At 34.6% G+C, this 252411-nt stretch overlaps 12 protein-coding genes and 2 long non-coding RNA genes across 14 annotated transcripts; 9 read left to right on the forward strand and 5 right to left on the reverse strand.

Moving 5' to 3' along the window:
• The first annotated feature begins 6140 nt into the window (after positions 1 to 6140).
• Positions 6141 to 13582, forward strand: LOC123656376. Its single transcript, XM_045592065.1, has 6 exons — positions 6141 to 6299; positions 6564 to 6615; positions 10735 to 10863; positions 12286 to 12434; positions 12715 to 12893; positions 13518 to 13582. The coding sequence occupies exons 1-5, from the start codon at positions 6219 to 6221 to the stop codon at positions 12883 to 12885; spliced, it is 582 nt and encodes a 193-aa protein (XP_045448021.1). The 5' UTR covers positions 6141 to 6218; the 3' UTR covers positions 12886 to 12893; positions 13518 to 13582.
• A 4891-nt stretch (positions 13583 to 18473) lies between these two features.
• Positions 18474 to 42549, forward strand: LOC123656335. The gene is made up of 4 exons (XR_006743522.1): positions 18474 to 18844; positions 30945 to 30947; positions 42024 to 42029; positions 42539 to 42549. It is a non-coding gene; the product is annotated as an uncharacterized LOC123656335 (long non-coding RNA).
• A 7809-nt stretch (positions 42550 to 50358) lies between these two features.
• Positions 50359 to 51141, forward strand: LOC123656127. Its single transcript, XM_045591837.1, has one exon. It carries the CDS (start codon positions 50359 to 50361, stop codon positions 51139 to 51141), a length of 783 nt encoding a protein of 260 aa, XP_045447793.1.
• Positions 51142 to 70512: 19371 nt separating this feature from the next.
• Positions 70513 to 73119, reverse strand: LOC123656248 (aryl hydrocarbon receptor nuclear translocator-like protein 1). The gene has a single exon (XM_045591954.1). It carries the CDS (start codon positions 72987 to 72989, stop codon positions 71430 to 71432), a length of 1560 nt encoding a protein of 519 aa, XP_045447910.1. The 5' UTR covers positions 72990 to 73119; the 3' UTR covers positions 70513 to 71429.
• A 6481-nt stretch (positions 73120 to 79600) lies between these two features.
• Positions 79601 to 99504, forward strand: LOC123656464 (serine protease persephone). Its single transcript, XM_045592143.1, has 10 exons — positions 79601 to 79730; positions 79806 to 79884; positions 80215 to 80357; positions 80602 to 80631; positions 83496 to 83587; positions 86930 to 87039; positions 88366 to 88509; positions 95630 to 95745; positions 96841 to 96998; positions 97989 to 99504. Exons 1-10 carry the CDS (start codon positions 79667 to 79669, stop codon positions 98148 to 98150), a joined length of 1098 nt encoding a protein of 365 aa, XP_045448099.1. The 5' UTR covers positions 79601 to 79666; the 3' UTR covers positions 98151 to 99504.
• A 2946-nt stretch (positions 99505 to 102450) lies between these two features.
• Positions 102451 to 147567, forward strand: LOC123656129 (NFX1-type zinc finger-containing protein 1-like). The gene is made up of 28 exons (XM_045591838.1): positions 102451 to 102589; positions 102732 to 102811; positions 113713 to 113768; positions 119400 to 119558; positions 121084 to 121739; positions 124118 to 124337; positions 124469 to 124514; positions 124796 to 125021; positions 125528 to 125698; positions 125906 to 126844; positions 127410 to 127565; positions 127696 to 127843; positions 128499 to 128582; positions 130084 to 130352; positions 131955 to 132101; positions 132348 to 132522; positions 132931 to 133073; positions 134906 to 135057; positions 135687 to 135876; positions 136440 to 136568; positions 137713 to 137835; positions 139081 to 139239; positions 140306 to 140543; positions 141164 to 141326; positions 143504 to 143615; positions 144236 to 144453; positions 145583 to 145866; positions 146387 to 147567. The coding sequence occupies exons 3-28, from the start codon at positions 113732 to 113734 to the stop codon at positions 147127 to 147129; spliced, it is 6087 nt and encodes a 2028-aa protein (XP_045447794.1). The 5' UTR covers positions 102451 to 102589; positions 102732 to 102811; positions 113713 to 113731; the 3' UTR covers positions 147130 to 147567.
• A 4643-nt stretch (positions 147568 to 152210) lies between these two features.
• Positions 152211 to 153365, forward strand: LOC123656130 (KRR1 small subunit processome component homolog). Its single transcript, XM_045591839.1, has one exon. The coding sequence runs from the start codon at positions 152331 to 152333 to the stop codon at positions 153363 to 153365; it is 1035 nt and encodes a 344-aa protein (XP_045447795.1). The 5' UTR covers positions 152211 to 152330.
• A 73-nt stretch (positions 153366 to 153438) lies between these two features.
• LOC123656262 (serine--tRNA ligase, mitochondrial) lies at positions 153439 to 155618 on the reverse strand. The gene is made up of 5 exons (XM_045591968.1): positions 155574 to 155618; positions 154930 to 155540; positions 154535 to 154722; positions 153929 to 154096; positions 153439 to 153760 (listed from the first exon to the last, which is right to left on the reverse strand). Exons 2-5 carry the CDS (start codon positions 155527 to 155529, stop codon positions 153445 to 153447), a joined length of 1272 nt encoding a protein of 423 aa, XP_045447924.1. The 5' UTR covers positions 155530 to 155540; positions 155574 to 155618; the 3' UTR covers positions 153439 to 153444.
• An 8805-nt stretch (positions 155619 to 164423) lies between these two features.
• Positions 164424 to 177429, forward strand: LOC123656131 (DNA (cytosine-5)-methyltransferase PliMCI-like). Its single transcript, XM_045591840.1, has 8 exons — positions 164424 to 164735; positions 164861 to 164966; positions 165465 to 165888; positions 167447 to 167660; positions 167731 to 170740; positions 173942 to 174122; positions 175387 to 175568; positions 177270 to 177429. Exons 1-8 carry the CDS (start codon positions 164656 to 164658, stop codon positions 177348 to 177350), a joined length of 4278 nt encoding a protein of 1425 aa, XP_045447796.1. The 5' UTR covers positions 164424 to 164655; the 3' UTR covers positions 177351 to 177429.
• Positions 177430 to 177582: 153 nt separating this feature from the next.
• LOC123656386 (ESF1 homolog) lies at positions 177583 to 185670 on the reverse strand. The gene is made up of 8 exons (XM_045592075.1): positions 184968 to 185670; positions 184022 to 184145; positions 182983 to 183085; positions 182536 to 182653; positions 181330 to 181520; positions 180543 to 180744; positions 180133 to 180327; positions 177583 to 178269 (listed from the first exon to the last, which is right to left on the reverse strand). The coding sequence occupies exons 1-8, from the start codon at positions 185452 to 185454 to the stop codon at positions 177602 to 177604; spliced, it is 2088 nt and encodes a 695-aa protein (XP_045448031.1). The 5' UTR covers positions 185455 to 185670; the 3' UTR covers positions 177583 to 177601.
• A 2308-nt stretch (positions 185671 to 187978) lies between these two features.
• Positions 187979 to 188975, forward strand: LOC123656300 (TP53-regulated inhibitor of apoptosis 1-like). The gene is made up of 2 exons (XM_045592005.1): positions 187979 to 188221; positions 188305 to 188975. Exons 1-2 carry the CDS (start codon positions 188075 to 188077, stop codon positions 188404 to 188406), a joined length of 249 nt encoding a protein of 82 aa, XP_045447961.1. The 5' UTR covers positions 187979 to 188074; the 3' UTR covers positions 188407 to 188975.
• A 707-nt stretch (positions 188976 to 189682) lies between these two features.
• Positions 189683 to 192823, reverse strand: LOC123656296 (transcription elongation factor SPT4). Its single transcript, XM_045592002.1, has 4 exons — positions 192424 to 192823; positions 192176 to 192282; positions 191651 to 191706; positions 189683 to 191283 (listed from the first exon to the last, which is right to left on the reverse strand). The coding sequence occupies exons 1-4, from the start codon at positions 192490 to 192492 to the stop codon at positions 191165 to 191167; spliced, it is 351 nt and encodes a 116-aa protein (XP_045447958.1). The 5' UTR covers positions 192493 to 192823; the 3' UTR covers positions 189683 to 191164.
• Positions 192824 to 205084: 12261 nt separating this feature from the next.
• Positions 205085 to 212552, forward strand: LOC123656288. The gene is made up of 3 exons (XR_006743512.1): positions 205085 to 205186; positions 209422 to 209426; positions 212541 to 212552. It is a non-coding gene; the product is annotated as an uncharacterized LOC123656288 (long non-coding RNA).
• A 579-nt stretch (positions 212553 to 213131) lies between these two features.
• On the reverse strand, positions 213132 to 231621 carry LOC123656287. Its single transcript, XM_045591995.1, has 3 exons — positions 231427 to 231621; positions 215156 to 215286; positions 213132 to 213961 (listed from the first exon to the last, which is right to left on the reverse strand). Exons 1-3 carry the CDS (start codon positions 231493 to 231495, stop codon positions 213868 to 213870), a joined length of 294 nt encoding a protein of 97 aa, XP_045447951.1. The 5' UTR covers positions 231496 to 231621; the 3' UTR covers positions 213132 to 213867.
• Between the last annotated feature and the right edge of the window lie 20790 nt (positions 231622 to 252411).

Here is a 252411-nt window from a genome sequence, read left to right on the forward strand (position 1 = left end):
TCGGTGCGGTCGATGCCAGCCTTAGTTTAAAAGAAATATTTACATGCGTTAAGTGTTTTTTTGCTTAGATAGCAAATAGTACTAAAACAGTACTGAGTAAGTAGCAATATTTCAAATCAAATATTTCACGATACACGACACGACATGGGTCTTAGAAAAAAAGCTTTTATGAGAGTGGGGGTTAGAGATGATATTGATGCTGCCAGATGATTTTGAGAATGAGAAAGAAAATCGTAATTTCGCTCTTAACCTTAGATAAAAAAAAAATTAACAAATATATTTTTTTAATTGGTAATTGTATATTATTAAAATTATCGACGCCTTTCAAAATGCGACGATGTTCTAAGGTATCGCTCGTCTTGCACTTCACTAGTTTTCTCGCTATTCGCTTATGACGTCATCAGCGTGTCGTCTATACTTGACAACGGCGTGTAGAGAACGGATTAATGACTACGCGCTAGAGATGCGCCAGATTTGAGATATCAGATTTATTATGGCGATTTGATTGATTTTAGTTGATTTGATTTTTTATTCATTTGCTATTTTTGTGTTAGCTGATGATAGTTTTATGTTTTTTACCTTTTGTTTTATTCAAATATCAAATTATTTATAGAAAATATAACACGTTTGTGTTGAATTTTGAAGAGCTAATTGAAAAAATGACTTGTAATTATGATTTTTTTAAAGTGCAATAAAGAATATATAAATCATCTATACCATTTTGACTAGCCCGTTGGCGCAGTTTGTAGTGACTACAGGTCAGCAGGTGCTTTCTGCTCCAGAGGTTATGGGTTTGATTCCCACCCCGAGTCTGGGTATAATATATATTTATTTATATGTGTATTATATGTATGCTTATCAAAAAAAAATATATAGCTATACCAGTCAGCTGTTACCTATAACACAAGCATTAAGTTGCTTACTTTAGGAACAGATGACCGTGTGTGTATGTTGTAAATATTTATTTATTTATTATTTATTTATACCTCTTGCGTCACATCCCTAGCGGTCAACTATAGACGACTTCGGCGTTCTGGACATATCATTTACGTGGAATAAGAATGCATGTTTTTATTTCAATGTTTCTCAGTACGTGTAGCTCTAAAAGACTTGTTTTTTATACTCAAATGTTGCGGGGATATTCTATTTTCATAAATGTTGAATTAAAATACTAGAAATATTTTTTTAATAATTTTATTTAATATTTTTGTGGTCCGGGTTTTTTGTCACCTATAGACGTCGCTGGCGCACAGGACTCGCGAGCCCTTGTCAAGTATAGGTGACTACGGCGGTCAAAAGGTTAAAAAGAAGTTTTAGTTGAACTTTAAAAATATTTTGTGCGCCTAACCTGCTGTTTCGTGTCGTCGTTATAAAACAGTTTACTTTTTAATGTTTTTCTAAGTTTCGTTTCATAGCTACAAATTTCTGTCGTCCATCATATAAATAGATAATAATTATGTGTGTTTGCGCGTGTACGTATGCTACCGTGATATTTAGAAATATATTTCTCTTTTTCTTACAAGAGACGTTACGCGCTAAAACGTCACTCAGGACATGTCGCGCCACTGCTAAGCGTTACTGTTTCACTCGATTTCAAATTATATATTATTACACACATTTTTCTTAAGGAGAAATTCAAAAATATTATGAAGATTGAAATAAATATTCGTGTTGGCCTGGTTCAAAAATAGGTAGAAATTAACCTTTAGGTAGAAATAAATGAAATATATTATTTCATAATTGGAATAATTTTACAAGATTTTTTTTGAACGTATTGTATTTTCCAGATATTGAATATTTCTTGGACTTATTGGCCTGCCCCCTATTGAGTTTTTTGTTATAAATTATGCCCTGTAGTGTCCAGTGTCAAGAGCCCTATAGCTTAGAGTTTTGGAACTGGAGTTGCGCATCTAAAGGAGAGAAGTATGGCAGTAGGAGACTGATCAGTGTTTATGCAGTAAACGAACAAGAAAGCAGGTAGTCCGGTATGGACAATTCTAATGCCTTCAACATCTATCCACAAACTTCAGTCGCGTGAATAAGACATTCGTAGATAATATTGAAATATCGAGCTCCGCAAAAATGAAATAAAAATAAAAAACGTGGTAAATATCCCGTTTATAATAATTTTAGTAATGAAAATACCCATTCAAGGTTCAGATAAGAATTTCATGGTAAGATTTTACGAAATTGATTACTTGCCACTATCTCGTAGGTAATAACGGAATCCTAAGTAATTTTAGGACTTCTTATTAAAAAACCTATGATGTTAACTTCACAATACGTAAAGAATTCTGCGGGGACCGAAACAGATGTATATATATGTATATATACATACATATATATATATATACTAATATTATAAAGCTAAAGTGTTTGTTTGTTTGTTCGTTTGTTTGTTTGAACGCACTAATCTCAGGAACTACTGGTTTGAATTGAAAAATTATTTTTGTTTTGGATAGTCTATTTATCGAAGAAGGCTAAAGCCGCACGGCTAAAGGCTAATAACATCACGGCTAAAGGCTATATAAGATTACGCTAAGAATCAGTGGAAAATGTTGCAAAAACGGGGAAAATTATTCATATTTGAAGGCTTCCGTTGCGTGCGCTGCGTGAACGATTCAAGTTACCCAAAAAATGTGTATGATGAATAATTGTGTTTGCTCGCAAACGAAAAAAAAAACCGACTTCAATTACATCGACGAGTAATACAACGTAGATCGACGAAAAAATAGTCAAGTAACTGCGCGTTATCAAAGATTACTCAAAAAGTAGTTATCAGATCTCAATATAATTTATATGACACATGACAAACATCAGCTTTCGATTAAATTAAAAATTATTAAAATCGGTACACCCAGTAAAAAGTTATTGCGGATTTTCAAGAGTTTCCCTCGATTTCTCTAGGATCCCATCATCAGATCCTGGTTTCCTTATCATGATACTAAACTAGGGATATCTCCTTTCCAACAAAAAAAGAATTATCAAAATCGGTACATCCAGTAGAAAGTTATGCGGTATAATACAACGTAGGTCGACGAAAAAAGCGTCAAGTAAAAACGCATTATTAGATATAACTCGAAAAGTAGTTGTTAGATCTCAAATAAATTTAAATGGGAACAATTGGCACACACCACCTTTCGATTAAAAAAAAATTGTCGAAATCGGTCCACACGGTCAAAAGTTCTGATGTAACATACATAAAAAAAAAATACAGTCGAATTGAGAACCTTCTCCTTTTTTGGAAGTCGGTTAATTATTCCTCTTTAAATGATCTAAAAAATGTCCGCGACAGTATCTTTTAAGATTGACTCACTATAACATTTTTATGGTTATCAAATTTGGTCGAAATTAATGCATTAATGCCAATTATTTGCCATCCTTATTCAAATAAATGTATTATTGATTAAGAGTATTTAATTTTAAACCAAATTGTTCTTGACATCACTTAATTTCAATTAACATCTTAGAAGATAATACAATTTTTAAATCTCTTCGCAACAAAATTAACAGGCGCGCATTATGCGCAAGACAAAGCGCTGCGCTGGCCGACCGGATTCCGATCACCCGATTTCCGAAGCTCTTGGTAGATTCTTAATTTTACGACAAAATGATGAGAGAAATGGTTAGGTCAAGAGCTTGTGCGAATAAAAAACATTTGAACTGAGTAGAATGGGTTAGCAAAAATCGGGTTACTTGATGTTTTTATTTTTTTACTCGTTTTCTTTTAGTATGAAACTAACAAGTATTGTACCATTTTACAATTCTGATTAAATGCACAAACTTTTAATGGCACTTGCCAAGGCACTTTAGTACATTTTTTTTAAAGGAGGGCCTTTCAGAGTCGACAAATTTTGAAAATTTTAAATTCATAGTTTAACAAATAGTCTTAATTCTAGAAAACATGGGGCAATTGTGTCATTATTTTTGACTGTGGTTCTAGAAATGTTATTTAAGGTTACGGTTCCAAAGTTTAAATGAACAAAAATAATAAAAATTAACCACAATAACCGAAAAATGGTTACAGTGTGACTAAATTTCTAAGTTTTTCTTAAAGGCCCATAATTTTCAAACTACATGGGATAGATTTTTTTTCTGATTTTTCTCATGATGGTTACAAGCAATCCTGTCACCCCGTTTTGGCTTGACGTTGAGTTCTGGGACATCCTGTATATACGGTCGAATTGAGTAACCTCCTCCTTTTTGAATTTAGTTAAAAAATACGAAATAGACTTTTTCACCGACCTATTTTACTACATACGTATACAATTTGATATATGCAGTGTAAATTAATAAACAAAAGCAACCGCTCTGGTGTAGCTGTCGGTCCTAGTTGTTATCATAAATACCTGATAGCGATGGTTACGCATATAAGGAAACATATACACAGACACACACCATATTTTCAGTGAAGCCGCATGGTGGATTAAGCAATCCTTCTCCTACATGTAAATGAGGCCTATCCCCAGCAGCGGGATGTTACAGACTGAATGAAATCATGATCTTGTGTAATTTTTTTGTAATATAAGATCCGTAAAATATGTAAATACTTTTAATAATTGTGTTTGCTCGCAAACGAAAAAAAAAACCGACTTCAATTACATCGACGAGTAATACAACGTAGGTCGACGAAAAAATAGTCAAGTAACTACGCGTTATCAAAGATTACTCAAAAAGTAGTTATCAGATCTCGATAAAATTTATATGTGACCACATGATTAACATCAGCTTTCGATTAAATCAAAAATTATTAAAATCGGTACACCCAGTAAAAAGTTATTGCGGATTTTCGAGAGTTTCCCTCGATTTCTCTGGGATCCTATCATCAGAACCTGGTTTTCTTATCATGGTACCAAACTAGGGATATCCTCTTTCCAACAAAAAAAAATTATCAAAATCGGTACATCTAGTAGAAAGTTATGCGGTATAATACAACGTAGGTCGACGAAAAAAGCGTCAAGTAAAAACGCATTATTAGATATAACTCGAAAAGTAGTTGTTAGATCTCAAATAAATTTAAATGGGACCAATTGGCACACACCACCTTTCGATTAAAACAAAATTTGTCGAAATCGGTCCACCCGGTCAAAAGTTCTGATGTAACATACATAAAAAAAAAAAAAAAATACAGTCGAATTGAGAACCTCCTCCTTTTTTGGAAGTCGGTTAAAAAATGAGTAAATTTAAATCCTTACACACCTGGAAATATCCTGCTCAAAATCAAGCATCCTAACTAGGGAAGAAATTCAATCTTACAGAACATCACAGCTAAATAATACTGCTCTCAAGCAGTGTTGTGTTCCTGTGATAAATAAATAAGGTGATCAGAGACAGTCGGGGCTAAGGTCGCCAACGCGCTTACGATCCTTCTGGTGTTGGAGATGTCTATAAGCAACGGTAATCGCTTACTATCAGGTGAGCTATACGCGTGTGACCTAGTTGTATATAATAAAAAAGTAGACTTTCACTATTAATTTTTACTCGTCTCAAATGATATGAGAAAATTTATTTATTCAAAACTAGCTGACCCGGCGAACTTCGTATCGCCTAACACAAACTTTATCGTATGGTATTAAAGTTCAAATTGACTTTTAAGTATTATCACAAATCTTTTGTATGGGAGTATAGAAAAGTGTTGTTTTTAGACTTTTTCAGGAAATTTAATTTTTTTTTTAGAATGTTTCTCTCCGTAAGAACTATCCTCGTACTTCAAGGAATATTTTAAAAAAAGAATTAGCGAAATCGGTCCAACCGTTCTCGAGTTTTGCGCTTAGCAACACATTCAGCGACTCATTTTTATATTATAGATGCGTAATATGTAGCCAGCGCTACCTATTAGCATTTATAAGAACTATTTAGTGAAGAATACACTATATAAATTGTTTAGTTTATAAAATCTAGATGGCGGTGAAAACAAAAATGGTTTTCTAAGATTACTTGCTTTTAAATACAAATCTACCTAGATAGTCATAAATAATATGTGTAAGTAGGTTATACACAATTTATTATAGTCATGTTTATAACTTTTATAAACTATAATGAAAAATTGACTTTTATATTAACTAAACCTTTAAGAACTAAAACTAAAGAAGGTAGGTAGATACAAAACTATTATTAATCATATGAAATCTTTATTCACTAAAACACAACTGATTAGTTTCGTTTAATAACCCTTTCAGTAGAATTTCGTTGAAAGTCATTCGTGTTTTATGTAAATCATGAATATTACACCAGCCCTCATCGATTCTACAAATGAAAAATATTCATTTCGAGAAATATTGCCAAAACTATCCTGTGCGGTAAGCCTCGTAAATTTTTAAATACTTTTTTAGTAAATCGTATCCGATTTCTCAATGTTTAAATCAATTTAATAATGTTGTGTAACTACTTCTTATATTAATATATCATTTTGGAATAGTTTTTTTTAACTTATCAACAGATTAATATAACTAACTACAACCACACATGTCAAAATATTTCAAATTATGTTGATATATTAAACTAGTTTATATAAATAATATATATGTATTAACACTATTTAGTTGATAATTTTATTGTTTCAGAGTTCAGTGTCTAAATTAGCTTTGGTTCGAGAGAAATATAAAATTGAATCGGGTAAGGAGAATTTTTACTTTTACCTAATGTGTCCCAAAGTTGATCTTGATTTTAAATGAATTATAGCAAATATTATACACAGACAAAAAGTATAACAACGACTATACTATTAAATTCTTAAAAACTGTATGTTGTAAGGAACTAAACATTAGATAATTTTATGTTAAGCATAGATATTGTAAGTATATTGATCATGCGTATATTTACATATTTTCATATAATTAATTAGAGTCTAAAAATATTTAAAATGAATAGTCACGTAATTTATTCATTTAATTCTAAAATATTTTTCATGTTATTGAAACGTTATTTTCTTAATGAAATAAAAAATAAAAATGGAACAAGTTAAAGATGTGTGTAAATAAATATATCAACTCGTCTAACTTCAGATAAATTTGAAATAACTTATATGACAGAGTTGATCACGTTGCATCCAGTGAAAAAAAGCCACTTAGCCAATGATTTGAAAGAAATATTTAAAGATCAAGGTCTCATATAATTCCATGTTATTGATGATAGTTGTATCGGCGTCTTTGGTGCGACAAAGCCAGCCCTGCGGTCACCAACCCGCCTGCCCAGCGTGGTGACTATGGGCAAAACACATGAGTTCACGCTATTTTTGGCGCGAGCTTGAGGAGGCCTATGTCCAGCAGTGAACTGCGATAGACTGAATTGATATTTGTGCCAGAAGTTGAGAAAAACAAAATAAAATGATAAAATAGTATCCATAATATAACAAATATAGTTAAAGGACAGCCAAAAAAAAAAAATTCAGATGCCTTATACATTATTAAATTTTTTACGAAAAAAATCATCGTTCCTGATGCCATTTTGAGATTAACTTTTGACGTTTCAGTAGTCGTAGTTCGTACTTTTCCATTCGTATAGTAACAGATACTCCCTGCATCATTTTCATGGGGCTTCAGAGTGTGCACTTTATATTTTTTCAACACTTTCGACAATTTATTTCAAACTTAGTTTACATACGTATTTAACACTTAGTTTCTAACTTAGTTTACATACGTATATTATATATAAACATACGATATTGATAGGGAAAAATTGCGTTGATTGTTTTTAAGGGTGCTTGTCTCATTAGATACTTTGATTGTTTAATTATTTATGATATTAACTATGAAGTTTACTATGCCAGTTTTCTTGAACGTGAGACTTAAAACTAAAAATTTCAACTAAAATCATGAATGCTAGTTACATTGGCAATAATGAATAGAAAATATGACAAAATTAGACAAATAACGAAACGTGTATCTAACCTATTCCATTGTATGGAGGTTTTATGCACAAAACAAGCTATGCCTGTGACTGTGCGTGTTAAAATTTTGCTTGTCTCTTTGTAAATATATTAAAGCCGTCAAACGCACTGAAACTTGATTTCACAAACTTGAATAAAACTCTTTTAAAATACACGGTTTCTGTGATATAAATTGTTATGCTATTCCTTAGGAACCACGTTTTTTTTTTTTCGGTATCAAAGTATCATATTCCGGTATCAAAATCGTGTCGATTCGTTGTTCTTCGAAAATTTATCTATCGTACGGGAACCGTACTTCTGTGGCAAATTCAATCAGATCCGTTCACCCGTTCTGGCATGCTAAAAGTGAAAACAAACATTTATCCAAACTTCCAAATTTATGGTAGTCATAAAATGGTTTAATTTGATAAATTGAACTTACGTTACTACAAAGTATCGCTATATTTTACCTGTGTAGTTTGAACTATCTATTAACAAGATGAAAATAAATAAAGACAAATTAGGTAGGTACATCATGTAATTTAAAATTAATATATTTTCCTTTGAAAGAAAACAAATTACGTCCACGTTCTATTGAAAACTAGGTCAAGGTTTTCAATTCCCGACGTAATCCTGCTCTCCTAGTAATAATGTTTTTTCATTTCATTTTACGTAACTCAAATATTATTTGTATTGATTGATCCAGCCTGTAACATACCAATGCTGGGCATAGGACTCTTTTTCCACGTAGGGTTGGAGCGTAATCCACCACACTTGTCCACTGTGGGTTGGCGGACATATTCCCCACTACAAGTAACGATCGCTATCACGTGTCTTTAATAACAATCGAGACCGACATCATTACGTGCTCTTCGAGACACGGTGGCGAGACTCACAAGGACAGACACCCAGATCTGAAACAGTAGGTATTTGTAGAAATACTTATATCCATCCCGCATGGGAATTGGGAATCGAATCCGGCGGTGTTTAATAGCCTACAAGGCTCACGCACCACTACACCAGAGCTGTGGATGTCAATTATGGATATTCAAGGACGTATTTATATTTACATCGGTAAGATCTGATTTGATATGTAATTTTATTAACATTTAGACTCATCTATGAGACCACACGATTTGCACTTGCTACAAACACCAAACGTTTGCTCAAATTAAGATAACAAAAATCAACATTTGCTTGTTATTTTTATCGTATTTTATAAACTGTATAAATGTGTTTGCTCGCAAATGAAAAAAAAAACTGACTTCAATTACATAGACAAGTAATACAACGTAGGTAGACGAAAAAATACATGATTTTTTTAATATCGATATCAAAGATTACTTAAAAATTACTTATTAAACCTCGATCAGATTGAAATTGGTGCCCCTATTTCAATTTGATCGAGGTTCATGACTAGCATCAGCTCTCGATTAAAAAAGAATCATCAAAATCGGTACATCCAATAAAAAATTACGAGGTAAGTATAATACAACGTAGATGGACGAAAATAATAGTCAAGTAAATACGTATTATTAGATATAACTCGAAAGTAACTTAATTTAAATAGATTAAATTTAAATAGGATCACATGGCAGGCACCACTTTTTAATTATAACAAAGAATCATTGAAATCGGTCCGCCAAGTAAAAAGTTCTGCAGTAACACACGTAAAAAATACAATTGAATTGAGAACCTCCTCCTTTTATTGAAGTCAGTTAAAAAGCAAGCTTGATAGTTATAATTCATACTTATATTTTTGTTACTAATTATCAATAAATATCGAGTTGTACTTATGTTAAATATGTACTTACTTTTCTGCTACACATCACAACAGGAGCATTCATCATGCTGCCCACCCCTACTTCACAAACACCATTAACTGAACACATATTCAACTATATTCTACCTACTTAATAGACCTACGTGTATTTGACTGCGTTTATATTTCCTACCCTACTTTCACAAGTCATAGCATGAAAAAGAGGCAAAAAAAATTGTGAGTGTGACAGATAGAACACGAAATCAACACATTCAACATATTATAAACCTAAATATGCATATTTTTAAAAGTGCAATTTATTTTATGCTTTTTGATTCTAGCGTAACTGTTTCCTGAAAAGTAAAAACCTATAAAATCCGTTACAAGGACCAACAAAAGAGTAGCAAAATTCTATCATATCTTATTGATAAAATATTTAAATCAGCAGGGCAGCTAGTATGCGTTTTGAAGGGAAACCAGTAGATAGTAAAATTGTCATTTTGTTAATTATCTTAGAATCTGACACATTTACATTTGTTTGATATGAGTGTATGAATATTCATACACTCATAGTTTTCTGCTTAAAAATAATTTTCCGCCATGTTTGTAATTATGTAGTTGCTTTTATTGCGACATTTTTCATATAATATTTTGCAATTGTAATTACAATACAATACAATAATACTCTTTATTGTACACAACAACAATTAACACAATAACATATTACAAATAAAAAACAGTGTACAAAGGCGGTCTTATCGCTAGAGTAGCGATCTCTTCTAGACAACCAACAATTAGCAATGTGTGATTGGAAATTTTTCTTGAGTAGTAATTATTTATTGTTAACTACTTCATTACAAATCCCAATAAACTGTAAAAAATATAATTATAGAAAGAACTGTCTATTGTTGTCAATAACAAATGAAAATAATTGATTCTACCAATTTAAAAATAGATGTAGTCTATCTAGCACATACGCTGATGACAATTTTTAACTTGATAAATCATTACAAAGCATAAAATGTATACTAACTAAACTCCTTTATGAACGCTCTTTTTTTATTAGAAATGTAACTTAATCATACATATTGTACAACTTTTACAGATGTTTTGCTAGCAGTCAAATTGGATCCCGCTGTACTGGAAGCTCAAGTGACCATCGACAATGGCAAAAAAACTGTTAGTAATGAACAAAATCAGATTCATAAGATGAAGACCCAGAATAAAAAAGACAGTAGGAAATGATTTTTGTCTAAAATATTTTTATTGTATTTTGTGTTTTCATACATAATCTAATATTATTACGTGAAGCAAAAACTTGGTAGGTACCCCGTTTACAGAAATTGCTTGGACGGAGGGGTATGAAATTTCGCACACTTATCTATGCTAATATTATAAAGCTGAAGAGTTTTTTGTTTGTTTATGTGTTTGTTTGTTTGATGGAACGCGTTAATTTCAGTCACTTTTGGTCCAATTTGAAAAAATCTGTCAGTGCTAGATAGCCTATTTATCGAGGAAGGCTATAGGCTATTTTTTTTTAAATTAACGCGTGTATAACCGTGGGTCACAGCTAGTACTTTATATAGAGAAGACGTGCAGAAAACTTTTTATTTTTTAAATTATGCGTAAAAATACATTAAATAAATAAGTAAATAAAAAAACATTACACACACTACTATGTATTTGATACACACACGCATATATACTATTTTGTTTGTTATTATAGAAGTATAGTCTGACAACAAAACCTCAATAATGTTCAAACATATAATTTAAATTAATTATGGTCGAATTTCGACCACTGGGCGACCACTTACTAGTGGTAATACTTTATTAAACTCAAATCCGAGCTAGCGTCAAAGAATGGTCAAGTGCTTCTATAGTTTAAAAATTCAATGTACGTCAGGAAAATATTGTGGGAATGCTCTATGCCTCCAAAAATTTTGAGACTTATAAAATTATCTTACATACATATGAAACATACTATCTATTGACTAAACTGCAGTGAAAGAGCGTCGTAAATGAAGTTCCGCTACTTTTATTTTAAAACAAAACAATTAACGATCTTTATAATTGAATGCTACGGTACAAATTTTGTTTGTATCGAGCAACAGTACAAAACCTTAGTCCTTTAAACGCTAAACTGCGGATGGTAAATTTCAGATTCCTCTATGAATGAAAATATGATACGTAAAACTGAATACTTATAAGTAATTCTGAGAAGTTATTGTGATTACAATCTATTACACCATATACAACTTCTTGTCTCAGTACTGCCATCTTTAACTTTATTAACCTAAATGCTACATAAGAAACTGTTCGACAATTTAAAACATAGAATATCATTACACCTTTCGTTTTGTCATCACCATCTTCATATTTCTCACTTATCACTTTCAACCAGATTTTAACTGATCACATAATATTACGGCCCCAAGCCTTTTCTTGCTACTGGTATACAATGGTGCCTATTAAATAATTAGATAAAATAGCCTCAGTATACTGATATTATACCGTCTTTATGACATCATTTAATTAGTAAAAATATTGGAGCCCAGGTATTCGAATTGACATCTGGTAGCATGAGCATATACGATTCGTAATTTTTTTTTTGATCAATGGCTATTATTAACCGGCAGTTATGTTGCGTTTTCAGAGTCTACCAAATTGTATAATTCGGAATTTGAAAAGGCTATGTATTTGCAACGAGCTGCACTATTTTCTTTATCATCACAACAATTCAGTCTCTTGATGAAATATGCTGACACACTCCGCCAGCAACGGTTATCTCAACAAAAACTCTTAGTAAGGATTATAACTTTATTACAAATTTTAAATAATTTACACTTTTATATTGTCTTTGTTTCTGATTGTATACATACGGTATTTATGACTTTGAACTCTTACCGATCTATTTCGGTGAAGTTTTCATCTTCAACTAACTATATTGCATACTGCATTTGATAAGTTTTAAGATATAAGTTATATAAAACTTATTTTCAGTATCGGCGAAGGCAATTATTAACATCTTTGAAGGCATTAATATTGCCAAACAATTTCTTATTTAATATAAATTCTATGACAGGAGTGTGGGTTCTGCAAGAACAATGGTCAATCAGAAGTCTGGTACACAACCCACGCACTGAGAGACGGTAGAGGTCGGGTACGTTGTCCCATTTTGCGCGCCTTGTCCTGTCGTCGCTGTGGCGCCACAGGTGACAATGCTCACACCATCAAATATTGCCCTCAGCGATAAAAATAAAGGTATTTAATTATTATTGATCACTTTTAGATATGTCTGCTTAAACATTATTCCTACATTATAATTATAAAATAATCCCCATAGTGGAATTCAGAAACTGCTCCATGACCGTCTTTTTAATATTAAACTGACGCTATTGAATTTTTTTTCACAATCGTATCGTATAATTACGTTCAATTTTAATTAGGAAAGGCATAGAATACTAGAGTGCTGTCGTTAAGACTTTCTACTAAATAATTTTTATTCAATATTATATTAATTATTTGCAAAATAATGAAATTAAAAGTGTTTCTTTTTTTAAAAGTCTGTAGTATTTTAAGCTATAGGTATTTATATATTTTATATAATAACGTCTCTACTTTTATTATAAAATATAGATATAATAATAATCACATTTCGTAACTCGTATTGTTCTTAAAAAACCCATTTATAATTACACTTATTAAAAGTTAATATATTATAGTCTACTAATAATACGTATACTAACTGTATAATTTTTATTGTAAAGTGTAAAAGGTATAAAGTATATTTATGGATTTTCTTAGAAACGCAAATACTAAGTATAGATTAATTATGATGTCTTTCTCATTATAGATAGTTTATTTTTTGCCGGTTTCTCATTTCAGATCAGGCAACCATGACAGCTGAGCTGCTCATTCTTATACAGTTTTTAATTAAAAAAAATTACGATGTAATTAACTTTCGTTTTATTTCTCTTTAAATGTCCAAAGCTAAATTACATGTCATATGAAGCAGTATTTAACGGTGACAACTACGTACGCAATTTCACCTAAATATACCGATCATTTCATTAATTCATGTAAGGAACTAGAGTTTATTTGGTTCTTCATTTCTTTGAATTGGGGAGACTTCAGAAGTACTGGACTGGCTTAAATAATAGCCTTTTGCAGAAAGTTTGTTGAAACAGGATAGTGACCATAAACGACAACACATAAATCCTGTGTGCGCTTTCATTACTATCACAAAAATATTGTATAGTAAATAGCGTAAGCTTCACACAAAATCTTTTATGTTATAAACTAGAATTAAAAACCCTATTTTAACAACGGAAGAATATACATCGTACGGTAAAAGCGAAAAATGAGAAAAGTCTCGTAGTTTATCTGAATTCTTATATTTCGCTTATAATTATTCGAAGATGTAGCCTTTGAATAGTGGAAGAAACATTAGTTAACATTGGTTTTAAAGTTTCAGAAGTCATCGATTACTGACAAACAAATGTAAACTCTTTTTTGTATGAACGTATACAAATGTAGAGAATGTATTCTTTCCAACATTTAAAAAGTTTGTCTTATTTAGAGCAAAAATGCGTTATAATGGCGAATAGATTTTACATGTATAACTGTACAAAATAAATCAAGATTGAAAAAAAAACTCCAGGATATACCTACCCATTATCCTATCTTATTTATAATAAATTTCTTTACTCTCTGAACTTTTTAAAAGGTAAGTAATGAATCTATCGTATTAATATTAGACATAATTTGAACGTTGCTCAAAATACACAATACTGAGTAAATTGGACCAATTTCATGGTAATAAAAACATACAGAAATACGTTCTCTCGAATCAAGTCTGCGGCATGCGTAAGACGAATCAATGTAGTACACAATTAGTGTGTTATTGATATTTTTGCGAGATTGCTTTTTGACACGTGCATTTGAAGGATGGTGGTGAACACGGAAGTTGTTTATTTATACTTTACTTACAGTAGGAGATCCAAACTAGAAACGACCTTCAGCTATATCTTATATATAAAATCTTATATATAAAATTCTCGTGTCATAATGCTAGTGATAATACTCCTCCGAAACGGCTGGATCGATTTTTATGAAATTTTGTGTTCATATCGGATAGGTCTAAGAATTGGCCAACATCTATTTTTCATACCCCTAAGTTATAAGGAGGGGGGGGGGATTAATGACATATTTGGCAAAACAACTATTGCGGGGTTAGCTAATGAAATGAATTTTAAGTCTATCCAGGGATTTTTCAGCCAACCCGTTTACCATGTATTTCCTAATATACTAAAGTAGATATAACATAAATTTTATCCATTAAGCAGATGGGTGAAGGTCATTACTAGTTCATATTTTAGATCACAATTGATTTATATATACATATACTTGCTTTATAGAACTACCCTCCGTTACCTTGACCAAATTATTTTTCCATAGCTACAAGTGGTCTGTGTCAATCAATGGACGAGGATTCTTAACAAATCATTGTAGATTAGATTAGTTATTTAAGATGACATAATATCTGCTGACTTTTATTAAAATAGAAAAAAAAGATGATATAAAATCCGATTATATAAGATCCGATTTAATAATGGATAAGATTATCATACTATTATATATTTCATAAGATAGTGCGCCACACGTCTAAAAGTCAAGTCTTCAAAATACACCACAAACAAGAATTAACCATCAATGACTAGGCGACAACAAATACACAACTTCGTTTACTGTATTATAAAATATCTTCAAATAACGATAAGAGCTATTAATGCTTGTGTCCACAGTCAGTAATAATACAAAACCCAATTATCCACTGCCATGGCCGTGGCAAGGAAACCAAGCAAGTTTGCTTTCATTACATTACGAACCACGTTAGGTAAGGTCAGTAGATTTATTTATGTGTTTCGATGTGTTTGCTTAAGCACCGGCTATTTTCAGTTAACAAATACGATTTTAAAAATACACTCTATCTTCATTTTAGTCATTATTTTACTTGTTAATGTTAATTAAATAGTCTTAGTATTGAAACTTATTATCAGATATAATTGTCATTTATAATGTTAATAATTAAATTAAATTCTAATAGTTCATATTTTTGTTTGTTTGATAAAATAAGTATTTCCAATTATTAAATATAGCTTTTATATATTATTACCATCCTTACTTTCGTTACTTAGCAGGCTAATTGAAGGTATGGTTTTAATCAATAACAAGCAAGGCAAGCCTCTACAAAAAAAAAAAAAACGAGTGAGCTTTAGACCACACGACTGAAGTACAACTTTTTTAGCTCCCACACTTCACTACACTTTCTACCTTCACTAACTTATATCTCCCTCTCAACTTCCATTCGCCTCGACCGATCACACTTTTGCAACGCACTCGTCACGCATTCACCAGCTTACTCCCTAATTGCCAATTTCAATACTCTATCTATCTCTGAATTTGCTTACTTTAGATAGAATTTTGACGTAAGCTTCATACAAATAGTGTCAAAAACCTATCGTTAGTAGGCAAAAGAAAAGATAGATTATTGAAAACGGCCGTAAGTCAAGCGTGCGTAAAGAAGTTTTACTTCAAAAATAAATCCAATATTATGTAAATATATTTTTATGGAAGTTTTTTCTAATGCCTTATAGAACATAGGATAATTAATACAATCATATGAAGACAAGCAAATTTAAATTATTCATAAAATATAATAAGAAAATTACTCACACTGAACAATTACGTCTATGACAACAATGCCGATTATGCTGCGGAAATACTATGCAAAACATTTACAGGTATATAAAAATTATTATATAATGATTATTTGGAGGAAGCCGGTATTAAAAATCTACATCTTATAATAGATTTAGTCACATTAGCTACGGTATTGGCTGGGTTTTTAAGCATTATTTATTTGACGCCAGTTATTTGTGTGACAATAGATTAAAGTCTTGACGTTCAAAGTTTCAAACATCATGAACGAGATGATAAAAATTGATGACTACCTACATCAATAAAAAAAATATTGGAGCTTTCAATCTAACAATATCACCTTGGAGAAGGTTTTTTTTTTGGTTATGATTCAGTTACGATGAAAACTATGTGTGATGAGTCAAACGTAAAAATCATATTTAATTATTCTATAATATTAATAAGTAATAAAGTATTCAATTACGGTCTGTAATGAATTAACGCCTCTTTTATACTGAGGGTCTTACGAGAAAGTGAAATCGATCTAACTAACTAGGTTCCATGCCAGGGAAAATTCGCTTTTCTATTTTCATCCGAGCAGAGCTCGATCGCCCGGGTCCTAAAGTAATTATCTATTCACTTATTCGTATATCAAACGAAATAATAACGTATTGATACATTTCTCTGAATCTAGGTAAATGAGGATTTATTTAAATATACAGATGTACATTCTTTGTTCACATGTTGTCTTAAATTATTTTCTTTTTATTAATATAAATAAAACGTCGAAATGAGACAGATGACATTAACTTCAAATCAACATAGGACTTTCTATGTTCTAAAACTAGGTAGAGTGATATGTAAAATATAATTAGCATGTAACCTTACCGCAAATAGCATACTTGTTGTAGAGCCAAATAATTAATGAGTACATTTGTATTTGAGATATCATTTCGATGCGATAATTTAGTTGTATAAACTAAGTATATTTATACAGAACATATTCTTGAGAATTCCTTGTACTCGTATATAGGGTAACATGAACTTTTTGACTAACTATAAACGTCACCTTAGTTCGTTTAATCAACATAGTTGCATCTGATAAGAACAGATGTATTTGAATACACGTGTGACCCTCTCAGACGTCAATATAATGTACATATATACTGGCGCTACAAGGATTACATAATCATTTCGATAATAACATTTTAAAATAATGGTTTTAGGTACATTAGATCCGTGTTATTGGGTATTACTCAAATAAGCCCCAGTGTTAAGTACGAACTCAAAACGACAACAACACAGGGTACAATAATTTGCGGCGACCGGAATCAGCTAGAGTCTTGTGTTCATACTCGAGTGAGATACTCGTACATTCATCGCGGTGCTCACAGTAATAATTGAAAACTCACCGAATAACGTTATAAGTATTCGTTCAAATACTGCAACGTTTAACAAAATAATTATTAATCTATTCAGTTGTATGAATAAGCAAACAGACGGACGGACGGACGGACGGACGGAGTGACGGACAGACAGACAGATAGATAGATACTCTTTATTGTACACAACAACAATCAACACAATAACATATTACAAATAAAAAAAAAACAGTGTACAAAGGCGGTCTTATCGCTAGAGTAGCGATCTCTTCCAGACAACCTTTGGGCATATAGGACACAGCGTAGTGAAAAGCGGTAGGGAACTGTACACAGAGACGTGACAATTAGTGTCACCTAGAACAATATCAACTATCGAGTACAAATACACATACATATACAGCACAATACATACATACATAGATACATACATACAAAAATATATATACACATAATTATATATATACACATACCCCACACGCCCCATCTCTTCCCGTAGGTGTCGTAAGAGGCGACTAAGGGATAACACCGTTCCGCTACCACCTTGGAACTTAAAAAGCCGACCGAGTGGCGGGATAACCATCCAACTGCTGGCTTTAAAATACACAGTCCGAAGACGGGCAGCAGCGTCTTCGGTGCGACAAAGCCAGCCCTGCGGTCACCAACCCGCCTGCCCAGCGTGGTGACTATGGGCAAAACACATGAGTTCACGTTATTTTTGGCGTGGACTTGTGGAGGCCTATGTCCAGCAGTGGACTGTATAGGCTGTAATGATGATGTTCCCATTAATCTGTTGAGAGGAGCATATTTTCCAACGTTAGTTCTGGTAAAGGAGGGAAAGAAAATTTTATTATTGGGATGTCTAGGAATAGATCTAGGGCCGTTGATGTTGATTCGCTGGATCACATTTGAACAACTCACTTGCCCATGTAGAATCTTGTGAAGCGTTTTCAAGTCATAAATTTTTCGTCGCATCTTGAGAGCGCTTAACCCTTTAACCGCTATGTCATAATTCGCGTGAAGTGCCTGTAGCGTCCAGCAACCTTTAGGTACAACTTTGCATAGTGTTGTAAAGTATAGTTATCGATGAACAAAGTAATGAAATAAATAAAAATTACCAAATTTTAATCAAAGGTTTATTTTCTTTATTAAGTATAGTACCGCACATAAATTAATTTTTAAACATAATTATGTTAATCAGTCTTTAAACACACCTAATCAGTCTTGATTGTTATTTCTTCATAAAAAAATTATACTCTGGAGATGGACACGGACTGAAAGTCTCTTGATTTTGTGTTAATTTGTGTTAAGTCTTGCACGAGCATTACGTATTAAAATGATGTTCGTTTCTCATTGCACAATAAATTTAAATAAAACAATTTAATAAAAGATATAATTACCTCTTCATCAATATTAAATTCTTCGTCTGACACAAATTCGTTATCGTCATCACCTTCTAGAATTCGTATTAATTATTCAGCAGTCGTCATGGTAAATTTCAATTTTAAAAAGACGAACGTATAACTTACTAACTCACTACTATATCACAAAAACACGCGCAACACTAATGGAAAATTCCATACGGTTGTGACGTCATGAACGGTCGTGTTTATCCGACGCAGACGCTGGCTACGTACTGGCTATACTGGCGAAAAGGACTCAGTCTAGGGATGGGAATTAGCATCTATCGTCTAGTTGTCCGTACAAAAATAACTAAATCACGAATTTCTTACAAAATATAGATTTACACAGAGCAAAAACAACACGTTATTAAATAACAATTACATACTTAATGTACCTTTTTTCTTCAATAACTTGGTATTTAATATAATATTTTTGTTTATGAATATTCCATATCTTATAAATTTTAACAAACATTATGTCACATCACTAGCTACTGTCGAATAAATACGACATAGGCGTTGGAAGTCAATACACTTTCTCCGGGATAATATTAGTAAATTTACCTTAATTGAAATAGTATTTTATTTTATTTCTTGATATAGTAAATCTGAATTGTAACACTAATTAAAAGGTTGAATAGATAAACTTTCGAAAAAAAAATGTATTTTAGGCTAAAACATCATAATACCTTTAGAAATTGAATATATAGTACACAGGGTTTTGTATCGGATAAATCCGACTCAGGCGGAATAAGCCCGAAATTTTTTGTCGGATAAATTCGACTCAGGCGGTAAAAGGGTTAAATTGAAGTGTGATAATCTAAAGTGATAGGCCGCGCGATAGGAACAACTAGGATACTTGTATGTGAAACTGCGTTGCACGCGTTCAATTCTGTGAATATGTATATTATAGTTAGGGTTCCAGATAGGGGACGCATAATCAAGGACACTACGTATTAAAGCTTTATACAGAAGGCTTTATTATGATTTTATGATATGTTACATCAAAACTTTTGCCTCAGTCGACGGATTTTGATGAATTTTGTTTTAATTGAAACGTGTTACGTGTCATTTGGTCCCATTTAAATTTAATTAAGATATGACACGTACTTTTAGATTTACGTATATATCTAATAATGCGTATTTATTAGGTGTACAAATAAGTTTTAGAACAGTTTTCAAAAAATTCAAGATTTATTAAAAATGAAGTAAAACACAGTTATTTATCGAAGTAATCTCCATCGCACTGAATGACCTTCAGCCATCTCTCAGGTAACTCGCGGATGCCTTTCGCAAAGAAACTTTCGTCTTGCGAGATGAGAAATTTAGCGACCCATTTTTCTACTTCTTCAAATGTTTTGAATCGCACGTCAGACAAATCGTTCTGCATTTTCCGGAATAAATGATAATCGGATGGGGCTAAGTCTGGTGAATACGCCGGGTGTGGTACAGCTTCCCATCCAAGCGCTAGTAACGTATCCTTGACCGGTTTACCCACATGAGGCCGCGCGTTGTCATGGAGCAGTTTTACTGGACGTTTTCCTTTACCAGAAAATGGACGTTTTTTCTCAATTTCTTGATTCACTTGCATCAACTGATGACAATAGCGATCGGCAGTAACTGTTTGACCAGGTTTGAGAAGTTCATAATACAGTACGCCTTTCATATCCCACCATATGCACAGCATGACTTTGTTACAATAAACATTGCGCTTTGGCGTGGATGTTGTCGGCTCGCCGGGGTCAACCCAATGATATTTACGTTTTGGATTTTCAAAATAAATCCACTTTTCATCGCCGGTCACAATTTTCCACAAGAAAGACTTTCTATGTTGCTTGTTGTAAAGACTCACACAAATGTTAAGACGGCTGTTTTTATTTTCTTGAGTCAGAAAGTGTGGTACCCACATTGTTCCTTTTCGAATCTTACCCATTGCTTTTAAACGATAAGAAACAGTTTGTTGAGTTACTCCAAGCTGTTCCGAAAGTTGTTTCTCCGTCTGACATGAGTTTTCATCCAGCAACGCTTGCAGTTCCTGATCGTCCACCTTTACAGGAGGCCCGGTGCGTTCACGGTCACTAACGTCGAAATCACCTTCTTTGAATCGCTTATACCAATACTCACATGTACTTTTAGATATAATGTTGTCTCCAAGAACAGAACATATCGATTCACACGCTTTCCTAACACTTTTTCCTTGGTGGAATTCATAGCGAATGCAGTGTCTAATAAATAGCTTATCGGTCTGCATGTTTAATTTACAGAATTTATAGGTTATGTTTATGACTCCTTTACGTTTCGATACTACATATCAAGCGCCATCTATGATAAGTGAGCGGGACCTTTGAATTAATTTAGAATAGATGTTATGATACAAAATCGAAGTGTCCTAAAACTTATTTGTACACCTAATACTTGACTTTTTTTCTCACCCCACCAGGGTGTGGAAAGGAAACGTATTTATGAGAGGTGCTTTTGGGACATGAATATATATATTTTTTTTATTTACTTCTGTTATATTGGCAGAACTCAAATAGTATTAAGAAAAAAATCATAACAAATGATACATATATACAAGAATCCAACAACAACCTTAGGTACAGTAGCCCACCAGACACAACACCCGTCTGGTCGGAGGATCCTCCGTTTTCAATGGGGGATGAGGGACTTCACACCCTGTTCCTCCCACCCCTAAATGATCATTGCTAAATGTGTATGGAGGGCTTCCAAGACAACATAGAAGTGAAGGAAGGGGAGGCTAAGGAGAGGTCTATAGCAGATTTGGGGTTCTGGTTAGAATATACTCTACGATTTTGTAAACTATCATTAAAAATGCGGAGATTGAATTCGTGGAAGAGCTCTAACAACAAGCAAGCAAATCCATCAGTAAGATGAGATCCCAGGAAGTGAGATGGAAGTTAAAATCTCCCATAATTAGGATGGGACTAGGAAGACAAGAAAAGATAGAGTGGAGCCTGGGAATAATAATAATAATTGCTTCACTGTAGGATTTTATCCTGTGTCGGGGCCCTGTAAAACACACAATACAAAAGTATAAACGCCCAGACCACGTCAAACATCTATATAGATCGGGGATCGAAAGCTCGACCGCCAGCATAACTATCTAACTAAACGTTAAATTTTTGGACACCGCACGTCAGATAGCTTTGTTAGCAATTGGTCTAAGGGCCATTTGATATGATCATGGTTGTTGTTCAAATTAAGATTAAACGTAATCTGTAAATATTTAAAATGTTAAAATAAAAACCAATTTTACTATATATTAATAAGAAATTAAATATATTTTTATGCGATACCTTTTGTAGAAAAAAATTATCGTCATTCTAAAAATTAAAAGAACAAAGTAATTAAATGTTATTGCTCTTGGTATGTTTCCATTTGTAGTTTATTATAAGTTATAGTTATAGTAGCTAGGGCGAGCTGTGTTATGATCAATATATTGTGGAAACATTGCCAACAATAGCAAACTTTGCAACGATTTCTGGAATATTTCCAACTTTAAAATACTATATTATTAGTTTTACTATACATGTACGTTTATATTGTAAAGTTTCACAAATAAAATAAACAATAATTCCAGTAGATGTTACAATGTAATGTACATAACAAAATGATTTATTTACTGCGTTTGTATATTGTATTTATACCAGTGCGTTCTTCTTGGCTTCGGTCATGGCTACATATATAGGATAACTTTTAGCGTTGTAGGTTCGATCCCCGCACATGACAAACATTTGTTTTGGCCATACAGATATTTGCCGTGATCTGGATGTTGGTGTAATCCTTATCCCTCCCAGCCGTGCATCGGAGGGCACGTTAAGCCGTCGGTCCCGGTTGTTATAATGTACATCTGATAGCGATCTTTAAGCTCTGATCCTTCTCCTACATCATACATGGGGAAAGAGGCCTATGCCCAACAGTGGTATATTACAGGCTGAAACGTAGCGCGTAGCGTTTAAGTAATTATTAAAATCGACTTCGTTGGATTCGACGAAAGTTTGTCGTTTACAACCAAACAAGTTTATCGTTTTTACACTACTTATCACTACTAAGTAAAGACAAGGTGCGCTTAGCATTTTCATGAGTGAAGCTTAAAAATGCTAGCGCAACAGGCAAAACTGTAATCACTACGCCAATCCGTTGTAGTTCTGACCAAGTTTAAGCTTCGGTACTTTGCAACATTACTTGACAATATTTTTACTATTCTTCTAATCCCACTAATATTAGATAATCTTTAACAAAACTTCTTTAAAAGTCAAGACTATTCAAATAGAATTAGAGAAATTGCGTTTAGCTTCTTAAAACTCAAATGCATTTATTTATAAACTAAAATTCATGTTAAATTTTTTCACAAAGTAACAAAACAAATAACAAATGTGTGTTTCACACTATATATTTCAAAACACGGTCAGGAGCTTTTAAAAATAAAATCAAAACAACATTTTTCGTGTTTCAAACAAAGTAAATACCTTAACATAATAGTGGTTCCACGTGCGACAGCTTAATAAGCTGGTCGATATAAAATATATAACATATTCGAATTTGGTTTCCCTTGAAATAACACACAAATAACATTATACTCGATTAACCTCCGGTATACAAATACTTGCATCGTTTAACGTGATGTGAATTTTCAATACCCATTATCTGCTCGATAAACATAATTTGTGGTTGTTTAATTTATAATTAGGTTTATAAAGCGTATGTTGAAAACCCTTTTTCGGATTTTTTTATTTCTTTATACAGCATGTTCATTTATTTAAATAATGCACATTTCACATACGATAAAAACAAAGTTGCAGTTTCGAATTTCATAAATTAAAAATTTTAATGGGATGTTAAAAACGCATTGCATTTAATCAATCGAAGTTTTATCTTTCAGAAACGAAACGCTGCCTTTTATACTTATATCAAGCTAATCCTAAATGTTGTTGTTGCTAAGTATATTTTCACTTTAAAACTTTTATAAAATTAGCTGAAGTGAAAAGTGAAGTGATGTACGCACAGTACTTCCGAACACTACAGTAAGAAATTAGGTAATTCTTGTTTTGTTGAGTTTATTATTGTCAAGAGAAAATATATAAAAGATAATACTGAAAAATCGATTATATTAAATATATATTCATAAAAAATTTTGGGGCTACGAAGTTCGCCAGGTAAGGTCATCAGCTCATTTATCTCAGTCCACTGCTGGACATAAGCCTCCCGAAGTTCGCGCCAGACATCCCGGTTTTCAGCAATCCTCGTCCAGTCTCCATCGGTAATCTTACGTAGATCTTATCTGGGCAAGGTCAAATAGTCAGGTAGTTCTTATGTTAAATGAATGGAGTGACAATAAGAATAATAAAAACCCCTCACATACTCAATCGAAACAAATAGTTACAAAAACATTAAAAAAAAATCAAATAGATCTGATAAACCCTGAAATTATATAGTAGGAGATACTACATAATAAGTAGGTACATATTATATTTAATTCACACGATAAAGTTTTAAATAATTACAATTCTTACATCATTCTTATTCAATTTATTCAAATGAACAAGGTTAAAAAACACACATTTAAATTATTTTTACATACATTAAGGGGAGTTGTTTCAGGTATTCCTGAAAAACACGTTTCTAGTTATTCATTTTTGAAATAGTAAACAGTGAAATTGTAATCTAATAAATTTAATTAATATTGTTTAGGGTATACTTTAGGGAATATATCCATTGTAGAGCATATTTTTTGTATTCGTTTCATTAGAATGGTACTTAATAGACCAATGGCGGGATAACCATCCAACAACTGGCTTTGAAATACACAAAATCTAAAACTACCATATTTATAATGGATATAATATGTAGTGATAAACTTTTTCAATTTTTTATTGTTATTTACAGAATCAGTGATGCACGTAGAATCACTGATATATAAATGCAATTGTATAGGTACATATCAGAGCGACAATTGTAAACATGTATTTTTTTAATATATCAGATTTGCTAGGTCTTAAAAAATTTTAAAAACATAAGAACCGTCGACCACAGCTAGGTCTATGGTTCTGCTATCACTATCTATCACTCGAAATTAAAAGCGAAAGCAAAATGAACAATAATGATTTAATTATAGCACAATTTTAATTATAATTTACTACAAAAATAGATTTCAATAGTAGATTTATAAATTTATTTTTAAACTACCGTCACTTAAGAAGAAGTAACTAAATTAGAATGAAAATTAAACGTAATTCCTTAAATTTTAATTTGTAACAAGAATTTCACAAATTATTTCAAAATTTCAAGATATAAGGCAGAAAATGGAGAGTTTCCACTATTAAACAAAGGCTATCTTTCGCTAGCTAATCCCAAAAGGAATTTGCCCCCTTTTCCGATCCAAACACGCTTACATCAACTCTATTTCCCGCCAGTAAACATTACACGAAGACATTGTTATACTGCGTTCCTATTGGTCGAGGCAGTACACGCATTAGGATCGTTACAATATTAAATTAAATTATTAGACGAATAAATCAAAGTACAAGTACATAAAATTGACTTCTAAAATTACAAAAATATCATTTTGTTTCCTCGCAAACGAAAAAAACCGACTTCAATTACATCGACAAGTATTACAACGTGAGTAAATGAAAAAATTTACAAACGCACTAGTCGTCACTACGATTTTTGAAGGTTTCCCTCGATATCTCTGAGATTCCATCATCAGATCCTGGTTTCTTTATCATGGTATCACACCTGGGATATCTCCTTATATATATACTCACTTGATCACGAATTCTCCGAAACTATAACAGCTACAAACTTGAAATTTGGCAGGTAGGTTCCTTATAGGGCGTAAACATCCGTTAGGAACGGATTTTACGAAACTCGACCCCTAAGAGGATAAAACGGGGGTCAGAAGTTTGTATGAAAGTCCTATGTTTTTGAAGTAAGAGACTTTAAATTTAAAATCTATGCTCTATAGATGGTGAGGAGGTGTCCAAATAATGCATCGTAATCTATATATATAAAAGAAAGGTCACTGACTCACTCGTCACGAAAACTCAAAAACCGCCGGATGGTCCATCCAGGATGGACAAAGATGAAATTTGGCAAGACATGACATGAATGTAACTGGCGTTCCCGTAGTAATAACTTGCTCGTGGTACCTCTTTGTCGCTCTAATGCGTATGGTAATTCCTTCACTACTAAAGTGATCAAACTTTGGAATATCCTGCCCAATAACATCCGTCAAGCAGAGTATAAATATTTTTTAGAATCGTTTGCACAAATACTACTTAACTCTTACATAGTTTTAAATATATGTATTCTATTGTATTATATTGTTGTATTATTGTAATATTTTGTATGTCTTTACATATGTGTGTATATGTTTATGTAGGTATATACCATTTAAATGTATGAATATTGTATTATATAACTGCGTTTAGTATTATAAATTGATTTAATTATGTGTAATAATTAACTTGCGTTGTTGATTGCGCACTATTACCGACATATTTTTTATATAGTACTTTTATTAAAGGTTGCCTGGAAGAGATCGCTATAAGAGATAAGGCCGCCTTTGCATACATTATTTGTTTTTGTATCTAATCGTTCTAAAATTTATCTTCTTTTTTGTGTGTGCAATAAAGTTTAATAAATAAATAAAAAATAAAATAAAGATGTATGACCCACTACTAAGGACAGACAGATAAAGTCCTATTTATTACTTATTGTCATTATTACATTAATATTATTATTAATTATTTCTGGATAACAAATAAGATAAGCCCTTTTTAACCGACTTCCAAAAAAGGAGGAGGTTCTCAATTCGACTGTATTTTTTTTATGTATGTTACATCAGAACTTTTGACCGGGTGGACCGATTTCGACAATTTTTTTTAATCGAAAGGTGGTGTGTGTCAATTGGTCCCATTTAAATTTATTTGAGATCTAACAATAACTTTTCGAGTTATATCTAATAATGCGTTTTTACTTGACGCTTTTTTCGTCGACCTACGTTGTATTATACCGCATAACTATCTACTGGATGTACCGATTTTAATAATTCTTTTTTTGTTGGAAAGGGGATATCCCTAGTTTGGTACCATGATAAGGAAACCAGGATCTGATGATGGGATCCTAGAGAAATCGAGGGAAACTCTCGAAAATCCGTAATAACTTTTTACTAGGTGTACCGATTTTGATAATTTTTAATTAAATCGAAAACTGATGTTTATCATGTGGTTACATATAAATTTTATCGAGATCTGATAACTACTTTGTGAGTAATCTTTGATAACGCGTAGTTACTTGACTATTTTTTGTCGATCTACGTTGTACTCGTCGATGTAATTGAAGCCGGTTTTTTTTTTCGTTTGCAAGCAAACACAATTATTCGGATCTACAATTGTTTCAAAAAAAGTATTCATAACTATACTTGGCTCTGGCTTGGCACGGTAAACTTGTTGTATCGTGCTAGTAACTTAACCTAACCTCTTTCAATAATAAATTTGTGCAAACGAGTACTCTTAGACGATAAGCGAGAGAGATCTACCGTCATTTCGACACATAGGTATATATAATTACTAGCTGTGCCCGCGGCTTCGCCCGCGTTGAAATCAGTGTGTTACAAAGTTTTCCCGGCAAACTTCCAGTGAAACTCTCATCAAAATCGGCTTAGCCGTTCCGTAAACCTTCCTCTTGAAGCCCTCTCTCCATTGGTGAAACCGCATGAAAATCCGTCTAGTAGATTTTGAGGGAATCGATCACATACACTTTTGGGGACTTTGTTTTATAACTAACTGACTGTTGCCCGCGACTACGTCCGCGTGGTTATGAAGATATGTATTGCTATTAAGATGCTTAATGCAATTTTTTTTATTTCAGTCACTTGAAATGCTTATATCACACTGAGTAACTTTTTAAAAGGCACAATTTAGTATAATTAAATAGTTATTTTTATAAAACCTCTCTATATACCACATTTTTAGATTTATTTTCAGGATGCAGTATAAATGGACCCCTCCTCACCATCTATAGAGCATACATTTTAAATTTCAAGTCTCTTATTTCAAAACATAGGACTTTCATACAAACTTCCAGCCCCCGTTTTATCCCTTTAAGGGTCGAGTTTCGTAAAATCAGTTCTTAGCGGATGTTTACGCCCTATAAAGAACCTACCTGCCAAAGTTTAATTTTGTAGCTGTTATAGTTTCGGGAATTTCGTGATGAGTGAGTCAACCCACCATACCCCGTTTTAACCCCAAAAGGGAGTTGATTTCTAAAGATACATTATTTGAACGCCTTCTCACCATCTATAGAGCATACTTTTTTAATTTCAAGTCTCTTACTTCAAAAACATAGGACTTTCATACAAACTTCCAACCCCCGTTTTATCCCTTTAAGGGTCAAGTTTCATAAAATCAGTTCTTAGCGGATGTCTACGCCTTATAAGGAACCGACTTGCCAAATTTAAAGTTTATAGGTGTTATAGTTTCGGAGATTTCGTGATGAGTGAGCCAACCTACCATCCCCCGTTTTAACCCCAAAAGGGAGTTGATTTCTAAAGATACATTATTTGGACGTCTTCTTACCATCTATAGAGCATATATTTTTAATTTCAAGTCTCTTACTTCAAAAACATAGGACTTTCATACAAACTAACAACCCCCGTTTTATCCCTTTAACGGTCAAGTTTCGTAAAATTCGTTCTTAGCGGATGCCTACGTCTTATAAGGAGCCTACCTGCCAAATTTCAAGTTTGTAGGTGTTATAGTTTCGGAGATTTCGTGATGAGTGAGTCAACCCACCATTCCCCGTTTCAACCCCAAAAGGGAGGTGATTTCTAATGATTCATTATTTGGACACCTTTTCACCATCTATAGAGCATACATTAAAATTTCAACTCTTTTCAAAAACATAGAACTTTCATGCAAACTTCCAACCCCCGTTTTCCCCCTTAGCGTCGAGTTTCGTAAAATCCGTTCTTAGCGGATGTCTACGTCCTTATAAGTCTATAACTGTCAAATTTCAACTTTTTAGGCGTTTTAGTTAAGGAGATTTCGTGATGAGTGACTTTTCGCTTTTATATATTTATATAATTAAGTATAAAGAATTTAGAAATGAGAAATTAAGTACTTGTTACATACATCTATTAAAATAAATAGGGACCATATACGAATTTTTAATTTTATTTACATTTAAAAACAATTCTATCAATTTTAAGTCTTTTCGTGTAAAATATAACTAAAATGTAAAAAAAATGCACTAAATGCAATTGGCATTTTCAATAACTGCTTCAATTTTATTTTAATTGCACTTGACTACAGCGGAATTTACGACTGCAATTAATCGTTTCCTCGATGTTTTGAAAACTTTATATTAGTAGGTATTTCAAATGTTACTAAATATTACCCCAAACTGCATTGAAACAATGATTAGGCTGCAAATATTTACCTACATAGACCAGAGCAGTTGCTTCCTAATGGGACTCTTACCGACTTTCGAAAAGCCAAGAAGTCTACACAAAATTAATTAAATGAAAAGTCGTTTTATTTAAGAAAAACCAAAATTTCAGGAAATAATAAAAAACACAAAGACGATTTTATGAGTTGTTTTCAGCAATACGAGTGCATTATTTACGATCGTAGATAACGTAAGTAAGACGTAACCAGTAAAAAGCAAACAAAAAAAACTTAGGTCTTTATATTACTCAAGAAAATATCGAGATCATATTTTGTGTTACACACTTTTGACAAAAAAATATGACGCTATAATAATAATATTTTAGAATACTCTTTGGTCCAATGGTAAAAGGTAATGGTCAAATTTAGTTTGCGCAAAGAAGTAGAAAAAAGTAATCTAAAAAAATATCAAGCACCAAAAATGTATTTTGTAACACGCGTATTTATTTGTCAATAAATTGCACGTCAATGTTGATCAAAATATAGTGTTTAAAATTTTAATATGATAAAGAGGTCACTGCACTTTGAATTCATTTAAATCATACAATGATAGCCACGATTGATAAAATTTAACACTCAACTATCTCTTAGGTCACTTGACGTTACTTGATATTGTAGCTTGCATTGCAAAAAAATATTTTTGTAACACACAACCAAACAACGGATACACGCACACACATTGATGAATTGTCAAGTTCATACGTTATCGCAACCAAGGCGTAGCGTCACCGTCATCAGCGATAAGGCGCGAGACATGACCAACATTGATTATTACTTACTATACAAAAGGACGTTGGTGTCAAATCGTAGCTAACCGGTATTGAGTCGATATTATGTAAAGATTTAAATTCTTATACTACGCAATAATTAAGTTAACATGTATGTAAGTAACCTGGTAAGTTTATCAGGTCAAATTATATTATATATTAATAGAACTATTGTGACTTTATAAAATAAAAAATAAAATACAACCGTAGGTAGTTTAAACTAATAATTTAAGTATACAATGTGTGTATACAAGGAAGATGCAAAATTATCAAAACGCACCAAAAGTGACCTTAACGTCCATTGAGTGGCACGATGCAACCTCGCTAACCGTCTACCTCACAGTAGTGTTTAGGGTCAATACATGGATGATGAAAAAGAATGCGTTTGGCTTATCTTAACGCGTTATACTTAATTAAAAATGAGGAAATCCGTAATAAGCTTGGAGTGACGCTAATGCGTCGCAAACCTGAAAAGAATTGGCTCAAATAACTGTTGTCGTTAGGTTTCCAAAGGATATATCCAAAACAGTAAGATATTAAGCCTACGATAGACAATCGTGGCTTGACGGTTACAACAAAGACGATAAGTCAGATCGTATGAAACCTGTTTACTTGTATAAAGTCAACTTCCTTTTTTTATATCGCTTGTTGCTTAGTGCTCTAACCTTGACATTAGCGTAATTGCTTAAGTCTCAGTTCTTACTATCATAAAACTAATTTATTTCGACATTGTATGCATATACATATTATATGCCATCCTTGAATATATTTTGGGGTTTTAGAATTACTTATCTTTTTGTATAGCATTCATAGATTTTCATAGAAAAACTTCATGTTAAAAAAAAAAAAACAAAAAAAGTAAGTAAAAATAGTATAATATTTTTAATGTTATGTTTATGTTTATGTACGTTTATAAGTCTGGCATGGAGACATATTTGAAAAAGTAATTAATAACGCTATTTCGCTTTTCCTTTTTAACCGCCTTCAAAAAAGGAGGAAGTTACTCAATTCGATTGTATATATATATATATATTTTATGTATGTTCGGGGATAGCTTCGTCGTTTCTAAACCGATTTTGATAATTCTTTTTTGTTAGAAAGGAGATATCCCAGGTGTGGTATCATGATAAGGAAAACAGAATCTGATGATGCGATCCCAGAGTAATCGAGGGAAACCCTTGAAAATCCGCATGACTTTTTACTGTGTGTACCGATTTTGATGATTTTTAATTTCATCGAGATCTGATTACAACTTTTGGAATAATCTTTGATAATGCGTATTTACTTGATTATTTTTTCGTCTACCTACGTTTTATTACTTGTCGATGTAATTGAAGTCGGTTTTTTTTTTCGTTTGCCAGCAAACACAATTATTTCGTAATTTTTATGTTGGAATATTATTATATTTTATTATAGTTTGGACAGAAATATCTTGCTCAATATTTACAGAGGATTACAACTAAATCATACTGCTCTCAAGAAGTCAAGAAGTGTTTGTTGTGTTCCTGTACTAAGTAAGGAAGCTAGAGCTCCAAGGTTAGGGTCAATGATAGGTTCGGAAATGCGCCCCCATGCTCTTGGTGTTGCAAGCCTCTATAATAGTCCAGTCATTACGTCGGAAAAATCGGGTTAGAAATGCAAATGAACCGAGAAAGCCAAATTTTGGATATTACGTGGGGGATGGCTAGAAAAGCTTAAGTTCAAATTGTCGACCAAAATAACCTTGTGGGTTTTCCGCCATCTTGAAAAAAGGGTTAAACTCAGTTTTTTTTTTATCATAACTCGGTTCCCCGTTGAGATACGAAAATTTTTATAGAATACTTTTTTGTTGCTCTTTTTACGATCTACAATTAAGGTCCTATACATTTTTCACGTATCGATCATCGTTATCGAGATATCGTTAAAAAAAGCCACAAATTTTGGGAGAAAAAATTGTTTTTCGCTATTTCCTTTTTTCTCGTGAAAAATATCGAAAAATGTTTGAGATAAAACTTGTAGAGCCTGTTCAGACCTACAAATTCCTTTTTTAATTTTTCGTTTTCGAGAAAAAATACGACCTCTAGCGCACCGCAAAGTGAGTAAGACTGTGTCCGGTGTCGATTTAGCCGCTCGCACGGTTGTATCCACAACGTAAAAATGAATGAATTATTTGCTTAAGGGAATTATTTTTAAGGTAATTATTGGTTAAGGGAATTATTGCTATACGAAATAAATGAATAAACCAGCCAAATTATAAATCAAAAACATGAAATTTATTAATCAAAAAATTTGTATGCAGCAAAAATAATAATTACACGTAGTCATTATTGTCACACGTTTTTCTCCGTTTTGATGGTCCTGGCTGGTGTTGAAGTTCCTCCTCGGTACACTCTTCGAGTCGTGTAAATTCTTCAATCGCAGGAAATGATGCTGTCACGGTAGAAAATTCGTAATCTTCATCTTCGTACCTAATCGTCGTTGAATAATATCTCGACTTTGGCGACATTGTCGCATGTAAATCAAAAACATGAAATTTTTAAAGATCCTCAGGAATGGGGTTGGCGACAGACGAATTACGGGCTTGAGCCAATTTGCACCACAGCCGCACCCGCTCCACCTGAAGTTTTAAAACTAATTTCGTGCAAATGTAAAGGAAAGTGTGGGGCTGCTTGTGGGTGCAGGAAAGCAGGAATTAGTTGCTCGGTTATTTGCCTGCACTGCAGTGGACAGACATGCGACAATGTCGCCAAAGTCGAGATATTATTCAACGACGATTAGGTACGAAGATGAAGAATTGTCATTTAGTGACCTCTTAGTAATTCTTTTTCAAAATAACAGAAAATAAAGTGAGAAATTATTAAAAGCAATGGCACTATAATCATTTAAATTCTAAAACACCAAAAAGAAAAGTGAAATGTGATAATTGTTTTTAAGATAGATGAAATAAAATTAATTGACACAATGTTTTAAATAATAAACATACTCAGAATCTCTCGACCCTCTTCAGGAGCTCCACCTCACTCAGCACAGGAAAACAACACTTCTTGAGCGCAGTATTATTTTAGCTGTGATCTTCTGTAAGGTTGAGATAGTTCCCTATACGGACTTTCTTTTAACGTGGGTAAAATCCTCATGGATACCCTCCAGCGCGGGGGCACTGGGAGCCAGACTCTTATTGAATAAAAACCATCCACGTGTGAGCAGACTTCCAACTGAGTGGCGCAAGATGAGCTCGCGCTAGCATGCACCACCTCAGTTCCCCATACGGACTGCCCCAGATTTTTAGCAGAATATATCTTTCTGTACTCTATCTTAATAATTTAATCTCACTGAGTAGGTAATTATTTCTGGTCTAATGACGACCGCTTTGGTGTGTGCCGTGTCGCCGGCGCCTAAACACCGACCGTCGCGTATTCGATTCCCGCTCGGAGTGGATATTTGTGTTTATATCCACTCCGAGCTATATGTTATTTGTCCTTGTGGGTCTCCCCACCGTGCCTCGGAGAGCATGTTAAGCTGTCGGTCCAAGTTGTTATCATATACACCTGATAGCCATCGTTAGTCATAGTATAAATATTCGCCAACCCGCAGTTCAGCACCGTAGTTGATTAAGCTCCAATCCTTCTCCTAAACGGAGAAAGAGGCCTATGCCCAGCAGCGGTATACTACAGACCACAGCGAGCAATTATTTCTAATCATTACCATAGGTATTACTATTCACGACAATTTTCCGGAATATGTAATCTTTAACTATATGCATACACTTTAAACACATCTAGACCCCTGTCGTTTAATTACAGATATCATTTTTCCAGTTAAACATACAAACCGGTATGTTTAGGAGCTATTCTATAGTTTAAGGTATTGACCGTCATAGGAATCAAAGCTTCGTAAAGTTAAACCGTAAAGTTCAATTTCCAGACTTACAATTACGAATAAATAAACAAGAATTCCAACGTTTTTTCGTAATCTCGAATTTTTGCACCAATTAAATCAAAAAATAAAACTTCACTCAAATCCTAAATTTGTTATACTCGTGTTATTATATGTAAAGAAACAACTGGATGACAGTGCCCCTAGACACCCTAGACTATTATTCAGTAATGATCGTAAAAAGTCAAATTTTGGGAGTACATTCTCAAAATTTCAATTTTTACCAAAAAAAAATACTGTATGTTTAAGACCGTACTGCATACATTGCAACGTATTATTGCGTACCAATAATACGTGTTAAATTAATAAGGACAAAATATTACGTATTAATTGATTATATTTAACACAGCGACACAACAGCGAAGAGCAGCTGACTGTATCTTTCTCGCTCGGGTACACTCGGCGGTCCCGAGTTCACCCGATCGAACCTTTCACCTCAGAGCGTGACGTATCAGCCTAACTTACTACCTACGAAAAAATGTGTATGCGGTACACCAAAAGAAGTTTTCACTTCAAAAATAAATTATTTTGGCTGTTTCAAAAGCTAAGTATAAGATTTAAATATTAAATTTTTATAGTGCTTAAGCAAGCCAAATAGTTTACATTTACTAAAAAAGTGTGTAAGATGTTAGTTGAAAATGTTTTACATTATATGAAACAGTCTCTTAAAAATATCTTAGTAAATTTCATTATAACTCGCAATCACGTAATCTTGTTTCAAATTTAACGGATCGAGATTTACATTAGAGGCCAACGAGAGGTGATATCAATTTTAAAAAGAGATCACTGTAAACGTTGTAGACTATATCGATGTTCTATTTCCAATATTCCACTTTATTTCTGCAAGTTAATGCGACCCGTCGCCAAGCAAGCGTTTGCGCCGGCCACCGTCATTATGCATGCATTTATTCACTCTGTTGCAATCCCCTCGAGCACAATCTCTGCATATAAAATAAAATACGCTAAATTTTGTTTATTTTGGTTATCTTTTTCTATAAAAAATCTAACTCTAAGTTCCATTGCTTCGGCCGCAGCTGCTTAAATTAGTCACGTAATTTTAATAATAATTATAACCACTGTACGTACACCGTTTACGGAGGGTATTAATTGTAAAAAATTTCGTTTCGTAAGTTAGTAGGTACCTGCGCGATTCAGCACCTCCAACCCTTGGATTGGATATTTGATTTGAAACCTATTTGATTTCCAGTGCAAGTCAATAGTCAAATAGATTCCAGTCAGAGTCCTTGGTTTCTAATACTAACATGCTTGCAGCAAAATAACAGTATTGTTGGAGAATTATTTTTATATAGAAAGCTCAGTTGAGGAGTAACTTCCTTAACTTCAAAATTATTAGACTTTACTAACAATGACGTCTTTTGATGTATTACACACACAGAAATATCACATTAAGTACATTTTTTTTAAATATTCAATTACGATAACCTTAAGTGACTGAGTGTGTGTACGTGTGTGTGAGTGTGAAGGCACATCGAGGTCAGTTAAATAAAGTTTAAATGTATAAAATATTGATTAAAAAATATTTATTAGTCTATAAACAGGAAATTAAAAGAATCATAACAAATTATCGTCGATCATAATACTATTAAGCTTTCAATGTATATATTTACGAACCCATGTAACACATTTATATATTATGCGTATCTTTATGTATCTATTTTGTAGCTGTGGTGTATAAATAATTATTTTTAAATTATAATTTTAAATTATAGATATATGGTTACTTGTAGTTGTTAATATTACAGAAATATGTTTTATCACTTCCATAAGTAATTTGCACACTTTCAAAAAGTACGCAGTAGCGCACTAAGCGGCTAAAGAAAATATCGTTTGCTTGGCCATTGACACCGCGTTGGCGCAACGGTCACAGTACTCACAGCAATGGTTTGTGGCTGTTGCGCTGGCGGTTTCGGGTTCGATCCTCGACCATGCAGATGTTTGCCGTGGTCTGGGTGTTTGTCTTGTCCTTGTGGGTCTTCCCACCGAGCCTCAGAGACCACGTTAAGCCGTCAGTGTTGGTTGTTATCATGTATACCTGCTAGCGATCGTTACTCATACTAGGGAATATATCAGCCAACCTGCATTGGAGCAGCGTGGTGGATTAAGCTCTGATCCTTTTCCTTTATGGGGAGGAGACCTATGCCCAGCATTGGGATATTACAGGCTAAAGCGAGCTTAGTCATTAGGTCGTTTTTTTTACAGCTTATGTAACTTCCACCATTTTGATATTATTTTGTTTGTCTCTATCTTGATGTGTTATAAATTATATAAACGTATTTTTTTTAATTAATCACAAAAAGTCTAGTTTGCCGCGTCCCGTGACTTCTCCCAACCCCCAACATTTATTAACGAAGAGTGTGGTAATTAATCGCATTGGTATACAAATAATTATAGAAAATTGTCCTCGCTCTTTTCTATTTTATACGAAATCGATATAGGTGATATAGCCTACGTCACTGAACACCACAACTTTCAAGGCTGTGAGAATAATAAAAATCGTTATACTTGTGTCAAAATCTGTCGATTATAATAAATCCAACAAAAGAATAATCTTTACAAAATTTGCATAAAAAAGGTATGTTCTTAGATTCTGTGTTGCACGTTGTTTTAATTACTCGCAGAGATTTAGAGTTCACACAATAAGAAAAATCCAATTCATATATAATTATAATTAATCGATCAATTTCTTTTTTCGGTCTTATACCTATTTAAGATAAAAAAACCATTTGCCCAGTAAAGCTGTGACCCCTCAGGCTCATTGACTACCTATGCAATTTATTACACCAAGAGCACCATTTTACTTGCGACTGTATTTATTTTAATATTTTATAGGTAGCTTACGGTCTAATAATTTTTTTGTAACTTCTCGAACGTTATGAAGAACATTTTTAAATAGAAACAGTAGATTCTTAGGTATTAACTTTTAAACAAACAAACAATCTCTTACGCTTTATAATATTTATATAAATACACGAAGATAATTATACCTGCATTAATAATATAGTAGTGTCGATTGTCGAGTCAATAGTGCATGCATTGCAACGTGACCGTAATCATGTTGATAAAACATTTCTGCAATAAGACATTGTGTAGCGAGTATAGGATACGGGTAATATTACTCGATAAAAGTGTCGCATTCAATGAACAAGTACTGTGTTAAAAATAAAAATTACCACTAGAATTTCTATTTAACTCGATCTTTTTGTTTGTTGATGTAATATCTAACTATTAATAGATACTAGACGGCGCTTGCGGTTTTACTCGTCTATGTTTACTTCTCCGCACTTTAATTTGTACCGAGGCGATCGAAATCATGAGATTGGCCCAATTAAAGAAACAAAGTCTTTAATTCAATAAATTTTATGATATTTGTTTAGAATTTATGTATGTTAGATACCTACATAAGTTTTCAGTAGCGTTTGGTTCTAACACAGTTAATTGCTATAGAAATACAATATCAATAAATTAAAAACAATGTATAAAATGTACACTAATATAACTACAGCATATTAAACCTTTCAAGGCTAGCAATACTATAAACGACTTATAATAACAGGTATATCATCTTGTTGTTAGTCGAGCCTGTTCTGTAAATTGTAATTTTTTTTTTAATATATTAGTTCAAAGATCAATCTTTCATTCATCGTTATAAAATGTAAATAAATTATTAATGTAATCAGCTAAAGATACTGCATAAGTTATTTTAATTTAGTTATTTTAATTAAGGTATTTAACGTCAATATTGAGAACTATTTTTTTCCTTCAATAAAAATACCAGCTTTTTATTATATGTATGGGGTAAGGGACAGCAGGAAATATTTTGCTCCAAAAAATGCCAAATCTTGACTGGACAAGTGTCTCAACCTTACAGAATAACACAGTTAAATAATACTGATATAAAAAAGTGTGTTTAATTCACACACGGCAGATGTGAAACTTCTGAAAAGTCGTCGGAGGGTAGGGTGTTGCAATTGTTTCTATCGACGATGATCACGCAATCGTGAAAAAAATCGTAAACGCCATTCAAAATGCGTCGCTTACGCGTTATGAGTAGTAATGTATTCTGTCTAATTCTCTCCCATTTATGAGTTTGTTTCTTTTCGTGACGCATTTTAGTTTCATCATTACATCATCATTTTTCATTTTCGCTTCAAAAACCTTTTTTTAGGTTCAATTACAATTAAAAAACTATGTATAATTTTAAAATTTAAAAAACTCTTGAAAGTTTCACGTCTCTTCTATACCAGTTCTAACTATCAAACGGATGTAAATAAAGGATACTACTAGCTATGAACATCTTAAGCTGTTTATTTTACACGTTACTTTGCTAGTATAACTCACAACTATCTTTTATATTATAGGTAATATACGGGTATATACAGAAAAAGTCGAGTTAGTAAGCCTTATTATTTTTAAGTCTTTCCAAACTTACATATTTTTGGTACATTTTGCACTAAATCGTATATGATTCTAGCATTAACTCGACCAAATGAGTATAAAACATCTTTAAATTTCATTTAAAAAATAATAGGGGTCAAAAAATACAAAAGCTAAAATACAATGCCTGTCTTTATGTTGTGCGCTAAACTAGTTGTCTAAAGTCAATTCGATTTAGGTACAACACGTGTCAGACCATCAAGATATAGAGTAATAATATATATAACTAGATAAAACTAGTTTCGCCAAGGACGTTCCTATTTAGTCTAATTATTTATACTACAAAAATTTAATCTAGAGCCTGAATGGATTTTATTTTATATTTATTATATTTTATTTTTATTATTTTACTACCAACAATATCTGCCAATATTTTATTTACATGTATATTACAATATTTTATTATGACAGTAAATTCTAATACGCGTATTATGACAAGCAGAGACCTAACATAGACTAATTTAGCCTGAAGTAGACCACCCCGCTGGAGCGGTCAATTTTTGATATGATATTCAAAAATGTTTAGAATTCCTAATGTGTGGATAACACAAAAATAAAATTATATTTAGTAGTATCTCTCACTTCCATGCTCAGATCAAATGGCTCCCTATTCGCCTTCACTGTGATATGCACATCCTATCTACTCTCTTTAGCATCCTATGTGATCCAAACTCTCATCTTATCTACGATCCTGTTTTCACTTCCTACCCTCTCATAATCATTCCAGGTGCCCTGGCATTACAACAAAGCTGGCAAGCTGCAACAAAGTGCAATACCAAATTCAAACTTAATTCATTTGTGGTACGCGCCTCTTTACTGTGGAACAAACTGCCAGAAAGCGTCCAAAAAAGTACTTTCCTTGTTTCCTTTAAACGTAAATTAAAAAGCACTTTAATTCTAAAGTTAATTTACATTCATGTACTTAGTTTATATATAAGTATATAATTACCTATATTATGTTATGTATTTGTATTTATGTATATATAATTATATATATGTGTACGTATTGTATGCATGTATGTATGTATATGTGTCTATGTAAGTTTATGTAATATACAACAATACAATACAATACAGATATTTAGCTATTTTCATTGCGTTTTTATTTCTTGCACTGTGTACCCCGCTATATGACACTCTCTTATGACCATGGTTGTCTGGAAGAGACCTCTTCGAAGGGATAAGTCCACCTTTGCCATCAACTATACATGTAATTTTTCTGTATATTCTTTTTTTAAGTGCAATAAAGTATATAATATAATATAATATATATCCGATAGATGGCACCGTATTTCTATTTCTCTATAAGATGGCGGTTTGGCATCAAGTTGCACAGATATCCGATAGATGGCGCCGTATTTCTATTTCTAGATTATAGATGGAACGTTTGAACATAGAATTTACATGTATTTTAATAAATTATAATTACTGAGCCACAGCAACGCATGGATGGGTCAGATATATATCATTACATAAAACAAAGTCGCTTCCCGCTATCTGTATACTTAGACCTTTAAAACTACGCAACGGATTTTGATGCGTTTTTCTTTAGTAAATAGAGTGATTCCAGAAGAAGGTTTATATGTACAATACATACATAACATAGTAGAGGAACAGTTTTAGAGGTTTCTAATGTGATGTCGTAAATAAACACACTTTTTTCGCATATTGTATATTATATTTATTTAATTTTATATTTATTTTATTTTTTATATTTAGTAGGTATCAGCATTGCACCCGTACGAAGAGTGGGTCGCTAGTATCTATATAATATAATACTTTAAAAGCTATTTATAGATACGATTCAGCCTGTAACATCCCACTGCTGGGTACAGGCCTCTTTCTCAATGTAGCAATCCTTCTGATTACAAATATAAATTATTACAATTACGCGCTTCAGCCTGTAGGCTGTAATATTCCACTACTGGGCATAGGCCTCTTTCCCCATGTAGGAGAAGGATCAAAGCTTAATCCACCACGCTGCTCCAATGCGTGTTGGCGGATATATTCCCTACACTGAGTAACGATCGCTATAAGGTGTACATGATAACAACCGGGACCGACGCCTTAACGTGCTCTCTGAGGCACGGTGGGAAGACCCACAAGGACTGCACAAACACCCAGACAACGGCAAACCCTGTATGGCCAATACAAATGTTTGTCACGTGCGAGGATCGAACCCGCAGCCGCCAGCGCAACAGGTACAATCCATGGCTGTGATCGTTGCGTCAACGCGGCGTCACACATTACAATTACAAATACAAATATCCATCCCGAGCGAGAATTGAAACCGTAAACCGTCGGTGTTTTAGGCGACTACACGCGTCACTACCTACACCAAAGAGTTAGCATATAGTATAATTTTATTTTTAAGGTAATTCGTAACAATATTACTATTGTAGTTAAAGCTATCTATTTATTTTTTAATAAATAAATACATTAATATTAAGAATGTAATTATGGTCAATAAACTGTATCTACAAGTATTTGTAATTTTTTATTATTTCTTTAATTAAAACGGCACAAAATCATTTGAATCTGGCGTCATCATTGTCCAAAATCATTGGCGAATTTCTGAGAAACAATGTTTAATAATTTTTTAATGTCGTATTGAAAAAGATAATATATATTTTTTAAATATCCATTTAAAGAAATAAAATAAAATTATTAAATACTACGTGGTAAGGAATCACTGGGTGGCGGACTCTCCCTACGTTACCTGGCAACGGTCCGGAGCGGAAGGCCACCCCCGGGTAGATTAAGTAATGCCCTTACTGCATTTTCACCCTTCTCCACTACCCCACCTCTTGCATTCGTCGCCGTGCACTGTATTCTTATCATTATCGGAAGTACATACTTTCGAAGTAAATATATAAATTACACAATGTTTTTTTTTTCAATAAGGTTTTACTATCTACAGCCTAAGCTAGTTTAATTACAAAAAAATCAAAAAAGTACAAATAGATTTTTGTAAAATATGAAACAGCAAAGGCTGTAATTACTGGAATACTTCTTAAATAATGAACTGTATTTTATGTGAATTTAAAAATTTACTAAAAGATAAAATTAAAAAAAAACTAATCATTTATGTAATCAGTGATTATTTGTGTAAAATAGTGGTTATTTATGTAATATTTTACTTCTTGTATTTGATTTGTAACATTAGCTTTCGCAAGAAATTAAATCTATTGTTATAAGCTACTTTTTAAGGTTACGCTCCCATAGGGTTCCGAAGAAACAAAAGGTGCAACCGAAACAAATACTCCGTCTCGTCTCAGTCTGCTTGGATCATGAACGCTACTAGGGAAGAGTGGAGCTTTGCACATCGTGCAGGAGTCTCAAACATTTTAGTTTGCGATTCATGTACGATGCATACCGATTATATATATATATATATATATATATATATATATATATATATATATATATATATATATATATGTACGCATGAGAGGAAAACGATATTGATGAAACTAATCACAAAAGGTATGTACTGAAGCCAAAATGTATTTTTTTTCTCTCGGTCTTAGGGGCTTGATTTATTACTTACTATTACTTCGATTTCATGCAAAAAATAAGAAATCTGATAAATAATACTCGTAATAATAATCTGAATAATAATATTCATTACTTACTGTACAAGCTCTAGCTTTTTATGTAGCAACCGTATGTGAAAACGTTTAAGCGGTGTATTTTATTTTTCTTTTTTGGAACGAAGTTCCTTACGGCAGGCTTGACATTTGGCTGGGCGACCGAGCTGAAAAAAATGTGATACTAAAACCGTAAGAAAAATATATAACGGAAGTGACGTAATATCAGGCACACGACTGTATAATATGACGTTTGTAAAACTAAAATATTACTAGTAAACTTTTTTAAATTATTTATGTAATTTTATACTGTCGACAAAAATAAATAAAGACGTTTTTTATTTCACTTAATAGTTTGAATTATTATTATTAGTATTATTTTCTTTGATTTATTTTATTTTACGGTATTTGTTATTTTCTAAAATACTAAATTTCCTAAATACTTTTATGTACTTAATTAAAAACCAATCAACAAAATTAAAAAAATCAAGAACTAGAAAATATATATAAAATTTAACATTTTTTTTTCAAATTCTGTTGCTTCTATACTATCCAAAGGAACTTCGTTCCTACCTGGTGTCCCATGACACCACATATTTTTTATGTAATTAGCTTTAAAGTTTAAACTAAGTCTCTGTACACTGTCTGTTTTCCAAATAAATCAAAATAAAAGTAAATAAATAAAGTAACTATCGAATTATAGAAAGTGAGTTTTTGCCTTATACTTATTGTAGTAGTAATTATTGTAGGGTAGCCAAAGTTCGAGTGACCTTCGCGCAACTGCGGGCCACGTGGTGGTCTAGGAAAATGAATCGAAGATTTATATTAAAAATATATCGCTCTAACTTGAAGACTTCTTCTGTACAAGATGTGGAGGGTCCCTAAAAACACGCTACGAATTCAACTCTTCTCTTTCGGCCGATGCCTTAAGCATATCCTTGGTATCTACTGATCCGATGAGATCTCCAATGTAGAACTGTGGGATCTTTGCTCCAAAACGCCAATCCAAGAAGACGACGCCGATCTCCAAATAAGACGCCGCAAGTGGGCTTGTATTGACCACACCTTAAGAAGAGGCTCCAACAACATTCCAAGGCAAGCCCTGGAATGGACACCACAAGGAAAGGAAAAAGGAAACGTAAGCATACTGACCACACTTGAAGACATTCAGTGGCAGCAGAACTGAAAAAGATCGGGCTGACGTTGTTCGAGGCGAAGCAAATTGCCCTAAACAGAACGCGATGGCAGAGCACTTTGGAAGCCCTCTGCCCCACCTAGGTGACATTAAGTGCCACATAGGACACTCTCGAATACACTTATTCCACTTGTTAGTATTAATCATCAAAAGACAGAAAGAAGGTAAGGTTCTTTTAGAAAGAAAATTGAAACAATCGTACCAAAAATTATGAGAGGCTATGAGATCTATGAGTAATTGGTCTGCATTTGTTCATGTTTTTATGAGGTTTGTGAGATCTTCTTAATAGAAAAGCATTTGATGTAATTTGCTATTATTCAAGTACAACAATTAGTATACTTTGCTAATAAAAATAATAATAAATATTACTATTTTACTACCATTTGTCTTTTAATTAAAATCATGTAAGCTAATAATACCTATACATATGTATACACAAACAACAACAACCTAGGCTTGACGACGCGTTGGCGCAACGGTCACAGTACTGGCTTCTAGCTGTTGCGCTGGCGGTTACGGGTTCGATCCCGGCACATGATAAACATTTGTATTGGCCATGCAGATGTTTGCCGTGGTCTTTTTTTTCTTACAACATACACACACGGTCATCTGTTCCTAAAGTAAGCAACTTAATTCTTGTGTTATCGGTAACAGCCGACTGGTATAGCTACATTTTTTTTTGATAAACATACATACAAATAATACATATATAAATATATATATTCGCCCAGACTGGGGGTGGGAATCGAACCCACAAATCCCAGATCAGAAAGCAGGTTCACTACAAACTGCGCCAACGGGCTAGTCAGTGGTCTGGATGTTTGTACAGTCCTTGTGGGTTTCCTCACCGTGCCTCGGAGAGCACATTAAGCCGTCAGTCCCAGTTGTTATCATGTACACCTTATAGCGATCGCTACTCATAATAGGGGATCAGTGACGTAACGAGCGTAACTCGGAACAAGGAACGGAGCAAGAGAGAGAACTACGAGCACACATTTTCTTTCTCTTTCTCTTATAGCAAGGTACACTCCGTATAGCTAAGACTTAGTGACATGTTAATTTATGCTCGCATAACAAAACGTTCGGTTTTGTAAGATTTATTCCTCATATTTTCGATAAACATATTAAACTCATACTCGGAACTCATAGTTCTCTGATGAATTTAACAGAACCTAGTTGTGCATAGCATAAGTCACATTGAAAGCAACTAACATATTTCTGTTTCGTGAAATTGATGTGCTTAAATTTGTTTATACTGAGTTCTAGTTTATTTTTAATACAATGAGTAAATTTATTAAGATCTGCTTAAAAGGAGAGAGGGACTAGTGAGCCAAATGTAATCAATAGAGATATGGTTTGACAAATTGGTCAATTTTTTTAATTTAAACTATAAAAAATCAGCTCAATTCTGAGTCTGGTAGCGGAGAAAAATGAGAAAAATAGTTTTTGTCCAATTAATTGTGTATCGATTCAACTATATTCGATTGTAGAATTCAAAAAGAAAAGGTTTACACTAGTTAATTATGTAACAAAGTATTTAGATGCACAATTGAAGTTGTAATTGCATTTAAATTAAGTTACTTACATTAAAAGCGAGAATATCAATTAATATCTGATAAACCCAAATCATTATCCATTTCGTATTGATTTAAAATAAATCATAATTTTAATGATGGCTTAGACAGCTGACTGACATTGATACTAGCCGTTTATTTACTGCACCGACCACCGTGCCATCTCCTCCATGACATTTCCTAGATGACATTTTAATACTCGTAATAATAGAAGAAGAATAAAGTATGAAATACATTCAAAGGCTTATTTTTTCCTGGACATCTTTTCGATAAATCCATTTCTGATATTTATGGTTTCAAGTTATTGATATTTGCAATGAGTTTTCAAACATTCTTCACTAAGTGATACTAGTGATTTAAGAACTTAGTGATCGGGTTTTTTATAGATTTTGTAACATAGCCTCACTTTTCAATACGTCTAATAACTCGCTCTCAGACAGCCAAAATATAAAGAATTTTCAGCAAGGGATCAAAAAGCCTAAATGCATTCATAGATACCGTTTTCATTTAATTACATTTTGGTTCAAGAATGTATGGAATCGTTTCCATCGCCTTTCAAGAAATCATTAAAACTGTCTATAGTATGGTAAATCTTGTAGTCATCTGTATATATTATAGTACTCAAAACGCATAGCATATTGTTAAAAAAAATAGGAACAGTACGGGGTCCATTTTAGAGCCCTGGGGAACACCGGATGTTATAGAAATAAACTCTGACTCACAAACCTTGTTGAGAACTACCTTTTGAGTCCTTTTGGTTATGTAAGACTTAAAATAACGCCATAAATTACCACGAAAACCATTGAATGCCAGTTTTTTTAAAGTTTTTTATGAACAAATCTGTCAAAGGCTTTCCGAAAATCTGAAAAAATATTTTCATCAATGCTTTTAACAACTTTTGCAACGTGGGCATTATCCGGCTTCAATGATGGTTTGGTGGGGTGTGTGGGTGAATGAATGACTGAGACATATTTTTATGAAGGTATCAAAACATCGGCACAAGTGTATCATCACGATACCATTCTTCGAAGATAGTTAAGCCCCTTAATAACACCATGTTCAATAACCAAGAATGGTCTTTTCAGCAAGACTCGGCGCCGGGTCATAAAACTTGATCCACCCAATCTTAGTTAGAAACCAATGTTCCGAACTTCATCTCACTGAATATGGCTAGCTCTGAATGCCATGATAATTCGGAGTCCCTAAAACAATCCATACAATTGGCAGTGAAGAATTTTCCCATGGAAAGAGTGTGTGCTTCTATTGATAACTGATCTCAACGTTTAAAGGACTGTATTGCAGCCAATGGAGGTCTCCATCAGGTTTATATATTTTTAATGGTTTTATATTAATGTATTAAACTATGTAACACACTGTAATAGTAATAAATGCTACGTGCAATAGAAAATATGCTTTCATTTTTTTTTAACAATATTTAGGGCAAGACTATGTACATTTGCTACCACTTCAGCCTATCGCAGTCCACTGCTGGACATAGGCCTCCCCAAGTTCGCGCCACACAACCCGGTCTTCCGCAATCCTCATCCAGCCTACACCGGCAATCTTACGTAGATCGTCGGTCCAACGGGCCGGAGGACGTCCCACACTGCGTTTGCCAAGACGCGGTCTCCACTCTAGGACCCGTCTACTCCAACGGCCATCGGTCCTGCGACACAGATGACCAGCCCACTGCCACTTCAACTTGCTAATTCTGTGGGCTATGTCGGTTACTTTCGTTCTCCCGCGGATAGTCTCATTTCTAATCCTGTCTTTGAGAGAGACCCCAAGCATAGCCCGTTCCATTGCACGTTGAGCGACTTTAAACTTGTGGACCAGTCCTTTGGTCAGTGTCCACGTCTCGGCTCCGTATGTTAACACAGGCAGAACGCATTGCTCGAAAACTTTTGTCTTTAAGCATTGCGGAATCTTCGAAGTGAAGACTCGACGGAGTCTGCCAAACGCCGCCCAGCCCAACCGAATCCTCCTATCGGCCTCCTTCTCGAAGTTGTTGCGGCCTAGTTGGATAGTATGGCCTAGGTAAATATAATCCTGAACAACTTCGAGAAGGGTACCATCGACCGATACCGGTATCGGTATGACTTGGTTGTTAAACATAACTTTCGTCTTATCCAAGTTCATACAGAGACCGACACGTCGGGAGGACTCGTTTAGGCCGGCCAGCATTTGGCCTAACTCATCCAGCGTCTCCGCAAAGATGACAATATCGTCGGCGAATATTTTGTGTAATGTTTATCTTTTTTGTTTATGTTGGCATAATTAAAAATATGATAAACTGTATAAGCAGTATAAATTAACTAACTGTGCCCGCGACTTTGTCCACGTGAAATTTAACAAAAAAGTTATTGTTCTGTTCGCAGAGTTATAACATAAATAAAATTTCTAAAATAAAAGTAGCCCAAGTTACTCCTTATTACATCAGCTATCGGCCAGTGAAAGTCCCTTCAAAATCGGTCCAGCCGTTTCAGAGATTAGCCGGAACAGACAGACAGACAAAAATTGTAAAAGAAATATTTTGATATATGTACTGTGTATACATCTATATCCATTTAGTAAAAAGCGGTTATTTTAATACTACAAACAGATACTCCAATTTTATTTATTTGTATAGATAATATAAATCGGTATATACACCTTTATTCCGTGTGCGGAAATTTAAAAAATCGCAGATTTCTATTTATGTGGGATGAGTGGATGACGATGTCGATAGTATGAACCATTTTAATTGCTTACAAATTAAAAGAAACACGCGTCAACCCTAAAAGTCGTGTCCCGAGCTACTAATTCGGGATTTTGGGCGGCAGCGGCGTATGCAGGTTGGGCTCGCCTACCTACGTCTCTCCCTTCCATACCCCGCACGATTGCCCTGTCTAGACGGTTTCGTTAGACTAAGACGACTGTGTGGACTGTGGAACGTAGTACTAGTGTCATAAGTGTGTACAGCAATAACGATCAAAACTAAGTAGATAGGAAACGTATGTGTGATATTATTACGTAATAAACATGTACGAAGTAGTTTTGTGTAAAAGTACCTTTAATGTTAGCACCCGATAATACAAGAGTCAAAATGTCCTAAATGTTATAGCATCAACTTATCAAATAGAACAGAAAAAAAAATACAATCGAAAATTGATAATCCGACAAGTTACTCGACATTCGTTCATACATCTGTTGAATGCACAAGAAGCATTTACAGGCGGCCATTACAACGCACTAGAGCTAAGGCCGGCGAGTTCGATGACCGCGCAATGTCACCTCTAGCATGCAATGACAGGCCCCTTCCGCCGCGGACCGCTGCCCTCCGTCGCCCACCCGCTTATCTGTTTAAGCTGTGTATCGGCTGCAACTTGTTTATCTCAAATGCACTGCGTTATAAAATTAAACAACATTAGTATTTTGGCTCATAACTGTGTTTATTATCATTAAAAAGTTTCTCTACTGTACAGAACAACAATTTTAATTAAGAATGTTTAAAGCTCTGTAATACAAATAATAAATTAAGTGGCCACATAGGTATTGACATTTCGAAATTATAACATTTTTATTTCATACGTAAATAAACTTACTAAAAAATAAAACATACAAAAATCTAGTCGATTAATTTTTACCATTTTTAGCTATTATAATAGCTAAAAATGGTAAAAATTAATCGACTAGATTTTTGTATGTTTTATTTTTAATAGCTAAAAATGGTAAAAATTAATCGACTAGATTTTTGTATGTTTTATTTTTTAGTAAGTTTAAAATAATCCGCAATTTAAAAATGTCACGAATATCTTTAGTAATCCTTATTAGTTTGTGTTAGTAATAATAATCTATACAAATAAATACAACTGGAGTGTCTGTTAGTAATATTAAAATAACCGCTTTTTACTAAATGCATATGGATGTATACACGATACATATACCAAAATAACAAATATTAAAAATTTTGTCTGTCTGTCTGTTTGTTCCGGCTAGTCTCTGAAACGGCTGGTCCAATTTTGACGGGACTTTCACTAGTAGATAGCTGATATCGTAAGAAGTAACTTAGGCTACTTTTAATTTAGAAATTTATTTATTTTATAACTCTGTGAACAGAACACTAACTTTTTTGTTCAATTCTACCCGGACGAAGTCGCGGGCACGGCTAGTTATTTACTAAACTTTGTAAGCGTATTTTAAGCTTTAGAAGCAGTTTCGGTAACAATTGTTATGTATTGTATGAAATCTTCTCTACAGCCTCTACATGTACTGTTTATTTACACGAAAATGAAAGAAAAGTATTGAGAAAAAAAAGTTATAATTGAGTAGTTCTTACATGCTTATAGACCAACCCCGAATCATTTTAAAAATCTATAGGTATTTCATGATATATTACTCATGTAGCTATTTTGTAACTGCAGATGAATTACAAAATCACGGTCGCATTTTAACATTTTTAATAATCAATCAAACAGGATATTATGCAACAGAACTCCTATTCATTACTTACATTATTGAATTGTGCAGAAAAAGTACACATAATTTAATTTACTAAATCCGTCTATTTTGCTTATGATAAGGAAAAGAATACACTTACTAGAAAGTTAATTTTAGCTTTAATACTTAGAGATATTATAAAAATGGTTTTGAAGAGATCGAATCAAGTTTATAGAAGAAATGCGATATATAGGATCTAAATAGTAGGTCATTAGACGACATGGGCGTACCCACGCCACGGTGGGGCATATGCTCCATTCTGACTCGAAGCTAATAATATTTATTATTTATTATATATTATTTATTTATCTATATAAATAAAAATGAATGTTGCCAAACGCATAACTCGAGATAAGCTCGACCAATTCGGATATATTGTTTTGTATGTTCCTTAAGGCCCACGGAAGGTTATTACACAAAGAAAAAAAAATACTATTAAGTTTTGAAAGAACGAAGTCTATTTGGGCAGCTAGTATTTAAATAAAAACAATTTAATTTTCTACTACCTGCTTATCGAGTTTTACATCTATTTCTTTTCCCCACCTTCACAAAATTCAAGGAACACCCATGTTAGACGACATAATTATTCTAATACCAGTCTTAAAACAACTTTCACATAGACTGGGCTATAATATCAAAGATCCCTTTGTCTATTTAACATTTGCAACGAAATATATTTATTATAAAGGTGTTAATTTTTTTATTATTATTGAAACATATGCACAAAAAGAAAAAAATGTACATGATAATACACCTGTCCGCTCAAATCATCGTGACCCAAAGGGAGTTGTAACCGAAGATATGTTAACCTTGCACCCCAATTCAAATCAGGATGTGGTCGATCAATCTCTGCCTGTAAATTTCCAGGATTTCATAAAATCTGAGTTCCATGATATGAAACAGGATCTCACCAGTATCTCGAAAGATATCACATCATTAAGGCAAGAACTACAGGACATAAGAATTGCTATGGGTTTTATTAACGATGAACACAATAAGATTAATGAAAAAATTGCGAAAATGGAATCAAAGTTTAAAGCTTTTGATGCCTTGGTGACAACTGTGGAGCACTTGAGGACGGTTAATGAGAAACTGGAGGCAGACTGTAACGCTAAAGACCAATGGGCAAGGCGGTCCAACATCGAAATCTGCGGAATTCCTGAAAAGAAAGGCGAGAACCTTCTCCGCATTACTGAGGAAATTGCAAAAAAAGCTGGATTTGATCTGAAAATGACAGAAATTGATTTTGTTACGCGAGTTTCCTCCACTAATAAAGTCAATAAACCTAAGCCTATAGTTGTCCGTTTGCAGTCTCGCTATAGAAAAGATGACTTTTTAGCCTGTCTGAGAAAATTAAAAGTTATTTGCCAGGACCTCGGCTTTGCTAAAAATGAGTCTCGGATTTATTTTAATGATCATTTGACAAAATTTAATAAAATGCTTTTACAACGTGCTAAAGTTTTGGCTAAGGAGCGCACTTATAAATATGTTTGGGTTAGAAACTGTACAATTATGGTCAGACAGAACGACACCAGTCCTGTTATTCACATTGCGAATGTTGATGATTTAAAAAAGATCAAATAGGCATCATTTACTCTCTATTTATAATTTTGTATTGTATGATTTATGTAAATTGTTGTATCTCATTTATGTATTTAATATGCTGTTATGTGTTTAGGGTTCGGCTATTTTTTCGGAGTGCTCATGTATTCAGGCTCTACTTGACATTCATAATTAGGATTTTATCTTTTACCGGGTTTGGGTGTGATAACGCTTCGGTTCTGGGTGTAACGATTATAAAAAAAAAATGTATATTTAATTTTTATATTGTATGCAATTACTATGTTTGATCACAATAGTTTAAGTATTTACTACCAGAATGTTCGTGGTTTACGTACCAAAACTAACTTATTTTACAACAGTCTACTTCTCAATGACTTTGATATAATCTGTTTAAGCGAGACATGGTTGTTGGACTCCGTTTCTAGCTCTGAACTTTTTGATTATCGTTATACTGTATATTGGTGTGATCGTAGTTATGAGTCTCGTGGTGATAAGCTTGGTGGTGGTGTACTTATTGCTTTGCGTCGCGAGTTTCAGGTTGTTTCTTCGGAGAATATTGCCTTCCATAAATTTTCAGCTGAAACTGTCACTGTTACTATTCACCTTAAACACTCTCGCCTTTTGAAGATTTACTGTTGCTATTTCCCACATTGCCCAGAACAAGAAGAATCTGAGGCTTATTTTTTTGACACAGTTTCTAATATGATTGTCGATAGACCTAATGATGTTTATTTGATTGTGGGTGATTTTAACATAAGTAATGGAATTTGGCTTCAAGTGCATAATTATTCAGAACTATGTGACTCTTTTCGGGGTTCTCTGGTAGGCACCCTGCACCACTTTCTTTGTTTTTCTGATTTGAAGCAGTATAATACTATAAAAAACTGTAATGAGCGTTTATTAGACCTGGTTCTATGTAGTACTGATTGTGTCGTTTCTAGGAGCTCTTATCCTTTACTCGACGAAGACAAGTATCATCCTGCTTTAGAAATTAGCCCACTACTGGTTAGACCTAATATTTTGCATTTACCTTCCCGTATTATTCGCCTTTATCACAGGGCTGACTCTAGGGCAATAATTAAGTCTCTTGGTGAAATCGATTGGATTAATCGCTTCCTTAACCTCGATATTGAAGCCGCCACTACTTCTTTTTATGATACTATCTTTAATATTATTGATAAACACATACCATCAAAGGTTGTGCATCAGTCACGTAAGTATCCTGTTTGGTATAATGGGCCTTTGATAAAGATAATTAAGGAAAAATTAAAATTTCACAGGAAATGGAAGACATATTGTAGGATTTCAGACTATGATACATTTGTGCTTTTACGGGAAAGGCAGAGAAAGGTTGAGGTCGACTGTTATAATGCTTACATTGATAATGCTGAGAGAGAAATTAATCGAAATAGTAAATATTTTTGGTCATTTATAAAATCTAAGAGGGAGGGGTCTAATGATCTACCTAATCGTATGTTTTTTGGTGAGACTTCATCATCTGATGGCGAAGAGATTTGTGGCTTGTTTAATTCGTACTTTCAGTCTGCTTTTGAACCGGAGATGCGTGAGAATGGAGTCTTACCCGACAGTCAACCCTGTGTGGACTTATGTACAATCGAACTTACTACTTCTATAGTTGAGAAATATCTTAAAAATCTTAATGTTGACAAGGGAGTTGGACCGGATGCTTTACCCCCCCGGTTTCTTAAGCAATTTTGTGATGTGCTGGCATTACCTATATTTTTGTTGTTTCGCTTATCTCTGAACACCGGATGCTTACCAACTTTATGGAAAAAATCCTTTATAGCCCCTATATTGAAATCCGGTAATAAACATGATATACAGAATTATAGGCCTATTTCAAAACTTTGTTCCATTGCAAAGTTGTTTGAGAAAATCATTTACGATACTATGTTTCCAACTATACGTTCTTATCTGCTAAATCAACAGCATGGATTCATCAATAAACGTTCAACGGAAACCAATCTTTGTGAATTTATACATCGGGTTTCTAGTTCTATGGATCAGGGACATCAGGTTGACGTCGTATACACGGATTACTCTAAAGCCTTCGATAAGGTTTCACACAGTCTTCTTCTCCTTAAGCTAAAGCGTTTTGGAATACACGGTGATCTTCTTCGTTGGTTGGATTCATATCTTCGCAACCGAAGTCAGGCTGTATCTATTAAGGGTTACTTATCATCGTTTATACCTATTACATCGGGTGTGCCCCAGGGCTCTCACCTCGGTCCTCTACTTTTTAATATATTTATAAATGATATAAGCAATGTGTTTGTGTCCTCTGAATTCCTTTTGTACGCTGATGACACTAAAATATTTAAAACTATCAAATCATCAGCTGATTGTTATGATCTTCAAACCGATTTAAATAGTCTCAAAATATATTGTAATTCTAATTTGCTTCATCTGAATATTATGAAATGTAGTATAGTTTCTTTTTCACGTAAACTCAAACCTTTAATTTATAAATATACTCTTAACAATACTTTATTAACCCGGAAATCTGAGGTGAGAGACTTGGGCGTTACACTAGACTGTAAACTTACTTTTGGGAGCCATGTTAACAACATTTCAACAAAGGCCTATAGTTTGCTTGGATTCATTATGAGGGTTGGATCTGAGTTTAGGAGACCTTCCACGCTTATTCTTCTTTACAACTCCTACGTTCGCTCTGTACTTGAGTATGCCTCTACGGTCTGGAATCCACAGTATGACGTTTATAGGAATCGGATTGAGAATATTCAGAATAAGTTTCTGAAGTATTTGTCGTATAAATTTACTGACTTACCAAACAAGCCATTGAGTCTGTCTAGTCGCCGTTCTGTTCGAGACCAAATATTTTTATTTAAAATTGTTAATAGTCACATGGATTCTTCATTTTTACTCAGCAATCTACTTCTGAACTGTCCACGGTCTGGTTCACGTCATCCGAGGTGTTTTCATACTCCAACCTGTCGTACATCCTATAACGCTAATTCTTTTTTGATCAGAGCTTGTCGTGAATACAATGAGCATTTTGAGAATTTTGATTTATTTCATTTATCTTTGCCTGAATATAGAAAGCAGTTGTCGAATTTCATTGAAACAATTTAATGTAGAATGAATTTTATATCGTTTATTTGAGCTTTTTTTTTTGAGTTTTTGATGTTGATTAATTTATTAAAGCTTATCATTACTTTGGAGTGCTTTTATGAAATAACAATTGGTGGAAACTTTGCTGGATTTTGTAAAATTAATTTGTGTTAATATTTTTTTATTATGTATATCTGTTTGTTTCCCAAATATTAAATAAATAAATAAATAAATAAATAAATGAAACGAATGTTTTCGGGTACAAAAGTTATTACTTTACTTTTGATGTAATAACTAGCTTCTTTTATAGTGTAATATCAAAACAGTAATTGAACCCTTCGTTGCAACACAGGGGAATAGGGAGGCAACACCCACTTATCCATATACTTCACCACCAAGCTAAAATGCACTGCTGCAAAATTATATGTATGTTTTCGTCGTTCGTATCGGTCGGTTTAAAGAGTGAGCGAGATAGAGAGGGCTAATACAATTATAGGTACGAGTATATACTGTGGCACGTGGAAACGATACCAGTCTGTTACAACAAGCTTACAAGTTGGATCTAAATGTTTATTTATTTAATCTTTCTATTTGTCATTATCTTCAAGACATACTTATTAGGTACGAACAAGAAAGCGATGTTATAAATTAAAAAAAAAGTAGTTTACGAAATTTTAAAAATGAATGGACATAGTGCTTACAAACTTTTTCTACCCTAGTATATTATTTGTGGCTTTTAACATTTATTGTAACTAATATAAAACAAAATACACATCGTTTTATAAAACTTTCATGTTAGACTACTACCTACCTATTGCGCATGTTTGCGCAAATTTAATATTAAAAAAAAAAACGTATTTTTAATGTTAAAATTAATATAAGTATTAACTAAATAAAGTTAAATTGAACTATCAAGGTTAATGAAAAAGTTAATGTCTGTTTGTTTACAACACAATGAACCTTTAAAAATATTGTATTAAAATACTGTTACTTAAATCTCTAAATAAATAGACATCGATAAATCTCTTTATAGTCAATTTTAATAGGAAACTGTCACCAACACCTCAACACTTAAAAGTAATTTTGCTAGTACTATAACATTCAAGCGATAGCTAATAATTTAATATCGCAAAGCAATAAAATCTTGGCGCTGATCACAATCACAAAGACTTATTTAGAGATAAATGAGAGAAAGTAAATTCAGTTAACTCCTATAGTATGATTTCGTTTAAATACATAAATAGTAACATTATATTATACCAGCTAGATAGGTACCCGCTACACTATAAAAACATAGGTAACTTACTGATTTGTTTAATCAAATATATACCTATATAATCAAGAAACTGTTAAAAATTAAGTATTAAAAATTCTTATACTTTATAAATATTCGCAGTTTAATTTATCGATAAAATACTACAATGTGTACTGGATGAATTAGTTTATGTATTTGTTTGTTTGTCGTTAACAGCAGGTAACATTATTTCATTCATTCATTCATTATAGCCTATACAGTCCACTGCTGGACATAGGCCTCCACAAGTTTACGCCAAAAGTAACGTGAACTCATGTGTTTTGCCCATAGTCACCAGTCTGGGCAGGCGGGTTGGTGACCGCAGGGCTGGCTTTGTCGCACCGAAGACGCTGCTGCCCGTCTTCGGCCTGTGTATTTTAAAGCCAGCAGTTGGATGGTTATCTCGCCACCCGGTCGGCTTTTTAAGTTCCAAGGTGGTAACGGAACTGTTTTTTTTTTTTTTTTTTGAATAGATTATTATGATACAACATAACTAAGTGAAATCCTCAATGATTTTTTTTAGAGTACAAAAAAACAAAGTGACTATGTTAATAGTAAAAAATTTAAATCGATCCAGAGACTAATGCGCTTTATTAGTATGCCTAGGTATATATAGATAGGTCGCCGTCGCGATCGTTTTCTACACGGAGCGTTAGGTATTCATTGTTTGGTATTATTCATTTATTATATTATGCTTATGCTACTATAGATATTTAGTTATAAACAACGAATTTTCAGTCCGAAAAAATGAAGTACCTACACGTTACTAACTAATGATGTTTGTGCAACAATGCCATGAAACCCTCCTTAACAAAACAGTCCGACGAGGTCACCGTGTTTTGATCAAGACGACATATTAAAAAAATAACTACAAAAGTACTTTATAATCACAAATCTTAATATATAAAGTAGTAAAGTAAATTGTACTAATCTTTAAGTCTAAATTTCTGTGTATTTAATGTCTACTTATTAACCAAGACCACTACAAATTTTAATCTGTTCTAGATATGTTAATATCTACATAATATGGTTCCACGGTCATCGGTTGAATTCTATACAGCTAATATAGCAAATTTTTCGAAGGTGACCTAATCTTTTACCTGCACGAACTTACGAGCGATAGAATGATTAAAAATGAGCATGCTTTTAAACTGCACGGTCATTTACACAATACAAAAATATCTTCGGACATACTCTGTCGAAACAAAAGAATCAGAGTAATTAATGTAAATTATAATCAAAATACATGATTATAGTTTAAAGACTTCTTATTGTTAGAACAAAACTTCTATACACAAAAAGAAACATAAATATGTATAAATATAAATCTAAACTCTAGTCTACACCGTGTCTACACTGCCAGATGATAGGAATGCGGTAATCGTTAGCGCGCTTTTTTGGAGGGCACCTTCAAACGCTGCCATTGACCGTGGTCAGGGACGCCGAGACCCTGAGTCAGCGTCACTATCCGTCGTGATGTAACACTCTCCACAATAGCGGTAGTCTATTCAGCCAATTGAGGTAGGTGCGTTCATTTGTACAATTGTTTAAGTTGAAGACACGTTATTAGCAATCCATAACATTAGAAGAATTTTCGTAACATTTAAATGTTTACCAATAATTTAAAAAAAAAAATGTTATACATAAATTCTATTTTGGAATCATGTCATTTCAATGACATTATACGAAATAAAATTCTATATTGAATAGAACTGATTTTTATAACAAAAAATACCTCTTATGTTTACAAGGTTAAAGCATTAAATGAGTAATAGGAAAAAACAAGTAATACGTATAATTATGTAGATGCGATTCCAATGCCATATGTAAAACTTATTAATACGATTAACCAGATGTTACCTATATAGTATAATCCGTATAATATGCCATTACAAAAATATTTATTTTATTTTATATATGTACCTACAATACATGCACAATACGAATATTCTGTATTGTACCACAAAAGAAATATAAATACAAGGAAAGGGAAAAAAAGACAAAAAATGTACAAAATGGTCTTATCGTTAAAAGAGCGACCTCATCCAGACAATCATTAGTTTAGGCACAGAACATAAAATGACTAAAGCGGAAACGTGTAGATACCAATGAAACCAACCTAACCTAACGTACACACAACGGTAATTTTATTAATGATAATGATTTAATAATAAATTTTATTATTTTTCTTAAAGCGTTAGGGCAAGTAATTAAGTTGCATATTTTGGTTCAAATATAGATTCTGGTATCGCAGTTAAATGGAAGGACACCAGTTTAATAATAACTGAAATATATACGTTGTATATATTTTATATAATAAATACGACATACATAGATTCGTTTATATAGGTATATAAACTTAAATACATTTAAGAGCAAAACAACAATCTATATAAATATAATAAAATGGTAGGAAAGTTATCTATATATATAATCTATACATATAATAAAATGGTAGGAAAGTCAAAACTGTACATTGAATATTTTTTTAAAAGAATACTTGATGTGTGATCTACAATCGATACCGAAGCCAAAAATATGGTTTTTAGAATTTTTGTCTGTTTGTCTGTATGTATGTCCGGGATAAACTCTAAAAGTACTGCATGGATTTACTTCAAATTTGGCACGAATATTATTAAGAAGTCGGGTCAACATATAGGCTACATATTATCACGCTATCACCTACGGGGAACGAGCAGTGAACCTTTATTTCTTCAACGCATTCTGTAACAACGCGTAATCTAACGACGCATATTTGAATGTTGTTGTTATTATGTTAATGCTATAATATAACCATGCTATAAGTTAGCTTCAGAATATAAATAAAGACATTCTATAGTATATTTAGTAGCAGCATTGCACCCGTGCGAAGCCGGGGCGGGTCGCTAGTATAGAATAAGCATATTATTACAACAATACAAGTAACAAAACAAAAATAATGATAATGACTTAATGAGATCATTAATGTGCTTTTCCACAACTTTGAAAAGTCGCAATTACCCGAACATGATTTTATTTTATTGGAAGGGAAATATGTTAAAATTATTAGTAAGAAAAAAAAACATATCTAAGAATATACTCCCTACAGACCGTAAAAAGCAATCGTATGAGTTACTTAGAAATCATGTGAAACACTGAAAATTAAACCGTTCTTTCAGACATCAATCCATACAGGTTCAATAGTACCTGACTAGTAGAGACAATAAATAAGTAACGTATATTTGCAAACGCAAAACTACTAAACTAACTACCAAACATTTTAAAATTTAAAATAAACCTACTGCACAACTAAATACATAGATACATATTTGTAGCAGCATTTCAGTAATTAAAGTAATTAGGTATCTCATCGCTTAAATTTTTTTATATAAATTTATACTTTAGTAAGTTTACTTTATTATTATTATTATTTTTGTTTTTAATGTTTACATAACATAATTTATTACGCTATAATATTTAAAAAAAAACTACTTTTTCTCATACATTATATTATCAGAATGCCCAAAGATGACATTTTTATTGTCTGGTTGATCAAATCTCTACTGTAAATATATATTTAATTAGCTCTTGATTGTTTATTTTATATTGATCTTTCCTATGATCAAGATTAATGGTATCAATTTGGTCTAGCATCAGAAAAAAGATCATCGTCAGTAGAAAGATTATTTACGACAGCCTTGGCGTATAATACAAACCAACAACATTGATTTTGAGTTACTCTTGTTAGTTTATTTTATTTATCTATTCTAAGATGGAAATAACTTAGGGGAGGGTGGGGGAATTGCGAACACCTAAGGAAAAAATAAAATAAAACGAAACCAAATTAAGTTATCAAAGTTATTTATTAATCAGTCTTTAGTTATACTAATCAACCTTACGTTTTTATAATCAACAGTTATAAATTTTTGAATTTAAACAAGTTATAATAAAAAAACTAAACATCTGGTGTTCGGGATTACCCCACATGATGTGGGGTAATTACGGATACTGAGCGGGGTAATCCCGGACACAATCTAACTAGCGCAAAAATCACATAAAAAGCCCTTCGAAGTGCTTTCCCCATTTGTGCACTTCTCATGGGCCCATAATCTACATTTACAACACATTATCCAGTCTTCGGTGATTGGTTGTACATATTTTTCGTTACAGATCAGACAAAAATACTCTTCTTCATTCTTCGATTTGACTTTTTTATTATAAATTTTTTTTCATGCATCATTTTCAAATGCTTTCAGATTCTTCACGCATTTATTACTTCTATTTTTACTGTTAATCTTTTCATTGACTTTAATATGCTGTTTTTTCTTTCTTTTTTGTTCTTTTTCTTCTAAACCATCTTTCATGGGGGTGCTGGTTATTATAATTGAATGCCTCTTTCTAGAAGTATGTCTTGTTTTGAGTTGCGATATTTGGGGAACAGTTACAATTTCCTGAAGTGGAATTGATTCGTCCAACTGAGATACTTGGCTGAATGGCTTTATCAACTGAGCTTCAGGTGTTATAGGTCTTTTCTCTTTTGATAATTGTGTTTCCTCATCCTATGGTGGTTGAACATTTGACGAGGGTATTGAATGAGTCTCAGGCAATGTCGCTTCTATGAATTCTTCATCAAATTTTGTTGTATCTAATGGCCAAATACCAGCTGCCCGGAACCCACTTGCTGCTTTCTCAATATTGCTGATCCGATTTAAGACTTTAGTGAAAAGTTCAACGACTTCGTACTGAGTAATCCTTTGGCCTACGTTGGATGCCATGTATAAATCACATTCGCGGTTATATGCAGTCTTGAGGGGTCCAAAGTATGTTAAATCCAGAGGTTGCATTCGATGTGACGTATGCGGTGGAAGAGATAACAGTATTATTCCATTCTTGCGACAAAGCAGATAGCAAGCAGGGCTAACGTGACTTTCGTGGTTATCTAAAACAAGTAGAATTGGTTTTTCAACAGATGGCTTTGCATTTGAGATAAAATGATGTAACCAATCAACAAAGAGGTTTTCATTTATCCAACCCGAATCGCTAACTGCTGCTATCATATCAGAATTGCCTTCACGAAACAATTGAGCATTCATTCTTTTCCTCTTAAAAATGAAAAACGGAGGAATTTGAGGCACTGAATGCGCAAACAACTGTTATTGTAGTTCCTTTTTCACCACTAGATATCATACCGACTTGCTTTTGGCCTTTTGGAGCTAGTATCCTGGAATTTCTCTGCACGTTAGAAATGCCGGTTTCATCAACATTATATAAGCGATTGGCATCAAATTGATATTTTGTTTGCAGTGATTCCAAGTTATTGAAAAACATTTTCACTTCTGTTTCGTTAAAGGCAGTGATTCTATTAATGGAAGTAGACTCAGGTCTACGAAGTGAAATATTAGGATTCCTTTTCTTGAACGCGTAGAACCAGTCCTTACCTGCCATTTGGTTTTTTTTGTCAAAATTGTGCTTTAAATTATTTACTTCGGCAAATTTGAAGGCTATTTTGCGGACCATCTCAATAGTTAAACCATAAAATTGTTTACTGCATTTCAAAATATGATCCACTAGTTCAACTTCTTGTTCTTGAGAAAATATAGCCTTTCTTCCACTTTTTGGAGTCTTCATACTTTCTTGCTTAAGATAGTCATGTAAAGTGCTTTTTGGTACAGAATAAGTAGTAGCTGCCTTTCCTATTGAAAGTCTTTTATTTCTCACAGCTTCAATGGCTTTCTCTAAGTCCACTAATTTATATTTAGTCTCTGTCTTTCTTTGGTAATTTCTTGGCATCTGAAATATTAATTTATATTTAATAACAATATCAGAAATAACGTAGTAATTGGAATAAAAAATAATTATTAGGTTTATCAACTATCTCTATACCAAAATACACTTATTTACATATCAGTGAAATATTATATATATATATAATATGTATACACACAATATGTATTTACAATATTTAATAAAAGTTCAGCACTCAATACCGTTTAGGGGTAACTGCGGACGTTCGTATTTACCCCACCTCAATCGTCCGCCATTAACCGACTCGCCCAGAAACGCAATATAAATATTTTATTTGAGGTTAGAACCATGCGGTGCATGATATGAGTGCTTTAAAACGTTGTTCAGTTAGGTGTTATTTCACAAAAAAATCATCATTATTCTATATTTTTTGTACAGTAAAAAGCATGTATCCAATTTTACACAAAAATAAGATGTAATTATTGGAAATTAATCAAGTTAACTTACCTTGAAGCGCGAGAGCCTCCTCACTTTAAGACTTATTGTTTGGCACTGGCCGCAAGATCGACTTACGATTGCGTCATTCAAAATATCTACTGTCCTGTTCTAACACACTTAGACCTGCGCGTCCGCCATTACCCGCCGTCCGTGATTCCCCCACCCTCCCCTATCTATACATATAATCTATAGATATAATAAAATGATAGGAAAGTCAAAACTGCACATTGAATATTTTTTTTAAACAATATTTGGGGTGTGATCTACAATCGATACCGAAGGCAAAAATATAGTTTTTAGAATTTCTGTCTGTTTGTCTGTATGTATGTCGGGGTTAAACTCAAAAAGTACTGCATGGATTTACTTCAAATTTGGCACGAACATTATTAAGAAGTCGGGTCAACATATAGGCTACATATTATCACGCTATCACCTACGGGGAACGAGCAGTGAACCTTTATTTCTTCAACGCATTCTGTAACAACCTGTAACCATGTCATGAGCTAGCTTTACACTATAAATAAAGACATTCAGTAGTATATTTAGTATCAGCATTGCACCCGTGCGAAGCCGGGGCGGGTCGCTAGTATCAACATATAAATCTAGCGTCAGTAAAAGTATTGTTTATGACAACATAACCTTGGTAAAGGTTTTCTGAAATCTACGTAACCTGCAAATAGAACTAATTGCCAAAACCATGTTACGACTCACTTCATTTACTTGTAAACTCCAAAATAAATGTTAATAATCAATAGTATGCATACATTTCTTTACTACGAACGGAATATAAAATCTTAATTTAATTTTTAACCGACCTTAAGAAGTAGGCGGTTCTGAATCGGTTGGTGTTTTTATAATACCGGTTCTAAATCGGTTGGTACCAGTACATAAGTAGGATTATACATATTTAAATTTTTAATTTGTTCCTATGCCTACCACGCTCCGTGCTACCACGTTTATTGTTACTTGCCGTGATGTTGGCGATTGAAACATTGCCGAAATATAGGGACCTCAACAAAACAATAAACGTGGTAAGCACCCGAACAAATATAATCCCGTCTCCTTTTGATATTTCCTGACGGTTTTCCAAACCCTGCTTTCGAGCCTCACGTGATTAATAGACGACCCTAAACACGGCTACAATTTACTTTGAAAGGAGGGTTCATGCAGAACTACCTGGCCATACCATGACACTAACTTCCTCTTCTTGCCTAGACGTCAAACCTAATGTGCACGCTCTATAACTAATTAAAATTATTTAATATAAAAAAAAGTGTTTTTTATGGTTTTATATACCAGCAACTCCATACGATTAAATCTATATACCTATCTATATATTATTATTATTATTATTGAATAAATAAAATTGGAGTGTCTGTTTGTAATATTAAAATAACTACTTTTTACTAAATGCATATGGATGTAAACACTGTACTTACATATACCAAAGAAACATTTTTTACAATTTTTGTCTGTCTGTCTGTTTGTTCCGACTATTCTCTGAAATGGCTGGAGCGATTTTGACGAGACTTTCACTGGCAGTTAGCTGATTTAGTAAGAAGTAACTTGTGCTACTTTTATTTTAGAAATGTATTTATTTTATAACTCTGCAAACTGAACAATAACTTTTTTTTTAAATTCTACGCGAACGGAGTCGCGGGCACAGCTAGTTGAAAATAAAATATGCTTTCATTTCAGATAAAGGTATATTAACTACGTTAACGTACCTGTTTGTACCGGACAACCTCATAGTTGTGCAGGGAAAAATAGACAACCCTTATTTTTTCACTTCATTTCACTTAATTCCTTCGGCTAATGCTATATTTTTAACCGACTTCCGAAAAAGGAGGAGGTTCTCAATTCGACTGTATTTTTTTTTTGTATGTTACATCAGAACTTTTGACCGTGTGGATCGATTTCGACAATTTTTTTTAATCGAAAGGTGGTTTGTGTCAATTGGTCCCATTTAAATTTATTTGATATCTAACAACTACTTTTCGAGCGATATCTAATAATGCGTTTTTACTTGACGCTTTTTTCGTCGACCTACGTTGTATTATACCGCATAACTTTCTACTGGATGTACCGATTTTGATAATTCTTTTTTTGTTGGAAAGAAGATATCCCTAATTTAGTACCATGATAAGAAAACCAGGATCTGATGATGAAATCCCAGAGAAATCGAGGGAAACTCTTGAAAATTCGTAATAACTTTTTACCGGGTGTACCGATTTTGATCATTCTTTTTTTGTTGGAAAGAAGATATCCCTAGTTTAGTACCATAATAAGGAAACCAGGATCTGATGATGGGATCCCAGATAAATCGAGGGAACTTCTTGAAAATCCGCAATAACTTTTTACTGGGTGTACCGATTTTAATAATTTTTAATTTAATCGAAAGCTGATGTTTGTCATGTGGTCACATATACATTTTATTGAGATCTGATAACTACTTTTTGAGTAATCTTTGATAACGCGTAGTTACTTGACTATTTTTTCGTCGATCTACGTTGTATTACTCGTCGATGTAATTGAAGTTGGTTTTTTTTTTCGTTTGCGAGCAAACACAATTATTGTATTAAACAAACGGTGGAATTAGACTGAAAATATTCCAATAATCATTTTATCAATTAACGTTGTCTCGGTGCGATTTTATACATATACTAGCCGACTCGGCAAACGTTGTCTTGCCACTAAACGCTATTTAAAAATAGGGGTTGGTGGTAGAAGGGTGAAAATTTAGGGTTGTATGTATTTTTAAACGCCAAATCATAATAAAATAAAAAATAAATAATTTATCTAAAAATTTAAAAAAAAATAGGTGTGGACTACCCTTAACATTTAGGGGGATAAAAATAGATGTTGTTCGATTCTTAGACCTACCCAATATGCACACAAAATTTCATGAGAATCGGTCAAGCCGTTTCGGAGGAGTTTAACTACAAACACCGCGACAAGAGAATTTTATATATTAGATTATTTTGCTATATGTACTGGATCATTATCATTAAACACATGAGGGTATATATTCTAAAGCCGGACCTCGTACTATAAATGATTTCGACTAAATAAAATCGTTTTTTTCCGATTTTAATGAATTAAACATATCGGAATATGTGTGGAGATGGTAGTAACGTGAATTTTATAAGACTGTGATAGGCTGAAATGATGAATACAGTCACAGACCGACGATCTATGTAAAATTGCCATGGAGGCTGGATGAGGACTGCGAAGAACCGGAATGTCTGCCACGAATTTGGGGAGGCCTATGTCCAACAGTGGCCTACGGTAGGCTGAACGATTTTTTTATTAATGATAATGAATATTGTTTTAATTTATATTTTATATTTAGTTTTAAAATTTCATTATTTAGTTTCATTTTTAGTAAGGAAGATCGTTTATTTATTTAGGTATTTGACTTTGTAGTAATTGTGCCTGTGCGCCATTGAGATTATTGTAGCTCGATCATTGATTTATAAAAAACCCTAAATACTCTTAATTCAACGCGAGACACGCTATGTTTGCTAGGTACGCCTGATGGCATGTTGGTGATCGTACATTCGATATACAATCATATTATGATTGTCCTATTCATGTGACGCGGTGTGTATGCGTCAAAGAATTAAATGTTTTAATAATGAAGCCAACAATTACAAGCAAATGAATACTTAAACATATGAAAAATCATTCAGTGGGTGAATTTTATTAAGGGTTCAATTTCTTTTTTTATTGGGTTTTATATTCCCGACTGGTTAAGTCCCTCGACCTCACCGAAAACAGCTAAATAACACTGCTTTCAAAGCGTTGTGTTCCTGTGGTAATTAAGGTGACCAGAGCTCCTTTCGGGGTTAAGGGGTAGGGTCGGCAAGACGTTTGCGATGCTTCTGAAGTTCTGATGTTGCAGGCGTCTATATAACCTACGGTAATAGTTTACCGTAGGTGATCCGTATTTTTATTTACTGACCAAGTTGTATAAAAAATACATTATTAAGTTAACACACAGCTTTGAATATATGACATTTTAATAGATTTGATAAGATCAAACTTTTAGCATGTACCTATTGTGAGCTATGATAATAATATTTTGTTAGGTTAGAATAGGACCCCATCTCGCCCCACCCAGACGAATGACTGCTAACACGTGGTGGTTTTTAGTCAGTAGGAGTCTGACATAACCCTCTGGCGCCCCCGCGCTGGAGGGTATCCATGATGGATTTTCCCCACGTAAATAAAAAAGGATAGTATTTTGTATAAATGGAAGTATTCGAGCAAAAAAAGAAACATTTTAGTTTCGTCTATTTTATTACATACATAAAGTAATATCATTGTAAAGTATCGTTTTTGGTCAAAAACAAGTTATACTTAACATCACAACTTATTAAGCTAGGTAAAAAATCGTAAGAGTACCCACTAAAACACGCTATTGACAATCTCAGCGAAGCATCAAAATTGAAATAGAATTGCCACGCAATTGTAACACAGCTTTATTTAATATATATATACCGATATAATTATAGTATATTCATTCAGTTCTTTATCTGCGCGACATTTAATTGGGAAAAACTAGGTATGCGTTGTACCGACATCTCATAAAAAATTTCACAACCATTATTTTACACTCATACAACATTATAAACAGTGGCGTAGCTACAAAGAGGCAAGGCGGGACCCCTAAGCTCAGGGGGCCCCTCGGACTCTGACTTACAAACTATAAATTGAACTAATGAAAATATCTCCCACATTCGGAATATAAATAAACCAGATTCCATGAACACAAATTTAATAATGGTAACTTATCTGAAATATTACAGAAGATATCGCAACAAGTCTCGATCATGCCAATTCCATGTCATTCCCAACAAGTCAACTTTGTTTGAAACTTGGAGGTAACTCCCCTGTCCCCAGCGTGTTTCAACAGCACGCGCTTGATGCAAGGCGGAAAATAAAAATAAAAATTTGAAGAATTATCTTAAGTTTATCGATTTCAAAACAGGAAAGATATGTATTTCAGAACTCAGTTAAATGCACGTTTTGCAGTCAGTTAAATATTCAATTTTCAACTCAAACTTAACCGACTTCAAAAAAGGAGGAGGTTCTCAATTCGATTTCGATGATATTTGTTTTAATCAAAAGGTGGGGCGTGTCATGTAGCCCCATTTAAATTTAATGGAGGATGTCTTTAAGACCTTCGATTGAGGGGAACGAGGCTTCAACGTCAACGGCGCATGCATTTCTCACCTTCGTTTCGCCGACGATATCGTCATCTTCGCGGAGACGTTGGATGAGCTAGGCCAAATGCTGGCCGACCTGAACGAGTCCTTTCGACGAGTCGGTCTCTATATGAACTTGGACAAAACCAAGTCATACCGAGACTGATATGGGTCGATGGTACCCTTCTCGAAGTTGTTCAGGATTATGTTTACCTAGGCCATACCATCCAAATAGGCCACAACAACTACGAGAGGGAGGCCGATAGGAATGGTTATATATGGTTGGGCTGGACGGCGTTTAGCAGGCTTCGTTGAGTCTCCACTTTGAAGATGCCGCAATGCTTGAAGACAAGTCTTCGAGCAATGCAACCTGCCTGTGTTAACACACGGAGCTGAGACGTGGACGCTGACGAAGAGACGGGTCCACAAGTTTAAAGTCGCTCAACGTGCAATGGAACGGGCTAATGCTTGGAGTTTCTCTCAAAGATACGATAAATTAGACTGTCTGCAAGAGAATGAAATTGACCGACATAGCCCACGGAATTAGCAAGTTGAAGTGGCAGTGAGCTGATCACCTGTGTCACACTAAAGTAAGTTACAATTTGTATTTGGTTTTACAGTTTATTATGGAGTCGACTCTATTACGACAATTCTGGAGTATTTTTTTTTAATATATAGACTAGCGCTTGACTGCGATCTCACCTGATGGTAAGTGAAGATGCAGCCTAAGATGGTGCGCGCTTACCTAGAAGATGCCTATTCACTCTTGACTTAAAGATACCCAAGTTATAGTTAGTTGGAAAAACGGAAGCCGTAAGAAACGGAACGAGGAAGCAAACCGCTTAGCGCGAGATCGTGGGATTTCAACCACGTAGCGGTGCAGGTTTATGAGGAGGTTATTAATGTGAATCAAGAAGAGGGTTGCAGAGAGAACTGATCCCTGAGGGACACCGGCATTAATCGCCATCAAGTCAGACGAAGAGCCATCTAAGACCACCCGAAATGATCGCCCACTCAGGAAATATGATATCCAGTCACACAGGCTAGGGGGTGTTCCGTAAGCTGAAAGCTTGCCCAATAGGCTCTCATGCCAGACCCGGTCAAATGCCTTCGATACATCAAGTGAGACAGCTAGCGCCTCTCCGTGCTTATCCAAGGCTTCGCCCCAGATATGTGAGGCGTACACTAAAAGATCCCCCGTGAACCTGTTACGGCGGAAACCGTATTGCTGGTCCGACAGGAGGTCATTCAACGTGAGGTATGCCAGGAGCTTATCATTCAGTACACGCTCCAAACTTTTACACAGTATGGAGGTGATCGCGATAGGTCTATAGTTAGTCGGGTCGGCACGACTACCTTTTTTAGGTACAGGTTGAACGTTGGCAATCTTCCATGCTTTAGGAACTTGAGCTGATTTTACGAGTGTGGCGGTACAAGCGTGTCAAAATAGGAGACAACTTAGGAGCATGTCGAATTCGGACTACGACTAATACGGAACAAACTAATATAAATAGTTTAGTTGGGGCTCTCGTTTATATTTTGCCCCCAGGGCCTTCGGTTACCTGGCTACGCCACTGATTATATGTAACCCATTAGTTTTTCTCCGCCAAAAATTTACAAAAATCAGTTACATAAAAACGCATGCAGACATCTATAACACCTATGTGTAATTCATACAACATTTAATTAACTTTCACTCATCACTTAGGCACAATAAATTTATGGTCGGCATTTACATTTAAAATTTTTAGGTAATTAATTTGCACATAATTAAAGTATAGAGAAATGTAGGATTTATCGTGTATGTGCGTATAGGTTAGACATATATAAGACACCAATATAAATATAGACGTAATATTGAAAACATGTAAGTTACTCTTTAGGTACTTTGCATAAAGCAACATTGTAAAACTAATGCAGTACAAATATACATTATTGTTGGTAAACAAGTTGTTTATACTTATGTTATTAGATCATACAAAGTGCGCAAATGCAAAACCTATCAACTTTTAAAACACATTTATTTAGAGTAATAATTATTAACGCCCATTACAACATGTACAAAATAAACCCCCCACATAGGCTCGATAAAAAATTAAATATCTGCTCTTGCAGAAGTTTTGCTATAATACAGTCATGATATAGCGTTATACGTAGGTACTTATTTTAAGACATTAACGCGGAAACGATTCTTCGTAAGTATTTTCGTAAAATAAAGTTGTAAATCCACATATTAATTCAAATCGACAGATAAGAACAACAAATCTCATAATCAAACACTATTTACATAAGTCAGATCATAGAAAAAAAAATCCTAGGTCAGTTGCCTTGAAATTGTAACTCCACCCAAATTTAAAAATCTTCGCAAACATAAAAGGTCTAGTTGAGTCTATTTGATGCATTTGTCGGAGCTGCGTTATGTAGCTCTACCTCCGTTTATATTATTAGTTTGAACACGAATATAATAAATATCAATAAATTTTCGACGGAATTTTTTTCCAAGACTGTTAGAAAAGTTTTAAAAGAATCAAAATAAAATAATAGAATGTAAACAATAAATTTCATAATAGTAAACAAAACTGAATAATAAAGTATAATAATAATAACATATTATATTTCATTGCCTTATTAATAATTGTACTTAAATTTTTTTTTTTTTTTTTTTTTTTTAAGGAAATGATGAACTATCTTGTAAATTCAACTTAAAAAACGAGTGACTTAGGTAGATTTTTTTTCAATTAAGTTGATTCTTGTATCAAAGTTTTGTTGTATGTACATTTGTTCGAAAATCTAAATTAATCTTGCCTTATAATTTTTATGGTCGAAACTGTAAATTAATATAATTATTGGTGTATACTAGTTAGTATAATTTCCAACAAATAGATGTCAAAAATACTAATTTGAAATATTAAAATGTATTGTATTTATATTTGTCAAAAGTCCACAACATTATTTTGTAATTTGTGTCCAAGCATTTTGATAATTTGTATGAAGCTCTTTTCTTTAAACTATGGGAATGTCAGTTCAAATAAAAAAAAGATTAAGCACAACAAATTCAGATTGTTATTGAATTTCTAGTTAATGACAATAACTGAAATAATATTTACATTATCCATGTGTATACTTAACCTTAATTTTTTACCCTGCTCACAACACAACTTGCTTCATATTGAAACAAGTATTGTCAATTGAATTGGCCTGTATCCCTACACTTTCTACAAAACCCTGCCATTTTAAATTCGCCAATTTATTCTTTTAATTCTTCTAGCAACCCAATGCCACCTACAATACTTTTATAATACTATACTTTTTTAAGTAGGTAATGTCATTTTTTTTATTATTATATCATTAAACTAAAAGATTTTTAAGAAACAAAAATTTTGCATATTTACATAATTATTTTACATTCAAATTATCAACATGTTGAATGTAAGATAACTAGATGTAATAATACAATTTGTTTTTTTTTTCAACATCCATAAAAAATACAAAACATGCTGAGAATTGTATTTTCTATTCAAATGTATTTGTTCAATTGTAAAGTAATGTAGTAAGTCGAAATAAAACATTTAATTTCATTTCTTTAAAAGATAATTATTATACAATTTCAATAAAATGGCACACACAATCAGTGCTCTCTAAATTCCTTTTTATTTATATTATGTAGAGTTGACAATACAAATAATTTACACTTTATAAAAATAGAAAAGGTATCAGTCAATGTACTGTCTTATACATTTTTATACTACAGCACAATATTACAACGGAGATGTCAAATAAAACTAATTAAAATGCATCAAAGACTTCCACTATGACTAGTGAATTAGGCACACAAAATATAAATACATACATTGTAACTGAAAAGCTGCACAAATAATTATAATTCACAATGACCATACTAATATGTTGCACACTTATTTATTGTTATTATTTTAAATGAAATAATAAAGTTTCAAAATGTATTTTAGAATTTTTAAATATGATCGGCTTCAAAATATGATTATAGATTTCAAATTTCAAATCTTTAACGGTTATTTAGAGTGAGGAAATGTGATATGTGTATATTTCATATAATATTATAATATTGTAATCATGAATAGATCTCTTGATAATTTAGACAACTTTTTACTTTGGACACCTAAGTTCATCAAATTACTTATGCAGATATTGAAATTTTGGCACATCAAGTATAATTGAAAAAAAAAATGACTATAATAAAAATATTAAATTCTAGTGGTAATATCACTATCAATTATCTGCAAAAAATAGTTACTTAACAACTCCTTAAAGTAACTTAAAACCATAGAAATTGTTGTTTAGTAATATAAACATATTCCAATTGACTCGAAGTTTACCACCCTAAAAAGTTTATCAATTACTTCAACTTTTTCATTGAAATAACAAAAAAATTTTTTTTTTGATAAAACAATATGAACATATTTTATTCAAAATATTGAGTCCAATTATAAAAATGTTTATAAGACGCATATTTAAGTATCAGAAACTGCACTATGTCTTTTCAAATGTTCACTGTTATCATCACTGTCTGAATTTTTTCTTTTGCGAGTATCAAATCTTACACCAGTTTCCTGTACAACTCGCTCACTGTTTTTAATTGCAGAAATTATATGTTCTTTTGATGGTGCAACAAATTTTAGCTCATCGACACTTTCACTGGTTGCTGGCTCTACTAAATGCATAACAATGCGCTCTAAACTTTTGGGATGCTCTACAGGAGCCTCGTCAATAGCCAGTGTTTTTTCATTTTCTAACCTATCTGAGTCTACCATCACAGAATACCTTCTTTTCATGTCTTCCATCATCTTTTTACCGTATTTCTCTCCTATAACACTGTTAACACACACAAAGCTTTGTACTTTCTTAGTATCTTTGTCAATTTCAAGATAACCTCTCGTTCTCATATAAATAAAATGGCCTGAACGTGACATAAGTCTATAATAAGATTCACCAAACTCTCTGCTTTGATCATACATTTGTCGCAAAACACAAATGACCCAACGAACATCTTCTTTGTGCATAAATACAAAGGCAGAAGTTCCTGTCACTTCTTCTGTCATATATCCTGCAGCCAGAGAAATACTTTGGTCACATTGGACTATACGACCATCAATCAAATGCCTTGTCCAGTATTCAGAATATGCCGTTGGTGGCAGCATTCTAGCAGGTAAACTATTTGATAAAACGTGAACCATTCCTATAAAGACATAGTCATTTCCACTTGAAGAAAATGTACGATGATGTCTTACTCTCTGCCTTCTAATGGTCTGCTCATCTTGGACAGAGTTGGCAGTGGCTCGATCTGAGCGGCGAAGCATGCCATCTATCCTGCAACGTTCATACCTGGGTGGGTCTAATCTAGCACCTGATCTCATTATTCGGATATGAAAATTATGATGCTGTTCAAATAATTTTACATTGCAACCAGTCTGTAGTTCTGCAGGGTAAATGTGTTGCCTAAGTATTTCCTTATCTTCATTGTGTACATAGTTATAAATGTCCTGACCGAGTAGATCAATGTGACAATATCCTAATTTCTCTTGAACATTGGGCGAGACGATAAAAATACGGCCTTTACATGTGACAGCAAACATAAATCCTCCGATAAGGTCAAATATTTTTAACACGGCTGGAGACCAAGTTTCTACATGACGACATTTAATTGTGTCACCAAATACATGTTCATTTCGCAGTTTATTAGCAGCAAGTCGCAAAACGCTCGTTTTGTCAACTTTTCGTTGCGAATGGACAACATCCGAAAGTAAAGACATCATTTGAGCAATTTGAGAATTAAACTGACTTCTCCGATGTTTTTCAGCATTAATACGCGATTGTCTGTCGCTTGCTTTAGCAACTGGCAAATCAGGCGAGTGTGCATCAGATGAAGAGTCACCACAACACACGTTTTGTAAATCGAAGGTCTGAGGAACAGAAGCTGCCATTCCAAAATCTGGACTCGCAAGTCCAACTTGACTAGCCACTCCAGCGTGGACTCCAAGATGAGTACTTGCAGGCCCAGGAGATTCCATCATTATCAATTGTTCACAAGTGCCCTTGTTTATAAGTCACTGATCAACACTCAGAATATATTACCAACAACGAATAACTTCGCTACATCGTTAATGACAAAAAATCCATCGAACACACAAACGTATTTGCACTTATTTTATAGTTTTTAAACATCTGAAATAGATATTATTTTTTATATAAACTGGATGTGATATTCACAGTAAAACTGGCACTCGTCTTAAGAGACACTCTTCCAACGCGGTGCAAAATAGTACAATTACAATAGCTCATGGTACAACCATTGCCAGTTACCGGAATGCAAGTCAGGGCTGCCAGTACTTACACTATTTTACCCCTAAATATTAAACACATTTTTTTTCATTTGACACAAAACACAACTATTATACAATAAAGACAAAAAATATTACAGAATAAAAAAAATGTTAAATTGACACTTTTTTATCGAATAAATAATCAGCATATATACAAAAGTGTATCTTTTAACAGATGCGAAAAATATAGTATTGTTTACTGTTGAGCAAAAAATTGTGACTCCCCAGTCTTTGCTTAGCGTGACGGAATATGACAAAAGGAAGATTTTTTGAAATGAAAACTTCTTTTGGAGCACCGCACACACATTTTTTCGTAAGTAGTAAGTTAGTCTGATCCGTCACGCTCTGAGGCGAAAATCTAGATAGGGTGAGCTCAGGACCACCGAGTGTCCCCGAGCGAGAAAGATAGAAACAGCTCCTATATTACATTACTTGGTCTATGAGACAGCTGCTCTTCGCTGCTGATCGGTGAAAGGCTTGATCGGTGAACTTGGGACTTGTTGCGTTATTGGTTTATTGCAATTGCAAATTAAGTTTTCACTTCTCCCATGCGGCTTTTCACATTTTCAAAATAAATCTAATTATTAATTAGTACGCTGTTTTTAATCACAACTTTTTTATGTATTTCATGGACGGACCCTGTAAATATTATTGGGTAGTATATCTTTTATTTTGAGTGTAATCATTGATTATATATATATATATATATATATATATATATATATATATATATATATATATATATAAAAGAAGAACGGATTTTACAAAACTCGACCCTAAGGGGGTAAAACGGTGGTTGGAAGTTTGTATGAAAGTCCTATGTTTTTGAAGTAGAGAAAGGTCACTGACTCACTCATCATGAAATCTCCGAAACTATAACACCTACAAACTTGTAATTTAGCAGGTAGGCTCCTTATAGGGCGTAAACTACCGCTAAGAATTGATTTTACGAAACTCGACCCCTAAAGTTTTTGAGTTCTCTTTCAGATCACTGACTCACTCGTCACGAGAACTCAAAAACTGCTGGATGGTCCATCCATGCAGGATGGAAAAAGATGAAATTTGGCAGGGAGGTAGATTATAGTTAGTAGACGTCCGCTAAGAACGCATTGGGTTGATAGTTTGTATGAAAGATAAACAGCAGGGTCGGTTTAAAGGAAAATAACCGCGTTTGCAACCCTATGTGTTCAAGAAACATTTATATTGATCGCTTATAAGTAGTACAAAAAAAAATTTTTATACAATATCTAACCTAACCTAACCTTTACGTTACTAGAATACTTTTTTATTTACCCCTGTCGTCACGGAATCAAGGAGGAGCGTGCGTTACGCTATTCCGTGGCATATATTTATATAGAACTATATTAAAAACTAAATTTCATGCAGTTTATTTGAAACATATTTACACTACAATATTATATTATTACTAAATTATTTCATTCCACAATTATGACGAATTCAACGAATCATTTTGTTCGACGCAACGCGCGCTTCACGCGGACGTAGTCGCAGGCAACAGTTAGTGTATTATAAAACAAAGTCCCCAAAAGTGTATGTGATCGATTCCCTCAAAATCTATATTTTCATGCGGTTTCACCAATGGACGCGCGGTTCACGCGGACGTAGTCGCGGGCAACAGTTAGTGTATTATAAAACAAAGTCCCCAATAGTGTATGTGGTCGTTTCCCTCAAAATCTACTGCACGGATTTTTCGGACTGAAGGTTTACGGAACGGCTAAGACGATTTCGATGAGAGTTTTACTGGAAGTTTCCCGGGAAAACTATGTGACATACTGATTTCAACGCACGCGAAGCCGCGGGCACCGCTAATCTAAATATATACTTAGGTAATCAATAATTTTGAATTGACGACCCGTTGGCGCAACGGTTAACGCACTGGCTGTTGCGCCAGCGGTCGATTCCGTTTGCGACAGACATTTATATCGACCATATAGATGTTAGTCGTGGTCTGGGCGTTGTGTTTGTGTATTGTATGTGTTTCCAGACCCCCAGTACAGGAGAAAATCCTACTGGGGGATCCATTGAATGTGAAGCGATTATTAATTATAATATTAATAATTTAAAAAAGCAGTCCTAAGTGAAAAAGTGTCATTGTGATGTCATTGTCGATAACATTCATAGTTGGAGTAAATCGTACGGCCTAAACGTCAATTCTTTTAAGTGTCAAGTTATTATCGACGGTAGTTCAAAACTAGTATCTCGAATTGACTGGTCACTTACACCACCCATCTTTTTTAATAACACCGTGATTAATAACAGCGATGAAGTAAAAAAACTTGGTATAATTTTTGACAGACACCTTTCGTGGACACATCAACTGAGTGAGTTAAGTCGCAAATTATTCGCAGCTATCGGATCTCTCCGCCGGCTTCAATATTTCCTTCCTATGCCTACCAAAATTGCGTTAGCACAGTCACTCCTACTGATTACGGAATACGTACTTACAGCTGTGGTTGTAGCAACTGTCGATACGCATTATTGATAAATTCAAGTACTCGGTTAGGAAAATTGGATTTTTAAAGTGATACAAAGATAAGGTGTTATTATAAAAATGGACTCTATTTATTATCTACTACAATAATTATCATGTCAAAAATAAACTAAATGCTTATATCATTTTAAAAACAAGTGACAGTTGTATCTATTACTGGTTTTTAAAATGGATTAGACTTTTATAAATATGACGAATACGTTTTGGTGGGTTTTCTTTTTTAATTAAGAAAGAAATGCTTATGCCGGTATATTTTTCATTATTAATCTTGCGAGTTCCACACTCCAAAGTCATCAAATAAAAAACATCGATGTATAGTCGATGTAGAAATGTTAACAATACATCGGTTTGTTTCGATGCATCGTTACTATACATCGATTGTTTTTAATATATCGATGTATATCGTCCAGTCCTGCCATAGATGACAAATGAGAAGTGAAAAGTATCGTAAAATTTTTAACCTATACATTAGGGTTCGGTAACGATACCGATTACCTCTAGAGACTCTAGACTTCAGCGTATCGCAGTCAACTGCTGTCTGTAGCATTGCCAACTCCCAAAAATGTATCCCCCTAAAACCCCAATCAAAAACCCCTAAAATTCCCACAATTACTAAGGAATCCCCCTAATTTTTTTTTGTTACTTATAAAATAAATAATTAAAATTTTTTAAATTAAATAATGCATTAAAAATAATTAATAAATAGTATAATACCATCAAACAAATAATAGTATATTTTTGACAACACTCTTTTTTTTCTAACATAAGATATTTTAACGAATGACTTGCTGATAAACGTACGAATTGAACAAGCAAATAACAAATAATAATAAACGTATTTGTAGTAAACATAAACGCAGTTTTAGCTGGCGTTTTATTTAACGCTGTTTTCTTAGTAACAAGCAATCGCGTTAGATGTCGCTAAGGCGGTATGTATAAAAAGAAATGTGATTCGCTACTCACTAGATTGGATTATCCCAGGACCTATTCTATTGGGCTCTCGGTGAGAACCCCACGTTGGACGGGATCCTACGGGTGCGCCGGATTGGGTAAGAAGAATTAATGCGGAGGTGGGGGACGACCTGGCAGACCAGCTGTGTGGCACACGCGTAACGGCTGCCTTGTTACTTAATACGCCTCCAGTAACGTCCCTGTGCTCGTGTCGGGCCGGGATGGGAACTCGGTCCTGCTAGACGTGGCGTCATCGGGATTGCTCGGAGGTGAGCCGGACAGTCCCCATGGAGGAAAAGTCTGGCCTTTTCACCGAGGCCAGCCTGTCGCTAGAGGGATCCTGTTGCCTGCAGATCCGGGACCCTCCAATTAAAGCGGCTGAAGGCTCTCGCAGGGGTTTTGGTCGGTATTGCACCCACAAGTGCTAAAGCCGACATACGGTCTAGGAATGTCTACCCGGGCATCCTGGATATCACCCGTAAACAGGTTCCCCTGCGATACCAAAAAAGGGCTTATTCTATTACACCATTATTTTACTTATTTTGAAAAAAAAAATCAAGTTATAAAAATCCCAAAAATACCCCTACAAATATGACACCCCTAAAAAAACCCATCTCACTTTTCTCCCTAAATTTGGGGGGAAAATCCCTAAAGTTGACATCACTGGCTGTCTGCTGGACATCTTTGAGGTGAGAAATATAAATAATAGACATAAACAACGTTACCTTTGATGTCACTAAGGGCGCGTTCCATCTAAGGCCCACAACGCCATTTATCATGACTGCTTAAATTGCCGTTCCACTAAGGTAAAAAGGCCACGGGCGTTGTATTTGCAGGCAAATTTTATAAGTGGAATGCATATTTGGGCGTTGTCAGGTGTCAGCTATGTGCTCGCAATATGGCGGCATGGTGAAAACATGCAGCTGTGGGGTTTTTGAGTGAATATTTTGCATGGGTTGGAGTAAAACACACAAAATCGCCTACAAGTCAACACCCGTGGCGTTTTTTACCTTGTCTTCTTTTTCTTCTTTAGGGCTAATAAACTTATTTACGTTTTTTACGTTGGTCTTAGTGGAACGGCATTTTCAGCGGTCGTGATCAATGGCGTTGTGGGCCTTAGGTGGAACGCACCCTCTAGACATCACAAAATAATAGGCCCGTTATATTATTATTTTGACAAATACCCTAGAACGTAACTTGGTACGAAACTCACTCTACTGAAAATAATTGTGTTTGCTCGCAAACGAAAAAAAAGGACTTAAATTACACCGACAAGTAACACAACGTAGGTAGACGAAAAATTATTCAACTAAATACGTTTTATAAAAGATTATTTAAAAAGTAGTTTTTGCGATTGAGTGGTTATTGTAACTAAAAAAATAATAATAATAACTTCGGATTTGTTCGTGGTTTATTAGGTTTTTTACATGTACGGCGTTTCAGATACACAGCAACCATGGTCACGGGAGGACTATGTCCTCATGTCCAGAACGTAATAAACTTCGATAAAATCTAAAAAAGTGTTTTCATTATAATGATAGAAATTTGCGTAAACATTAGAAAACAATATAAAAAAATTAGATTAAAGACAAATTTATATTTTGTACCATTGTATCATTTCAATTTACCTACAATATTAAAGCTTAAGGTAAATGTTCTAATCGGTATCTAATCCAATGCACTATACATTACATAATCAAATCGATCAAATACTTATACAAACTTGAATCGATTGATCGTGAGTATCGAAAACCGAGTTGTATGGTTACTTCACTATTTATGTCCCGATGCCAAATGTCAAAACGTGCCTATTATTTTGTGATGACTATTTTTTTTCTTTTTCAATTGGCTGTTCTCGTACATAGTACATTTGCCACTATCAAACGGGAGAAATTTTTACATGTATTTAAAGGAACGGGACATGAACGGAAGGAGCTAAATTTAGGAATCATTCAGGGCAGGAATAGTTAAAGGATATTTATGACATATAGATAATAAAAATATAAAATAATAAAATATACATTCAAATATATTACCTATATTATGTATGTATAACATACATAATATAAAAACTAAACCAGATATTGCCAGAGACATATTTAATGTGATAAATATTTAAATTGTGATGACTATAAAAGCCCATTGAGGTGAGAAATATATTATTATATCATTGATAGAAGCCATACGGCTAACGGCTAGAGACACGATACCAAATACAAAGTATCGATACTATACTCAGGAGTAGTATCTAAAAAAAGTATCGTACTCATAATCAAGTATCGTATAAATACTGAAGAACTGTTTTCATATTTCAGTCGACGACCAAAAAAAGGTCGTCACTCCAATTATCATACAACGTAGTACTGATTTTATAAACTTTCGATACGATACCTGCCAAACTCAAATCAAATATCTATGCAAAGTATCGAGTACGAAAGTATCGGTATCGAATGGTAATGTTGACATGTTGTCGATACCACAAAGTATCGATACTTTTTTTCGTATTTTACAACTGATCCAACTGACACACACAACACAACGAAGAATTTAATTTGGCATTTGGCAGTTGGGCTATACTTATATAGTACTCTTTGTCTCTTTGGTTGGTAATTTGGTATTTGAATATTACAGAGTACCTACTTTGTTTTTGAATGTAAACTCGTAGTTTTGAGTGACCTCTTTGAATTTTTTTAAATTAGAACAAAAAAAATTAATAACAATAATGTTTATTTTTCAATAATATATATTTATAAATACTTTGGAAAGTCTTTTCAAATTGATTTTATTTTGATATTTATGCAGTGTTTAACTTAAAGTAAACCGGTTTCGCTCTAGTGTCTTCTAACAAAATTTCGTGTTAAATCTAATTGAGGAAAAACTGCTCACGTTACTATACAGTGTAAAAATGTGGCTCAAAAAACTTATTCTGTACACCTTGTTAATATTTGAAATTATTTTGGCTGGGGAAGGTAATAATAGATTTAAATTTTTTTGATATTCGCTATTGTTGAATTTTTATTTAACTGGTAAAATATTTTGTGCAGTTGGAGATAGATGTAAACCAAATGCAGATGTTACTGAAGGAACTTGCAAATCTGTTATGGATTGTGAAATAGCTATAAGGTTAGTAAATGAGTGATATCTTAATGATTATTATATAAATAACATAGTATTTTTCTTGAATGGTTATAAATCTCAACAACACAAATAAGACAGTTGTATAAAATATTTGTTACTTTTATTACTGTAAGCATGTACCACTATCGCTGTTTATTTTATTTTGATAATTGATTTTTTTTTTTTTTGTAGAATATCATATGTTTACTAGTGTAACTTTTTCTTGTTTTCTTTTCCTTTTCACGAAATTTACTTAAAAGAAAAATGAATTCAAAGAATAAACCTAACAAATATTAAAAAATAAGAGAAATTTTTCATGGAAGAATATGTTTTCAGTTCAATCATGAAACATGGTCATCATCCCTTTAGCAGATGTGGTTTTTCTCAAACTGTAGAGATTGTTTGCTGCCCTAAAAGGAGGTTTGTCACACCAAAACCAACTGTAAAACCCAACCCTACCCCAACGAGTGCTAAATTTGGTATGGAAACTATATTAATGTCCACTTCTTGTCACGGCTTGCTTCGTATTACTAAATTGCTTAACATATTAATGCTGGTGTAATGTTATATAGTTAGCTTGTACTCTGGACTGACTTTTCAACTAAATTGTCTATCTTGTGGTCACGCAATCACTAAACTATTATTGCTGACAAATTTATATTAGTATAATATAATCAAAGCTATAGTAATAAATTGATAATTAACCTAAAATATTTTTTTTAGGAGAGAGGTCTTCTAGAATTGCAGATAAAGGTTAGTTTTAATGTAATTTCTTACTAGAACTCATTACAGAAAAGTTATTTAAATAAACAATACTATTCACGGTTTCATTCTACATTTGTCAATACTATAACTTCTTAGCATGTCAATATCTTGCTACAAGGCAAAGGAGGACAGATGACTTGATCTGCTGCTCCTATCTGGGGTTTATCAAAATTCCTCTAGATATGTCAAATTTACAGTATTTAACCTCCACTTCTGATTACAAAAGAAATTTTGAAAATAAATTTGTTTGTGAAGAGTTTATGTTAAAATGGTGCTAGTCCAGTACTGTTTAATTTTTAAGTAGTTATGATTAGTTCAGATTTAGTAATTTTAAGCATGTTATGGAATAAATCTTCTTCTCACGGCGCCTCTTCTCAATGAAGGCCGGCGACCATCATGGCTATCTTAATCTTCGAAGCTGCAGCACAGAAGAGCGAGCAAGTACTTAGCCCAAACCATTCACAGAGGTTCTTTAGCCAGGATGTTTTCCTTCTGCCAGGTCGGCGTTCACCCTCGATTTTTCCTTGAAGCACAAGCTGAAGAATCCGATATCTGTGTCCTCTCATTATGTGACCAAAATACTGCAGCTTCCTCTCCTTCACAGTCCTCATTATTTCCATCTTTTTATTTATTCGACACAGAACCTCAACATTTGTTATTTTCATAGTCCATATTCGGAGCATACGTCTGTATATCCACATTTCAAAGCTCCAGCTTCCAGTTTTGAACACAATGTCAAGGTTAAGGTCCAACTTTTAACCGCATAAAGTAGGACACTGAATACATAACAGCGCACGAGTCTCATGCGGAGTTTTAGATTAAAGAGTTTATAGCACACAATCTTTTTCAACTTCTTAAAGGCACTACGGGCTTGTTCTATGTATGGACTCGAATTTCCTGTTCGCTACTCCATTGTTCATTTATGTAGCTACCTAGGTATTTAAATTTGTCTACGCATTCAATTAGGTTATCTTCCAAGTGTAGATGTTCATTAATCACTGGGGTCTTGGATACTATTATAAAAATGGTTTTTTCGTGTTTGTTTCTAGTCCGTATTTGTTGCTAGCCACATTTACACGATCCAGCAACTTTTGTAGACCTACAATATCCTCCGCAATAAGAATCGTATCATTAGCATATCGAATATTGTTCACGACTTCTCTGTTTATGACTATACCTTCATCGGTTTCATAGAGGAACTCGGCCATGATTCTTTCGGCATATAGATTAAATAATACGGGCGATAAAATACACCCTTGTCGCACGCCACGCTTAATTTCAATTTCAGTGGATAGTTGGTCTTCCACCTTAACCATTGCTTTTTGAGCCCAGTACAGATTAGCAATCACTCTAAGGTCATGCTGTCGATACCAGTATGTTCGAGAATCTCAATTAGCTGTTCATGACGTACTCTATCAAACGTCTTTTCGTAATCAATAAAGCATAAGTACACCTTTTTATTCATGTCAAGACATCTCTGAACTAGAACGTTTAGACAGTACTGTGCATCTCTGGTACCTAAGCCATTTCTAAAACCAAATCGTGTGTCTGATATATATTCTTCGCACTTCCAGTAAATGCGAGCGTGTATAACCTTTAAAAAAATCTTGAGAACATGGCTCATTCAACTAATTGTTCTGTGGTCTTCACATCGTCACAGTTTTGTAGACCATGTTGAATAGATTTTTAAGGACTAGAGACGATTTGTTGGACATAATCTTTATAACTTCTGTGTAGACAGCATCAGGACCTGCAGCTTTATTTATTTTTGATGATTTTATTGCATTTCTTACTTCTGACTCCAATATCTCTAAGTATTCCTCCGGCACCTCTATTTCAAAAATATCACTTCTGTTATCCGCAAAAAGTCTCTCTATATGTAATTCGCATTGATAAATTTTGTCTTGAATTTGTGGATTAGGTCCCCTATCATTAACCAGTGCTACAGCGTGCCGTGTTGTTAAAGGTTGTATAATTTCGTTGATTTTCTTAAACATATTAAAGCTGTTGTGCTTTTCTGCCAAAGATTCAATTTCTTCGCATTTCACATGTAACCAACTTTCTTTTGCCTTTTGTATCTTTGTATTTATTTCCTTATTTAACTCTATATATCTTTTTTCGTCCAACTATTTCATCACCCGTCGTTCCTCATATAAGTCTAGTAGTGTATGAAATAAATAGTTTATTTAAATAATTAATTTTAAAAAAATTAACATGTTATGTAGTATTAAAAGCCTAAGTGGTTTTACTATCCTAATTTTAAGCAGATATTTAATTTTTATTCTTAAAGAAACTTATAGTTCATTTATGTTATGAAAGGAGTGTTTTGTCACCTTAATAGCTTTTACGCGCGGCTTCCCTCGCATTTTTGTTTTTTTAATAAGAGTATCTTATGTTACTTCTAATACCTCCGAGAATATGTGTACAAAGTTTCTTGATGATCAGTTAAGTAGTTTTCGCGTGAACATTTTTCACATTGCATAAAACACTAATGATTATTACATTATGCAATAATTAAATCAAAATAATACAATAAACATACTTGACTAGCCCGTTGGCGCAGTTTGTAGTGGCCCTACTTCCTGTTCCGCGGGTTGCGGGTTCGATTCCCGTCTGAGTCTGGGTTTGTCATATTTGTATTTATATTTTTATAAATGTATTATTTCTATGTAAATTTATCAAAAAAATTGTTATAACAGTCGGCTGTTACCTATAACACAAGCATTAAGTTGCTTACCATAGGAACAGACGACTGTCTGTGTACGTTATAAAATAAAATATTTGAGATGTATATTTAATATTCTTTTTAAAACATTATCAATATAAATAACTTTAATTTTGTACTCTTCCAGAATGCGAAAACATTATTAAAGCAAGCTTGCCTCCACTAAATTTACATATAATAGGTGGTGAGAATGCATCAATTGGGGAGTTCCCACACATGGTAATATTTTTTTACGTATTATTTAAATACCTTAACCTTACATGTATAACCAGTACAATTATTAAGTGACCTAGAACTTAATTTTGACTTACTATAAAGTACTAATGACGTAAATATAAAAAATCATGTATAAAACATTACACATAGTTAGTCTTTTTTTTTCAATTAAGCTTGTAGTTTATTATTGTATTTCTTAAAGAGTGAGGAAGTTAATGGTATTAAACAAATTTCAATATTATTCATTATAATTTGTATGAATTTAGTTGCTTTAAGTTTTAAATGGCGTCAATATTATTTTGTTAATAATTTTTGTTTTGTCATAATTTATATTATACAACATTGAAAAATGGCAACAGCGTTATATATATTTCTTAAGTTAAAATTAAGGGGCTACCCTACCTCAGCTCGAATTCAGATTTCACCCATACTAAAAACACATGAGAATTGAGAGCGCTTGGTTGTTCATCGCGCGAATTACATGTATTTTCTCCCCACAAACATTATCAATAGTTATTTTTTAAAAATCGCAACATATAAAATGTTTGTCATACTTATTTCAATTACCATGCTTAATCTCAAGTCCATAACTTCTATATTTACTGAGATATTAAGGTTTTAATACAAAAATAGAGGTAACTTTGCGATTTTTTTCTATCGAGAAAATTTTCTGGAATCGTGTTTTCGAAACATATGAAAGATAGTTTATGTCCTGAACTTTACCATACATAAATTTCAAACTTAAATATTCAGTAGTTTGGAAGATATGGACATCCTGCCGAGTGGAAAATAAGCAATTTGAGGTAGCATACACTCTTAATGAGATAATCAGTTTAAAAACGACGTGGGTTTTTCTGTATGCTGGTTTGTTCATTATGAAGAAGTTTTCCTGTTTTTAATAATAATTTATTTACCTCAATATGTCAATACTAACGATTTTATCTTGCATACAAGAATAAATATAAATTATTGTTTCTATACATTATTTTATAGTGCTACAAATATAAAAAGTGATTTTTTTATATATACTTATTTATGCGTGTCGTTGACTTTAGGTCGGTAGGATAAGAATCTTGTGACAGGGGTAAGGAAACGCTCACAACACAACGGTCTAGCTAGAGTCTAGACGCTAGATCAGGGATGAGCAACCATTTTAATCAATGGGCCAATTGAAATTTAATTTTTTTGGCGGGCCGCACATAGATTAACTAACTCTTATTAATAATTTACGTAACTTTGTTTATAATAAATATTAGAATAAAAAATATACAATTAAAAAAAAAGTAAAGATTTTATATACAAATTTTAATGCAACATAAAAACAAACAAGAAAAGTAGAAAACAGTAAAACGAATTTACTTGAAATTTTTAATGAGAAATTTGGCAGTTTAAACATGTTTAACGGGCCGCGTGTTGCTCATACTTGCTCTAGACTATGACAAATATTTGTATTTTTTATACAAATATTTGCCAACTGCGGGTACCCATCACCAATCGCGCATCACGTGTTATTAAAAATGGCGTCCTTCAGGTTAAGAGCATATAATTACGAGTACATCTACATGTAGGCATACCATAGTCAAAACTATAAGTGAAAAAATGGAACCGTAGTAAGTTACGGCTCATTACTAAGGAACTTTAAAATCGACACATTCGAAAAAAAATGTAAAGACATGAGCGATTTAATGTAATTTTAAACTTGAGGTAGGGCACAGTAGGAAATTCCCTATCAAAATATGGATCAGCCCGACTGGGGTAGTACCTCGACCTTACAGAAGAACACAGCTAAATAATACTGTTTTCAAGCAGTGTTGTGTCCCTGTTGGTGAGTAAGGTGACCAGAGCTCCTGGGGGGAATTGGAGATGGGGTCGGCAACGCGCTTGCGATGCTTCTGGTGTTGCAGGCGTCAGGTAATTGCTTACCATCAGGTGAACCGTAGGCTTGTTTACCGACCTAGTTACATTAACAGATATTTGGAGTGGGAGTGCACTGCACCCGCGCTCTTTAGGACGAGCCGCTTCTGCAGATTAGTATAATAAGTCAAGCAGTATTTTGATACTAGTCGGTTTGTCTTTTTGACTGATTATTTTATTATAGCTTATAAATAGTAATATGCAGTTTAATTTAACGCCTCTCGCTTTGTAACCTTAGTCATTAATCTATAGTTCTATATATATATATTATTGTTATAAAAAGGAAAAATTTGCGAGTTTGTAGGGGTTCTCTGAATCTCTGAAACGTCTAAATCGATATTGATAATTCTTAATCCACCAATACAAAGCTGTAGCTTAGTAATGTATTACTTATTATTCCTGATTGTCATAGACTATATCTGAATGTCGCAATAATATGTTTTATTCGGAAAAATATCATATTTGTAAAAACAGTCAGATGGAAAAAAGTACTGCGCCGCTTATTCCACTTACGTTGACGTCATAGTCAATGATATCTTATTAACTGTAGTAATGTGAAATGTTGGTTTTAGTTTGGTCTTAAGTAGATCTAAAATGTATATTATTTTTAGAAAAATGTTTATTCATCTACAATTACACACAAGTTCAGACAAAAACAAGAATCATGAAAATCGTTACAACCATTAAAAAGTCACGAGTTATTATACAATGTAGACCGACGAAAAAATAGTCAAGTAAATACAATAAATTTAAGCACAACCCACGCACCACCTTTCTATTAAAAAAAAAAAAAACATCGAAATCGGTTCGCCTACTTAAAAGTTCTGAGGTAGCGTACCTACATAAAAATGCAGTCGAATTGAGAACCTTCTTCTTTTTTGGAAGACGTTAAAAATAATCCAATTCAACGAAACAACCTGTATAAGATTCTTATATTATTAAGTTATTATCCCAAAAGCTAACTGAAATATATATGGTTTGAACCATTAAAATTGTAAATAGGTTTCCTATTTATTTATCCAATTTAATTTTTTTTTTTATTAAATTCAAACATTGCACAAACAGCGATTGAATTGAAGTAAAATATTTATAATTTTTTTATCAATCAATCTACTATAATTGTCTTTAGCGTCACCCACAGTGACCTTTGAATGATTGCTTTCCGCGAATGTGAGGATAAGGAGAGATAAAGAAAACTACGTCTGTGTTTCTATTAAAATAATAATATTACACAAATATTATTTAAAAAATGTGTATAATATTCATACTACGATCTTTTCTTTGTTTCATATGTTTACGTTGACAAGTTTAAAGCGGCTAAATATTCCTTGTGTTCAATCTATACATTTATACAAATAAATAAAATTGAAGTGCCTGTTTGTGAAGAAATATTAGAAATATTACTAAAATCTTATGCTGTATTTATTGCAGGTGGCGCTTGGCTATGAACGTACAGATGGATACGATTTTCTGTGTGGAGGAACACTGATATCGCAGACTTACGTTATAACAGCTGCCCACTGCATCGACACATTAGACCAGTAATTTATTTTATTTTATTCTAAATTGATAGTAAAAAACTTTTTAAAAACTAACTTTTTTTACTTTAAAACTTTTACTATCTACTTATAAAGTCATTACGTAATTTATATGATAAAAAAAAAATTGTCGCGAGAATTGAGTACTCGTATTTCCTTAGTTTGGAAAATTTTATAAGTTAAAATCAATCACATCAAGTTATTTAATTTACTTGTTTATCTGGACACGTAAATCACGCCATCTCTACTGCTGCTGTCTGGTTACGGCAGTAAAGAATACAGCTAACCCCCTCTCTTCTCGTGGGTGTCATAAGAGTCGACTAAGGGATAACATAGTTCCACTACCACCTTGGAACTTAAAAAGCCGACCTCGTTTTTGTTCCTATTTGTCATATAAGTTGGCGGGTGAAGGAAGGCGAGAAGAAGGCAGTGAAACAAGGCTCCACGCTATCAACCCCTGGACTCTCACCGACTTGCCGCGCTGGAGATGGGATTGATCATCAGACCGGTCAATTCGCGTGGAGCATCTTTTTTTTAGGAGCAACTCACTATAGACGGCGCCACAATATAAAATCATCATATCAAAAATTTCGATCTAGCGAGCACATAGTTCCATAGCTTAATTAGCTGGAGCACCGACACGGTCAGTCGGAGATGCAGGTTCGATCCCCGCTGGAACGGTCGATTTTTGATATGATATTAAAAAATGTTTAGAATTTCCTAATGTGTGGGTAATACAAAAATAAAATCGAACAAATCATTGTTTAAGTTAGACTAACTTAATGTCTCCAACAGAGATGTGAGTCCACCGACCGGTTCTTATTCTAACATACGATACAATTTTTTTTTCTATTATATGTTATATTTATGCCTATAACCAACTGCTTAAATTTTTTACATAAAACTATTATACAAAAGTGTTATTTTGCCATTCTTTTTGGTTTTGATAAACCACATCTGTGCTGTGTGGCTACGGCACTAAAGAATTTAGCCACCCCCTCTCTTCCCGTGGGTGTCGTAAGAGGCGACTAAGGGATAACAAGGTTCCACAACCATCTTGGAACTTAAGAAGCCGACCGATGGCGGGATAACCATCCAACTGCTGGCTTTGAAATACACAGGCCGAAAAAGGGCAGCAGCGTCTTTGGTGCGACAAAGCCAGTACTGCGGTCACCAACCCGCCTGCCCAGCGTGGTGACTATGGGCAAAACACATGAGTTCACGTTATTTTTGACGTAAACTTGTGGAGGCCTATGTCCAGCAGTGGACTGTATAAGCTGTAATGATGAAACCACATCTACATATAAATAATTTACATATGTGTTGCAGAGTGAAGCCAAGTATCGCCCGTATGGGAACGATAGAGATTGGCGACAGGCAGTGGAACAAAGATACGGATAAAAGGATAGTCGACATTCAAACACATCCAGACTACAAAAGGCGTACTAAGTACCACGACTTGGCACTTTTGAGGTAAAACTGTAAAAATATTTCATAATAACACTGACTTTACTGTACATTAACAAGTAATACAATTTAGGCAGTCGAAAAAATAATCTACTAAATACGCATTGTTATAAATAACTAAAAATTAGTCATCAGATCTCAATCAAATTTAAAAGGGACCATGTGACAAGCTAGCCAGCATTCGATTAAAAAAAGAATCCTTAAAATCAGTAAACTCAGTAAAAAGTAATGAGGTAACAAAAAAAAAAAAAAAGAAATACAGTTCAATTGAGAATCTCATAAACAGACATATTTTTCCAGGAATTTGTGTGATATTGAGAATTACGAAGGTCAAATAGTTAACTTGATGATATGGAAATTATGCGGTTCTGATAGCCAAATAATATTATTAATTATTATTATTGTTTCATCCGCGTTGAAATTTATGGCTACTCAGTTTACTTGTGAGTAGGAATTAAGAGCCATTTCACAAAAATCGGTAACAATCCGCGAAATTGTAATATTTTGACGTCGTTAATCTCAGTGTTGGATGCAATAATGTAATTTATATTCTTGGAATATAATCGAGCAACCTTTGTTGTAGTCGATAGTCAGATCAGAATTTTGATTTATATTATGTGTATAAAATTATTAACCTTTTCATCAGCCTCCTCCCTGGCCGTCCTAAACGGTCGCAATGTATACTTTGAAGTCCTACTTTTCAATAACCTCTACGTTGAAACCATTTTAAAAAAAACATCGTAATATGTGGAATATAATTTTGTTGAGGACTCTCACAGATTTTTATTTCATTTGTATCTCTATTAAACGATAAAAAAAAATTTAAGTTACGAATATTTTCCAAATAAGTACAATTTTAAAAGCGATACTTTTCTTAGAAAACTAAGAAATTTTAACGAATTATCTTCATCAAAGTAAACTTACATCATTAAGGAATACAAAAAAAAATTATTAAAAGATGTCATCATTTTTAATCCATTTTATATTAAATAATAAAAAGATAGGATATATTACCACGCATCAAGCCCAGTAAATCAGTCGAGCGCTAGCGCTCTTAAAGGTAATGTCCACGCCAAATTCTGCGCAGCCGTCTCTTTCGCTCACAGGTGCCAAGCGCCTGTTGTTATAGCGGATAAACCGCATTTGATACTTTCATAATAAAATATAAATAAAATTATTACTAAAATGACTGTAAAATAATATAATGATAATTTCTGTAAACAAATGTATAATTTAATTTTCTTTTCTCACATTATCAATACAAATAAGCATTTCAATCTGTTTGTCTTGTTATTTGTTAATTAATATGTTTGTCGGTGTCGATGTCATAAAATGCTATTTTATTCATATCGTAAATATTAGATTCATTCGTAAACTGAAAAAACTAAATCAATTTAAAAAAAAATTGTTTCATAAAATTAATTTTTTATTTTTATTTTAAATTTATTGACTGTTGTTATATAACATACTTGAAATTTTTAACAAATTAATTGTGTAAAAAACATTTTATACCATAGTTATTAATTTTTATCATACATTAGAAAATGATCAAGATGTTCTTTTGGTTGTCTCACTATACTTACTAGCACAAAGATCGCGGGGCTCGTACGACTCGCGCGATGCGACCAAATTTACCTAAACTTGCAGAGCGTAAAATTGTGAAATGGCTCTTAAAGAATCTTATGAAGCTCCATAACGACAACTATCAGATATCTGAAATAAAAATTATAACCCAATTAGATAGATATAGATGTTTCGAATATGAGTTAAGAAGTTTTTTAATAGAATATGAAGAACTTATTTAAAAAATACAATAAGTTCCTTTTTCTGTTTTCATTTAAAGTACGACTAGCTCGTTAGTGCAGTTAGTAGTGGCCCTGCTTTCTGAAGTTTGTGGGTTGCGGGCTTGATTCCCACCCGAGTCTTGGGTGTATATTTATATTTATACTAGCGGACCCGGCAGTTGTCCTGCCCGGAAAATAGCTACCAAATTTCATAGCTTATATACCGATAGCAGCGCCACCTAACGGTCCATTTGAGATAAAAACTAACATATCTTTCAATTTAGGCAAAATTATAGATGCTCCCAAAATTTGATAAAAATGATTCAGTAGTTTCAGAGCTAAATACAGATAGCAGCGCCACCTACCGAGTCCAATTGAGATAAAACTACCATATCTTCCAAGTCTGACAAAATTACAGATGCTTACAAAATTTGATAAAAATTGGTTCAGTAGTTTCGGAGTTACATACTGATAGCAGCGCCACCTACCAGGTCCGATTGAGATAAAAACTACCCTATCTCCCAAGTTGGACAAAATAATAGATGCGTACAAAATTTGATAAAAATTGGTTCAATAGTTTCGGAGTTACATACCAATAGCAGCGCCACCTATCGGGTCCAATTGAGATAAAAACTACCCTATCTCCCAAGTTGGACAAAATAATAGAGGCGTACAAAATTAGTTGGACCAAATTACAAATGCTTAAGTAATTTGATAAAAATTGTTTCAGTAGTTTCGGAGTTAAATACATTTAAAATTTTCATTGTTAAGAGCCATTTCACAATTTTACGCTCTGCAAGTTTAGGTAAATTTGGTCGCATCGCGCGAGTCGTACGAGCCGCGCGATCTTTGTGCTAGTACGTATAGTGTGACAACCAAAAGAACATCTTGATCATTTTCTAATGTATGATAAAAATTAATAACTATGGTATAAAATGTTTTTTACACAATTAATTTGTTAAAAATTTCAAGTATGTTATATAACAACAGTCAATAAATTTAAAATAAAAATAAAAAATTAATTTTATGAAACAATTTTTTTTTAAATTGATTTAGTTTTTTCAGTTTACGAATGAATCTAATATTTACGATATGAATAAAATAGCATTTTATGACATCGACACCGACAAACATATTAATTAACAAATAACAAGACAAACAGATTGAAATGCCTATTTGTACTGATAGTGTGAGAAAAGAAAATTAAATTATACATTTGTTTACAGAAATTATAATATATATTTAATATATTATTTTACAGTCATTTTCGTAATATGTTTATTTTATTTATATTTTATTATGAAAGTATCAAATGCGTTTTATCCGCTATAACAACAGGCGCTTGGCGCGTGTGAGCGAAAGAGACGGCTGCGCAGAATTTGGCGTGGACCTTACCTCTAAGAGCGCTAGCGCTCGACTGATTTACTGGGCTTGATGCGTGGTAATATATACTATCTTTTTATTATTTAATATAAAATGTATTAAAAATAATTACATCTTTTAATTTTTTTTTTTTTTGTATTCCTTAATGATGTAAGTTTACTTTGATGAAGATAGTTCGTTAAAATTTCTTAGTTTTCTAAGAGAAATATCGCTTTTAAAATTGTACTTATTTGGAAAATATTCGTAAATTTAATTTTTTTTTATCGTTTAATAGAGATACAAATGGAATAAAAATCTATGATAGTGGACAACAAAATTATATTCCACATATTATGATATTTTTTTAAAATGGTTTCAACGTAGAGGTTATTGAAAAGTAGGACTTCAAAGTATACATTGCGACCGTTTACCCAGGGAGGAGGCTGATGAAAAGGTTAAAAATTTTATACACATAATATAAATCAAAATTCTGATCTGACTATGGACTACAACAAAGGTTGCTCTATTATATTTCAAGAATATAAATTACATTATTGCATCCAACACTGAGAGTAACGACGTCAAAATATTACAATTTCGCGGATTGTTACCGATTTTTGTGAAATGGCTCTTAACGCCCACCCCCCGTAATCCTTATTGTGCATGAGTTATCCTAAAATCCGCTAATCGATAATTTCTACATCACATAGATACAGGAGATTCGTACCAAAGGAGTCGATAGTTTAAAAACGGGAATTTTCCATTTTAAACACCCCCCCCCCCCCGCAACAATATATAATGTGAAATGTATATGTAATGTGAAATAACTAGTTAATACCATTTTTACTGTATGTAAATTAAATTAAAATGCGAACTACGAATAAGATCAATTAAATCATTAGTAACTTATGTAAAATGTTCCCTAATATATTATTTAACACTAGCTACTGCCTGCGACATCGTCTGCGTGAACGATATACAGCACCAAAAATACCTAAGATTATACCTTTTAAAATAACATTCATTTACCCGTTTCTTCTTTATATTTCATATCTACAGAAAAATCTCATAGATGACGCTGCTTTAAAATTGTCTTGTCTACTTATATTCATTTAATTATGTTTATCGGCTTAGTTACTTATATTGCGTGATTTTTATAGTGTGAAGGTAGCTTATATAGCATGTTTATTAACATAATAACAACAACATTCAAATATGCTTCGTTAGATTACACGTTGTTACAGAATGCGTTGAAGAAATAAAGGTTCACTGCTCGTTCCCCGTAGGTGATAGCGTGATAATATGTAGCCTATATGTTGACCCGACTTCTTAATAATATTCGTGCCAAATTTGAAGTAAATTCAAAACGCTACTTTTTGAGTTTATCCCGGACATACATACATACAAACAGAAAAAAATTCTAAAAACTATATTTTTGGCTTCGGTATCGATTGTAGATCACACCCCAAGTATTCTTTTAAAAAAATATTCAATGTACATTTTTGACTTTCCTACCATTTTATTATATTAAAATAATATAAGCGTAGACAAACGTTTAAATTCTTTAGAAATCCTTAGCACAAACAATGTGATAATCAAAAGCAGCTTAGAATCGACGTAGACACCAAGATCCTTGACAATGCTAACTCTCGAAATGACCCCTCCCCCCACAATTCATACGCAAAATCAATAACTAATCTTTTCCTAGTAAACGTTATTACGTCACATTTTTTCAAATTTAGAAATAAGGAATTATTTAAACAATAGGAGCTGAAAGAGTCAAGATCTTCCTGGAAACACAAGCAGTCCTCAGGGTTTTTGATTTTTTTCCTAATTTATTTCAATTTCATTGGGAATAGAAGCTTTTAGATAATTTCAAGAACGGGCAAGTAAATTATTGGACACGTAAAGTGCATTTATACTAATAATGCAGGCATACACATACAGCAGTACATAACTACATAAAATTATATAAATTTAATTATAGATACCACGCTTATTGATTTGTCCAGCTTTTCTTGGCATGTGATACAAGTCGAGCCAACACTTATTAATATACAGCAACCAACTGACTGATACTTATGAGCTTATCAATTTTTTTAACCGACTTCCAAAAAAGGAGGAGGTTCTCAATTCGACTGTATTATTATTATTTTTTTTTATGTATGTTACATCAGAACTTTTGACCGGGCAGACCGATTTCGACAAATTTTGTTTTATTCGAAAGGTGGTGTGTGCCAATTGGTCCCATTTAAATTTATTTGAGATCTAACAACAACTTTTCGAGTTATATCCAATAATGCGTTTTTACTTGACGCTTTTTTCGTCGACCTACGTTGTATTATACCGCATAACTTTCTACTGGATCTTCCGATTTTGATAATTTGATAATAATAATAATGATAATTGATAATTTTTTTTTTTTGGAAAGGGGATATCTCTAGTTTGGTACCGTGATAAGGAAACCAAAATCTGATGATGGGATCCCAGAGAAATCGAGGGAAACTCTCGAAAATCCGCAATAACTTTTTACTGGGTTTACCGATTTTGATAATTTTTAATTTAATCGAAAGCTGATGTTTATAATGTGGTCACATATAAATTTTATCGAGATCTGATTACTACTTTTTGAGTAATCTTTGATAACGCGTAGTTGCTTGACTATTTTTTCGTCGATCTGCGTTGTGTTACTTGTCGATGTAATTGAAGTCGGTTTTTTTTTCGTTTGCGAGCAAACACAATTATTTTATATCTAAGTTGAGTATAGGCATACAATGAACAATTTTTAATTCATCTGTAAAATCGTACGTGTTGACTTTGGATGCACTATTTACTTTCATCAAACACACATCTCTTTTACATATTTCACAAATAAACTCATCTATCACTAATAAATTAATAATTTCACTAATAACAAGAACTCACAAACAAAAAATTAAAAGCGAATTGTCATTAATATTACTCTGTGGAATTTTGCGATTATGCGACCGTGCCGTGTCAAAAATAATAATTATTGGTAAAAACGGTATCGAATTCAAGACAATTTGATTTGACAGGTTATTCTGAGGCTGTGCCTACTGTCATTGTTAAACCGACCAATTTTAAAAACACAATACTTTGTTGGTATTCCATATAGGTATGACGCGCGACATTATAAAATTGTAGGATTATATTTACGTCCCACTGTCATTGCTAATATTTGTTAGCGATTGTAGGCAGAAGTTTCATAAAAGACCCGTCGTCGATTGCGCGAAGCGCTGATATCGCGCATATATGACGGCGCGTTTTTCAAATTGAAGCGGATTTAAATTGAATTATTGTTTATGTCTTTTATAAAAATATATAATAATCATGTTTTATATATCATTATTAGTAACATGCCAAGGTAGGCAGTGCCTTTCTGCCTATATGAAATGCACGCTACGGGTTATATCAGCCGGCTGTTACCTATAACATAAGCATTAAGTTGCTTATCATAGGAATAGACGATTGTGTGTATGTTATAGAGTTATATATTTATACTAGCTGACCCAGGAAACGTTGTTTTGCCACATATATTATGAAAATTTAGGGTTGTATGTATTTTTTTAAGGCTAAATCATAATAAAATAAAAATAAAATAAATTATCAAAATTAAAAAAAAAAATTGGGGGTGGAACTACCCTTAACGTTTAGGGGGATGAAAAATAGATTTTGTTCGATTCTCAGACCTACCCAATATGCACACAAGATTTCATGAGAATCGGTCAAGCCGTTTGGGAGGAGTTTATAAACACTGCCACACGAGAATTTTATATATTAGATTTATAAAATTATTTTTTATGCATACTTAAGGGTTTTTATTATTAAAATTTATGAATTACTTGTTTTAAACTGTTTCTTTGATCTATTTTCAAAAATAAAATCTAATAAATAAACATTTTTTTGTACTTTTATCCAAACCTGTAATAGTTATTATTTTTTTTTTTTTATTGTTTTAGATTAGAGAGCCCTATTGAGCTGTCAATGGCATTAGGCCCCTTGTGCCTTTATACCAAAACTGATGATCCTAAAATACCACTTACTGTAACTGGTTGGGGTAAAACGAGTACAACAAGTAAGTTATTTGTTTCTGACTCCATTCATTGTGTTGCTTTTACTTATGCATTATTATATTTTATTTATAAATACTATAATTCTTCGCAATTTCTGTAATTGAACGCACTAATCACAAAAACTTCTGGTCTCAATAGAAAAATCATATTATAAATTTCGAACATGACAGATTTTAATTAAATGTTTAATTAAAACCTGTCATGTGTGTCATAGGCAAATGTTTTTTGAATACAGGAAATGGCTTTTATATAGTGTTTTATGTGTCAGTGATATAATACGACCATTAGCGATCGCGGGCTACCGCGATACAAATTTTGTATAAGCCATACAGATGTTTGTTGTTGTCCGGGCGTTTGTAGTTTTATTATTGTGTTTGTAGTTTTCGGTACCTGTCGACACAGGACTCCATTATACTGGGGACAGTTGAGTGTGTGATCATAAAAAAGGAAAAAAAATGATTAGTTGATTACATGTAACGTGTATAAGCGTACCCACAGTGGGGCAAATGCCTCATTTTCATCTTGAATCGAATCGAATAAATATTTTAGATTTAAATACTGAAATTTTAGGAAGATTTAGCCAAAACCTCCACACGCTAATATTTAAGTAGTGTAGATACTAGATAGTGAAGGTAAATGAAAAGTTGCAGTAAAAAAAGCATTTTTAATTTCTACTACTTGTTGAGTTTTAATATTGTTTTTGCTCCACCCTTAAAATATTCTGGGTATGTCCATGGTAACATGCGTAGATAAAAAAGTAGTTAAGTGAAAACTAATTGTTACTACACCAAACCACCAAATGTCGTTTATTTTATTTACATTTTATATAGCTTTCACTTTATATATAAATAAGTAAATAAAATATGTCTAACATACACACGTGTCTGTTCCTAAGGTAAACTGAATGCTTGTGTTATAGTTAACAGCCGTCTGTTATAACTGCATTTTTTTTTTGATAAATACGTGCAAATAATTACGTATGTTACGACCAGACTTGGGGCGGGAATCGAACTCACAATCCCCAGAAAAAAAGAGGATCACTACACTACACGAACAGGGTAGTCATAGCCACTTTAAAGTACTTATTTTCGTTGCAGGGGATATAAAGAGCTCGGTTCTACTAAAGGCGAACGTGACTGTAGTGACGCGGGATAAGTGTGACGAATCGTATACAAACTGGCGCAAGTTGCCGGAGGGTATATCAGAGAGACAAATTTGTGCCGGAGATCCTGAGGGTCTGCGAGACACTTGCCAGGTTACCCTTTTTTTATTAGTCCACAAAACTGACCACAATCGCGTAATGTAGACATATAAAGTATAAAATGTAAAAAGTATGTATGCAATTGAATGTTAAACCTACTTGATGTGAAACGGGTAACTTAACTATAGTGCCAAGTAAAGAATATAAAAATACTAAAACACATTTAACTATTGCTTTGATTGATTCAGCCAGTAACATCCCACTGCTGGGTACAGGAATATTTCTATATGTAGGAAGGAGAAGGTTTGCGGCTTAATTCATTATGCTGCTCCACTACGGGTTGGCGGATATATTCTCTACTATTGATAATAACGAGGAGTAGCGATGGCAATAAGTTATCTATGATAACAACCGGGAGCTGACAGCTTATCGTGCTATTCGAGGAATGATGATGAGATCACAAGGACGGACACCCAGACCGGAAACAAATATTTGTAGAAAGGAAGAACTTAGCTAAATCCTTAATTTTATCATTTTTGGAATTGAAAATAATTGTGTTAGCTCACAAACAAAAAACGTATCAAAATCAAAAAACTTATTCCAAAAGAATTTATTCCAAAGACCCCAAAAGCACTTTCGAATCGTCATTTTACAAATTAAAATTTTAAGGTATTTATTATTTTTGTAAAAGTAAAGCTACCACCGATTCCGAATGTAGATTCTGCAGAGAAGAATCGGCAAGAAACTCCGCAGTTGTAGGATATTAGTTACATCATACAGGTAGAAGAAAAAATAGTTAAGGAAATACACATTATTAGAGATAACTCAAAAGGGACTTGTTCGAACTCAATCAAATTTAAATTGGACTACTTGAAAAGTACCAGCTTTCGATTAATAAAAGAAGCATCAAAATCGGCACACTACTGGATGTCAGTCAAACGGGCTGCTCCAGATTTTGTGCTGGATAAATCCTGCCGTGCCCATCTCAATGAGTTATTAATATTTTTTTATAGGAAAAAAATAAAATTGTAAATCTTCCGGCAGGGCGACTCGGGTGGACCGCTGCAAGGGCTGACGGAACGCGACGGCTTCTACCGGCTCGTGGGCATCACTTCGTTCGGGCGCGGCTGCGGCTCGCCCGTGCCCGGCGTCTACACGCGCGTCGCGCACTACCTCGACTGGGTCGAGAGCGTCGTGTGGCCGTGACCGCGGCGCTCCGAGTTACTTGCCGAGACGATGTGACACTGTGACGCCGTGATAGCGTGATCCTGTGACGACGTGACGCCGTGACACTGACGAATTCTACAATATTGATAATAATAAATAATGGTCTCGAATAAACTTAAATCATTTTTAAATATACTTAAAAGTACAATTATGTAAATAAACTAAAAAATTGTCGTCTAATACGTTCACTTTGTTAAGGATCTGTTTCACCAGTTGACCTTAAAGCTAACCGATGTATGACGGTATCCAACTTATAAAAGTTTATATTATTCTTTTTCACTATCAAACTCCACTTTATTTATGAGATGTTTCTCTTTGCTACATATGAATCTAAAAATTGTAGTGTAATAATTGAGGTGAAGCAGTCCCTAATGGCCTTTTGTTGTCTACTGTTGTTTATTTTCAACTGGTGAAACAGACCCTCAGTGTCGTTTATCATTAAAAGTACAGCAAAACTACTCATTAAAATATCAGTGCCATAAATTAATATTATTTAAGTCTGCATTTGCCAATAATTTGAGACATGATTTTCGCATAATATAAAATATTGTTGCATTTATTTAATAACATGTGTTATAGCATATTTTTGTTGTTATTCCAAAGTTACTACTCACTGTCAACGAAATTGAAATAGTTAAATAAATGCCAGTAATTTATAAGTGTGTGGTTTTATGTTTAAAGCTAATGAAGAAAATATTTATAAAGTTTTTTTTTTTAATTTCTGTCAATTACTAAGCGAAATTAGATTTAGATTAGAGAATTAATTACTCAATAAAAATATTAATAAAGTTAAGAAAGTTTATAGGTTGTAGATAAAGAATATGTTAAGGTAAACTTAATTTTTACCAAAAAAAGGTACCCTCAATTTCATTTCACTGTTTTTTTTTTATAGCATTTTTGAGTTTTTCGATAAGAATCAATTGATATATCAACTAAAGTTCACAAAAATGAAGCCATAAAAATTTATAGACATGGTAAAGTAAGAGCAAAAAAACGTACTTATATAAATATGAAATGAAAAAAAGAAAACGATTTGTGTGTTGTGTGCGTATAAATATGTGCAATAAAATCTGACATTTAAAGTTTATTTAATTATATAGTATTTATTAGACTATTAGAAAATTGTTTGAATTATTAGCAACTAGTTGAAATCGCCTTAATATTGTATATTGTATAGCATTAGTCAGTGTGCTAAAATATAAGAGCTCTCTACTTTTAATAAAACTGTGATTTAAATAATTATACTACCATATTTTTTGTATCAGAATGTTTTTGTACAAACACCGAAACCTTAGGTAATGTTGTCAAATAGAAAATAAATATTATTATAATGGGTTCTGTTTTATTTCATTGACTAATTTAACATAACATTATATTAATACTAGCTGTGCCCGCGGCTTCGCCCGCGTTGAAATCAGTTTGTCACAAAGTTTTCCCGGCAAACTTCCAGTGAAACTCTCATCAAAATCAGCTTAGCCGTTCCGTAAACCTTCCTCTTGAAGCCCTCTCTCCATTGGTTGGAAACCGCATGAAAATCCGTTCAGTAGATTTTAAAGGGAATCGATCACATACGCTTTTGGGAATTTTGTTGTATAATACACTAAAACTGTTGCCCGTGACTACGTCCACGTGGTTATGAAGATATTACTATTAGGATGTTTAACGCAAATTATTTTCTTATTTCAGTCACTTGAAATGCTTATCACTCTGAGTAACTTTTTCAAAGGCACAATTTAGTATTATTTAATAGTTATTTTTATAAAACCTCTATACACCACATTTTTAGTTTTATTTTCAGGCTGCAGTATAAATAACCTATCAGGCGAACTTATAGCTTCTGTATATGTTTCATACAAATTATCAACCCCAATTAAACCCGCTTAGTTGTGGAATATCGCAAAATCCGTTCTTAGCGGACGTCTACTAACTATAATCTACCTCTCTGCCAAATTTTATCTTTGTCCATCTTGGATGTATGGAGCATCCAGTTGTTTTTGAGTTCTCGTGATGAGTGAGTCAGTGACCTTTCTCTTTTATATATATATATATATGTCTCTTACCTTAATAACATAGGACTTTCATACAAACTTCCAACCCCCGTTTTATCCCCTTAGGGGTAGAATTTCGTAAAATTCGTTCTCAGCGGATGTTTACGCCCTATAAGGAACTTACTTGCCAAATTTCAAGTTTGTAGCTGTTATAGTTTCGGAGATTTCATGATGAGTGAGTCAACCTACCATCCCCCGTTTTAATCCCAAAAGGGAGTTGATATCTAAAGATACATTATTTCACCATCTATAGAGCATACATTTTAAATTTCAAGTAAGTATCTTACTTCTAAAACATAGGACTTTCATACAAACTTCCCACCCCCGTTTTACCCCCTTAGGGGTCGATTTTCGTAAAACCCGGCGGATGTCTACGTCCTATAAACCTACCTGCCAAATTTCAAGTATGTAGGTGTTATAGTTTCGGAGATTTCGTGATGAGTGAGTGACATCTTCAACCTTAACACTCAAAACTCCTTCCCATACTACTTCCTTTTATTCAAACTCCTTTTCTGTTAGAGCTGTACAACTTTGGAACTCTCTTCCTCTCTCTATAAGAAAAGCTCAATCTCTTGCTTGTTTTAAAAAATATCTAAAGGCGCATTTTTTTTTTCACTAAATACCTACCTCATAAATATCATTATTAGCTCCATAAATATATATATTATGTAGTATTTTGTTTATATAGTATATATGTATATATTTATTTGTATATATGTATGTGTATGTATATTGTGTGTATATGTATGTGTATATGTATATTTACTTCTGTTAATATCATACTGCTTGTTAACTATATGCCAATTCTTTATCAACTGTTTGTATACTTCCCTACCGCTTCTCTTTTTCTTCGCTATGTCCTATGCCCAAAGGTTGTCTGGAAGAAATCGCTCTTAGCTATACATGAAAAGAAAGATGTACAAAGGTGGTCTACCTTTGTACATCTTTCTTTTCATGTATCACTTTTGTTGTAATGTTTCTTTGTGGTGTACAATAAAGAGTATTTATTATAATTATTATTATTACCTTTCGCTTTTATATATAGATATATAGAATATATAGATAACATTCCTTTTTGGAGTACCGTGCGCTTATCAGTATTGATATATCTTTCTTATCTTAAAATATTGATATCTACTTAAAGATTATTTATAATTTAATGAAACAAGTTATTTATACTCAGCGATTATTTTTAATAGCGTATACTACTATTTTACTTACTTCTTTTCTTGTTAATTTACGCTACTTAACTCAGTATATTTTCTAGTTCATATAATTTACTGCTTAAGTACTAGCCTATTGGCGTGACTGGCAGAGCAGAGCAGTGGGGGGGGGGGGTACGTCGGCATATAGTAAAATGAACCCCAAGTTCTGTCCTTGATACATGTGCAAAGTGAATGGAATTATTCTCTTATTAACTTAAATTTTATTGTAATTTTATTTTGAAGTAATTAATTATGATTGATTGTTCAATCTTCTACTACTGTAATATGAACTCTTTGTAATTAAAAATTATTTTCTACTTTTTAGTTCGATTAGCTATAAAAGCGTGGTTTTTTAGTTTTTTTAATCTATAATTTATTTTTTATTTTTTTAGTGAAAATTATACTTAAATATTCCATTAAATACATACATACATACATACATACATACATACATACATACATACATACATACATACATACATACATACATACATACATACATACATACATACATACATACATACATACATACATACTCGATTTTTTTAAACAATATGTGTAAACAACAACAGAAATAATTTAACACATATGTATTCAAATTATCTAAATAGTAAATAGTTATTTTAACTTATACAACCTAAAAGATAATTATGTGTATTTTTTACATTCTACAAAAGTGCAAACAAATGTCTGTTTAAGGTTATTAGTACTTAATAAAAATAAAATAAAAAACAAAATTATAAATATCCTCTGTCGCATTAAGCAGTTAATCGTAACGTAATTCCCCGTATCGATATAAATGTTGCCGTCATCGAGAAATTTTTGCGTCGATTAACTTATGGGGTAACTAAATACATTGTAATAAAAATGTTATTTTGAAATTATGCCTTAATTCATTAAAATAAATTCAAATACATAATTATTAAAACAGTTTTGACATGTTCTATAATGTACGAATTCCTTATTTCCATTTTTATTTGAAAAAAAAATGGGTGAAAAAGTGGAGAACGAAGTAACTTCTTGCAATACCAGAATATGAAACGTGATGATTCGACTCGACATAATATTTTTAAATATTTAGATAGGAAACAATGAGTTCTGAGTATTATTGTTTGTAGAAGACTAGAAGACAGTGCTCGTGTGCTTCAATTGAACTGCGTCGTAAGTAAGTGCATAAAATATTATTTAGTGTTTAGAAGCGCACACCGTTTTAGTCATTTTTAGAATTCTAAAATTGATGTTTTAAAATAGTATTTAATTCTATAGGTATATTTAATCAAAAAAATAATAAGTATATTTTTTGTTAGGTGTATTCACTATAATTGTCCCGTGTATCGGTGTGCCCTACGGCGTAGGTCTTTGTCTGCTGCTATTCTCAGCCGAAGCGGTATGTATAGCTTATTTAACGTAAGTATTAAAATTAGCGTATTATGTATATTTATTTTTATTCATTACTAACATTTAAAGGAGTTTCATTTAATTTAGATCGATATCTACGTTTTGTATTATTGTAGTTATCGCATACGACTTCCTTCGGGTGGAAAATGAGATTTTATTTAGTACTATCTGACGCAATACAGCGGATATTTCTTATCGAATAGGTATAAATTTTTTTAAAAACGTTGGTACGTCAGTCGGGGCACTACTTTTTTTAACCACCTTCAAAAAAAGTAGTAGACTCTCGATTCTACTGTTTTTTTTCATGTGTATAAAACTATTTACTAGGTGTACAGATTTTGATGATTCTTCTTTTAATCGAAAGCTGGTGTTTGTTTGTTATTTGTTCCTATTTAAATTTGATCAAATTCTGATGAGTACTTTCGAAGTTATTTCTAATAATAGGTATGTGTACATAAACCAAGTGGTTAATTTTCTTTATCAATCAACTAACTATATTTAAGCTAAAATATACATACTATAATAAATTGTTTTTATTTAAATTATTTTATTATGTAATATAGATTTATAATTAGCTAGTATTAAATATATTTAAAACACGCAACTTATTAGGTAAGCAACTTAATATGTACTTATTTTAGATAATACCTGAATGATATAGATATTTTTTTAATAAATGTACATAAATACATGTATTAAAATAATACATTTATAAATGAACATATATAAAGCTCAGAATCGGGACAGAAATCAAATCCACAATCCCAGGAACAGAGCAAAATTCACTGCAAAGAGCCAAGGGATTAATTAAAGAATTTCTCGTTTATGTTCATGTTTATTTTCATACATTATTGAAACATTGTAGGATATTCATATGCCAGAGTATCTTGTCCAGCAATATTGTCATGTACCTAAGGTGAAGAAACTATGGGTGTGATTCTTGAAATACATGCTGGGTTACATACTTGACTTGAAGTATGCATCTGTAACATTATAAATAATGATAAACTTATCTTTTGTGAATTGTGAATTAAGTTAACAATGCTTATTAATATTTTTATATTAACTGATTCCAAACAAGAAATAATTACGTGTTTTAAAGCAATTTATTTTTAATGAAAATTGTTTCAAATTTTATCACTTTATGTATGATAATTAGATCTATAATAAAATTCATGCACACTAGATTCAACCCCTTCCCCCATCTCCCAATCTCACGTGAGATTTTTTCAAAATGTGGGTCTCTTACGTAAACGTTGGATTGTTATTGTGTAAAAAAAAATTGCTTCGTGCATTTATTTACGACTAGTTAAGATTAGTAATCAATATTACTGAGAGTTTAATTATAAGTGTAATAAAAATTTAACAATAGAATACTTAAATAATACTTTTCAATCAGAAAAAAAATTGCGTGATATTTGCTGAGGCCCCCCCTCTCTCCAACGTAAGATTAGATGAGATTTGACTCGACCCCCCCCCCTCCCCTTAAACATCTCACGTATTTAATGAACGCCCCCAAAGAATCTTTCATTATCCAGCACAGCAACCCACATATGCCTGCAAAACCCTGGTATAAAAAACTCTTGGCTTGCTTAAGTCCCAAATTGAACTGTTGGTTCAAGGCATGGATCGAATAGAGACACAATCTCGCAAGAAACTTCTTCTCTTCCATGGTATAAAAGAAGACAAAGATGAAGATATGCGAAAAGGTATCCTTGCAGTGTTATCCAACGAAATGAAGATACCTGACATAAAAGTAGAACATCTTAGTTCTTGCCATAGACTTCGTACTAAAAAAAGACTCTGCTCGACCCACACTTGTTCATTTTCGAACGTGCAGCTTCGCTCTAAAGTTTGGAAAGCTAAAAGCAATTTGAAAGGTACTCAGGTCACAATAACCGAGTTTATAACTAAGTCCCGGTAAGACATCTTGTCTTTGTGGCAGCTCGCAATTATTTTGATATGAAAAAATGCTGGATGGCTGATGGAGCTATTGTAATTTTATTCCTAGACAAGCTCCTTCAACGGGCAAGCTCCGACAGCAACAACAAATAAAATCGCAACATCAAAAAAGTGAGCAGTCTTCTGACAACAAGTGATTACCGTATGGAAAAAACTCATAAAACATGGACAAATTCTCATACTGTGTTATAAGAATCTATTAGATCTCATAGACTCTCATAACCCTGTATGAGAATTTGGTCTGCATTTGTCCATGTTTTATGAGATTTTTTCCAAAGGGTACCTTGTTTATATATTTCATTCAGTTCATTACTACTTATACAGCCTTTATAATTTGTAATATGGTTGCTGGGTAATCATAACTTTTGTTTTTTCTTATTATTTGTTGTTTTATTATGTTTCATTAATATTTAGATTCACCGTACACATGTAGCAAACTTTACATTGTTTACTGTCACCTGTCCGTTGTCACAACAGATTAGTCAACGTCTTTCAAATTGCGTTTTGTTACTATTTAAACTCATTTTTGTTCATTTATTTATTTCTTTTTAAGTTTTTCTTTTAGTATGAAAATCGGCCATATTTTATATTTAAGTGGTTAGTTAGCATATGCACGAGAAAAAGTGTTGCTTTTTAATGAATATTATTTATTTGTATTTTTTTTTGTCACTTTTTTTACTACTATTTAATTTCCAGTGTTTATTTTTTATATTTTGTGTATTATTTATTTATTTTTGTATAGTTTATATATATATATAATTTAGTGTATATGTTTAATATATATTATGTTTTGTGATGATTATTTTACCTGCTCCTCAGACGAATACGCAAGCGCCGAAAGTAGTTTCGAATCTTCTAGTTCTGTTTCAGAATTACTAGAAGAGAAATTATCAAAAGCATTTCCTGATAACCTTAACTCCCTCTACTTTGTGCATATCAACGCGCAGAGCATTATGTCTCATAACTCGGACCTTCTCACATTCTTTAGCACTGGCAAAATCGACGGTATCCTCGTATCAGAAATCTGGCTTAAATCCTCAATCCCATCACTTTCTGTTCTCTACCCGTCTTCCAGTTGTATCGGAATGATCGGGTTGGTGGAGGCGTTGGCATTTACCTATGCACCCACATTCCCGCCAGTGTTGTTTGCGTCTCTAGCCCTCAGAGTCCTCTTGAATATCTGTTCTTAAATTTGGTAATCCGTCACCAAAACTATTGCTTGGTGTTCTATACTGCCCAAATGACAAAATAAATTATTTTGTCGAGCTCGAAGATGTTTTCGAGAGACTTGTGCCCACTTTAGATCACGTGGTTTTCATAGGTGATCTAAACACATACCAACTTAAACATGGTTCGAGGGCTCATACTTTATATTCCAACTTATCACCATTCAACCTGCCTACTCTTCCTTTCTCGCACCAACGTACTACTTTTCCAACTGTAGACATTCACTTATAGACTTAATATTTATTTCTAACCCCTTAACCTTGCTGCATCTCACGGACAAATGACAGCTCCATTTTTGCATCATGACCTTATTTTTCTTGTCTACAAAGTACGACCACCTAGGATTAGGGGTAAAGTTCTCTTTCAGCGTGACTTTAAGCGTATGGACGCGGAACGCTTGAGAGAGGATATGAGGAACACAGACTGGTCAAGTGTTCTCGCGGCAGGCAACATCAATGATATGGTCATCTCATTTACTGTTGAATTGAATAAAAAATTATGATATACACGCGCCTGTAAAACCTGTTCAAATTAAACATGCTTCTGCTCCCTGGCTACCCGTAATCAAAAGAACGATGGCAAAACGCGACGCAGCTAAAACAAAAACAAACTAAATCCAACCGAAGAAAACTTGAACAGACATAAAAAGCTACGTAACATCTGCAACAGAATGTGTATGGATGCAGTGCGCCGTTAAATTTACTCACTCGTCAATTCAGGGTCTGCCAATCCCAAGTTTGGAGATTCCTTAGGTCGTTAGGGGTGGGCAAATCCACGGTAACCTGTAAAAGTTCTGTGGTTCTAAATTCTCTAAACACATGTGGTGACATCTATCGCGCAACATACTAACTACGTAATTAGAGAAAAACTGACGTATGCTACATTGCGCTGTCAGAGTTTTCAAAGTGTTTGAGTATATATACAAGAACCCGACAACAACCGTAGGGGGCAGTAGCCCGCCAGACACAACACCTGTTTGGTCGGAGGATCCTCCTTTTTCGATGGCGGACGCGATTCTTCACACCACGTTCCTCACGCTACTAAACACACATTTCATTACTCCATCTGTAACTGGATAGGACGATTAATTAAAGAAAAAGTAATAAAACACATGCTACTTATTTTATTCAAAATATTTTAGTTCTTACATTTGGTGCTAATAAAAATCTGGCAAGAATGCATATATCGTTCTAATAAAATTAACATCAAATGTTTGGTCGAAGTACTATTAAAACATAAAGCAATTTAAGAGTAAACAAATAGTATTGTAATGGCAATTTCCATCCGACTCGACAAAGTTCATGAGCCAATACAGAATAAATATTTTATCTACTCCCATGCTTTAAATCCTCTATAAAAAATTCTGAAATAGTTAACTTTTTCCAACATTAAAACGCCTCAATACCATAATATCACCCAAACGTATGATATAATGTTGTAGCGAATGTCATAATAATTTTCCGTTGTTTTTTTCGATCTCTTCTGCGTAATGAGTACCTACTCAACAGACAGCCACATTCTTACTGCTCGATGCCTGGCACAGATCACCCCATGCCAAATAGCTTTATTCAAATAGGCTCCAAGAGGACTTTCGAATCGTCATTTTACAAATTAAAACCTTAAAAACAAATTATTATTTTTGTAAAAGTGAAGCTACCACCGATTCGGAATGTAGATTCTGCAGAGAAGAATCGGCAAGAAACTCCGCAGTTACTCTTTTGAAAATAATATATAAACTGTGTTGTAGTACAAAATTGGAGACATGTTGCATGAAATACAGCGTCACTAAGTCCACACATCTTTATCAACTATGTAATCCTGCACCGAGTAATAAGCTTTATTAATTTTTTTTTGATAAAAACTTTAAATTTATGTTGAGACAATTCCAAAATCGTTTGTGGTATTTTATTATACAAGCGAATACCATGACCCAGAAAGGAAACGTTTACTTTGCACAGTCGAAAACTTGGAGTTACAATTTTGTTATTCCGTCTCGTGTTTACAATGCGATTATTAATATTTATTTCAAAACAATGAATATTTTGGTGGATATACATAATATTGTTATAAATATACTGCGACGCGATCGTTAATATGTCCACCTTTTGGAAAACATCCCGTAAGGAGACTCGAGCTCCAAGATCGTAAATGCCGCGAATAGCCCTTTTTTGCAAGATAAATATAGTCTCAATATCTGCAGCATTACCCCATAGTAACAGGCCGTAAGACATAACACTATGGATATAGCTAAAATATATTAAGCGTGCAGTTGCAACGTCGGTCAGTTGTCGTACTTTTCTAACTGCGAATGCCGCGGAGCTGAGTCTACCATTCAAGGATGACAAATGGGAATTCTACTGAAGTTTTGAGTCCAAACGTATCCCTAAGAAAACTGTAGTATTATTGACAATAAGCCTCTCGTTATTTATTATAAAATTATAATTTGGATGCTTAACATTAGGTAACGAAAACACAACGCACTTGATTTTTTTTTTGGCGTTCAAAACCAAATCGTTTATTTTAAACCAAAAATACTCTGGCCATAAATGTATAACTGTTTCATAAAAACTTTTCCTTTTTTCAACTTTTTAACTATTTTGAAATTGAAACACATATTATTTTAAAAACTTATTTCGATTTTGAGCCATTTCACTTATTTTTTCGTGTTCATTATCAAATTACAATATGGAATGGGGTGTTAAAGAAAATAGGATTACAGTGATCGCCTTGCACAAAGTGGGTATGGAACCATCGATGATATTCCAGACACTTCAAAAAGCTTGGTATCAGCCGTATGTTCGTATATCGTACTATCAACAGATACATCAACACTTCGTCTATCGAAGACCAGAAATGATTGGGGCTAGAACTACAAAGGCTGTTAGTGCTGTTAAAGGCAGAATTCGTCCAAACCCCATTCATCATCATCATGATCATCATCATCATGATCATCATCATCACCACCACCACTTCAGCCTATCGCAGTCCACTACTGGACATAGGCCTCGCCAAGTTCTCGCCAGACATCCCGGTCTTCCTCAATCTTCATCCAGCCTACACTAATAATCTTACGTAGATCGTCGGTCCAGCGGGCCGGAGGACGTTCCACACTGCGTTTGCCAAGACGCGGTCTCCACTCTAGGACCCGTCTACTCCAACGGCCATCGGTCTTGCGACACAGATGACCAGCCCACTGCCACTCTAACTTGCTAATTCTTTGAGCTACGTCGGTTACTTACGTTCTCTCGCGGATAGTCTCATTTCTAATCCTATCTTTGAGAGAAACCCCAAGCATAGCCCGGTCCATTGCACGTTGAGCGACTTTAAATTTGTGAACCAGTCCCTTCGTCAGTGTTCACGTCTCGGCTCCGTATTTTAACACAGGCAGGACGCATTGCTCGAAGACATTTGTCTTCAAATATTGCGGAATCTTCGAAGTGAAGATTCGACGAAGCCTGCCAAACGCCGCCCAGCCCAACCGAATCCTCCTGTCGGCCTCCTCGAATTTGTAACGGCCTAGTTGGATAGTATGGCCTAGGTAAATATAATCCTAAACAATTTCGAGAAGGGTACCATCGACCGAAACCCCATCAGGAAGCAAAAAATCTTATCGCGAGAAATGAAGATTCCCGTTAGGACACTGTCGCGTATTATAAAAAAACAAGACCTGAAGCTCGGTGCTTATCGCCGATATACAGGACATGCACTAAATCAATCTTTACAATTAAAGAGAGTGGATCGATCAAATCGCCTTCTGTCGCAATACGCAGGTAAAAGGCGCAGAAATATCCTCTTTACCGATGAAAAGATTTTCACGATTGAAGAACACTACAATAAGCGAAATGATAAAGTGTACGCTCACAGTTCTAAAGAAGCTGCTCAAGTTGTCAGAAAGGTATAACGTGGTCATCATTCGGCGTCAGGGATGGATTGGTGGGACGTGTCTTATCAAGGAGTCACAAAACTACATTTTTTTGGAAAAGGAGTGAAAACTCCAGCCAAAGTGTATCAAGATACAGTCTTGGATCATGTTGTGAAACCTCTCAGCAATACACTTTTACCTACCTACCACTACTACTATCTTACCTGTAAAAATAAGCCGTGGACTTTCCAGCAGGACTCTGCACCTGGTCACAAGGCACGAACTACCCAAACCTGGCTTGAAACCAACGTTCCGGATTTTATAAGAGTTAAAGACTCATCATTTAAGCCCTCATCTAGCCCAGACTATTAAGGTTATTAATAAATATATAGATATATACATTTCTTCTTATACACGTAAATCGCAACAACACTCAGTTACAACCAAACTCGATAGATACATAAAATAAAAGATAGTGTTGCTAACTCCTGACAAGACATTCATAAGTTAAATTTTCCTTTTTAATTTTTTTATTGTTGCAACACAGACATCAACCCTTTAGACTTCAAATTATGGTCAGTTTTAGAGGAGCCTGCTCTAAACGATACGGCGACATTGAGTCTCTTAAAAATCTTTGGAGCAAGCAGTGGCGAAATTTCCCTTGAAAACAGTTCGTAAATCCATAGATTCGTAGCCAAACAGTGTGTACAGTGCCAACAGTTCGTGGCCATTTGGTATAGAATATTTTTTTATTTTTTTGCTGAGACGTTAATAAATATGTAGGTATTAATTTGCTACGTATTAACGAATTGTTTGTTGGGCCAGAGAGTCACCCACAATTCCTAACACGAGACTACAAGAGAGAGAGTAAAAAAAATCCTACTGAATCTTAAATTAATTATGGATGAAGAGAAATAAAAAAATGTCAAGTTTAACAATTTATTTTGAATTTAATCTAAAGTTACGCCGAGAAGAATAAAATAAATAAAGTACATAATTTGCCTAATTCCTGGGCAATTGGCTGGAGAATTGGCTAACAAAAAAACTTAACAGTCGTCTCGCCGTCGGTAGCCCCGCTTCCAGAAGCAGTTTAATGTAAGCCGGGTTGAAGAGAATTCGGGTTGTGGGTAATTTGGGTTGTGGGTGATTCGGGTTGTGAGAGAACTCGGAATGTGGGGTCCTCGGACCTTCAGAAGGACGCCACGAGGTCACTCTCCAACCACAAGCGCCGCCGCAAACGCCACACCAAGGACCCTGGAAGGACACACCAAAACGGTGAGCCTTTCTGAAGCCAACCCTCCACTATCTCCGGGTTGACAAAGGAAACGGCCCACCAGAGACAAAGCACACCCTACTATTACACAGCAATAAGCAAACAAGAAGTCAATACAAAAATTACACAGCCAGGACATTATAACAAATTTCAAAAACTCACAAAATCAATTTACACTAATGCAAAGCTTATACCATAATTATGGAACTACAATGACTCACCCACAATAAATTGCACCCAGATCTTAAGTCGGCGAGAGAATCCAACAAAGAGACCGCAAACACTCGCCCTGAGGCTTATATACAGCAAACCCAACGCGACGCGACACTAATACCCCCTAAGGTGAACCGCGACGTAATACAATACGAGGGTATTCCAAAAATTAAATCAGTCGCCTAGAAAAAAGAGTAAAAGGCCTTCTACACGGTCGGGATCGACCGCCGACCGTCGTGTCCTTGGTCGGGTCAACCAATTTTTGTATTCATTCTACACGGTCGGTGGTTGACTCAACTTGTCAGTTCGTCTTTGATGTGATGCGCTCGCGACCAAGGCCGTTGACATCAACCAAATATTGGTCGGGTCAACCGTTTTCCACACTGTCCATTTTTATATCAACCCGACCAAGGACACGATGGTCGGCGGTCGATCCCCGACCGTGTAGAAGGCCTTTAAATAGCAACGCTTATGCATAACTGTGCTAACTGTATTATACCTCAGCAGGAACGAAACTACGTGCTATTAAAAATATATGCTACAAATTTTAACAATATTACATTACTACTAGAACTTATGGCTGGGCTAGGTATATGAATATCGAATTCCATAAAAAATAAATATTCCGCCGAGTACATTGGGATCGGCAGCTTCCAACATTAAAGAACATATTCAAGTGTAATTTAAAAATTACACTACATATACAAAATGTTAATTACTATTACAATAAATAATAATTTCTAATATCTCTTCTTTCTTTCTATATATATAAATATAAATATGTATATGTATATATATATATATATATATATATATATATATATATATATATATATATATATATATATATATATATATATATATATATTATTTATTATGGGGAACAATGAAGCAAAGGGTGTACAGCAGTCCCATAAACAGCGAAGAGGAACTCACAGAAAGAGTTTTGCGTGTTGCTAACGATATCAGAAATGATCCCGAAATGATTCGTATGGCAACGCAGCAAATTGTGCTTCGCGCTACAATGTGTTTGCAACAACGGGGTGGTCATTTCGAACATTTGATGCATTAGGTCAAAATAATAAGCATAATGAGTATTTGATATTAATTTGCTAAAAATAATAAATGATTTATGAAGATACATATTTTTTTTAACCGACTTCCAAAAAAGGAGGAGGTTCTCAATTCGACTGTATTTTTTTTTTTTTTTTTTTTTTTTTTTTTTTTTTTTTTTTTTTTTTTTTTTTATGTATGTATGTTACATCAGAACTTTTGACCGGGTAGACCGATTTCGACAAATTTTGTTTTAATCGAAAGGTGGTGTGTGCCAATTGGTCCCATTTAAATTTATTTGAGATCTAACAACTACTTTTCGAGTCATATCTAATAATGCGTTTTTACTTGACGCTTTTTTCGTCGACCTACGTTGTATTATACCGCATAACTTTCAACTGGATGTACCGATTTTGATAATTCTTTTTTTGTTGGAAAGGGGATATCCCTAGTTTGATACCATGATAAGGAAACCAGGATCTGATGATGGGATCCCAGAGAAATCGAGGGAAACTCTCGAAAATCCGCAATAACTTTTTACTGAGTGTACCGATTTTGATAATTTTTAATTTAATCGAAAGCTGATATTTATCATGTGGTCACATATAAATTTTATCGAGATCTGATAACTACTTTTTGAGTAATCTTTGATAACGCGCAGTTTCTTGACTATTTTTTCGTCGATCTACGTTGTATTACTTGTCGATGTAATTGAAGTCGGTTTTTTTTTTCGTTTGCGAGCAAACACAATTATTTTATTCCTACGTCGGTGTTTAACTGTGTTAATTGCTTTTTTAAACGCTGATTTAAAATATTGTATCTTAGTAATGAGTGTGCAATTTTTACTTTTAGAATGCTAATATCATGTAGAATAACTTAAAATTAAAAAAAGTAGGGTTATCGGGACGATGTTTTAAGAAATTTTAACATTATTGTAAAAATTTCATCAAATTCTTTTTTATTCTAAATTTATAGCATTAATTTTCTAAGATATTTTTACTTTATGAGCATAGCCTATTATTAGCAAGCATTATAAAATTTACTCCATCGTGACGGGACATTTAGTTTAAAAGTTATACCGATTTATTTAAATAGCGCTAGCAGCGGCAATTAAAAATTTTAAAATATTCATAAAAAATCAAATATAATTTTTTTATTTCTTTTGATAATTTTTTCATCGATGAAATAGGGTGTTAGTTTCTCTGATTTTGATATGTGCACTTTATGCAGACTCACCTTGTATAGCCTAATATAAGTATAGATATGTTATTAGTATATATAGATATTATTTTCTTTACAGATCACATCAATAAAATAACATGGAGGAAGATAACGACTTGTTCAGGCTACCGCCAGGTATTTATGGCTAGATATGGTTATAATATATGAATTTTCTTAAAATTTATTTCTGCTTTTCATAACATATTTATAAACAATACCAACATAGTTGTCTTTCCTTTGGACAAAGGGTTTTTTAAATGAGACACATGTTGCCGATTTGGAGGCTGGTATATTTATGATTCTCTCACAGTATATTATTACATTCATGTTTCTTCAAAACAAGTCCAAGTCTATGTTTTGTCTCACGGAGTTAATTCTATGAGCTGCCCGGTGGTAATGCAAAGTCAGCGGAACAGTCGCGTACTAATTTGACACGGAGGTCTGGAGTGCATGCATAAATAAATACACAATAACAACATCGTTAATATTGGTCGGAAATTCTTATAAAACGTCACGGATAAAAAGAATTCGAGTTGCTAGTTTAGAAGCAACTTAAGGAGGATTTTTTTAAATTAAAATATTGGATTAACTTAAAGTTTAATAATAAACGTTTGATATTCCTAAAATAAATTTGGTCTTTCGCAATATGACTTTTCTTTCTAATATTTCGTCAATTCCATTTACTCAATTATTTTTTGATAGTTATAGGCGAAGATCCGTCTTTAGACATATTTTGGCATTGGATTACGTTGGTTCCCAAAGGTTTTTTAATAAGTACAGTATAGAGTTGTAGTTAACAAAGATTACTTACAATTATATTATATTTTAAACTGTAGTTCCCTCAGAAAAAAATCTGTTTGCTGTTGTTAAAAAAATCTTAAGTAAAAAGGAAGAAGTTTCATATCTCCATAATTTTTAGACATTATTCCGATTGCCAAAGGTTTGAGAACCATTAAAAGTTTAAAGTTTACGTAGGTGGAGTAAGATCGGACTACCATAATGATAAAATAATCAATGTTCCTTATTTTCGTAGCCCTGATCAGATAGTATATTTCTATAATATAAACCTAAAGATACAAGGGCGTCTAAACTTACCATGTTAAAGTTCGTTCTCCCTGTAATTTTTTATTTTACTTTAAGGGGATCCCAGACAAATTCGGCCGTTTTCATGTGCTATAAAGTATACGTTAAAGTTACGTTAAAAATATCAAATAAATATATGTTGTAACTCGGATTCAGTTTATTAATGTGACTGTAAGATAATTGTATAAAATTCTCTAAATAAAGAGAAATAATTGTTTACCTGGACCTCCTTTCGCGTACAAAAATCGTATAGGCTTTCTAATTTTACTACTTACAATAGTGAATATATTTTTTATTAATTAAGAATCCTGTACTTAATATTTCTACAGAAGGGTTTTTTATTAAGTGCAGTATTTTATTAGAAAATCGTAAAAATATAATTTTTGGTTATTTGCCGGGCGACAGGCGGCCCGCGGCAGACGGCCAGAGGCCTTTGTACGGGGAACTTGTGTCGCTCGTCATCGCACGCTGCTCTTGCTTACGCGCAAATCTATTTACTTTTTTTAATCCAAGATAGGCATCAAAATGTAACAGGTAGACAGACTTACTGTTGAATTTTGCAATTGTATTTACTTCAAATAAAAAAATAATTTAAATTATTAATTTTGAGCTGTTTAAATGTAAAGCTGCTAAGCTTGTGGTCTAAGATCCGAACCTAAAGTCGATCTTCACCGAGCCGATAATAGAATAAAATATAAATTTAGTATATCTATACAAATAAAATTGGAGCGGCTGCTTTTAATGTTAAAATAACCGCTTTTTACTAAATTCATATGGATGGATGTATACACGATACTTACACAAAAATAGCATTTTGACAATTTTTGTCTGTCTGTATGTCTGTTTGTTCCGCCTAATCTCTGAAACGGCTAGACCGATTCTGACGGAACTTTCACTGGCAGATAGCTGATATAGTAAGGAGTAACTTAGGCTACTTTTATTTTAGAAATTTATTTATTTTATAACTGCGAACTGAACAACAAGTAACAACTAGTAATTAATATAATTTTATAGCCTAAATGATCGACACGACAAGAAGAAAATTAAATAATAATTATGGATGATCACAACTTGTACGCAAGCTCTTGCTCTAGGAAACGGATCAATCGCATGTCCTAAGTAGTACAAGCTAGAGCCGGTAGATGGCCGAGTTTAATAACCTTTGCGTAATACTGATCAGGTGAAGTGCGGGTGGGTGGGGTGTGGCAAAGTCTAAATGCTCAAGGTCATTGAGAAGGGGGAGCCTCTTAACTTTAAGCTCGTTTAAAACAACATTTACCGCGTTTCACGAAATAAGAAAAATAATAGAGATAAGAAAATATATTTATAAACAACAATTAATTTACTTTTATGTAATAGCTTCGAAATTGTTACTCAAAAATGATTAATATAGACCTTATTTTTTTTTTAAAAAATCAGTTTGACCACAGACTAACAATAAACAAAAGAATATACAATTATGTATACGTGTGAGTGTCAAATATATGGTAGTATAATGTTTTTGAAGTGAAACTTCTTTAGATGCAAAATTTTTACGGATCAAACGCGTCACGCGTCATGAATTTTTTAACCGACTTCAAAAAAGAGGAGGTTACTCAATTCGACTGTATATATATTTTATGTATGTATGTTTATATATCCCGTAATAGGTTGCGTTGACGATCGATAAAACTGATGCTACATATTAAATATAAATAAACGCTCTAGTCTGGACATACTGCTTTTCCGAATTTAAATAAATGAGATCGCTATTTGAACGGTTATGGTTCATCGCATATTTGCTCAGATTTATTTTGATAAAGAGTATAAGTATCTATAAATGATAAGTATCTAAAGCATTGAATGAATATTGCATTGGGTTCAAATGTGTATACATTTTAAATTAAATAGACTTTTATTCCGGCTAGGTCTTTTAGATTATTAGATGCTTAATTAGCCTCATATATATATTTGTATGCTTATATGACATTAACAACATTATGGGCTAAAATATCAGGCCCCCCAGATACATATTATTTTCTGAAGGACAAAATATAATAATAATAATAATAATAATAAAAACTCTTTATTGTACACCACGAGTGAGCAAAAATACAAAAATAAAAACAGGACTTAAGTACAAAAGGCGGCCTTATCGCTAATGAGCGATCTCTTCCAGGCAACCTTTGGGTAAAGGAAATGGTATATATGTAGACAGTTTAGATGTACAGTTCTACCTAAACATATAATGTACATGGCATATATAAATGGAAAGTTGTAATAGACATACATAAACGTATATAAAGTTAATGAATTATTATGATAAGATTCAAAGTGAGGACAGGAGATAGTCACATACGTGACTAGATAGAAAGATTAAAATTGAAAGAAATAGTGTTAACCGACTTCTTGAAAATTGGAAGGGATTCAACGCGTCTGATGTGCAAAGGAAGGGAGTTCCAAAGCCGAGCAGCTTGGACAGTAAATGATTTAGTATTAGAAATATATACATTAGAGTAGTATTAGTGTGATACAGTGAAGGTACATTCATCCGTTAGCTGTGGCTGATGACTAATTGTCATTATCTGATATCAACTGCTAAAGAAGTAGGCACGGAAACTTTGTACTTACGTAATAATCACTATCGAGTATAATTGTGAAACGAAAATAAACCGACTTCAATTACATCGACAAGTAATTGAAGTCGGTTTATTTTCATACACATACAACGTAAGTAGACAATCAAAATTAACAAACGCACTAGTCGCCACTACGATTTTTGAAGGTTAACCTAGATTACTTTAGGATGCCATCATCAGATCCTGGTATTCTGGATCCTCTCCTTATCATGGTACCACCCTTGGGATATCTCCTTTCCAACAAAAAAAGAATCATCAAAATCGGTTCACAAACAACGAAGTTATCCGCGAACATGCATAAAATATATATACTAGCTGACCCCGCAAACGTTGTTTTTCGCCATATATGATAATAATCTCCTTAGTCCACCCCCACCTTTATAACCTAGGGGTATGAAAAATAGATGTTGGCCGATTTTCAGACATACCCGATAACAACACCACCAACGACCACACAAAATTTCATATGTATATTTTAAGCGTATATGAATTTTTACGAATTTTTTACAATTCTTCTTGTATATTGGCTTCCGTGAGGGTATTTGAATTTGAATTACAATTTGCCATGACGGGTGACAAAATGACATTGATAGAATGTTACAATTTAATAAGTTTCAATTAAATGTTATGTTCAACTGGCGGGCATAACGTTATAATCTATCATTATGTTATCTAGGTGGATGAAAAATGATTAAATTACTAAAATGACTAGTTATAAATATGGATTGGTGATAGAAGGGTGAAAATTTAGGGTTGTATTTGTTTTTTAATGCCACATTATAAAAACATAAATATAAAAAGATTTGTCCAAAAATATGAAAAAAAAGTTAGGTTTAGACATCATCATCATGTTATGAAAAATAAATGTTAGCTGATTCTCAGACTTCTCTATATGCACACAAAATTTCATAAAAATCGTTCCAGCCGTTTCGGAGGAGTATTTTAAATAACACTGCGACACGAGAATTTATACAATATATATATATATATTGTAAGATATATACAATCGAATTCCTTCCGAAACCTCCTCCTTTTTTGAAGTCGATTAAAAATTATGACGTTTTTATGACAGGTATTAAATTAACTAATTTATTTAAAACTTAAAGGTGGGTATTGACGATCAGTTTTTCGCGTCAGTTTAACTGATCAGGTTTTCGCGTACTCCAAAATTTGATCGTGAGTGTAGAACCATCGCTCTAGAGTTTTAACTGACGACGCGTTGCGCCGAATGTCTAATCGTCGTTCCAACCAATTGCGTCATTTTGCTCGCAGCGTCCGCGTTGTTTAAGAGGGCACTAGCGTAGTTTTTGTTTTTAAAATGTCGGTGTCCCCTAGACGAGTCATAATGACAGAATTTATTGAAAAATATAAAAATTCAGAATGTTTGTGGAAAACGGACGAAAATTATAAAATTAAATAGCACCGACAAAAAGTTTTATTTTACACACCTACTATTTTTATTTTATTTTTATATTTATAAATATACACACGGTCGTCTCTTCCTACAGTAAGCAATGTAATGCTTGTGCTATAGGTAACTGTCGGCTGATATAGATACATTTTTTTTATAAATCCATAAATAATACTTAGAAATAAATAAATAAATAAATTTATAATTAATGTTATTAACGACACCATGCATGATCGATTGACCATTGACATACTTATTACAGATGAGGTACAACTAATAATAAAAACTGTTCATATAGAATTATAGACCATTGTAGACCAGTATATTGCAACAAACAGTAGCCACTTTTAAGAATTAATGTTTCTTCTTCGGAATCAGAATCAATTTTTTTTCTAAATAAAAATAGGTAGTACCTACACGTCCTTATAACAACCCGGTCGGTCGAAAACTGAAGAGCTGGAGTGACGCCAGTCAGTGGGGAAATATTTCGACTGACACGAAAAACTGATCAGCTTAAGTGACGCAAAAAACTGATCAGTTAAACTGACGCGAAAAACTGATCGTCAATGGCCAGCTTAATATAACTAGCGTGGGTGGTGCAATAAATATTAAACTAAATTAATTTACATAATATTGCATTAAAATATTTTATAGGTCCATCGAATTGGAGAAACAATCCAGTCCCAAAAAGTAATCGAAGTAGACAAAGTCGTGTAAAAATCCGAAGCCAATCATTAACCCGAAACTTTCACCCGGACCAATCTTGGCGGACAATTAAATCAACTCAAGACGGAATCTTAACGCAAAATAAAGGTATATTTTTATTGGTCTGAAGTATGTTTTGTGGTTGTTTTTGTTGATTATAAAAATAAATCAAACGAACAACTGAAACAAATGAGTTACCGTTTTGCTACCAAATAAAAATAATCATTGAATACCAGTAAACAATATTATATTTGTTTTTTTTTTTAAATAATTTATTTAAATTTGATAAAGTTTTTTTTTGGTACGCTATTTTTTTAGTTCAAATAATTATCGTTTCTTTTATTATATCATGTAATGAATCTTATTGCTAATCGAAATTAAATCGAAAAATAGATATACCTAATATATTACGATTAGATAAAAATACATCTTAATCATATATGTATATACATTCCTTTGTAAAAAAAAAAATATAAGCATTAAAAGAATGTGGTATAGTACGGACGCGGAGCAAGAAGAATTTCATACATTGACCCTTCATCTTTTGTCTTTGTTGCTCGCGTATGTTTATACGCAGCAATATGTTTATATTGCTGTTGCTCTCACACAGGTGTAGTGACAGCCGTATTCACAGATTGTCAACCTTTTTACTTTTATTTTTTTGTACCAAATTTAAGTCACAAGATTCATCGTTTTTCATTTTTAATTTAACTCCAAAAGTTAACATTACTTATATTGAATGCAAATGTGTGTTTATTGGGTTATTTAATTCTAAAAAAAAAATATAGAGAAAAAGATTCTAAAAATATATATATATATATATATATATATATATATATATATATATATATATATATATATATATTTGCATATAGAAAGTACCACCAAATTGTACACATAGTAATATATATATATATATATACACATTTCTTTTCTACGATTAAGCAAAAAATATTTTATTCTGTGACTAGACTGATCCACGGACAGACAGCATAGATTTAGTAAAGTGTGCAAAAAACAAGTTCTAAGACATCCCAAATTCTAAACTCTACCGATTTTTTAAAGCTTCGTACTTTATATAAAAAAAATCGAGAACCACTGGCAGTAGGCAAAAACATCATTGTACGAAATTCTTCTGCTCTGCGTCCGTAGTATAGGTGTATTATAGATCTATTTTCCGACGCGTTGGCGCAGCGGTAATTGCACTGGCTGTTGCGCTGGCGGTCGTGGGTTCGATTCCCGCTCACGACAAACATTTGTATCGACCGTATAAATGTTAATCGTGGTCTGGGCGTTGTGTTTGTGTACTGTGTGTGTGTCTCCGGACCCACCCCCTAACGTCTCTCTCTCTTTCTATCACATCACACTTTTAGTAGCGCGCTCTCGTCACGCATTCACCAGCTTTACTCCCCAAGTCAAGTGTGCGTAAACCTTTACCTAAATGAATAATCGTGATTGTTTATTATAACCATTACCTTTTTTGAATCATTATCTAAATACATTTGATCTAACTGTTTGTTACATATTTAATAAAGTATCTTACATGTACAATATTATGCTCACAAGTGAACTGGAAAGTTCTTGAGGAAATAGTTTTTTTAAAGTTAAACCTAAATTCTTAAACAAATTACAGCTCCATTTATACAACAACGAACTTCCAGTTTCGATAGCAAAAGGATATTTAATAATCCTGATCAAAAGAATTTTTCCACAAATATTCAACGCTACCATGATAGTAAAGGAAATGGCAAGAAGACTAATAATAACATATTGGGATATGCAAAGTTAGAAGCATTAGCAAAATCTGATGTGAAAGATATACTAACAAATATAAATGATAAAAAGAATGCACTTTTTCGTCTTTTTGAGTCTCCAATTGACAAGCCTGATGAGTTTGCTCTGATTTTGGAATTATTGTCAAAAATTTGCGAATCGACATTTGATCAGTTAAAATTAAATATATTGTTAGATATTTGTAATTCGCAATTTATTACTAGTTTGCGAAACTATTTGACTGATTTGCCATATACTGAAAGAAAGTCTGCAAATAATAAATACTGGAAAAATGAAGTTGAATTTTGGAAGAATTTTATAAGGTTTTGTGAATGTATAACACTCATATCTCCACAAACGGCCTTAAGCAAGTGTAGATCGCTAATAGAGGGTACTTCAAGATTTTGCTTAGAGGAACTAAAAACTAGACACAACTTTGTTTTACCCGACGAATACAATTTAAAACTGGATGAGCTTCGTGAAAAATTAATGGCACACGAAAAAGAGAAAACTAAGGTAAACTAATTAAGTACTGTACATATTATTTAACATCGACGATTTTTGACATAAATAATGTATTGTATTGACTTAAGTTGATACGTTTATCTCATGAATGAAGACATGCTGTTTGAGTAAAGCGATAAATAAACGACGTAGAAGATAGAAATTATACTAATTTTGCGAAGCTATATTAATTAGCTGAAGAGTTTGTTTGTTTAAGCGCGCTAATCTCGGGAGCTACTGGGCCGAATTTAATAATTCTTTTTATTTTGGATAGTCCATTTATAGAGGAAAGCAAGGTATTTTAGTAAGTTTTACGTTCGAAAAAACGCAAGTGAAACCACCAGCCAAAGGTAGTATAATAATAAAATATATTGGAACGATGTTCCCTACGGCAGGCTTGAGATTTGGCTGGGCGACCGAACTGAAAAAAATGTGATACTAAAACCGTAAGAAAAATATAACGGAAGTGACGTAATATCAGTCACACGACTGTATAATATGACGTTTGCAAAACTAAAATATTACTAGGAAACTTTTTTTTTTAATTATTTATGTAATTTTATACTGTCGACAAAAATAAAGACATATGTTTTTTATTTTACTTAATAGTTTGAATTATTATTATTATTTTGCATGATTTATTTTATTTTACGGTATTTGTTATTTTCTAAAAAATTATAAATTTCCTCAATACTGTTATGTACATAATTAAAAACCAATCAACAAAAATCAAGAACTAGAAAATATATATAAAATTCAACATTTTTTCTTTCAAATTGTGTAACATCTCACATTTTTTTCATGTAGGAAACGGATTAAAGCTTAGTCCACCAGGCTACACAAATAAGCATATCAATTCCTAAATTAGTCACTAACATTAAAATTCAGAAAATAACGTATCGTAATATATATATATTAGCTGTGACCGCGGCTTCGCCCGCGTTGAAATCAGTGTGTCACAAAGTTTTCCCGGCAAATTTCCAGTGAAATTCATCAAAATCGGCTTAACCGTTCCGTAAACCTTTCCCTTTAAGCCCTCTCTCCATTGGTGAAAATCCGTTCAGTAGATTTTGAGGGATTCGATCACATACACTTTTGGGACTTTGTTTTATAAAATACACTAACTGTTGCCAGCGACTACTGATTTCTAAAGATACATTATTTGGACACCTTCTCACCATCTAAAGAGATGACCATCTAAAGAGAGACACACACTTTAAATTTCAAGTATCTTTGGGGTTGCGATTAATAGGTTGTGAAGTTCTCGTCCGCCATCGCAAAGGGAGGATCCTCCGACTAGACGGATGTTGTGTCTGTTGGGCTACTGCCCCGATGGTCGTTGTCGGGTTCTTGTATATATACTCAATCACTCTGATAACTTTGATAGCGCGATGTAGGATACTTCAGTTTTCTCTAGTTTATATGCCGCGCGATAGATGTCGCTACATATCTTACTTCAAAAACATAGTACATTCATACAAACTTACAACCCCCGTTTTATCCCTTTAGGGGTCGAGTTTCGTAACATCAGTCGATAGCGAATGTCTAAGCCCTATAAGGAACCTACGTGCCAAATTTTATGTTTGTAACTGTTATAGTTTCGGAGATTTCGTGATGAGTGAGTCAACCTACCATCCCCCGTTTTAACCCCAAAAAGGAGTTGATTTCTTAAGATTCATTATTTGGACACCTACTCACCATCTATAGAGCATACATTTTAAATTTCAAGTCTCTTACTTCAAAAACATAGGACTCATGCAAACTTCCAACCCCCGTTTTACCCCCTTGGGGTCGAGTTTCTAAAAAATCCGTTCTTAGCGGATGTCTTCGTCCTATAAGGAGCCTACCTGTCAAATTTCAAGTTTGTAAGTTTTAAGTTAAGGAGATTTCGTGATGAGTGACCTTTCGCTTTTATATATATATTTTTTATATAGTTATACATACTTCCACCTTTAAAATAGCAAGAAGCGTACGAATTGCATCACTTAACCATACTACCGAATTTCGCGGCACCCGTCTTAAATAAAACAATTCGATCGTTGTTTAAGATTACATAATATAATATTTTTTTCCGGTTTGTCGTTATTTATTTTGCTAAAATTTCTTTGGTCACTGCGTCTAGGTTTATCGGGTAAGTGTACAAATTGTTTAGCATTTGAGTCATACAGGCTTCCAATTTTTTGTTAATAGTATTAAAGCATGTAAGAGTTTTTGAAGTGTTTAAATTAAGAGGAGTAGAAAGTACTTTTGGAAAAAAAATTAGGTTTAGGTTTCCTAAAAATAATTGAACTGAAAATTAACAAAACAATAGTTTGTCAAACTCTTAAACACGTCTAATACCTGCATTTTAATACCACGACTTAAGCTATATTACTTTATCGGTTCTTTAGAAAGAAGAACGGAAACGTATGAACTTGGCAGAAGAACAAGAACCACCAAATAATTTCAGAGAATTAAGCGTATTGCCTAGTCGGGAAGACATTATGGAAGACCGCCCCTATTTGAGAGCTAACTTAATCAAAGGCAACTACCGAGACATAGAACATTACCTTGACGTACAATTCAGGTTACTCCGGGAGGATTGCTTTGGACCTCTTCGTGAAGGGATACGTAAGTAGCAGAATTCTTGTAATAATTACTATATTTTAGGCGTCACTCTATCAATATGTTCTTATGCCCAAGTATTATTTTATATGACATCACATATATTTATATTTTTTTATCCAGTTTATTAATTGCAGGTCAATTTTTGGAAGATCCGAATAAAAGGAAATATGATAATATACGGTAAGTTGGTTGAATATTTTACTATTATAATTTAATAAAAATTATTTTAATGAAAATTACAGTATTTAAAACCTACCTGCAGTTGCAGTAGATTTAGAACATAATTTGTAGTTCCGTTTACATTTAGATGAATTAAATAATATATTTTCTTTTATAATTAATTGCTATTTTTTTTTACTACAGTTATATTAAAACTGTCGTACGCAATATTTTTATAATGTGACTATGTAGGTATACTGTAGTATACATTCTTGACATGTTTGTACATTGTTTGTTTTCAGAGTTTTTCATAACGTCAAATTTGTTAGTTCTTATGTATCGCCGCACAAAGTCGGTTATTACGTAGAGTTTGATGATTACACTAAAAAGAGATTTAAAAAGATAAACTGGTCCTATAGTAAACGATTTATCTTCGGGTCGTTGGTTTTATTTACCAAGGACAATTGTAATTCTTTTCTTGTAGCGACGATTATCGACCGCGATCTAAAAGCTCTCAATAATGGAAAGGTAACGATAATTATAGTTAAATAATATAAGTCACAATTGACCACCGCTCTAGTGTAATGGTATGTGTGCCGTGTCGGCGGCCTCTGAAACACCGACTGTCGCTGGTTCGATTCCCGCTAGGAGTAGATATATGTGGTCATCATCACTCATCATCATTGGTCTCCCAACCGTGCCTCGGAGAGCACGTTAAGCTGTCGGTCTTGGTTGTTATCATGTACAAATGATGGCGATCGTTACTCATAGTAGAGAATATATCCGCCAACCTTCTTCTACATGGGGAAAGAGGCCTATGCCAACAGTGGGATATTACAGGCTAAAGCTTTTTTAAATAAAAATCATAATAAAAATATACAAACCTCTAAATATAAGGTATTACTTACCTAAAGCAGATTCAATAAAATTAATCATAATTATTATAATAACATTTTATCTACCTCTTGCTCTATATTCACTTATTTTGAGCCTTAATATATGAAACAATTGTACAAATAGTAATTATTCTTCAGATTCCAGTGTCGCTGATTGATAACAAAGTTGATATTTTATTTCTAAAAGATACGTATACCATGATTGAAAGCGAAGTATATTTCGAGCCTTATTATCACGTTCTCAAAGCTTTACAAGATCCAACATTTCCTCAACATATAGCAATGAAAAAATATATAATCGATGTGGATGTAAGTACAAAAAGTTTTTTAAATATGATTACTTTTATTTATATATTATTTATATCTACACATGAGTTCACGTTATTTTTGGCGTAAACTTGTGGAGGCCTATGTCCAGCAGTGGACTGTATAGGCTGTAATAATAAAAAAAATATATTATTTATATCTATATAGATATGTTGATGTAATTATGTAAAATAAATGTTTCATTTTCAGTTTGAACCTAGCCCACCAAAATACTTAAATAAAGAAGCAAAATATGAAATAGTGTTACCTCATGACGATGTAGCGACATTCAATGTACTTGATTTAGAAACGTGGCCATCTGGCGATGATATTCAACTGAACGAAAGTCAATTCGAAGCATATAAAACGGCTTTGACTCATGAGTTTGCTGTTATTCAGGGTCCACCCGGAACCGGGAAGACATACTTAGGAATTAAAATAGCTGAGACGTTATTAAATAATATTTCAACATCTGGGTGTCTATTACTCCTCGTGTGCTACACAAACCATGCTCTAGATCAATTTCTACAAGCTCTCATTAAAGTTACCGATTCGATTGTAAGAATCGGAGGTCGATCTCGAAATGAGGCATTGGAAAAGTTTAATTTAAACGAAATAAGGAAGAAAACTAAGTTATCACAAAGTGAATATCGGCTATTCGCTGAGCAAAGAGATGATTTAAAATCGTCTATATTTCAATTACAAAAAGCACAAAAAGACCTTGATTCGATTAATAACGACATTATTAGTTTTACTTGTATGAGGCACTATGTACCAGACTGCCAAGTTCTTATACATTCTTATAACGCAGTTATTAAGAATAATCAAGATCCATTGTATTATTGGTTATTTGAGAACTTAACATACGATTTTAACGAACCTATTTTATTTGAAGATAACCAAATTGAAGAACAATTATACAAAGAAAATGCAGATGATAACAGAAATACTTTTATCTTAGATGATTTAGAAATAGACCAGACTCATAGTTATAATTCAAATGAAATTGACACGGTGTTTTCTGTACGAAAAGTTGAACATACTCTTTCATATATGATAAATGAATATCATTCAAAAACTAATCTTGAGCAAAAAGAAAAATTATATAGAACAATTGTTATACAGAGAACAAAAATAAGACTATTTAAAGTGAGTTCTTATATGTTTAATTTGTTATGAAACATACTGACACTTCATATTAAATGTCATAGACAACAGTAATATATTTATTGTAAACATTTTAATAAAATTCAATGTATAAAAAAAGTAAGGAGGTATCTTATTAGTACATGAACGTATTTATTAAATTTTAAACAGTTACCTACGTGTAAATAGATTTATCAATATTTCTTCAATTTTTTTTTACATTGAATAACTAATTTTACCTTAATTCGTTAGTATAGATTCTTTTAATATCCTCTGTGTATTTTGTAGTCTAAGGCTTTCCAATCAAGTAAATACTTGCCAAATTAAGTCTCAACTAAAATCGTTTCTCACGTTTTTGAGGTTTAAAAGGTGTCTATAAATAAATAAGTCTCGTCCCTGAATACGAGTTATGAAAAGGATTTATAAGAAATTTGTTAATTAACGTCGTTCATTCATCATTCGACTACTGGATATTTTGTTCCGTGTAATATTACGATAATAAATGGTATATGATATAATATGATAGATAGAATTTTGACTTTGTTTTAAAACATTATTCCGGTTACAGCAAATGAAAGAATATTATTTACAAGGAACTCGAATGAGACCAATTAACCATGGAGAAGACGTCAGGTCTTTATCTTTAATTGAACGCTGGATGCTGTACTTTAGCTGGTCACAATTAGTTTTAGATATATTTAAAGAACGTATAATCCCTCTACAGGTAATAATTTGGATAAATTTATAACCCTTAATTGCGCTTACAAGATAACACAAAGCTTATTACAACATATTTGAATTTATTTCTCTTCGACCATAGAATATCGTAAGTTACCATCAATAATATATTTTAGGAGGCTGTCAAGCAAAACAATGATGCTTATGAAGAAACAAGAATGTTATTAGATCTTAGTTTATTGAAGAATGTCAAAGTTGTCGGCATGACTACTAGCGGTGCAGCGAGGTTAAGAAAATTGTTAAAGAGCTTGGCCCCACCTATTGGTATTTTTTTTTTATTTCAAAGTATACTAGGCAACTCTAGATTAAGACCGCGCACGCTCTAACATTACTTGTCAGATTGTTTTTATAAATAAATAAAACCTTGAAACTGAGTGGATCGCATTAGGATGATTACACGTCGGCGATTCGCAAAGACACAACGTAAGCACAAAGATAATATTACAACATCTCTATTATCGCCTACAGAAATACTTGTCGTGACCAGGGATCGAATCTAAGACCACTAACTCGTCAGCCAATTACTTAGGCACTTCATGTTACAGTTAGTAAGGTAATTTTTTTCGACAAATGATCTTAACTGACATCGCAATAATTTATGTACTGATATAATTATGGGCTAAGCTTCAGATTAAGAACCGTCATTTTAACGTTAGATGGGTTAGGGTTATTTTTTTTTTGTAACGAAATTATGTCGATGATCGGTCTAATTTGGAAATTTGATAACTTAGGGTTTTTTTGTTTTGTAACGAAATTATGTCAATAAACGGTCAAATTTTGAGCTTAGATAATTCGACGGTTCTTAATCTAAAGCCTTACCTAATTATGTATTTTAGTATTAACCTTTAGTTAGTTGTTTAACTACATGATTAACTAACTACCAAATATAATAGTTGCAAAAATTACACGATTTTTACAGTTATCGTGGAGGAGGCCGCTGAAGTATTAGAACAACATATAATTACATCGCTGACTAATAAATGCCAACATCTTATTCTTATTGGTAAGTGCCTTTCTAATTTGGAAAGACAATTCGATAAATAAAGTATCCATTGTTGAGATACTTACGCTTTCATAAACAAAAACTTATATATAATAGAAGAATTAAAAATAGCGTTATATTATAGCTAGTTATAACTGAACTTCAGATCGATTAAGTAGCTCAGTAAAGATTACACAAATTATCAATAATCATATCAATAGTCAACCCTTATTTTATTTTCTACGAGTCGTAACTTACTTAACTTACAACATTTTAGAGAATATTGTATACTCGAAAAAACATGTTTCTCGTGTGTTAGTTATCACGTTATTTTCCGAGTTTGCTTACAGAAACGATTTAAGTGCGCGCTATGAAACTAATGTTGGGTGAAATTCGTGTCCAACTACGAAACAGCAGCGATGCTGAAAACGACGTTTTACCGCGCTTTTAACTTTAGAAAGATATGGGTATAATAGTATACTAGCATTTACTGTACTTAACTGACGGCGCGTCGCGTTGGGGCAACGGTCACAGCACTGGTTTGTGGCTGTCGCGCTGGCGGTTGCGGGTTCGATCTCTTACCACCGTGTCTCGGAGAGCACGTTAAGCTGTCGGTCCCGGTTGTTGTCATGTATATCTAATCCTTCAACCCACAGTGAAGCAGCGTGGTGGATAAAAGTTCCGATCCTTCTCATACACGGAGAAAGATGCCTATGCCCAGCTGTGGGGAGTAACAGGCTGAATCGTTATCAGTTAATAGCAGCGTCAGATAAGGGCTCACTGTTACTAAGCCCTAGTATAAAAAAAAATAAGAGGCGAACGACTACGGCTCCCGTCCGCAACCTACCGGTGGTTTCGTAGAGAATCTCTTTCATAATTAGAAAGCTAGATTATTCCCGAGTGTAATAGTTACGGGATACGGGGCTAGATTTCCACTCACTGTGGAGTTTTGTATTTTTTAGAAATATTTGTTAGTCATCATCATTATTACAGCCTAAACAGTCCACTGCTGGACATATGCCTCCACAAGTTTACGCCAAAAATAACGTAAACTCATGTGTTTTGCCCATAGTCACCACGCTGGGCAGGCGGGTTGGTGACCGCAGTACTGGCTTTGTCGCACCGACGACGCTACTGCCCGTCTTCGGCCTGTGTATTTCAAAGCCAACAGTTGGATGGTTATCGCGCCACCAGTCGGCTTTTTAAGTTTCAAGGTGGTAGCGGAACTGTGTTATCCCTTAGTATAAGGGATTGTTATTAATAATAAAAAAAATTAGGATTTATCAGCAGGCGTTAAAAAAACTAGTCTCAGAAATTGTTTCTGTCGAGTTGTTTTACTGTTGAGTAAACTCAACACATAAAGTATAGATTGATGGTTAAAAAAGAAAAATATATTACACTTATCTGTCTGTGAATAAGACGCAGTAAGAGTCATTCCATACGGTGTAAAGCGCACCAGAGCAATGCCGCTGCGGCTTCCTATATATAAAAATGCTTTACGCTGGACAAGTCACTCACACAGGCGACCACCAGCAACTGCGGCCGTCGGCGGCGTGCTTGCGGCTGGCGAAACACTTCCAGCTGGAGGTGTCGCTGTTCGAGCGCATGGTGCTCAACGGCGCGCTGAGCCGGCGCCTGCGCGTGCAGCACCGCATGCGGCCGCAGCTGGCGACGCTCATCACGCCGCACGTGTACGCCGACCTGCAAGACCACCCCTCCGTGACCCGCTTCCCCGACGTGCGCGGCCTCACGCGCAACCTGTTCTTCTTCACGCACGACTACAGGGAGGAGGTGAGCGACATACATTGCATCGTAACATATATGCCAATTTAACACCATTAAGGGAACTAACTGGATTAGGGCATAGCGGGAAATATCCTGACAGAAGATCACAGTTAAATGATGCTGCTCTCTATAACTGTTATGTGCATGTGGTGAAACCAGACAGTATGGTGACTAGAGCTCTTGGGGGAGAGGGGGAGTTGAGGATGGCAACGTGCTCGCTATGCTTATAGTATTGCAGGCCTCTATATGCTACGGTAATCGCTTACCATCAGGTGGGCCGTACGCATGTTTGCAGACTAGTATATTAAAAAAAGATAAATGAAACTACTATGACTACTTGAACTGACTATGACTACTTGTATTTAAAAAAAGATAAATGAAAGATATACATCTGTAGTTAATTTTTACAGCCAAATAATAACTACCAACGAGAATCACTTGCGTTTTTGAAGGATTAACAGTGAGACCATAACGCTTAAATCAGTCTGAAATAATAGACAAATCCTAATTAATTGCAGCTATTGTGTTGGACGATCTTCAATATCAGACGATAAATAGCGCTGATGTCGCCAACTAATTAATTTAACATCCCTTGTTCTCTCTTCTTCCACCACTTGACAAAAATAAAAACAAATCAAAGTAGGCTAAGACTAGGTAATGTAAAGCTATTATAATACCTTTGAGCTCCGCGTCTGACTTCACCTTAGCTCCGGCGCTGCGGGCAGTGCAATCCATGCGCCGTTTCGCAACTTTATAAGTTATTTTCGAACAGGAGTACGTAAAAACGATCTTGACTCCAAGATCTACAAACCATATAACTTTCGGTAACCATGCTTAGTTCCGTAGCTTTCACATGTTATATTCACATTTCGCACTTGATATTAAAATTTCAGACGTTAATTTATTGTTTTCACACGGTTTTTTAACAAATGATACATGTGATGTTTAATGATTGAGATATAGATGCTTTAAAAAAATAGCGCGCCACTTATCGTTTCGCTCCAAAGCAATGTAAGCATAAATTCATTGTTTTTGTTTAAATAACTGTAGAGGTAAAGGTCTAAGACCATACAGCCTTGTTTCATGTTATGTTTTTTAATTAAATATATTTCATTTTTATTTATTTACTGTTATATACGAAAAATATTTAATATTTCAGTTCATTTTATATGATAATAAATAAATACTACGTACTCCTGTTTGAAAATAACTTATAAAACGTGAAAATAACGTGTGAAATGTGAAAATAGCGTGTAAAATGTGAAAAAAAACTAGCGAAATGTGAAAATAACGTGTGAAAGCTGCGAAATTCGTCTTCTAACTTCAAAACTTTAACCATGGATATCTCCATAACCATGGGGTTTCAAAGTGTGACAGTGGTACCAGGGGTAGCGTCCCCCCCCCCTTCCCCCACGATCCCGAAATTCGGTTTTTCCTAATCTAAAGCTTTACCTCAAAGTATTTAGGAGCGATCCAATCTTTTCTAGCGATACCTCCGAACCTTGTTAAATGTATATATTCAAAATAAGTGTATGTCACATCACACAGAATGTTTTCTTCATTATGATACTTATTATTATTAAATTAACATGATTTTATATCGTTTAGGCGGTAGACGATAGTTCCAGTAGAACTAATCAAAAAGAAGCAGACATGACACTCAGCTTGGCCAACTACATAATGCAGCAGGGATATGAACCGGAAGATGTCACAATTTTAGCTGCTTACTCTGGTCAAATGTTTTATATGAGAAAAGTATGTATGTTACTATGAATTACGAAGTAACGAAATATTTCTATTTTATAATAGATAAGCAACTTTAATATTAATTTTTCCATGATGTGTTTATAGTCGAAAGTAAAACAACATTCGTTTATAACATACTATTGTGTCTTCGCACAGTATTTTTTAAGTTGCTCATTTATCATTACTACTACTTTTCTTTCCATTCTGTTGTTAGTTCTCATAGGTAACATTATTAATTTTTATTTTATTTTTTAGCAAAGACTACAGTACTCGCATCTATCTCAGGTCAAAATAACGGTTGTAGACAATTACCAAGGCGAAGAGTCCAAAATCATATTACTTTCGCTTGTGAGGAACAACGATCAGAATAAAATAGGATTTTTAGGAATGGAAAACCGCATCTGCGTGGCATTGTCTAGAGCAAGAGAAGGTGAAAGCTTCCGACGCATTTATTAACAACTAATTAATACATATTATTTTAGACATCCAGCTATCTACCTACCTAGTTTCTTTAAAATTGGTCTAGTAGTTTTTGTGTGAAAGGATAACAAACAAACGTACATACATAATTACATGCATACATCCATCCATCCTGACAAATTTTCGCATTTATAATGTTAATATGATTTTTAAAGTAATTAAAACTTTTAATTGTAGGTTTTTGTTTTTAGAATATTTCTGAAACAAAATAATTAAAAAAAACTCCTATTGAGATAGTTGAAATCATCAATATCCACATAGCACTGATTACTAAGCTTAAAAATAATCCTCAATAACCTCAATGATACCATTTCGATATCAAGTTAAGAATATTTAGGACTATTAATTTACTTTTCAGGTTTTTATATTTTTGGCAACATTGACATTTTAAAAGCGAATTCAAGCCTGTGGGTAAATATTGCCCAGACTTTGGAAAGCCAAGATTCTTTAGGAAGGAATATAAAACTTAAATGTGAAAATCATTTAAATCAAATTACGACCGTGAGTACTTATATTGTTGCTCTATTATAAAACTTATTGTAATAATAATAATAATAATATAACATGACGATAATCTCGTAAAGGCAGAAAAAGGAAAATTAAGTACATAATTTTAGAACTTGCCCACGAGATTACCGCCATGTGGAATGTAGACTCAGCAATATATAATCGTTCCCATTGTTGTGTCGGTCAACGTCTATTAGCGAAGAGTTTCGACCAACAAAACTAGACTAAGAAACTCGCTTGACAGTTGGATCAATGGTCAGATTCATAAGGCAGTGTTTCTTGAAACGGCCCGCATTGTGGGAAGGTTCCTCAGCCTGGAGCCTTAACTACCGGCGGCCTGGGCCTCAACCTGCCGCCGAAAGACTACTGTTTTTATATTCTTTTTTTTATATAAATATATTTAAAAACATAACAATAAGGAAATATATTGAATAAAAATCATAATAATATTTCTTTTCTGGTTTTTGATATTTAATAATCTAAAATCCATTCATAAACAAATACATTATGTAGTAAAAGTAATGTACATATACCTATTATTGTTATTTTTTAACCGACTTCCAAAAAAGGAGGAGGTTCTCAATTCGACTGTTTTTTTTTTATGTATGTTACATCAGAACTTTTGAACGGGCGGACCGATTTCGACAATTTTTTTTTAATCGAAAGGTGGTGTGTGTCAATTGGTACCATTTAAATTTGTTTGAGATCTAACAACTACTTTTCGAGTTATATCTAATAATGCCTTTTTACTTGACGCTTTTTTCGTCGACCTACGTTGTATTATACCGCATAACTTTCTACTGGATGTACCGATTTTGATAATTCTTTTTTTGTTGGAAGGGGATATGCCTTGTTTGGTACCATGATAAGGAAACCAGGATCTTATGATGGGATCCCAGAGAAATCGAGGGAAACTCTCGGAAATCCGCAATAACTTTTTATTGGGTGTACCGATTTTGATAATTTTTAATTTAATCAAAAGCTGATGTTTATCATGTGGTCATATATAAATTTTATCGAGATCTGATAACTACTTTTTGAGTAATCTTTGATAACGCGTAGTTACTTGACTATTTTTTCGTCGATCTACGTTGTATTACTCGTCGATGTAATTGAAGTCGGTTTATTTTCGTTTGCGAGCAAACACAATTATTATTAAAAAAATTACTGTACGAGTATTTTTATATAATAAGTCGCTCAGCGGGCGATGGAGAGTGCAAGGCTCGGTATTTCCCTACGTAACAGAGTCAGAGATAAGGAGATCCGTAGGAGAACCAAGGTAACCGACATTGCTCGAAGGATCGCACAAGGATGGCCGATGGGCGGAAAGGTTCTAGAGTGGCGACCGCGAACCGGGCGCCACAGCGTTGGCAGCAACCGATCGTCGTGGAAAGCTTTAGGGGAGGCTTATGCCCAGCAATGGGCGTCCGTGAGCTGATGATGATGAATTTAATATAATATAAAATTCTCGCGTTACAATGTTGGTTACAATATTCCTCCGAAACGGTTGGACCGATTTTTATGAAATTTTGTGTTCATATTGGGTAGGTCTGAGAATCGGCACAGGAATTAAGGGGTTTAATAACATATATGGCAAAACAATATTTGCGGGGTCAGCTAGAAAAATTTGTCGAAATCGGTCCACCCGGTCAAAAGTTCTGATGTAACATACATTAAAAAAAATACAGTCGAATTGAGAACCTCCTCCTTTTTTGGAAGTCGGTTAAAAAATTTAAAAAAATAATATGTAACATAATAATGTATATTTTATGGCAAGGTAAGTACAGGCAATCAATTAAGCAAATTTTCTTTTCTTTTCTTTTCAGATATACTCCATAGATGATTTTAGTAAAGTACCGGAAGGCGGTTGCCTCTTAAAATGCAAATACAACTTACCCTGTCTTCATTCTTGTCCTCTTGTGTGCCATAACTATGACCGAGGACATGTTGAAATAAAATGTACTTTAAAATGTGAAAGGTAAAATTGTGAATGTTTGTGTTCATATGTATAATCTATCATTTTGTAAGTATTAATTCCAAGTCTGTTTATTTTTTTGCCAAAAACTATTTTGTCGACTAAATAATATAGACTAAAAAAATATACTAAACATTTTAGATTTAAAATGATCATAGGGAGCTGTGTGTAAAACCAAAGTATTCAATTGATTTGGATATTGTTTGATAATAATTAATTCATTATAAATCAATAGAACACATTAACACCAAGCCTTGACGAAATAGAAAAAAAAACATCCGACGTGATATATTTAGTGGTGTATTAAATCTAAAAAAAATGAATTTTTTTTCTTCTATCTGAAATTTTAAAATCTCCGGTAGTTATCTTAGGTCAGTTCCAAGAATCCCTACTATTATTATAAAGGCGAATGTAAGTTTGTTTGTTACGCTTTCACGCGAAAACTACTTAACCGATCATCGTGAAACTTTGTCCACATATTCTTAGAGGTATTAGAAGTAATATAGGGTTATTTTTTACTAAATAAAAATCAATGCGAGTGAAGCCGCGGGAAAAAGTTAGTTCTCTATAAGATCCTTAACACGATTTATTCATAAAAAATGAAAACTCATCTATTTTTTTCTTTCATGCAGGATAATTTGTGATTTGCAACACGTTTGTCCGCTGAAATGTATGGATAAATGCAAACCATGCATGATAAAGATCATGAAAACCTTACCATGCGGACACGACATGCAAGTGTTTTGTCATTTGGATCCGCAGTCGACCAAAATAAAGTGTCTAACTGTTGTGCCTGTTAAATTACCATTATGTGGTCACGAGGTGAATAATTCTTGCCAACTCCTTTTAATATGAATACATTGTATTTTTCCTCAATAAATCCAGTCATTTTCATATTTTATACGCTAAAAATATTTTAAATATCCTAGGCGAACAAAGTATGACAGACGAGAATTAGCAAAATAGTTTCAAACATTCCTGTTGAGGGTCGGGGATAGGATCGGCAATGCGCTGCCAATGCATCTGGTATTGCTCTGGCGGCCATATGTTACAGTATCCGCTTACTATCAAGCGGACCGTACGCTTGTTTGCTACTTTTGAAGTAAAAGTTCTTTATTCACGTTTGACTTAGGGAGTAAGCTGGCGAATGCGTGACGAGAGCGTTACGAAAAGTGTAATCTGGTTAGGCGGAAGCTGAGAGAGAGAGATATAAGTTAAATGGAGCATAAAAAGTTTTATGTACGGTCAAAAGCACACTCGTTTTCTTTAATTTGATTGATATTTTTGTTAGTTTATTGTGTAGATATATATTTTTTACGTTCATTGAGTGTATACAATCACCTTGTGGTTAAATAAATTTTTTCATTTAGTTCCGAACGTTTCAGGTGAAAAAGTCGTGTTACATGGAAACGGCGAAGGTGAAATGTCCGGTGCCGTGCGAGCTGCACGTGGAGCGCTGCGGGCACGCCTGCGTGCGCTCCTGCCACGTGGACGACGACCCCGACCACGAGGAGGTGCGCTCTAGCCCTGCAGCCTACTGGGGACCACTTAAAATACGTGTGACCTAATGGGGGGGGGGGGGGCTTGTCACGCTAAGTTGCAATTTTAGTGACCCCTAACAAATATTACCTCTCAAAAGCTGAGCCCTCCCCCATAAAAGATTTTATGGTTAAAAATAGCAATCAGCTTAATATATATTTTTTTCTTTTTTTAATGAAACAATCGTGATTTAAAACCTCGATGAAATAAATATATATGCGTCAGGATAAAGAAACAGACATAAATGTATGAGATAGAATACTTTACACAGTATTTTATATTCTCGGTAAAAAAATCTCTCATTGGCTACTTTTCAAAAGTTTTGCAAACACATACTTTTTTTTATTATTTTGAAGATATATAAAAAACCGTCGCCTTGTTGTATCTCGTACCCAACCCACCTCCCCCTATATGCGTACGTATATTATATAAGCAATTCCTATGTGAAAAAGGGGACGGTGTGGCGTTTTATGCTAGATTATAGAACCTCATATGTATATTCTTATTTTCGATAAGTTGAATTGAATAGGGGAACAAAACTGTGGCCCTTTTTCCGCCTAAATACACCCATAAAAGTACAAAATCTACGTAAGTAAAGTATTACCTCATCTTGTGTTTTAAAGCGCCAAGATATTTCCTTTACCGCACAGTTTTTGCTATTGGTTTTTTTTCTCGTGGCTTGCTCCATTTCGATCCAAACTATAAGGCATCCCTTGTTGTTTCTGCACTTATTATTGTACTTTCTGAAAAAATTGTCGTTATTATAGTTAACTGTAACTTTTGCAGGCTTTTCCTCTGTGCCATCAGAATCCCTCTCCAGTGAAGAAAAAAAATTAAATCATATCTATCGATTGGCACTAGTTTAATATCCAAGTTTTTATTTTCTTTTGCTCATCGACAAACTCACCTTTGCCTAACACGCCTTTCTTGAAACAATTTTTATTTAGTAGCCCGACATATAAACCTGTGCAGTTTCAAACTGCTTGAAACGGCAGAAAACGAGATCTTCATATATGGCATTCTATAAGAATGGCGAGTGAGATATGCTTGTTAAAAAACCCCATTTGCTTTTTTTTTGTTTATTCTCACCAATTTTTTACCATATGTTTTTTATCTTAGTACATCTGCACCAAACCCTGCGTTAAAGCTAAGAAGGGTTGCACTATGGAACTTGTAGGCGATCGCGGTGACCACCAGTGCATGAAGAAGTGTTATGAAGAATGTGACGACTGTAACGTAGAAGTACGTATCGAAAATCCAGTTTAATTACTTTGATAAGTTTGAAAAAGATTAAACTGAATAAAATATTATTTATTTTGACGGTAAGCTATCAATTAGCGATTAGAATAATTGATATATTACTCTTAATAACTGCTCAAATAGTGTAATATTGTGTGGTACGACGATCCCTGCGTCAATAAATAATCAGTAGGGTTAATTATCTAATGGGTGACATGTCCATTGCACAATCACCCGTGACCTCGGCGTCTGCAACGTCGCCGGAAATAAAAAAAGCTGAAATGACAGTTAAATTTAATTAGCGATATACAGGGTACTTGAAGATGAAACCGTTTGTTATTTAACAAATTTGAGAATTTAAAAACCATTGCAGTAACTCCTAGAATCAAAATGATACAAATCGAATACTTAGCGAATCACGGTGTACGCAAAGCTTCGACCGTATTCAACACTACATACACAATAATTGTGTTTGCTCGCAAACGAAAAAAAACCGACTTCAATTACATCGACGAGTAATACAACGTAGATCGACGAAAAAATAGTCAAGTAACTGCGCGTTATCAAAGATTACTCAAAAAGTAGTTATCAGATCTCAATAAAATTTATATGTGACCACATGACAAACATCAGCTTTCGATTAAATTAAAAATTATTAAAATCGGTACACCCAGTAAAAAGTTATTGCGGATTTTCAAGAAGTTCCCTCGATTTCTCTGGGATCCCATCATCAGATCCTGGTTTCCTTATCATGGTACTTAACTAAGGATATCTTCTTTCCAACAAAAAAATAATTATCAAAATCGGTACACCCAGTAAAAAGTTATTGCGGATTTTCAAGAGTTTCCCTCGATTTCTCTGGGATCCCATCATCAGATCCTGGTTTTCTTATCATGGTACTAAACTAGGGATATCTCCAATCTAACAAAAAAAGAAATATCAAAATCGGTACATCCAGTAGAAAGTTATACGGTATAATACAACGTGGGTCGACGAAAAAACCGTCAAGTAAAAACGCATTATTAGATATAGCTCGAAAAGTAGTTGTTAGATCTCAAATAAATTTAAATGGGACCAATTGGCATACACCACCTTTCGATTAAAAGAAAATTTGTCGAAATCGCTCCACCCAGTCAAAAGTTCTGATGTAACATACATAAAAAAAAAAAACAGTCGAATTGAGAACCTCCCCCTTTTTTGGAAGTCGATTAAGAAACAAATACAAATTCAATATTGATGAAAAAACAGGTGGAGAAGAAGAGGTCGCAGTGCAAGCACAAGGAGCGCGTGGCGTGCTCCCGCAGCGCGGACGAGCAGCCGTGCCGGCGCCGGTGCGCGCGCGCGCTGGCCTGCGGGCACTTCTGCGGCCGCCGCTGCGACGAGCCGTGCGGGGGCTGCCGCGTCAAGGTTGCTCTGCTTTTATCTTTTTAGCGTCACGAATATGTTTACAGGTGACGGCCGTAAAGAGTGAAACACTTTACTTTCATGGGATTGTTTCACTCTTTCTATTTTCTGATTTGATTTTTTTTTTATTTTTATTATTAGATCGAAATAGAAAACGCATTAAGGTAAGTCGTATGCTTTTATTATGTAAAATACATATACACGTCTTATGTGAATAAATTTCTATAACATACATACACGGTCGTCTGTTCCTAAGGTAAGTAACTTAAATGCTTCTGTTGGTCATAGCCGACTGATATAGCTACATTTTTTTTTCGATAAATACTACATAATAATAAGTATACAAAAATAAATACCTATATCACACCAAGTCCCGAGGTGGAAATTGAATCGACTTTGCACTTTCGTTTCGCCATTTTACAAATTAGATTTTTTTAAGTGATTCTAATTTTTTTAAAGTAAAGATACCACCGATTCGGAATGTAGATTCTACAGAGAAGTATCGGCAAGACACTCCGGCACGTTACGGCAGTTACTCTTTTGAAAATAATATACTGTGACAAAATTACTAATATCTTGCACGAAATATAGCGTTACTAAGTCAACACATTTTTATCAACTATGCTATCCTGCACAATAAATAATGAGAGTGTTATTGTCAGTGATACTTACTACAGTTTATTATGGATGAATTTAGACTCAAAACTTCAGTGGAATTCCCATTTATCATCTCTAAATGGTAGACTCAGCTCCGCAACATTCGCAGATAGAAAAGTTCGACAGCTGATCGACGCTGCTTGCACGTTTAATATAATTATTTTAGCCATTTCCATAGTGTTATGTCTTGCGATCTGTTATTGCGGGGTAATGCTATATTTATTGAGACTGTATTTATTTTGCAAAAAAGGGCTATATATCTACCTCCGGGTTGTTTAACATTAACAATTGCGTCGCAATATATTTATGAATACTAGTCTACGGTCCCCCGTTGAGTGTGAGGTGTTTATTTATTATTTATTGATTCGTGTAATGACAATAACATTTACGGAAGACTTAACCAATCCAAAAGGTCGAAAAAGATATTCCGGAGTGCGGTCACAAGGTGGAAGTAGAGTGCGGGAAGGCCGTGAGCCGAAAGATGTGTACGCAAGCGTGCGCCCGCGTGCTGGCGTGCGGCCACCGCTGCCGGCAGCTCTGCCGCGACGAGTGCTCCCCCGCCGCCTGCACTGAGCTGCTGCCCGAGCTCTTCGACTCGCCCTGCGGCCACCGGGTGCAGCTGCCTTGCAACATTGTGTACGGTCGATCAGGTACAATGCCTTTTTATGTCGCCCCTGGTTAAAAAATCTTATAAAAATTAAGTTGCGAGTCCAGTCGAGGGTCAGTCACAGTACTGCTAAAACTTTCTACTCCCGAGCCTAGTAACACCTGGAAGAGATAGCATAATTCGTCACGCTGATCTACGGATTTCCACCGGATGTAAAACATGTTACTCCCGATTTCTCTCTAAATATACTTTTATTAAGTATAATCGATATAAGTCTTTTAAACTTTCACGGTCACTATGAACACATGATTCTGGCAAGTCACCTGATTCGGCGGCGAAACATTGGGAATTTATCGGTTAAAAATGACATATCCTATGGCATGTAAGGCAGCTAGAGTGCCTGTGGAGGGTCTACGGTGGTAGGGACGGCAATATGTTTATATACAATTTACAAACCGGAGAGAAATCTCTCCGGTTTGGATGTCTGTTTTTGTGGGTTTCCCATCGTGCCTCGGAGAGCACTTTAAGCTGTCGGTCCCGGTTATCATATAGACCTGATGGCGATCGATTAAGCCCCGACCCTTCCCATACATGGAGAAAGATGCCTACGGCCAGCAGTGGGCTGCTGCTGGCTGCCGTGCGTCAAGTGAGCCGTGCCCGCAGGCCCGCCGGAGGGCGCGGCGGTGGCGCGCCGGTGCCGCGCGGCGTGTTGCGCGCAGCTGGCGTGCGGCCACGCGTGCGCCGGCGACTGCGCGCGCTGCCTCCGCGGCTGCCTGCACGTGCCCTGCGCGCGCCGCTGCCAGCTGCCCAACATCTGCGGGCACGAGTGAGCCTATCCGCTTATCACTAAATTCAGTAGGGTCGTTCATTCGTTTCCTGATACTTTTCAGCAAATTGGGTTTGTTGTTAGTTTTTGGGTATAAAAATTGCGCATTTAATAAAAAAAAAATACATATCTCTCATTACAGCCCACTATGATATTTCGTGATTGTGTTCCGAACGCCCCCCTCCCTCGAGTCACGTGAAAAATTGACGGCACCTGGCCATTTTTTTCTTTTGTTTTAATATTATAAAGCTGATAAACCAGCGTACGGTATACCTGATTAAAAACGGAAACAGTAGCCTATGGATGCCTGCGACAACGGGAGCGTCACGAGCGCTTTGTTGACCCTCCCTCGGAACTCTGGCTACCTTGCTCACCACAGTCACGACACTACCTGAGAACAGTTTTATTTTGCTGTGATCTTGTGTAAAGTTGGGGTACTTCTCCAGTCGGACTGCTCCAAATTTTTAATACGATATTTTCTGCTGTGCCCTACCTCAAAAAGCTGTTAATTATAGTTATATATTTCATTTTATGCGGATAGCCAACTGTGGACACGACAATACGAAGCATTGTTTTAAATCTCTACTGATTACGTGCTGTCCTCTGCATACATTGATTATCCCTTAAGGGGGTGATCTAAGACGTGCGAGTAAGGTCGCGAACTTGTGGCTCGACGACCTTTTTAGCTAGTGTGTCACCCTAAGTACGTGTACTTTAAAACCGCCGCGTAAGTTCGTTGGCGATCCGACAAGTTTGAAATTTTGCTCGTAACCCGCCTCCGCTCGTTCGTGTGGCAGTACTGCGAGCAGCGAGCCACCAATTTTAACCGACTTCCAAAAAAGGAGGAGGTTCTCAATTCGATTCCAGAACCTTACCACTTTTGACTGTGTGGACCGAATTTCATGATTTTTATTTTAATCAAAAGGTGGTGTGTGTCGTGTGGTCTCGTTTAAATTTAATTGCGATCTAATAAGTAGTTTTTGGGTTATATCTAATAATGCGTATTTACTTGACTGTTTTTTCCTCTACCTACGATGTGTTACTTGTCGATGTAATTGAAGTCAGTTTTTTTTAAACACAATTATGTTTCGCTAGTCCGTGGACGCGCAACGCTTGTAGTGTAGGTATTTGTAATTTTTATTACTTTTGATTGAGAAATTACTCAAAATAAATTATTTCTGAACTTCCTCTTTTTTTGGTTTTTAAATTGTAATACGATGATACAATTACTAAATAATACAAAGCCTCTTCTGTCGAACATTGCAATACAGAATGCGTTGGCGCAACGGTCACAGCTATGGATTGTGACGGTTGCGCTGGCGGTTGCGGGTTCGATCCCCGCACATGACATACATTTGTATTGGCCATACAGGTGTTTGCCATGGTCTGGGTGTTTGTGCAGTCCTTGTGGGTCTCCGCACCGTGCCTCGGAGAGCACGTTAAGTCGTCGGTCCCGGTTGTTATCATGTACACTTGATAGCGATCGTTACTCATAGTAGGGAATATATCCGCCAATCCGCATCGGAGCAGCGTGGTGGATTAGGCTCTGATTCTTCTCCTACATGGGGAAAGAGGCCTATGCCCAACAGTGGGATATTACAGGCTGAAGCGAAGCTTCACGTGTGTCACTGAGGTTGAGCTGAGTAAGTTCGCGATCTTGAAAACCGCGTTCTTTAAGTTCATACGTCTATCACCCCCTTTACAATAATATAAATACATTTTAGTGTAAGTTAAGCACATATGTGTATTTTACGTAAATTTGAAAGCGTCAAAAATTAAAAGAATAAATGGATTTGATTATAGAATGCTATATGCTTAGGGTTTCTCTCAAAGTTAAGATTAGAAATGAGACTATCCGCAAGAGAACGAAAGTAACCGACATAGTCCACAGAATTAGCAAGTTAAAGTGGCAGTGGGCTGGTCATCTGTGTCCGATGGCCGTTGGAGCAGACGGGCTCTGGAGTGGAGACTGCTTCTTGGCAAACGCAGTGTGGGGAGTCCTTCGGCCCGTTGGACTGACGATCTACGTAAGATTGTGTGAGCTGGATGAGCTGATGTCTGGCGCGAACAGGGGGGGGGGTATATGTCCAGCAGTGGACTGCAATAGGGTGAACTGAACTGATCGTAGAATTAATTATAGAGCTTGCGGATATGAAAACACATTTTCTTATGTTTAGATGTAATGAGCCTTGCAATCAGCTCTGCCCGCCGTGCAACAAAAAGTGTGAGATGAAGTGTGCGCACGCTCGCTGCCCGCGGCCCTGCGGAGCGCCCTGCGTGTCCTGCCAGGTGAGCGACGTGTGGCACATCGTACACTTTAAAGCATATATTGCCGTTATAATTATAGAACTTCGCAGTTCCAATTTTATTTCTTATCTTGTTAAATTATTTTCTATAATTTAGAGTTTTTTTTACATAATTAGGTACTGACTGAATTGACTATAACTTAAATGGCCAACAACCAAAATAAAACAGGTAATTAAGCCGACCAACCAATATCATTTTACGAAAATTGAATGATTTTTTTTTGTTAGAATAGTCTAAAATACGGATCGAGCAACGATTATTATCGAAGTATTCGCGTCGTGATCATGAAAGTAACGAGATATTCACCGAATTTATTGGCCAAACATTATTAGGTGCCGGGCACGTCACCTACGGGACTGCTTAGTTTTAGACACGACCGACCAGAGCTCGGCCGGTCAGGTCGGGGGGCTTATATAATTCTTTATTGCACTTTAAAAACGAGTATAAATCATAGTTACAAAGGAAGCTGCGCAAGGGCGTAACTATCTCTAAAAGAGGTCTCCACTAGTCTATCCACGGTGGTGAGAAGCGACGCTAGCGCAGGGCACAGTAGTGCAAGGGATAATAAGGGGTAATGAGAGGCTAACGAGCGGCCGGCGCAGGAGCCGTGCGCGCGCGCGTGCCCGCACGGGCGCTGCTCGCGGCGCTGCGGCGAGCCGTGCTCGCGCGCCGCGTGCGCGCAGCGCTGCGCCCTGCTGCTGGCGTGCGGCCACCGCTGCCGCGGCCTGTGCGGCGAGCGCTGCCCCGACGTCTGCAAGGCTTGCCGCCCGGACGACTTCCCCGTCGATTTCTTGGGCGACCAGTTCGACGACGACGCCATGTGAGTATCGGACCGCATAGAACTACCGAGAATTTTGTAGGGTGGACCTTAAAAAAACAAATAAATGTAAAAACTCAATAAGTGGTAGAAATGAAAAATTCTATTTGTTTACTTTTTATTTACCTTCAAAAGGGCTTGGCTAAATCCTATCTAAAATTTCCTTAATAAAATCTAAAATAGTTGTTAGCTTCGACTCAGAGTGGTCCAATTGCACCACCTTTGCCCGCAGCGGTAAGTACGCCCATGCCGCATCGTCCTCGTCCCTGTGCCCCTTACTCACGATTCAGCCTGTAGCATCCCACTGCTGGTCGTGGGACTCTTTCTCCTTGTAGGAGGAGGAATCCATTTTTGCTTCGGAGAAATATGAGCTTATTCTCCCCCGCTACTGCACAGCGGACTTACGGAACTTCTTCGAAAATACGCAAGTTTCCTCAAAATCTTTTGTATCGGCTTGTATACGACCACCTGTTAATTTTATACGAAGAACATACGTTAAAAACCCTAATCATAAGTGGAAGAATTAGTCTAATGCAGTTTCCAACTCTTTGAATTTATTAAATATTGTTTTTAAATACATTTGTATTTTATTAAAATTATTTATTGTGCTGCACTTTTTATTATAACCCGACTACGGCAAAGCCAAAAGGAGGGTTATAATTTTAGCAGTCTATGTATGTATGTAACGTTTATCTGTTCCCTCATATTTTCCAAATTACTTGTCATATTTAGACAAAGAAGTATCATTATAAGCGTCTTAATTGTCCGCTGGTGTGGTGGTGGCTAAATGGTGTCACATTATATTCAATGTGGCGCCCTCTAATTGACATAAAGTGACTCACTATTTTTTTTGTTGTAGTTTGGTTTTAGTTTTTAACTTTGTTTTATCTTGTATATTTTTTGTGCTTGCTTGTCTTTATTTATTTATTTTTGAGATGTTAAATACCTAAAATAAATAAATAACTAAAAAAAAAAAACTAGCAAGAGTAACACCTTAAAAATTGTTATGAAATTTAGGTTTTTCTTTTCACATTTAATTAATTTTGCCTCTGAGGTTTCTTGTGCTGAGAACATAATCTCTTCTTTATTTTATTATATTAGATATAAACATTATTGTGGACATTACTTTCAGGTTTATCGTATTAGAAGATTGTGGTCATATAATGGAATTTGAAAATATGGAACATTTAATGAATTCTGAATCTGAATCTGTGTCTCTCCCTGCTTGCCCATTTTGTCGTAAGCCAATCATTAACACGCCTCGTTACAAAGATTTAGTAAACCGTAGATTTAAAACTGATATTACTCCCATCAAGGAACGTGTTTATGGGAATATACAAAAAAATCTCGAAACGAAGAAGGAATTACTTAATAAAATGACAACATTCAAAGATGTCCATGCAGAAATATATGGAGGTAATTAAAATAGAATAAACATACCTATTACATTTTATTATTTGTCATTGTTTTATTTAATAAGAACATCATCAGCGTAGTAGAAGTCACTTAAATAATCATTATTAGAAATAACTCAAAAACTACTCGACAAAACTCTCTCAAATTTAATTATAAGCATTAAATTCCTTTAATTGGTGGGCGTTCCTTCAAATGGGGGGGTCTGTATGTGTTATAAATCACATTCCATCTGAAAAAAAATCACAGCCCTTTTTAAATTTTAGTTAGTCTTAACATACAAACTATTCTGACAACGTACATCGGCAATCCAATACTATTTTTCTTAGTCTTAAAAACATCGCTAAAGTGAAATATTTAATACTAATTGACGCATACAACTAAAGAATCGTCTATGGAAACGAATTAATTTTCTCGTAGAATGTTTTTCATTGTAAATTATAGCCATGTCTATGCGCTCAGGAAAGGTATCATGCGAAACGAGTATCAAATTGTGTAACATAGTAATGCTTTTTTTTTTCAGACATACGGTATTCGGACTGGAAAAAGGCATTCGATAAACTATTTCGCTTAGTAAATACAAAAAAAAAATATTCGCTGATTCAGCTGAATATGTATTTTGTATACTTGGATATTTTGGAAATTCTGTCGGGCATTCTTAAACAGTTTAAAGCGGCTAAATTGACTGAGATGCAAAGTGATCTTGCCGATAAAAATTCTATGATATGTTGCTTTTTGCTTAATAACATTCAAAAAATAAGTCAACAACAACAAATGGATATCGGCAACGAAATAAAACGTATGAATTCAATTGTTATGCTTTCAAAACTATTAAGTCAAGAAATTTACATTATGAATAAAGATCAACCAAATATTATGCAAGCCTTGGAAACGGTAAAAAGAGAAGTAGTCGGATATGGTATATACAACAAAAATAGTGCTGTGACCGCACTTAAAAACTTTCAAGATATAATAAAAGCGTCTAACATCGTGACAAAGGAAGAACGTGATTTGATTATAAAAGCCATAGGAGCCAAACTTGGTCAGTGGTACAAATGTCCAAACGGTCATCACTATAGCATAGATCGTTGTGGAGGTGCGATGGAAATATCTAAATGCATAGAATGCAAAGAAGCAATTGGTGGACAAAATCATGCGTTGCTACCAAGTAACAAGCACGCACCTGAAATAGATAACTCCAAATATGCAGCGTGGTCGGAAGAGGCTAACAACATGGCAAACTTTGATTTGAATGATTTACTTTAATTGATGATTATGAATACTTAATTATTATTTAAAAAAAAAGTCTACCTATATGAAGACTTACAAATAATGATTATATCGTATCGGACTACCAATTATTTTATATAAATAAAACGTAGTTTTATGTTTTAGTTCACATTTCATGATTAAGGCAGTATTTTAGTTAATAAGAAAATATGTCATCAATTATTTTTGTTATATTGATCTTCATAAATAAGTTGTACTAGGAGTAATACGTAATTTACTTATAACTCTAAATGATTTACAAAAACAACATTTCTTCATACTTTGAAATACAAATAAATCATGTCTCCAGTATTGTCTTTGAAGTTAGTCGTTATATTAGCCGACGACGAACACTGTTAGCTATAAGTACGCCACCACTTTGATTTTTTACCACGGCATTATTATAATATAAAACAATGCATACTAATATTATAACTAATTCTTTTATTTGCTTTCTATCGTACCTCAAAATTCCTTAATTTTTTTTTTTAATTCATTTAAGTTATGTTTTTGACTAAACTTAAATTATACTGATCAAAAGTGGTTAAATTCTTTATTTAAAAACTAGCTGTGCCCACGACTTTGTCCGCCTGGAATATTGACTTTGGACAGCATTTTTGGATCTCTTCAGCCTGTAATATCCCACTACTGGGCATAGGCCTCTTTCCCCATGTAGGAGAAGGATCAGAGCTTAATCCACCACGCTGCTCCAATGCGGGTTGGCGGATATGTTCCCTACTATGAGTAACAATCGATATCAGGTGTACATGATAACAACCGAGACCGACGGCTTAACGTATTCCCCGAGGCACGGTGGGGAGACCCCCAGGGACTGCACAAACACCCAGACCACGGCAAACATCTGTATGGCCAATACAAACGTTTGTCATGTGCGGGGATCGAACCCGCAACCGCCAGCGCAACAGGTACAATCCATGGCTTTGACCGTTGCGCCAACGGGGCGACTATTTGACGCGGCGGCATTTTTGGATATTTTTTGGCTTATTTTGACTTCTAAACACCGTCGCTTACATGTTCAACGTGATTCTTTAAATTGGTATAACTTTTTTATTTATGAACGGATTGACATGAAACAAACGCTAAATGAAGTGTGTGAATGTGAAGCTTACCATAATATATTACCGAACCGCATCAAAATCGGACAATTCGTTTCTGAGATTAGCATGCACAAACATATTACATTTACATTTTTGTTTTAAGTATGGATAGGATACATGTTCGCAAATTACAATGGTAAGGGGTCGTCAGGTGGAGTTAGAAAAAAAAACCCATGAAGGTAGAGTTAAAAGTGAAGGGGTAAGGATTAAATAGTTGTTAACATCACGTAATTAATGAACGAAGGAATAAAAAAATTAATTCTAATCAAAATTGTCGAGTTTGGTGGATCGTTCTGCGCAGTGTTGACGTAGCCAATATCTTCAAAAAGAAAAAATATGTATAGTTATAATATTATCCATCTTCTTTAAAATATTTTTGAATTTACGAGGGCAGAGTGAAAAGTTTCCGGCCTGACCCAGAGATCGCGCTAGCAGGTCTAATTTTTGGTTTGTATTCTGTAGTATATCTCACTAGTGTGTATATAAATGCGGGTCGATGGCTCTGTTAGTATACATTAGAGAGGCGATTGAACAAGACACTTCGATTGGATTGGATTGGTAGTTGACGGACCTCGAAAATGGTAAAATCAGAGAAGCGTGCGGTCATCAAATACTTCTATTTAAAAGGCCTAACACCATTTCAAATTAAAGAAGAGCTGGATTCCACACTGAAAGGCTCTTCGCCGTCATATTCAACAGTGAAACAATAGGTTTCTGAATTTAGGAAAGGTCAAACGAGTATTTCTGACGAACCACGTTCAAGACGCCCCTTTGAGGTCACGACTCTCGATAGAGATAACTGATGCTACTAGGATATCAATTGAACGTGTACGCAATATTTTACATGAACATTTAAGCATGGGGAAGCTCTGTGCTAGGTGGCTGCCGCGTTTGCTAACGGTCGATCAAAAGTTGACCCGAAAAACTGTTACAATCAAAAATTTGGCGTTGTACAAGCACAACCCAACCAAATTTTTGCGCCAATTCATAACTTGGATTCACCACTACACTCCTGAAAATAAACAATAGTCAAAACAATGGATTGGACCTGAAAGAAGGCAAAGACAATTTTATCAGCGAATAAGGTTATGGCAACTGTTTTTTGGGATACAAAAGGAATTTCCTTCATTGATTATCTAGAGAAGGGAAAAACCACCAATGTTCAATACTATGCACAGTTATTGCAACGTTTGAAGGACGCAGTGAAAAATAAACGACCAAATTTGGCGAAAAAAAAATCTTGTTTCACCATGACAACGCACCTGCCCATTCGTCGGTCGTTGCGATGGCTAAAATCAACTAATTGAAGTTCGCATTGTTCTCCTAACCACCATATTCGTCAGATTTAGCCCCCAACGACTAGCATCTGCTTCCTAACCTTATAAAGTGGCTTGGAGGTAAAAAAAAATTGAGAGCAACGAGGAAGCCATCGATGCTGCTGATGAGTATTTTGAGGGACTTGATGAATCAGACTATAAAAGTGGTATCACTGCATTAGAGCACTGTTAAGAAAAATATTAATCATATAATCTTATTAAATATATAATATTAATCTTGATGGAGATTATGTTAAATATAAAGCAAAAAAAACCGAAAAAAGTTGTTTTTCTTTATTAGGACGGAAACTTTTCACCCTGCCCTCGTAAATAAAAACTAAAGGAAAAAACCTTGAACATTCAAAATGTTCGTCTCTTCAGAGTTTTACAATAAGTACTCTAGTAGTTTTTTAGTTTTTCTCATTTCATTCATTAATTTCGTTAAATAGTTTTGCCAATGGAACTTATACATTCTGAACTTTTTGATAACACACTAAAGTGATTAATCAGTTTCATTCTCGTTCGACTAAAGAGATCATAGCGACCGTGAAAGTTTAAAAACTCATACTGTTAAATAATAATTGTGTTTGCTGGCAAACGAAAAAAACCGACTTTAATTACATCGACAAGTGCAATAGTCAAGTAAATACGCATTAACAAACATTATTCCAAAAGTTTTAATCAGATCTCCATGAAATTTAAATGTGACCACATGATAAACATCGGCTTTCAATTAAATTAAAAATCATCAAAATCGGTACAGCCAGTAAAAAGTTATGTGGATCTTCAAGGGTTTCTCTCTTTCCCTCGATTTCTCTGGGATCCCATCATCACATCCTGGTTTCCTTATCATGGTACCACCACACCTGGGATATCCCCTTTCCTACAAAAAAGAATTATCAAATTCGGTTCATAAACGACGAAGTTATCCCCGAACATACATATATACTCGTATATATAAACGGTCGAATTGAGTAGCCTACTCCTTTTTTGAAGTCTGTTAAAAATAATAGGTATTAACCTAATTTAGTTTAAATCTCTTAAGTTAGTGTATTATGCTAAAAAACCGACCCTTTTCTGACATGGAGATATAAGGCTGCCTAGCAGGCGTATACTGGCTAACTGGAGTTGCTGGTCCTTCTACTGGGCGCGTCCCCGGGGTGGCGGATAGGGGAATGCTACTCTCACTACTTGCGAGTGGTAGGGTCAGTAGGGTAAAAGGCTATGGTCACCCCGGCCTTTGCTGACTCAGTTTGGCACTGTCCACCCCGGGCTATGCCTGGGGCGCCGGGGTGGTGCGAGGAAGTTACGCCTTCAGGGCGCAGCGCTGAGAAGGCGCGGTGTTGCAGAAATACTCTCCGGTGTTACTCTCTACTCACTAAGTCGGCGGGCGGTGTGTCGGGGATCCGTCGTCAGCCCCGAGGAGCTAGGCACGTGTAGTGTTCGAGTACTGTCAACACGATGAGCCCGCAAGGGAAAACACTGACCGGATTGCGAAAATGCTATAGCGTCCTCTCAATTCCGCCATAAGCACGAAGAAGGAACAGCCTAGTCAAGGGTTTTTGTCGGCGGGAGACCGAAATAACCCACGGCTTGCCCGAGCCGTGGTATATCTAAAAAAGACTTCAAAAGGAAACATGCTAAATCGAATCAAATCAATTACCTATGCAGAAATACAAAAGTATTAAATACCCACTGAAAAATATTTTTTAAATATTCCAATTTCTTCCATGTATATAATATAAAAATTAATGAATTCGTTTTATTCATTGATTTGGGTAACATGTATCTTTATACAGTAGAATTGACAACTACTCCTTTTTTGAAGGCGTTTTATAAACATGACGAAAATTGTGCTTGAAGAGTTAAATAAATTTGGTAAAAAAAATCATATTAATTGGTAGGGGCGGCAAAAAGCCATGCTACAAAACTAGTCAGCTTAAGTAATATGCTTCTAAATATTATACCACGAATGAAGCAGTAAATAAATAAAGCATAACCAACAGGCTATAAAAAGATAGATATTTTGAAACTCGCTTTACAAGTTTGAAACAGAAATTAGTATTTGGCACTGAACGAATTTAGTATAAAACATATTTCTTAATCAGTTTTATGACGCCGCGTTGGCTAACGGTTACAGCCATGGATTGTACCCGTTGCGCTGGCGGTTGCGGGTTCGATCCCCGCACATGACAAACATTTGTATTGGCCATACAGGTGTTTGCCGTGGTCTGGGTGTTTGTGCAATCCTTGTGGGTCTCCCCACCGTGCCTCGGAGAGCACGTTAAGCCGTCGGTCCGGTTGTTATCGTGTACGCCTGATAGCGATCGTTACTCATAGTAGGGAATATATCCGCCAACCCGCATTGGAGCAGCGTGGTGGATTAAGCACTGATCCTTCTCCTACATGGGAAAAGAGGCCTATGCCCAGTTGTGGGATATTACAGGCTGAAGCGTAATCAGTTTTATATCGACATAACTAGATAGACAGTATTAACTGCCAAATTAATTAAATTTCGTTTTAAATATTTGCCTATCTAAAATTCTAAATATTACTTATATTTTCATCAACATTACAAAAAATTTAGCGTGTGATTTGAATCTCGAGTTCGTATCTATTCACCCCGTTTTAGGGTACAGAATTTTATTTGACATTGACGTTTTATAAAGAAAACATGTGTCATGTCGGACCTTATTTTTAGTGTATTTCCGACGTAATCGTTAGAATTTTTCATTATTGTGTTATAATTATCACAAAAATTAACATGGAAGTTGAAGACAATATTGAAATGGAAGCCACTGGTCCCATTGAAAATGCGTGGGCTATGAAAATTCCTAAATTTACCCCAGAAGATAATCCGCATGGTCTTATCGAAGAAAGTAAATTTGCCACTCTATTCCCTAAATATCGAGAACAATATCTCAAAGAATGTTGGCCGTTGGTTCAAAAGGTATTAAAAGAGCATCATATAATAGCAGATTTAGATTTAATCGAAGGTAGTTTAACTGTAAAAACTACGAGAAAAACGTGGGATCCCTATATCATAATCAAAGCTAGAGATTTTATGAAGTTACTGTCGCGAAGCGTTCCTTTTGAACAAGCTGTAAGGGTATTAGAAGATGAGATAGGAAGTGACATTATAAAAATCAATTCATTTGTCAAAAAAAAGGAAACATTTTTAAAACGAAGGCAAAGATTGATCGGTCCAAATGGTGTTACCCTTAAGTCAATCGAGCTACTTACAGAGTGCTATGTTCTTGTTCAAGGAAATACAGTTTCTGCTGTAGGACCTTACAAAGGGTTAGTACAAGTTAGACGTATTGTTGAGGACACTATGAAAAACATTCATCCAATGTATAATATTAAAAGTCTTATGATCAAAAGAGAATTGATGAAGGATCCGAGACTAAAGAATGAAAGTTGGGAAAGATTTCTACCGCAGTTTAAAAGTAAAAATGTTCCTAGGAAAAAGCCTAAGAATAAGATTAAAAAGAAGCCATACACACCTTTCCCACCACCACAGCCTGAAAGCAAAATTGATAAAGAACTTGCTACTGGCGAATATTTCCTTAAAGATGAACAAAAGAGGGCCAAGCGGCGACACGAAAAGGAAGAAAAACAAGTTGAAGCCAAGAAAGCCCGAGAAGAAGAGAGGAAAAAAGGTTTTATACCTCCAAAAGAAAAAGTAATAATACAAAATGTAAATGACGAACCTTCTATTGACATTAATAAATTTAAAGCTAAGATGAAAAAGGTGTCAAAAGAAAATAAATCTTACAATAAAGATAAACACAAATGAAATACATATTTACATCTTCCAAGATGTTAAAGAAATATTTATTGATTTTCTGATTTAAATAAATTATGCAAAGAAATCTTTACTTCTTTAATTTCATTAACTTTAATTTAGGTACAGTAGAATTTTTTACTATACATTTTTTGCCACCTATAAATGGTTGCAGTACAGGTGGTATATTTATTTTTCCTTTTGAATCTTGATGAGTTTCTAGTAATGCAATGAGCATTCTTGGTATTGCACATGCTGTGCCATTTAATGTGTGGACATATTTTAACTTATTGTCATCAATATACTTTATATTGAGTCGCCTTGATTGATAGTCAGTACAGTTGCTACAACTTGAAATTTCACCATAATTATTGCGTCCTGGCATCCAAGCTTCAATATCATATTTCCTGAAAATTAATTACATAACGATTTATTTATTTTATTCTACAAACATTTTATAATAAAAGTCATTCAAATAATTAATAATTAGTTACTGAAAAATTACTAGAATGAGTCTCTGTTAAAGCAATGTTCTGTCATACAATGACTACTGAACAGATAAAATTTTAATCTACCTGTATGCTGGGGCACCCAGTTCATGTGGAGGCATATCTAAAACTTTCATATGGAAATCCAAAGGTGTGAACAATTCCTCCTGAGTTTTTCTTAAATATTCAAGCATTTCATCAGAGTTCTCGGGTTTAGTGACAATAAACATTTCAACTTTAGTAAATTGATGGACTCTGTAAACATTATATAGAATCAATTTGTTTACTACATAACTACACATATTTGCAGTTAGTAAAGTTGTGTTTATGTACAATCACGTAATATCATTATTTTTAGCAACTTAATGGATTTTGAAATATAAAAAGGAAGTTCTTGGTATGAAAGTCTCTTGGAAGAAGAAAATTATGAGCTAGGCAGTAATCATGAAGCTAACTATAGGTGAAACCACCTCATTACTGAATACAAAACATTCCTTAATGCTCATGTTTCCTTGTTAGACTAAATAGTGAAAAATATTTATTTTGTACTTGAATCTAACAAGGTTAAAACTATGAAAATAATTTACATAGACTAGTGTTTTTTTTTAATGTTAAGGTTTTCATTTTCAACTTAATAAATTTAGCACATGCTTATAAATATATACCACATTTGATGAATACATTTCAAATTACCGATATGTTCCTCTTTCGTCAACTAAATTTGAAGTTTCAGCTCTATAGCATCTACTCACAGCTGCAAGCTTAAGAGGTAAATCTTTTTTGGAGTGTATTGAATCTGTTAGTAAGCCAGCCAATGACATTTCTGCAGTGCCCGATAAATATAAATCTGGACCATGATGCACAGGATCCAATGAATATATCTGAAATTTTTTTTAATTTTAAATAAAACAATGTTAAAACTACTGTTAAGGAAAAAGGTAACAGTGTAATTTATAAATTTTAATTTTAATATGTATTCAATATTGTAATTGACAACTTATGACAACATTGAGTGAGAGTTCTAATGAGAGATATTATACAAAACTTATTAACATTTAAAATAACCCTTATGACTGAAATTAATTTACCTGAGTGCGATCACTGTTTATCGTCATTCCACAACTTTGCAGAACATTGCTTGATAATATATCTGGCACAGAGACTAATTGAAATTTCCTTTTTGATAATGAAAAAACTGTATACTTAATTAATGCTTCTTCTAATTCAGCTAATTCACCTAAATAGTAGTAGCTTTTATTGCCACAAGTGTACCCTAATTTGTCAGTTCTCATCAAATTTAAAAGTTGTGTTATTTCACTAAATTCTAAAGGTTTATGTGCACCAAAATCTTTTTTTCTATTTATATCATGAACCACTTGAGGTGTTTCTATATACTCCTTTACCGTAGGATGAGTTTTATTAGGCAGTTTTGCTAGTTCCTTATATAATGTTTCTTTGATTGATGAATGAGAAAGATTATCAATTTGCGTATCTTTATATAAACTATAAATTTCTAGAACTTTATTTATATCACCTATGCCTTTCCTGTCTTGTATATTGCGTTTTATTTCTGATAAATTTTTCACGTCACAATAATAGTCGATATCAATGTCTGGGAAACATGTGGAAAATGTTCCAACTATGTTTGTCTTTATTGTAAACTTTCTTTTACAAAACAGTCGTATCATTTTTTTCGCAAGTAATTCAAAGCTTTTCACACAATTTTGTACAAAGTTTTGTACAGAAGTGTAAATTATTAACTATATCCTATATGAATATTTATTTTTATATTTTTCATAGAATAAAAAATATTTTTAAAGACTATATATAAATATTTAAAATAAATTTAATTTTTAATACATGTTTATTAAAAAACAGTTTACTAAGGTACCTATTATAAGGTATATTACAGTCGTCACAAAAGAATAGGCCCGTTTTGACATTTGTGAAATTGTCATCGGGACATAAATAGCGAAGAACCTTACGACTCGGTTTTCGATACTCACGATAAAACAATTCAAGTTTGTGTGACTATTTGATTGATTTCATTATGTAATCTAATTTTAGCATTTGATTAAAATTTTGCTCAGAAATTTAACTTAAACCTTAATATTGTAGGTAATTTGAAAAGATACAATGGTACAAAATGTCAATTTGTTTTTATTTTATATTTTCATATTGTTTTCTACAACAACACACACACAAGAATTAGCAAGTTGAAGTGGCAGTGGGCTGGTCATCTGTGTCGCAGGACCGATGGCCGTTGGAGCAGACGACGGGACTTGGAGTGGGGAAACGCAACGTGGGACGTCCTCCGATCCATTGGACTGACGATCTACGTAAGATTGCCGGTGTAGGTTGGATGAAGATTGCGGATAACCGGGATGTCTGGCTCGAACTTGGGGAGGCCTATGTCCAGCAGTGACTGCAATAGGCTGAACTGATAGACGGCTTATTAGCCAAATCAAAATTTTATTCAAGGCTTTGAGTGTCAAGCAAAAAAAAATTTTCACTAAAGTTCACTCAGTAATTATTTAATTACAGGACTAGTGCTAAAAAAAAGACTTAGAATGTAACTGTTTTTGAGACGTTTCGTAATAATTAGAAATTGCTTGCTACTATAAAGTAAGCGCGAAAAGAATACTTCCAATATATTTTATCATATTATTTGACGCACCAAATAAATTGACGTATTTTGTAAAATCACTTTATGATATTAATAATTATTTTATTGTTTATTTACAGTTTCGTAGCAAGTTACGTTCTAGGGTATTTGCCAAATGTCAAAAGCCGCCTATTAGGCCTTAGTATAAATATCAGTTTTATACAGGACATGGTATACCGTTAAAAATTCGGTAACGCTAATTAGTGGAGCGCCTGGGGCGTTAAAAACATGAAAACCTCGAATTTCCGTTACAATGAATGAAACTTTACAATTCAAAGTGGAATGTTTAGCTTATAATTTATGCAAAAAAAGTTTCGTTTCAGCCTGTAATATCCCACTACTGGGCATAGGCCTCTTTCCCCATGTAGGAGAAGGATCAGAGCTTAATCCACCACGCTACTCCAATGCGGGTTGGCGGATACATTCCCTACTATGAGTAACGATCGCTATCAGGTGTACATGGTACCGGGACCGACGGCTTAACGTGCTCTCCGAGCACGTTAAGCCTGCACGGTGGGGAGACCCACAAGGACTGCACAAACACCCAGACCACGGCAAACACCTGTATGGCCAATACAAAGGTTTGTCATGTGCGGGGATCGAACCCGCAACCGCCAGCGCAACAGATACAATCCATGGCTGTAACCGTTGCGCCAGCGCGGCGTCAAAAAAAAAGTTCACCCATTAAAAAATATTGTGATCTCGATTTAAAAAAAAATTACAATTATAATTTTGATACTTTAATTTAAATACAATAACTCATAATATATTTTTTCCTTAATCTTTAAAGAGGCATGTTCAAGTGTTGAAGATGACACCCTCATAGAACCATCTTAAAACTACCTTCGCTTACACGCTAAGTTATAAATATAATATAGAATTTTTGCTTCTGATGATAGTGGTATATTACATTAACCATACATATATCAAGCAGATTAATATTGTTAACAGTATTAAAGGTCTGCCTTTCCAGTTCGACCCGCACACATTCCATGAGTATGTGTAAACATCTTCAATTTGGTCGCACTCGGCACATTTTGCAGACTGTGCATTCCCTACAAGGTTTGCAAAGCTATTCAAGGGAATGTGACCGAATCAAAGTCGAAAAGCCGTGATTGTGCCGTGTGTGTGTGTTTTCTTTTAGGTTTTACGTCAACAAAGCATGTTGTAAGTGGAAGTGAAGGTTGAACGGTTTTATACCAAATACCTCTAGTGAGCCATCGGACATCAAAATGTTCGTTCCAAATGTCTATACATTTTATTTTAACTAATCTTGTATGCTCACTGAAATATGGAAGTCCATCAAAGGTTATATCATCTACACAAGCCTCTTTGCAAGAAAGTCCGTATCTTCATTTCCAACTAACCCTATATGAGATGGAAACCACTGTAGCTTTAATTTTTTATTTTTACTAGACATAATATTTATTGCTTTTAATATATCATACGCAACAGGTGCTCCCCTAACATCTGTTGTACATTTTAAAAGATGCTGTAAGGCACTTTTTGAATCTGTCACAATCAAGTAATTACCTGGTACCATAGAATCTATATGCATTATAGACATATTGTGATTTACTTGAAATTTACCTGACACACTTGTTTGATAATCTCATAGAGCAACACGGAGGGGAGTAGCCATTGCGTTTGTTACCAATACAAAACTGTCTGTCAATTTTGGCGGGGGGAAATTACACACATGCTTACTTAAACAAAATCCCACACAAAAATAATCGTCTGTCACTACGAAACTCACACATATTAAATTAAAACCACACTTACATTTTTCACACACGCATAGATACATTCTGTGTCATTACAGTATAATGACACGCCGCAACTACACTGACAAGTTGCTTACAGCCGTGGTTGTACCAACTGTCGATATGCATTATCGATAAATTCAAGTACTCGATTAAGGAAATAAGGTTTTTAAAGTGATACAAAGGTAAGATGTTATTATAAAAATAGATTTAATTTATTATATCCTACAAATCAAACATCTTCATGTAAAATAAACGATTATAAAGAGTATAGATTTGATTGTTTGTTTGTTAGCATTGAATAGGCTCCGAAACTACTGGACCGATTTAAAAAATTATTTCACCATTCAGAAGCTACACTATCCTTGAGTGACATAGGTTATACTATATTTTCAAAAATATTAGGGATCCTTACTAAAACTCCAATAATGTAACCCAAGGGATAAAAAAATAACCTAAAACATTCCTTACATTGCGTGCGCTGCAAAAACTAATGATAATAGAAATATATAATGTGGTAAGACTTTGTTCAACACATCATTATCTACAATAATTGTATTTGCTCGCAAACGAAAAAAAAAGCTGACTTCATTACATCGACAAGTAATACAATATACGTATACGCGTTATCAAAGGTTACTCAAAAAGTTGTTATCAGATCTCGATGAAGTTTGAACGCGACCACATGATAAACGTCAGATTTCTATTAAATTAAAAATCATCAAAATCGGGCCACCCAGTCAAAAGTTCTGAAGTAACATACATAAAAAAATACAGTCGAATTGAGAACCTCCTCCCTTTTTGGAAGTCAGTTAAAAAGTGTCGCGACAGCATATGTCTAACTATTATAATTATGTCACAATACGTTTGGTGCAACGTTGTTGTGCCAAACAATGCCAGTCTACAATAAACGATTTAAAGTTAACATACATTTTGAGGAGTTGATGATGTACACGGTGATGTCAACGAATCGGGAATAGGGAGCGTAGCACTAATGGCACACTAAGATGATAGCTTGTCATCTGCTAGATTGAATGATTTGTTGATGACTCTGAAAGGATGGACATTGTTAATTTTCAAAGTTTATAAACCTAAGCTTCATTTCACTACTATGACTAAGGTGAACCATATCTTGATTACCTTGTACATGAGACAAAAAAAAACTTACGGGACAAAAACAGTGTGGCGTTAGTATTGGTTTGGTGCCCTCGACTAATCTTTCTATTGTTCGCCAACACTTGAAAGATATATGATCATATCAATACAGTGGTATTGATCAAATCAATACCACTGTATTGATATGATCTAAACAAATTACACTATTTTTTGTGGGCGTCCAGGTTAATCTGTTATTACAATTTTTTTTCCATGTATCCCTTAAATTTGGATTTTTAGAAAACCTGCTAAATTTTTATATAAAACATTATGGTCGAAGTTCACATTAAGTAATTCTAGTAAAATGTATTAATACTCATAATACGTGTATTATATTTATTTTAATGCAATTTTATTATATAACTATGTTTATTAAAAAAGCTAGCAATATAATATTTTAAATAAATAAAAATCTCAAAAATGTCTGTCTCCTCTTTTGCTTTTGCCGTTTTTATCGATAACCATCTACAAACAAACCGGTAACAACACTATCGCTCGGCGACAGTGACTTCTCGGAAATAGACTCCGATCAGTCGCTCGACCGATCCGCATATTGTATGAGGGCGAGCAGCCTGTGTTGGTACACAAATCGAGTCAACACGACCGAGAATATTTGTAATTTTTAAGTTAAAAACAAGTAATGTAATTAAAAAATAATAATTTTAATGTGATTAAAAAATACTTACGTATGAAAGTTAACGCCGTTTAATAGGAGAAGGGTCTTCCACCGAGGATTTAGGATTCCTATCAGGATTAACGGGATTAAGGATTATGTCTTGGTCTTGGGTTGATTAGGAGAGGTTAGGAAAGCGATAGGAAAGACGTTGCGATTTAATACCTACATAGAAACATTTTGAACATACAGTAAATACAAATTAAAGAAAATATTTAACATTATAGCTATTAAGTAGTGAGTCTCGTATTTTATAATTTGTTGCTGGTTAAGGATTTTATCAGCTTCCTTGGACATAGATTTTAACCTTAAACTAGTTTCCGAAGTAAAAATATCTAAATCAATATTTTGAAGTTGAATAGGGGGCTCATTACTTATTTCATTTTGGAATTTATTTACAATACAACAGGGATCTTTTATTAAATTAAAATTAGGACGAGGAACATTTATATTTAGTTTTAAGCCTCTAAATCTAGGAACTAATTTTGTAGTTTTACAAGACGCGACACAGTTTTGTGATACCTTCAAAACACCACTACCGACTACATCTAATTCGAAAATTTTCTGGTTAATACAGTCCATATACACTTTATTGTTCTGGGATTGTATGTATATCCAGTTATTGTCTGAAATAGGCTTAATGTCTAATATCCCACTGAGAAAATCGGTTTGGCACTGCACGGGTAGAACACTGATCACTTTTAACAATAACTCACTTTCACAATTTGGATGAGCACTTGTGGGAAAAACACTCATTACATAGCAGATGTAGTCATTTGCGCTAACCGCTTGGCATAAGCGATTCGAGATTACAGTATTCTGTCTTATTTTTGGTCATTGCGATAAACTAATACTAGAATAATTACTAGGTCTTATAAGACTAAAAGTATTAGGGTTCACATAATCGTGTGGAGTGGGTAACGCTATACTATAACATAATTCATATTCCCTTGGGGAAACTAATGGTAATCGTAATACAAATATTATTTTATCATTTAAACTATAACAAGCTATACTAGATACATTTAGTAGTATATGGATATTCCTTAATTCTAAACTTATTGGTAGTTTAACATTAGTTGGTAAGTATTTATAGTTGTCGACACACTCTTTATATAGTTGTTACGGAGGTAATATAGCGGGATGCAAAGTATTGCGACTGCTGAACAAGATAGGATTTTTTATATCCTCCATTTAAAACAATAATGTAAGCAAGTATGCTTCTTAACTAGTCAAGACTGAATCTATATTCGATTTGTAATTATATTCAACAGAAATCTTGGAGATATTTTTAAGTTTTAAGGAGAGGTTGTTAACGTCTTCATCAAGACAAAGTGCTAAATATAGTTTTTGATAAAGTTCCTACAGCTCTCTTAAATCTTTTGCTAAATCTAAATAGAGGAATATGCTGATACAATATCGTTGTTTTTTTACACTTAGTGGTTCTAAAGTGTTATGACATTCTAGATTTATTATTGTTTCCATCTGGATCTGATTACATAAAAATCGTACCATACCTAAGATAGAATTAATATTTTCCATATGCGGTTCAATATAAGACATATCGTAGGCGGCAACAATATCTAGATGACCGACGTTAATCTTAAGTTTCCCGATTGGATCAAAGTAAATGCCAGGCCCAGACTTAATTGGACGGGTATACTCTTGAAGAGCATTAGCCATCGTGCTGTAAGGAAAGATAAATTTGTAAATATTATGTTATAGAGTAAAATGATCTTAATTATAATATTTTATTTTCCAGAATGAGATGTATCCTCGATATCAGCGTGTTTAATACAATTAAGCGCGTTGAGCATGTCGGAACCAATAATGCCATCATAGGGTAAATTAATTTTATCAATAACATATATATATATATATATATATATATATATATATATATATATATATATATATATATATATAATCTGAATCTCGGAAACGGCTCCAACGATTTTCATGAAATTTAGTATGCTGGGAATTTCGGGGGAGATAAATAAATCTAGCTAGGATTTATTTTTAGGAAATGTCGTTTTATCCCAATTTTTAGACAGTGAAAAAATATTGTCTTCGGCCTGTGTGTTTCAAAGCCAGCGATTAGATGGTTATCCCGCCATCGGCCGGCTTCTTAAGTTCCAAGGTGGTAGTGGAACCTTGTTATCCCTTAGTCGCCTCTTACGACACCCTCTCCGACTCTCCTCTTTTGGTGCCGTAGCCACACAGCACATTTTATCATTATTATTTTTTAATTTTTGATTTTTTATATTTATTTATATTTTTTATCATTGTCGGTAAAAAAAATATTATTCATATTTTATAAATAATGATTTCCAAGAAACACGATTTACTAAAAATACCGAGCTAAGCTCGGTCACCCAGGTACCGAATTTTAATAAAGTTGAAAGATTTATCTTAGTTGATGCGCTGATACCAATATTTTTCATGGACCTAGTAACAGGTCGAGATGGAAGTGATTCTATAGGAGAAGTACAAATAGCACCTTCCTGTTCAGTGTTTAAATATATATCTGGGTTTTTTAATTTTGGGCTCGGAGCTCTGCTGGTTGCCATTTTTTATTTATATAATATGTATAGAAGTGTCCTTATATTATAATTAACAATAATATTATTATAAGCAGTTGATGATAAAAATGATTTGTAATGACCAAATTACATAATTGTGTTTGCTCGCAAACGAAAAAAAAACCGACTTCAATTACATCGACAAGTAATACAACGCAGATCGACGAAAAAATAGTCAAGCAACTACGCGTTATCAAAGATTACTCAAAAAGTAGTTATCAGATCTCGATAAAATTTATATGTGACCACATGATAAATATCAGCTTTTGATTAAATTAAAAATAATCAAAATCGGTAAACCCAGTAAAAAGTTATTGCGGATTCACGAGAGTTTCCCTCGATTTCGCTGGGATCCCATGATCAGATTTTGGTTTCCTTATCACGGTACCAAACTAGGGATATCCCCTTTCCAACAAAAAAAGAATTATCAAAATCGGTACCTCCAGTAGAAAGTTATGCGGTATAATACAACGTAGGTCGACGAAAAAAGCGTCAAGTAAAAACGCATTATTGAATATAACTCGAAAAGTAGTTGTTAGATCTCAAATAAATTTAAATGGGACCAATTGGCACACACCACCTTTCGATTAAAACAAAATTTGTCGAAATCGGTCTACCCAGTCAAAAGTTCTGATGTAACATACATTAAAAAAAAAAAAAAAAAAAAAAAAAATACAGTCGAATTGAGAACCTCCTCCTTTTTTGGAAGTCGGTTAAAAAATGAATTCGACTTACAGTAATGCAGCTAGAGCGATAGCGATGCGATTCATTTCCGTTCGTTCCACACGTCGTCTTGCATATCGTGTTTCCTCCGAGCGTTGCGTCGACCGGTTATCGGTTATTGCGTCGATAGGTCACAGGTTCGATTGTTGCATAAGGTGTACAGTGATGATTTATTTATAGCTAATCGAACTAAAAAGTAGAAAATATATTTTAATTAGTGAAACGTGAACCATAAGGTTGAATGTCGCTTGCAAATTCATAGGTAATAAAGATTAGTTTCGCTTGCAGATCGATTTAACAATTTCTATTACCGTCTTTATTTGATTATTGATAACGATATTATTTATACGTCATAGAGTTTAAAATGATATGTATAATAATGACGTAAGAATACTTATTATTTAGGTTTACGTCATTATGATATGTCTCTTTCAGTAATATCTTTTAATAACGAACCTTGTTGTAATTTTCGATGACGAGGAAACTAAATCAAAATTGGTACACCACTTTCTTGGCCGACCGTGCCTAAAAAGTCTATTATTTATTATATACTAGCTGTGCCCGCGACGGACCACCCGCGTGGAATTTAATAATAGTCATTGCTTAGTATATATGTATATTATATTTATATTTTTGTAAGTATATACATATATAGTATTCATATATATGTGTATATATATATATATATATATATATATATATATATATATATATATTGATTTATTTTCCATCACAATAATGTTAATACAATGAAATAGGATCTTATTAATGAAATAACTATAATACGAAATTTTACAACTCGATTAGCGAAAGACTGGTGTTCAAAAAAGGTATAAAATACCTGTACTATAATAGGTCTGTTACATAGAAACTGTTATATAGAATATATATAATAGTTGTGCTGTTATATAGAAAGTTCCCCAATTAATATGGATATACTTTGTCTTGTACCTCTTTTATCTTAGTAGGTACTTAGTCTATGGTCAAACTTGCACTATTAATAAAAAAAATTATTGCATCTGTTAACCGTATCTGACATGAAGTTATAAATTGTAAATAAAATTGGCGCGCATTTGGCGTATTTAGATAGGTTCGTGTATGACAATTAGCAATATAACAGAAAAACATATATTATGTGTATTAGAAAATATATTATTTAGAATTAGTTTATTTTATTGCACGTTTTTGTGTTAACACTTGAAATAAAAACTGTTACTTACATTTAAATGAACTTGTTCAATTAAACTATTAATATGCCAGTCTCAATTGATAGTAAAAGTGATGAAGAAAAAAACCAGGAAGATCAAAATGCGTTTCCTTCCCCTTCACGAAAGTATGCTATATTGAGTACTCAAATTATATAAATAGCAAAAAAGCTTGTAAAAAAGTTATTAGTGACAATGATTTTTTTAAGATATTACTCTTTTTTTCTGTAATCCTCATTGTTATTAATTTCAGATCAAAACGAAAGTCAGCAATGAAAAGTAACCAATCAAAAATTACTCATATGTTTGCCTACAAACGCAGTAGAAGTCCAGACGTAGATCATGAAAAAACGGAGTCTGTAAGAAAATTTTTGCCTTAATAATTTTAAAAATTAAAGTATAGTTAAATGAGTACATTTGTAAATAATTAAAAAAATCTGAGTTAGTTGACATTTTAATATCTTCCACAAAAAATATTATTATTATATTTAAATTACTCTAAAACTGTAACCATGTGTAACTGAGGTAGGTCACAACAGGATATATCATGCTCAAAATCTGGAGCAGCCTGAACGGGCAGTACCTCCATTGCAGAAGATCAATACTTAATAATACTTCTCTCAAGCAGTGTTGTGTTCCTGTGGTGGGTAAGGTCACCAGAGTTCTTAGGGGGATTGGGGGTACAGTTGGCCATGTGCTTGCGATGCTTCTGGTGTTGCAGGCCCCTATAAGCTATGGTAATTGCTCACCATTAGGTGAACCATACTCTTGTTTTTCCGACCTAATTGTATAAGAAAAAGATGTCATAAAAAATACATATCTGTTTAACCATTAACAGTATTTAAAAAAAATTGTAGAAAAAAATTAAAATGGAATCAAAAAATATTTCTGATGCGAAAATGGTAGCCGATGATACTGATACTGATGAAACATCCAGTGATAAACAAAATATAGTACAATCTGATGATAATGATAATTCTGTTATATCTTCACCAAATAGTAATGAAATCATTAAAGACAATGAGTTTAATAACAATTGTGAAACAACCGCTAAGACAAAAGGACACGAGATCCAAAATGAATTTAAAGTCAATAATGAAATATCAGAAATTAAATCACTAAAGGATAATGAAAGTAGGAGTGATTTGCCTGATATGGAGAAATGTGATATTTGCGGACAATTTTTAAACAACTCTGACATAATATACTATCAAGGACATCCACAAGATGCAGTTGAAGAATTTATAGCTTTGACTAATGAAAAACTAGTTTTAGCGTCTGGTAAGATTAATTCTAGATTGTATTTATGCTGATAATTTTATCTTTGAGAATATTAATATAAAGAGTTTTTATGTATTCTCTCACCGATTGTAATGTTTGATTTTGATTAATCAGAATTAGCATTAACCTCAGGACATAGTATACCCAGGTGAAATCACATAATATGTGGACATATTATATCATTAAGTGATTTAATAGTTTTGCCAATTATGTACAAAAGCTATAAGGCTAACTTTAGAGTCATGCTGAGCGTACGCCAACTACCAGGGACACGGTATTGAATATAAAGTATCGATACTGTAGTCATGAGTAGTATCGAAAAAAAAAGTATCATACTCATAAAAGTACCGAAACAAAAGTATCAATACTTCTAGGTTTTGAGTACAAACACAAAAGTACTCGATACTTAGATGTACTGATATTCAACTTCCAAAAAAAAGGTCATCGCTTCAAATTATCGTACAAATTTCAATCAACCAATACATCATTCTCATTTCCTTTTGATACAATACCTGCCAAAAAGTGCTCATTCAGTAAAAGTATCGAATGCAAAGTATTGAGTACAAAAGTATTGGTATTGAATGGTAATGTACTCGTTACTACAAATTATTGTTACTTTACGTGTCCCTAGCGACGACAGCTTAGCTTAGCTGCTTTTTGCAATGAGGATCTGTGCGAGACATTTTAGTATTGCCTGTAGGTATCGGAATGCTTGAGATTAAAGGTGTTCACTCAGCATGACCCTAAAACCTTCCCTGAATGCAGAGGCGCGCATGCGACGATAGATCCGAAGATCACAGCAAAATAATACTTTTATATATGTAATATTAGAATTTATTTCTTTATATACATAATAATAATATACTATGATGAGTAAGGTAGCCAGAGCTCCTGTAGAGGGTCAGAGGTAAGGTCGGCAACACGCTTAGATACATCTAGTGTTGCAGATGTCTACCATAGCCTTAAGAGACTACAGTAATGGCTTTCAATCATGTAGGCCGTACGCTTGTTTGTCGATTCAATGCTGATGGCTGTGTGGTTACGGCATTAAAGAATATAACCACACTCTCTTCCCGTAGGTGTCGTAAGAGGCGACTAAGGGATAACACAGTTCCACTATCACCTTGGAACTTAAAAAGCCGACCGATGGCGGCATAACCATCCAACTACTGGCTTTGAAATACACAGGCCGAAGTCGGGTAGCAGCGTTTTCGGTGCGACAAAGTCAGCCCTGCGGTCACCAACCCGCCTGCCCAGCGTGGTGACTATGGGTAAAACACATGAGTTCACGCCATTTTTGGCTCGAACTTTTGGAGGCCTATGTCCATTATGGATTGCGATAGGCTGATGTGATGATGACTATACTGCGTTGACGCGTGACCGCGTGACGTGTACGCCCACTGAAGTGTTAGCACTGACCACCATCTGCATTAACACCTTTATTCAGAAGTGTTATTCAGAAATGCTTCCCAGAAATTCATACACAGCTTATGATTAGAGCAATTTTAAAATCAGCCTAAAATTGTAAAATTTCCTCAATAATGTAATTGAATTTTAGGTGAAGATGGTGATATAATGGAAAGACCGCAAACCAATATAACTGGATTTTCAATTTTTGATCAACAAGGCCATTTATGCCCCATTGATGGTGGTCTTGTTGAAAATGATGTCAGAATATATATGTCAGGATATCTCAAATCTATTTGTTCTGAGTCACCTGATGTTGATGAAGAATCCATACCAGTGAAAGATGTTGGACCAATTATTGAATGGTAACATTGGTTCAGTAGCTTACTTTTTTAATGTTTTCAAATGTATGTTAAAATAAATATTCACCTACAGGTTTATCCATGGGTTTGATGGTGGAACGAAAAATTGCATTACACTGTCCACTGAATTTGGAGAATACAACCTGCTCAAACCTAGTACCGAATATACACCCTTAATGGACAATTTGTATGAAAAAATTTGGCTCAGCAAAGTAGTGGTTGAATATCTAGAAGAATATCACTACCTCCAACCTACCTATGAAGATTTACTGGAAGTTATTCGAGAATGTACAATTCCAGATTTAGATGACAAAAAGATGTCAGAGGAAATGTTGCACAAACATGCTCAGTTTGTTTGTGACCAGGTTGTAAGCTTAGAAGCAGATGAAGATAATGAGCCCTTGATAACATTACCATGTATGAGAGAACTAATAAAGTTAATGGGTATTAAGTTTGGAAAAAGAAGAGTTCGTGCAAAAATTGATTATAAAAAGATAGATAAAAAAGCATGGACAAAAGCCACTACTACTCCACTTGTTAGGAAAACTTTTGAAAGTTTCTTTACTAATCAGCTAGACAAGACAAATCACGAACTTGTGTTAAGAAGGAAAAGGTGTGGTGTGTGTGAAGCTTGTCAACTACCAGACTGTGGAGAATGTAATGCATGTCGAGCAATGCTGAAATTTGGTGGGCATGGACGAACAAAAAAGGCATGTGTTAGAAGACTTTGCCCTAATATGGCTGTGCAACAAGCTGATGATTCAGAAATAGAAGATGAAGATGACTATCAACATATAGCAGAAAAACGTCAAATGGATAAAATTGATGATACTGTTCCAGTTAAGTTGACGGGAGCAAATACTAAAAAACTTAAATGGATAGGGGAACCTATTAAAGCAGATTCTACAAAAATTTACTACAAGAGAGTGGAGATTGATGGTGCAGAGCTTCAAGTGGGAGATTTTGTAATGGTTGAAGCATCACAAAGTAATATTCCAGCATTGGTTGCGAGAGTTACATACATCTGGAAAGAAATTATAAATCCTAAGTCTGGTTATTTCCATGGGGAAGTTTTCATAAGATCTTCTGACACTGTTCTGGGTGAAGTTGGTGATCCACGAGAAGTGTTCTTAGGTAATAGATGCTGCCACGGTGCACCTCTTTCGTCTATTTTAAGAAAAGCACATGTTGAAAAAAGAGACCCGCCAAAGGATTGGTTTAAATTAGGAGGTAAAGAAGTAGCTGATGAATACTTTGAAGATGATGGTAAAACATATTTCTATCAAAAATACTACGAAAGATTTACCGCGCGATTCGAAGATCTGCCAATAGATCCGGAGTGTCCAAATGATCTCAGGAAACACAGATTTTGTCCATCTTGCGAGCGCAAAACCAAGCGTGATGCGAAAGATATCCCGAAAGTATTTGGTAAATTATCAGAAAAAACTTCAGTTGTCTCCGAGGCAAACCGAAGTGAGTGGACAAGTGTAAGGTGGCGTGATCATGATTATAAGAAAGGCAGTGGTGTATTTCTAAAACCTGGGACTTTTAAATTTAAAAATACCTACAATAATAACAATAATAGCAATGGAAAGTTTAAATTAGAAAAGGTCGATGAGGACATTTACCCAGAGTATTATAGAAAAAGTGATAATTGTTTAAGAGGCTCTAATATAGATACTGGTGAACCATTTTGCGTTGGTTACATAGCCGCTATTACCGCAGCAAGTGAAGGTCCCCTAGTCGTACCTCAAGATATTTATATTAAAGTCAACATTTTGTATAGACCTGAGAACACGACTAATAGATTTCCACATCATGAAGATCTTAATGTAGTGTATTGGAGTGATGAAATAAAGGAAGTATCGTTTTCGGCAGTCGTAGGTCCCTGTCATTTAGTTTATGTAGAAAACATTCCACAGAAAGATCATATATACGATTGGCTCGAAAAAGACCCCTGTAGAATTTATTTTAGAATGGCTTTTAATAAAGCCACGGGTCAGATTGAAGATGTTCCGCAACAAGCGAAGAGCGTAGGACGCGGAGATAGGGGTAAAGATAAGGGAAAAGGTAAAGGCAAGTCGAGCAAACCTGTGGTTACTGATGTCATGACAACCCCAGAAACAAATATTAGACCTTTGAGGACTTTGGACGTGTTTGCTGGTTGTGGCGGTCTATCCGAAGGTTTGCATCAATCCGGCATCGCAGAGTGCAGGTGGGCGGTGGAAAATTTGGAAGCGGCAGCTCACGCGTATTCTCTTAACAACAAAAACTGTATAATATTCAATGAAGATTGCAATGCGCTGTTGAAAGATGCAATGTCCGGGGCGACACACAGCGGAGGCGGTCTGAGACTGCCGATGCAGGGAGAAGTCGAACTCCTCTGTGGCGGGCCTCCTTGTCAGGGTTTCTCGGGAATGAACAGGTTCAACTCGAGAGAGTATTCGAACTTTAAAAACTCGTTGGTTGCGTCTTATCTTTCATTCTGCGATTTTTATCGACCAAAATATTTTATACTCGAAAACGTGAGAAACTTCGTGGCTTTCAAGAAAGGCATGGTTCTGAAGCTGACGCTTCGGACACTGCTGGATATGGGGTACCAGTGCACCTTTGGAATCCTGCAGGCTGGCAATTATGGAGTTCCTCAAACGCGACGGAGGTTAATAATATTAGCCGCGGCTCCCGGTTACAAATTGCCATTATATCCGGAGCCTACTCACGTCTTTAGTAGACGCGCATGTTCTTTGACTACCACAATCGACGGTAAACGATTCGTTACGAACATTCAGTGGGATGAATCGGCGCCTCGGCGGACCTGCACGATCCAAGATGCGATGAGTGACCTGCCACAAATATGTAACGGGGCTAACAAGACCGAAATAGATTACGGATCTATGCCCGAGACTCACTTCCAGAGATTAGTGAGAAGCAGAGATGAGACAACCAGACTACGTGACCATATATGTAAAAACATGGCACCGCTCATACAAGCTAGGATGAGCAGAATACCCACAACCCCGGGCTCCGACTGGAGAGACTTACCGAACATATCAGTTACTTTATCAGATGGAACTAAATGCAAGGTAAGAAAACTTTTAGTGCACTAATATAAACATATAAACATATAATAACAAGTAGATATTTGTATAAATTTTAATTAAAAAGAAATTAATATCTAAAGGTTATTCAGTACAGGCTTATATTATTGGTAAAGATGTGTGACGACCGCTCTGGTGTCACGGTGCATGTGCCGTGTCGGCGGCGGGTTCGATTCCTGCTCGGAGTGGATAGTAGTGGTTATACAAATATTTATTTCCGGTCTGGCTGTTAGTCCTTGTAGATCTCCCCACCGTGCCTCGGAGAGCACGTTAAGCTGTCGGTCCCGTTTGTTTATCATGCACACCTGATAGCGATCGTTAATCATAGTAGGGAATATATTCGCCAACCCGCATTGGGTGCATGGTGGATTAAGCTTTAATCGAATCGGATCGGATCGGATCGGTGGTAGCTTAACTTTTACCTGAAATTAATAAATTCAGAGGCGATTCAAGAGTGCTTTTAAGTCTTAAAACTTTTAATAATTTTGTAATTGTCAAAACATTTTGAACTTTATTGAAGAATTCAACACTTTAGTTCTATGCAAGTTCATATATTTTTTACTTATTGAGTCCAGTTGTAACTAAAATAAGTTAGCCTCAAAATAAGCAACCATTAGGTAGATCTATGTAACAAGTAAGTGTATGATAGCGTCATGTGTGATCGAAAAACCGCCTCTGATTTTTAACAGCCGTAGTTCAAGCAAACGGAAATTGTAGCTATGTGTTATTCTATATCCCAAGCTATCTATGTACCAAGTTTCATTAAAACCGGTCCAGCAGTTTTTGCGTGCATAAGTAACAAACATACATAAAAAATACAACCAAATTGAGAACCTCCTCCTTTATTGGAAGTCGGTTAAGAAGTATTTGTACAATTTCTATTCTCGTGCAAGTGGGACAGAGCACCGCGTTCCCTTATAACAACTATATTCAAAGTTATACGTAATAAATTATAGTTTAAAAAAAACTAAAAAACCATGCTTTTATAGCTAATCAAACTAAAACGTAGAAAATAATTTTTAATTACAAAGATTTTATATTACAGTTGTAGAAGATCGAACAATCAATCATAATTAATTACTTCAAAATAGAATTATAAGAAAATTTAAGTTATTAAGAGAATAATTCAATTCAGAGTAAAAAACGTGAGATGCATTTACTATATTTTCATAACTTTTTACCAGAGCTGGGCACCGTTAATCAAATGGTTAGCTTCGTTAATCGCTATTACGCTAATACAAAAATTAGTTTCGTTAAACGTTAAAACGTTACATTTTAGAAGATTTAACGCAAGTTAAAGTTAATCGTTAATCGTTAACATATGCCTAAAAAAGCATTATCTGGGGGCACGGTAGTGCCCCCGCCAAGACGAGCCAAAAAAAAAAAACGAAAAGCACTACCTATCTTTTCTCGAAGTGCTTCGTCGTTTTTTTGAACCCCCATAACTTGGGTTTGGATTATACTAGATAAACAAAATTATCGGAATATAATGTCAATAGTGGACTTATTAAACATATAAAGTTTCAATTACATAGCTCTTATCTTATACTTTAGATTTTATTGATGTCTAAAAAACCCCGATTTCGTCACTCACTGATGATCATCAAAATTCTTAGAGTACTTCCTGAAGTCCCAGAAAGCTGAAATTTGGTATGTAAGCTAGTATTAGTACACAAACAAGAAAAAAATTCCAAAACTTGGAACTTTTACCCCCCAACCCCTTAAACTAGGGGATGGAAGTTTGTATGAGACTTCCGCAAATTTTGATGCTAGAGGTCTGAAAATTGATATAGGGACTCCTAGTTACTCCTTCTTATAAATAATAATAATAAAATACATAAAAAATAAAAATCGGTTATTAGTTTAGGTCGAAAATTTACATTGTGTAATTTTGGTATTTAAGTTTTGGCGGAGGTCCGTTTGCCTATCAGTTCAACATAAAATCAAAAACAGCGTGCTTAAACCGAATATGGTGAAGATTGGATGATATTTATGGTATAAAACGTGTCGGAAGTAAAATGCAGCTATAATATTGTCATAAGCAACTTACAAAAAGAAGTGAAATCCCACCAAAAACATTTTCATGTAAAATGTTGCCAAGACGAGATCATATGGCTCGCACTGTCAAAAAGTTATCAGATCTCATGTAGAGCCAAGCTTCTAACTCTACACGTCCTAAATCTACAAGCCCTAACTTCACAAACTCTACACCTTGTGTACCACCTACGAGTGCCGGCGCGCTCGACCAAACTTGTCGAAACCTGTTTTTCCCGCCGCGCGCGGTGCGTACTTCCATTGGGTTAACTGTTAACGGGTCCGTTAACCATTTTATAAGTTAGCTTAAAAGTTAATCCGTTACTCGAAGTGTTAACTTCGTTAATTAACTGTTAACGGATTAACGAGTTAATGCCCAGCTCTGCTTTTTACTATGTTTTTATAACTATCCGCACATAAATAGTTACATACATACGTATTTATGTATGTCTGTAGTTACATACATACGTATTTATGTATGTATGTAGTTACATACATACGTATATTATATGTATATATAATCACGCCTCTTTCCCGTAGGGGTAGGCAGAGACCACGTCTTTCCACTTGCTACGATCCTTACATACTTCTTTCGCTTCGTCCGCTTTCATTTTTCCTTTCATGCATGCTCTTCGGTTTAGGGTACTCTTGACCTGTCCTTTTTTAATAGTTGCAAGTAGAATAATTGTTACATTTAATATATCAAGCACCCCACGCTTTCTACTCTTAATTTAATTATTCACATTGCCTACCCTACCCCCGACACTATCCAGGAGATTTGGCTACTTTTCTCACCTCAGGATTACAACACTAATTGAGAGTAGTATTATTTAGCTCTCATCTGTGAGGTAGAGGTACTTTACCCAGAACGGGCTGCTCCAGATATTGAGCAGGATATTTCCCGATGAGTAAGATGAACATGTTGCTTTCTATTATTTTTTATAAAATTATACTCTACACCTACACCGTCAATATATCATCTCCTTTGCCCTAAGGTTGCCTGGAAGAGATTGCTCTTGAGCGATAAGGCCGCCTTTTGTACATTTTTTTTTTCTACAAATTATTGCTAATGTTGCTTGCTTATTTTATTTGTATGGTGTACAATAAAGTGTTAAATAAATAAATAAAAATAATATGTAATTTAATAAACAGGTGCTGCAGTATCGCTACGATGATAAGAAGAACGGTCGCTCGTCATCGGGCGCGAGGCGCGGCGTGTGCGCATGCGCGAGCGGCGGCGCGTGCTCGCCGTCCGACAAGCAGGAAAACACACTCATCCCCTGGTGCCTCCCGCACACCGCCAACCGGCACAACAACTGGGCTGGCCTCTACGGTAAACTTCGCACTCGGCTCGCGATTATCGAGAGATCGATTGCTTCCTACTAATTATAGCTTGTCTGAATGAGGCACAACGACTGGGCATTTCTCTAAGGTGAGCTAAATTTCGCATTTAGCTTGCGATTATCGCGCAATCGATTGCTTTCTACTATAATTTGTCTGAAGGTACAATAATTTGGGCAGCCCTTTATGATGAGCAAAAAATAATAACAAAAAAAAAAAAATATGTACAAAAGGCGGTCTTTTATCGCTAAAGAGCGACCTCTCGATTAATGATGTGGTGGAAAATTTAATCACTGCATGTGATAAAATTAGAGTCAATAAGTCATTAGGATATAGATATGTCATAGGTTAATTAGGATATACTCGTAGACTTTCCGAGGCAGGCTATAGGTACGGGGGCCACAGTTAGTACATTTATATGTAAAACTAGCTGACCCCGCAAACCTTTCTTTGCCATATATGTTATTAACCCGCTTAATCCCCCCCCCCCCCTACAACTTAGGGGTATGAAAAATAGATGTTGGCCGATTCTCAGACCTACCCGATATGCCCACAAAATTTTATTAAAATCGGTCGAGCCGTTTCGGAGGAGTTCAATGTTTAACACCATGATACGAGATTTTATATATTAGAGATATATCATATGAAAAATAAGCTTATTAAAGTAATGGATTTGGAGCAATCTGTACACACAGCCGTTTTGTATCTACCGAGTGCGACACTATTTAAAAGTGCTTAGAAATTAGTATTAATGTATTGTTTAAATGTGGAAATAAGTGTGGGTCTCCCTAACGCTCTCACGTTAATCTGTCCGTCTCGGTTGTTATCATGGACACCCAAAAGCGATCGTTGGTCATATTAGAGAATATATCCGCCAACCCGCAGTGGTATAGTGAGGTGGATTAAGCTCCGATCCTTCTCGTATATGGAGAAAGAGACAGTGGCATGTTACAGACTGAATCGATCGATTTCATTACAACCCAACTCCTTGTGTTATGTCGTAAAAAAAAAATTCTGAACCCTTTTGAAGCTCACGTGATATTGTTTTTTTTTTTATGTCACTAGGTCGGCAAACAAGCGTACGGCTCACCTGATGGTAAGCGATTACCGTAGCTTATAGACGCCTGCAACACCAGAGGCATCGCAAGCGCGTTACCGACCCAATCCCCAACCCCCCCAGGAGCTCTGGTCACCTTACTCACCAACAGGAACACAATACTGCTTGAAAACAGTATTAAAACGTGATATTGTCGCAGGGCGCCTGTCGTGGGCCGGCTACTTCAGCACGACGGTGACGGACCCCGAGCCCATGGGCAAGCAGGGCCGCGTGCTGCACCCCGCGCAGCACCGCGTGGTGTCGGTGCGCGAGTGCGCGCGCTCGCAGGGCTTCCGCGACGGGTACCGCCTCGTGGGCTCCGTGCAGGACAAGCACCGCCAGGTGCGTTGGACTAGTGCTCGCCCGGTGCTCGCCGATTCGACCATCATTATCATCATCATTACAGCCTATACAGTCCACTGCTGGACATAGGCCTCCACAAGTTCGCGCCAAAAATAACGTGAACTCATGTGTGTTGCCCATAGTCACCACGCTCGACCATCGACCATCATTCATTTCAATTGTGACTGACCGTTATCAAGGTTTTGTTGTCAAAGACTACTTCTAATAAACAAAAGAGTATTATGCGTGTGTTTCAAATACACGATAGTGTGTGTGTGTGTGTGTGTGTGTAATGTTTTTTTATTGATTTAATGTATTTTTATGCATAATTAAAAAAAAATCTTAGCATTCTGCACTCCTACTCTATATAAACTGCAAGTGTGCGAAATTTCATACTTCTCCGTTCGCGCAATTTTCGTAAAAAGGGGTACGAAGTTTTTGCTTCACGTATTATAGATAATAATATTTATTTATTTCGACTATTTGGTGAATAGCAAAAACATTTTGCAACGGTTATAGCTACATTAGTACAAAACTGTATCGCAATCATTAACGTCCGCCTCACAAAGTTAACTAAATGTAACAAATATAACCAAACATAATACTTATAATCGTTAAGAAAATAATTGAACGAACGCTGATAAAAATAATTGTGTTTGCAGGCAAACAAAAAAAAAAAAATCGACTTCAATTATATTGACAAGTAATACAACATAGGTAGTCGAAAAAATAGTCAAGTAAATACGCATTATCATGATAAACATCTGTTTTCGATTAAATTAAAAATTATCAAAATCGGTACACCCAGTAAAATGTTATGCGGATTTTCAAGGGTTTTCTCTCGATTTCTCTGGGATCCCATCATCATATCCTGGTTTCCTTATTATGGTACCACGCTTGGGATATCTACTTTCCAACAAAAAAAGAATTATCAAAATCGGTTCATAAACGACGAAGTTATCGCCGAACATACATTATATATATATATATATATATACATATATATATATACATATATATATATATACATATATATATTGTATATACACATATATATATATATGTATGTGTGTGTGTGTATGTGTGTATATATATACGGTCGAATTGAGTAATCTCCTCTTTTTTTTGAAGTCGGTTAAAAAAAGGAGTGCATGATGTGGATTAAAAAGACAAAGTGTATTGTGTAAAAACGAATGTTTGTGTGCGTGTGTGTATGTGACTGTGTGAAATAGTGGGACTGCCGGAAAGCGGGAGCAAAAGGACCTGCATAGAACTCATTGGGTGTAATGCCCATAGTCACCACGCTGGGCAGGCGGGTTGGTGACCGCAGGGCTGGCTCTGTCACACCGAAGAATCTGCTGCCTGTTTCTTATCTGTGTATTTATAAGCCTGTCGGAAGATAGTTTATCCCGCCATCCGCCGGCTTTCATGGTTCAATGTTGGTAGTAGAACTTAAATTACAGTTTGTTAAAATAAAGGCGCGCGGTATGAAAAAACATGAGGCTTTAACTCATCTGAAACAACGAAACAGCAGCGACGCTGAAAGTAACAGTTTACAGCGCTTTTGCTGTAGCGAGATATATGTCTGTATACTAGCATACCAACGTTGACAGATATTACTTAATAGGCAGAACAAAATTATATTTTTATCATTATATATAGTAACAGTAATGTATTATTAACGCCCATATTTATCTGCAGGTTGGAAACGCAGTGCCGCCGCCAGTAGGCGCAGCTCTCGGCAGAGAAATCAAGAAAGCATTGAGTGTCTCTAAATTATAGCAATGACATATTATTTTTGTAAGTGTGAAAAAGTGTTGTGTAATAATAATCAAAGTACTATTAAAAAGTTTTAAGTATATATTCTGGTTTTATTTCTTTTTTCGTTTGTAGGCATATTATATAATAATTATTTTATTAATAATTATAATTATTTTACACGGCTATAAAGTATAAACATTTAATTTAAACTTAAAATCCATGGTATTGAAATTTAATGTAAATAAATGTCACATTGATCTTTTTTTAAAATATTATTTATTTAAAACTTGTTTAGTTTTTCTCTTAATATTTTTAACTAAGACATTTAGTTCGGCGTCTTCTCTCCTTTTCTTTGGCGTATTTTCAGATATTACGCTATCTCTTGGTCGTCTTTTTAATTTCTCCTGAATAATTTTCTCCATATTCTTTGTTTTCTTAAAGTTAGGATCAGAGGGATCAATGTTATACAGATGGGAGTCATACAAGGCAGAAAATCTTTCGTCATTAAGATTTATTTCAAAGTCTGGAACTGACTCTTTCTTATCTTTCATTTTTTCTTTTAGTTTTCTTTTCCTTTTAGATTTCTTAGTGATATTTTCTGCTTCTTGTATTTTTTTCAAACTGAAATGCTCTTTGCCATCCTCTTCATCTAACAATAATTCCAGCTCTGCCTTTCGTTTTTCTTCATCTTCAGAGTTCTGACTTTCATTTTCCGTATTTTCAGTTATATTCTTAGATTTCCTACTCTTAAATTCGGGTTTATTGAATTCTTCCGCAAAGTATGGATCATTCATATCAATATCTGACGGCACTTCATCATCAGATGAATTTTCATCAGAATTATCTTTGTTATTCTCTTTTTTATTCTTCAACTTGCGTTCTTTTTTCTTTTCTTTTCTCTTTTGTAATAGTTGTTCAAAAGGTGTCAAATTTTTGGTATCTGAAAATAATTGACAAATATATACATGTTACGCTCAAAGATCGAAAACGCTCATTGAGCGGAAAAATAGCTCACAACGCGATGTGGTCACAGTAAAACACCCACATAGCGAAATTCGTGTTATGGCTCTAATGAAAACGCGCACGACGCGTTGTGGCAATCAAAGAAAGACCAAATAGCGAAATTCGTGTCGTGGCTTACATGCTATTCGATCTCAACGCGTTGTGGCAATGAAGAAAAGCCATGACGCGTATGGAATACTATTTGATTACAACGCACACTACTTTCCGATATAGATCCTACTAGGCCTAGGCTGGAAACGTTTTGGTAGATGTCCGAAATATTTTTCATTTTATAAAATCACGGCATAACGTGTTTCTCATTATCAAATATATTAAGTATATAATTATATAAATTAAAATGAAACGATATTTATTATTTATTGAGATTACTTTATATTAAAAAAAAAATCAATGTATTAAGTAATAAATCACTGAACACAAAATATTCATATCATTTGTAAATTACTCATAATTCACATAAAATGATAAGGGTTTTAATTTTTTCATGACAATTAAAATTCTTTCAAGAAATAAAAATATTTAACACAAATGTTTATTGATCACCAATACACAACAACAATGTACCTTATATTAGAAATAACTATAATTGTGAAAAATAAGTATTTGATTGCTATTTATTTTTACATGAACTGTTACTGTGGCCTTTTGAGTTGCATTTTATATTCTTGGAGCGACACTTGCACTTTTTATCAATACAGTATCTTTTGCAGTGGCACATTATAAACCCTTGCTTACTTCCAGACGATAACATAGATGCCGAGCGAAGTGTTAACGATGAAGTTGAGGGCACATCACAAATGTTAATAAAGTTGGTTTCAGAAAGTGTAAATTCATTACGTGCATAAAGTCTATCGAGTGTACCTTCCTTGTTTCCTAACTGGTAGAGACCTGATGGATTAATGCTCATAACAACACACATAACATTCCTGGGTGCTGCACGTCCTCTATCAACTTCAGGAACTCTAACTAAAACGTTAGTACCAATTTCAACACAGGGAAATTTCAAATTAGACAATGAAACCATTTTGTTTGCCTGTTCCTGTAGACCTAATTTAGCACATTCTCTTTCAACGTTTATGCTATTCTTTCTGAAACAGAGCTTACAAGTTACATTTGCTCCAAATCCTTCGTTCTCATTGCTTTCTCCGCAGATAACGTGTACATATTCATGACAGTCTAAGCACTTGTGAGCTCCTGTGTCGTGATATGGTTAACACAATGAATGCTCAGAACGCGTCATGGCTTTTCTTCATTGCCACAACGCGTTGAGATCGAATAGCATGTAAGCCACGACACGAATTTCGCTATTTGGTCTTTCTTTGATTGCCACAACGCGTCGTGCGCGTTTTCATTAGAGCCATAACACGAATTTCGCTATGTGGGTGTTTTACTGTGACCACATCGCGTTGTGAGCTATTTTTCCGCTCAATGAGCGTTTTCGATCTTTGAGCGTAACATACATACATAATAACACAATAGATTATTTCAAAAATTAATTGTGATATTATTTTATTGTATCATAAGAATTAGTGTAACTAACTGACCATTGTTTTATAGTTTGTAACTATAAAACAATGGTCCAAAGACCTGTTTTAAAAATAATAAGGGTTGGATCCCAATCTGCTACTCTGCTCAATAAAAGATCGGCATAAAATATAAAATAGCCTTATTTTTTTAATATCTAATTTTAGAGTAATTTAGCACTTGAAATTTGATTTAAATCCTTGACTATCTGGAATTTAGTCATGTGCATATCCACAAGGCAAAGAAAATTACATACCTTCATTTAATTTCTTCTTTACTAATTCATCTGCCTTTTCTTTAAGTCCCATGCCCCATGTAATTTCCATTTCCATATCCTTGTTTTGTTTCTTCTCTTCCTTTTTCTCAATGTCTTGCAGTAACATTTTGTATTTCTGTATAGGATCATCAGTTTCATCACTTGATTTTTGTTCCTGTTCTTCTGTACTTTCATCTGTAAGTCACAATAATAATTTTGAATAGAAGATCTTACTTATATATTACAATTAATTAAATTAAGAGCCTTATTGATGTCACAAATTAAGCTGCCAAAAATTATGGTGACATCAGCTAGCAACAGTGACTGGTATACATTTGGCAGACCACAATTATGTAGAACATCGTTTTGACCTATATTACCAAAGATGTTAATAAAGAATTGTGCATTACCTTCACTGCTGGATGCTAAATATTCTTTTAAATCTAAATCATCTATTTTCCCATCAAGTGCGCTTTTAATTGCTTCAGCTCTGTTTGGATTAGTGGTGTCCCATGTGAGGTCTACCTTGGCCTGTTGCAAGGCTGTTGTTGTGAACAAACGTGGTTTGTATTTTGTCAAATCAGGCAGCTTGTTACATACTTCACGAGGCTCCTATGTAGTAAACAAAAAAAGAGTTTGAATATGCTATACTTAATAAATAATTGGACTGATTTGATGACTTATTTCTGTCATGACATTAAATTGTAAACTAGGGGTCAAAATTAGAGTCATGGCGAAATTAGGATGAATCAGTATTAAATTTCATTTATGTGATAGTGGATATAATCAAATATTTTATCACATAATGACTGTGTTTGTTTATACTTTTTTGTAAAATAAAGAACCACTATGGTGTAGTCGTAGGCATGCTCGTAGTCGGCGGTCGCGGGTTTGGTTCCGGCGGGGGGAAGGGGTTGTATTTGTACAAATATTTCTTCACAGTCTGGCTGTCTGCCCTTGTAGACCCCTACCGTGCCTTAGAGATCATGTTATGCAGTCGGTCCCGGTTGTTATGATATACACCGGATAGCGATCGGTACTCATAATAGGGAATATATCTGCCAATCCCTAAAATGTGAAGCGTGTTGGTTTAAGCTTCGACCCTTCTACATGAAGAGGGCTATATCCAGCAGTGGGATGTGAGTGATGAAAAGCTGAATCAATCAATCAATAGAAAGAATATTATAATACATTTACCTGGTCGAAAGTGGTCTCGTCGGGTATAAAGCGCATATCCAGCTTCGTAGCGCTGCTCTCGTACTCCATGCCGTCGCATTCACTGTACAGCTTGTCGGCCGTAGCCACTGAGTCGCACTCGACCACCGCGTAGTAGTACTTCAATCTATTCAGCTGGTAGCGACGTAGTTTCTCCATGTGATATTTTGAACCTAGAATTTTTTTATAAAAGTTTTTAAGTTTTCCTTTCAAATACTTTTACAGGACATAATGTAAATAGCAATGGCGGTCGCGGCTTGGATCTCCGAAGATGGCATATATATATGTGTATATATTTTACAATTGTATTGGTTATACTGATGTTTGCTGTGGTATGAGCAATTGTGTTTATATAAATACTAAACATATTGTGCGTATTTGTGGACCCCAGAAACAGGAGTAATTCCTATAGTGCGTTCAACGAGCCGAGATACCAAATGTAAACAAACCAAATGCGAGGTCATTCAACTATGCAGGGTTTTGTAACTCTTTTTGTACTTACACAAAAATTTTAAATGTAAAATATATTTATATTTTGTAATTACTGAATTAAATATAATTAATTAAATATAATTATGTATTTAAGATTTGATACTTCTTAAATAATAATTATCGAAATATAAAAATCACCCGAGCGCTTCAGGACACGAAATGAAATAAAAATAAATAATACAAATTCAAAGGGCCGTACGCGGTCCGATTGTTTTCAAGGCCAGTTAAAATATCGTTCGACCTTGCAGAGAGACGTGCAGCAGATAGCAAACAAACAAGATAGAAAGAGATAGACTACATTTCGTTTGTTCCGTCGTCGCTACGAAAAAATGATGGGCTTTGTTTACATTTGGTATCTCTTCTCGTTGAACAGACTATAGTGGCGGTTGTTGACTGAGAGGCGTTTATTTATTATTGTTATTATATATCCCTAGACAACAACGTCTACAGAATCGCCATAATGTCGGAAATATAAAAATAACAATCTTAGTGCCGTGTAAGTCAAAGTATTATTTAGTATTTGTTTGTAATCAATATGTCATAGTTATAACATAGTTTATACCAGTAGATTAATACAGTTTATTTTTTTATCTAACCATTCAAAAGTTTTCTCGTTGCATTAATAAATGGTAATTTGTAAGAGTAATTGTCATAAACTATTATATTCATACAAAATTAAAAAAAATGCAAAATTACCTTCTTCATTGCCGCCATCATCTGAAAGTCTGTCAGTCTCCGTCTTTTCTGTTAACTCAATTGGTCCTCTCAATTCTTCCTCTTGCATTCTTTTTAAACCATATTCGGAAGGATAAATCTTAAAAGAAAATAAAAGAGAAAATTGATATCCAACACTTAAATACAGTTGGCACATTTGTTAAAGGTATTGAAATTTGTCTTATAATGGCATCTGGCAAATATTTCAATCTACGGGGAAAATATTTCTAGCAATCAATAGGTGTCACTATTTTACAGATAATTTATAAGGCCGATAACATACCGATACCGATATGATATAGTTATATGTGATAGATTTATTGATTCAGCATGTGACAGCCATGGGAAGGGTTGGTAAAAAGTAATATTAAATCTAGTTAAAATAAATTAATACTAGTTTATTCAAATTAAAAAAAAAAAAAAACTAACAGTAACATGATGTATGAGACCACCTGGTGGTAAGAATGAATTAAGTAGCACCATAAGATCAGATGCTTTGATGTAATCCCAATCCATATGACAAATTGCAATCCTGAAATGAAAATATATCATAAATTAATTAAAAATTTATAAAACATGCTTTTTTAAAGCAAAAAAAAAAAAAAAAAAAATTATAATTTATAATAATTTTAATATATAACATGGTAGTATAATATTTGACTTTACTTTAAACTTTTTTGCTCAACCGAAATCACTGTAAACTCTCTTCTCTATCATATGAGAAAAAGCCCTTGGCTAGCTTAATACACATTGCTTTTCCACTACAATTTGTCAATAAATTATTATATTTGTATAATTAGATATATGAGCTAACTGAGGTAGGGCACAAAAGGAAATTTCTTGCTTAAAATATAGAGCACCTAAATAACACTGTTTTCAAGCAGTGTTGTGCTCCTGTTGGTGTGTAAGGTGACCAGAGCTCTTGGGGGGAATTGGGGATGGGGTCGGCAACGTGCTTGCAATGCTTATGGTGGTGCAGACATCTATAAGCTACAGTAATAGCTTATAATCAGGTGAGCGGTACGCTTGTTTGCCGATATAGTTTTAAAAAATAAATAAAAAGAGTGAATTATAGTTTTATAGACACTGTTTAGAACAGTGTATGAATTATTGATAAACTAGCTGCGCCTAAATTTAAGAAAAACATAGTAAAATATATATATAGCTTATGGCCTTTCTCAGTAAATGGATGATTCAACACTAAAAGAGTTTTTCAATTCGAACCAGAAACTATGACATTCAAAGAAAAACAAACAAACTAGTCATCTTTAGAATTGGTTGTAGTACAAATTAAAAATGATACAAGAATGCTGTATGTTTGATTATATTTTTCGTTAATTTAATCTGTAAAGCAAAGAAATTAAAACGTGTTACTCAGTCATAACTACATTAAGACCATATAAAAATTTAAAATGTATTTTTTAAAGTAAATATCACCACAAGCTAAGATAAATGGAACTGTAGATACCTTCTCGTGGATTCTTCAGTAGTCTCTGCATCAGCGTCTAGTTCCCCCCACTCATGTTCTACCTCACTATCTTCTTCACTTTCACTACTTTCTTCATCACTTGATGAATCAGTCATAATAAAACCTGAAGTATACACATGTTACTCTTAATACACATTGATGCATCCTGTGTAAAATGGTTCAAATGACATGAAAATACCATTTTCCTATTTCTTTTTCTTCTTTAGGATTAAAGGTTTTCAATAGGTCACCATTTTCCTAAAGAACCTAGTTTCAAATGTATGCATCGAAGGCAACAATGAGCTTGATATCTTAGCAATTGGATTTTTAAGAATATTCTATGGCTGAGGTTATTCGGACACTAGCGCGACTACGTGCGGTAATTTAGCGTGGCTAGTACTTCTTGAGGAAAAAAAAGAAATCCCACAGACCTCAAAATTAGACCATTCATCAACATAATTTCGTTCCTGACGTCTTCGGCGCTTCAGAAGGTGCAGCCCCTTCGCTCTTGCGTAAAAGCAGTTGCATAAGTGCAGACACCCACGCTTGACTAAGCAGCTTCGGATTTTTGGTCCAATTCGGCAGCCAGCCTCAGTCGTTCCGGCGGTCTGCTGGGTGCCTGGGGTCCCGAGTGTCTGCGTTTTGTTACAGCAGGCGGGAGCTGCCCTCCCACCATGCTTCCAGCTTCTAAAGAACACTCTAAGGATATTCAGCGTGATTAAATTACGGAAACAGAACCACAATAGATTTGAAACTGACATACTGTAGTCTGTAGTGCCAGTCACACTCAAATGCAGCTGGAGTCATGCTAGTGTCCAAATAGCCATATTGTTAATCTATATTAGATAAATACTGAAGAATTATACATCATTTCTCAAAACTCGAAATGTAGTACTTGTTAAAATACATTAAAAGTAAAATTTATGAAAATTAATTGATTCTTTACCTTCTCCACGAGCGTAATCAACATCTAAATCTAGTAGTCGATTCTTAATTTTCGTGTCCAAATCACCACGAACGAGTTTGTCGTTTTTATTTAATTCAGGTTTTTCGCTCTTTTCGTTTTCGTTATCTTCGTCGTCACTTGGCCTCCGTCTGACAAACTGACCTACACTCGATTCGGTTTCATCCTCCTTGTAGGCTGAATTACGAGTTTCTTCACTTTTTGATCGATTGTTGGTACTAGATTCCAAATCATCGTCACTTTCGTCAGATTCATCCAAATCGTAATATTTACGTAAATTTTCCGTGGACGTTTCGTTTATAGGTCTGCCTCGTTTATCAACTGTGTATTTTACTTTAAATTTTTCATCACTAAACATAGACTGAAACCTTTTATCTATTTTAACTTTTCGTTCATGTTTTGGGATTTGTCTGTAACGCGGATCATTTAAATACTTGGCAAATCGATTGTCTTTTAGGATATCACCCATTTTCAATAATTAATTAAAGTTTAATTCTATTCTTTTTTAACAACACGAACTAACCTTTAAGGACACAATTACACTTATAGCTTTGTAAAATGTAAAATGTGACAAGCAAGTGACAAGCAAATCACATGTCACAAGTGATTAAAAATAAACGTGTTAATGACAGAAGCAGAAGGAGTAAGTATTCTATCATCTATGTTCCACTTAAGGCCCGCAACGCCATTGATTACGACCGCTGAAATTGCCGTTTCCGGTTCCATTGACGTAAAAACGCAGCAGCCGTTATTATAGGCGAATTTTATAGGTGGAAGTGTTAAACGCATATTTGAGTGCTGTATGTTCACAATATGGCGGCAAGATAGAATACGCAGCTGTAGGGGTTTTGAGTAAATATTTCACATGGATTGGTGGAGTAAAACTTAATTCAACATGGATTCCGGGAATTTATCTTTTATGGAAATTGGAAAGTCAATTTCAGCAGTCGAGGTTGATAGCGTTGTGAGCTTTCAGTGGAACGCGCCTGTATTATTTGGGCATGTCAATGAAATAATCACAGTAACTGACAAAAACTACCTAAGATGAAAGTGAAATATGCTGCACAGGTGTTTAGCCAGAGAGTATCGTCAACAATGAGATTCCTTGCAAGTAAGTTTCAACTTGAGGTATTTATTTAAATTTCATTATGCTAAATTCGAAAAGATTCCTGTATGTGACGAGCTCAGAGACTTTACTTCGAGCCTTTTCTCTGGCTCAAAGCGATGTACACGGCATACAAGGTGAGGCGACGCACACGGAGACTCGCAGATGAAGGGTGCGAGGGACCAACTAAAAGGCCCTTCAGTTTACACCATTAACGTTCCGAAAATAATGTTCTGGACGTTTGTTAGGTTAGTAAGGTGATGCGGACGGGGATCCTATAAAAGGACCGTTGGCTTACGGCGCATTTTCGCCTTTTCGGAACAATATAGTGGAAAGAACGCAAGTGTACCTCGATATGAAAAGATTGTTTTCTATAAGCTAAGAACAGTGAACAGTTTTAACAGGCTAGCTTAAAAATTAGTTTACAAACACTGACTACCAAAGAAAAAAAAAATCCATTCATACATCCAATCCATTAAATAATTTTATTTTTCTTTATTTCAGAGCACGAAATTCTTCCAGCTGAATGTGAAGAAACTGCAGACTTTCTCCTTATAATGGATAAATTGTTTGACTCGTTTAATGGTCACTCTTACCAAGGTGATGCAAAAATCTACAAAAGATGCTTGAAGAAAAATTCTCCTCACTTTGGGTTGTGGAATGAACTTGTGCCCATTTTCCAATCAATGGAATTCGTAAAAGTTAACAAAAAAAATGGCACAGAAAAAATAAAGTTGGAGAAAGTGCCTTCCCTCAAGAATTGGGTTCATAATATGGAAACTTTCAAAGAAATGTGGGAATACTTGAATAAAAAACATAATGTGACAAGCTTATTAACGAGAAATTTTAACCAAGACCCTCTAGAAAATTTTTTTTGCAACATCAGGAGTAATGGAGTTCGAAATGTAAATCCAACATGCATACAGTTCACTAATGCATTTAAAACATTACTTGTCAATAATTTAAATTCGCCACACTCTTTGGGTGCTAACTGTGAACAAGATGATAATACTGCATTACAATCGTTAAAATTTTTACTTACTAGAAAACAGGAGCCTCCCATAATTTCACAATCATATGATATTGATCAATTATTAATATTAATGGACGAAATAAAAAATAATTGCTCAAAGATACACGAAGAATCAAAAAAATATGTAGCTGGATATGTTATAAAAAAGTGTAAAACAAATATATTTAAAAAATGTAGAAAATGCAAAAGTGATTTTATAAATAATGAAGTAGACGTTAATTCTTTTATTTACGAAATTGATTATACGAAAAAGTCTTTATTTCACCCTAGTCAAAAAATTGTAAATTTATTAGACGAAATGTATTATATGATTGTGGCTTGTTTACGTGAGGCTCCTGAATCAGATTGTCTAATAGAGAAAATGAGATTTTTTATAGATTGTAATTGCAACTTTAATGTAATATCTTGTGAAAAGCATAAAGGCTCATTAATTGACTATATTAGTAATCTAGCAATAAATATAATAATTCACAGTTGGTGTAAAAATGTAAATAGAATTTTAGATGGAAAAATAACGTCCTTTGACGAGACTGATCCAATTAAAGTTCAGGCATTTGATTATTATAAAACTCATAAACACAAAAAAAATAAATATAAATAAGTAAATCATGCAAGTCTTTCATTGTAAAAATATGTGAATTAATTGTTAAACGACAAATTGATTAAATATGAATTTGTGGTTTTTCAATTGGCACAAAATCCTTAAATAAAATATAATATTATTAGGTTAATGCCATCTATGGGGCCAATGAGAAACTAGTAACGAGCCATCTAGTGGCCGAGGCCCCTAAACTTTTTTTTTAAATCTTGAGTTGCTTATCTATACCTAGTTTAAGTGTATTATCTATGGTAACTGACAAGTAACTGATTGAAGACTCAGAATATTTACGATTGTTGTAACTGCTGTTGCGTTAATTTTTAATTTATTACGTAATATAAGAATAAAATATAATGAATAGTATAGGGGAAGAGTGTACCGAATTAAAGAAAAAATATGATGATTGTTTTAATTCATGGTTTTCGGAGCGTTTTCTTAAAGGCGATCACGATGACTCCATGTGCGCTGGTATTTTTAAGGTGTATCAGGAATGTGTTAAGGTGACTAATTTAAATTATCACATATATAAGAAAAAAAATGATTATATTTTGATAATCTATATCTAATATCTTGTTAATTACAGAACGCAATGAAGCAGCAAAGTATTGATTTTAAAGAAGTGGACAAAGATGTTTTAGGAACCGATAGCGAATTTAAAGTACCACCGTCTGATAACAGCAGTTGACAGTCAGGAAACTGCAGTCTTTTATGTGCTTTTAATCCACTTACCATGTGGAATGTATTTCATTCCGGTATTTTCTAATACTGATGTGAAATCAGCTATCACAAAATAAACATTGATAATATTTTCATAGAAAGTATTAAGTATTTTTTTTTTTTTAATTAAATTTAAATAGTTCACTATAAAGATACAGCTTTTAATTGTGTTAAAAAGTGCTTGCATTCGATTTTTTTTTATTACAATAAAATAGGACTCAATTTGAAAAGTAATTTCTTATATAAGTTTACTATTTATTATGTATTTAGCATTATTTTATCAGAATTAAATACTGATAATTGTAGTACAAAAACCAAGAGATGCATTTATAATGATATTCTTACTAGAAAGCTTGTATTGTTCAAAGTAGCATAGCAAACACCAATTTTATCAAAAAAAATTAAAATTATAGTTTAAATGTTTGTGATTAATTTTTGTGTATTATTATAATGAACTTAATGTGATGTAGTTTCTTTGTCTGTAGCATAATTTTTACTTTTGGTGTTGTTTTAATGTTATAAATAATTTATTTGTTATTCTTCTTTTTATTTCCATTAAAAGTTCCAAAATACCACCAATAACCTATCTATAACCATAAAATGAAATAGCAATTGTTTTTTAAGATGTACAAAATATGTTACAAGAATAAATTTTGTAGCAATGTAGTAATAAATAAATAAAATAATTTTTTACAACATACACACACACGGTCATCTTTTTCTGAAGTAAGCAACTTATTGCTTGTTTTATAGGTAAAAATTTTGACGACGCGTTGGCGCAGCGGTCATAGCACTGGCTGTTGCACTGGCGGACGCGGGTTCGATTCCCGTTCACGACACAGACATTTGTATCGGCCATATAGATGTTTGTCGTGTTCTGGGCGTTGTGCTTGTGTATTGTGTGTGTTTCCGGACCCTTGACACAGGAGAAAATCCTACTGGGGGCTGTTGAGTATGAAGTGTTTATTTATTTATCAAAGCTGACTGGTAGAGCTACATTTCTTTTCTTTTTTCGATAAATATACATATAAATGATACACAAATAAAAAATCTGACTATATAGACTATATATATATATATATATATATATATATATATATATATATATATATATATATATATATATATATATATATATATATTACACCCAGACTCGGGGTGGGAATCGAACCCACAACCCCTGGAGCAGAAAGCAGGATCACTACAAACTACACATATGAGCTAGTCAAAGTAAGATCATTAAGTTTTCTTTTAAAATATTTTTATTAACCAAAAATTTAGTTTATATTTTCACGTTTATTAATAGTATTGAAGTAGCTGCACAGTTCAATTTTAATCCTATAATTCTTAATTTTAATTCTAATACATAGTGTGTTAACACGTTGAACACCATGGGGGACACCAGTTGTGCCTCACTTGTTTAGTCCATGGGGCCAGTTTGTCCTTATTTACAAAATTTTTATGACAAGTTTTTATTGCACTACCATACCAATTCTTAAAGATCTTACTTATTTTTCCTTACACTAATGACATGTTTTATAAGACATTTTTTTAAGTTGACTCTGGCTCGTGGTCATGTGGTTTCCCCGCGGCACCAACGGAAAAATTGTGTCGACTACATGGTGTCCCCTATGGCTCAACCAAAAAAACTAAAAAATCAAGGCGGTGTTCAACGTGCTAAAGAAGTTCAACTGTCACAAATTATTAAGTCAATGAGATTTGCAATGATGCTATGTTCCAGTGGTGGCTCGTCCTAAAGAGCGCTGGTGTAGTGCACTCCCACGAAAATTACTTCTAGCACTGTTCAATGAGTGCGAAAGAGATAGGCCGACGCGTAAAATAAAAGATTTCGTATGAGAAATTAGCCTAATCTGGAGCATCGCTCACGCGCGACGTATATATATCGCAAGTTCGAGCTTGTGGCGTGCGGGGCGTGCCACGCGCCGCGGGGACAACTGCATATGCGCTGTTGCCGTTTTTAAGTACACAAACAAACGTATCAACTTCGTCAGTTAGCAGCCTTTAAATAAGTATTAAAAAATAGTTTGTGCGTGACATTTTTTGTTAAAAATAGAACAATACAGTGTATCTTTTAATATACAGCGTGATTGTACTTACTACTTACTCGAAAATGTAATACGAAAACTAAATCTTTTACGTGTGTTTTTAAATCTGAACAATATTTCAAAACCACTTGGTTGTGTGGATGTGAAGAAAGCAATTAATGATTTTGTTTTTCGTGTCTCGTGTTTGGAGCTGGCGCCTGCAGTGGTGGCGAATCTACATGAATAGAATGGATTTTCTATACAAATAAAATAAATGCTCTAATTTTTAGCTTTTTTTTTGTGAACCCCCATCAATAAAATATCACAAAGCCGCCTCTGCTATGTTCAACAATTTTGTTAGTGTTACAAATATCTCTTTACCTACACTTTTCTAAAATACTTGTTTGTAATATTTGTATTAATGACAGTATCTGTTATAAAAAATTGCATTACATTATAGCCCCTTGGCAGTTTGCAGTGACTGTAGTGTAGCTGTTACATATAACACAGGGAATAAGTATATTAAGAATATACAATCCTGTGTCTGTTACAAATATCTATTGCTATTACAAAAAAGTGATATTTTTCTTTTTGCTTTTAATCAAAGCAGCATACAAAGGTATAGAGATTTATTTAAGTTAGATAATATTTTAATTGTATTATATTTATAACTTTGTTTCCTTATCTTTGACTTGTATCTCTAGGCCTGTAAGCAATTCCCCGACTCTTCATTTCTCTAATGACGCCAGCTGGAAGACGTCCGGAAACAGAGATTGCATAAACTCCTTTACAAAATCTACCTGTAAAAACATTCTTTGCTTATATTTCTCGGAAAACTTGTTTATTGTTTATTATTATAATATTCTTTTATGCTTCCTTCATACAATTTCAACTTTTGCTAGTTCTTTGTTTTTTTTAGATCTAAGTTTTCAATTCATTTTCCTTCCTGACTAAAGTCAAAAACGACAAACAGGAGGTTACTTGTAATTTTAAAACTCTAGATAGTTCAGTGGTGAATCTGTAAACTGCATATCAGGAGTCACCCATAAGTATATCTTTGGCAACATCGCCTAAATATTGAGTTTCAACACAAAAATTGCAGTAAATCGCATAAAAGAATTAAGATAAAATTTAATATTTCTTTGATAAATCATACAGCCAACTTACTTATTCTTTGCCATTTACAAACCCAACTGTCTTCTGGGCTCATAACAGCGATCATACTGTAAAAAAATAAAATGTTCCTATAATATCTTGTATATACATTCTCATGTCACAATGTTAGTTACCATACTCCTCCGAAATGGCTAAACCGATTTTTATGAAATTATGCATGCATACTTGGTAAGCCTGAGAATCGGCCAATATCTATTTTTCAAATTAAGTTTCCCCTAAGTTATAAGGGGGGGGGGGGGATTAAGGGGGTTCATAACATATATGGCAAAACAACGTTTGCGGGGTCAGCTAGTATACAAATAAAAATGTAACATGTTCATGTAGAAATTCTAATGACGCCTTTCTGATAATAAGCTATTAAAGTAGATATAGGAATAGAATAAATGTAGCAAATATAATGAATAATTAAAAATTCATATTTTATTATAATATTATATTTAATTATAGGTTAGGTGTTTAATAAATAAACAATTTAAAGAATGACTAGTAACAGTATACATATAATGGATTGCTTACCCATCAAAATTATTACTCGTGCAGTCATATACATTATCTTTGTTATTTTTCATGCGTAGAAATTCATCACAATTATCGCACCCGTCATATTCAAATTGATCGAATGTCTAAAAGAAAACTAGATTATTGTACTACATGTGTATATAACAATTTAATTTTTGTAAAGCTTTTAGGAGTGTCAATTAACGAGATAATTTCACCAATGTCATGCATGTGTTTAAAAATAAACAATATAATTGTAAAAATACCTTGATTAAAGAACACACTAAACAGGCCCTTAGACCTCTTAATTCCTTAGGAACTGTGTCTAAAGACATTTTGTTATATATTTATTTCTCCTTAAAGTTGAAAGTCGTTTCTATTTTACAGATGCACAAAACCACTATTCTAATTGTTTTTAATCTAAATTGTATCTTTTTTTTATTTTTAATAAACTCGTTCGATATTTTATACCGGTGTGGATTTTCTATTCACTTAATTGTTACAAATTATTAAACATAGGTATAACACCAATTCATTCTACTCTCAAAACCAAAGAGTAAAATAACTTGCTTAAACAACTCAAAACCAAAGAGCATTTGAAAGAGCATTGCCAATTTGCACATATTATAGGTATACAACTATACAAAAATACAAAGTACCTAGGTACCATAGATGAAGTAAAAAAAAGATTTTTACTTGATCTATGCTAGACCTACCCCACCCCAGCTCGCAAAATAATGATATTTGTAATAAAAAAAATACTAATTGATAGATTTTGAATTGCTCAATTCAACTACGTTGTCCTTTTAAATTGCTCACCTCAAATTATATAATTAAAAATCAAAATTTAAAAAAAAAATCAAATATTTTCAAACTCCTATATATCTTTCGATGTATACAATATTTTAAATTGCTCAAAGTGTTAAAAAACTGCTCAAGTTGCATTTATAATTGCTCAAGTATAGTTTGGAACAGATCCACTTCCCTTAATTTTTAAATAAATATAAATAGTTTGCACAAATAAAATATTGATATTTGTAAAAAAAAAATACTAATCGATACATTTTCAATAGCTCAATTCGACTACGTTGTCCTTTTAAATTGCTCACCTCAAATTATTTAATTATAAATTAAAAAAGTCGTTGAAAAAAAATTCATTTATCAATATTTTCAAACTCCTTTATCTTTTGATGTATACAATATTTTAAATTGCTCAACGTGTTAAAACCCTGCTGAAGTTGCATTTATAATTGCTCAAATACAGTTTTGAACAACTCCGCTTTCCTTAATTTTTAAATAAATATATAAAGTTGGAACAAATTTAACGTTTATATCGATAAAGTGAGCGCTGCAGATGCGCATAGACAATGATGGGAAGCCAAAGAAATTGCGGATATTCGTAATAAAAAGATGCTAATCGTTCGATTTTCAATAGCTCAATTCAACTACGTTAGCCTTTTAAATTGCTCACTTCAAATTATTTAATTAAAAATCAAAAAAGTCGTTGAAAAAAATTCATTTATCAATATTTTCAAACTCCTATATCTTTTGATGTATACAATATTTTAAATTGCTCAACGTGTTAAAACCCTGCTGAAGTTGCATTTATAATTGCTCAAGTACAGATTTGAACAGCTCCACTTTCCTTAATTTTTAAATATATATAAATTGTTTGAACAAATAAAATAATGATATTTGTAGAAAAAAAATACTAATCGTTCGATTTTCAATAGCTCAATTCAACAACTTGAGCAGTTTTTTAACACTTTGAGCAATTTAAAATATTGTATACATCGAAAGATATAGGAGTTTGAAAATATTTGATTTTTTTTTAAATTTTGTTTTTTAATTATATAATTTGAGGTGAGCAATTTAAAAGGACAACGTAGTTGAATTGAGCAATTCAAAATCTATCAATTAGTATTTTTTTTATTACAAATATCATTATTTTGCGGGCTGGGGTGGGGTAGGTCTATGCTAGGTACACAAATCAGAAAGTATCTGTGGCAAAGAGCGATCTGAATTCTGAAATGAATTAATCGAAGAGTCGATTCCTCGGACCAAATAAATCGGTTTTTTAAATTGATATGTTGTACTATATCGGTTCAGTGAATCGATATTTCACTCTTGAAAATCGACACTCGATTTTTTTTGTTTTGATTAAAACAATAAAATTATTTACAATTAGCTGAATGTACTTGTAATATAAAGTAAGGTTTCGAAATAGCTACAGCATCGTAGACCCCATCCATACTGTTCGGCAGATTATTCAAAAGACAGAAGAATATAATCGACCGCTGTGTATGGCATTTGTGGACTACGAGAAAGCCTTCGACTCTGTCGAGACCTGGGCTGTCCTGGACTCTCTGCAGAGTTGTCATATCGACTGGCGATATATCGAGATACTGAAATGTATGTACGACGCGGCGACGATGACCGTTCATGTCAATGACCAAAGAACAAGACCTATTTCCCTCCGGCGTGGGGTAAGACAGGGGGATGTAATATCACCGAAACTGTTTACCACTGCGCTAAAGGATGTTTTTAAGACCTTGGATTGGGGAAAACAAGGCATCAACGTCAACGGTGAATTTATCTCTCGCCTTCGTTACGCCGACGATATTGTTATCTTTGCGGAGACGCTGGATGAGTTAGGCCACATGCTGGCCGGCCTAAACGAGTCCTCCCAGCATGTCGGTCTCTGTATGAATTTGGACAAAACAAAAGTTATGTTTAACAATTAGGTCATACCGAGATCGGTATCGGTCCATGGTACCCTTCTCGAAGTTGTTCAGGATTATATTTACTTAGGCCATACTATCCAACTAGGCCGCAACAACTTCGAGAAGGAAGCCGACAGGAGGATTCAGTTGGGCTGGGCGGCGTTTGGCAGGTTTCGTCGAGTCTTCACTTCGAAGATTCCGCATTGCTTGAAGACAAGTCTTCGAGCAATGCGTCCTGCCTATGTTAACATAAGGAGCCGAGGCGTGGACACTGACGAAGGGATTGGCCCACAAATTTAATGTCGCGCAACGTGCAATGGAACGGGCTATGCTTGGGGTTTCTCTCAAAGACGGGATTAAAAATGAGACTATCCGCGAGAGAACGAAAGTAACCGACATAGCCCACAGAATTAGCAAGTTGAAGTGGCAATGGGCTGGTCATCTGTGTCGCAGGACCGATGGCCGTTGGAGCAGACGGGTCCTGGAGTGGAGACCGCGTCTTGTCAAACGCAGTGTGAAACGTCCCCCGGCCCGTTGGACTGACGATCTACGTAAGATTGCCGGTGTAGGCTGGATGAGGATTGCGGAAAACCGAGATGTCTTGCGCGAACTTGGGAGGCCTATGTCCAGCAGTGGACTACAATAGGCTGAGCTAAATGGCTCGTAATATTACGATGTTGCCGGTTAAAGGGTTAATTATTCAAAAACTCACGAAGCAATATTCCTTGTATCCACTTTCTCAGTTCATTCACTATCTACTCTTCATATTATTATTTCTTTCTATTTGCTACCACTCACGCATCTCTTTCTCTATACACCCTCATCCTTTATGACAATGTACTCTCAAAAAAAAAAAACACCAATTACCAAACAAAAATTATTTACAAAACAGAATTATTGAACCAATGGTTGATTTCACTCAGAGCCTTAAACCCTTTCACTGGTACCCTTTATATCTTCAACCGGGACCGCTAAAGTAAATAACTTATATTCTTTCTGTATCCGACCGGTTGTTGTATCTGTATTGTACATGGAGTCGGTCTTTTCTACTGGCATTATGATTTATATTTCTATTTTCTGTAAATGTTCGAATGCTTTGAGTATGACCGACCTCACTATTGTTTGGTTTGATGAGTTCGTGTTCAAGAATTTTGTATATCTGTAGATGAAGAAAAGAAATAAATTATTCTCAAGTAGTGTTTGTTATGTGTTTCTGTGGTGAGTAAGCCTGGCAAAGTCCTTGTAATCCTAATGTTGCAAGCTTTCATAGGCTATGATAACCACTTATCACCAGGACCATAAACTTGTGTAGTATTTAAAAAATTAGTAATACTAAACTATACTAATAGTATAAATAGAAAAAGATTTGTATATGTCGGCACCTATGGTATCATAGGTAATAAGCAAGAGATTTATAAACAACAGATGCACCGGTTACGCCACTTAGCAGATCGTTCGATACTCACCTTCCCTCACTCATTCGATTACTCGAGGTTTTCTGACGTGTATAAAACGTTCGGAGCAACCGCGGTTAAGGCAGTCTTGGCTCTGACTTGGCACGGTGTATTTGTTGTATCCTGATAGTAGCTTAACTTAGACTCTTTCAATAATTAATTTGCGCAAACGAATTAATTGTTACATATAATACGATCTCTAATTTGACCGGGTAACACGAGCAGTGACGGTGAGCGTTGATGCGCATCTCAAAGGGGGCCTCCTTAAACCTACACCTGGGTCGGAAGTCTAGGAACTGCTCTGAGTTTCTTCCTCTGACACACGTTGGATCCGGCACCCAAATGGTGAATCCATCGAATGCTAAGAAGTTAGTCTCCCCCCTCCCATTAACTAATAACTATCTCGTGTTACCTTACATTATTATTAACCAGTGTGACCTAATTCCTACATATATTTTAGCTAGATAACAATTGGACAGATATTAAAAATTATTTCACCATGAAAATCCTATATTATTAATGAGTAACATAGGCTAAATTTTAGCCATACAGTAAACGTAAAAATCACAAAAGCAAAGTTAGTAATTCATAACAATATCCTTACCTATGTAATACCATTTCGAAGTTCATAGGCTGTTCATCGAATATCTGCATCATAGCTTTCATCAAAGACAATTCCAGTATTGACAGAGATTGGAGTTACTCTGTGTTCGGGAGATACCGCGTTGTCATTATTAATGGCATGTCAAAAATAGTATATAAACAATTAGTACCCGGGTGACCGAGCTAAGCTCGGTATTTTTAGTAAATCGTGTTTTTTGGAAATCATAAAGTATAAATACGAATTACATATTGATAAAATATGAATAATATTTTTCGATTTTACCGACATAATAATAAAAAATAAGAACAGTCTATTTAAATAAAAAATGACGAGTGCAATTAGAAAAAGAAAAAGAAAAAATAATTGATCAGGAACATGGGGATTTGAACCGATCATGGTTGGTCGGTTGATCCCGAGCGGCCGATTTCCCACCGAGCTATTTCAACTACATTAACTTATGCGAAATTTACCTTCGTTTAACGATATTTTTTTCAATTCCTAAAAACAGGGATAAAACGACATTTCCTGAAAATGAATCCTAGCTAGATAGATTTATCTCCCCCGAAACCCCCTAAATACTAAATTTTATGAAAATCATTGGAGCCGTTTCCGAGATTCAGATTCTATATATATATATACAAGAATTGCTCGTTTAATAGTATAAGATATTCTTCACTTAAAAACTCTTTTCGGATTTCCAACATGGTTCTCTGAAAGAACGGACAACTGTATCTAACCTTATTTTGTTAAACGAATTTATAATTAGTGGTATGAGGAGGGGAGGGCAAGTGGATGTTATTTATACAGATTACAGCAAATGTTTGGATAGAATACATCATCCTAGCCTAATCCGTAAGCTCGAAAATATTGGAATTAGTGGTGATTTACTTAAGTGGTTTGAGTCTTATATTCCTAACAGATCCCAGCTGTATCAACAACTATATATCTGGTTGGGTTGTTGTTCCTAGTGGTGTACCACAGAGTTCCTTCTTAGGTCCACTGCTGTTTCTGATCTTTGTAAATGATATTGGATTATGCTTCCGACACTCTAAATTGCTATGTTTTGCTGACGATATGAAGATTTACAAGACCATCGCAACCAGATCCGACGTACTTGACCTTTAGTCAGATTTGTTACGTCTGAGCACTTATTGCGAATTAAATAAATTAGACCTTAATCCGTCTAAGTGTTCACTTTTGTCACTCTCTAGTTAGTCAGCCCACATTCCATCAGAATATCGACTAAAGGGTCAGAATTTACAGAGACTTACGAAAGTGCGGGATCTTGGGGTTATCCACGATTCGAAGCTTCTCTTCGATGAGAATATTGATGAAATTATTAAGAAGACCCCAAAAGCACTGGGATTCATCATGCAAACTTCAGAAAATTTTAAAGATATTAAAATAAGATTTTGTACTGCAGATTTGCTAAGAGTATCCTAGAATATGGATCAGAGACCTGGAATCCCCGCTATAAAAAGTACACAAATAGAATCGAGCAACTACAAATGAAATTTGTTAAGTTTTTGTGTTATCGTCTAAAGCTACCTTACTCCTCTAATATTTACCTAAATTAATGTGCACGATTCCACTTGCTTCCTTAATACAAACGTCGTGAAATTGCTGACATTGTTTTTTTAATAAAACTTATTACTAATAAAATTAACTCTCCGGAACTACTTTCTAAAATTAATTTCATTGTACCATTGAAATCCGTACGGCATTATACACCTATTTAACTACCTCTGGTATCCACAAATTACTGTCAAAATGCTTTCCTGTGGCGCGCGAGTAAAGGTTTAAATAATCTGTGTAGACTGAGCGTTTTTGATGTATCCAGTTCAGGTGTGGTGGTGGCGAGGCGAGTATTGAACCAGAATTTCTTTGCATTGTTTAGTAGATAAAACTCAAACTTCTGATATCAGTAATCAGCCCCTTGATAGTTCACAGTCACGCTTTTTTATAATGGAGTCTGATGCTAGTGACTATAAGGAAGGCAACAATTACATAATTTTATCTAACGTCATTGAATGTCTTCGTTCTACTTGTGGTAATATAAATAACATACAGATACCCTCGTCGTTCTGCATTCCATCTATAATCAAAATACTAAAGGAATCACCCACGACTTTAGGGTATTCTTTTCTTTTAACTCTACGCAGATTATTATTTTTAGAATATAGTTTATATCAAAATATAAGAAAGTTTCTCAAATTCCAAATCGTGTGGTATTCTTTTCAAGGACTATCCCGCAGATATCGGTTCACGAAGGTTAAGAACAGACCTGCTTGTTGTCTTCTTTAAACGATGGTCAGTGTTATATTTTTCGTTTAATAAAACTATATATTCTGTAACTTAATTTCTAGATTTATAATATTTTCAAAATAACAACGTATTATTTCCTTTTTTTTTTATTGTACCAGCCAGTAATGATAGTTCCTAGAAAAAAGACTGCAAACATATAAAATCTTACGTCTGTGAGTTTGTATGCTTAGCAACAGGGACTTTGCATTTATAGCATGTTTTGGACCTGACAAAGGAAGCTTTTAATTTATTTTAAATTAGCTTTAGGTTTATTTATAGGTTAGATTTGTTACAAGATGCATTTTATGCCTTGTCAGTACTTCTTAAGCGGCTCTCACCGGCAGACACGACTGAGGAAGGTATAAGGTTTACATTTATTCCAGCCTATTCTATGTTTTGAGTTTAACGTTTCTGGACTACGAAGAAATGAATAGTTTATTATTTCAATTAGAAGTAATATTAAATTCACGTCCCCTTACACCTGTGCCCAACGATCCGTCTGATCTTTGTCCTTTAACACCAGCTCATCTCCTTATTGGACGATCTCTCTTGTTAGCACCGCAGTCTGTGATCACTGTCACCAAAATCTCATCTCTTGCGAGATTCAACAGAATCCAACTACTGAAGCAACACTTTTGAAATCGGTTCTCTATATCTATCTATCTCTCTATCGGTTCATATTCATTATATGTTTCTTTACTTCAGCAGAAAACAAAGTGGATGCTGTCGCAAGAGACGCTGAAAGGACGGTGCATTGTTTGTGATAAAGAACAAGTCCAGTCAACCAGTCATGTGGTTGCTGGGGCGAATTGTTCGTGTGCTTACGGGTGAAGATGGAGTTGCAAGGGTGGCAGACATTCGCACCAGGAAGGTCGCAATCAGACGAGTCTTCAACATGATATATGCCCCCCCCCCTGCCGACTGAAAATATTGAAGACAACTCTTCAACGCGGGAAGTATGTCTGAGTACGTGCGCGCCTGATGATCGCGTGGGGCGCGCGCGACGCAAGGGGCGAGGAGTGCCGGCGAAGATGCGAGCGCAGCGCCGACGAATTTAATTGTCATCCGCGACGCCGAGCCGTCAACACTATTATTTTTTTATTCGCGACGCTAAGCCGTCCAAGTTTTGTATATTTTTTTTATAATATAAACTACAATATACGATACGAAAAAATACAGTCCACTACATTAACCAGCATCGGGTACCAGTTTTCCCTTACCATTACGGCACAGGGCACTGGCCCCAACACTTTAGATCCCGACTAGTATGGAAAGGCCTCCCTTAAGGCTCTGTCCTTAGCTCTTTATTATACAACTTATATACATCATCCCCACACCAGTCACTTAACTTAAATTGCCAAATATTACAATATGCTGATGACCTAATCCTATATATCCAGGGTCCCTCTATTCCAGATGCTGCTCATTCCTTACAAATTTCCTTAGACTCCTTATCTGATTGGCTTAAACAAAGAGGTCTCCACTTATCTGCTCCAAAAAGCAGTGTGGTGGTATTTTCCAGAAAAAAATCTCACCCCAAATTAATGTTGTAATTGATGACGTCGCTATACCAAAAAATAACAGTGTGAGGTTTTTAGGTATCATTTTGGATGATAAATTATCTGGTAGTCAGCACATAGATTATATAATTAAAAAAAGTGAACAAAACTTAAACACAATTAAAGCTCTCTCAAGCGTGTCTTGGGGTGCGCATTTTTTAACACAAAAAAATTTATACAATGCTATTATCAGAAGCCTTTTTGACTACGGTATCTTTCTCATTGAAACGATTAACAAATCAAATACCAAATATCTTGATTCACTACAGGCAAAAGCTTTGCGCCACATTATGAGATGCATGAGGTCTTCTTCCATTAATTCTCTCCAGGTGGAATGTAGCGAACCACCAATTAGACTTCAATTCCTCGAAGACAGATTTCTAATGAGAGTCAACTCCTTCATTAATCATCCACTTATCAATAACTTAGAATATTAGACCACCTGATTAACACTTCTAGTTATTGGCGCACGAAACCCATCCCTTATTTTATTATTAGCTACAGGAAATTAATAAACATTAAACAAGAAGTTCCTATTAATCAATTTCATAAGCTTCTAATTTATGAATATCCTTACGATGTTTTAACTTTCTCTCCTAACGCCTTGCTTAGTATTGGAAGTTGCTAAAAGATGGAATAAAAATCATTATTTTTTTACAGACGCATCTAAATGGACTGACTGTGGGTCCACTGGCGTTGGTGTATATTATCAAAACTCTAAAATAGGGTTGTTATATCAGTGTCCATACCAGTCCTCCGTCTTCACGGGGGAATGTATCGGCATTTTAGAAGCATGTCTCTTTATTGAGAGTCACAATATTAAAGGTTCGGTCATTTTTTCGGACTCAAGGAGTGCCTTTCATACAGTTCTCTTTATAAGAAACTCTATAGCTCTATAATTTTAGATATCAAATCCTCCCTTCTTAGAAGCTTCAAGAAAAATTTAAATATAACACTTGCATGGATTCCCGGGCACTCGGGTATTAAAGGCAATGAATGTGCAGATTCACTAGACCTACTAAATTATCCCAAGAAAGATATTTATCGGGTCTGGCAAAAAAAATGGGAATTATCTAGCAGAACAAAAGGTGGGTTTTATGCTGCAATTCAACCAGAAATACCTAGGAAGCCATGGTTCTGTAAATTCAAAAAATTATCTAAAACTACTGTATCGATTTTATGTAGAGTTCGTATAGGTCACTGCTGTTCCCCTATTTTTCTTCATAAACTTAGAATAAAAGATTCCTCTCTCTGTGAATGTGGATTAGATGATGGAACTCTCGATCATATCTTCGTCTCTTGTCCAATTAATAATTCTTTTTGCCTCCTTGATAATATATCCAAACTTAATATCTCACTTCCTATTAATTTCACTTCGCTTTTACAGTTCTTTAAAGATCCAGAGGTTCTTACCCTTGCAAATTTATTGACGCTAACAACATTAAAATTTAATGTATCTATAACTATATAATGTCTTCGTTTCGTTATTATACTCCTTAGTTGTTCTAACACCACAAATTTGTCACTTCACTTCAGCCTATCGCAGTCCACTGCTGGACATAGGCCTCCCCAAGTTCGCGCCATACATCCCGGTCTTCCGCAATCCTCATCCAGCCTACACCGGCAATCTTACGTAGATCGTCAGTCCAACGGGCCGGAGGACGTCCCACACTGCGTTTGCCAAGACGCGGTCTCCACTCTAGGACCCGTCTACTCCAACGGCCATCGGTCCTGCGACACAGATGATCAGCCCACTGCCACTTCAACTTGCTAATTCTGTGGGCTATGTCGGTTACTTTCGTTCTCTCGCGGATAGTCTCATTTCTAATCCTGTCTTTGAGAGAGACCCCAAGCATAGCCCGTTCCATTGCACGTTGAGCGACCTTAAACTTGTGGACCAGTCCCTTCGTCAGTGTCCACGTCTCGGCTCCGTATGTTAACACAGGCAGGACGCATTGCTCGAAAACTTTTGTCTTAAAGCATTGCGGAATCTTCGAAGTGAAGACTCGACGGAGTCTGCCAAACGCCGCCCAGCCCAACCGAATCCTCCTATCGGCCTCCTTCTCGAAGTTGTTGCGGCCTAGTTGGATAGTATGGCCTAGGTAAATATAATCCTGAACAACTTCGAGAAGGGTACCATCGACCGATACCGGTATCGGTATGACTTGGTTGTTAAACATAACTTTCGTCTTATCCAAGTTCATACAGAGACCGACACGTCGGGAGGACTCGTTTAGGCCGGCCAGCATTTGGCCTAACTGATCCAGCGTCTCCGCAAAGATGACAATATCGTCGGCGAAACGAAGGTGAGAGATGAATTCACCGTTGACGTTGATGCCTCGTTCCCCCCAATCCAAGGTCCTCTAGCGCAGTGGTAAACAGTTTCGGTGATATTACATCCCCCTGTCATACCCCACGCCGGAGGGAAATAGGTCTTGTTCTTTGGTCATTGACATGAACGGTCATCGTCGATTCGACAAAGGACAATGGCAGATCCCCTAACAAATTTTTGTTGGCATAAATTTTTAGCGTCTACTAATGAAAAATATGTAGTAAAATAGTACTTAAATTCCTAATCACTTTTGCTTAAAGAAGCACCACCGAAAGAAGTAATGAATTGAAGATATTCCAGGTTGAACATTTAGAGGTTATGTGTCAACAACTTGTTGGTACCTGATCAAAAACTGAGTCAAATATATGTTAAATATAGTCCGAAACTACATTTTTAATAACTAGATAGATTGATTACAAAACCTTGTAGTAGATATATTTAGACTATCGACGCACTTACAGCAAAATAATAAATGGCTAATTAGCCATAAGTCCGCCCATTGTACTTCACTGTCTGTAACTATCTTTATGCTTTGTTTGTAATATATTTGTGGTGTACAATAAAGTATAAAATAAAAATAAAATAAAGAAAAATATTTTTCTTAGACGCTTGTTTTAAACCTTAGGACTAAAATATTTCATATTCGGGAATTTTCTTTGTTACCTGTCCTTTGGTATTTCCTACATAGGTACATCAGCGTTAGCTGTAGGTGATCTAAAATCGACGATCGACAAAGATGTTCATCTTCTTAAATCATGAGCGCTGTCAACAGATCTAATAAACCCTGCTCTTAGAATTTCTAGACCACGCTTCTGATTAAATTTTTCTTTAATAATAATCACCATAGATAGTTACCAGGACCATCCACTTATCGTGCCCTTTGCAGCATGGGATCATCTTTTTATCAGATAATCAGATGAGCAGCCTGCAAGGTCTTAACCAATTAAGAAACAGTTTACAATGGCACACAAAATGGTTATTCCCTGCAAAAAATGAAAGTGCGGCCTCTAGGTTAAAAAGCAAACTCTAGAAACCACTTATATACAGATGCGTGGCATAAAGACAGTGGTCCTCTACAGTCAGTCAGAGTATCTGCTCATTTTTTCTAATAGAAGAAAGGCCTGTTTATAAAATAAAACAACATTATTTTCTTATTACGTATATTCTACATCGTCCCTAATAACAATGTCACCCAGAAACCCTGCCGGTGCTGTGATATTTTGTTGATGTCTCGCCCAACCAAGGTACCATACCAAAGTCATTGTATGCGTGCAATATCCAACAGTCCTTCCTCCAACTAAACAACTACAACAGTACTCTACTATTCCTGCTTGACCGGGTAAATTATTTTTATATATATTTTGTTAAAAGCTGGATTCTAGTCCTTCGCTCAATTATGACAGTTATGATTTTCAAGTGTTCTCATGGCTATCATACTATTTTACCTTTGCCATTCTCGAATTATTATTGTATTTATGAAATAATTGGGCTTAGCAAATAAATAAATAACGCGTTATTCTTTGTAATAAAACAATGTTTCGGGTTTATACAATATAAATCGTGTAACTTGATGCAATATAATACGTGTAAAGTGTATTATTTATTTAAAGGCAAAAAGTTCATTTATGTTACTAAGAGAAGATTTATTACCATGTGGCAACATTCAACGGAACTATCGCTAGGTACCTAATATTCCAATGACATGTCAAATCATTTTTACAATAATCAAATGTTCTTTTCATTAAAAATGATATTTTTCCTAGACTTACACAGATCTTAAAAATATATTGAAAAAACGTAAGAAATTATTTCATTTACATTTTACATCAAGACATTTATAGACGCTTAGGAATTCTATCAACAACTTTTTCGCCATTGTTCTTTGTGCATGTTTTTATATGTTTTTCCGCCTTAATTATCTATTTTCTGGATAACAAGATAATTTAAAATTAAAATTTCAAGTGCGTTTTTTATTTTTATAATAATTTATACTTGACACTGGCAGAATGTCGCTAATGGCGATCGTATGCCAAAAATAAAAGAAGAAGAAGAAGTATATGTTTTGTCTAATAATAGTTGAATAATTATTAAAATTAAAAAGTCACCTAGCCTTCGTCTTTTGTTAAATTTTTCTTTTCATCAAAAAATATCGATCGTTTTTCTTCACATATTGAGTTATATCATTTGAATGAAATTTCGAAATATGGACCAATGTTTGTGTCCGCGTTGATTGAGAGTAGACTAGTTTAGTTTTTGTTTTTAAAATGTCGGCGTCGGTGTCCCCTAGACGAGTCATAATGACAGAATTTATTGAAAAATATAAAAATTCAGAATGTTTGTGGAAAACGGACGAAAATTATAAAATTAAATAGCACCGACAAAAAGTTTTATTTAACACACCTACTATTTTTATTTTATTTTTATATTTATAAATATACACACGGTCGTCTCTTCCTACAGTAAGCAATGTAATACTTGTGCTATAGGTAACTACCGGCTGATATAGATACATTTTTTTTATAAATACATATAAATAATAGGTACTTAGAAATAAATAAATAGATTTATAATTAATGACATTAACGACACCGTGCATGATCGATTGACCATTGACATATTTATTACAGATGAGGTACAACTAATAATAAAAACTGTCCATATAGAATTATAGAGCATTGTACAAACAGTAGCCGCTTTAAGAATTAACGTTTTTTCTTCGGAGTCAGAATCCAATTTTTTTTCTAACAAAAATAGTTAGTACCTACACGTCCTTAAAACAGCCCGGTCGGTCGAAAACTGAAGAGCCGGAGTGACGCCAGTCAGTGGGGAAATATTTCAATTGACGCGAAAAACTGATCAGTTAAACTGACGCGAAAAACTGATCGTCAATGGCCAGCTTAATGTTACAGACTTCTATAAGTTACGGGCTAGCGTCACTCAACCGGCGTGTGCAGTGCGCACCGCACCACGTGACCGCATACATTGATAGCAGTGACTTACAGCGGCGTTGACGCGAACGAAAAGTTATGACATTATCGTACTAATTTCTCACCATTGAAATTGGGTTTAGTTTCTTGACCGAATATAAGACCGTGCATAAGGGTTAAGTTGGGGGTGTAGGGCGGGGGTGAGTACGCTTAAGTGTGCGGCGTTAGGCTATTGGCTCGTCCCTGTCAAGTCTGTCATACGCGTCCTCGTCGCCCTCAGCTCGCCGTCGTACGGGCTTGGGGGCGAACCCATTCCTTAGGGCCTCAGGTCTTTTGGAGTGGGTCGCACACCCTGGTAATACTGTGGTCGAAACGGGCGCCGCAAACTACCATCTACCCCGGACTGCTGTAGCTAAGTGTGACAGGCCATCTGCCGGGTATAGTAGGTGACCCGGTGGATCTCAACTACAAATGCCTACCTGCGGTAGAGCCTCCGCAGTTGATCGCTGTACGCGCGGATGACGGAGTCCTGGGAGGTTGAGTCGTGCCAGACCAGCCGACAACACGCTCCTTTGGTCCCGATTTCGTGCTAAACAGTAGCCCCCGAGTCTAACCAGCTTGGGGGAAACGGCTATACGTCCCGTCAGAGGGCCGTAGGTGAGGTAGAGGGGGAAAAGCGGAAGGCCATGCTGACGGAGCAAGGATGTGTGGAACAACTGGTAGATCCGAATCCGGTCTACCAGCCACACATAGCATGCGGCTCCCGGGCACGTGCGTCCGAGCTCCTGATGTCGCGCTGTACGCCAACTCTCTTCACCTATATCTGCTGGGTAGTCCTAGTGCTCATATAGCACTCCCAGTTGCGGGCTCGAAGGAGGGTGGGAAGCTCAGCAGATGAAGATTTTTCTTTACGAACTATGGATACTTCAGGATTCATAAAAAACACTGACAAACAGGCGGTTTCGGAGGGACATCCCGAAGAAACCCCCAACAAAACAACTGCTGCGAACGCGTCCGGTGTTCCAATCACAGGTTCTCCTGTAAGAGGGTCCCACGCTACAGATCGAGCAAAACAATGTAGGAAAGGGGGAAAAGGTAAGGAGACCAAGGGGCAACCCAAGGTTTCTAAACCCGCTCCAACGACATCCACAAAAAACCAACAATCGAGGACAGTGGTGGCCCCATGGGGCCCCCTTACCTCATCTACCTCGGGCCGCCCTGCGACGGTTGCGACGGCCTCTGCCACGGGAGGGAAGGTGGCAGCCAGGATACTGGAGGCCCCCCCAACGGTGACAGAGGCTGGAGCGACTGGTGCGGGGAGGGGGGCGGCCGTAGGTGCTCCACCGGCGTCCACGACTGGCGGAGTGAGAGCCGACGCTGAAGCAGATGTGGTGGCATCCAGTAACGTGGTTTTGCCCCCGTCGGCTGACGCGGAAGCAATCGCAGCCGCTGAGAAGGGGACGTCCGGGGGGGCGACTGCGGCCACCCTACCAGGACCGGACAAAGGAGGACCGTGGACGGTAGTCACCTCCAAAAAATCAAACAGGCCACAACAAACCAAGAAGGCCAACACAAACACTGCAAATTCTGACAAAAACGAGCCAGACAAACGCAGAAAAAGACCCAATGCTATAAACAGGCGAAAGAGGAAGCTAAGAGCTGAAAATGCTCTGGCACCAGCAGCAGAGGTTAACCCGGAAGCAACGCCAGAACCTAAACCGGGTACCTCAAAAACTACCAACAAAAGACATCGTCCCGAGGATACGGTGACACCTAGCGGGGCCAACAAGAAGGCCCGCACTGGTGCGACACCGAAATCCTATGCAGCGGCCGCTAAGTCCGATCTGATTGCGGCCGTCACAGCAACAAACGCGGGACACCTAACCAGAGAACAAGCGGAAGAAATAGAAGAGATGCTCAATAACAAACTCTGGTCTCTAGTTCAGGCCAGAGCTAGCAACCCACCCACGTCCCAAGGCAAACCGACATATGCTAACGGCTCTCTACAGCTGTGGTGCATGAACGTCGAGGCAATGGAGTGGGTGAGGAGTAATATCAACGGCCACACACTGACTTCCGGAGTCAGCTTGGAAGTCCGGAAAAAATCGGACCTACCAAGGAAAGTCAGGTGTGGAATCTTAATACCAGGTAAAACTGAGACTAGTAAGATTGGGGAAGCACTTCGCTACTTCAACCCCTGGGCTGAAGTAGATCGATGGTTGCTGCACGCAGCTCAAAAACAGGCTACAGGCACCTTTATAGTAGTCAGTATACCAGAGGACTTAATCCCTAGCATTCTAGAACGTGGACGGCAACTATGCTATATGCTGGGCGCCGTCTACATTAAGTTCGAAGAACGCAAGGGACGGTTTACTGACATACCACCAAAATCGAGAGAAACAACACCAACGGAGGAGAAACAGCCAGGGGAAACCCCGATGATGGTAGAGGAGTCTACCCAACAACCGGGCACCAGCGGTAAAGAGAATGACACTCCCGAAGGCACCCTCTCGGACACTGCGCACGATCCGACGAACGCCGACATGGCGAGCGACGGTGATGAGGCGGATAGTGTCGGGGATTGGGCCCAAGGGATACAAGAACTCGACCTCGGGACAGGGGACGACTCTGATGACGGAGTCGCTTTTACCCAGTTGTCGAGCTCTTCAAATCAATCTCTACCACAGCCTTACCGCTACGGCACAGCTGCGTAGGTAGTTGGAGATAAACAATACAGCTGTAGCCCTCATCCAAGAACCCTGGCTATCGCAGTCAGGGACAAGGATTAGGCAACCTCAAAGGTAAGCTTATAACAAGTAACGAATCTAACCCAAGGGCAGCTATATTTGTCTTTAATAACATACCCGTGCAGACCCTAACAGAATTTTGTTCCAGAGATATCTGCACAATTAAAACAGCTAATCCCTCGAACACATCGCGGGGAGTAGTTCTCACGTCTGTCTATATGCCAGACGGAGAGGACCCCCTACCACAAGACCTAGTACGGCTGGTCAACTACTGCGAGTCAGAGAAATTAGACATCATCGTTGCAACAGACTCGAACTGTCATCACACAGTCTGGGGTAACGAAAAAACTAATAACAGAGGTAAGACACTTTTTGAATACTTATCCACTACTAAACTATACATTATCAACACAGGTAACAAACCCACGTTCGTTACCAGGCGTGCTAGAACCATAATCGATCTCACGCTGGCAAACGACGGCGGGTCGAAACTCATATCGAACTGGCACGTGTCTGACGAAGCGTCTTGCTCAGATCACAGGTGGATACGCTTCGATCTAGGACTAGTCCCAACACCCATACAACCCTATAGGAATGTGCGTAAGACTAACAAGGAAGAGTTTCGTGCAATGCTCGAAAAAGGGCTACAAGCACTTGACTGTCCTGAAAGAATAACAAACACTTAAAGTATAGAAGAACTAGTGGAGAAACTAACATCTTTGTTAACAAAATGCTACGAAGCAACATGCCCACTAATTCACCCTCCGGATAACCCAACCGACAAAAAATCATGGTTGGGCCCAGAGTTAAAACGCCTCAGAGCTAAGGTTAGGAAAACACTCAATAGAGCTATGAACACATATAACAACCAGGATTGGGATCACTACAGAAACGTAAAGGCCTTGTACAAGAAGCGAATCAGATACTGGCGAACTCGAGCATGGCGAAAGTTCTGCGAAGCGATCGAGTCGTTTGTGCAGGCCAGTAGAATCCGCAAAATCCTTACTGGGGACCCACAACGAGAACTGGTGTCCCTAAAGAAAACAGATAATACCTACACCAAATCATCAGAAGCGTCACACCAAGTGCTAATCCAGACGCACTTCCCTGACTGCACTATGGTTACTACAACTAGCTGGCAAGATACAAACCTCACCACATCAGACAGCGCCTGGAAGTGCGCAAGTGAGGTAATACAACCAAAGAGCGTGGGCAATCAGGAGCTTCCAGCCATTTAAAACGCCAGGGCCAGATGGTGTTTACCCTGCGTTTCTCAAATGGGGAGGCACAAGATTAAATCACACACTTAACACAATCTTTCAAGCCTGCCTAGCTTTTGGCTATGTGCCGAAATTATGGAGGGAAGTAAAGGTTATCTTCATACCTAAACCCGGTAAAGCAGACTACTCAGACGCATAGTCCTATAGGCCAATCAGTCTCACATCCTTCCTCCTAAAGACCTTGGAGAGACTATGCGATAGGTACCTGAGAGATAACGTACTACCAAAAGTACCCCTACACAAGAATCAACATGCCTATAGTGCAGGTAAATCTACAGAATCAGCCTTACATGCTGTAGTGGGCAAGATCGAAGAAGCACTCATAATCAAGGAATCCTGCCTAGGCACCTTTATTGACATTGAAGGGGCCTTAATACAAACCCAACTATAATTACTTGGATCAGAAACATGCTGGCAAACAGGATCGTAAGAGTAGACAATGACAACAAACAAGGCGCTATCGTTGCTAAAGGATGTCCCCAAGGAGGGGTGTTATCGCCCTTGCTATGGAACCTTGTAGTAAACGATCTAATATCCTTGCTAAACGACAACAGATATTACACAATAGGCTATGCCGACAACCTGGTTATACTCGTGACGGGCAAGTTCACAAGTACACTTTGTGAACTAACTCAGACTGCCCTGCTATTAGTAGAAAGATGGTGCGAGGAGCATAACCTATCGATAAACCCGAACAAAACAGAATTAGTGATGTTCACGAACAAACGAGACTTGGGGAATTACACTCTACCTAAACTCTTTAACTCAACCCTGAATCTAACCTCAGAGGTAAAGTATTTAGGTGTAATACTAGATAATAAACTAAGCTGGTCCAAACACATAGAAAATAAATTAAACAAAGCCAGCATCATCTTCTGGCAATGCCGCAGGATGATAGGCAAGAGCTGGGGACTTACACCAAAACTGACCCTATGGCTCTATACTGCGGTCATTAGACCCATGATCAGCTATGGAGCTGTGGTGTGGTGGCGTAGAACACTCCTCACCACAACGCAATCCAAGCTACAAAGCTGGCAGAGGTTGGTGTGCATGGCAATCACGGGCGGCATGAGAACCACACCAACAACAGCAATGGAGGCCATGCTAAATATTCTGCCACTTCACCTATTTATCCAACAAGAGGCTGCAACCACTGCAGTAAGACTAAAGACTCACAAACTACTGTGTTCAACAGGCACACCACACATTAAGATTCTGGAAGACATAGCCAAAGACATTCCGTTCATGGAAGCACCAAATGACGGAATACAGATCAAATATATTTTTGATAAAAAATACAAAATACAGCTGGAAGAGGATTCACGTGTAGCCTCAATTGGGCGAGACCTGAGTATCTTCACGGATGGCTCAAAAACGAAAACAGGGTCAGGAAGCGGTATTTTCTCCGAAGACCTAAATATTAATATATCACTACCCATTGGTACCTATAGCACAGTGTTTCAAGCAGAGTGCTTGGGTATACTTGAGCCAGCCAGAACAATCGGGAGGAGGAACGTAAAGGATTCCCACATCCGTATACTATCGGCATGTCAGTATTACAGGCACTGGATAGTAACTCGACCACGTCAGGTATAATCTATGAATGTCATAACACCCTGATGCAGGTAGGTGAAAATAATGACATCACACTGCAATGGATCAAAGGTCACAACAACACACGCGGTAACGACAAGGCAGATGAGCTAGCAAGAAGGGGGTCAAGTATGACGGCTATAGGGGCCGAACCGATTATACCGTTACCTTCTTGCTGGCTCAAAGGCCGAATTCGACAACGCATGAAACACAAACATATCACACTATGGTCCGAAATTGAGGACTGTAGGCAAGCCAAGTTGGCGCTGCCAGAAATTGATGCCAAATTGGCAAGAATTCTAATAAATCTGGACAGACGCCAACTGAGACAAATAACTACGGCACTGACTGGACACGGTCCGTATAACAAACACCTATTTAATATGGGCATTACCGACAGTCCCCTGTGCAGAGCTTGCATGGGAACAGAAGAAACGGCTACGCATGTACTTCTTTACTGTCCAGGTGTAGCGGCTTACCGGGCACAACATCTTGGCACCCTGAAGACACTTCCGGAGATCTTCAAGAAGCCAAAAAAGCTTCTGAAGTTTCTGGAGGAGCTTGGGTGGCAAGAGTGAACCGAATCACTCCCACACACGCAAAATAGGCGCAAAGTCGTCGAGTTGCGGAAACCAGCCCGTGTTAACCATACCATACCATACCATACCAAGGGTTAAGTGGTATGAATAAAGTATTGATATTAAAAAAAAAAACGGTTACAGCCATGGATTGTACCTTTTGCGCTGGCGGGTGCGGATTCAATCGCCGCACATGACAAACATTTGTATTGGCCATACAGGTGTTTGCCGTAGTCTGGGTGTTTGTGCAGTCCTTGTGGGTCTCCCCTCCGTGCCTCGGAGAGCACATTAAGCCGTCGGTCCCGGTTGTTATCATTTACACCTGATAGCGATCGTTATTCATAGTAGGGAATATATCCGCCAACCCGCATTGAAGCAGCGTGGTGAATTAAGCTCTGATCCTTCTCCTACACGGGGAAAGAGGCCTATGTCCAGTAGTGGGATATTACAGGCTGAAGCGATTAAAAAAAATTCTGCCCAGTTAAGTTTAAATACCTGTGCTGTGTGGCTACGGCACTAAAGAATTTAGCCACCCCCTCTCTTCCCGTGGGTGTCGTAAGAGGCGACTAAGGGATAACAAGGTTCCACATCCACCTTGGAACTTAAGAAGCCGACCGATGGCGGGATAACCATCCAACTGCTGGCTTTGAAATACATAGGCCGAAGACGGGCAGCAGCGTCTTCGGTGCGACAAAGCCAGTACTGCGGTCACCAACCCGCCTGCCCAGCGTGGTGACTATGGGCAAAACACATGAGTTCACGTTATTTTTGGCGTAAACTTGTGGAGGCCTATGTCCAGCAGTGGACTGTATAGGCTGTAATGAAGTTTAAATACCAAAATGTAAAAAAATAGCGTAAAATAATACAAATTAAAACGTTTTTAAAGCATTTATTAAATATAAATCAGATAATAAAACCAATGATCATCGATTAGACAATTGGCTGTTAATATTTATTACACGTTTATTATGTCACAGAAGTAACAATACTAACTCTATCTATATTATATTACTTGTTACCTAATTATATTATATTACAGATTATATTATTAAGATCACGCAATGAAATAGGAACTTTAACATGACGTGCTTATTCATTTCGTTTAAAAATTAAAATGAAGAATACAATAGAAGTATTAATAAATGTCACATATTAATTAATCTAATAAGTACTGCTGTTTATTACGTTCCCGATATTAGACAATTATAAAATATCTTGGTATATGGTGCAAGAATTTGTTTTAACATAACAAGGCGGATTAAGAGGAATAATAGGTGAATTGTAGACATATGCACAATACTTTAAGACGATACTATCATGGTCTAGCACATGAAATATTTCAAACGTAAATCCGAAGAATAAAAGTTACTAATAAAAAAAATAATAATAAGAATTTGTCAATTATTCAACCATGATTTTGAGTCATGAGTAAAATATTGTATGTAGCAAACAAGCTTCCCTAGTACTATGTTATTAAGTTTTTTCAGTCGTGTAAAGAAATAATAAGTTATTGTCTTATTTTAAATTGTCAATGATAAATATCGGGTGTGAACAAGCGACGTAAACTGACGAATGCTTGTACTCTAGCGGTCGCTAGCTTATAGGTGTGTTAATGTTTTCGGTGCTGGCATTGATAGATGAAAGCGTTTGCAGTTTTGTCATTTTCAGCTACTAAGCATAATTCTCCTTGTTGACAAACGCAACTGTAAAGAGAAACAAATAATCACTCAAAATACTGAAATTAAAAGTAGGCTATATATGTATATAATATTTTTGTGTCACAATGTTAGTTAACTTACTCCTCCGAAACGGCTGGACCAATTTTTATAAAATTTTGTGTGCATATCGGGTAGGTCTGAGAATCCGCTAACATCTATTTTTCATACACCTAAGTTATAGTGGGGGAATTAAGGGTTTTATAACACATATGGCAAAACAACGTTTGCGGGATCAGCTAGTTATTATTAGGTTGCACTGTAGCTGACACTAATACGAGAGAGCTCGAGATTGATATTTGTATTCAAAACGCCCTACGATGTACTGCAGCCCTAATACAGTGTTGGTATCTTAACTATTTGGCAGAAAAACTAAGGATCTACAAAATTGTGATTGGACCAATAAAAGTCTTCTTCTGGCAGAGCAGAAAGTACTAAAAAAGATTTTGGGGCCGACCCAAGAAGCTCACAGAAGATGGTGGATAAGAAAGAACCAAGAGATTGAAGATCTAGTGGCTGAAACCAATGTCATCGGAGAAACCAAAGCAGCAAGACTCCGCTGGCACGGCCATGTAGTAAGGATGGGAGACCATTGCACAGCGGAAAGAGCAAACTTGGGGAAACAAGTACCGCTGGGAGGATGAGGTGCAGAGAGACCGGCGCGAGCTGATAACAGCTAACTGGCGCGAGATAGCTCTAGACCGGGATCGCTGAAGATTTGTGGTATCGAGGCCAAGATCCACTACGGGTCGCTGAGCCAGATGAGTAAGTAAGTCTTTATCGACTTTTTTAAAATGTATACTGAATATACCGAAATAAACAGAATTATGTGATTTATATTCTCGAAGCAAGAAATAGATCCAGGACTATATTCAAAAATACTGCAGGTTATATAAAGAAGTAGCTATATGTATTCTTAGAATATTTTAAAATTCAACATTTGCTAATGTGAATCAAAAATAACCGTAGACTTAGTACTTTAAGTACTGATTAAAAATAATAATATTTTAACCACAACGTCATAGTTAAATTAATTGTATATATTAGCATTAATTTATTACTGACTATTTTAAATTAAAATATTTCAACAACAGCAACATTATGGCCAAATAAAACAAAATATTATAATACAGTTTAAATATATTGTTCCATTTTGCCTGCGTTTTTTTACGGTCAACTTACTATGTATTCGTCACGTTTAGTTCAATGTGCTTCGTAGTAGGGTTGTAAATCCCCCAGGCGCAGGGCGTCGTTGGCGCACAGAATTCTTCAGGTTCGGTTCCTTCATTTACTTTGTCCTTATGTATATCTCGCTGTAACAAAAATGAGTTCTTAGATCAGTTCTTGCTAAAACCAAATTCAACTTAAAGTTAATTGAAATTGAAATAATAATTCATCGGTTTATAAATTATTTTAAAGTCAATATTTTGATCTGTATTATCACTATTATGTTTTCTCTGGTAATAATTTAACAGTGGTTAATGAAAGTTAGTAATATATTTTAATATTTAGTTTTTTAGTTTATAATGCTATTTGATGGATGATGATATCCTACAGATAAAAGTTTTTGATTTCTCTTTCGAAAAACTATTCACTGTTATAGTTATAGACCATTGTAGACCTGTATATGGCAACAAACAGTAGCCGCTTTAAGAATTAACGTTTTTTCTTCGGAATCAGAATCCATTTTTTTTCTCAACAAAAATAGGTAGTAACCTACACGTCCTTAAAACAGCCCGGTCGGTCGAAAACTGAAGAGCCGGAGTGACGCCAGTCAGTTGGGAAATATTTCAACTGACGCGAAAAACTGATCAGTTAAACTGACGCTTAAAATTGATCGTCAATGGCCAGCTTTAGTGTTACAGGAGACATATTCAATTTTCTTCACTACTTGTAAGGTTTTACGGTATGTAATATTCACACAAACCTTCTTCATATAGAATTCAACATTAAAGTGGACAAAAAGGGTCAAGTATTTCTGTAATAAAAAATTAAGGGTAAATATTTGTTTTATAGTATTAGAATCTTAAAATTTTTGCAATATAACGGTCAAAAATATTTCATGACTTATCTGTCATTACCCTCTAATTTGAAAGGAAAACTCAAAATTGTAAGAATACAAGAGCCATTTCACAATTTTTCGCTCTGCAAGTTTAGGTAAAGGTCGCATCGCGCGAGTCGTACGAGCCGCGCGATCTTTGTGCTACTTGGTATAGTGTGACAACCGAAAAACCATGTTGATCTTTTTCTATGTATATTAAAAATTAATAACTATACGTTATAAAATGTTTTTTACGTTATTAATTTGCTAAAAATTTCAAGTATGTGTTATATAACAACACCCAATAAATTTAAAATAACAATTTTATGAAACAAATATTTTTAAAGTAATTTAATTTTTTAAGTTTACGAATGAATCGAATATTTACGATATAAATAAAATAGCATTTTTTTTTATGCTCCAGAAAATCTGAGTGTGAATGTGAGTTGCATAGTTGAGAGATACAAGTAGACCATCAAATTTAGCCAGCTTTAATTTTTTTATAAACTCAATGACATCGACAAGCATATTTATTAACAAACAACAAGAAAAACAGATTTAAATGCTTATTTGTAATGATAATGTGAGAAAAAAAATTAAATTATACATTTGTTTACAGAAATTATCATTACATTATTTTACAGTAATTTTCGCATATTTTTTATTTTTATTTTTATGAAAGTAATTAATGCGGTTTATCAACAAGCGCCAAGCGACTGTTGTTATAGTGTGAGCGAAAGAGACGGCTGCGCAGAATTTGGCGTGGATCTTACTCCTAAGGGCCCTAAGGCGCTCGACTGATTTACTGGGTTTGATGCGTGGTATTTATTATATCTTTTTATTTTTAATACAAAAGGTATTAAAAATAATTAAATATTTTAATTATTTTTTTATGTTCCTAAATGATGTAAGTTTACTTTGGTATAGATAGTTCCTTAACCCTAGATAGCTAACGTTCGTCAAAATGACGAGCACCAAATAATTATCTTCCTCTCCCTTTCTAATGGTTTTACCTACACATTCGCTGATTCGAGCCAACTTAGTGACCGTTAAACTACGTCGCGTGGTAGTGTTTAGCCGGTAAGTAGTTTTGTATTTGAGATATGTACTACATACTCGTCATTTTGACGAATGGTTAGCATAAGCGTAACTTTAAAACTTGTGCTTTGTGATGATTTTTGTTATTATTATTTTTTAAGTTATATCATTGATAATGAAGAATGGCTGCGAGGTTGATCACAGATGACGACATAGTTCGTGCGTTAGAAGATGACGATTATGTCAACACAAATGATGTTTTTTCTGATAGTAAAAATGAGGATGATTTGTTGGCTGATGACGGGGAAAGTGACTTTCAAAACAAACTCTTGGACACTGAAGAAACACAAGCAAGTCCACCTATAAATATTGAAGAGGAAGAAGAAAGTTCACCTTCCAATGCTCTTCCTCTCAGTGACAATTCTTCATCGGCTTCTAACTACCATTATCCACTTGACTCAAGCCAATATTCGAGGCAGAAATCGTTACGTGTGGGCAACTAAAAAGGACACACTTCTTCCCGAACTTCTGTGATAAATATCATTACCACGGCTAGAAGACCAGCCCGTTCAGTCAAAAACATAACAGATCCTTTTGTTTTATTTGGTTCCTTTATGACAGACGAAATATGCGAGGAAATTTTGCAGTGGACCTATCCTGAAATAGCCATAAAGAAACAAAGCTATGAGACTATTACATCAACCCAAAACGAAACAAGTGATTAATAACATCTTACAAGTGATTATCGTATATCAATTCTTACGTCCTATATTGCCATAATTAGTAGTCTTGGTGTCTGGAAATAAACCACTGTCACGAAGAAGCTTTATGAAACAATCGCATGAACCACTCGTTGTACCATGGTTAAAACTTGCTTGAAATGCCTTGAAATACCAACAATGCCTCGAAGAATAAAAGACAAAATAAGAGAGGTATTGGGTTTGAGCTATGAGGAACGCGCTGAAGTTCAAGGTCAAATTATTGAACAATCTGATCTTGGAAGTCCTCTGATACCTGAGAATACCTCAACAACGAAAAGGAAAAGCTGCAGTTTGTGTTCCTATAAGAAAAGGCGCATGACAAAGAACCATTGCAATAGTTGCAGAGTTATCATTTGTGGCGAACATACAGTCGACTTTTGTCTAACTTGTGCCAAAAAAATCTAAGTAATTTGATACTTACGGTTAATTTTAGGCTTTTTACTTTATTATACCAAAAGGAAAAGAAGAAATTTCTAAAGAACAGTTCCTAATTTAGTCATTGTAAGATATAGTGCCTTATTGATCTCAACGAAACATATGATTTGTGATTTAGTATTTAAATTAAATAAATATTCATTTATATAATAATTATCCTAAATTTATATCCCATATTAGCCACGATTTTAATAAAACTGATTAAAATAACATACAATTTAAAAATCACGTTTAAAGTTTCACGTTTATAGTTTCACGTTTAGCTTATCATAGAAGTTCAGGAACGTTAGCTATCTAGGGTTAAAATTTCTTTGTTTTCTAATAAAAATATCGCTTTTAAAATGTAGTTATTTGGAAAATATTTGTAACTTTAAAATTTTTGTACGGATTAACGGAGATACAAATGAAAAAAAAAAATCTGCATTATGTATCAACAAAAACATATTCCACCCATTACCATATTTTTTATAGTTTTAAGGTAGAGGTTATTGAAAAATAGGACTTTAAGGACGCTATCACATTTTGAACTCGCTTAAGTTTATGTATCTAAATCGTAACACAATAACATTACGCGTACGCACACATTGATACCGCTTTCTGTTCGATTTTGTACCGACGTAACTAATCTTGGTACTTGAAAGTATTAATTTTTAATTTTACTGGTATTGATTAGTAAATTTAGTTGTAAGTTTAAAAGTCAAACTTGGTAACTGTTACTAAGTACCTACTATTCACGGAACCTATCTCCTTATCTGTTTATGACGATGTCTTAAGGCGTCAGAGTATTTACTACTCGTTCGTCATACTATACACTAAAATATAATAGATAATACGCTTTATTTTTATAATTCAAAATCACATATAATTTTAAGTTATATATAGTTTTAACATTTTGTATTTTACGTAGATAATCTATACAAATAAATAAAATTGGAATGTCTGTTTTCTATATTAAAATAACCGCTTTTTACTAAATTCATACGGATATACACGGTCCATATACCAAAATATTTTTTTTTCCAATTTTTGTCTGTCTGTCTGTCAGCCTGTCTGTTTGTTCCGGCTAATCTCTGAAACGGGTAGAACGATTTTGATGTTACTTTCACTGGCAGATAGCTTATGCAATAAGGAGTAACTTAGGCTACTTTTAGGATCGATAGGTAAGTATTTACTAAGGAGGGTGGGTAGACGTAATATTCATAAAAAGGTGACATAAAAATAAAACAAGTTGGAAGGTAGAAAGATAAAGTTACTGCCGCCATCTTTAGCAGTCATCGTAAAATTTTTAAATTTTATTGCATCGTTATGTATTCTATTGTATGATAATTGTAGGCACGTGGCAGAACGCGTCGTCGTTTATTTATTACAAGTTACACAAATAGTTCTGTTAATTACAAAAACTCATGTATGGTATTAAGTTCGTGTAGATTTACGATTTAATAAATGTAGAATGCAATTATAACATCAATTAATATCAGTGATATCCAATCATCAACTCAATTAGATACGTACTACCCACAAAGTTTTAAAGTTATCTTATTTACCTAATATCGTCAACAAATACTTAGACGAAGCGGTAGTTTTAAGTGAAAGGATTTTGCTGAAATTTATCAATACAATTTGAACTTATAAAATTTTATATTTCGTAGGACATGCATTTTTAAATTAATTCGTGAACTATAAATAAAAAATAACGTCTCGTACGTCATTAATCTAACACAATTTTTATACTTTTGTATAGGAGAAGATTTATACATGTTAATAAATACTTCACTTGGACGTCATATATCAATCTATATGTATATATAATTGAATGTCTGTACATTCTTTCTATAATATAAAAATGAGTCTCTGAATGTGTTGCTAAGCGCAAAACTCGAGAACGGTTCGACCGATTTCGCTAATTCTTTTTTTTAAATATTCCTTGAAGTACGAGGATGGTTCTTACGGAGAGAAAAATTCTAGAAAAAAATTTTTTTAATAAAATTAAAGAATCGACTGTTAGGCGATACGAAGTTCGCCGGGTCAGCTAGTTCTTTATAGAATCGTGAACTATGCATTTGATCATGTCATGGTCTTCAGCAGTGTTTTGCATGAGCCTACAAAGGTTTCTGAGTTGGTACAACAAAAAAAAAAAAAAATCAATAAATAAAAAGCGTAGCAACGCGCGCAAGGTAAAGCTAGGTACGGTACGTTATATTTGTAAGACAGGCTTTTATTAAAGACTAGCATACCCCCCCAGCTTCGCATGGGTATTTAGCAAAAATAAAATAAAAATCCCCTAATTTAAAAAAAAAAATAATATTACCTATGTCACCCGCGGATAGCGTAGCTTCCTAACAGTGAAAGGATTTTTCAAATCTGTTCAATCCTTTCGGAGGCTATTCAATGCAAACAAACAAACAATCAAATCTTTCCTCTTTATAATATTAGTATACTTAGATAAATGACGGAGTGGTAGGTGTTTAACATATTCATCATCTGCGTCGTGTTTAGGTTTCTTAAATTCATCTTGCTTTGAGAATAAAACATATCGAATTACTAAGAACTAAATATCTATAACAGTTGACGAAACCATTCGGAGATAGACTTCGGAATAAGTTAACGCAATAATTATTATTTAGACAGTAAAGTCATTGTTCGCTTAAATTACAAAAAAATACTAATTTAACTTTTGCTCTTGTGATAACTAATTATCTGTAATTCTACGTACTTTTACGTAAAATAAACAACTATATCGAAACTATTATATATACCTAGTATCGGGGTACACATAAATAAAATATAATTAATACATGAGCCATTTTACTATTTATTTTTTGTCTCGTCTGTGAGAGAATTAAACCCATTGACAGTGCAGGGAAAATTTATTGTTAACATCTGCTTTTCTTTTCTTCACATCTGCTTTTTTTTGCTTTTCCCCTCTTCATCCCCTCTTCCCGTGGGTGTCGTAAGAGGCGAGTAAGGGATAACACAGTTCCACTACTACTAAATAATATGTAAGTACCTATATGGTTAGTATTGTTTCTAAATTAGCACAAATAGTAAACTTCGTCTACAATTTAAAAGAATTTCGTTACTACGAACATGGAATTATCAATTATAGCACAAAGATCCGATCTTTGCGAGTGGAGAGTCTCACAGGCGCGCGCATTCCTGTAGGAAGGGACCGAACCCTGTACCTGGTATTTACGCAAGAGGAGAAGAGATTGCTAACTGACCAGGGATACGGGTCCGGTGAGGGATCGCGCGTCTTAACCATTCATGAGGCGCAGGGCCAGACCTATGAGGACGTCATCGTCCTCCAGACAAATACAAGGAGGCTCAAGATCCACGACAGCGTTTCGCACGCTGTAGTCGCGGTGACTAGACACACCAACACCTGTGTCTATTACACCGACGACCGTGACGACGCAATTGGTCGCTTTGTGGCGAGGGCAGCGGAGATGACGGACAAGAAAATCTTTGAGCATAGTCTCAAGATGTCATTGAGAATGTGCTCAAAATGTTGAAAAATGTAGAGGTGTGAAGACATCATTGTATTGTAAGTATAAATTATGCGTAGATAAAAGTGTAAAGTAAGTAATATAAATAATAAAATTGAATGTAATAGTATAGGAATAGGATAATGTAATTGTAATGATAAGGCTTTATATATTTACTTAATAAGATAGGATTAGTCATATAGTATATTAATAAAAATTAAAAAAAAGAAAATGAAATTTAAATGGATAAAACGATTCCTAACCACAAAAAAAGTACCTAACTACTAACAATAACATAGGTTAAGTGTACATTGTAAGTAGCAAATAAGTGTACATATATTGTAGTTAGAAAATAAGTGTACGTATATTGTAGTTAGCAAATAAGTGTAAATATAATAAAAATAATTAGTATATAAGAATATAAAATAAGCAATATGTAGAATAGTCTTGGTCAGTGGACTCGCGTCGACTTTTAGATATTTGAAATTTTAAGACTAGTTATTAAGGCTTCTAGATTCTAAGTTGCGGTGAAGTACCGATGCATGTTAAAAAATAATAATAACAATATATGGAATAACAAAAGCACGGGCATAATAACCCTGTGGATATATCACATAATTAAAAAAAAAAAAAAAAAAAAAACATGGAATTATCAATATATAATTGTGTTTGCTTGCAAACGAAAATAAAAAGGACTTCAATTAGATAAAATACAACATAATTGATTTAAATTCGTTGCGGCAACCAAATGAATGAATCTACAATAAACAAGATCGATTTTAGTGACAATGCAAGAATGTACTTATAAAAGCCCCGAAATTTGAATAACTTTATGAGACTTCACTGCGCTACTTAACACGTTGAACACCATGGGAGACACCAGTTGTGCCTCACTTGTTTAGTCCATGTCCAGTCCAGTTTAAAAGTCCTTATTTACAAAAAGTTTAGGATAAGTTTTTATTGCACTACCATACCCATTCTTAGACATCTTACTTATTTTTCCTTACACTATATGACATATTTTTCTAAGACACATTTTTTATGTTGACTTTGGCTCGGGGTCATGTGGTGTCCCCCGCGGCACCAACGGAAAAATTGTGTGTCGACTACACGGTATCCCTCCATGGCCCAAATAGAAAAACTAAAAAATCAAAGCGTCGTTTAACGTGTTAATTGAAATTTTCTATCATTTCCTTTCATTAAATATTCTAATACAGATATCTACACTAAGATTATAAAGCAAAGTTTGATTGTTAAATGAATTTAATTTTAACGCAAAATTTAGAAGACAATCTATACTAATCTTATAAAGCTAAAGAGTTTGTTTGTTTGTTTGAACGCGCTAATCTCAGAAACTACTGGTCCGATTTGAAAAATTCTTTTAGTGTTAGATAGCTCATTTATCGAGGAAGGTTATAGGATATCATCACGCTAAGCCCAACACTGCCAAACTATTATATATAGGTATTATATATTATATCACGTCGGGGTCACCAGTTTGGTAGTGTGAAGAAAAGGGAGGATCCTCCAACCAGACGAGTGTTATGTCTGGCGGGCTAACGCCCCGACGGTTGTTGTCGGGATCTTGTAAGTATATATACTTAATCACTTTGAAAACTCTGATAGCGCGATGTAGCATACGTCAGTTTTCTCTAATTACGTAGTTTGTAGTCGTTCATATTTTCGCGCGATAGATGACGCCACACTTGTTATCTTGACCTCAACGAGGAGCAATTGAATAAGCTTGAGCGCCTTCAGAATCTTTGCATACGGTTCATGTTTGGTCTCTGCAAATATGACCATGTCTCTAACTTTCGTAAGCAACTCAAGTGGCTCCCAATCCGTCTTCGCAGGAATACTCATATCCTCTCGTTATTATATTGTGTATTATTCCATCGTGACACACCTCACTACCTCAAAGAACGCTTTGCGTTTCTCTGCGACACCCATTATCGCTCTCTTCGATCTGACTCAAATCTGGTTCTTAAGATTCCACATCACACTTCTTCGTTCTACGCCAACTCCTTCTCCGTAACAACTGTTAAGCTCTGGAATTCTCTTCCTCTCTCTATAAGACAAGCTCAAAAGCTCTTTAGCTTCAAAAAGTATGTTAAGGCTCACTATCTGTCGCTAAATTCACCAGGATTGTCTTTTCACCTTTGGATGACATAAATATGTATGAATTGTTTATATTTATATATGAGTATGTATGTAAGTGTGTAAGCATTTGTATGTATGTATATATGTATGTATAATTTTATAATCTATTGTGATGTATTATAATGTCTATAATAATTATTTGTACACTTCCTAACCGCTTTTCTATGCGCTGTCCTATACCCAAAGGTTGTCTGGAAGAAATCGCTCTTTTAGCGATAAGACCGCCTTTGTACATCTGCCTCTAATTATACTACTTTTGTTTGTATGTTTTAATGGTGTGCAATAAAGAATATTATTATAATTATTACGTCAAGACTGCTTTTCACACGGCCAACTATATGTCGCGTTGTCAAGATCGAGTTGCGGAGAAAATCAGTATGTTCTTCTGCCACAAGAAAATAAAACTAAAAATATCATTTACGCAGAAGTACTTTAAAATATATTCCTTTAAAAACTTCTTAATTGCGATCATAATAACAGAAATTGACGCTGACGAAGTCGCGGGCAACAGCTCGTGTAACATAAAATGAGACGACGCCGACGCACGCCGCTTACCGCCGCACGTTATTACGTTGTTACCTCAAATATAATGCGAGGCATAGTTAGTATGTAAATATATAAAATAATTTTTTTATTTAATTTAATTATTACATAATGCGGAAAAACGGGATGTCGGGCGCGAACTTAGGGAAGCCTATGTACCTAAGCTACATTAAATGCATAAATATATACTCATAAATATATTTTAATAAATTTTTGCAAGTATACAAATTTCATTATAATACGATAATAACATAGCCTCAAAAATTTATTTTAATGAGATTATAATATTTATATTAAGATACCCTCTACAGATTAACTTCTCCTTGGGCCGTAATTAATATACATTCATAAACACCCTTATTATACCTCCTTATTATTACGATAATATAATAATAACATCAAATTACATAGAGTAGTATGCAATGTAACTACACTGAGACATTTACTCTTTTTATATATTATACTGTATAGGCTTTAAAGTCAAAGAATAATAATCGTATGTAATCGTCTTATAATAACAATTATTAATTTACCACCTGCGAGGGTAATTGACTCCCTTAAAAATTGTCTTTGGGTGATGTCATCACACGTCGTACGTCGCGCCCTTGAGCGTATCCGGCGGCCGACGCGCCTCACGCCACGCTCGATTCATTGCAAAGGCGAGTACATATTAGTGATCAAGCGAGTAGCGAATATTGAGATTACTACTTAGGAGTTACGTTGTTTAGGACAGTAAGAGCCTTCACATTTTTATAGTACAATATGGTAGAAAATTACGTAATACTTATGTGTGAAAAAAAACACTTGATGACCAGATTTAAAACTTTTTTTATAATGTTGTCTGTATCATCAACCATTTGAATTTTATTATGAAAGTTATTTATATGGATTACATATACAGCTACATAGACTAGACAGATCTTAAGAGATCTTTGACAATCAACAAAAAAGTATAATATCCGTGTGTGTGTGTGTGTGTGTCAAGTACATGGTAGTGCGTGTAATGTTTTTTTTTTTATTGATTTAATATATTTTTATGCATAATTAAAAAAAATTATTAGCATTCTACACTCCTTCTCTATATAAACTATAAGTGTGCGAAATTTCATTACTCCTCAGTCCACTCAATTTTCGTAAAACGGGGTAGGCACAAAGTTTTTGCTCACGTATTAATAGAAAAACTTTCTATATTTAAAAGGAATATTTTCAGCCAGTGGCGTTCGTAAAGTTTTTAGACAGGGTAGGCAGTCAAAAAAAATATGAACAGCCACACTGCACCTACTTTCTCGCAGCGCATTTTTTCCTAATTTATTTCAATTTTGTTGGGAATAGAGGGTTTTAGATAATTTTAAGAACAGACAAGTAAATTATTGGACACGTAAAGTGCATTTATACTTATAATAATGCAGGCATACAAATACACGTACAGCAGCCAACTGATATTTATCACACAAATCAGTTACTGGATAGACTGTGACCTCATAAGGCCGGCACTCTGATAATTTCGTTTATGTCAAACATAGGGAATCATTGATAACAATATTAACTAGTTACGATTGTATGCTTAATGAAAGTTCTTGTTTATTTATTAATATCTTAAATCGATACGCTTGAACAATTTTCAATTTATCCGTAAAATCGAACGTGTTGAATTTGGATGCACTATTTACTTTCATCAAACACACATCTCCGTTACATATTTCACAAGTAAACTTATTCATCACTAATATATTAATATTATTACTAATAACAAGAACACACAAACGAAAAATTCAAAGCGAATTACTATTATTACGAAATTAATCTGTGAAATGTTGCGATTATGCGACGGTGCCAAAAATCATAATTATTCGTAAAAACTGTATCGAATTCAAGACAATTTGATTTGTATCGAATTGAAGACAAGTTGATTTGATAGGTTATTCTTAGGCTGTGCCTACTCTCACTGTTAAACCGACCAATGTTAAAAACACAATACTTTGTTCGTATTCCATATGACGCGCGACATTATAAAATTGTAGGATTATATAATGTCCTACTGTCATTTCTAACATTTTGTTAGCGATTGTAGGCAGAAGTTTCATAAAAGGTCCGTCGTCGATTCGCGCGAAGCGCTAATATCGCATATATTACGGCGGGTTTTTCAGTTGAAGCGGATTTAAATTGAATTACGGTTTATGTCTTTTTTTAGAATATGCAATGTTCATGTTTTTTATATCATTTTTAGTAACATGACAAGGTAGGCAGTTCCTTTCTGCCTATATGGAACGCACGCTACGGTTTTCAGCAATATAAGCACGCACAATAAATCGCTTTGTTTTTGTACAAAAATATTATAAGCATTTTCTTCTTGTATACTTTAACTTTTACATATTTTTAATCAGAAACGTACATCTTGTCCCACTGAACTGACGTTGACAACTGAACGTTTATGAAATAAGATTTGGAAATAAAGTTTTTTACCATATTTACAGGTATTGTTGCTATTATTTACCATTTATTTGATATGCTGTGTAAATAAAAACAATGTTGACTATGTAATATCGACAACAGCGCAGGTATGTGCCGAATCACAGAATGAATAGCAATATCAAATACACACAATCACGTGTAAGCGCGGTCGTGTAACTTGTAAACAGGAAATTATACTGCGTTAAAAGTAGAAAAGGTCATTGACTATTTTATTTTGTTTTATTATTTGGACTCATTCCATAACTTTATTAATGATTTATCCGGTGCAGACGCTGCATGGATCTGAAAATAAGTAGCTAACGAAGTTTGTGCATTTCATAGAATTCTATTTTCCGTTGAGACAACTTACGTTCTTTTATATAACGTTTTAGACGAGGGCGATTTGTTAGATTAGGTTAGGTTATAAATAATAGAATTTAAATATTTAGAACTAAATGTTTCCAAACATTGAAATAGTTTTAAACATTTTTATTTGACAATGGTATTTTTATTTATTTCAAGAAATATGTTTAATATATATTTTGGCTGCTTTGGCTTTACTGACTACTCTTTTGTACAAAAAATGATAGTTAAATGTCAACAACCAGTGTCACAGGAACCCAAAATAGATGAAAATACGCATAAAAATTAAATGGCAGATACTGAGCTATATTCTCGTGCAAAAATGTCGAGTAGTATGTCACCGCTTTATTATGCATTTTTTTCTTTCAGAAATACTAATTAACCCCCGACGCAAAAAGAGGGATGTTATAAGTTTGATGTGTCTGTCTGTCTGTTTGTCTGCCTGCCTGTGGCTCCGTAGCTCGCGAACGGATGAAGCGATTTTAATTTAGTTTTTTTTTTGTATGAAAGGTGAGTTACGGGTGAGTGTTTTTAGATATGTTTGATGAAAATCGGTTGAGTCGTTTAAAAGTTGTGGGGGGTGAAAGTGGGGAAGAATAACCGAATGTCTGCAAATATAATCTAGTGGGGTCTCAAATGAAAGCGCATTACGTGCACATTACAAGATAATGTGTTCAATGAAAATCGGTTGAGCCCTGAAAACTACTCTGGGGGTAAAAGTGGGGAAATAACCCAATTATTAACAACTTAACATAATCTAAATTATAATAAGTGTACCTATAAAAAGTATAAAATAAAAATTAAAGTAAAAATAAAAAAAACCCCAACACAATAACCTGAGTTGCCTTTAAGAAGTAAAAAATAATTAAAGAAACTCAATCTTAAAGTACCTAAGTATGTACGAGTATTAATAATTCTAAAAAAAATACATCGTGTTGGGGGTACCGCTTCAAACCTAACAATTCAATGACAAATAGTCTAAACTAACCCAACTTAACTAAGCAACATAGATGAATTTAAAAATAAAATTAAGAAAAGAAAACTTTTATAAAATTACTTACTTCAAAATATTGCGTTTCGAATACGACCATCAACGACGTCTGCCCAAATAATAAGGCTCAGGTAAAAGACTTAGGTAGGCATGTGATACTAATGAAAAAATAAATAGTAGGTAATAAATAAGAAGGAGCGGTCCTCCAACTCGATGTATTTTTTTTTAGAATTATTAATAATCGTATATACTTAGGTACTTTAAGATTGAGTTTCTTTAATTATTTTATACTTTTTAAAGGCAACTCAGGTTATTGTGTCGGGGGTTTTTTAATTTCTAATTACATTTTTATTTTAAATAGCTTTTGACTCATTTACTACTTTCACGAATATTATTCTAAAAACCTAATTTGTGCTAAGCAAAATTATATAGAAAAATTTTAAATGCGCTTAAAATTAAAACAAGCTAACATTTTAAAAGACTTAAAAAAAACATTGTCAAAGTTAGCTGAAAAAAATACAGTAATGATCTGTCAAAGGTTGACTGTATATTTTTTTCTTTAAAAACTTGTCACGTGGTCCCAGCTCCCTTTAAATTTGAGCGAGACCTGACACGAGTAGTTAATGGGAATTTAATTGAATATTTTTCCGATTACCTATGCTGATAATGTTCTTTCTTTAATACTTGTAAATGTAAATTAAAGAATGACTAAGTACATAAAAACGCACGCATGCACGCATTCAGCATGTAACATCCCACTGCTGGGCATAGGCCTCTTTCCTCCTCCACGTGGAAGAAGGATTGGAGTTTAATACCCCCGCTGCTCCACTTCGGGTTGGCGGATAAGTTCCCTACTATGAGTAACGATCGCTATCAGGTTTTCATTATAATAACCTTCGGCTTAACGTGCTCTCCGATGCATGATGGGGAGACTAACAAGGACAGACATACAAACCGGAAAGAAAGGTTTGTACAAATATAAATATCCATCCCGAGCGGGAATCGAACTCGCAAACCGTCGGTGTTTTAGGCGACTACTCGCGCCACTACACCAGAGCGGAGCGGAACGCTTATAAAAAACGTAATGGTATTAATAAGATCTGTCTATATAAGATGCAGGTGTACCTCTGTAAAATATTATCTTTATGGCCAAGTAAGTGATTTACGGATGAGTGTTTGTATGCATTTTGATGCAGTTGTATGTAGGTGAGATAAGCCGGAGATTTGTACGTGATGTTAGTCACGACGGTTAGCGACATCCCGTCATCAATCAATTTCTCCGAGTAGATATCACATTTTAAGAGTTGCGTGCAAAAAAACGAGCAGTAACTACCATCCCAGTTAATATATACGCCCGGTATCCGCAGCGTTTTTCGCTTTGGAAGCAATTTCTGTTGCAAGCGTTAATAATGTTGTTGGTCTCAATTGATCAAATCACTATTAGAATTCTATCTCTAATAGTTTTTAAAAATTAAAAACTGATCAATATTTTGTTTTCTAAAACTAGGTCGACAAAAAAGCACATGGCTCACCTGATGGTAAGCGATTACCGTAGTTTATAGATGCTTGCAACACCAAAAGCTTCGCAAGCGCGTTGCCGACCCTACCCTCAATCCCTCCAGAAGCTCTGGTCACCTTACTCACAGGAACACAACACTGCTGGAAATCAGTAATATTTAGCTGTGACCTTTTCGGACACATTCCACCATAATGTGAACTGCATCTTTAATGATGCCGCATTCGGTACACAACGGAGATGGTACCTTTTTCATCAGGTAAGCAAACTTATTAAGTGGAATGTGACTGATGCTTGAAAACCCCCAGATTATAAACCTCAGGAGGAAGGTCATTCCACAGTTTCCATGTACGCGAAAAGAATGCGCGCGAAGCTCGCACATTGGTTGCAAACCATGCATCCAAGTGATGTGGATGAAACTTAGTCCTTCGTCCTTCCATAACTAGACTAATACTTAGGCGTCCGGAATAAATGGCATTGAATTAAGACCTTTCTTCAATCCGTTTGTATAAGTACATAAGTTGAGTTGCCACTGGCATAGGTCAGTGATGGCGAGGACAGGTGACGTCATTACAACTGATGTATAAAGATACAAATTGATCTATTTAAAACCATCGTTTACTCTAGATTTAATTTGAACTCTTATTTTAATATCAGAGTTAATAATATATTTTAAAATCGTATTCGTGTTATATTGGTAGTGTTTATTAATATTAGCACTGGTTTTCTGGTATAAAAAATAGCATATAAGTTCAACACAAACAATTCTATGTGTTAGTTAAAATACCAATTAAAAAAAAACAGTAAAATTCGATTACGAATATTTTGGTATAAGAGCAAGCGTACAGAATAGAAAATAAAACCATTGTCAATCGTGTCAATAATCAAAAATAACAAACAAAATAAATAGCATAAAATTAATAATTAAATCTAATGCAACAAAGTTAATTGTTTGTGATATATCAAGTAAATACATTATAATATCTTATAAATTTAATTGCTCATAAACCTAATCATCTTCTCCCAAAAGAGTCTAAAGTCCAATAAAAATCGATTCAGTCGATCCGTAGATTAGCCAGAACAAACAGAAAGACAGACAGACAAAAATTTTAAAATCGTTTGGTTGTGTTTTAGTGTCGTGTATAACTTGAGAACACAGGTATTTGGAAATCACACAGACAGAGACAAACACTTCAATTTTATTTATTTATAGATATATAAGGTGTAAAAAAATGAAAAAAAGGTTAAAACAATTCGTTTAGAAAATAAAATAATAATTAATTTAATATGTTAATAGTACTTTAAAAGTCCGATGATTAAAACTTAAATACTACTTCATACTTAACAAATTTTACACTAAATAAATAAATAAAATAAATATACTAAATTACCAAAATAAACTTCTTTGTTATCATTTATTATTTAATGGCATCCACTTATTTTTTATAAACACGTGTGTACAATACGTTAATTGCGTCGTAATTTTTGCAATAATAGAATATTAAAGTTTGTTACAATGAAAAATAAAAGACGCAAAATACCAAACACACTTTTTGTATTGACAAAAATAAAGCTTTCCCAACTAAATTCATTGTTTACATTTATTCAGCTTGTATCATTCGTCACTTTGAACACAAAATACAAACAAAAAATATCAAAAAGCACTCACCCTGTGCCTGGGGACCATAGCAGCTGTAAGCGCGCAGGTAACCAATAACGCAATCAGTATTCGGTTCATCTTAACTTGTGCGGATAGTTCAAATTACGATTTTAAAAGTTGTAACGAAAGGCGTACGGTGCGCGCTGTGACGGTGCGTGATGGAGTGTCGGCGGCGGGCGGGCGACCGGCAGTTATAAGTAGGCTGGAGCGGCCCTACCGCTGCGGCGTGTCGTACCATATTTTCCTAGTGGAGAGATTACACTCTCATACGAGGCGCACTTTGAAATCCTCGAATAACCAAAAACCTATAGCGATATGTAATTAGGTATCCTTGGCAGAAATTACAGGACGCCCCTATTCAGAACTAAATAAAATACACATAAAAATATTTTGAAAGTTTGACCTCTTCGTACTAAATCATGTAAAACCACTACGACTTAGTTAGGAAACTTTATCGCTTGGAGTTATTGAGATTTAAATGAACGGACAAGCCTATGTGAGTACACTCGCGATAACCGATGATACGCATGCGGTCGATCAATAAACATTTAGTTGTTTGTTATTCTATTCGAGTACTACGAGATCGATGATCTTAAATTGACTAATCGTAATGTTTCAATAACATTTTCTTAGTAAACAACATTATGCTATTAACGTATGAAAATATTCAAGAGTTGAATACCAAACAATGTTTTTAACAGAACCCGTGTTCATATTGTTTATTGATTCAAGTAATGTACATAGTAGAGATATTTAAATTAAAGAAAGTAAAAGAAATTAAAAGAAAATTTTATATTCACATTAATCATAAATCATTTATCATATTGACTTTGATTTTTTTAATAGTTACAATTTAATGTGGAACTTTTTATTAAATAGAGGAGAATAGAGAGGTTTTCTAATGAGGGAAGCGCGCCTGGCGCCCGCCTCGTTTCACGCCGTCACGCGTGCTCTGATGGGGCGAACAGCGCCATTGCATCATCCGACCGTGCACAGTGCAGAAGCTAAATAAAGTTTTAACGCAATTTTTTGTATGGCAACTAACCCTACATTAACGTTTTTTATATACTTTTGATAAACAAAGTAAAATAAATTCAGTCTAATTATTCTGACTGTCATAAAGCATTCTTTCTTTTTCTGTTAATTTTCTATACAAGAACTACTGTTTAGTCAATTAAATATATTTTCTCATATGAGTATCATTATCATCAGGAGTTTAATATTTCAGAATTATATTCCAATGTAAATTAAATATATATAGGTAAACCAATAAACGAATTATAAGCACTATATTTTCTATAATATTCTATATATCTATTACCAAGCAGACAAAAATGATTCACCCAGCGTACACGCACTTTATTTTGACATTGCACTTTATAAAAATAACTGCAGACTCGTCTGGCTTTGTACGGTGCAAATTATGTTTATTATAGGTAAATCCGCGGCGGTGTGCCAGCTAAAAGCTTTATTTTGACCGGTTTTTGTTGTAGCATATTTTGAAACTCTTAAAATTTCTCAAGTACTCGTATATTTTAAGAGAGGCAAACTCACATGAAATGAAGAAACAAAATATAGCCTAATTTTTTTGTCTAAGTTTCATGAAGTATAATACAATATATAATAAAATTATGTGGTGTCATGGTACGTCAGGTAGGAACGAAGTTTCTTCGGATAGTATAGAAGCAACACAATTTGAAAAAAAAAAAATGTTGAATTCTATATATATTTTCTAGTCCTTGATTTTTTTTTAATTTTTTTGATTAGTTTTTAATCTAAGTACATAAAAGTATTTAGAAAATTTAGTATTTTAGAAAATAACAAATACCCCAAAATTAAATAAATCAAACAAAATAATAATAATAATAATAATAATAATTCAAACTGTTAAGTGAAATAAAAAACATATGTCTGTTTATTTTTATCGACAGTATAAAATGACATAAATAATTAAAAAAAAGTTTACTAGTAATATTTTAGTTTTACGTCATATTATACAGTCGTGTGACTGATATTACGTCACTTCCGTTATATATTTTTCTTACGGTTTTAGTATCACATTTTTTTCAGTTCGGTCGCCCAGCCAAATGTCAAGCCTGCCGTAAAGAACTTCGTTTCAGTAAATTATCGATATAATACGATTATATCGATTATTCTTCGATGTTTAATGTTTGGCGCACTCATGCGAGCACTACAATCTCTTTATAGGGATTCTAGTGCTTGTGTGAGGATAAACGGGGCATACACTGAATGGTTTAATATCGAAAAAGGTGTTAGACAGGGATGTGTAGCGTCACCGTGGCTGTTTAACTTGTTCATGGACAATTGCTTGACTGAGTTAAAAGAGAATGAAAGTGGGTTGAGAATGGGTGAATTACTCGTCAAATGTCTTCTCTATGCTGATGACCAAGTACTACTTGCGTCCTCGGCCGAGGAGTTGCAGGAGATGGTAACTGCTATGAGTGGAGCTTTTGTTAGAAAGGGAATGAAGATGAATGTAAAGAAGACGAAAGTGATGGTGTTTGAAAGAGATGAGGTAGTGACAGACTGTAATATCGTGATTGGAGATGAACAAATTGAACAGGTGAATGAGTTTGTGTATCTGGGTTCGAAGTTTACAAGAGATGGAAAGTGTGAGAGTGATATTGAAAGAAGAGTGAATGCAGGAAACATGGTGAACGGAGCTTTGAACTCCTTTATGAGCAGTCGGAAGGTGTCTCAAAAGGCTCGTTTGGCTGTGCATGAGGGGGTGTTGCTTCCGACACTCATGTACGGAAGTGAAAGTTGGGTATGGCAGAAGAGACATGAAAGCAGAATAAATGCGGTTGAGATGAGAGCGTTAAGAAGTATGATAGGAGTTAAACTGAGTGACAGGATGAGAAATAGTGAGATAAAGAAACGGTGTGGTCTGAAAGAAGATGTAGTGACAAAAATTGAGAAAGGTATGCTGAGATGGTTTGGTCATGTCGAGAGAATGAATGAAGAACGACTGACGAAAAAAGTGTATAAGGCGAGTGTGAGTGGAAGTGTTGGAAGGGGTAGACCTAGGCGGACATTTCAAGACCAAATCGGGGACGTCTTGAAAAAAGGCCAGGTCAAGAGTACCCTAAACCGACGAGCATGTATGAAGGGAATAATGAAAGTGGATGAAGCGAAACAAGTATGTAAGGATCGTAGCAAGTGGAAAGAAGTGGTCTCTGCCTACCCCTACGGGAAAGAGGCGTGATTATATGTATGTATGTATGTTTAATGTTTGGTCAACAAGTCCCTAGAGTGCCCAAAAATTCATTGTGATGACAATATTATTTTAAAACGTATACATATTCTGCTAATGTATAAACAATAACCTAATCTGAAACGTAAAAAAAAAAACAAATATTTGTAAAAGACGTTAAAATGAGCTTTGTGTACTTTAGGAAAAGAAATTCAATAAAACTTTGTTTTATAGGTACAAGACACAAAGACTAAGTTTGCAATGACGAAACTCCTGCCACGTTGAAACTTGCGTACTTTACGTATCTATACCTAATTCAAGTCACACTATTACGATGTGACAATAAGTATTGATCGCGAAAAAAAACAAAAACTAAAAAATCCTCAATATATTGTTTTTATCTGCTTGTAATCTTTTAAATTGCTGTGTGGTTACGGCAGTAAAGAACATAGACACCCCCTTTCTTCCTGTGGGTGTCGTAAGAGATGACTAAGGGATAACACAGTTCTACTACCAGCTTGGAACTTAAAAAGCCGACCAATGGCGAGATAACCAGCAGTTGGATACCCCTGGCTTTGAAATACATAGGCAGAAGATGGGGAGCGTATCCGGTGTGACAAAGCCAGCCCTGCGTCACCAACCCGCCTGCCTAACGTGATGAATATGGACAACACACAAGAGTTCACGGTATTTTTTGCGCGAACTTGTGGAAGCCTATGTCCAGCAGTTCATTGCGGTAGGCTGAAGTGAGCTGAGAATGATGAATTTTAAACTTGCAGTGTATTTTGCGGTCAGTCAGTCAGTTCAGCCTATTGCAGTCCACTGCTGGGCATAGGCTTCCTCAAGTTTACGCCAGACATCCCGGTTTTGTCGCAATCCTCATCCAGCCCATAACGGCAATCTTACGTAGATCGTCGGTCCAACGGGCCGGGGGACATCCCGCACTGCGTTTGCCAAGACACGGTCAGACTCCAGGAGCCGTCTGCTCCAACGGCCATCGGTCCTGTGACACAGATGACCAGCCCACTGCTACTTCAACTTGCTAATTCTATGGGCTATGTCGGTTACTGTTGTTCTCTCGCAGATAGTCTCATTTCTAATTCTATCTATGAGACAAACACCAAGTATAGCCCGTTCCATTGCACGTTGAGCGACTTTAAGCTTGTGGACCAGTCCCTACATCAGTGTCCACGTCTCGGCTTCGTATGTTAACACAGGCAGGACGCATTGCTCAAGGACTTTTGTCCTCAAGCATTGCGGTACATTTGTAAAACATGTAATACTTGTAAATTGAGTGGTGGGTATTTTAATACATTTTGACCATTGTCTATTAATAAAAATATCGTTTTAAAATTCTCAGTATGTACAACAATTTACATAGAAATTTATTTTTTATTTTTTTAATATTAGTGAAATAAATATTTTACTCAAAGAACACAGTTGTGCTGTCTATTAGAGTAAAACAGACAAGGCTTAAACTTCATTAAAATATGTAACATACATAATAACACACTTTGAACATTTTATTTACTAAGCATACTAAAAATATTGTTTTCAAATATTTATGCGAAAATTACGTTTCTGATACTTTACATTGATATAAACACATTATAAAGTAACATTCAATAAAAAAAATTCAGCTTACATAACACAAAACAAAACGATTAATTATTAAAAAAAAAGCAATTATTACAAAAGACAATATTAATTTTAAACACGAAAAACACGTTCTTTGTGTAAATGAAGAATAAGTGTCCTTTAAACATATTAAAATGATCACCAAATATGTCTATCCTGGTAAATCTTTTGCAATTTTATTATAATTCAAACATATAATCTACGTTGATGAAACAAGGGGTTTTTTCCTTATTTATTAAAATCTTTCTCAATCAAAATATAATCTTCCTGAACCAAAATATATTTTCTTGGACCAAAATTAATATCTACATTATTATTCATTGTTTTATAAATCTTTAAATCGTCAGCGAAGAAAGAAATTTTGCAATGTTTTATTTTACTAGTAATATCATTAATAAACATCAGAAATAATAGTGGTTCTAAATGTGATCCTTGTGACTCACCGGAATAAGCCAAATATGTACCAGATTCAAAACTTTGGAGCTGCTTGTTACGACTCAAACCATTTTAATAAAGCATAATCTATTTAACATTGATTATAAGAAGCATGTTTTATGTATAATAAATCTCCAAAAAAAAAAAAAAAAACGTTTTACGAAGGAATATACGAAATTATGTTAACGTTCTAATTTCTTAATTATACGTCAAATTCACATTTTTCAGCAAAATAATACTGCGCCATCGGTCTTATCAACGATGATTCATTGCGTCTTACCATTTCAAACATTATGATGTTATAACTGTATTAGATAAATAGGAGTTTATATTTATAAACTGATTATTTGTTGATCGAATGAGTTAAGAAAATGTGTATTTGCGTAGGACTAAATAGGTTCTATGCCTTCTGTATGGATCTCCAATCCTTACGGTCTTGAACTGCTATCATAGCGAGTTCAATGTAATATTTTTTAATCGAAAGGTGGTGATTGTTAGAAATTTTAAAACTTAAGCCTAAGTTAAATTTTACATTGACGAAGTCGCTAATTACCACTGAAGAGTTTTTGTTTGTTTGTTTGAACGCGCTAATTTCCTACTACTGGTTCAAATAAAAAAAAATATTCATGTGTTGGCTAGTTCATTCACTGAGGATAGCCTTAGGCTATATAAATAAATCTAATACGTTTTTCTCTCAAATGAACACGGGTGAAACCACGGGGCACAGCTAGTAATATCATGTGGCCAATTCCTATGTTCATATTTACTTTTCTTTGAATATGAAAGGGTCATAATGTGTCATAAATTTCACAAGTGGGTACATTTTACGTTATTTGTTCGATAACTAATCTTGAAAACCCACACTACGGACGCCTAATTTCTTGTAAGATAAAAAAATGTCACATAATATCAAACTCAAACACTACACGATATGATTTTTTGTAATAAATATTAGAATTGTAATTTTTTTTACATTACAGTACAAAGTTTATGTTTAGGTTAACCGATTTTGACGAGACTTTCACTGGCAGATAGCTGATATAATAAGGAGTAACTTAGGCAACTTTTATTTTAGAAATTTATTTATTTTATACCTCTGCGAACTGAACAAAAACTTTTTTAAATTCCACGCGGACAAAGTCGCGGTACAGCTAGTATATCAATACATATAAATTACGCGTCAACGCGCAGCAGTAGAAGTTACAGTCGCGTCTCCTAAACTACTTAACTGATTGTAGCACCCATGCAGATATGCTATATTTTATTTTGATATATGTAATGATTATATTTAAGAAAAAAAAAAATAAATCGGTACGAAGTTCGCCAGGTCAGCTAGTAGTTTAAGCATATAGAGAAGGAGTGCAGAATGCTAATATATTTTTAAAATTATGCAAAAAAAAAATACATTAAATCAGTAAAAAAACATTACATACACATGGACATATACTCTTTTGTTTATTATTATAGAAGTATTATAGTAGTCTTTGACAACTTAACTTTTAATTTAAATTTATTATGGTAGAATTTCGACCTCTAGGCGCTTCAGTCTGTAATATCACACTGCTGGCCATAGGCCTCTTACTCCATATATGAGAAGGATTGTATCTTAATCCATTACGCTGCTCTACTGCAGGTTGGCAGATATGTATATTCTCTACTATGAGTAACGATAGCTATCAGGTGTGCATGATAACAATCGAGAGAAAGAGCTCAACGTGCTCTCCGAAGTACGGTAGGGCACCCACAAGCACTAACAACCAGACCGAAAATAAATATTTGTATAAACACAAAAATCCATTCCGATCGGGAATCGAACCCGCGACCATCAGTATCTAGGCGCTGCCGACATGGCACACGCACTATTACACCAAAACGGTCGTCAACCACTAGTATGTATAAAATTGTTGAGACAATAAATATTTTCGTACTAAACCTTTTCATATAAAACGGTCGGTGATGTTGTTATGGTTCTAAACATAAGATTAAGCCTACACTAGGGAACACTAAGGAACATTTTGTCCCGCAACATGAAGCGCAACACTGAATATATGTACGTGACGTTGCAACGTTGCATAGTGTCCCGCAACGTTATACGTGACGCGGGGCATGTTGCTTGCTCCCGCCTCGAAAGCGAACGCATTTGTCCCGCGTCACTGTTGCGTGGTGTTGCGTCATTTGCCGCCAAGTGTAGTCACGAACACAACGTGCCTATTCATATATCTATAATAGGCACAACTCCCTCGAGCGAAATTTTTATAAACCCTGACTAGTGTGGCCTACACAATGTTCTGCGACATTTCCTCGGCAACTTCTACGTAGTTGTTGAGGAACATATTCCGCAACATGTTGCTCCATTTGCCCCCTAGTGTAATTGAGGCTTTTATTTTCGATATTCGGATGTCTGAAACGAGGATTCGTAGAAACAAAGTACAAAAACAGTTCACAATTTTTGTAAGTTCACATATTATATTGCGATTGCCCATGATTTTCATTTATCTATCGCCATGAAGGTATGTGAATAATTTTCGTAAATACTGATAATAATTAAGATATGTTCAAGATAAATGTATTTATCGCGTTATAATTTAAAATATTTATCTCTCAGACTCAGAAAGGAATTTTCAAAACTGGTCAAATAATTTTTGTTAACAAAAGTTTCAGATGCACACGCTGAGTTTTTTTGTGGGTAATAAAATTATTATACGAGTATATATTAACGCTCCGCCTTTTAGCCTGAATATCCCACTGCTGAGCATTGCCCTCTTTCCCCATGTTGGAGACGGATCAGAGCTTAATCCACCACGCTGCTCAAATGCGGGTTGGCGGATATATTCCCTACTATGAGTAACGATCGCTATCAGGTGTACATGATAATAATCGGACCGATGGTTTAAAGTGCTCTCGGTGGCACGGTGGGGAGACCCACAAGGACTGCAAGAACACCTCTGGGTGTCACGACAAACATCTGTATGGCCAATACAAATGTTTGATATGTGCGGGGATCGAACCCGCAACCACTAGTGCAACAGCCACAAACCAGTGCTGTGACCGTTGCGCTAACGCGGAGTATAATATATTAATATGGGCCATTTCTAAAGGAATGGAGAGGCAATGTTAAAAAATACTAACAAAGATATTAAATTTAAATTATTATACTAACAAAATAAGTCTTATGTTACTTAAATATAAATAAAAAATACATATCTTTTGTCAAACTTGATTACAGTAAAGGCGTTTTCAAACCTGACTAGACATTCAATGCGATTACGAACTAAGTAAGGAAAATATGATCATAGGATAGAAAAGCCTCAGTTGAGACCTTGATTGTGCTCTCGACTGTGTAAAACATAGCCCTTGGAGAGTATTTTCCAAGAATAAAAATGAAGTCAAATGATATGTGTATAGTCAGGTGCATCAATGTTCATTAATTATATTCATGCAACAAATTTCTATATATATTATACGATCGCAATAATACTTCAAAATCTTTTGGTACATGTTGATATCATGATAAAATTTTGGAAAACATGCACATATCACACTTGAACCATTTTGCTTTGAAAAGTGACAACATCGCCATTTACGCCTCAGCCTGTAATATCCCACTACTGGGCATAGGCCTCTTTCCCTACGTAGGAGAAGGATCAGAGCTTAATCCACCACGCTGCTCCAATGCGGGTTGGCGGATATATTCCCTACTATGAGTAACGATCGCTATCAGGTGTACATGATAACAACCGGGACTGACGGCTTAACATGCTCTCCGAGGCACGGTGGGGAGACCCACTAGGACTGCACAAACACCCAGACCACGGCAAACACCTGTATGGCCAATACAAATGTTTGTCATGTGCGGGGATCGAACCCGCAACCGCCAGCGCAACAGATACAATCCATGGCTGTAACCGTTGCGCCAACGCGGCGTCATCGCCATTTGCTTAGTGTTAAATTATAACCGTAAATCGCAATGGCTAATCCTACGTTCATTGTCAAATTGTTTTAAAATTTTTACTTAATAGTAATAATAACATAGTATTTTATTATTGTTTGGCCATACCAGGCTAAGTCTAAGTTTACACATTATAAATCACACACATTGAAGAACAATTCATATTAAGTACGGTGTGAGATAATTCGGGAGGTTGAATCTCACAATTACATAAACGCTTTAGGCGATATGCCTATCAATGTGTATACCTATATATGTATAGAAAAAATCGAACCAACATTTAATAAAATAATTTTACAATGGGAATTAAGGTTTTTAATTATGTGCGTACGAAAATGTAGCTATAGCTTTGTTGAAACAAAAGGTAGCTTCGTATTGCTTGGATTGTGTATCAAACATTTTTTACAACACGTCAAAGTTTTGTACTCATAACTTGATTAATAATTATTCATCATTACAGCCTATACAGTCCACTGCTGGACATAGTCGCCACGCTGGGCAGGCGGGTTGGTGACCGCAGTACTGGCTTTGTCGCACCTGTCGTAATAATTATTATTTCTTTGAAAACGAATAAAATCTTTAATAATTATCTTGTGAAATTAAAAGATTTTAAAAATGTAGGTATGCCATTAATTATTTGTAGATACTAGGTATTATCGAATTTTAAATGTTTATACCAATTGCTATAAGTGCGTGTGCTGGCTTACACAGTACAATATAGGTGCGTTCGACTAAAGGCCCACAATGCCATCGACCACGACCGCTGAAAATGCGCGTTTCACTAACATAAAAAAGCTGCGGTTGTTGTAGGCGAACTTTATATGTGGAACGCTTATTTGGGCGCTGTTAGGTGTAAACTGTGTGCTTGCAATATGGAGGCATCGTGAAAACATGCACCTGTGGGGGTTGTGAGTGAATATTTTGCATGGATTGGAGTAAAACTTAATTCAACATTGAATACCGGAAATTTATCGGTGCGTTTTTGCCGAATCGAATGAGAGATAACATTCACAATTTGACATTGATAGTTGTTTTTTTTAAATTTCCGCCACGTTTTGATGAAAGTATGAAAAGTCAACTCTGACCCACCTATATTTTATGTGCGATGTGGGCGCGATGTGGTCGCGAACAGTGATGACATCTATGACGTCGAGCGATCCCTCGTGACGACCACCTGCCTTAGGTGGAACGATCCCTGCTGAAATTTCCAAATAAAAAACGATGATTGTATGAGAAGTTATTGTAAGCTATTGTGTGTTTGAAACAGGGATTCCAAAATTTTCATACAAATTTCATACAATTTTTATCCGTTTTTGTCTGGGCTATCTGGATCTATCTGGATTCCAGACACAATTGTTTACAATAACTTCCCTAAATCATCGTTTTTTCTTTGGAACTTTCAGCAGGGATAGAAAGGGTGTAGCGAGCCTTGCGGACGCTTAGTGGAACGCGGCCGATGTCTCAAAGACCAATTTGTTGTTAATATTAATGTAATCTTTTGAGTAGAATGGTAATTATTATCACAAAAATTTGCAATACATATCCTGCTTTAATAAAGCGAATGGTATAAATGTAGATAGAAAGCGTCTTTGAACGCTTTGGCTTAAGATCAATTCTTATTACTGTAAGGTGACTAACAACGTAATACGGTCTGGACTGCGTCCAGGTTTCTAACCACCATTGCAGTCGTTTAGCAAAAATTCCCAATTTTACGACTTCCACAAAAAGCGTGCATTACGAGGTGTGCAACGACGTACCCGTTTGGTTCCACAAAAAACAATAACACTGTAATTCTGCTTATTTATATGGCCGTCTGTTCGAAAGTCTACGTTTTAAGTCGGATTAAATGGTCAGAAAAAAAGAAACATTCATAATCACGTGGTTCCCTTAACATCAGTGTTCCGTAGTATTTTTAACATATAACTATAAAGATATAGTTATAATTTTGAAACATCTTCGTTACACTATATATCTACAATCTCATATTTCTAGTACTTGTTATTAAGGAAATATAGTATTTTATTTTTGAATATATCTCATTTATACAAAAAATTACACCTAATATATATTTATAATATATACCAAAATAACATTTTTTACAATTTTTGTCGGTCTGTCTGTCCGTCTGTTTTTCCGACTAATCTCTGAAGCAGCTGGACCAATTTAACAAAATTTTCACTGGCAGATAGCTGATGTATTGAGAAGTGACTTAAGCTACTTTTATTTTAGGAATTTATATATTTTATAACCCTGCGAACTGAACAATAACTTTTTTGTTAAATTGCACGCGGACGAAATCGCGGGCACAGCTAGTTTAAACTACAATATGTGTTAATATTATTGATTTAGCACGTATTAGTAAACTAGGAGATCATGTAATGTAATTTTAAATGTATGAAAGGGGTCGTGCATTATTCGTTGATGTTTTTTTAGCAACTTTTTAACCCAATACCACACATTTGGTGATATGTGGTGAGGTTTTAGACTACACTACCTAAATCATGTGTATTTTTTGTGTAAAATAAAATGAAAATTTTAGAATATCATCTTTAATTAAAGAGATAATCAAGGATTAAAATAGAATACAGCCTATCTTTCAAGTTAGATCACACTGCATACGGTGTACAATTTCATCGCGGACAAACAACGTGACGCGTAATTTATATATATTTAGATTAATTAAAGATAAATACGCTAAGGTTAAGATGATCGCCTCGCTTTTTAGAAAAAAAACCTCACAAATACTCTACATAAATTATATATCACTTTATAGATAATTGCTTGCTCTACCGGCATCAACAACTAAAAAATTAGTTATTGCTTATGATTTTGTAAATTAATTATTTATTAAAATTATATATATACATCATCATTACTGCCTATTCAGTCCACTGCTGGACATAGGCCTCCACAAGTTTACGCCAAAAATAACGTGAACTCATGTGTTTTGCCCATAATCACCACGCTGGGCAGGCGGGTTGGTGACCGCAGGGCTGGCTTTCTCGCACCGAAGATGCTGCTGCCCGTCTTCGGCCTGTGTATTTCAAAGCCAGCAGTTGGATGGTTATCCCGCCACCGGTCGGTTTTTTAAGTTCTATGGTGTTAGCGGAACTGTGTTATCCCTTAGTCGCCTCTTACGACACCCACGGGAAGAGAGGGGGTGGCTATATTCTTTAGTACCGTCGCCACACAGTATATATACATATAGAATAAGAACTTCAACATAATGACGATCGGTACATTTTTTGTTCAATTTTAAACCAACTTACGTATAAATACTTTTCGTATAGTGGCGCTTTGGCTCAACGCTTTTGATAATTGCCCCTCTGTGTCCATTTTAGTAAAATATTTCTTCGATCTGTCATCGGAGCTTCATAATTTTTAGTACATTATGAAGCTCCGAACTTGAAAGAAGAACGTTATAAGCAGTGTGCAAAATCAGAAACAAATTTAATACCTGCAATAAATTTTGATATATTAAATTGAGTTAAATGATTTAGGTACATAATAATTACAAAATACGATGAAATAAAATGCCTTGGCAATGAACATTAGAAAATCCAGCAGGAAGACGACGAAGCAAGTTAGCCCGTAGTCGTGAAATACTTGAGCAACGAAATATAAGAATATATTAGTGTAAACTAAGGCAAATATTTCAAGCTACTTAAATATACAACAAATGCCAAATGAAGAAATGGATTAATAGAAAAAAAAAGTTAAATCGATTGATCTCCCTGAATCATTCCAGATTATCCTTTCAATCCAGTCAGTATAATAAGGTGGTACCTGGGTCGAATATGACCAGCTGGAAAATATGGCCACATGCCATTATTTAAAATCAGATCAGAACAGCGTATTTGTCACCCCTCTCGCGAAGTCGCTGGTCGCCCAGCGGAATAATAATTAAATAATGGATAATTGTGAAACATACTGTTGTGGTTATATAAAACTACACCAAGGACAAAAGAGAAAAATGGCTCATTAGCCAGATCATCTAAAGTTTCTTTCCAAAAAAGAAAACAAAATTCTGCTAATATGAACAAGAGTTTAGCAATAACTTCTAAGGTTTCTAAACAAAAAGTTAAATGACATTCTAAAAAACTCTAAAGACTTGGTATTGTTGCGTTTGCAATGAGGATAGAGTAGCAGACATGAGACTATGCTTTTTAAGTAAAACGTATGTCCACGAAGACTGCATTGGGTTAACAAAAGAAGATACTGACAATTTTGTATGAGCTCGTTTATTTATGAAGGATCTCAAATGTTACGTTTCCTCTTTTAATTTTTTGTTGATTTTCTATCTTATTGTTTGAATATCATTGTTGATATTTTCAAATTTACATTACTTGTTAAATATTTAAATAGTTCTTTATTTGTAATTAATGTCGTCCAAAGAATACCTTTTAAATAAACAATATTAAAATAAAATATCCATTTTTATTTCAGTTACTGAATAGTGGTTTCTAAACAAGTAAATACACACAACAAATATTTTCACATATGTGGCATATTAACCTACCCCGTCGGAAATATGCCCAATTTCTATTTTTTGAAAACTGTTTAAAATACTGTTTATCTTTAATAATCTTTGTATTTTTTGCCTTTATTTTAAAGGTAAATAGTCACTCTTCACGAACAAATGCTAAAACTTGCATTTTGTAGCTTTTTTATTATAAAAAAGGATAACAAACCTTAAGGTGGCCATATTCGACCCAGGTAACCTTATATAAATATTTAAGTCGCCAAAGTGTAAAAAACATGTTCTATTTTATCTTAATCTGTACTAATCTATACTAATATTATAAACCTGAAAAGTTGGTTTGATTGTTTGTTTCTTTAAAATGCGCGCTAATCTCAGGAACTACCGCTTCGAATTGAACAATTTCCCCGAGTTGGATAGCCTATTTAAAAAGAAAGGTTAAGTATGCTTTAAGAAATAGGAAGGCTATTATTTTCCTCAAATAAACGCGGGTGAAACCGTGAAGCCCAGCTACCTTTATTAATATAATAATACTCTGTAGCTTGTTTCAGTCGCAAAATTATACCATACAATTTTCTAAAGTGAATATAACTTGGACTTTGAAGCCAATAAATCGTCATGATCAAATGTCATATTATTTACGTTAATGTAAACAAAATTAATTAAGTATTTATGTTTCACACGTTGATAATAAACATTTATCACACAGCAAATATAATAAACTAACGCCCGTCCGACTTCTCACGGGTAGTATTATAATCTTAGCGACAACGAGGGACTTGGCGTGGTGATGGTCGCATAAAGCGAGTTTCGTCATTTTGAGTGTACATTATTATTCTTATGTTATGTGCATTATGGTAACTGAGGCAATTTAGTTGATAAGAATTAATGCTTCATCCGTAGCTTTCTAATAATTGCACATTACGTGACAAGTTTTTTAGAAGTTAAATAGGGGTAGGCTATCTTTAAAAGATACCTAGGCTATAATAATAATAAAAGTAGATCTATGAAAAAGAAATAAATCTATAGTGCATTATTTAATTCTCAAATACTCGTAGATTAAAAACGTTTTCGATGAAAGCTCTCGTACAGCTTAATTTATTCAGATATATTCTACAACTATAACACTTCAGCTTATTGCAGTCCACTGCTGGACATAGGCTTCCCCAAGCTCGCACCAAATATCCCGGTTATCCGCAATCCTTATCCAGCCAGCACTAGCAAAATTAGGGAGAACGTCGGTCCAGCGGGCCGGAGTGTGTCCCACACTGCATTTGCTAACACGCGGTCTCGACTCCAGAACGCGTTTGCTCCAGCGGCCATCGGTTCTGCGACACAGGTGACCAGTCCACTCACAACTCCCCGTCTTATCCTACGCCGGAGGAAAATAGGTCTTGTTCTTTGATCTTGGATATGGATGGTCATCGTTGCCGTGTCGTACATACATCTCAGTACCTCGATATATCGCCAATTGATATGACATCTCTGCCGAGAATCCAGGAGAGCCCAGGTATCGACAGAGTCGAAGGGTTTCTCGTAGCCCACAATTGCCATATATAGCGGCTAGTGATATTCTTCTGTGTTTTGTATAATCTGTCGATCAGTATGGATGTAGTCAACGGTGCTGCAGCCATTTCGAAACCCAGCCTGCTCCTGTGGTTGGAATTTGTCGAGTCTGTTGAAGTGTTTATACAAAGCTACAACCATGACAGTCTGAATACACAATGGAAACACTGAACCTATTCTACTGCAGCGCGGAGCTTGACTGGGGGATGTCACATCCCTGAAACTTTACCGCGGCACTGGAAGACGTGTTTAAGCTGATGGAGGAGGAAGGGCTAGGTATTAACATCAATGGCAAATACCTTACAGCTTTCGATTTGCCGATAATATAGTAATCCTGGCAGAGTCAAGACAAAAGTTATGTCTAATGTCCGTGACACACCCAAACCTATCGTTGTTGACGGCGTTACTCTCGAAGTTGTCGATGACTACCTGGGACAACTGATCCGCATTGGTAAGTTCAACTTTGAGAGAGAGAGGTAACTCGTAGAATCCAACTCTGTTGGGCAAAGTTCGGGAAATTACAAAATATATTTTCGTCCAGTATACCTCAGTACCTGAAGACAAAAGTGTTTGAGCAGTGTGTGTTACCAATAATGACCTACGGCACTGAGACGTGGTCTTTTACCGTTAGCCTTTTCCATAGGCTCAAGGTCACTCAGTGAGCTATGGAGAGAGATATGCTTGGTATTTTTCTACGTAACAGAGTCCGAAATGAAGAAATCCGTAGAGGAATGGAGGTCACCAACATAACTCTCAAAATCTGCAAGCTGAAGTGATAATGGGCAGGCCATATAGCAAGAAGAACCGATGATCAATGTGAAAGTAAGGTTCTCAAATGGCAATCACGTCTTGATAAAAAGAGTACAAGCCGCTCTCCAACCAGGTGGGTTGATGACCTTAAGACGCTGGAGTCAGAGGGCGCAGGACCGGACGGAGTGGCGTAAATTAGGGGAGGTCTATGTTCAGCAGTGGACTGTTATAGGCTGATGGATGGATGGATGTATGGATCGTCTTTTTACGAAGAGAATTTGAATTTTAATTACTTATTATTATTTGAATATTATTGAGATGAAAATTGGCGTACAGACTTACAAGCATTACACTTTTTCACTTTTACTTTTGTTTACAAAGTTTAGAAGTTTGAAAGACCTGTTTTATTGGTTCTTGATAAATTTTATCTCACATATTAGATACTGACAGGATTTAGCAGCAGAAGATACAATAGGTTTCTTAGAACTGTGTTTCACCTTAACTAATAAACTACAACTTTTGAATTTACAGGTATAAACATTAATATAAACGTATAAACATTTTTGAGAAATAAAGTGAATTTAATCGTTATACGTCAGATAAATTTGTCAGCAACCGGTAAATCAGCGAATTATTTTAAAAAGTTTATCTTCCTATTAAATTATTAAGTTGAGATTATTGGAAGGTGCTATAATTATATTATCTAACACATACATTAAATACAATAAAATGTTTTGAATATACCAGCAATAAAGATTTACCATCAATAAGCTATTCTGTAAGAAAAAAAAAGATATGTAGGTATTTCTAGAAATAAAGATTTTAAAATTCTTCGGGTATTTCATATTAATTGAGTTTTAATTTGATCCTCGAAATTCTAAATTTCGTTCTGAAGTACTCAACGAAAAGATTTTTGAAATTGTTTGCTAGCAACAAAGGTGCCAAACAGAGTCGTAAAACACGAAAGTAATAAAAGTGCGAACGTATGCGTCTCAATACCTGTTTTACGCATATGCAGTTTACTGCTACGGCAGTTGTTTCTTTATTACTACGCAAGTAACCTGAGTAGAGGAAACAAATTTAAGTAAACCTCTCTCCTCAATATTTCTATGTTAAAAGCCAAAATATATTCTCAAGTTTAAGTTATTATAAAATCTTACAAAAATAAACATTAAGTCTAAATAAAATAATAAAGACCGCTCTGATGTAGTGGTGCAAATAGTCGCCTAAAACACCGACAATTTTGCGGGTTCGAATCCCGCTCAGGATGGATATTTGTATTTGTACAAACTTTCCGGTTTGGATGTATGTCCTTGTGGGTCTCCCCATCGTGCCTCGGAGAGCACGTAAGCCGTCGGTCCCATTAATAATTGGCTGATAGAGACCGTTACTTATAGTAAGGAACATATCCGACATCCCGCAGTGGAGCTGAGTGGTGGATTATGCTCCAATCCTTTTCCTACATGGAGAAAAAGGTCTATACCCAGCAGTAGGATATTACAGGCTAAATCATGAAATAAAATATTGACAAATAGAACCTACTTATTAGTCTTTTCCCTATCTACTTGGAGTTAATATACGTCTGGTAAATAATTCAGCGTCCCTCGTTCCTCACGGAAGTAGAAACAAAAAAAATTAACATATTACATAATAATTTATTTATTTAGTAGAAACCACCAACAGAATTACATGTTAAAAAATTACAATCAGTTATATGCCAAGGTATTAAATATATACATATAATTCCTCTTGAAGGTAGTTATATAATATAAATAGCAGATCACTTTCGAATCGTGTAATCTGTGTAAAATTTTTAAGCTTTCTTGTAAAAAATATTTATTTTGACCCGATTAATATACGAGATCCAAGAGCACGAAAAGAATAATAAAATATTGTACAAATTCTCTCTTTAAGCTTCTTCTGTAATTGCCTGGGAAAAAATGATCAGCTCTGATCAGATATAAACAGGCTGATAACGCCTGGCCAAGTCTGGTCAAATCTGGTCATTTTTCATATCTGATCAGACCTGAAGACTGTCATATCTGATTAGAGCTGATAATTTTTTCCCGGGTAAATGGTGAGAGAATTGCTGTATGGATTTATATTTGTAATACATGTATTATTATTCTATATACAAGCACTGATATACTTATCATTGGAAGTGGGTACTATAAAAGAATTTACGAGACAAATAAAGACATTGAGATATACCCCCTCAATTATATTATAGCTAAATTGCGTAACTACCATCCTATGTTTACATATGGACTGAGACAGTTTAATTTTAGACTCTCAAACTAAACGCCTGATGATCTTTTCATGGCTGTCTGACAAGCGTCTCTGCACGAGCCGATTGTACGGGTGACCCAGATGAGTTGGCTCACTGTTACAGTTCACTGCCCTATCAAATGTATTAATGTATTATTGTTAGCTGCTATATATTATTGTCTCTTAAAGCATGGAATAATATACAAACTTATGTATTTAAGCAGGTAGTTTGCACTTTTGCAATTACTGTATTAAAATATGCTAAGATTAACATCTATGTACTTTTTTGTTACAATTGTATCACGCTTAAAAACTACTAATTAAAGTGTGTCCAAATGAATGAGCTACTTATATCTAATAGATATATTTTCTTGAATTCTTCATTGAACGAAATGGCAATATATCAAGCCATCATGTGACCATTGTCAAACGATCGCAGACAGCAGGGCGACACGGCGACCACAACCGCATAATTATACGAACTGCACCGGTATCACGTCCACAATCAATACTCGTTAACAAATGCAATTATTGACATCTCACACACCCGCTAAGACGATCAAAGAAACACTTACCCAATATAATTAAATATATGTTTAAAAATAGCTACTATTTTTACCTACAACATAAAGATTACCAAACATACCTTACTTTTTAAACATCAAATATTTTTTGCCCATAGTGAGATATTTGACAACCGCTTTGGTGTGTAGTGGTGGGAGTAGTCGCCTAAAACACTGACGGCTTATGGGTTCGATTCCCGCCTACGATGAATATTTGTACAAGTATTTCTTTCATGCACGAGAGCGCGATAAGCCACCTGTCCCGGTTGTTATACCTGATAGCGATCGTTACTTATAGTAGGAAACATATCCGCCTAAAATTATAGTTAACTAGCTGACTCGACGATTTTCGTATATACCGCTTATATATTATTCGTATATATTATTTTTTATTTGATGGATATACGAGTATATTTAAATTTTTCGGATTTTATAGTGTACATACATTTAAGCGATTAATTTTTATTGATATTGATAAAAATACATAGAAATAATTATAAATAATTATAAAATTATACTCTACACAATATAGCTTTAACGTTGTTTTGCCATATATTTTATTAACCTTCTCAATCCCCCTTCCCTATAACTTGGGGAATGAAAAATAGGTGTTGGCCGATTCTCATACCTACCCGATATGCACACAAAATTTCACAATATTTTATTAACCCTCTTAATCCCTCCCCCCTTATAATTTAGGAGTATGAAAAATAGATGTTGTTCGATTCTCAGACTTTCCCGATATGCACACAAAATTTCATGAGAATCGGTCAAGCCGTTTCGGAGGAGTTTGCAAAATTTCAGCTCATTCTTTTGGTAATTCCGCCACGGACTGCATAATCTACGTATTATTATATATATATATATACATACAAATATACTACATATTAACGCAACCATAATCATGACTTGCATGCTTGCAATATTTTGGACGAAATCGTCGTACTGATTGATTTATTGCGTCACAATCTTTTGATTGTGAGGAGATAAAGTTTGATTGCAGAGATTAGAAGAACAAAAATTATTCCTTGTATAAGATATTTGTGAGAAAACCTCTATGTTTCGCGAAAAATTTTAGACATCGGCTTAACCGCAGTTGAGTTGTAATGAGGAAACGGCTCCGCTCCATAGGATGTGGTGTCTATGCGCAACAATGTAACGTTTACAAGCTGGTACAATATATTCTGTACGTTAAATCGTATCTTACGAGATATTTAATGTTTTATTTCAATATTTTTTAAAACATGACGCTTGACTTAGGTAGTAAGATGGGAGGAGATGAATGCGTGACGAGAGCGTTATAAAAAGTGATCGGGTGAGGTGAACGGTAGTTGAGAGGGAGATATAAGTTAGTGAAGATAGAGAGAGATAGAGTTACGTTTTGTAAGTTTTATTTCAGTCGTGTGTCTAAATCACACTCTTTTTTTAAATGTTGCTCATCTACGTCTGTCTAAGGAACGTCTTTTAAACTTCTATGCGTATTTGATACTTCTATGCGTAGGTACTCATTTTAATAACTTAACCAAATTTTCTTAAACTGTTATTCTAATGTATTTCAGACAGGTTTTTGTAGCTATCGCATTTTTAGGTAAAGAAATTTCGTGGATTAATCTTCACATCTCATATATTCTTAAATTCTGAAGTATTTGTTAATCTGTATTGATCGTGGAATTTGGAGTCTCAATCCATTTTCTTATGAACAGAAGAAACATTTTCCTAGCTCTGCAATCTTCTTAGTTTCTTACAGTTAGTTCTCACTTTATGCTAAATTGTGAATTAAATTTATATATGTCTTATGAATATTTTAAAATAGTTGGAAATTGTTCAAAAGTTAAACTTTGCTTTACTATGTGCTTAAAAGTCCCCGGGCCCCTGAGTATCTAAGAGAAAAGTTTGTAGTGCGTGAATCTGACAAGGCACTGCGCTCGAATGATACAATTACGCTGTATATTCCTATCCATCATACTGCTTTCTACAATTGCTCTTTTACAGTGCAGTCAATAGTTCTGTGGAATGCTTTGCCTAAAACTATTAGGGAGGCTAAAACTCTTACATCATTTAAGAAGCTACTAAAAGATTTTTACCTAAATTGTTAGTGAAAAGCTGGTCTGTGTTAGTAAGTTTACTCGTA

Source organism: Melitaea cinxia, chromosome 9, assembly GCF_905220565.1.
Source record: "Melitaea cinxia chromosome 9, ilMelCinx1.1, whole genome shotgun sequence".
NCBI classification, from domain to species: domain Eukaryota; kingdom Metazoa; phylum Arthropoda; class Insecta; order Lepidoptera; family Nymphalidae; genus Melitaea; species Melitaea cinxia.

Excerpts from the sequence above, each read along its gene's own strand:
- LOC123656376 (XM_045592065.1), top strand. The coding sequence starts at position 6,219 with ATGAATATTACACCAGCCCTCATCGATTCTACAAATGAAAAATATTCA. Across the intron at positions 10,864-12,285 it reads GACCCAGAATAAAAAAGACA|AGTCTACCAAATTGTATAAT; the intron begins GTAGGAAATGAT and ends TTGCGTTTTCAG. Across the intron at positions 12,435-12,714 it reads TATCTCAACAAAAACTCTTA|GAGTGTGGGTTCTGCAAGAA; the intron begins GTAAGGATTATA and ends ATTCTATGACAG.
- LOC123656127 (XM_045591837.1), top strand. The coding sequence starts at position 50,359 with ATGTTAACCTTGCACCCCAATTCAAATCAGGATGTGGTCGATCAATCT.
- LOC123656248 (XM_045591954.1), bottom strand. The coding sequence starts at position 72,989 with ATGATGGAATCTCCTGGGCCTGCAAGTACTCATCTTGGAGTCCACGCT.
- LOC123656464 (XM_045592143.1), top strand. The coding sequence starts at position 79,667 with ATGTGGCTCAAAAAACTTATTCTGTACACCTTGTTAATATTTGAAATT. Across the intron at positions 79,885-80,214 it reads GATTGTGAAATAGCTATAAG|TTCAATCATGAAACATGGTC; the intron begins GTTAGTAAATGA and ends ATATGTTTTCAG. Across the intron at positions 88,510-95,629 it reads CACGACTTGGCACTTTTGAG|ATTAGAGAGCCCTATTGAGC; the intron begins GTAAAACTGTAA and ends TTATTGTTTTAG.
- LOC123656129 (XM_045591838.1), top strand. The coding sequence starts at position 113,732 with ATGGAGGAAGATAACGACTTGTTCAGGCTACCGCCAG. Across the intron at positions 133,074-134,905 it reads ATTTAAATCAAATTACGACC|ATATACTCCATAGATGATTT; the intron begins GTGAGTACTTAT and ends TTTTCTTTTCAG. Across the intron at positions 137,836-139,080 it reads GTGACGACTGTAACGTAGAA|GTGGAGAAGAAGAGGTCGCA; the intron begins GTACGTATCGAA and ends ATGAAAAAACAG.
- LOC123656130 (XM_045591839.1), top strand. The coding sequence starts at position 152,331 with ATGGAAGTTGAAGACAATATTGAAATGGAAGCCACTGGTCCCATTGAA.
- LOC123656262 (XM_045591968.1), bottom strand. The coding sequence starts at position 155,529 with ATGATACGACTGTTTTGTAAAAGAAAGTTTACAATAAAGACAAACATA. Across the intron at positions 154,097-154,534 it reads GACGAAAGAGGAACATATCG|AGTCCATCAATTTACTAAAG; the intron begins GTAATTTGAAAT and ends TAATGTTTACAG. Across the intron at positions 153,761-153,928 it reads CTGGGTGCCCCAGCATACAG|GAAATATGATATTGAAGCTT; the intron begins GTAGATTAAAAT and ends ATTAATTTTCAG.
- LOC123656131 (XM_045591840.1), top strand. The coding sequence starts at position 164,656 with ATGCCAGTCTCAATTGATAGTAAAAGTGATGAAGAAAAAAACCAGGAA. Across the intron at positions 165,889-167,446 it reads AAAACTAGTTTTAGCGTCTG|GTGAAGATGGTGATATAATG; the intron begins GTAAGATTAATT and ends ATTGAATTTTAG. Across the intron at positions 170,741-173,941 it reads CAGATGGAACTAAATGCAAG|GTGCTGCAGTATCGCTACGA; the intron begins GTAAGAAAACTT and ends TTTAATAAACAG.
- LOC123656386 (XM_045592075.1), bottom strand. The coding sequence starts at position 185,454 with ATGGGTGATATCCTAAAAGACAATCGATTTGCCAAGTATTTAAATGAT. Across the intron at positions 182,654-182,982 it reads GTCTCATACATCATGTTACT|ATTTATCCTTCCGAATATGG; the intron begins GTTAGTTTTTTT and ends TTTTCTTTTAAG. Across the intron at positions 181,521-182,535 it reads TGATGGCGGCAATGAAGAAG|GTTCAAAATATCACATGGAG; the intron begins GTAATTTTGCAT and ends AAAAAATTCTAG.
- LOC123656300 (XM_045592005.1), top strand. The coding sequence starts at position 188,075 with ATGAATAGTATAGGGGAAGAGTGTACCGAATTAAAGAAAAAATATGAT. Across the intron at positions 188,222-188,304 it reads TGTATCAGGAATGTGTTAAG|AACGCAATGAAGCAGCAAAG; the intron begins GTGACTAATTTA and ends TGTTAATTACAG.
- LOC123656296 (XM_045592002.1), bottom strand. The coding sequence starts at position 192,492 with ATGTCTTTAGACACAGTTCCTAAGGAATTAAGAGGTCTAAGGGCCTGT. Across the intron at positions 192,283-192,423 it reads TAGTGTGTTCTTTAATCAAG|ACATTCGATCAATTTGAATA; the intron begins GTATTTTTACAA and ends GTTTTCTTTTAG. Across the intron at positions 191,707-192,175 it reads ACGAGTAATAATTTTGATGG|TATGATCGCTGTTATGAGCC; the intron begins GTAAGCAATCCA and ends ATTTTTTTACAG.
- LOC123656287 (XM_045591995.1), bottom strand. The coding sequence starts at position 231,495 with ATGAACCGAATACTGATTGCGTTATTGGTTACCTGCGCGCTTACAGCT. Across the intron at positions 215,287-231,426 it reads CTATGGTCCCCAGGCACAGG|CGAGATATACATAAGGACAA; the intron begins GTGAGTGCTTTT and ends TTTTTGTTACAG. Across the intron at positions 213,962-215,155 it reads CTAAACGTGACGAATACATA|TTGCGTTTGTCAACAAGGAG; the intron begins GTAAGTTGACCG and ends TTCTCTTTACAG.